The 275,138-nt window shown below is 41.0% G+C and overlaps 6 protein-coding genes and 4 pseudogenes across 7 annotated transcripts in view; 3 read left to right on the forward strand and 7 right to left on the reverse strand.

Moving 5' to 3' along the window:
• DNAJB13 (DnaJ heat shock protein family (Hsp40) member B13) overlaps window positions 1–4,729 on the forward strand; it is a 12,348-nt gene extending 7,619 nt beyond the window's left edge. Inside the window, exons 4-8 of the mRNA XM_054576262.1 lie at window positions 536–693; window positions 1,644–1,757; window positions 2,854–2,967; window positions 3,835–3,911; window positions 4,576–4,729. Of these exons, the coding sequence (XP_054432237.1) occupies window positions 536–693; window positions 1,644–1,757; window positions 2,854–2,967; window positions 3,835–3,911; window positions 4,576–4,729 (617 nt within the window). The remainder of the gene's footprint in view (window positions 1–535; window positions 694–1,643; window positions 1,758–2,853; window positions 2,968–3,834; window positions 3,912–4,575) is intronic.
• A 3,083-nt stretch (window positions 4,730–7,812) lies between these two features.
• Window positions 7,813–14,520, reverse strand: UCP2 (uncoupling protein 2). Its single transcript, XM_054576261.1, has 8 exons — window positions 14,365–14,520; window positions 13,405–13,561; window positions 10,713–10,937; window positions 10,334–10,544; window positions 9,293–9,487; window positions 9,108–9,209; window positions 8,578–8,758; window positions 7,813–8,218 (listed from the first exon to the last, which is right to left on the reverse strand). Exons 3-8 carry the CDS (start codon window positions 10,836–10,838, stop codon window positions 8,104–8,106), a joined length of 930 nt encoding a protein of 309 aa, XP_054432236.1. The 5' UTR covers window positions 10,839–10,937; window positions 13,405–13,561; window positions 14,365–14,520; the 3' UTR covers window positions 7,813–8,103.
• Window positions 14,521–15,145: 625 nt separating this feature from the next.
• LOC129072679 (protein FAM91A1-like) lies at window positions 15,146–18,628 on the reverse strand (annotated as a pseudogene).
• A 1,588-nt stretch (window positions 18,629–20,216) lies between these two features.
• UCP3 (uncoupling protein 3) lies at window positions 20,217–32,152 on the reverse strand. 2 transcript variants are annotated; one of them, XM_054576259.1, is made up of 7 exons: window positions 32,066–32,152; window positions 28,145–28,363; window positions 27,427–27,637; window positions 26,942–27,142; window positions 25,712–25,813; window positions 25,053–25,233; window positions 20,217–21,946 (listed from the first exon to the last, which is right to left on the reverse strand). In XM_054576259.1, exons 2-7 carry the CDS (start codon window positions 28,268–28,270, stop codon window positions 21,832–21,834), a joined length of 936 nt encoding a protein of 311 aa, XP_054432234.1. In that variant the 5' UTR covers window positions 28,271–28,363; window positions 32,066–32,152; the 3' UTR covers window positions 20,217–21,831. The 2 variants fall into 2 exon arrangements, with proteins under 2 accessions (XP_054432234.1, XP_054432235.1); XM_054576260.1 differs by lacking the exon at window positions 20,217–21,946 and adding an exon at window positions 21,953–24,904.
• Window positions 32,153–35,518: 3,366 nt separating this feature from the next.
• C2CD3 (C2 domain containing 3 centriole elongation regulator) lies at window positions 35,519–157,322 on the reverse strand. The gene is made up of 33 exons (XM_054576264.1): window positions 157,057–157,322; window positions 153,953–154,222; window positions 146,852–147,009; window positions 137,581–137,804; window positions 136,511–136,758; window positions 130,429–130,558; window positions 129,845–129,973; window positions 120,321–120,468; window positions 117,802–117,956; window positions 117,123–117,329; window positions 116,509–116,621; window positions 113,311–113,429; window positions 111,113–111,235; window positions 108,179–108,673; window positions 105,428–105,579; window positions 103,316–103,562; window positions 100,901–101,081; window positions 99,190–99,373; window positions 97,951–98,123; window positions 96,344–96,467; window positions 91,028–91,296; window positions 90,422–90,511; window positions 87,382–87,984; window positions 84,840–85,178; window positions 76,102–76,240; window positions 73,891–73,955; window positions 71,587–71,792; window positions 70,402–70,535; window positions 66,326–66,487; window positions 59,776–59,996; window positions 55,699–56,623; window positions 52,049–52,160; window positions 35,519–36,280 (listed from the first exon to the last, which is right to left on the reverse strand). Exons 1-33 carry the CDS (start codon window positions 157,109–157,111, stop codon window positions 36,122–36,124), a joined length of 7,059 nt encoding a protein of 2,352 aa, XP_054432239.1. The 5' UTR covers window positions 157,112–157,322; the 3' UTR covers window positions 35,519–36,121.
• LOC129072659 (60S ribosomal protein L36a-like) lies at window positions 63,245–65,489 on the reverse strand (annotated as a pseudogene).
• Window positions 78,805–78,919, reverse strand: LOC129072843 (uncharacterized; annotated as a pseudogene).
• Window positions 145,889–146,274, forward strand: LOC129072660 (40S ribosomal protein S25-like; annotated as a pseudogene).
• A 198-nt stretch (window positions 157,323–157,520) lies between the features above and the next one.
• Window positions 157,521–220,173, forward strand: PPME1 (protein phosphatase methylesterase 1). The gene is made up of 14 exons (XM_054576263.1): window positions 157,521–157,850; window positions 178,534–178,627; window positions 179,185–179,277; window positions 193,525–193,582; window positions 195,072–195,123; window positions 199,669–199,823; window positions 200,851–200,941; window positions 205,152–205,217; window positions 206,670–206,793; window positions 211,681–211,810; window positions 212,665–212,709; window positions 216,979–217,043; window positions 217,679–217,746; window positions 219,002–220,173. The coding sequence occupies exons 1-14, from the start codon at window positions 157,750–157,752 to the stop codon at window positions 219,018–219,020; spliced, it is 1,161 nt and encodes a 386-aa protein (XP_054432238.1). The 5' UTR covers window positions 157,521–157,749; the 3' UTR covers window positions 219,021–220,173.
• Window positions 220,174–231,607: 11,434 nt separating this feature from the next.
• P4HA3 (prolyl 4-hydroxylase subunit alpha 3) lies at window positions 231,608–271,671 on the reverse strand. The gene is made up of 13 exons (XM_054576144.1): window positions 271,460–271,671; window positions 264,631–264,773; window positions 263,745–263,968; window positions 255,498–255,647; window positions 250,593–250,644; window positions 248,151–248,314; window positions 247,782–247,958; window positions 243,572–243,636; window positions 241,084–241,243; window positions 240,027–240,089; window positions 236,121–236,189; window positions 232,503–232,599; window positions 231,608–231,688 (listed from the first exon to the last, which is right to left on the reverse strand). The coding sequence occupies exons 1-13, from the start codon at window positions 271,669–271,671 to the stop codon at window positions 231,618–231,620; spliced, it is 1,647 nt and encodes a 548-aa protein (XP_054432119.1). The 3' UTR covers window positions 231,608–231,617.
• Window positions 271,672–275,138: the final 3,467 nt, after the last annotated feature.

A 275,138-nucleotide genomic window follows, 5' to 3' on the forward strand; every position in this document is an offset into this window, starting at 1 on the left:
AGGGGCAAAAAGAGTTGAGGAAAGAGGAGTTGGGGCTATGGTATATGCTGGTGACCTCTCAGATTTGTTAGGGACCAGCCTTGCCCCTCTTGACTTTATAGAAACTAGAGTCTGGGGGTCTCTAGCAGTCTTGGGCTGAGCTGGACAGTGCGGGGGATGTAGCCTGGGGAAGTGTAGGGAGGCCTGGCACGCTGGGACGCTCCCCTCCGAGAGTGAATAGCTTGGGTTATTTCTGGCCCTGCCAGGTGCAGCCAAGGTTGAGGGTTACTTCCCCGAGTAGTGGGGGAGGAAGTCAGCAAAGTCAGGGGTGTGTCCAGAGTGGGGGAGAAGCAATGGGGGCAGCAAGGGGTGATAATCATTGGATCTGCAATTGAGTTCAATTTCTTGGCCCAAGTCTGAGTCTTCAAAAAGGGAATGGGGTGGTGGGTATTACCTGTGAGGTAATTACCTGTGGGGAAGAGGTGGGCTGTGGGAAGTTCTGTCAATCCCAGCTTCTATACACAGTTTCTCTTACCCCTCTCCCCACCTCCTGCAGAGTTTTTTGATGCAGAAGGAAATGAGGTGGATTTGAACTTTGGGGGGCTCCGGGGCCGAGGGGTCAGGAAACAGGACCCCCCAATAGAAAGAGACCTCTACTTATCCCTTGAGGACTTATTCTTCGGCTGCACCAAGAAAATCAAGATCTCCCGCAGGGTGAGTGCTTGCCTGGGAGCCATTGTCTGTCCCCTCCAGCCCTGACAGTCACGCTGACTCCAACGAGAGACCTCAGGTGTGGTCTCTCATGAAATCGTGCAAACTTAAATTTGGAGACCTAAGGCTGCAGAATTCTAGAATCTGAAGTCTGGAAGGGACAATTAGGGGTATCAGCGTGGCGCTTTCCCAGTGTAGGAATTCCCTTTGCAGCATTTCTAATCCCGACAGGACCTTTCCCTTCCCAGGTCAGCCACAACCTTGTGGGGAGCGGGAGGGCTCTGAATGGGAGCAGCTAAAACTGTGAATTCTGCCCTCTGGGTGTCACCAGCCCATGCCCTCAGGATTCCATCGGGGGAATGCCCCGTGAGTAAGAAGCAGCAGTGTGGGAATTGAGGGTGGGCTGGGAGACAGTCCCTGAGGGGGCTGGTTGAGGAAGACCCTCAATCCTGTGGTCCAGACCTGCACTAGCATGTGAACAACGCTCTCTCAAAACTTTACCCAGGTGAGGAGATGCCACCTGTGGTTATGCTTTCCACAGATGACACCCCTGTGGGCCTGTGATTGGGGGATGGACGGATGGCGATGTAATAGGGGAATGCTTCAGATGAGGCTCAGATGGTGACCTCTGAGTCATCCTCTGGGGTGGGAGGGAGAATGGAGTGCATGTTCACGGTGCCTGTGTTAGTGGTCTGGGCCACTTGATTTCTAGGACTGGAACTGTGGCCTTGACCCGCTCACGGTGACTGCTTGGCATCTCAGGCCCTGGCCCCATGACGTGCCCTGCCGCGCTGGAACCCTAAATTCCTGGTTCTGGTGGAATGGGGCTGGCGTGAAAATGGCTCAAGGCAAGGTGTCCCCATTGCTAGAGGATTGAGCGCGAGCACAGATCCTTCGGCGCTTCCCTCACGTTGGGCAATCCTGAGCAATCCTCCCCGACCATCCCGCTGCAGGTGCTGAACGAGGATGGGTACTCCTCTACCATCAAGGACAAGATCCTCACAATTGATGTGAAGCCTGGCTGGAGGCAGGGCACACGGATCACCTTCGAGAAGGAAGGTGACCAGGTGAGAGGGAGGGAAGCTGACTGAGGACAGTCCAAGGGTCAGTTACCTGGACCCCTGCGGTGGGAAGACAGAGGGGGAAGGAGGCAACGCTCTTCCCTGGCCCCGTGAGCCCTCGTCTGGCAGGGAGACCAATCTGCAGAGTGGGTGAGAAGATCCCTAAAGTCTCTTCCAAGGGACAGAGCCTCACAACACCTCTGTGGGTGGGCAGACCAGGGCTTCTGCCCATTTTGCAGAGTGGGAAACTGAGGCCCAGAGAGGGGAGGGCCTTGCCCAAAGCAAGGGCACAAGAAATGAAAGGAAAACACAGTCCTAACTCTAGTGCTGGGTTTTCTTCAGTGTTTTTCTGAGTAAAGTCCAATTATAGGAACTACTCAGAAATCGCTTATTAATAATTTGAAATACTAATTTAAATAAAAATATAAAATTACTGTCCAAAGCAGTGATGGTATCTTCAGAGCCAAGAGTGATTAATTTCTCTGCTGACACTTTTTGCCTCCTTTCTCACCTATGAAACATTTACTTCCAAAAAAAAAAAAAAGGAACCACCTTCAAGACCCAGCTCCAAGTTCCCCGCTCTGGGCCACCTTCCCTGACCCTCTACCTGGGCAATACCTCTCTAAGCTCCTGCCTCTGGGATCCCCTTTTCAGTCTTGGGCCTGCTGAAGAGTCACTGTGCTTGCGTTTATCCCTCTAGACTGGGAGCTCCTTCAGGGGGAGGGTCAGTCTGATTCCTCTGCCCCCGGTGGCCAGAAGACACCTCAGCAGTTTTGGTGACTTAATGGAGGATGGCAGGACAGAGACTTCTCAGAACACCCAGCTCAGTGTTCCACCCCCCACCTAAGGAAGCCTCTGTCTCCCTCCAGCTGAGCACACCTGTTTGGGCATGCTCAGTAGAGAAGGAATGGGGTGGGGGACCAGGATTCACCGGGGTAGCCTTTTCAGAAGAGAGGCTACGGGGTCAACTGAAAGGCCCTTCCAGAACACCTGGTCTATCTCCTCATAGTTCAGATGAAGACATGGAGACCAGTAAAGGCAAGGACTTGGCCAAGGTCACACGGCCAATTAGCCCTGTCCTGCCTTGGCCTTTCCTGCCCAGGGTCCCAACATCATCCCAGCTGACATCATCTTCATCGTAAAGGAGAAGCTACACCCTCGCTTCCGCAGGGAGAACGACAACCTTTTTTTTGTGAACTCCGTCCCCCTGGGCAAGGTGAGTGGCCAAAGTAGAAGATCGGGGGGTGGGACCAAGGTCAGCTCCCTCTGCCCCATGGGCAGCAGCAAGCAGGCCTTCAGAGTGTGGTGGGTGTCCCTCGGAGTCTTTGTGGCGGTCTTCACTCCTGAATGTGAGCGGCCCCTCCACACACACACAACAGAAGCAGGAAACAGCACCAGCCTAAACTGTGCCTCTCTGCCCCGCCGCACCCTGAGGTCCGTCACTAAGACCTGTCAATTCTCCCTGCAAATCCCTCTCCACTTGGTCCACTTTTTCCCATCCCCACCGTCAGGGTCTGAGCAGCCATCCCTTCGGTGGCCTTCCTGCCTCCGTGCTCACCCCCTCCAGCCTCTTGCCCGCGGCACTCTTTCCACACTCATCTGACTGTGTCACAGTCCTGTTTAAACATCTTCACGTGGAATCCAAGGCCCTGCACAATCTGGCCCCTGCTCATCTCATGCCACTTAGATCTCCTGCCCATTTAGGACACTTTGTTCTCCTGTTTCTTCTGGCTCCCCTGCCTGGCATGCTGTCTACCCACCTTGTCTAACTAACCCACTCTCTAAGATCCTCATCAACTGCCGCCTGCACTGTGTAGCCCTTTTGTTCACCCCAGAATGGTCTGGGAGCCTCTCCTTGGCTCCCACCAACCCTTTACTGCCCACTGTTATGACACGAATCAACACCAGTCTTACCCGCCAGCCTGTGAACTCCTTGAGGGCAGGCGTTAGTCCTTGAGTCTTCCTTTGTCTCCTTGAGGCCCAGCTCAGAGTCTGGGACTGAAGAAGGACCATAAAGTGCCTTCTAAACAGAACGGTCATGAGGACCTTCCCTACTCCCACCTTTGGCCTTAATGTCCCCTAGGCTCTGACCTGCTGCACCGTGGAGGTGAAGACCCTAGATGACCGTCTGCTCAACATCCCCATCAATGACATCATCCAGTGAGTCCATCTGCGCGGGCCCCCATGGGCAGAAGGGCTGGCCTGGGCCTTAGAGGGTAGTATCAGACAGGTGGGCCTGGTACAGCTGTTCAGCTTGCACTGAGCACAAGGGGGCAAGAGAGGACTAAAATCCAGCTTCCATGCTGCCCGAGCTGTGGACTGCATTCAACTGGCAAATGCAGCGCCTTTTCCTAACTTCCACGGAGCCACTGTAGAGGCTAGAAGCTCCCAGTGTTAGGAAATCCTTATTACCTTTATCTTCTATCCTCCGGAACCTCTCCTTAGAGTTCTGAGTTAATTCCACTAAGCCCTTCCCAAGGAAGGCCCTCTGCGTGGGGAACTTTGCTCAGCAGCCCAGCCCCCCACCAACCCAGGGTCTGCTCACTTTCCCTCCTTTCTCATCCTGTTCCTCATCTCTAAAACAAGATTCCCCGAATATTCCACCAGAGACTTGGTGTAAATGGGTTTTCAGGGAGCAAACTATCTGGAACAAGCCAGTCTCCTCTTTCCTCCCACCCAGTCTGGCTGAAAAAAAAAACATCCCATGGTAGAAGCTGTAGTGACTGCCCCGTGCCTGAGGTGACGTGAGCAGGGGTGGCACAGGATCTGTTCAGGGTGCTGCTCCCGGGTGCTCTCTAAACTCCCTTCCTTCATCCCCTCTCAGTCCTAAGTACTTCAAGAAGGTACCAGGTGAGGGGATGCCATTGCCTGAGGACCCCACCAAAAAGGGGGACCTCTTCATCTTCTTCGACATCCAGTTCCCCACTCGCCTCACACCCCAGAAGAAGCAGATGCTGCGCCAGGCACTGCTGACGTAACTGGTGGGCTGGGGGCGGGCCTTACCCCACGCCTATCTCCCACAGCTTCTGGGTGTTCAGGGGAGCCAGCCCACTGCACAGATGTGGCATGAGGGTGGGATGGCATGGGACTTTTAAACTGACACAATAAAGATTTATTTCCTATCCTCCAGCTACACCCAGGAGTGTGTGTGCTGGGTAGGGGGCGGTAGGGAAGGAGTGTCATATCGCCCTCTGTGGAGCAGAGGAAAATCGAGGACTGGGTCCCTGTCTTGGCTTTGTGGGTGTGGCTGGGTCCCTGAGGAGTCAGCGTTTCTGCGCTCTGAGCTGAGGAAGTGCTGTGTAACCTGAGGGTCCTCAGCTCTACTGATTTCTCCTGGCAAGTGATGTTTAGGAGGGGCAGTTTCTAGAGTGTGAAATGGTCACATTGTACTCACGAAAAGGGAAGTACAAGAAAAAAACACTTGTCTCAGCAGAACCTCAAAGGTCACTTCCCACAAACTCACCCTGCTTAGAACAAAGGACACAAGTCTAGGAAACAGCTTCGGTTTCTACCTCACCAGCCTCAACTCTGTTGCCTGTGCAGTGGGTGGGTCCTGGGCTGCGTCTAGGCAGGGTGGCCTGGGAGGCAGGAGGTCTGGGTTCTGCTCCCAGCCCTGACCCCTTAGATGTTCCTGCTCATCAGTAAAGCAGAGCTCATCATGCCCCTCAGGTTACTTGTGAGGACCCAGCCATTGGTGTGAAAGTGCTTGGTGAAACTTGTTTAGGTTCCAGAGCTGCAGCATTGCTGCCCACGTGGCCTGGAGGCATCCCAGCCTCCGGCCCAGCCGCGCCTGTGCAGACCACACCTGCCTCCGCAGCCGACCTTCCATCAGCTGACAGCAGTGAGGCGTACACCGCTTCAGTGCCTGGATGCCAAGAGAAAGACTCTCCCGAGTCTGGGTTTGGGACAGGATAGGCCCAATCTTATGAATAACTGGTCACTTCTGTGAAGGCTTCAGGGGTGCCAGAAAGAACCCCCATATTGCTTGGATTCCACCATTGAAAGCACCACGTTAGTTGGCTTAAGGCTTTTTCCTTCAATGGGTACTCAGCAGCATATCAGGTATTTTTAACCCATCAAGCAGTAAGCAGTAGCCCAAGATGTAGGATCTGGACCAGGGGTCTAGGGAGCATCTCTGCAGTCAGTAAAGGGGCGGGGGGGGGGTGCTTTGGGGCAAGTACAGCCCAGGTGGGCTACTTACCAGCTGCGTGCCCTTAGGCAAATCCCTTCCTTCTCTGAACCTCAGATCCATACAAAGATTACAACCCCCCCCCCCTTTTTAGGCCTTTGTACAAACCAGATGACTTGCCCTGAGGCAGGACCTGGGTGGGGAGTGGTGGTAGCTGCCCTGCTCGGAGAGCAGCGACTGGGTGAGGGCGTGTGGAGCCTGCACGGGGAAATAGTATGCCAGGCCTCCCCTGGGCCAGCCAGGAAGCCTGCTCCCACCCTCTTCCTCAGTGAGGCTCTGAAGATCTTTGAAATTTGTTACTTCAGAGTTTCGCTCATGCTCAAACACCAGGCTCTATTTTAGTGATCTTCAGTGATACCTTGTGAGCCAGGCAAAGCAGGGTTTAGCACACACCCATTTTATAGGCATTAAGGACAGAGGGCCAGCTCCTGAGACCTACTGGTACACTGTCCAGTGGTTCCTACATGTCTCCCAGCTCCTCCTTGTCCCAGGATCATGCCCCAAACCATGATGAAGTCTGGCGGACTGCTGTCCACCCCAGTGTCTGGGACATAAGCCTGCAGAATGAACCAGCTGGTTTGCCTTGTGTGACAAATTGTCTCAGTTTCCTCTAGTGTGACTGGGAATGGCCTGCTTCATGGGATTTAAGGTGCCTCCATTTATGCTTACGCCTTGCAGCCCAGCAGACTTGCCTCGATGAATTGCCTGCCCTCCCCTTGAACTGAGTCATGTAACCAACCCTGTCCCTCTTGGGGACTATGAGACTTCAGCCTAGTTTGTCAGAAGCTGGGCCCTGTTCTCCAGAAACCTAATATCCTGGACCCCTTACCAGGCACAGAAGGGCCTAGCCTCCAGCTATGACCAGTGGGGAAGGAGCAGTAGCATCAGCTGTGTTAGGCTGTGAGGGTCCTGTTTTCTCCGCCTAGCTCGGCAATTGCCCGAGGTTCCCACAGGACCCCCCCAGCAAAAGTCCTTGGGAGGAGGCGGCCATGGGGGAGGGAGGAGCCCTGGTCTCAGATCAGCCGCCAAATGTCCTGTGTGTCCCTGCCTGCACAACCTGTCTCAGCCCTCAGATCCTTCGGACATACGTAAGATAGGCCAGGGTGGCTTAACTCTGAGGGCCCAGCCCTGCACAATACAATTTGGGATTCTGGAAACTCTCAGAATCCCTGATCCCTTGAAACAAAAGTAGCCCTGCCCAACTGCTTTCCTGCCTGAGAGCAGGGGGTAGGGAGACAGAAAAGTATCAACCCCTGTGCAGCCTAAGCCTCGCTTTGCCACTGCCTGCTTGGGATCCCTGGCCCGGGGAGAGGGTGAGCCTCCCAGTGGAAAGCACCCTCTGGCCAAGGACCGCTGTGTGCCCTGCAGCCTGCCCTCCCAGGCGACAACACTCTCTAAGGGTGGGAGCCTGGAGGATGGGAGGCTGCCCAACTTGCCCTCACTTGGTCTGGGACTTTGGGGAGAGGGGGGTAGGTGTCTCATTTGTAAAATGGAGTAAAATAAGCCCACAACATCTAAGATTCCCAAGTTCCTCTAAATCTTCCAAGAAGCACCGGAGATGCAGAGAGGAACACTCTCATTTTGCAGAGAGAGATAAAGGCAGGTGCTGGGGTACCAGGCACTGTGGGAGTAAAAGCTCAAGTAGCCTGGTGAGAGCAAAGCCACTGCAGCGACTCTGAGTTGCTCCTTCACCTGCCACCTCAGCCCAGGGACTGGTTGGGAAAGAGAAACGGACCTGATTGGACACTGGAGGTGGAGTGTGGGCCACACCCCCTTTTCCAAGCCAGGGTAGCTCCTCCCCTGCCCACCAGGCCCAAGAGAGACCATTAGACTCAGATCTCTGGTTACAGCTATGAGAGAGGGAGGAGACGCCAAGGTTGAGCGTGTTTTATGGGTGATGTGCTCTCTGGGCTTGGGGACAGGATCTTGAAGCGTTGGGCTGAGAGGCTTGGGATGCTCGCTGGTGTCAGGGCTGCCACAGTGTCAGCTGGGATCCACTCCAACAGGACTGAGAGGCCACGGGGAGAAGAGGTAGGGAGGAGAGGTGGGGAGAGGGAGGGGGTGGTAGAAATGGGAGCAGAAGGCGGGGAGTGAGGGAGGGGAAGCAGGGCCGGCTGGAGCCGAAGCCAAGCCAGAGGTGGTCAGGCTGGCAGCAGGAGAGGCTCAAAAGGGAGCCTCCCGGGAAGTGCGGGAAGCCATGAGGGCCCGTTTCAGCTGCTCATAGGTGACGAACATCACCACGTTCCAGGAACCCAAACGGAGAAAGGAGGGCATGAACCTAGAGGGGAGAAAACACAGGTCACAGGGGGAACCTCCACCTCCTGCTCACCCCAGTGGGCCCGGGCATCCAAGCCAACCCAGGTGTGCTCTGTCCCTGAGGAGGCGGGGAGGGCCCAGGGGCCAGAGCCTCACGGCTGTGTGGCTGTGACCAAGAATCCTGTGAGTCTCCATTTTAATACCCTTAAAGTAGGTAGCAACTCTGACAGGAAGGAGTTAAAGGCATGAGAGAAGGCTAGGGAAATACTAGGGCCACCATCAGAAATAGGCTAACAGTTGGTTGCTACTCAGTTCTAGGTGGTTCTCTCCCACCTGTGTCACAGGAGGCCTGGAATTGGGCAGGGTAGATCACAGGCTCACCCTTTGTAGAAGGCCCGGGGACCCTCCTTCCGGAGCATGGTGAGGGCACAGTGGCCAGCGCTGCTGTACTGGCCCAGGGCAGAGTTCATGTATCTCGTCTTGACTACATCCACAGGGGAGGCGATGATGGTGGTGCAGAAGCCTGCCCCGAAGGCAGAAGTGAAGTGACAGGGAAGGTCATCTGTCAAGGAGGAGGAGCAGGCAAGGGTCAGGACTTGCTCCATCATTCCAGAAGGAAAGAGATTATTTAAGTAGCCAGAGTCTTGTGGTTTTGGAGAGACAGAGACTCCAGCAGGGGCATCTCCCAAGGACCTAAGCAGCATTTTGCCCACCTCGTCTCAGCGCTTCAGTGTGCAGACTGGGAGCTTCATCTCACTTGGCCTCAATACGGCGAGTGAGAGAGAGAGAAGCTCACTCCACAAGCAGAGGGGAATCAGGATGAAAAGATGTGGTCCTCAGGCAACCAGATTCCCACAGCTGATCCTGGGTTGGGGGAAGGGCGAGACCCAGCACCATTTACCCTAACTCACCTGTCATGAGGTTGGCCTTCAGGAGGGCATCCTTGATGAGGTCATAGGTCACCAGCTCAGCACAGTTGACAATAGCATTACGAGCAATATTGGGAGAGGTCCCTACAGAAGGAAAGGGTGCCATTGTGAGGCCAGGCAATGGGGGAGGAGGAAGATGGGAAAGAAGAAACATCTGGTACACACACCTTTCCAGAGTCCCCGGAACCCTTCCTCTCGGGCAATGGTCTTGTAGGCATCAACGGTGCTTTGGTATCTCTGGCTACCTCCAGCCCGGGCCTGAGCCTGGAACCGGACCTTTACCACATCCGTGGGCTGGGCCACAGCCACAGCCAAGGCACCTGTGGTGCTGCCTGCCAGGAGGCGGCTCCCAATGCTGGCATCTGTTGGGGGAGAACCATGGGGGTCAGTGTCCAGCTGGGTCTGCACTCATTTTCTATTTCTCTTTATCAAATACACCACGTGACTATAATCTCTCGCCTGCTGGCAATAGGATCTAGACTAGCTCTTGCTCTAAGAACTCCTCATATAGAATAAAATATTACTGAGAGTGTCTACTACTCACTAGGCACTGGGACCCAGCAGGGAGTAGAACAAAAAGAGACTTAGTGCTTTCATTCATTCACTTCACTGGGTATTTCCATTCATTTCACTGAACATGCTCAACAGCCCTGAGAAACGAGAACTGTTTCCATTTGACGAATGCAAAAACCAAGGCTCGAGAGAATCGGCTTTTCCAAGGAGTGGGACACATTAAGACTTGGGTTCTCATCCCAGATCTACTTCTCCCTGCCACGTAATCTTGGGAAAAGTCAACTTATAACCTGGGTCCTCAGTTTCCACACATGTAAAACAGCATGGGCATGGCGTGCAGAGAAGAAATGGGAGTGTGCTGGCCTTGAAAGCTCAGGTCCTGGGTGTGTTTTCTGGCTTCCCACTGTGTGCCCCTGGCCAAGGCCCCCTCCCACCACCTCCCGCAAACCTCAGTGTCTTGACCTGTAGCACAGGGATAATACCACCTACTCTCAAGGTGTCTATGAGGACTGTCATGGGAGGATGCCCTGCTCAGAGCTGGCATAGCCCAAGAGCTCTGGAATCATTAGGAGAATCAGGGCCCTTCCAGTTCTCCCTTCCTCTGATTCTCCTTGGGACCCTGAGCAAAATGCACTAGGATCAATCATCACTGAGAAGAAAAGGCTGAGGAGCCTGGGGCCCAGCTCCACACTTACGCTCAGAGCCCTTGGTGTAAAACTGCTTGACAGAGTCATAGAGGCCGATGCGGACAGAAGCAAAGCTCATCTGGCGCTGCAGGCCGGCGACCAGCCCGTTGTAGAGGCTGCGGGGCCCCTCGGTGCGCACCATGGTCAGGATGGTGCCCAGCACGCCGCGGTACTGGACACTGGCCGCAGCTCTCACTGCCGCCTGCTTTTCTCCTTGGATCTGCAAGGCCAAGATAGGTATAGGGATAGGCAGGTTGCCATCCCCATCTCCTGCCATCCCTATGCTCCAAAACTTATAGTCCCGAACACCCCACTGGCCCTTGAGGAATCTGCATCTTGGGGAGGGAACAGACTAGACACCATCAATATCCCTAGTTCATCCCCTCACCTGCAGCCGGACTTTTGCAGTATCCAGGGGAAAGGTGATGAGATCTGCAATGCAGGCAGCTGTGCCAGCCCCCAGGAACTTCACGGTGGCAGTAGGGGGCACATCTGTGGCCTTAAACCCAACCATGATGCTGATTTCCAGCTACCTCCCAGAAGATGAAGACAAAGTGGAGAAGGGGGCACCTTCAACCAGCAATAAGACGAGATAGAGGAACTCTGCCGGAATCTGTGCCAAGGAGAGAGAAGCCCCATCATTATCAGTATGCCTGGGCCCTCCGTGCTCACCAACCCCACCGCTACTTTCCCTGACAGCACCACCTCCCCAAGCAAGGGCTAGAGCAACCCTAAGAGGGAAAATAGGAGTGAGTTCCGGAGGTACTCAAATAGAGGCTGAAAGAGCAATTCCTGCCTGAGGAGCCCAGGTTTAGTGAAGAGCTCCCTCCCTTTCACCACAGAGGGAGTCTGGATCACAGATATCCTAATGCTGTCTCAGCCAGGCCCTGGCCCAGACCTCTGTCCGCTGGGTCCAGATATTTCTCTGGTGACGCCCACATTCCTGTTTCTGCGGGTCTGCCTGGAAAGCAGACAGAAGTGGGGAGAAGGTTTCAGCCAGACCAGAACCTGACAGGCATAAATCTGCAGGCTTATGCCTTGGGTTTCTTAAGCAGAAGTTCCTATGGGTCTGGAATTGCCTAAGTCTGGAAGAAAAGGAATGGTTAACCCAATTCAGTTCCTTCCCAGCCCATCAGTCTTACTCTCTCCCCTAGCCCTCGCATAGTTTGGGCTCTCTTGAATCACTCTTTCAACAAGACTGCTTTGTGAGGTCCTGGTTCACTGTGATACAGGAGACAGTATCTGCCCTAGAGGGGCTTCCTGTTTGGCACAGGGAGTGGGCAGGTGACTCAAGTTGCACCGGGGCTTGCAGGGCATACCGTTAAACTGCAGAGGAGAAACACTCCCAACAGGAGAGAGGAAAGGAAGAGTGGGTAACCAGAAGATCTAGAAAAGGTAACACTTAGCTGGACCTTGAGGGAGGCTGGGCAATTCCCGGGGCTCAGAGTAGGGCCTAGGTGCTCAACTTTCCTCCCTGGCCTGCTGTGTGATTCAGAGAAAACCACCTCCCCTTCTCTGTCACAGGGGAACCCACAGTTTCACCACAAAAGAGGTGGGGATGGGGAGATGCAAGTCAGAGATATGAAGAGCCACACAGACAACCAAAAGCTCCATTTTGTTCTAGTTGGAACAACACCCCTCCCTCCCCCGCTAAGGGAGGAAGTGAGCCCAGCACCCCAGCGGAGGAGGATGACATGCTTCTCTCTCCCCTGAGCTTGCTTCTCTGCTTTTGTAGGAGCAGCGCTCTGAGCTCAGTCTGATTGGCTGCCCCTGTTGCTGGGGACAGGAGGAAAGAGCTGACCAGCAAAAGGAGGATGTGGTGGGAGCCAGCTGTGAACAGAGACCCATGGAAGCAAACAGCTCCAGGGCTCCTTCTCCTGCGTTCCTAGCCCAAAAAGCTGGGGCAAATGGGGAAGTCCACAGCCTGCTCACACGCTCAATTGCATCAGAAACTCCTATAGGGTGGGGCTTATTTTCATTTCTCTAGAGTGTGGCTCACTTTAGGCACAGTGAAGATGGGCACTCAAATGGCGCAATGGGTTGATGAGGGTGCTCCAGACTCCCTAGCTTCCCTGCTCTGACATCCCCACCCCTGGGAGGTGCTGCACCCGATTGCCTGGGGTACTCCATTGCCTGGCTTGCTCCTCAGAGTGGCCCTGTGACAGGGCTGCCCTTACTTCCATATTAGAGATAAAGAGGGAACTTGCTAAGACAGCCACGTCGACAGGCTCCAAAGCTTATGCTGTTTGCTTTGAACTGGTGCCCAGCTCATTTCTTTCCTGTTGTTTTCTCAGCCCCAGTCACAGGTAGGGCCTTTCACATTGAAGTCCAACAACCAAATTCTCTTGTGCCCACACGAAAGTCCTCAGAGGGTGAAGGCAAATGGCATCCCTTCTCTGGGCATCAGAGACATGACGACATTAGTCTCATGTCCTGACTTTGAGCTGGGTTGAGGTTGAAGTGAGCACCAGAACGAGTAAGACTCATCACCTTGCCCACCTCGCAGCCAAGTGCAGAGACTCAGCTGTCATTCTGAATGTTGCCTTGGGGTTGCCACAAATCAGGTCCTTTAGAGGCATGAGTATGGGGGTAAAGGCTGCCTCTGCTAAAGATCTTACTAAGAAGCATTAGTAAAACTCAGATCTAGAAAGAGTTAATCATATTTTACAGTCCCTGGCAAATAACCAGTTTCAGTGTCAAAAAAAAGTACATCTCATTACTAGTCTGAATCTCAGGGACAGTCAAAGCTGGAGTCAACAACATGTAGTTAGAACAATAGGTTCCTGTTCTCCTGGTTCCCAGGGTCACCCAGGGCCAATCACTGTCCCACCTGGGCCTCAATTTAGTCCTTTGTAAAATGGGGGCCATTATCCTAGGCATGTCAGGGTCAGCAATAAGAGCCAGAATGAGATCAGGGATATATGACAGTGCTTTGTGAAATGTGAAGAGCAACTTCACTGGGGCGGGGGTTGGGGGAAAGGTGGTAATTGTTTTTGTTAATATCCTGCTGACCCCTCACCCTTACCCCAGACTATAGGGCTAGGAGGCAGTAGGAGATCCCCCCTAGACTGGACTCTTACCCGGCTTTGTAAGGTCTCACGCTGAGGCCGCTAAGATCAAGCTTCTCTAAAGGTGTCCCGTTCTTCAAAGCTGCCAGCAGCTATCATGGCCCGATCCTGTTGGTTTTCCATAGAAAATGGCTGGGAGACGAAACACCTAAAGTTCATACTATGTGTCCTGTGGGTAAAGGCAAAGGAGGAGAGTTCAGAAGGAAATCCACCTTAAATGACCACACCCCAACAAGGAAAGGGCCCCTGCCCAAGGCACGCAGTCCACTCAGTCAGTGCCTATAGAAGGATGGAACAGGGTCCATTACCCCAGGGTCGCTGTGGAGTAAGTAAGTGCACACAATGGAGGGGGGAAATGAACCCAGGAATTCCACCTCCTCTGTCTGCTCTCTTAGTATTAACGCATTGGCTCTTCCAGACTTCTGCTTTGGTGGCACGCATTACTCTGGAAAGCATCCCCCTACCCAGTCAGCAGGGGCGGATGGGCGAGAGTCAAGATGGATCAGAGACTCGCTGAGAATCCACTAGGCCCCAGAGCAGGGCTGCGAAGTTGGAGGAGTTGGGATCGGGCGCGTGAGGGAAGCAGCTCAAAGCCCCATCTCAGCAAAAATAGCCCCAGCAATGGTCTGGAGCTCCCGGCGGAGGGAGCGGTCATTCAGGTCGTTGCTGCTGCGCCAGAAGGCCCCCGCCCAAGGCAGGGCTGTGCATTCTCTGGCCAAGGGAAGGGAGATGGGAGGGCGAAGGTTTAAATTACAGCCAATTAAACGCGAGAGGTAGAGAACAAAAGCGAGATGGGGAAAGGGTGAAAGATGAGAGATAAAGACAGGAGGGACAGAGAGGAAAAATACTAAATAGTTTGGGAGTAGGAGGGAAATTAATGAGAGGGAAGAGCGCGGGTCCGTGCGGCCGGGGTAGCGGGCGTGGAGCAAGTGCAGCGGGAGCTGGGCTGGGGCGGGCCGGGGCCGGGCTCACCGGTCCGCAGGGAGAACACGAGACGAGAGAGCGGGGGGCTCCGTCGGTCAGCAGTCGGAGGGTGCGCGGAGGAAGCGCAGGCAGTACTCTATCCGAAGGCGCGGGCGCTGAGGCTGGCACTTGGGGTCGGTTGAGGCTGTCGCGGGAATTTAGTCCCGCGGGCGGGGCCTGTGGGGAGGGGCGGGGTTTACGGGCCCTGAGGCAGAGTCGCCTTCCCGCCGGCGGCCTCCGGGCGCACCCTTTTCTCCACTTCTATTTCCGTGAGGGTGGCGCATCCCCGCGTATACCCGCCCCCCCTCGCCCTTAGATCTTCCCCCGCGGTCACTCCTTTCCCCGCACTCCGCCAACATTGCGAGAATGGGAAGACTGACGCCAGAAAAGCAGAGGCTGCCAAGGGTCGCACACGCCTCTGCGCCCAACCTTCCCTGCCAGGGCTCTTTCTTTCATACAGTCATTTATTCATTCATTTGTTTGTTTTTCAAATACATTTGTCTCCACTTTCCCCTGCCCTCTTCCCCCACCTCCCTCCCTCAATCCTTTCCCACTTTGGCTTTGTCCATGGGTCCTCCACACCTGTTCCTTGACTTGACCCTTCCCTTCCAGTTCCTCGCCCCTTCCCCACCACCCACTTCCCTCTTGATTCTGTTGGTTTCTTTTTTCTTTCAATGTTGCTGGTTATATTTTCCTTGTTTGTTTTGTTGGTTAGGTTCCACTTATAGGTGAGATCATATGGTATTTGTCTTTCACCCGGCCAGGGCTCTTTCTAACAGCTGCTCAGAGCCTAGGGTGTAAGCGCAGGCCTTCCTTTCACAGGGCCATTTTGCGCCCAGGCCTCTGCAAACCAACCGTCTGCCTCAGGCGCTGGCTCCGGCTCCCGCTGGGCGGGGCCTCCTGACCGGCCTCGCTGGCGCTTGGTTAAAGCCACCACGTTGACAGAGGAAGGAGCCAATTCGAGCTGCAGCGGCAGGTGGCTCGCGACCGCCAACGGTCGCCGCGAACAGCTGGCCTTCCTGCCTTCTCCCGCCGAGGATGAGTCTGGCCCTGGGGACCCGCCGGGTTTCCGGCCCGGGTAGGGGGGCACCAAACGTGACGCGAGAGGGCCCGCACCCTGCGAGTGAGAAGGCCGAACAGAGCCCAGGCTGTGTCCGGGACAAGCACGAGCGTTAGGTCTCTGTTTGCCCTTGGACTCTGTGTCCCTGCTTCTGTGTACCCTCTGTCCTTTGCTGTTTTCATCTTTGTCTGCCTCCAAAGACTGCTGTGGGGGGTGGTGTCTCCCTGAGTAGACTGTAAGCTCCTCCAGCCCGGGAAGGTATTTCCTGTATTTTAGTATCACAATACTCAAGGGCCGATGATATATACATATACTACAGGCTCAGTATGTGCAGTTTGGGCCGCTGTTGAAAGTGCCTTGAGAGATGTAACTGGGAGAACCAGGGGAAACGAACGTTTGGTGAATGTGGTAACTATGTTCAGGTCCAGGTCGTGTGGATACTCCCTGTGAGGCCAGTATTAACCCCTCTTTTACAGATGAGAAAACAAGAATCCCAGGAAGGTTAAATCACTCGCCCAGTGTCACACAGCTAGGAAGTGGTGAGCCCTCCCTCAAACCCTGGTCAGTTAGGCCCCGTGAGTGTGTTTTCTATATTGTCCATAAACAGAAGGACTTGGCAGCTGAGGAAACAATAGCTGGAATGGGGATGGATAATTAGCGCGGATGTCCAGGAAAAAAATCCAAACCTATAGAAAAGTTTTATAAGAGTTTATTTTAACAAAATTTTTTAGGAGATGGCTGGAAGCAAGATCTCAACGGAGTGAGAAAATGCTCTGGAGAGCGGCAGTGTTGTAGTTCCTTTTATGCATTTAGTATCAGGGGAAAACATACGGAAGGTACTACATGAAGTCTGATGATAGATAGAGGCGGGAGAAAGTAAAGAAGGGAAACCTCTAGGATTGGATAAAAAGCAAAACAGAGAAACATACTCCAACAATACATTGGTGGGTACAGGATAGATAACAATGAACATTTATAGTACATAGAGATGGTATGAGGGGACAAGATAACAATGAGGGGTTCTGTGGTCTCCAGCTCTGGTGGTCTTATGTTCTGATGCCTACGGTTGTGCTTTAGAGAAGTCTAAAAAAGAACATTACTCTGACATTTCAATGGTATGTTATTCTTAAATGCATAAGAAAAATTGTCATGGCTCACTTAAGGTAAATGTTGACCTTTGCTTTAGGCCTGGGATGTGACTACCTACTATAGGCTGCCCAGTTAAGTATTTGTGATCCGACTATCCTTTGTGTTTACTTTCAGTCACTGAGCTCATCACGTCTGCCATGTGGTGCCCCTGAGCTAGTCAGGTTTATTACAAAGTCCCTTTTTTGTTCACACAGGAAAGAAAAACACCTGAGCACATGGCTGGTAGAAGCAGAAGCAAAGTGGAAATTGAGAAGTCAAGTTAAAAAAATTACTTCTGGTACTGTGGGGTCTCCCATCCACTACTAACTAGACTTACACTCAAGTGCAAAAGCCAGACCAGCTTAAGATGGTAAAGCAAACTTGAAAAAGCTGGCCTCCATTTGAACGAGTGTTGAAGCACCTTCCTAGAATGAGTGAACAAAGTTAATGACATGTAGAGAGAGTTTTCTAATGGGATGTCAGAGTTTTTAAAGGCTTTCCTTTCTGCAAAGGTTGTCTATAGCAGTTTTCCTACAGACTCTCATTTAAATTCAGAGCTAAATAGCTCTGAATCAAAACGAGAGACCAGTTGGCTTCTGTTGTGGCAACATCAGAGTTCTGTTTTGTTGTGGACTCTTTAGTTGCTTCCTCAATGACAATTTACGATGATTCTGTACTTTCATTTGCTCTGAGCTGGAAGTTAAATCAGGTTCCCCTTTCTCACCATAAAGAGCACCAAGTTTTCTGTTTGCATGTTTACTAGTAGCATAAAAATGGGGACATATACACAAAAATTCCTACAACCTCACTTTGTTTCTTGATATGTGTAATGCTTATGAACACCCGTATCAACACAAGCAAACTCTCCTTGTAGCTGTATTTACCAAATGGAAAAGGTTTCTCTCATCCCATCATTCAACATCTGAGCTAATCTGAAGTAGGGATTACTTCAGGATTATGACTCCAAAAACATTACTGCTCAATAATAACCCTGAAATATATCTGATGAATTTTGAAGTCTTGTACCTTTGGACAGTAAAATAAATGAGAATCTGCCTTCTGTGCAGTGACCTCTAGATAACTGGTCAAATATTCTGGGGAGTACTAGTTGCTGATGGACTGAGTTCATTAGTGAGAGGAGCCGTGGAAAAAGACAATGTATAATTTTTGCATAGAACTCTGCCATAAGTTGCTGGTTCTAAATCAAGAAGGCTTCCAGAGTGGTAGAAATTCAGAAGAAAACCATAACTGGCCTGTTCTGGCTATGCAGTTGTGTGGCTATATCATTATTAATATGCAGAGACAGTGTTGTGTTTCTCAGAGTAAGTGCCTGACCAAAATATCTCTGCACTTCTCTACCAGTGTTTTGAACCTTTTCTAGATCTGTAAGAAAGCTGTCCAGAGTTACGTGCAAATTTACCAATTTTTGGTGAAAGATTGCCGATAATTAAAAAGGTAAGAGTTGAGTCAAATAGAAAATCAATAAGTTGTGTGGATCCTGTAGAAAGCCCCGGATGGCTTTTATCAGCTGTGTCAGCTGGCTCTTGATGATTTTCATCAGTATCAGAGCTGACAAAGCTCCTACTTTCCTTGTCATCTAGTGATAAAAGTATCTTTTGTGGATAGAAAGTACTTTAAAATCTGTTTACAGATTAAACATTGAAACTGATCCACGTTATTACTTTCTCTCCTTATGGGCAAAGTCCAATCAGCAATATATGGAAACACCATTCTTTTTTTTTTTAAGAAATATATTTCTTTTTTATTTTTAAATCCTCACCAACTATATGTTTATTGATTTTAGAGAAAGAGGGAGGGGGAGAGAGAGACAGAGAAAGAGAGAAGAAACAGAGAGAGATTGATGTAAGAGAGAAACGTCGATCAGTTGTGTTCTGTATGATCCCCGATCGGAGATTGAACCTGAAACTTAGGTATATGCCCTGATGGGGATTGAACCTGCAAACTTTTGGTATTTGGGATAACTGAGCCACCCCACCACAGTAGCAACACCGTTCTTAACAAGGGAAAGTCTATCTCAAGGACATTTGCAAGCTCTGCAACATTAGTATGCTCAACGATTGAAAGAAATATAGTTTGAAAGTTTCATTGCCTCGTTATCTTGCACTCAATTCATTACAAAATAGAATAAAATTGTCACTAGATAGTGATACATTTGAGTAAAATTGTTATGTAAACTATGTATCACATTGCAACCTAGTGATCTGAATCAGTGATGTTATCTACAGTATATTTGTGCATATCTTTATGTCATTTTTGTGACCTGGGCAGCCTATACCATCCACCACGCCTCTCTGGCAGTTTCCACTGGCATTATTAGTAGATGATGTGACCATTCTTCAAATTTTAAAAAGAAAAAAATTTGATGATCTACATTGATTTATACTATCAATGTATTACTGCTACTCTTTTATGCCAAGAAAACAGCCAGCCCTACTAAAGATGGTCAATGAAGCATAAATTTTCTCATTGTCCATAATGTCCTCTGTAATCTCAGTATAATACAGAAATGGTGTTACCTTTGGGCCCTTTACCATAATATCCAATAAATGGTAAAGGTCTAGCATGAAATAATCTTGACTGTAATAGTTCCTCAAAGTATTTGCATCCACCTTTCTGGACATGTTTAAATTATGTTTCTGTATCATAACACAGACTGTGATATGTAGAGGACAACCTGCTTTGCATATTTTACTCTCTGAATTTCCAAGACCCTGTCATATGTTGGCAGGCAGTTTGCTCTGTGAGTGGCTGTGCCTGATGTGGAACTCTGTGCCTGTGATGCAAGGGCCTTGCGGCAGTTGAGAGGAGCCTTCTGGAGGCATCATTGTCTACGCTTTACAATGCCTGTGCTGCTTTCTGGTGAGGGCTCCAGCCAGCTCAGTGTGACAAAGAACAGTGTCAGGGGTGTATCAGAGGATCTAAGTTTCTTCATTAAATTATTTTTTAAGAAAAAATGAGCTTTCAAAATCATCTCTCTCATAAAATAATTCTCCAGGCCCACTAACCTACTTTCATATGTGACCATTCCTCAAATTTCAATGAAAAGATTGGAGAATGCCTTAATTTTGCTTCTCTCCATTTCAAAAATTTTGCCTGTATGGCTCTCCTTTATTTCTAGGTTTATCATATCCTTTCTATCTTGGCCCATCCCACCTATACCCATTACTCTGTGCTCTTGTTTCCCCTAGGACCTGGCTTTGCAATCTTTCCCCCTCATCTTCAATCTTTCCTTACTTGTGTGTATGTGTGTATGTATAAATTGAACCTGCAGGTCTTTCTTACCCCTTTTACAATGGCTTTCTTTCTCCTTCCTTTTCCTGTCACACTTTCCCAACAATTGGCTGTCCTCTGACTTCTCAGCCTCTGGCACAGTTCTTACGTATTTGATGAGTGAATAAATGAATGATCTCTCATACACCTCCTCATTCACTTCATGCCAGCCACATGGGCCCTCTTTTTGTTCTTTGAACATGCCAACCTCATTCCCACAGACTGTTCTGTTCTAGTTTCCTGGAACACTCTTCCTCAGATCTTTGCCCAGCCAGCTCTTCTCATCATCCCTACACACACACACACACACACACACACACACACACACACACACAATTGCACATGTCAGTCAAGTCAAAAGTAAGGGAAATTTGTATATTACTGCTTTTTAAAAAGATTTATTTATTTTTAGAGAGAAGGGAAGGGAAGGAAGAGAGAGAGAGAAACATCAATGTGTGATTGCCTTCCCCACAACCCAGGTGTGTGCCTTGACTGGGAATCGAACTGGTGAACTTTCGGTTCGCAGGCCAGCACTCAATCCACTGAGCCACACCAGCCAGGGCAGTAAGGAACATTTTTAAATATGAGTTTTTTTTGAAAGCCAAAGCAGGCACTAAATTGATAATTTTTGTATTTTGCTTTTGTTTGTGCTTTCCAGTTTGTATATGTAGATGATCTCAAATTATAATTTAAATTTAGGAAAGTGCTGAGTGTAAGTGAATATTCACTTTTTCCCAGGGTCCAGAGGAGGCAGTGTGGGGGAGGGAAGGATGACTTTGCTGAACATTCCTCCCGGTGCTTTGGCTGCTAGTAAGGTGGGGTGCAGTGTGTGGGCGTGTGGGGCCAGATCTGGCTCAACCCTTGCAAACAGGAAGCCTGAAGTGAGAAAGGGAAATTCTGTCCAAGAAAGAAGGTAGAAAAGTGGCTGTTCTCATTTGAATACCCAAGGTGTGAATTCCTTTACCAAGTCATAATAATTTTCCAAAAATTCTGAGTCCTGCTACTTTTGGCTGTCAGTCCTGCCATTTCTCTTTTCCTCCAACCCCCTTACTCTTCAAGGTGCCTCACAGTCGAGTCAGAGAATGGGGGCTAAATGGGAGGGTGTCCTGTGGCCACATGTCATCCTCTGTCCATGAGTCCTGGGTTCCTTTGGCCATACCTCTAGTCAACCGTCTTTCAAAAACTTCCCTGGCACTTCCTCACTGTTCTGACAAAACCTTTCCCAAGGCCTTGTCTTTATACTTACATTTGTACAGAATTTTTGCTTCTATAAAGTGCTTTCCTGTCCAGCTCCCCACTTGATCATCACGCCACCCTGGTGAAGTAGCAGGAATGGGATTTTTACTCCCATTTTACAGAGAAGGAGACTGAGGTGGTCCTCTGGATTTTCAGTGTCATCAGGGATGAATCGCAGCCTCACACAGGGCCAGCAGTGCTCCTTTGGCACAGGTTCCAGGTTTTCTCTTTTTTTCTCACGTTTCCTAGAATCCCAATGGATTCTACACAGCAGACACACTACATACACAGCTGGTGGTCCATGGCTAATCACAGGCTTCAGCCACAAGCTTTGCGCTGCCTGGCAGTGTCCCTCTACACCCTAGCTGGTTGCCAAGTCACCATGTACCACTTCTGTCCACTGCTTGCAGTCTTTTCCTTCATCATCAAATCAGATTTTTCAGCTTACAAACTTCCATTTTATCCAAATGGGTCTGTTTCAGTTTATTCCCTCTAGCCTAAATGTTAGGCATCCAACCTAATAAGATTAAAAAATTAATGTAATTTATTTTCCACCTTGTCAGTGCGAAACAAAAAATGTTCTAAAGACAATGCACTGAAGACGAGACTCCTTCCTCCTCTTCTCCTGTGTTTCTTGAGTCGGCATCAAGAAACAGTTCTGTAAACATGTGTGGGTCTGTGTCCCTGTGTGTGTGGACCCACTGATTTATTCCACTCTTGACTGGTTTTTTCCAGTTAACGTCCCAAGTGGCCTTTCTGATTCAAAATGAAGATTCCCGAAGCATCTGAACTTTCATCAAGGCCCGTTTCAGCTGCTCATAGGTTACAAACATTATCACGTTCCAGGCTCCCAGTCGCAGAAAGGAGGGTGTAAATCTGATGAGAAAAACAACCACATCAGGCGGACAGGACTAAGTTCCCAAAGAGATCTGCTGCGCACTCCCCACCACCGTGGTAGTGTCAGTGGACCTAAACTTGTGTTAGTCATGAGCGTTGTCTAAGATCGGTTCAGTCTTTTTCTTCTCTGCTGAAGGAACTTAGGCAGAAGTTGGAATCAGGAAAGAAAACTAACATTTTTTAGCCAGGTTACTATTTCAGGCAGTTATCCTCACAGTTCTGTAACATAGATATGATTGTTGCCAGTTGCCTTTTTCAGAAACGGGGGCCCACCAGGGTTAAGTAGCTCTACTAAACCACCTGTCCCCACTCTGCTGCTGGGTGTTTCTGGGCTCATTTACATCCTGAATGGTCACCCCAGATGAGGCACCTGCCAGGGAACCAAGAAGCTGGGGCACTGAGAAGCTGAGGCACTGCAGGGCAAAGATGGCGTAACACCAAATACAGCTGATCTCCGGAGAGCCTACCTATCCAGTGACAGCGTGTCCAGGAGAGAATCCCATTTGAGCTGTGCTTCGCAGACTCAGGGAAGAGCCTGTGACCTGGCCCATGCCCTCCTCTTCAGCCTGTCTCTGCTAACCCCCTTCTGGTCCCCTCTGCCCCTGCCAGACCCTTATTTCCATGCCTTTGCCCATGTTGCTCTTTCTGCTTGGAATGTCCCCTACTCTCCTTGCCTGGCTGGTTGCTGTTGGCTCTGTAGGAATCAGCCTAGGTACCATAACATCACACCAAGGCCTCTCCTGAACCCTCAGCCAAGGCCCTACAGGGAGTATAGCAGCACTAGGGCGCTGAACATGAACTCTGGAATCAGATCTGGGTTTAAATCCTAGCTCTACTAGTTTCTAGCTTCATGATCTTAGTTGAATTAATCTTTCTGAGACTCAGTTTCCTTATCTGTAAAAGGAGGAAAACAATGGTATCTACCTCACAGAGTTGTTATGAGGATTAAATGGATTAATGTACTGCTTGTAGTAGAGGGCCCAGCATCAGCAAATGCTCAGTAGATGTAACATACTTGTCTGCTGCTCTTTGAGGGAAACATAGCACAAGGTCTGGCACCCATGAGATGCTCAGGAAATGATTCCCAAGTAAAATAATAAACCGAGACAAGTGGCTGCAGCTGAAGATTGTAAGAAGCGGAGGAACTTACAGGAAAAGAACAATCTGTTAAAGGAAACACACACTGATGATGTCATTCCCAGGGCCGAGAACATATTTGCTTGTTAAGTTCAATCTAACGCTGGGCACCAGAAAACTACCATCAGTGGTGGGAGGTGAGAGGGCTAAGAAAAGAGCTTAGCAATTCAATGAACAACATGTCGTGTCTGATGGTCTGGGTTTGAGCCATGATTCTGTCATTTTAATTTTGTGGTCTTGGACAAGTTCCTTGATATTTATGAGTCTCTTCCTGAGGAAATGGGGAAAATATTGCCCAGTTCAGCGGGCTGTTGACATAATATATGTAATGTGCTTATATTAGGCCTTGTATCAAAGCCTAATACACAGAGACTTAGTGATAACGATGATTGTTGATAACCTAAGTACTGAGTGCTAGCTTTGTGCTTGGGACTTTGGGAGGTGAAAGATGTATAAGCCACCAGTCCTTGGCTTTAAAGAGCTTGCACTCTAGCATGGTGGATAATTTAAACTTACAAATACTATAACACAAAGTAGGAGGTGGTAAATCCCATACAAGTGGTATCAAGGAAGTACTGGTGAAGCTCACAGGGTACTTGAGAGTGTTGGGGAGGAGGTGGCATTTGAACTAGTCTTGAAGAACAGCTAAGATTAAGAGCATGTCCATTTTGATGGTTGCTAGAGTGGTGTTGAGGGGATGTGTGAAAAAGGTAAAGGGATTAAGAAGTACAAATCGGGCCTTGACTGGTGTGGCTCACTTGGTTGGGCATCATCCCTCAAAGCAAAAGGTTGCTGGTTCGATTCCCAGTCAGGGCATATGTTTGGGTTGTAGGTTTGGTCCCAGGTCAGGGCTCGTGCAAGAGACAAGTGATCAATGTTTCTTACACACATCAATGTTTCTTTTGCTCTCTTTCTCTCTCCTTTTCCCTCTCTCTATAAATAAATAAATGAAACTGTTAGTTTGAAAAAAAGTCTAAATTGGTAGTTACAGAATAATTACTGGGATGTAAAGTACAGCATAGAGAATATAGTCAATAATATTGTAATAACTGTATATGGTATCAGATGGGTACTAGATTTATCGGGGTGATGACTTCATAAGTTATATAAATGTCTAATTAGCCCTGGCTGGTGTGGCTCAGTGGATTGAGTGCCAGGCTGCAAACCAAAGGGTTGCTGGTTCGATTTCCAGTGTAGGGCACATGCCTGGGTTGCAGGCCAGGTTCCTGGTGAGGGGTGTGCGAGATGCTACCACACATTGATGTATCTCTTCCTCTCTTTCCCTCTTTCTTCTCTTAAAATAAATAAAATCTTATAAATAAATAAATGTCTAATCATTGGGTTGTACACCTGAAACTAATATAATATTGTATATCAACTATAATTGAAAAACAAAAAGTTATTTTTTAAAAAAGATTTAGAGCATGTAGATGGCATGGGAAAGGCATCCCAGGCAGAGGGAACAGTAAATGCTAAGATACAGAAGCAAGAAAACGTGACACACATTGGGCACTTCAGGTGCCATCTGGAGTGATCCCCAGCTGTGGCAGTGGGTTGGGGAAAAGTCTCAGGAGCACCAACCACCTTTCCCTCCTTCTCCCCTGCTCAGTAAATGTGGTGACAGCACTTTGCCTAGACTCCTTTTTCTCAGATAAGCTTCCCCTGACTCTCCAAATTAGATCTGGTTCACTCTCCTTTTTTCCTTTTTTCTTTTTTTTTTTTAACTTCCATAGTTCTCGATACTTTCCTTTGTGGCATTAACATCTCTGCTGTTCATCACTGCATCCTCAAATGGACCCACTATACATGAAAGGAAGAAAGGAAGGACAGAAAGAATAAAGGAAAGAAAAAAGGAAAGGGAAGGAGGAAGGGAAAGGGAGGAGAGTCGGAGGGGGAAGAGAGCCGGAGTGTTCTGGGGTAGGGGAGTGTGGAGGCGGGGGAAGCTCACCCCTTATAGAGGGCTGTGGGACCCTCCCGGGCCACCATCTTCAGCATACAGTCCAGGGGGCTGCGGTACTGGCCTGGGGGCGAGTTGATATACCGGGTCTTCACCACGTCCACTGGGGAGGCCACCACTGTGGCACATAAACCGGCTCCGAAGGCAGAGACCAAGTGGCAGGGGAAGTTGTCTGCGGCAGGGAAAGGAAGAGCAAATGTTGGGCTCCAAGATGGGGAGTGCGCTTGCTTTCTGTCCCATGTGTGCTTATGTCCCCAATTAAATGGCGAACTTTTCGAGCTTAAGGACATTATTTTCCATCTCTCTCCCTGCCCTGGGTGGAGCTCCTGGTGAGTACTGGCAAGACAGAACTGAGCAATCCAGAGTTGGAAGGTCATTCAGCCCAGCCACCTTGTTTGGGAAAACTGAAATCAGTAGGCGATCCCTGCTTTAAGATGCATGGTGAGAAGTGGTGCTGGGCTGGAGCCCCAGCCCCTGGCTTCCCCGTTCAGGGCTTTTTCCTACTCGTCACAATGATGTGCTGGTCACTGCTCCTCTCTCTGCTCCTTCTAAAGCCCCGTTGCCTCTGGGTGGTGGCCACTATGTGGAGTTCGAGGTTCCCTCCCTACTGTTTGTGCCGGGGGCTGTCTGCCTGGAGCCCAGGGCCTCACCGGTGAACAGATGATAGTCTAGCAGCTTCTCCTTGATGATGTCATAGGTCACCATCTCAGCACAGTTGACAATGGCATTCCTCATGATGTTGGGTAAAGTTCCTGTTAGAAGGGGAAGTGGGAGCTGGTAAATGGGAGTAGGAGAATAGAACCCCCACAGGCTCCAGTTTGCGGGGCACAGCACCTTGTTCTAGTAGCCTCAGACAGCCCACCTCAGCTGAGCAGATCACATATTTTCCTGTGCTGACAACTCTCAGATTGTCCATGTCTTCCTCACAGGCAGGAAACAGAAAGGCCCACTGTGTGTGTTTGGGCCACATTTTGGAGGATAATCTGCAATACCTATCAAAATTTAAATATACCTGCCCGAGACTTGTCTAGAGCTAGAAAAGGAAACATTTTTTGGAAGAGGGAGGCTGGGCTCTTGGAACAGGGACAGAGTGTAGTGCAGGCAGGGCCCACGGAAGGCCTCAGACCAGCTGCCTGGTTTCACAGATGAGGGCTGGGCTCCAGGAGGGCCCAGAGCAAGTGACTGCAGGGCCAGGGCTGTGACCCAGGAGTCCTGCTCTTAACTTTCACTGACTGGGTCACTGTTTCTTCTGCAAGGATTCATGTGACCCCTGGTCCCCATATGGGAAAGACTCCAGCATTTGTGGAGGTTGCCACCATTTATACACATAGGCACCCTAAAGCCATGCTCCTGTGGAAGCTCCCTCCTCACAGGATCTCCCTATGCCCCACTCCTCACGGCTGCCATTTCTTCTCCAAGCCATGCAGTCACCTCTCTTAGACCTTTGCTTGGGGGGCCTCCTTTGCATCTCCACACAAGCAGAGTCTGCTGAGCCTTTGAGGCTCAGCTTAACATCACCTTCCCTCCAGACCCTGCATGGGCTCTCCTGACTCTGGACCTGCACCTCTGCGTGAACCCAGCACATCCTGCCCCGTGGAATGGCTGCTCCTTGATGCGTCTCTTCTTCTCTGTGGGGGTGGAAGGTGTCTTCTGTCTTTCACTTATTTCTCTCTCCCTCCCAATAGCCTGCACGTGAGGAAGGGTTAGCACGTTGAACTGGGGCACTGTGGTAGGTCAGGAAATATTCTCTCTTGGGATATTCTTTCAGAATCACTGGCCTACACTGTGCTGGGAGTCCCGTCATTGCTCAGTTCTCTGCCTGAGCCCTAGGGTAGGGACAGCTCTACCGAAGGCCCCCTGAGCCTGGAGCCCAGACTTACCTTTCCACAGGCCCCTGACCCCTTCCTCCCTGGCGATGGTCCTATAGGCATCCATTGTTCCGCTGTACTTCCTGTTGCTCCCAGTGCCAAGGTGTATGGTGGCCTGAAATCGGACCTTGACTACATCCGTGGGCTGGGCACAGGTTACCGCCATGGCCCCTGTGGTGCAGCCTGCCAGAATCCGGCTGACGAGGCTGGAGTCTGGGGAGAAGAGGAGCGAGTGGGCCAGTGCCCCACCACCTGACACCGCTCTGGGTCTGATGCTGTTCTCTGCAGAGCTGCCCCTGCCAGGTATCTGCCTCTTCTCCTGGGTTGGGGTTCCGGGGCTTTCTTGACGGGTCTCTGAGTCTCCTCATGAGTGCCTGTTACCAGCTCCCCACACCCTAGCCCTGCCTCTGAGTCTGCACTGCCCTGGTCTCTGGACCCCCATGCCCTGGTTCTGCTTCCACCCACCCGCCGGTGTCCATGGGATACTGGGCACTCACGATCCGCTCCTTTAGGGGTGTAGAACTGCTTGACAGAGTCATAGAGGCCGATGCGGATGGAGGCGAAGCTCATCTGGCGCTGCAGGCCGGCGACCAGCCCGTTGTAGAGGCTGCGGGGCCCCTCGGTGCGCACCATGGTCAGGATGGTGCCCAGCACGCCGCGGTACTGGATGTTCCGGGCCACCTGGGCTGCCTGGGTCTCCCCCTGGATCTGAGGGACACCCCCCACAGAGGTGTGAGGAGCTTGGTAGGGAGTGGATGGGGCTGTGTTCAGAAGGACCTGCCTGGGGCTGGATTTCGAGAACAAACAGGATCACAGCTGTCACATCCCAGAATAGCTGAGGTTTGTGCAGCAGTTCACAGCTCACAGGGGATTGATTCTCAGAGCAAATGGAGGCCAGGCTGTTTTTCCCACTTACAGTGGTCAGTCGCTTGCTCTAGGTCACCCAGTAATTCCTTACTTTTACTTTACTCTTTACAGTTTACAAAGTAGGGCTAGACCATGAAAGGCTCCGTCATGTCATGCCAAGGAATTACTATTTTCTTGTCTTGGGCAATGGTGGTGGGGAAGTGGCAAGGCAGGGTCTTAAGCAGTGGGGTGAGTGGTCTGGTCAGGGTTCTGCGTGAGGCGGAGCTTGCTGTCGGACAGTGCAGGCGCTGTGGTAGAGAGCTCAGCCTCTCCTTTGATGTGAACGACCCTTGGCCAAAGGGCACCTACCTGCAGGCGGACCTTGGCCGTGTCCAGTGGATAGGTGAGGAGGTCAGCAAAACAGGCGGCCGAGCCTGCCCCCAGGAATTTCACAGCCGTTGTGGGAGGCACCTCTGAAGGCTTCAGTCCAACCATGGTCCCAGAAGTCTCTTCCAGCCCCTTGAGGGCCGGTGCAGGTCCAAGGACGGAGGTCACTCTGCAGCCCTGGGCGTTACTGCAGGGAGGAGCCTGCAGGAGACAGGCCAGAGGAGGTCGATGGAACCTGTGCCGACCAGTTCCCAAGCTTCCCCCAGCACCAAGGGGGCTATGTAAGTGAAGAGCCTGGGCATTACCATGTTTAGCTGTGTGGATTTGGATTATAAAAACTGGTCACTTGACTCTGCCTTATCTCATTTGATCTTTCCCAGCATGAAGTTGCATTTAAAATTTTATTTTTATTTTTTAAACTTTTGAATTTGAGGTATAATTTCCATACAATGGTTGCATGCATTTTAATGGCCACTGAACTGTAATGGGAATTGTGTGTTGATTCTGGGATATTTGGTCGCAACGGCAGATAGAGGAAGCAATTTTCTGGGGCGAGGACCCAACCTGGCATCCAAGCATACATAAATCAGATCATGTCATCCCGTCTAAAACTGTCCATTGTGCCCCCTCCGCCAATCCTATTATTCAGATCAAAGTGCCAAGTCCTTGCCATGGCCCATGATCCATGAGATCCACCCCATGCTGGGCCCTGTGCTTGGCACTCCCCAGGAAATCTTGAGATGGGTAAAAACAGTGTGCGTGACCTGCCTGCAAGGAAGTCTCAAGGAGTCTTGTAGGAGCATTAGACATGCCTACAGATAACAGTAGGGCAAGATGAGCTGGACCAATGTCAGAGGAACGAGCCACGAAGAAGGGACTCACAGGAGGGAAAGACCTTCTCTCTTATTTGTGAGGTAGAATTAGAACAATTTCATGGTGGGGCTGGTTGAGGGGTTGCGTAAGCTAGGCCTTCAAGGGTGGGCAGGAGAAGGGTGTTTGAGGTACAGGGAAGGGCCTGAGCTCGTGTGAGAGCCTGGGGCATGGCTTCTGGTAGGAGGAGGGAATAGCTACTGGGCTGTGAGGACTTTGCAGTGAGCTTTACACACAATCTCAGGGGATTCTCTTAACTCCTCTGAAAGGGAGCTTTCTCTTCCTTTCCCCTACCTTGGATGAATGAGCACACCGAGACTCAGACACACGTGCTTGCTCAGTGTTCCCAGCCACTAGTGTCACAGCCTGGTTCCCTCTGCCATACTGGGCTTAAAATAGCCCTGGAAAGAAGGAAGGGCATTTAAATCCATTTTACAGATGAGAAAACAGAGGCTTAAGATGGAAGGAGACTGGCTCAAATTCACAGAACTCCAACCGGGTGCTTGTGACGGCGCAAGTCTCCCTTCACCATTCTACTCAGGGGCCCCAGGAGTTGTGGTGGTATGGATATCACGACTGTGCCTTTTTATCGAGGCCTTCAAAGGCTGGGTAGGCATCACCGCCTACTTTGGTAGGTAAAGAAAATGGGCCCCCAAGAGGCTGAGACCTCTGCAGGTTGCAGTCAGGCCTTGCCTCCCTCTGCCGGGCTCTTCCACAGCCCAACTTCCTGCCTTTCTGCAGTGCCTTCTTGATAGGGTCCAAGAGGGGTCTGGCTCCTTGGGAGGATGGTGAGGAGGCCCTGGTGTCCGCACAGCTGAGCCTGGCTGGGGAACAGTGTGGCAGTTGTGCTGGGAACACCACCCTCCCCCTGCCTCCTTCCTCATTCCCCTTTGCCCTACAGAGGACCAGCAGCTGCCAGGGCTGGCTGGGTCCCCAGCAGGGAGGTGCTGGCTCCTCTGCCTGGGGCTGGAATCTAATGGCCCGATTCTCAGAGCTGGGAGGTCCTTGGGGGCTGAGCTCTCTGGTGTCTCTTCCGGGTTGTCGGAGTGTGCCTTCTTCAAAACCTTTGGTGGCCACCCAGGCTCTAATAGAAGAACACTACGAATTAGGTATTTTTACTCCACTTTCAGAGTTACAAACTGAGGCGCAGACAGGTGGAATGACCTATCTGAGATCACAGGTGAGCAGGGCTGTGTGGCTCCAAGGCATTTGTATGGTGTGCCAGCCTGGCAGGGAACACTTCATGGGCTTTGCCTACCAGGCTGGATTTACCTTCCTGGAGGAGCTTGGCCAGGGGGCTGAACCACCGAGGGCTTCCCTTCCGAACTTCCTTTGTCTCCAGCTACCCCTGGTCCCGTAGGATTAGTTCATTAACTGCTGTTTGTCCCCCTGTAGATGGAGGACACCAAAGGCGGGGACAGGGTTGACTTACCCTGCTTCTCTGTGCAGCCAGGTGCAGGGGATGGTCTAGGAATTGAGGGGCCCATGGAGGAAGAGTTAACCAAGGAAACCTACTTGCTGAAGAGGGGAATTGAGAAATCTGGGGTGCCCAGAGGGGCCTTTGGGGGAGGGTCACAAATGCCAGGGCTATCCTTGTTCCATTAGACAGTGGAGAGAGGTTGGTGACTTTCAGGTTGAGGAGTGACACTAGCAGATCCCTGAGAACATGCTGGTGCAGGTTTGGATGGGCTGGGAGATGGGAGGCTCAGGGACCAGTGAGGAGGTTATTGGAATGGTTCAGCAAGGGGTGTTGGAGCCTCAACTTGGTCAAGAGCAGGGGCCCAGAGTGAGGCTGGAGGGTACCCGGAGGCAGTCCTGAGCCACCCACGGGAGGCAGAATGGATAGGAATGGACTCAGGTCAACAGCCACACCTTTTGGGGAGGACTCTAGAACTTCCGCTGGTCAAGCTGGGGTGGGCGGTAGGGAGGCCATAATGTTGGGCACAGGGAAGGGCTGCCCTGAGGCCAGTGCTCCCCAGCCTCCTTCCCTCTTCACTCCTGCCTCCTGAACTGGTACTCGAGGAGCCTTAGCAGCCAGTAGACCTTTACCACTGGCCAGTAGGTGAGGAAGTTGACAGCAGAACCCTCCTCCCACTAACTCTGTTGGGGTACCTGAGCGATGGAATGTTCTGGTATGAATGTCCTGGGGTCATGGTGCCCACTAATGTTTGCTGAGTGCTTCCTGCATCAGGAAGCACCATGCGAGGGCTTCCCAGGCATTGACTAATTCAAGCCCTTTATAAGACTCTAAGGTAGTTGCTATGACTCTTCCCACTTCATCCTCGAGGGACTGAAGGCTTTGAGGGCCTCAGCTGGTCCCAAGGCTGAGGGACAGAGCTGGGATCGGTGCCCAGGACTGTCTGACACCTGTGCCTGTTCCATTGCCCAGAGTCTCAGACTTCAGGGAGAGCTCAGGATCCCTGGAGCCACTTGTTTACCGAGTGGATTCTCAGCCCTCAGTGCCAGAGATCCCCATTCAGGCCTGGATTGGGGTCTGGGAATCTGCATTAGAAACAAGTTCCCTAAAGTAGGGGTCAGAAGACCCAAGCCTTATATACCCGACCCAACGCAACTGTACTGACAAAGCCTCCGCAGCATCCCCACTGAGGAAGTCGCTGCGTGGAGAGTTCCCACGGGCTCTGTAAAACTTCTAGCTCGCAAACTGGGCCAGGCCACATGCCAGACATGCCTCGACCATCCCTACTCAGGAAAGGGGTCCCCAAGGCCCTCATGGGGAAAAGATTTTATGCTCTGGAGGGATCCTGGAGGGATTCAGGACCAGATTAAGGAGAAAGCCACTTCTATCTATGGGGATGGGCAAAAGCACAGCAGAGACAGCCAGCAGAGCAAGGGGTAAGTCCTGGGTGAGTGGCATGAATGGCGGGGCTGAGTCCCCAGCCCTGCCACTGCGCTCTCATCAGGGCTGCAGTTCCCTCCTCCTGACAAGATTGGACTAAATCTCCATCAGCTCTGCCATGCAATGGCAGGGATCCCTGCCAGTTCCTGCCGAGATGGGGAGAACCTGGGGCTTACCTGTGAGTCCAGCCAGGGTAGGGGAACCACAGGACCTCCTTAGGAGGTGGCAGCAGGAATCTGATTGCTCCCTTGCCACGCACTGTTATCCCTGCTGTCTCTGGCTTGGCACCTGTTTTTATACACTCCAGCTGACCTGAAACCTTACCCTAGAGACTCTAGTTGACAGTCTGATCACTTGACAAGAGACGGCTGGTGAGGGGCAGGGAAGTGAGGGAGGAGGTCAGAGTTCTAGATCTGGTTCAGTTTCTTTGACCTGAGGTTCTTTAAAATAGCTCCTTTCAGCCCCTTGAAAGGAGATCTACCTCAGGCAATAAGGGTATACATGTGCATGTGTGGGGGTGTCGGACCTGTCACCTGTTAAAGTCCAAAGGTTAAGGCCTTCCTCTATAGGCTGGGTTGGGCTCTCTCGCGCCTCCTTTTAATAATAACAATGAGAATAACTCTCATTTCTTGGTGCCTACTATGAGCTAGATATTTTACATACATTATTCCTATTTCTCACAACCCTATGAGGTAGGTACTATTTGGATTCTAAGTTTAAATAATAGTAACAGCTTTATTGAGATACAATTCTAACATCATTTACCTATTTAAAGGGTATAATTCAAAAGTTTTAGTATATTCAGTTATACTGCCATCAATCATCACAATTAATTTTAGAACATTTTCATCACCCCTCAGAAAAATCCCCCTACACATCAGCAGCCCCTTCCTTCCCCTCCTAGGCAATCACTAATCTACTTTCTGTCTTAATAGATCTCTTCTGAGTACTTCACGTTAATATAAATGTGTGACATACTCTGTGACTAGCTTCTTTCACTTATGATAAATATTTTCAAAGTTCATGTGCATTCATCCCTTTTCATGGCTTAGGATCCTAACATGTATAATGCTTATTTTACAGAGGAGAAAACTGAGTCTCAGGGACAGCCAATGACTTACACAGGTCGTACAGCTAGTGCGAGGCAGAGCCTGTTTCTAGCCTGTAATTATAAGGTACTTAGGGTCTATCTTCTGTCAACACTGAGTTCGATGACATAAAACTTGGAGGCTCCAGCATGGACACTGCTGGAGCCGAAGGGAGCTGGGAGGGTGTGCAGGGCACGGTGGGACGGGTCCCCTGCTGTGGGAGAGGCACTGAGGGTAAGGGTTAGGCACATCTGAACCCAGGACCCAGGTGGCAGAGAAAAGAGGACAGAAGGGGAAGGGGTCAGTGGAGAAGAGGGCAGGGGAAGAGAGAGGAAGGAGGTTGAGAAGGGAAGGGAAATAACTAGGTGGGGCAGAGGAGCAGGCAGAGGCCAATGCTGGACTTGGGCCAGGGCCCCAAGGCAGGCGGTCACAAGTCTAGATGCTCAAGTACCAAGCCTGTCCTTCTTGAACCAGGCTCTGCCCGCCTGTCCACAGAGCAGGCAGTTGTGTGAATGTGGTGAGAGAAGGGGCTGCTGAGGTTGGGAGGGCTCAGGAGGTAGGTTCTGGGCTCTGTAAATGTTGGCCTGGAGGTGGTGGGTGAATTACAGTTGGTACTATATACGGGGGCAGCGGGGGAGGGGGCGATAAAGAGTAGGAACCCAAACAAGGGGCAGCAGGCCCTGGGGAAACCCAGAGTGGGCAGTTGGGCTGGCTCACCTTCCATTGGCCTGGGAGCTTCTTGAAAGCTGGGACAGGTGTGTCTGCTCTGGTTCCTTGTCCTCAGAATCCAGCCTGCTCTAGAAGTTCCAAGGTTGATTGGTATGAGCTGGGGTCAACAAGCCTCTGAGTGATCAGAAACACCCACTTTCAGGTCTCTGCAAAGGCAGAGCTCAAAGGGAAGTGGGGGAGACACTGGCTAGCTCTGCTGGTGGTGGTGGGAGCAAACATGTACCTCATACTGCATGACCTTGCAAGGCATTTCACCTCTGAGCGGCCCCTGGGAAACAGACCCAACTTCCAGAGATGCGGTGGGTTTCAGATCCTCAGGGTGCCTTTGTGTCACAGACGCTGCTCTCAGCCTGGGTAGAAGCAGCCCGTATCTTCCCATTGGCCTTATCCTAACTCCACCTGATAGGCTATTTATAGAACCTGAAGCAGGATTTGGAAGGATATTCTTCACCTGCTTAACCCCTCAGGCCCGGCCCCTGACTGCTCTATTGTAGGTTCTTTGTGGTTCCAGGCCTCAAAACTCTGGGCTGGTGACCTGAGAGGGAAGCTCTGGGGAGGGGTAAGCCGGCAGGCCAAAGGTTAGGGAGCGGAGGTGAACAGATGAAGGAGGGCAGGCCGGTCTGAGGGCACGTCGTTGATGAGGGCAGCCTGTCCCTCCCTGGGGTTCCTGCATCACCCTGTACCCTCTGTGGGCATGTCCTGCATGTCTCACCGTTATTGGTGTACTTGCCTATCTCCTGATTTTCTCCAGAAGAGTGGGGAGGAGGGGGTGCGGGTGACATCTCCTAAGCTTCCACTAAGCGCCAAGTGCAGGTGAGGCACTTTCACAAATGTCATCTCATTTAATCTTCGCAACAACCCTATGAAGCTGGGGTTATTACCTCCATTTTACACGAGGCAGCAGAGGCTCAGATGGAGGGAGTCAAGCCGGAGGGCGCCTACTGGGGAAGTGGTAGAGCCAGACCAGACCAGTCTCTTCTGCATCCCCAGATGCCTGTGGCCTGAGTATATTCTTGGTTCCCCTCTGCGCTCACCTCCGGGCTTATATCTTCTTGGAAGCCTGCTCTGACTGCTCCAGCCCACAGGGTTTTTTCCCCCATAGACTCCCCGAATTCAGAGCACTTACTGGCTGTAACCTGTTTTGGTCACTGAGTGCAGAAGCCTTGCAATATCTCTGGAGATAGGTGTCTTATGTGGTGACTCACTTTCTAGCTACATCAACAGAAGTAAATTAACTTCACTGAGCTTCAGTTTAACTATAAAAAGGGAACCCTAGTATGCAGGTTATAGATTTGTTTTTTTCAGACTAAGTGAACTGACCTGTGTTTGGGGGTGGAAAGCTGGGCCTCCATGTTAGCTCTCTTCTTACCTCTCGCAGCCACTCTGCCCATCTTTGCCTTCCTTTTCCCCACAGGCCTTGTTTGCAGTAGCTGCTCAAATGTTTGGGGTCTGACAGTCCAAGCCAGAGCTACCCATCCCAGAGAGATGGGGGATTCTGGGAGGACTTGTCCCAGGAGACACCCTTTACTTTGTTGATAGATTTGAGGCACCAGCAAAGGAATAATGGGTGTCACCCTAATCTGGATCAGCCTGATCTTTGGGGAGCTCAGAAGTCTCATGGTTACTCTAGCCCCCAGTTTCATATGAGCTTCTCCAAGGTTCTGCATGGTTGTCAAGCCTTCTCTCTGGCTGTTAGAACACAAATGAATTCCTAACACCCCTGTCCAGTGGCCCAACCAGGAAATACTTGTGCACAGAATACAAATATCAATATAATTTTATTCAGACAAAGGCAGGAACAATGACCTTCAGAGCTGAGTAAAAGCAATAAATTAAAAGCATGGTTAGAATTTCAGACAATCAGACAAAATGTTTGAGAGGTGATTTCCCCATCCTCTCCTACTGATTAATTCAACACAGCTTAAAAATAATTTATATCATAAAATACACTTATTTTCAAACAAATGAACTGAAGATGGCTGTAGCATATCCTCAGTTATGCACAATGCATACAATCTATACTGCCCTCCCCCATCAAACCTTTAAGGCAGAAACGGCTCATCATTGGCAGAGGGTGGGCTTGTGTCAGCTGTACACCGTGTCAAGGACATTAGCCTGTGTCTCAGCCAAAAGATGCTGGCTTGAGTCCCTTCAAAAGATAGGTGGGCCACTTGGGTGCTGGAATCCATTTTGTTTCTAGCCTTTGCCTCACCATAGAAGGAAAAAGCTGAAGTCCTTGCAGGTGGACACGGGGCTGGTTTGGGATGCTCCTACCCTCTGTGCTGCCTCAGTCCCATCGTGCCCATGGATTACGCTGGTGGCGGTCTCAGGACTCTGACAGCCCTGATGGGAGCGTACCCCGCACCTCCTGCAGGCTGGACAAGGCTGAGGGGCGGTGGGAGGTGAGTCCTTCCTTCAGTCTTTCAGGCTGTGTTTGTCTTTCTGGGAGTACTGGGAAGAAAATATCCGTGCAATTCTGCGAGTTTCTTCTTCAGGCAGGTTGGGAGGCAGCGAGTTAGGTCTCGGGCGACAAGGCCTTTGGAACAAGGCTCTTCCAGTGGTTTCACTCTTGTCCTGGACAGGAAGAAGTCAGCTAGGTTAGCACTGACGATGTGGTATCACCAAGAGATGCTTTTGACTCCTTTCATCTTTTGGTCCTTTGGCTAACTGATGCAGAGCTTATCAGTTTACAAAACACTCTACAAACCTGGTCTTGTTTAAACCCTTACCTCAACCCCATAGGTGGGTACCTCATCCCCATGCCATGGATGAGGAAACTACAGTTCAGGTGAAATAAACTCAAGGTCCCACAGCTCGGAGAAGCAGAGCTAAGGTGCAAACCAGCTCAGACTTTTTCTAGGCCCCTGTAGGAGGGGCCATCACCTGCAGGCCAGGTTTGAAGCTGTATCCACTCTGTTGCTGCATGAGTCTAGACAAGTCATTGATCCTCTGAGTTGTGACTGTCCCATGTGTGGCTCTGGGAATATGTCCAACTTCTGGGGAGAAGATGGTGAATAATACACTTTGTTGGCTCTTTGGGGTTCCTGAAGCTGCCAGCTGGTGTGAAGCACATATTCCTGGCCATGCTACCAAACATCTTCCTGCCTGGAGCTGACAGGTTGGCACTAATTCCACCTTCAAGGTGCTTGCATTAGGGTTATTCCTTGGTGGTCCTCTGGACTCCCCTATGACTCACTCATTTGCACAACCACTTTTAATTTTTGGTGCTTAGTCAGTGCCAGGTTCCTGCTGTGAAGAGCTCAAAGCTAGACAGGACAGCTACCCTAGGCAGCTGGCTGAGAGCAAGGCCCTGGGGAAGAGGTGGAGGCTGTGTTGAAAGGAGATGGGAGTCACTACGACAGGCACACTTGGCTGACTTCCCAGCAAGAAACCTGCCCTGTGGATGGACATCTCCTCCCTGTCCTCAAATCCCAGGATCTGAGATCTTCACTAGCTGAAGGAGCACTAGGATCCCGCAGTATCATTCCTCAGGCACTAAGAAGCTTGGTGGAGACCTGGAGACCCGAGAGATGCAGACTACCTCCCCGCCCCCTGCAATTCACTGCTAATGGGAAACTGAGGCCCAGCTAGAGTTGCTTCTAGGATCAGTAACATTCACTAATCCTTCCTTCCTTTTTTTTAAAAATAAACTATCTAATGCCTGCTGTGAGAGGGAGATAGAAATGAACAGATCATTTCTTGACCTCCACAGCTCAGAGTGAAGCAGGGGAGAAAGACATATTGAAAGAATTAGAATAGCAGCCAGTATATAAGAGGAGTGGAAGTCGGGCATCCCCACTCTGCTGCCTGGGCATCAGTTTCCTACCCATGAAAAAGGGGGAGGTAGACAACCTTGAGGGTCCCTGCCAATTTGGAATGCAGAATGCCAAGGGAGTGCATACAGCCTGAGTAAGCCTTCAGCACTAACAGCCCACAGGCAGGGTTTCCTGAGAACCAAGAGCAAAGCAGTGCTAGGGGCTGAACAGAGACTAGAAGATATGGCTCCATCTTCCAGGCAGGCCTAGGCTAAAAGGAGAAATAGGAAACCAACCCTTTGCTATCGTATGCATTTCTTCTTCCCAAAATATGGGAGGCCCTTGCATCCCATAATGCCTCAGGCCAGGGGAGGCCAGTTGCCCAGCCACTGCCTGTTATCTTCCCCTTCCAGGCTGGGTGCTCCTAAGGGTATGGACTGAATCTGACTGATGCTTGTGATTCCAGTTGGGCCAGATCTAAGATAGGAGCCTGGTAGCTGTTAGATCAGTGAATGGGTGGGATGAAGCCACAGTGACCAGAGACTTAAACTGGGTGGGGAGGAGACCACCTTTTGCAGCAAGCATCTCATTCATTCATTCTGGAACCCATGGTTGTCACAGCCTAGCATGTGCCAAGTCTTTAGCTGAGTCAAATCCTTTCTGTAGCATTTTAAGCCTCAGCATCCCTCTTTTTGCTCCCGAGATCCAAGGCTGTGTTTTCCTGAGCTATTTAGGATTTAGGAGTGACACCAAGTCCCCTTCCAATCATCTAATTGTACTGCAGATGGATCTTCTGGATCACCAGCTGTATCTTAATTTCCATTTCTTTCTCTGCTATAGTGAGAGGGGACCAGGGAGATACTGGTCCTCTACCTCAAATTCTAAGACCAGGTCTCCATGTCCTCTCTGACAGAGAAGCATTCTCTGTTTTGGAGGGGCTCTGATGGGTCTTGCTCTCCATGACTGGGAGGGCCCAGTATCTCAATTCATGAAATGACCATCAAAAGACCTTTGTTGGTGATTCATCAAACCTTCCAGGAGCCAACTGATTCAATCTAATCAATTCTTAAGGACAATAGGTAGCCATGGTGCCTGTCTTCATGGGCCTGCTCAGCTAGAGGGGAGACAGATGCTGACCTATGCGACAAGCACGGAGATGAAGCCTAGATCTTGGGAGCACAGAGAAAGGAGAAAATACTAACAACTGAGCTCAGGGGAATCTTCATGCAGAGGTGGGACCTGAGATGGGCAGGGTTTCAGCAGAGCTGGGGGTGCGCAGGAGGTCATCCCAGGGGAGGGAATACCAGGAGTACAGGCCTGCACCTTCTGGCTGGGTCAACAACTGTCCTGGAGCTGAATGTAGTGTGGCTGGTTTAGCCAACCTCCCAGCACCCACACCCAGACCCAATGACTTAGGGGGCTTATCTGTATGGCCTAGGCCCAGGGACCAGGGCTTGGCTCTGTACAGGGAAGGGCAGGGATGTAGAAGGACAGTGAACACACCCTCACCAGCATTTGGCTTTCATTGACCTCAAGAGTTTTAAAAACACCTTGAGTAATAATAAAGGTTCCTTCTCCATCAGGATTGCTATCCCAAAACACAGAACCCTGGAGGGTTCAGGCAGAGGTTAAACTGCCCAGAGCAGGAATACCCTTACATGTACTAACTGCTCCTCTGAAATACCCCCATGCTCCTGGCTGGAGCCCTGTGGGCACAGGTTAAGTTGCCACTGTAGTCTGGGATTTGCAGGAGCCTCAGTCTTCCTGGGGAGGCAGGAGGAACCCTCATGGAAGCAGGGTTATCAGGCTAAGGAGCTGTAGGGGCTCTGGAGTCTAGACTGTGGGTGTCATATGTGGGGTTGACATCCCTTGAACGATACTTTGAAAATGGACTTGACAAAATATATAAGTGGAATCTGAATAAGGAAGATGAGAGTGTGTTCTAGGTCAAGGTTCAACTTGAGCAAAAGCGTGAAGAAAGAATTTCTTTGCTGGGAAAGCAGTGGGGATGGGCCTGGTTGAACAGTCGGTAGAGAGAGGGGAAGACAAACCCAGGGAGATGGACTGATGCTGCTGAGGCAAGTTCCTAAATGTATGGGGAGAAATTGACCATAAATCCTCTTGTGCCTTCCCAGTGAACTGGGATGTAGGGGTGGGGCACTGACTACTGTCCTGGGTTGAAGGACAACTAGCTTTTCCAGTGGGTGGGTATTAACCATGGTAGCAGGCCGGGGCTCTCCAACTTCCCCCATTAAATCTGCCCAGCTTTCCCATTAAATCCCCTGACTTTCAAATATGGGAATCTGTTCTTCTATGGGCACTTGGGCACCCAGGCCATGAAGATGAATAGGTCTTTTAGCCTATTATTCGAGGCAGATGTGTCTCATAAAAGCCTTTAGTGCCAAAAGGTGGGACTCTGCTGGGGTAAAAATAAAGCATTGTGGAAGGAATACAGAATGGTGATGGAGGGAAGAGGTGGGTATTCCGGGGGTCCTCAAATCAAGAGGCTAACCCTGGCTGGGGAGTTGGTTCTATACATGGCTTAGTGTTTTGTAGCCAAGTGACTCTTGGCAAGTCACTTTCTCTCTGGGCCTTGGTTTCTCCATCTGAAAACGGGTCAGAAGGAGCAGGTAATGCTAGAGGCTCCCTGTACCAGGTCCGTGGTACCCTCTTTGGCCATGTCCCTGTGACCATCTTTTCCAAGTCACTGTGATTTGGGTTTCCTCTACTCCAGTCCTCAGATGGATCCCCTTGAAAGGCCATGTGTTCTTAGGAGGGTGGCAGATGCAAATGCCCCCACCTACCCCTGGTTCAGGGTGTCTCACAGGGGAGGCAGTGTCATGGAGGAACCCTGGTGTGTGGCCCAGCCCAACTGCCCCACTTGCTTAAGGCCAAGACACTTTCCTCTGGGTCTCAGTATGTTCATTGCCAAATAGAGCTAAGAACTTCTGTTTGGCCTTCCTACCTCAGGTCTATGTGAAGCTGAGAAATAAAACTCAGATGTGACCAAGGCTCTGGCCAGGCACAACATCTTGCAAAGCACAGGTGCTAAGCTGGAGCTAGGGCTGACCCCAGCTACCGAGAGTAAAATGAAGCCTTTCTGTTCTCAGCCGGGTGGAAAAGCAGGGTGCAAGGCCTCCCACGGTGTGCCCAGTGCTAGGTCAGGCCTGGCCAAGCTCTCCCCTCTTCACTGAACCCTGCCCAGTGCACCTCTGGGCCTGACATCAGGGCTGAAGCTTTGTTCTTTGCCAGAGCAGGCTCCCCTAAGTGATATAAACACCGACTCAGCAGCTGGAAGCAAAACTTTCCAGAGCTGAAAACTGAAAGGAAACAGCTGTCTGGTTCTGGCTGGCCAGGTGGGCTTGCCAACAGATTACTGCTTCAGAGACAAGTAAGGGCTCAGTATAACTGCCTGCCTTGCTCAACTTTCACCCCCTTGGCTGGCTGCCTTTTCCGGGGTGGGGAAGGGCTCCCAGAGTCCTCTCTGAAGGCTGAGACTAGGACTTGGTGCTAAAGAGAGCAGCAAACTTATCAGCTATAGCTAAGAGCAGGGGTGAAGTGAGGACAAGATACACAGGCCACAGGCCTAGCCCTGAGAAGCAAATCCTAAATTTGACCCACCCAGCCCAGCTGTACCACAGCTAGGGTCCCTGCTCTGTGCTCACACTCCATTCCTTCATTAGAGCTCTGATCATGTGGGTCTCACTACCTACATGCTGCTCTGGTTCCTCACCACCCACTAATGCCTCTCTTTCCTTCCTCTGAGAAGCTTTCCTTGACAACTGTTTATCCACAGGGCCCAGGGTCACTTTCCTACCCTAGGCCCGTCTCCCCCTGTACACAATGAAAAGGCCTGACTAATCCAGACTTAACCTTTTGAACCTGTGCCCTCTCTGTGAGAGGGCTCAGAAGTCCAGATTCCTGAGAGGAAAGGGTTAAAGTGACACTTCTAAAACTTTTGGCTCCTCCCAGGAGAGGAGATGCTAAGGCAACTTGAGCCTAGAGCCTACCCAGCAGACCTAGGGGCCCTTTCCCTTGAGGTACCTGCCAAATTGCATTCTGGGCCAGAGTGGGCACCAGCCAATTCTAGCTGTTTCCCAGGACTTCTGTATACCCTTGGCCAGGGCGCTCATCTCCTTCCCAAAGTTCTGTGTGGCCTTTATCAGAAACTCTTTAACCTTTAGGTCTCCTCTTAGGGATGAGCAGAGGGCTAGGGTCTAGGAGGATCAAAGAACTGAGGCAGCCCTGGCTGGTGTGGCTCAGCTGGTTGGAACACCATCCTGTAAAACAAAAGGTTGTGGGTTCAATTCCCGGGCAAGTTCCTGGGTTGAGGGTTCAGTCCCCAGTCGGGGTGTGTATGAAAGGCAGCTGATCGATGCTTCTCTCCCTCTCTCCCCTGCTCCCTTCCCCTTTTTCTAAAGTCAATGAGCATATTCTGGGGTGAGAATTTTTTTAAAAAAGAAAAAAAAGAAAAAGAAAAAGAAATGAGGCAACAGGTTAGGGCCTCCTGCTCCAAGAGGGGCAGCTCAGCCATCAGGCCTGGACCACAGGCCAGGGAGAGAAGACATTGGACTCAGGAAGTTCCCTTGGACCCCTGCTGATCTTATCTGGTGACTTCCTGATGGTTGTGTTTCTCTATCAGGACTGTGTATCTTTTAGATGACTCTGGATTTGGGGAAGGGAAACCAAGGGACAGAAAAATTCCTTGCACTCCTAGGAGAAAAAAAGCAGTCTTAAATTTAGCATTAAGACTCACAGATAGGTAGGTCCCGCACTGCTGAGGCTAGGGCTCTATCACCCTTAGGTGGGAGCAGTGCCTTGCCCTGGGCCTTTAACTCAGGGTCTGAGCTGAGCACCCTGTAATGCTACAGCCCTGAGCACTCCTCTCCATACTTCTGGGGTGACCTTCTCAGCACCCCCCTCCTACTGCTAAGCTTTTGATCATGTCCCTATCCCTAAGTATTTCTTTCTAACCAGTCCCTCCAAAATGTAACAGCCTAAGAGATAAATTTCAATAAAAATGATAAAAATTACACCAGTTAACATTTGTATCGTTCTTAGTGTGTTGCATGTCAAGTGCTGTTCTAAGGACATTATCTTACTCAGTTCATCCTAAACAAGCCCTAGGAGGCAGATACTATTGTTGTGCCCATTTTTCAGATAAAAGAACTGAAGCACAGAAAAGTTAGGTAACTAGCCCCTGGTTATGCAGCTGGTAAGGCTGAAAGCTGAGCTTTAAACTTAGGCAGTCGGGATTCAGAGGCCATGCCTGTAACCACTGTACAAACAGCCTGATAGGAAAGAAGTCTGTGTTGCCTCCCCAGAGAGCAGAGACCTTGCCCTAGACCCCAGAAAGCCAGCAGGAGAGCCGGGGCAAGAAATCAGGTCTGTTGACTCTCAGCTTCCCACCTCGCCTGGGCACCTTGATCACTAGTAATGTCTGAAACACTGGTCTGGCTGAGTGGAGGTGAGAACTCTAGGGTGGGAGGGGGTGGACAACCTGCCTGGCCTTGTCTCCAACTTCCTGTCTCCTACACTCACTCTTCAGGAACAACAGCATTTGGCCCCATGCCTGTGGTTTATCCAGGGGCTCATTTGTGGTGTGAGCAGAGCCTGGCCGTAAGGCAGGAAGGCACAGAACAAGACAGAAATCTTACGGCAAGGAACTGCCATGTAGGCAGGCAGAGAGGCCAAGGCTCAGATGACAGGTTGCTTCTTGCTCTTTGCTCCTGATTCCTATCTATCTTGGTTGTTTTGGTCCAGGCCTATCTCTCCTCATCTCTGGCTTTCTCTCTAGCCCATTTTGTCTGGACCTCCCTGTTGCCAAATTCTGTTGATTCTCTGACAGACTTCTTTTCTCCAAATCTACAAAGCCCTTCCTTCATCTTTGTTAAAGTCTACTCAAGCCACCCTATGTGTCTCTTGACTCTCCTTTCCTATACTCATTTTCTTTGCTTTGTTTTACTTAAGTGTTAATTTAGGCTAATGCCATTTGAGACAGGGAATGGTTTGGAGACCAGTGCCTCTTAAAGGACTGGGAGCTCCCTAAAGGTGGGATCCACAGCACCCAAACCAGCTCTTTACACATTACAAGTGTTTGGTAGGAATTGGTGGACTCAGGTAAACAGTTGGCTCCCCTGAGGACCTGTGAGTTCCGAAAGGAAAGGGCCATAGCTCTCTGTCTTCTCCTGTAACTACTTCAGGACTGTGTTTTTGTGCATTTCCCAAAAGACGTACATTTCAAGTCTGAGGCCCAAATTACCTTCCTACTCTCTGGCCTGCCTGTCCTCAGGCTCAGCTCTGGCTCTCCTAATCACCGATGGAAAGTTATTGGAGGGTTCACAGCAGAGAAGTCACGTGATTTATTCAATGATTTATTTAACATTGAAGGGGCAAGGGCAGAAGCACAGAGGCAAGATGGGAGGCTCCTGCAATAATCTAGGCAAGAGATGATGATGGGTTAGACCAGGGTGGTTGCTGGGAAATGCCCTGCCTGGTTTCAGGAACTGTAGCCCTGCCAATAGGCGAGAGGGCCCCAAGGCTGGAACTAATCAAGGAGGCCTTGGGAAAACAGGCCACTGAGGAGACAAAACCTGTCTCCATGGTAGGGCCGCAGCCCCTGCCTCTCTCACATCACCCAGCTTGGCCCCGGAGGTTGGCTGGTTAGTCAATGATGGGTAAGAGCCCTCGATGGAAGGGGCAACCTAAGACAGGCACAGCTGCAATAGGCATCAGGGAAAAACTTGGGGGGACACGGAGAAAGGGCAAAAAGACCCTCACCACCAGGCTTTGATATGGTGGGGGTCCTCATTCTATCTGAAAGAAGTTTTCTTATTTTCTGGCCACCCTGCCCTCCCCCCGCCTGGCTCAGGCTTGAAACAATACTGGAGACAGCCCTAAACTGTAGCTGGTGGTTCCCAGGGGAAATAAGACCTAGAAGTAAATTCTTTAAAGCATACCTTGTTTTCCCCTCAAAAGCTATGATAACCAGCTCATGCTGGGAAGGAAATATACATTATTCACAGACTCTGACCCTAAACTCTTTGGCGCCCTCATGTTTACGCTCTCATGTTTATCTGTCTCCTCTTGGACCCATGTGAATCAGTGTGTTCCTGCCATTTGTTTTCTTCAAAACACCATGTATTTTCTGTAAATATTAACATACTGATGTAATGAGATCACCTGTACATTTCTATTACCTAGCCCCATTGATAACCCTTTCAATAAAAGCCTTTGGAAAAGGGGGCTCCAGGCCTTTTCCACTAGAGGGAAGAGCCACCCCTCTCCTGGCATACAGACAGAGAAGTGTCTGGAACGATTTATTATTTTCCCCCATCTGTGACAACCCCGAGATGGGCTCTGTGGGATTCAGAGCCCATGCTCCCCACCTTAGCTGGCCCTCAGACAGGGACCCTCAAATCCAGAGTCCGGCATCCCTCCCACAGGTGGTAACAGTGGTGGTGATACAAACTGGTTGGATTTGGATATATTTTAAAGGCAGAGCTACCACAATTTCCTAGTGGATTGGAAACTGAGGCATCAGAAAGAATTTCAAGGGTTTTGGCCTGAACAGTTAAATTAGAGGATAAATGATCTGTGTACCGAGACGGGAAAGACTGAGGAACAGATCTGAGAAATAAAGTCTGGAGTCGAGTTTTGGACATGTTGAATTTGAGATACCAATTAGACATCCAAGTGGAGATGTTGAGGGGGCACTTGGACATATGAACCTAGAGTTATAGGAAAGATATGAGCTACAGAACCATAAGAATTCTGCAGCATATAGAGGAAGTTTGAAGCCTTGAGATTGAATGGGGTCACTTACAAAGCAAGTGTAAGTAGAGAACTCTAATGAGTATGCTCTGGGTCACCCCTATACTAATAAGTAGGGGAAATGAGGAAGAACCAGTAAAAAAGGCCAAGCAGGAGTAGCCAATGAGGGATGAGGTGAACCAAGAGACACTGATGCCTTAGAAGCAAGTGAAGAAGTGTTTAAAGGTAAGAGATCAACTATATCACATGCTACTGAGGGGTCAAATAACTTGGGCACTCAGATTGGACTGCTGGCTAAGCAATATGGAAGTTGTTTTGTATTTTAGCAACCTTGGAGAGTCCCTCCCCAATCCGGTGGTAAAGTGGGGTAAAAGTCTGATTACAGTGGGGGTCACACTGGCTGCAGGATGGAGAGTGGACAGTGGTGGGAAAGTGCGGATATGAGTGAGGCTAGTCAAAAACAGTCATGGGAGAGATGAGTGGGACTATATAATAAAATGGTGAGAAGTCGATTCAAAAAACATCAGGGGTTGGCATTAATAGGCCGTGATAGCTGATTGGCTGAGAGCTGTGAGGGATAAAGGAGTAGGAGGAGGAAAAGATGACACTTACACTCTGGCAGCAGTGGTGGATGAGTTTCCTGAGATGCGTGCAGGCGGTAGAGGGGGTATGCAAAGGATGACGACAGGCTCAGGTTTTGGATGTAGTGAATTGTTTGTAATACATCAAAGAAAAGACATCTAGGATATAGTTGGATCCATGTGTGTCTGCAGCATGGGAGAGGAGTCTATACTGAAGATAAGGCTTTAAGAGTCATCAAACTGTAAATAATAACAAGTAATTGGAGTGGTTGAGATTTTCCTAAAGAAACACTTACAAGAGCAGAAGATACAAGTATGGGGTAAACAACATGTAAATTACTGTTGTCTCATCTTTTACCTCTTTCCTCCCCTTTTAGGGAAGTTGATAAAACTTGTTTGCTCATAGTGGTGAAGCAAAAAGAACCAGAAGTAACTTTAAACAAAACCAGGAAGCTGTCCCAGGGAAGAGAAAGCAGAGGCAGCAGAACTTGACTGATTCACTAGTAATTTGAAATGGTGCACTGTACGGCTGTGCAGCAGCCCAGCTAAACCTGCTGTCCTTTTTGAAGAGGCAACAACTATAAGATGAAACTGTCATAAGGAAGGTGAGATAAGGGCTGGCCTCTATACCCAACTTGTGTGGCACTTGGCATTCTACTGTACAGCCACCCTCTGTGGCCCGATAACCCCATCTGGCAGATGAGGAAACAGAAAGACCAGAAGACTTGACTAATGTCTCACAGAGACCTGTATCCACTATACATGGAGGATGGAGGGAAAAAACCTGCTCCACAAATTCTTGAAGTAGAGATAGTCTGGAGGGTTCCTGGGCTCACGTGCATCATTTCAATGTGGAATGAAGGATCAGGACTTACCCTAGATCCTGTGATAAAGCCGTAGCAATTGAGCCAGCGCTTACAAGCTCTCTGAGGACGGGTCACTTGCCCTGGCACTGCAGCAGGTCAGCTACAGCACAGCAGCCCCCAGGATGCTGGCTAAGCAGAGGTCAGTAGCCTCTCAAATTGCTCCTCTTCTGCCTTCAGGGCTAAGGCTGGCATTAGAAGGAGGCAGAACAGATGGAATCCTCAAATGGGGGCAAAGGACAGGGCTCCTGCCCTCCTCTCCTTATCTCTCACTTCAAGCTGTTGACTGTGACTACTTTCTCTCTCCTTCCTATATCTTCCCATTCCCCTCTTCTCTACTGGATCGTTGCATTAGCATACAGAGAACTGTAGCTGGTCCCATATTTAAAAACCAAAACCACAGCACCTTCCCCCTTGATCTCATTGCTACTCCGGTCACCCAATCCTGCTTCCCTGCTCCATATGCACAGCCAAATTTATGGAAGCATCTGGTGTCTCCATTTTGTCAGCATTCAATCATTCTTAAAATTTTAATTACTTATGACTTTGTGATTTCACTGTGTAATGTTTCAAAGAATCTATGTAACATATTTAAATTAGAAGCATAATAAAAATTAACATCTGTAAATCCACATAACCCCACCTCAGAACTTAAACATTATTAGTAATGATGAATAGGCCTATGTTCTTCCCTCCCTTACCCCATCTCCTGCCTCCTCAACTGTGAACACTGTAGTCAAACTGTTGAAAACCAAAGAGAAAAATCTTAGCAGCCAGAGCTAAAGGTCACATTACATTTAGGGCGACAAAATAAGAATAATGGCTACTTCTCAGTGGAAACGATGGAAATCAGTAGTGTGAAATGACAGTTCTAAAATGTTAAAAGAAACAAATAAAATTCAAGTTAGAGTTCTATATCCAGTGAAAACAATACCTTTCAAAAATGAAGGCAAAATAAAGATATTTTCAGATAACTGAAGCTGTGAGAACATCAGTTACCAGTGGGCACTACATGAAATTCTAAAGGAATTTCCTTTAGAATGTATGACTCCCCTTCATACTGAGGGGAGATAGTCCTAGACTGAAATCAGAAAGAATGAAACACAAGAAATAATAAGTATGAGGGTAAACACAAAAGACTCTTTTTTGTCTTAAATTTTTCAAAGTAAGGCCACTTTTAAGACCTTCAGAGACTCCAAGCTGAGATGATTATGGTGCCCTTGCCCAAATATAATTCACAATTAAATCTAAAATAAACCATAAGCATAAGGAAGTTAATAATGGGTTGGCCAAAAGGTCTGTTTAGTTTTTTCCACAAAATAGTAAGACACATTTTTCATTTTTACCAGTAACTGTATTCATTTGGATAGTCTGAGTATGTTGGTTATCTCCCACATGGTATAACATTGGTTGTTCTCAACTAATGTCTCAATATGATCGCTATCTAATTCAACTGGTCTGCCTGACCATGAAGCATTGTCCAGCGAGAAATCTCCAGCACGAAACTTCGCAAATCACTTTTGACACATTACATCAGTCGCAGTGCCTTCTCCATACACTGTACAAATCTTTTTTTGCGTTTCAGTTGTTTTTACCTTTCTTGAAATAATTAAGCATACTATGCCGAAAATCTTATTTTCTTCCATCTTCAATATTAAAATAGCTGCACAAAAACTAATCAATTTGGCAAGTTTTTTTTTTTAAATGCACACTGATAGGACAGCTATCAAAATACAATCTAAAAAAATTGTTTCTAATGAAGTTAAAGACAACTAAGTGCTATCTGAGCTGTCTTATGGAAAAAAAACAAATAAATTTTTTGGCCAACCCAATAATAGTTCTGATTTATCTCATAGTGACTGTTTCAATCTTTAAAATATATGTATGTATGTATATATACATATAACATATATATATACACACATATATATATTTCTTAAATTTTTTTTCCTCTTAATTTTTTGGAATCTCTACTTGTTGTGCCTTAAACACATACTTGATTTGATTCCTAGGTTATCTAGCATTGGTGGGCACCAAGGCAAGAGCATGAGACTCAGGAAACATGAAGCTGCAAATGCATGAAGCAGTGAGAGAGGCCAGTGAATATGATCAACCTCTTGAGGTTTCCTGGGTTGTAGGATTTTCAATGCTGAAAATGGGATAGTTTTGGGTGAACTGTGATGATTGGTTACCCTAACTAGGACCCAGAGCAGAGAGCTGACCCTTAAATCAACAGAGAAACAATGAGATTTTCCTGTCATTGAATTGGACAGTGTGAGACTTCTCTTTTCAAAGCTAGATTTGCTCTTTAATTGAAGTGAAAATTCTTACTTCTCCCTCTCCCACATTGTGTACCTTATGTTTAACAGGTCAAGGACAGTAGTATGTCCCCTTGGGAGCTGGCACATTATGAAGGTAGAAACACAAGCACAGGAAGAGCAGTTCTGTTTGATAGGTGAGGGATAACCATTCAAAGTGGCTCACAGACCTCCCTTGCGTACGGGCATGACTCACTGACACTTCACCCAGTTGGCTGAGAGGGGAAGAGGGAAAGGGAATTAACAGTGTCTGCTTTTTTCCTCCAGGGCAATCTTGCCATCATCCCATTAGGTAAGAATTATATTAGCCTAATGTTATTTACAAGGAACTCGAGACTTGAGACTCGGAAACTAGCTACTGGCTAGCAGATGAAGTATTTCACCCGCTAATGTCTTGCTTACAAGCTTGTGTTTGTTGCCTGGACATAGCCCTGTGACCTTTATGTAAATGCTGATGGGTATGTACAGGATACACAAGAGAAAATGCAGAGAGGAAAGAGATGAGTTGCTGACCATAAACTGGAGTTTGGAATAAAGGCCACAAAAATCAGAGTTCCTGGGCAGAGACTGGCACCTCTTCTTCTCTAGGAGAGAATTTACAAATTTGATAAAAACTGAGGTGTATGGAAACTTAGATTGATCTATGTGCCAAATAAATGAAATGTCCTGAAAATGGTGCTGGGAAAGTTGAGGGGAAGAGGGAGAAGGAAAACCACTAAAAGGATCAGACATCTTAAGGCTTTTCTTTAGCACTATAACCTCAGGCTCTCAGGATACTTCTGCACTGACCCCACCTGTCATCAAAGCAGGCTCTGGAGAAGCTAAAAAATGTTTAAGTATTAATTACAAAATGAAGCCTATTTAAAAGGAAGCAAATTAATCAGAAAACTATACCATAAGCCAAGTGTCGTAATTTTAAAGTGGTGTAATGAAAAGCATAGTTTGGAGTCACATGTTTTGAGCCACTTACTAATTAGAGTCACTAGCTGACCCTGAGCAACTGACTTAAATTATACATCTTTATAAACTAGGAATAATAATATGTTGTAGGTTGGTATGGGAAGTTCTGAGTCTCTGTTTTCTCATTTATTAAATGGGGATAACAACAGTACTCACCTCATTTGGTTGTTGGGAGATTTACCATATTTTGCTGTGTATAATGTGCTCCCATGTAAAATGTGCAACCACGTTTTTGGGCCAAAGTTTCAGGAAAAAAAATCTTTTGTTTTAATCTTTTAATTCAATTATTTATTTATATTTAAAACTGATCATTGTATTCCAGGGTATTATTTTGCATACAGATATTGTTATTGCTTTCTAGAGTTACATTTTTAATGCAAAAGCATAAATAAAACAATTAAAAACACTTATATAGATACAGAATTAGTAGTACCCATGTATAATGTGCATCCTTATTTTTCTCTCAAAAATTTGGGCAGAAAAAGTGCTCACTATACACAGCAAAATACAGTAAATGAGTTTACAAGACCAGTGCTCTAACCCCTGAGCTATGGAGCCCTCACCTAGTAAATGAGTTTATACATGTAAAATACTTAGAATGTCTAGTGCAGAGTAAGCAATAGGTGTTAGCTATTATAATTAATAAGCTAATACATGTTGTCCATAGCATGTATTATTCTCTGAAATTATCTTGCTTTTTTTTTAAAGTTCCACAAGGCCAGGACTTTGAGCCTACTTTACCCCAGCACCTAGAGTAGTGCCTGGCACACAACTGCACTTTGTGGCTCCTTTCTCTACTATGTCCCTGCAATTACTCTTTCAGGGTCACCAATGACGATCATGCTGCCAAATCTGAAAGACAACACATTCTCTATTCAGTACCTTCGGTGAATTCTTTAAAATTGAATTAAATCTCACTCTCCTGCTTAATACACTTCAATGAATAGCCTTGTATTTAGAATAAAATCAAAACTCTTTTCCATGGTTTACATGTCCCTTATGATCTGGACCCTCAACCTCATTATGTCAGCCTCTGTGTCCCAGTGCCACTGGCTCTGTGGCAGGTCCTAGATCCCATTGAGCTCTTTCGGCCTCAAGGCCTTTGCATTTGTTGTTTTCTCAGCCTGAATACTGCTCTCCAAGTTGCTTACACAGCTGGTTCCTTCTCAGTGTAGTGTAGTAGTTAGGAGCACATATTTTGAAATAAGACTACTTGGGCTCCATTTCTGGCTCTACCACTTACTACCTGTGTGTGCCACAGTTTCTCACCTTAAAATAGGGATAAAATTGTGTAACTCATCAAGTATGTCAGTTAACAAAGTGCTTCGAACTGTGCCTTGCAACTGGCAAGCACCACACTGATGATCGTTCAGCTTAAATACTGACTCCTCAGATCCTGTTCTTTATCAGAACACCCAGTACTCATCACAATCTATAAATATATTTTTTTGTTTACTATTTGTGCTCTATGAGGACTGGGAATTTGTCTTATTTACTATTGTATGTTCAGCACCCAACACAATGCCAGTAATAAATATATGCTGAGTGATTAAAAAGTAGACCATATTTTTTTCTTGCCACCTTCACGAAAGGTCAGGTGCTGTGCCAAGACAGAAAACAGAACTGGGATTTTTACCAAACACCTATCTCAGCTGAATGATGAATAGTTCTGAGGTGTTCTGTAAATAAGTAGGTATACCATTGGTATTATTCTCTTCATCTAGACCTTACTTATCTGTTGGGTCTCCTAAGGATGCACCTCCTGTTGGAAGGTTCTTCCACACATATGCACCTTTGCTTAGGTGGAGCTCCCACAGCACGAGGTATGCATTTTTTAGCTGTCCTGCTTTTATGCTTCTGCACTGTTTCTCCTACATCATCTTAACTGATGGTGCTCTGCCCTTAATACATTTACTCTTCCTCACTTTTCCTGAGCTCCTTGCCCACTGTTGGGCCCACAGAATGCACTCAGTACAAGTTTGGAGAGTGACCATTGCAATTGCCTTTTTAGGATGCCAGCCCAGGGGAGCTCTGCATTCTGTATTCTTTCACAGATGAGATGCTAACTCTACAGGAGAGGACGGTCTCTTACCTGATCTGTTGTGGCTGGTGCTGGCAAAGCTGTAGAGAGTGAGAGCATCCGCAGGGAGGCCTCCAATTGCTGGGGAGGCAAAAAGAAGTTGGGCACCACAGTGGGCTCTGGGCTATAATGGTAGTTAAGGGACACAAACACCTAGAAATCCTCCCACTTGTCAGATCTCATCTTCATTGGCCTCAATCACACCAATTTATCTCCCCACCCCCTTCTATTCCTGACCATGAATCCTTTGCTCAAGCAATTATCACTGCCTGGAAATCTCTCTCCACTCCTAACAAATCAGTCTATGCTTTCTTTACGGGTCAGTTTAAATCCCACCCCTACTAGGAAGCTTTCTCCTGATTTTAGCCCCCAGTCATCACTCCTTCCCTGATAGTCTAGAGGAGAGTTTGCAATACAGGATACTACTTGATGATTTACTCTGATATGAATCTCCATGTGTTACCTTACCTCCCTACTTCCCTAGAGCTATTTGGTAGGTAGCAAGTGTTGAATGATACTTGCTGAAGGCCTGTTGGCCAAAAACCGAACTGTCAGAAGTGAGTCAGACAAAGTAACTCCAAGGGCCAGTGTCTTAGATTAGAGGGAGATGTCTGCTAATAAAGGAGGGTCTGTCCTCCTGATTGTTCTCTGCTCACCTCCAGAAATGAGAACTCTGCCCAAGAGGGCACAGCTGGTCCACCCAATTTGGATGTGAGCCCTTGAAGGCAGACACTAGATCTTTCACTTCTCCTCTGTATATTCTGGAAGTATCTAACACTGTGTTGAGAACAAATTATTTGTTCAAAGCACTGATTCAGTTTGGGAGGGGAAGGAGGTGGCTATTTTGATGTTTAATTTTTTGTTTCTGCTCAATAAGCTAAATATGGTTCTGATTCAAACTGGTTTATCATCAGCCTTCCATGCTAGACTCTGAACTCCAAGAGAGCAGAGATGATCTCTTTCATAGTCACATGCCTGTTGCCTGGCATAGTACCTAGAACATAGTAATTGTTCAATAAATATCTACTAAATTAAAGAAATGCATCTTTGGTTCAAGCCCCTGACTCTTCTTTAGAGATCCTGAAGAGGTAGCACCTATTTGCTGTTGCTGCTCTGACTGCTGTGGACTCTGCCTGATAGCCAGCTGATGTTGGGGGAAGGAATGGCTTTGCTGTGAGGTTCTATGGGTAAGTCTGAAACAATGAAGTTCCCCCTCTCAGCCCACCCTCTCCTGCCTTTCTAAAGGTCCTGTTCCAACAGTAACTTGTCACTTATTAGATAACTTTAGGAAAGCTCACTGTTGTGCCTGTTTCTTCACCAGTAAAATGGATATAATAGTACCTTTTAAGAATTAAGAGCTTATATATGCAAAGTGCTTAGAATGGTGTCTGACACCTATCAAACACTCAGTAAATGTCAGCTATTCTTGTCTCCCCTGTTAATAGGAAAAAGTTGCTTGTTTGCACTGTCCTTACCACTGGTTCCCTCAGCCACTGAAATTTGCCTTGCATTCCCCCTTTTGCATTGTCTTCCTTAACGCTAAAGCCAATGAATACAGGTCAGTCCATATTCTACTGGGTCTTTCCTAAGTGTCAGAGTGTTGATCACTGATCCTTGAAACTCTGCTCCCACACCACCTCTCTCCTGGTTCTTCACCTCTGACCAGCTCTTCTCTGTGGGTCTGTTCTGTCTGCCCTTTACATATCGATCCTCAGGACTCTGTCTTGTGTGAGTCTCCCTTTTCATGCTCTCCCTGCTGCCCTTACATATTTCCAAAGACACCTACCTTTACAGCTGACCTTGTCCTGAACTCCAGGCCTGAATATCTTACAGGCACATGTTCACAATGGGAATCTACTCTTCCCCACAAACTGTCTATCCTTTATGTGCAGTTCCCTACTCAGTAAATGACATCACTACCTAGTAACTTATGACAGAAATCTCTGTCATACTGTTTCCCTCTTTGTCATCCCTTACCCCTCCCTACTGAATCCTCTCAAACCTACCCCTCTCCTCTTCATCATAAAGCAGTCTATGCTTTAAGTCAGAGTTTCTTCATCTTTTATTATTGAGTTTTGTACCTGATTTCCTCTGATCTAATCCTCTCTTTACAGGAAACTGGTAACTTTCCTAATATGTATATCTGACCATATCACACTCTTGCTTGCCAGTTAACATTTACTGAACACTAATTTATGTACCAGGCACTGTACTAGGTAGTTTACATCATTAATTTAATTTTCACAACCCCAAGAAAAGTTCTTTTATCTCCATTTTAAAGATAAGGAAGCTGAAGTTTAATCTGCTTGCAGGTTAGAGCCCAAGCACCTTAGCCAGGCCTAAAACGCCCTTGAAGACCCAGCCCTACCTCACCTCTCACCATCCCACTTACCCCTGGGCTCTAACCACAGTGAACTGCTGCCCACAGGCCAGCCTCTTTCACTTGGCTATGCCCCTGCACACACAGCTCACTTTCTGATCTGTCTACAAAACACTTGTTCATCTCTGAGGTCCAGCTCTACTGTCTCTTACTGGGATACCTCCAAGCAGAGTTAAGGCAGCTTCCTCCTCTTGTTCCCCAGCATTTAGTCCACATCTCATCATAGCACTTAGAACAATAAACTGTCACTGTTTACTGTTACTGTCATTACCTTTCTCCTACCTCATAATGGGAACTCCTTGAAGTAAGATCTGATTCTAATCTCTGTCCTCAGTACACAGCACAGGACCTGGCAATACTCCCCGCTGCCCCCCACCCCCCTGCAAGAATAAATAGTTAGGAAGGTCTGAATTAGGACCTGTGACTGCTCCTCCACTGACCATACATTCTGAGTACAACTAAATCGACTTTAAAGGCAGCAATGTCAGAAGCCAAAATGAGCGGGGCCAGCAAAGAACTCCACCTGAGACTTGGCTTTCAGTACTCAGTCTCCAGTTGTTCCATGCTTTAAAGCCAACTGATTAGGCTGCATATGTGAAGGCTGTTGATGGTCCTAAGTGGTTTCCTTTCCCTGTAATGTGTCCATCTGTGTGTCAAGGGAGAAAAAAGGTGTCCTTCTCCCCATCAACACTGACATTTCTCCTGTCTACTTCCTCCCCCCTTGATTCCATCACTTGTTTATTTTTTAAAAGAAATTAAACATTAGGCAAATCACTGTAACTCTTGAGCCTCAGTTTCCTTAAATGTAAAATAGAATGGTAACATCTACATTAAGGACTTGAGATGACTGAATTAAAAAATGTAACGTAAAGTGCCTGGTACATAGTAAATGCTCAGTTAGTGGTAGCACTCTTCTTTCCCCCGTCTACACCCTCCACTTTTATTTCAACTGAGATTAAAGGTTTTTAATCCTTAGAGCCACAGACTTGCTTTCAGGTATAAAATACCCAATAGATTAGTCAGGCTAGAACAGGCTAATAAATGCGCTCCCAACATCTAAACCCAGTTCAAAGTACTATGCTTCAGAGAGCTCGTGTTAATGGGAGAACTGGAGCACCTTGTCAGGGCAGATGAATCTTCTGAAAGGTCTTCCCATGCCTCTTGTGCATTCCATGAGGGTGGTGGCCATTGCTCACACTCACACTAGACTGGCCTAAGCACCAGCATTTGAAACGCCTACATATGGCTTAAGGGGCTACTTGAGGGACACACTAAAGGATACGGAAGAAGGCTCTGCTTCTTGGAAACCTCTGGTCCAGATGTTGCCTGCTTCTGCGTGATGTCAGGGCAGTTAATGGGTGGCCCCTTATGATTTTCCCTTTTGTTCTGGGAGGGTTTTTGTTCTAGATGTAGAGGGAATTTCTCGAAGCTATCAGAAGAGTCACTTAGCTCACTGGAGGCAGCTTCACTCTCTGTCTGGTCCTTTGCCTTGGACTCCTGGTCCTGATCTGCTCTTGGTAAGCAAGTGTTCTGTTGGGCTCCTGAGAGTGTCGCACATGGGATGAGCTGAGGGTCTACTGAGGAAGGCTCTCTAACTCTGGCCTTCAAGCCCTTACCCTCACAAGGAACAGAACTTTGGTTAGCAGAACCCTGCCTAGGCAGGTGTGGGTTGACAGCCCTTTCTGGGCTGAACATAAAGCTACTTCTGACTTTGAGCTCCTCTCTAAGGTAAGGCTCTGGAGAGGGACAGGAGTGGCCTACCCTCTGCACTTCATCAGGCTGAAGGCTAATGATCTCACTTGTGTCTGACACAAAACTGGACCAGGGGCTAGTTTTGTCTGTTATGTTGGTGATCTCATTGAGTGTCCTGGGCTCAATGATGTCTTCTTCATAATCCTCATCACTGTAGGCTGGGCCTTCCTCATTTTCCTCATTGCTCTGCATCCTTGTAATAGGTAAGCTGTGTCCAAGGGACTCATGGAGCATTCTTCTTCCTCTTCCACTCAAAGACTCTTCAGGAGTAGGGTGGGGAGGGGAGGCTGTACCCTCATCCAGGGTTCTTGCCAATGGCAGGCCTGGAGTTGTGCTTTGTTCTTGTGTGGCTTCTGGGTTCTGAGCAGCTGGGAGAGTGGTAACGTCTCTGCTTCTACTCCTGGCTTGGTGAGAACTGAAAGATGCTTGAGAATTCCTGGTGATAGTCTGCAGATCTGAATAGCAACAGATATCATTCTCACCATAAGGTAGGGCCATAAACCACTCAACTTTCCCACACTAGCTTCAAGCTTCAGAAGTATTCTTTCAATAATACTTTGAACAAATCTTAAAGAGAGTTAACCCACCCAAGAGTCAGTGAAACTATATTCAAGTCAGTACAATTTCTAGCACTTTATTCTAATATCAGAAGATCAAAATCTAATCTATTCAAAGTTGTGGTTACATCTGTAGAAAGGCTTTCAGAGACTATCTGCTCTTGCTCAGGAATTCTTGGGAGCTGGGGGTCCTGGTGGGCATGTTCATGCTTCCATTTACTTCAGTAATTACCTATATTAAAAACCAAAATGAGAATCCACTTATTTACCTATTTGATGACAACTATTTGAACTATCTGTTTTACTCGGAAAATGAAAACAAGGAAATGTCTATCACCCAAATGAGAAGGCAGGAGAGGTTCACAAAGAATATGGAGACAGCATGGTATGTTGGAAAGACCAGAGAGACTTTGGAGCTGGTCAGTCTTTGTTCAAATCTCTACCAATTTTGTGGTTGCCAGCAAACTATTCTCTCTGAGCCTGTTTATCTTTAAAATATAATTAATACCACCCTTTTCAGAAGGTTTTGCTATAAAGAATACATAAGATAAACAGGTACACACTGTGTGGCACATATACAGACAAAAAAATAGAAGCTACCGGTCACCTAAATTTGTTTTGGGGATGAAATGGTAGGAAATAAATTAATAAACATGCACAAAAAATGTTATATGTTCATATGATTATTTAAGAAGAGAAAGCAGTTGGGAGGAAAATTTGACTCCCAGGGGGAAGTAGCACATCTCCTTCACAGCATCTTACAGAGTGCTCATCCTACAGAAAGGCCTGGCTAGGTTTAGTATGTTGACAATTTTCAGATTTCAGAGGGGAGTGAGGAGATGTATAAGAATGGAACATCCCTGCTTGCAAATAGAAACATGAACCAGAAAGCACACTTAAGTCAATCCTGGTCCCTTGGAACTGAACTGCCCTTCTATCCTGGAGCAGTCTTTCTGCTTTTTATAAATCAGCCCATCCTTTAGGGCCCCACTCTACTGCATATCTTCCAGGAAGGACTCTCAGATGCACCAGCTGGAAGTGATGGCTACGCAGCTTTGTTCTACATGGAGGCATAAGAACATGCTATCATGTAATTGTTTCTCTATATAATTCTATCAGATTGTGAGCTTCTCAAGCAGAGAACACATTTGTCTGATTCATGTTGCAGTTTCAGGCCCCAGCAAAGGACCTGACACATAGATGTGGCATAAATGAAACAACCATTTAGTAACTCCTCATTTCATTCATATCTACCTGTTCTAATGACTTCTTCCGAAGTGTACAGAGATATGATGAGGCAGAAGGAGTTTGTTTGTTTAAACGGGTTTCCCTGATTCAATCATCTCTTTCTTTCAAAATTCATCCTCTCCTTGTGAAAATCAGTGCTCATTCTGTTATCCCTCACTTAGAACTCCCCATTTTCTTTCAGGATAAAGATTAAACTATTAAGTTTGCCCTCAAGGCCCTCGAGCTTCAATCTTTTAGTTCTTTTCTCTCTCCTCTGTTAATATGCCACTTTTAAGGGATTCAACCACTTACTCTCCCTTCCACCCCAAAGGAACCTCCTTCTGTTTTGCTCTTCATTTTCTTTCTGAGGGGCAGTTTCTTTGTTTTTTAATCCTCACCTGAGGATATGTTTATTGATTTTAGAGAGAAAGGAAGGGAGAGAGAGAGAAGGAGAAAAAGAGAAAGAAACATTGATGTGACAGAGAAACATCTATTGGTCCCCTCCCATACATGCCCTGACTGGGGATCAAATCCGCAACCTAGGTATGTATATGCCCTGACTGGGAATCAAACACACAATCTTTTGGTGTATGGGACGACGTTCCAACCAGCTGAGCCAAGGCTAGGGGGCCAGCTTCTTCAGTTAACTATAAAATGTACACTTGATGAAAGCAGAGACAATGCCTGTCTTGTCCACCACTGTGTATTCCTGGAACTAGTAATGCAACAGTGCCAGGCATGGTTGGTGTTCAGTAATAGCTGACTGATTATTATTTCCAAGCAAGTGGAAGCCAAATACACAGTACACCTCTGGGGATCTGGCTACCAAAAGATTAGGTATGTGGGAAAAGAATATAGGAAGATATGTACCAAATACCAATTTCTGGTGGCTTTTCTCCCGTTCAACAAAGAAAATGGAACTTATCCATCCCTGTGTATATTCACACCTGTTCCTTGAGCAAAAATGATACTAAGTGAGAGCTGAATTCAAGTGCTGATCTAAATGATTTCTCAATACTCTCCAAAGCAGGCCTGATATAGGCTTCCAGGGCTTAACCTGGACCCAATAATCTGTATTTCAAAATTAAATACCCTAGGTGATTTTTATCTAAGGCAAGTATGGAAATACTTGTTCTAGAGTGATCTCTGTTTGGGCTGCACAGTGGAATTACCTGAGGAGTTAAGAAAAATACTGACGCCTGGGTCCCACTGTTAGAGATCCTGATGCTACTGACCTATGCTGTACCTGGGCATCTGGATTTTTAAAAGTTCCCTCAGTAATTCTAATATACAGCCAAAGTGAGAACCAAAACTTCAAGGGGTTTTTCAAAGGGTGGACAATAGATTACCAACATCCAAAAGCATCTGGGTGTTTGCTAAAAATGCAGACTGGGCTCTGGGAATTAGAATTTTAAATATATCTGTAGTTGTCTTTTTCTGGAAATAGAGCAGCACAAGTTCAAAAACTACTGAAGAACTCACCTAATCCAACCCTGCCCCCCTCCCCGTTTTTTTTTGGTTAGGGAAACCTCAAGAAGGGAAAGGGTATGCTCAGAGTCAAATAGTAAGTCCATGCTAGAAACCCACCAAGGACCTCACCCGTGTCTCCTGCCTCTAAGTCCAATCAATGCTCTTTCCATTGCACACGTTCTTGTGCCATGCTACTATCCTTCTCCTTTCAAAAGGAAGATGATAAATAAATAAGATGAGGAAAGCTGTTGGTCTCTGTTGATCACAGGAGCTTGTCTGAGGGTAGGCACTCAACTGCTTTATGAATAGGTCCCCAGTAACCTCAACTTCTGAAGAAGGGCCCTGAGCCATACCCGTGATTAAGGAGCTGACTTGCAACACCAGGTTATTGGATTTCTCCAGGATGCACTGGCTCTCAGAGTCTAGGCTGCTGGCTCCTGGCCCACAATGGTCCCTAGTAGGGCTCTCATGGCACTGCGAGATGGTCTGAGTCTGAGGACTGAGGGTAAGTAAAGGCTTGGTGAGCTTCTGGCTGAAGTACCGCTGAATCTGATCTAGCTCACTCATATTCCTCCTGCAGAAAAAGAAGAGGAGAAGAGACAAAAGGATCATTCACTGGGATTATACACATCTTTTTAAAATATTATATTTTATTGATTATGCTATTACAGTTGTCCTGATTTTTCCCCTTTGACCCCCTCTAACCCAGCACCCCTCACTCCCTCAGATAATCCCCCCCACCGTTGTGTATGTCCATGCATATAAGTTCATTTGCTACTCCATTTCCTATATGTACTTTTACATCCCCATGGGTATTCCATAACTACCTATTTGTATGTCTTAATCCCCACACCTCTTCACTCATTCCTCCACATCCCCTCCCATCTGGCAACCATCAAAATGCTCTCTGTATCCATAAATCTGTCTCTGTTCTTCTTGTTTGCTTAGTTTGTTTTTTAGATTCAGCTGTTGATAGATACGTATTTTTTGCCATTTTATTGTTCATAGTTTTGATCTTCTTTTTCTTAAATAAATCCCTTTAACATTTTATACAATAATGGCTTGGTGATAACAAACTCCTTTAGTTTTTTCTTGTCTGGGAAGCTCCTTGTCTGCCCTTTGATTCTAAATGATAGGTTTGCTGAGTAAAGCAACCTAGGCTGTAGGTCTCTGCTTTTCATGACTTTGAGTATTTCTTGCCAGTCCCTTCTGGCCTGCAATGTTTCCTTTGAGAAATCAGGTGATAGTCTTACGGGAACTCCCCTGTAGATAACTAACTTCTTTTCTCTTGCTGCTTTTAAGATTCTCTCTTTATTTTTAAACTTCACCATTTTAATTATGATGTGTCTTGGAGGGGGTCTCTTTGGGTCCAACTTTTTTTGGACTCTGTGCTTCCTGGTCTTGCATGTCTATTTCCTTCACCAAATTAGGGAAGTTTTCTTTCATTATTTTTTCAGATTTCCAATTTCTTGCTCTATCTCTTCTCCTTCTGGCACCTCTATGATGTGCATGTTCAATCTCTTGAGGCTGCTTATACTATCATCATTTTTTAAAGTTCTTTTTTCTTTTTGTTGCTCTGATTCTTTGTTTTTGCTTCCTTATGTCCCAAATCATTGATTTGATTCTTGGCTTTATCCACTCTACTATTGTTTCCCTGTAAATTGTTCTTTATTTTAATTAGTGTATCCTTCTTTTCTGACTGAATCTTTTTTATACTGTTGAGGTCCTCACCAAGTTCCTTGAACATTCTTATAACCAGTGTTTTGAACTCTGCTTCTGATAGATTGCTTATCTCCATTTTATTTAGCTCTTTTACCGGAGTTTTGATCTGTTCATTCATTTGGGCCATGTTTCTTTGTCTCCTCGTTTTGGCAGCCTTCCTGTGTTCATTTCTATGCATTAAGCAGAGCTGCTTTAACTCCATGTCTTGGTAGTGTGGCCTAATATAGTAGGTGTCCTGTAGGTTCCACGGCCTCCCCTATCACCCAAACTGGGTACTTGAGGTGTGCCCTTTGAGTGGGCTGAATACATCCTCCTCTTGTAGCTGAGCCTTGGTTGCTGTTGGCAGGTCAATGGGAGGGATTTAATACCCACACCAGTCAGTGGCAAGGATTGGCTGTGACCACTTACCACCAACCTCTGCTCTCTATAGAGGATCAGCTGTGCAGGGGCAGGGTGGCGGTGCCCTGACGTGGTCTGTAGCTATGCACTGGATGCTCTGGCCCTGGGGTTTTCCATGTGGTACAGCCCAAGGTTGGCCCCCACCTGTGTTTTGCCTGGGATGACCCTGTGTGAGCTATAAAGCAATCTGAGATGGCTGCTACTTGTGCTGGGCCTGGAGATTCCCAGGTGAAGACAAGCTGTAAATCTGGGCTGGCTGCTGCTAGTGGTGGGCCTGGGGCTCACTGACTGAAGTTGTTGCTTGTTTGATAGGATTTAGGAAGTTGTGAAGCTTGAGCCAAGACCAGCCATCGATACAGGAAAGCAGCTTGGGTGGGCCAGTAAGTTGGGTGGGGTGGAGTCTCTGGGGATTTCCAAGTTGGATCAAACAGTTAGCTAGGTTGACGGAGTCTCAGATATGGTACAAGCTTGCTCACTCTGTGAGGAGAGGGTTAAAAAAGGGACAATGGCCTCTGCTCACCCTGATGCGAGACACTTCAGTTTCTCCTGGTGCCTTTCAAGCTGCTATCCTGGTGCTGGAGCTCAGAGGGAGTGAGTCTGAGAAGGTGAGTTCATGTGTGGGTTCTTTAAGGGAAACTGCCTGGGGCTTCAGAAGTTTCTTCCACCAACTCAATCCCTATTGGTTTTTGCAGCCAGGAATTGTGGGGACTTATCTTCCTGGTACTGGAACCCTGGGCTCGGGGACTTAGTGTGGGCCTGGAACTCCTCGCTTCTGAGGTATCCCTCCTGAATATTTATCCATCAACATGTAGTTGAGATGCCAGCCTGTTCTGTGTCTGCATGCCTCCTACCAGTCTGGATGGATGTGGTTTCCTTAATTTTGTAGTTGTCAGACTTCCATTGATCTCAATTTCTGATGGCTCTGAGTGATGGTTGTTCTATATTCCAGTTGTAATTTATTTTTTATTTTTTCAAATACATTTGTCTCTGCCTTCCCCCCACCACCTTCCAGTTGTAATTTTGATGTGGTTGTGCAAAGAGGCGAGCCATGTTTGCCTACACTGCCACCTTGACTCGAAGTTATACGCATCTATTGTTTCCCTGACATTCTACTGCTTGAGCTAGGAACTTAATACCTCTTATTTAGTCTGTTAATACTTGGACTCTCTCCAATCCGCCAACTCATCCTTCACTTCTGACTACAATCCCACTCCCAGGGACGGCTTTCTCCTTCTTCAGTCTGGCTCATGCAATTCCTCTTCTGATGTCTAACATAATCAATTCTCCCTGTTGCAAACCACTCTTGATTATGTCCTCATGTGCTCTACCTCTGACAGAGTAAGGCCTTACTCTGGGCTCACACTAATCTTTGCTACCTCATAACCATTCCTGTTCCTTCAAGCAAATGACCTCAGCTAGCAAGCTTTCCCCGACCCTCTATGTTGACTTAAGGGTCCTCTGTGCTCCATAGTGCTTTCCATACTCTTCAATCACATCACTTGTTTGTTTCACATCTATTTCCCCTCATGAACTATGAGCTCTGTGCTGATTTCTTTATGGAAATACAGATATGAATAAATTACTTAAAAAAATTTTCTGTTCAAAAACCTTTAATTGACCCACATTCATTCTTTTTTGTGTGTGTGTGTGTGAACATGTCTTCAAGATTTTATCATCACATAATAAAGCTAAATATGATGCTTAGAACTGTATCACTTGGCCCTTTCTCTTCTTGTCTCCTTTCAGTTCAAAATGCTTGCATGTCTTAATAGCCAGCACTCTCTTAGATCTGCAATTGGGCTCAATGCATTCAAGCCTCAGCACAATCTTCTTTGTAGTTTTAGGCTTTTTGTGGAAAATTGGCTTAGTTTGACCACCATAACCATTCTGTTTCCTGTCAAAATGCCACTTTCCCTGCACATACAGAGAATCCTTGCCTTTCTTGTACTGTTACTTTGTGGGGCTGATGCTTGCCACACTTCTTACAGAAAGTCCGGTGGGTTTTAGGAAAGTTTACTGTGTTTGTGAGAGTGCTATCAACAAGGAAAGGAGGGCCACATTCATTCTTACTTTTCTCCAATGAGAATCACACCAACCACTACCACCTTCACTTGAATAGGATTTTATGTTTTATGCTTTCAAATACATTATCTTGTTTAATTCTCAGCCAAACAGATATGATCAGTAACTACTATTTTACAGATAAGGAATGAGGATCAGAGAATTTAAGTGTTTTGTCCAGGGTGAGTGGTATGCAGCTACCCAGAGTTTGGGACTCCACGTCTCATGCTTTTTCCATGATAATAGATTGGCCCTGTTCCAACTGGGCTCATTCCTGTCTCACAGCTCTGAATGCTGGAACTTGAGTTCAAGTTACTCCCCCTGTTCTGTCCCTATTCCTTTCAACTTTTAAGGTGCTCATATTTCTCCTTTTCAAAGTCCATCACCCCAAATCATTGGGCCACCTCTCCCTTAAACTCCTTTACTCCTGGCATCTCCACTGATCTGCTGTCTGAGATTTTCCTTTAGCTTTTTCATTATGTATTTTAGTTTCCCTAACTAGGCCATGAGCATCTGGTAAGAGAAGATAATATCTCAAACTTCTCCATTTCTCTAGTATATTCAATGTGCCTGATATAAATGGTACAACTAGATACTAAATACCTGTGAAGTAAACCAAAAGTCTTTCTATCCTTTTGTTAGGAACAGTCTGCATATCTTAGAGACACATCCAAACTAAATGAGAGGACAAAGCTTATCCTTATTCTGTCACTAGAAGCTTTGACTCTATCAAATCACAGTGGATTTACTTAGGTGTTTATATCTGGGTGTATGCCACATGGACAAATACCTGTAGCAGGAACATGCAAACAAATGTAAACATGCTGACACTTTAGAAAATATGTAAACCCAACTGGTCTTGTCAGAGATTTTGGATGTAGAACCTACCAACATTAGGTGCAATGTTCTCATCTGTGAAGAAGGTTTATTAATATTTGCCCTGCAGGCCTCACAGAATTGCTCTGCTTCAAAGGAAACACTGTTCTTGAGCTTTGTGAACCCAAGGAAGTAATGCAAAATTGGTACTATCTTGACTCCTCTCCATTTGGTAGAGGATTTGTCTATGGCAGTGGTTCTCAAAGCCTGGTAGCATCAGCATCACCTGAGAACTTGTTGAAATGCAAATTCACAGGCCCTACTGAATCAGGAATTATATGGGTGCATCCCAGCAATCACTGTTTGAACAAGTCTTTTCATGCAATTCTGATACACCCTAGATTTTGAGAACCACTGCTCTACAGCAGTGATTTTTAGCCTGGCGATTCTGACAACAAGAAGACACCTGGCAATGTGTAGAGATATTTTTGGTTGTCATAACTGACGGAGGGGTGCTACTGGCGTCTGGTGGAGAGTCCAGGCATGATGTTAAATACCATAGGACATGCCCCACAGCAAAATATCTGGCCCAAAATGTCAACAGTGCTGAGGTTGAGGGAAACTGCTCTAGGGTGAAAGAAAGCTTTTCCTTCTCTTCTCAGTGTATACTAAAATATGTTACGTGAATGACCTAATAAAATATAGCCACACCATGGATGGTTTTACTTAGATAGCCTCTAGTGTCCAGCTGAGAATCTAAAAATATTACTTCCTTATAATGCAAGTTTGAGCAGTTTCCCATAGTCTATAGCACAACTGTTCCACCAATCAAACTGATTTTCCCAGTCTTTCTTTTCTGAGCTTGCATTATGAAACCAAACAATGGGTTAATCTTTTCCAAATATAAAATCTCTTATTTTTTCCCTCAAACTTTACATACACTCTTCTTCCTCTCCCCATCACTTTTCCATTTGAAAATTATTGTTTTAAAAGTCTAAACTCTTAGCCTGACACTCTATCAAGGCCCTTCAAAATCTGACCCCTACAGAACTCACCCTACTCCTGACATCTTCTGCTCACTTATCCTAACTGCAATGCTGTTAGCATGTCCCCCAAACTTGACTTGCTGTTTTATGCCTTTGGGCCATGGCATTTTTTTTTTCTGCACAGAATGTCCTTCACATTTGTTGACCTGTTCCTTCAAAGACCAGTTCAAATGTGACTTCTTTAAATCTTTCCATGACCAACCTAGAACGTTACTCAGTCCTCCATCTACCTTTGGCCAGGAAACCTGCAACTCTTACACAGATTATAATTATCTGGCAACATAGCTATCTCTTCCACTGGGAACGGCAGTTCCAGGATTGGAAGTCAAGCCTATCTGACTCTGAAGGTAGGTCCTTTACACTGTACCATACTTCCTGTTAGAAAATCCAGGGACTGATCCAAATGATCTATAATGGCCCTTTCAATTCTCACAGTGCTTCTATGGCTCAGATGCTGACTATACTAAGAAAGAAACAGGGTAATATTAAAAGGACAGATGCTGGTCTGGAAGAATTCAGTGGTTGTGAGGATAAAGGCAGTAGGCAGAATGAAGCTTTGTAAATTGTAAAGTAGATGAGAGGCTGTGTAGGTGTGAGGGTAGTTATCAGTAAGTTTGGTAAATAATCTAAAGTTCCTGTATTATGGTACATCAATAATAGAGCCTCAAGGAATAAAAGGCTCCAGGCTGAGACAGACTGACCTATGAGGAAGCCTGCATGCCTCCTGGGTCCACTTCAACACTGATGTGCATGAAGGCCCCTATTAAACCTCCCAGAGTGGTGGTAGCTGATGGAAAAGCTGCGTTTCAGGTTGCCACTGTCCATCCACCTTGTGCTCCACTATAGTTAGAGGACTCACCTGAGAGAAGTCAGAATGGAAGTATGGGAGGACAAGGGTGATGTGGTCAGTTTGTCATCACTGGGCAAGACTGTCTCTCCCTGCTGCAGGGATTCATGAAATCGGCGGATGTTCTGCACATGCTCTTCATGCCGTGATGCCTGGCTTTTTGCAGAACGACTTCTGTCAGAAATAAATGAGGGCAAAATAAATTTCCAACCAATGAGGAAACTCCTAGTGCAACAGTAAACAAATCACTTTGGTATTGCAAATCCATACCGCTACCACAGTACTGGCTACATAAACTTTTGCTTGGATTGTAACAATCTCCTAAAAAATATTACCTTCAGTATTACCCATTCCCCTTGAATAAATTTTCCATATTATAGCTTGAATGATTTTTCAAAAACACAGATCTGAAACAAGAACAACATTTATGGAGTCCTTATTACATGTCAAGCAATGTTCTAAGCACTCAACATGTACTTACCTATTAATCATCATCATTCCTTTCTAGTTTTGGCACCTCTTTTTTATCTATAGGACAAATATCAAATTCCTTAGCAGGGTATTTAAGAACTTGACCCCAGCAATAACCTTCTTTTTGAATAACAGATTCATTGAGATATAATTCACATATCCAATTCACCTAAAGTGTATAATCCAATGGTTTTTAGTCTATTCACAGAGTTGTACAAGCATCATCACAATAAATTTTAGAGCATTTTCATCACTCCCAAAAGAAACCTCATACCTAACAGCAATCACTCCACATTTACTCCTCTCTTCCCAACTACGACCCAAACCTCCCAGCCCTAGGTAACCGCTAATCTACTTTCCGTCTCCATAGATTTGACTAATTTGGGTATTTCATAGAAATGGATGCATATAGTCTATAGTCTTTTGTGACTGGCTTCTTCTATTTAGCATGTTATCTAGCTTCATCCATGTTGTAGCATGTATCAGTACTTCATTCCTCTCACAGTTGAACAATTTTCCTTTATATACATACATCACATTTTGTTTATATACTCATCGGTTCATAAACATTTGTGTTGTTTCTATTTTTTAGTTATTAGAAAGAATGCTGCTCTAAAAATTCATGAACAAATTTTTATGTGAACATATTTTCATTTCTCTTGGGTATATATACCAAGGAGTGGAGTTACTGAATCATATGGTACTTTATGTTAAACCTTTAAGGAATTGACGCAGTTTTCCAAAAAAGCTGAACCATTTTAAAATCTTCCCACCAGCCATGTAGAAGGGTTCCAGTTTCTCCACATCCTCCCCCAAACTTGTGATATTTGTCTTTTGGGTGTAAAGTGATATCTCATTATGGTTTTCATTTATATTACCCTCATGGCTAATGATGTCAAGCATCTTTTCAGGTGCTTATTGGCCATTTTTTGTTTGTATATCTTCTTTGGAGATATGTCTATCAAGACTATTTGCTTTTATTATTGAGTTGTAAGAATTCTCTATATACAGGGCTGGGTAAAGTAGCTTTATAGTTGTTTTTAGGGACAAATACATTTGGGTTATGATTATATAATAGCTTTATTAACTCTGTTTCATGTACCCACAACTGTAAATCTACTCTTGCCCACCCCTGCATTCTGGATATAAATCCCTTATCAGATCTATGATTTGTTAGTATTATCTTTTTAAGAATATTTTATTTACTTATTTTTAGAATGAGGAGAAAGAAGGAAGAGAGGGACACTGATGTATGAGAGAAACATCAATCAGTTGTCTCTTGCATGCACCCTAACCAGGGACCAGGCCTGCAACTGACTGGGGATCAAACTGGCAATCCTTTGCCTTGTGGGATGATGCTCAACCAACTGATCCATGCCTGTCAGAGCTTGACTTGTCAGTATTTTCTTGCATTATGCAGGCTGTCTTCTCACTTTCTTGATGGTATCATTTAGAGCACTAAATTTTAAAATTTTGATGATTTATGTTTTTCTTTTGTTGCCTCTGCTTTTAATGTCATATCTAAGGAATCATTGCTTAATCCAAGATTATAAAGATTTACTCCTGTGTTTTCTTCTAAGAGTTTTATAGTTTTCGTTCTTACAATTAGACAGATGATCCATTTGGAGTTAATTTTTGTATATTGTGTGAGGAATCTTTTGCATGTAGATATCCAGTTGCTCCAACACCGTTTACTGAGAAGCCTATTTTTTTCCTCATTATACCTTCTTGGCATCTTTGAAATCTTGGCATCCTTGGCAGATGGGTTTATTTCTGGACTGTCAATTCTCTTCCACTGGTATATGTCTCTATCCTTATGGCAGTCCCACACTGTGTTGCTTACTATAGCTTTGTAGTTAAGTTTTGAAATCAGGAACTTTGTTCTTTTTCAAGACTGTTTTGCTTATTGTATTCCTTGAATTTCCATGTGAATTTTAGGACTAGCTTGTCCATTTCCAAAAGGAATCGAGCAGGAATTGTGACGGAGAATGTGTAAAATCCGTAGGTCAGTTTGGAGATTACTGCCATTTTGACAATATTAGCCTTTCAATTCATGAACATGGGGTGCCTTTCCATTTTTTTTAGAAATTCTTTAATTTCTTTTAACAATGTTTTGTAGTTTTTAGAGTGTAAGTTTTCTACACTTTTTGTTACACTTATTAAGTACTTTATCCTTTTGATGCTATTGTAAATGAAATTATTTTTTCAAATTCATTTTGGATTATTCATTGCTGATGTATAGATATAACGGATTTTGTATATTACATTTTTAAAGTTTTTCCATTTAAATTTCTAATATGGTAAAAAATTGACAGATAACCTACATAAACAAACCTCTTTGAGGCCATCAATCATTTTTAAGGATATATAGGAGTTCTGGACTGGAAATATTTGAAAACCACTGCTTTACTACGTTATAGATGTTACAAATAAACTTCACATATTTAAAATGTAGAATTTGTTGAGTTTTGACATATGTGTACATTTAAGGAAACCATTACCACATCAAGATAATAAATACATCCATCAACCCCCAAAATTTCCTTCCTCTGCTTAGTAACTTAGTCACCCCAATTATGTTCAATTAAAAAAAAAAGATAGAGAAATGATCTAAACCTGAGATCTAGGATTTGACAGACACATGGGCTCCCTTCATGCAGAACACTGAGGCTGCCCTCATGTAGCGAGCAGGTAGAAAGATACACAGCACTGAAATGGGCCTTTGAGTGGCTACGCAGTATTAGAGAGTATCTTTCTTGGAATAAAGGGTCTACTAACTAACTGCTGCCATTGGAGTATCTGCTGTAAGGGGAAGATCCCTTGCTTTCTCTCTGAGGTAAAAGAGATGGGAAAGACTGGTGGAGGCAGAAGGATGCTAAATGGCACGAGGGCCTGGAAGGGAATGGGATGGAAAGACGGCAATCTTACATTCTGACCTTTGACAGGATGGAATATGCTCTAGCCTGATATCCATATGTATAGCCATGGCTGGCTTGAGTGAAAGGGATGGCCCAGTTGTTTTTTACAAAATAATCTGGCACATCAATTTGGGAGGTGAAAAATCATGGTATCTTTCTCCTACAGCTGATGACTGCTTTTACGGGTGAACGTTAAAGGCCTTTGACGAAAAAAGTGTCCCTTGCCTGAAGCTATCCTTAAAAAAAAAAAAAAGAAAAAAAAAGATTTTATTTATTTATTTTTAGAGAGGGGGAAGGCAGTGAGAAAGAGAAAGAGAGGGAGAGAGAAACATCGATGTGTGAAGGAAACATTCATTAGTTGCCTCTCATACTGGGGACTGAAACCATAACCCAGGCATGTGCCCTGACTAGGAGTTGAACCAATGACTTTTTGCTTTGTGGGATGATGCCCAACCAACTAAGCCACACTGATCAGGGCTGAAGCTATTCTTCTGATGGCAGTAAAGTTCTAGTTCCCATATTATAAAAACTTTTTTTTTTTTCATAGGATTGTGGGGTTTCCAGGTGTTGTGCAAAAGGTCAACAAAGCTCTTTCCCTATCTCTAGTTTCTTCCTCTAATAAAGGAAAGAGAAATAACAAGCCAGTTTGCACTTCTGTTCTTTGACTCCATTTCTTCCCATCATCAAGAAATCACTCACCTCCCAGGAGTGGAGAAACCAAGCTCTTCTGATGAAGTGTGAACAAGTTTTTCTGGAGCCTGTCTTGCAACACAGCTGGGGAATGCAGTATAGACATCAGAGACAGGGAAGGAAAAAGAACTGTATATTGGCATCTGTAGAAGCAATGAAAAAAAATGGTACTTATGACAACAAATTCTTTTGGAACAAAGGAATATAAATAAACTTGTAAAATTTATTTTATGTGTATAAATGTCCTAATTTGCTGAGTATTTTCTATGTATTGAGCACTGTGCTAAGCAATTTACATGCATTTTCTCATTTAAACTTCACAATAACCTTATGAGGTAGGTACTCTCATGCTCATTTTACAGACTATATTATTGATTGCTTTTTAGTTGCTTCATCTACATGTATGATCCAGCTGGTCTGTGAACTCCTGAATAGACATCATCTTATATTTAGGTGTGAGGATAATCTGGTTGTGGTATTTCTTATCAAGGACTACCAGGGTTGATATGAAGGAAAGACCTCTCTATATAGGGACTGTTTAAGTCTGTCATTTATTTTTTTCTTTCTTTCCTTTCTCTCTCCTTCCTTCCTCCCTCCCTCCCTCCCTCCCTTTCTTCTCTCTCTCATTCATTCATTATTTGTTGATGCCTACTCTCTCAGATCCTGGGCCAGGCATACATAACTGAGAGATGAATAAACCAGTCTTTGCCTTGATAGAGCTCCCTTACCTGGGACAATCTGGAATATTCTCCTAGCCTTTATAGTTAAATTCCCTGAAAGAGTTGTCTTGTCTATGCTTACTATCAATTCCTTTCTTCCCAGTCTTTTGCTTTTAATTTTTTTTATAATAGACTGATGATTTTAATGTAAGAGTTTTAAAAAAGTTCAACCAATATGATTTCAGATTCCACACTGCAACTTATTTTTATTTAAAAACTGAGACATAATTCATGTATTATAAACTTCACCCTTTGAAAGTGTTCAATTCAGTGGTTTTTAATATATTCAGAATTGTGCATTCATCATCACTATGTAATTCCAGAATGTTTTTATCATTTCTAAAAGGTCATTACAAAACACTAATATATAATGTGGTCTGTAAGCTGGAAAGTACCAAATGCATGTAAAGAATCTTCTTGTAGCTTTTGCTCAGTAGAGCTCTTATTGATTAATGATGTGAATCAGGATACATACCAGTGATCCTGGGGTCTCTCCCCAACGTCTTGCTTGCCTTTCTTCTTTGAAACGCATCAAACTCTCCAAAGGGGAGATGGCAACTTTTACCTGCCCCTGGCACTCTCCACTGAAGTCTGTGATGTTGTACCAGCCACAGATAAACTGGAAGCCAGAGAGAAGTGGGGAGAGGTCCACCGAGGCAAAGCCAAGTACCCTTTCCTCATCTGTGGGGGAAACGGAAGAGCTGGGCAGTGTGTCTGGGCATGTCCTGCCACTGAGATTAGAGGCTACACACAGAGAAACTGATTTATGGGGACTGGGAGGTTTAGTGATTACAAAAGTAACAGAAAAGACAGAGATAATGAGGATGAGAGAGCCTGACAACCACAGCCTTTTTTCACCATTATGAATTAATTCACTTTTTGTATGGCAGGGAAAAGCTGGCAGGGTCGAGATTTGTCCTCTTGATATAGACAACTGGAAAACACCATTAAACATAAGAAACACTTGTTCTTTTTCCTAGGTTATCATGTATCATTGGTCATCCTCAAAGCAGTGAGTCTTGAAAGAATGCATTTGAAAATGGCAATAAACACATACCTATCAGCAATTTAATCTAAAAAACAAAGAACAGAGATGGAATCCTGGATACGGAGAGCATTTGGATAGTTGCCAGATGAGAGGGGTGTGGGGGAATGGGTGAAGAGGTGAGGGGATTAAGAAGCACAAATAGGTAGTTACAGAATAGCCACGGGAGTATAAAGTGCAACATAGGAAAAGGAGTAGCCAAAGAACATATGTATGACCAGTGGACATGAACAAAGGTGGGGGTTGCCTAAGCGGAGGGGAGGGCTGCTGGGTGGGAGGCAAAGGGGGAAAAATTGGGACAATTGTAACAGCACAATCAATAAAATGTTAAAATAAATAAATAAACTGAGCTTCCAAAAAAAAAGACAGGAGTGTGGAACCTAACTAAATAAAGCAGGGATTCCTAGTGCTGATTCAGAGAAAATCTATTTATGATCAGTTCCTGCTTCATTTATGAGGTTAGGTTGGGGTGGGGATATAATTAAATCCGAGGAAGCAGCATGGGAAGAATCATAAAAACCATATCCATAGCATCACGTCCGAATAGGAGCACAGGAGGAGAGACAGGTTCAGCTGATTTCCTTTATACGCTGACTACTCTCAGGTCTTTTATAAGGCTTTGGGGTTAGCTCTAAAAACTTACCTTTATCAAATAAAAACCGTGATGCTACAGATGAACCAAAACAATTGAGGTCTGGAATCCAGGCCCTAGCTGGAATCTTAAAGCAACTAGATTTATGTGAGGGTTTAGTGAGACAAAATTTTCTATGTAGAGGAGTTGTGAGATAGTTGGAGATCCTCACTACCTTAATTTTCTGAGTCATCCAATCTTACTAGTGTGAAGTAGAAATGGTGAAGGCTATACAGCCAGTCAAAACTGGGTTCAAATCCTAGCTGCATCAATAGGTTTAAAACCTTAGTCAAGCCACTAAGCTTCCTTGGGCTTCAGCTTTACATCTATAAAATTGAACTATTTTTTATCTTGCAGGATTAGAGATGTTTATAAAGTTCTTAGCACACTGGCATTCACTAATAAAAATAAAAACTGAGACAGTGTTTACTAAGTATCAGGCATGCACTTAATTCTCCCAAAACCATGTGAGGTGGGTAATAGTATCATCCCTATTTTACAGAAAAGGAAACTGAAGCACTGAAAACACAAGTCATTCACCCAAGGCCATACTTTTCATAAGGAGCAGAACTTGTATTTAAATTTAAAGAGTGTGGCTTCAGAGTTTGTGTTCTTACTGCTGTTGTATTAATGAGTCTTAATAAATGATAGCTGAGTAAAAGTAGGTTCAAGGACCATAATGTCAGTACCTCTGTCCTAGGAAGGTTCTTAAAAGGAAGGACAAGCTGTCAGACTCTCTAGTCTTGTGTACGGCCTGAAAATGGTAGGGTCTTGATTAATAAGGCAGTTAACAGAAGGCATGACATCATACAAAAGGGGCAGGAATCACTTGGTTATGGCATGATATACATTATAATAGTTGAGATACAATTGGAAAGGCTCAAATGTACTTGGATGTCTGTGCTAAGCATGTAGTCAAACAAAATCATGCTAAGGATTTAAATTCCAGTGGCATTCTGTGGGATGCCCTCCTACACATATGTGAGTACTCGGTACCATCAGTGCTGCTGTTTCACTTGGTTAAAAAAAGAAAAGAATTAGCAAAATGTCAATTGCGTGTGAGCTCTGTTTTATATCCAGAGTTCATAAAATAGAGTTCATACCTCCTTTATGCCAGACTTTGAAGACCAGAGTTTGCTGTGGGTCCAAAAGAAGTTCTTTTGATAGCCTGTTAAAAAAAATAGCCACCATAAATTAACTGTGTAGGACACTTCTGTAGTATGAAGCTTAGATTTGAAGAGTATCTTCTAGTTTTCAATGCAATTTCCTAACACTTTCATTTTACCTTCATGGTCATGTTCTAGGATATATTTTTATTTTCACAGTTAAAAGGAGGAGATGGAAGGTCAGAGAAGGCAAGTAACTTGCCAAGACTTGAAAACAGGCTCCCCTGATACAGCAGTTTCCCCCTCAATAGAATCTGCCACACTCATACTCTGTTTCTCAAGACAAGGGAGGGAGTGTGCAAAGGGAGCCCCTCCACATGTAATGAACAGTTTTATTGGAGCAGGTAAGGCTACTTCTTGTGCCATGGGAATGGGAGAAGGGAATGGCGAGAAGGGAAAAAAGAGGGGGAAACATTTATTGAGTGCTTTCTTCGGGCCAGGGATAGTGTCAAGTGTTTTATATAAATGTAATCTGCACAAAAACCTATGACATGGGCATTATTATCCCTATAATGAAGCTGGGCCCAGAAAGGTGAAATGATTTGCTCAAGCTGACATAAAAGTCAGTAAGAGGCAGAGCTGGGATTTGAACACTAGTTTGCTGGACTCCAAAGTCATTCTGTGCAGAGGTAAGGCACCAGAAGAAGAAAGTGTCCGACTTTCATATCAGATAAAGAAGTTGATGTGGAATTGACTCAGTACCTTTAATATATTTTCTATGACATGAATTACACAGTTTTAAATTACAAAGTTTGGAAAGTTCCAAACCAGGTATCACTGCTCCAGGTGAGCAAGATGGAGAACCAAGGTAAATCAAGAGATTTCATTTCCTTCCCTAGATACCACTGGAGAATTGAAGAGAGCCTACTTCAAAATCCAATGAGAGGCACTATGCTAAAGTGAAACAAATACCATGTCAGAGTTTTGAATTCTAGCTGTGTCAAAATTCTTATCTTCGAATTGTAGCTCTACCAGTGTCACCTGAGTGACCCTGAGCCTGGTTTAATTTGAGCTCTGGTTTTCTTTTCTGTTAAATGGGATAGTATTATCTACCTATGAGGTTGCTAGGATGATCAAATGAAATAATTTTGTGATAAAGGAATGATAAACAGTATCGTTATTTTTCTTCCAATCTTGCCTCTACTACCTACAGATTACGTAACCTCCTTGGGCCAGTCTCTACAGCTGTAACATGATTGACAGGACTCAATCCCAGACCTTTTGAGTCTTCCATACGACATTTGTTGCATACCTAATATGTACCATGAAGTAATATTCCTAAATGTCATCTAATTTGAATCTCACAATAATCCTGTGATTTATTCCACTTTACAGATGAGGAATCTGAGGTTCGGAGATGTTATGTAACTTGTTCACAGTTAGTAAATGTCAGAGATGGGACTGGGGGCCTCTAGTTCCAAAGCTTGGCCTCTTCCAACTGCACTAGTAATCTTTTCCAAGGATGTACAATTCACCACCTTTTCTGAGATTAGTTCTCTCTGCCTTCATCTAGATAACACATTTATTCTTCCATACTCTGCTGAGGTGTCTTATTTAAGAAGCCTTCCCTGAACTTCTAGGTCTTATCCTCTAAGAATATGAGCTGAAGGCAGTATATGCCACTCTATGTAATTTTTAAATTTATCTTAATCATCTTAAATGCCCTGCTTTGTTCTAGGCACTGGGAATTAAAATAAAATTACAGTCCTACTGGATAATTTTTGAATTGTACTGAGCAGAGTTAAAAAATACCACAGCAAAGCTTTTAAACCACTGCTAGTTTTAAATTTATTTTCCCATTTATTTTTAAAAATTTTATTTTTCAACTACAGTTTATATTCAATATTATTTTGTATTAGTTTCAGGTGTACAGCATAGTGGTTAGAAAGTTACATCCTTTACAAAGTGATGCACCTGACATTTCAAGTACCTAATGGGCACCATTTATAGTTATTACAATATAATTGACTATATTCCATATGTGATACTTTACATCCCTGTGACTATTCTGTAACTACCAATTTGTACTTCTTAATCTCTTCACCTTTTGCTAGCTATGAAGTGTCTGTTACATTCCCCGCTCTGAGTTTGTCTCTTGGAACAAAAAGCCGATTATAGAAGGCTAATGAAACATCATAAAATACAAACCTTGATTGCTGTTGAAAATTCCAGATGGGGGAATCTGTGTTTTCAACCACTGGGGTGTAGACAGGAGATGGCTCATCAGCTGTTGCAAAGGATACACAACAGCTGGGTATGGGTACTTTCCGCTCTGTCAAGGGGCTCCCTGAAATAGAACAGAGTGGAGTGACTACTTTAGGGCAACAGAAAGAATGTGTTGGAAGACTCCCCTTCTATGGATACAAGCAGGACCATTCCAGCCCTCTCCTACCTATGGGTCTTTGCTCAACTACCATTCCCTGTATTTGAAATGTTTCCAGTGACCTTTCTGCTACTAAAACTTTCCTATCAAGGCTCAGTTAATAAATATTCCCAGACAAAAAATGACTTCTCCCATCACTTTGTACTTTATGGATAATGGAAAATACTGGATTGAGAGGCAAAAGATAAAACTGCAGAAAGCTCTAGATTTAAAAGAGTCAGATGATCAATTATTAGCTCTGTCATACATATCTTGTGTGACCTTAAACAAGGCCTGTCTAGGCCATAGCTTCCTCAAATAGGGCATGTAATACTTACACTTCCTAACATGTTGAAAATAAATAATAATAGTAGTAGGTAACACTTATAGTATATCACTTACTATGTGCCAGGTCCTGTTCTAATGAATGTATACATATTAGTTCCTATAATCTTTAAAACAACCCTATTAGTAGGTATTATTATTTATTCCCATTATAGATGAAAAAACTGGGTTACAGAGGGATTAAACATTTATTAAGTGGTCACACATTTATTATGTGGTAGAACTCAAGCATTCTGGCTCTAGAGTCCAAGCTTCCAGCCATCAACTCTATTGCCTGTACTATAGAATTAACTAATGTAAAACACTGAGTACTGTGCTGATGTTAATTTTTATAAGATCATATTTCCAATGTATGGGACTTGGTCATTAAAACAATTCTCTCTTAAAACAATGCAAACTGAAGATGGCTGATGATATTACAGTCTAACTGAACTTTCCAACAAGTAACCACTAGCCATTTAACTTGAATGAAAATTGAGTAAGATTGAAGATTCAATTCCTTAGTTGCAGTAGCCACACATTAAGTGCTTAATAGCCACGTGGGGCAGGTGGCTATCATAATGGACAGTAAAGATACCGAGCATTACTATCAGAGTACAGAGTTCTTTTTGACAGTAATAAATAAGAGCCTCTATATAATATAAACTCTATGTACTCCATAAGGTCCCTTTTAGCTCTAAAATGCTTTGAATTTCTGGATTACAGATTCAGGAAAGAGAAAGGAATAAGAAAATAAGTGTGTCAAACATCATTTATATGATCGAGAGGAACAAATTCTACATGTAAATTCTAAGTTGTTCATCTCCTTTCTACCAATCTAGCTTAAGGTTTCTCCAAATCCATACTCTCACTTCCACTTGTAGGTGAAGTGAATCTTTGAGGCACCACCCTCCTCCTTCTCTGTCTGGTTGCTCCTTTCAGTACTACTCATCCAAAGACCTCAGGTTATCCTGTGGACAGAAATCAATCTGAAGAACAAGCCAAGTGAGGAACTGCTGATTTTACTCTCCTCCACAAGCAATTTAACATTTAATAAGTAGCCATTAAAAGATATTTTCTAGCACCATCTAGTCTCAGAAACCTCTGTTAACTCTCTGGGCAGAATCACTGAACTTTGTATCCCCGATTAGAGTTTTCCAAATTCACTTTTCTTTTAGGGAAATAGAGGTACCTGCACCTTTGGTTTGATGTATTTTCCTGACAAAAGGAATTTCTATTAGAGTAGACCAATTCTTTTCAAACCTATTCACCAAAGTAACAATAACCCAGAGAAAAAATAAACATTAAACTCTAAGTCTGGGGGTTTCTGCTGCCTTAAGAAAAACAATAAGCAAGGCATCTATTAGCAGGCTTGTGTTCAATCTAAAAATTCACAAGGATTTTATATAATCTTCCATAATACAGCCTTATTAGTTTAAACTAAAAAGAATTTCTTCCTCAATTCTTGTAAAAAATTGACTGTTATTTAATCTCCTGACTTCTAATAAGTCAGAGCACTCAACCAGACCAGATGGCATTACTTTTTAGACTGTCTTGCAGAGGATAATTAACAAAGAAAATGGGTCTTAAGCGGGGGAGAGAGAGTGGAGTTTTGTAAGGAGGCCTTGGGAAAGAACTGACAAGAATGAAGAGAAATGCTAGCCTTAGAAGGGAAATCTGGCCCTGGCCTGTGTGGCTCAGTTGGTTGGGCATCATCCTGCAAACTAAAAGGTCGCAGGTTTGATTCTTGGTTGGAGCACATGCCTAAGTTGCAGGTTTGATCCTGGTTGCGGTGCATATGAAAGGCAACCAATTGATGTCTCTCTCACACATTGATGTTTCTCTCCCTCTCTTTCTCTCTCCCTTCCCTTCTCTCTCAATCAATAAGTATGTCCTCCAAAGAAGATAAAATAAATAAATAAAGTTAAAAAAAAAAAGTGGGATCTGGTGGTGTCTGCAAGGCAGGAGGGAGCTGAGGCATGTGTAAGGGTTGCTGGCAAAGCAGATCCTGGAGAAAGGCTCAATCTGGGGGCAAAAAAGCTTTACAATCAGAAAGTCACTAAAGATACAGAAAAGAACCTTACGGGGAACTAAATAAAACAAAAAACTACTACAATATAGTGAGACCAGTTTCCAAGCATATTCTTTTATTTTTATTTTTTCAATTTTATAAGCTGGGGGGTAAATTAATAGAGCAATGCTTTCTATCCAATCATCTCCATTAGCCTGTGTTTCAAAGTCCCAAAGCTTAATTAACAGAATACAAGCAAATTTTTGAAACAGCAGGAAAGAAGGTTCTAATAAAATGGTAGTAAGGAAAGAATACTTAATGGGAATCAATAATATAGAATCCATTATTATAAACATAAAATGTATAGGATGGCACTAAGTGATCTATCTTCTTAAAAAGTTTTATTTTTAGTGAAACTGAGCAGTATTTATGTGGACATGCTCATATCCAACTCCACCTACTTTTACTGTATTGTATTCCATTACTGTAAAGTCTGAAAGGGTAAAACTGTATTTCCCAGACTCCTTGGCAGCTAAAATATGGATAAAATTGTCTTCTTGCAATTAGATGTCATTATAACAGATCTGAAAGGCAGATGAGAGGCAGAAGACATGTTCCTTTTCCTTCTGCTTTTTCAACTAGGAAGGGTGACATTGAATTTTCTGCTCCAGAGTCTGGTCCTCGGGTGCCCTAGAGGCCCTATGATAATAATGATGATGAATTTTGGCATACTATTCTAAACTAAAAGATCTAGTGGTTAAGCTTAGCCTAAAGCCCACTCTAGCCCTTTCAATGATTTGAAGTACCTTAAAATTCTATATTAAACTCTTCTGTTTAAAATGTCTGGATTAAGTTGTTTCCTATAACTGGACTTTTCCTAACACAGCTTTTATACTTCCCCTACCTGCCTTTTCTTTAGTAGATCTCTTCCAATAAAATGTCATAAATCTTCATAGCTAAGGAGAGATAATCTGCTTCCATACCGGCGGATCCCACAGTATTCTATGATAATCTGTGTGTCTGTGTTTCCCTTACTAGACTGAGAGCTCCTTGAATGCAGTTCAGGCCCAATGGTCCTTAATAAAGGTCCGAGGACTCCTCACTGCCCTTTGTCTATAGATGTTTGCCAGGGTGGGAGGAGAGAAGCTACCTAGTCTGTTGGCAGTGCATATCAACAGAGGACAACAACATCTGCTCAGGAAAGCTCTGAGAGAGATCAGCAGAGAGGACCAATTGCAATTCTGAGAGGCAAGACTTCTAGGTTCTGCTGTACTCTGAACGGGTGAGGAAAAGGGAAATGGGTTTGCCCCAAGTAACAAAGCAGGTTAATTGCCCAGGTAGAGTCAGAACCCTGTCTTCTGATTCCCATTCCAGAACTCTTTCTATTACATTATAATTTGGAAGGCACATTTCAGAGAGTTGATGGGCAGGTTAGTATTCTCAGGGTTCAGCACAGTGCCTGACTGATACATAAATGTTTGAGGGGGGAAGGACTACATGGGCTATCACTGCAAGGGTGGGAATCAGGATAAAACAGAGACCTCTGAGAGTCAGATATCCACTCTGATGCTTACTCTGACCTGACTAAATGGAAAGAGGCCAAATAACAAGTGGCATTTGTAACTCGTGCCCAAAATGTGGGAGGTGCTAAGTATCATATTCACAGATAAGAGGACATTACGTTTGCTTAGCTACATCATAAAGATCATGGTGCTGGGATACAGAAATAAATAACACCCAGTCCCTGTCCCCAAGGAACAGACAGCCCAGCGGAGAGACACTGACAATTTCAGTACAGAGTAATAAATGATATGAAGAAGAACTGTGTGTGTGTCAGAGGGTGATATGGCGAAGTGTTGACAACACAGAGGGAGGTTTTCTGCTAATAGGCATGGTCAGTAGGCCTTCAAAGTGTTGCAGTCACTTCAGTCAACTCTTGAAGGATGAGGAGCATATTTGCTGAATAAGAGAGGAAAAGACATTCTAGGTAAAGGAAACAGCATAGTGAAAGGCGGGGCAGTATGAGAGAGAATGGGCATTGGCAAAAAGTTTCTAAAGCTTGAACAAGCAAGGTGGGCAGTGAGAATGGAGAAAAGGTGCCAGAAACTTTCTAAGAGGCCATGATCATGTTCCCTGTATTGGACACAGTGCAAACTTAATAAAAAGAATCCTTACGATTTATCCTCTATTAAATTCTCCATAATTAGCTTTCCTGCAGAGGAGGCAACATAGGAAGTCAGAGAAACAAATATTTACCACTTATTATGCATTAAATACAGTTCTAGGTATTGGGAATTCAACAATAAGTAAAACAAAGCAAATAAAAAGAATTCCTGTCCCTATCCTTGCCTCGGTAGGACTTAAGGTTTTTAAAGAAAGACAGAAAATAAACAAAATACACTGTTTAAGAATACAGACAAAAAACAGGAAAGAGGGATTGAAAATGTTGGGGAGGGGATGCAATTTTAGATGGGTGGCCTAGGAAGGCCTCTCTGAGACATAGTGATTTCAGTAAAGACAGGCCAGAAGTAAAAAAAAAACCAAACACTCCAGGCAGAGGAACATCAATCTAAAGATCCTGAAGCAGGAGTGTGCCTATACAGTCAAGAAAAAGAGGGCTGGTGAGTGAGGAGAGGAACAGGAATGTCATTGGAGTGGGTTGAGTTTTGTAGCTGGGAAGAAAGAAAGGACTCAGGCTTAGAAAGGTACATGAGCTAAGGCCCAGGGGAATCACTTGTTTGTTACGGTAGAAGGGAAAGGAAGCCAAGGACTGCTGGAAAAAAAGTCAACATTGTGCCATTGTGGCCACCGAAAATCATGTCAGTTAGTCTTAGCTGAGTCTTTACTGCTGCTCAGCAATATATTTTTTAAAAGGTTTTACTTATTTATTTTTAGAGAGGGGGAAGGGAGGGAGAAAGACAGGGAGAGAAATATCAATGTGTGGTTGCCTCTCCCATGCCCCCTACTGGGGACCCGGTCTGCAACCCAGGCATGTGCGCCCAGTCGGGACTGGGAATCAAACTGGTAAACCTTTGGTTTGCAGGCTGGCACTCAATCTACTGAGCCACACCAGCCAGGGCTGCTCAGCAATTTTCTTATTTATATCTTCAGGAGACCCTATAGCTCCTTCGCAATGACTTTGAGTTACAGCTAAAGAGAATCAATTACTATCAGATCCTCCATGTCCCCTCTAAGCAAGCCCAGAACATACACTTTCCTACTTCAATATCTTTGTTCAAGTTGAAATATTCACTTGGAATTTCATTCACAACTTTCTGAAATCCTATTCAATCTAAAAAGTTCTGATTTCTTAGCCATATCTGATTTCTCTGTTTCTCAACCCCATAAACACCATACATTTTATTAACTTTTGCCCCTCAGAGCATTCTGCTTCATATGTCATTCTTTACCTGTGTAGTTGCTAATGTCCTTAGCCAGATTATCAGCTCTTGGAAGACAGAAACTATGTATCATTTGCTCTGCACTCTCTGTACCTGGCACTGGCCCCACACAGATTTGCTGAATTTAACTACCATTCTTGCAATGTTAGCACAGGACTGGACGTGTGATACATGCCCATTCTGGGCTTCACTGGTAAACATTATGGATAGGACTAACTGGCAAACACAGCTGTATCTTGTACCCAAGGGACAGGATATTATAAAGGAAAGAGCATGGGCTTCAGATCCAGATATAACCGGATATAGGTTCTGGCTTTTCAGAGCTTATTTTACTATGCAACTTACAACACCTTTTTGAGCTTCAATTTCCTCATTTATAAAATGGGTATGTACTGTAATCTATTCATATCATTACCCCACTTGTTGTAAGGATGAAATGATAATTACTGTACAAACATGAGAACAGAGTTGGCACAAGGAGGTGCTCAATGAATTATTGTCAAATTCCCTTGCTAAGTCATATCTTAAAAAGGAAACTCACTGTCTAGTTGAAAAGTTACAAGAACATATTGCTTTTTGTAATATGGAGATTCCCCTGAAAATGGGATCTAAACCATATTTTTGTATATTAAGTTTTACTTTCAATGCAATAACAAAAAGACCCAAAATAACTGTTACAAAATAAAAGCTTTTATGTGCTTTCTTTAAACTCATTCATCTAGTGATTTTTTTCTCTTTAAAAAACTCATTTTTATATATCAACTTGTCAAAAATAGACTGTTTTGGTAGGGCAATAAAAAAGCAAAAATTGTTTCCCAATTTTGTTCCTCATAAGGCATCTCAGTATCTCTAATACTGCAAAGCAAGATTGTACTCAGAGAAGACTTTGTCCTGAGATAAAATGTTTCAAGGTCTCTGATACACAAAGATTACGAGAAGGATCAGTCATTATATTGAGGCATCGTTATAGAAGTTTATAATCCTGGGACTGATGTATGTTGATGGTGTGTGAGTTGAAACAGAAATGAAAGAAACAGCAGTTACTATGAGCATGAGTTTTGTTTCTATTCCAACACAGCAGAAACTGAGAGAGGCCAATACAGAGACAATAGGAGCCAAACCAAAAGGTGTACCTACTGAAACCTCTGGACTCATAAGGCTATGGTTTCTGACTCTCACAGCCATCACACATCTCAAACCTGGTAATCCCAGCGATTTACAGATGCGAAATTCAAGATACAGAGAGAAATAATTTGGTCAGGGTCACACATGCACAACTTATTAGCTGGGAATACAGAGCTCAATATGTTCTTACTAGAATGTAAGCCTCATAAGGGCACAATTTTTCTGTTTTGTTCATTGCTTTTATCCCCAGCACCATGCCCAGTGTTTGCACACAGAAAATACTGCACTATTTTGTTGCTAAATGTGAATGAACAAATAAGCTAAGTTTAAACAGCTCATATCTAGTGGAGAAGAAAACCATACAAATAATTTCAGTAATATGGGGGAACTTTATGCCAGGGAAACTCTCTAGTAGATGGTGTCGTGTGAGCTGAGTCTGAAGAGAGGAGTTGGAATTGAGCAGGCAAAAGAGAAGGGAGATGGTAAAGGGAAAATTTTAGGAGCAATTACAAGGCTGAATGAAAGTAGGGGAAGGGTTCTGTGTGCCATGGACTCCTTTGGCTGTCTGGTGAGGTCTATGGCCTCTTCTTTTAATAATGTTTTTTTTTTCTTTAAAATGCATAATGTAAAATACACAGGATTACATAAAAATCAAATCACGTTGGCATAGTTATCAAAACACTAGACAAGCTTTGTGATCTGTAATATATGTGCTTTATTAATGCATAACAAGATCTAACTGTAGGTTTGATAAGTACTGGTAAAAATAGCTATAAATGATATTCTGAGATATCTGCAATAACTACAATAAGATATGAAAATATCTGATTTCTATTATTGACAACATCACACTGTTAAGATTACCAGGGTCTATTGCCTATATTCACAATTATAGGAAAAATTAAATTTTAGGTAGAGCAGTGATTTTCAACATTTTGCATTTAATGTTACATATAAACTAATTACTAAAATTCTGTAGCACACCAAAAAATGTATTTTTTGCTGATCTGAGGGAAAAAATATGTATAATTTTGCTTGTTTCACACTAGACGGGTACTGTTGTGTTGGCTGTTGTCACTTTTTATCTGACAATCTGAGGGAAAAGCGGTCAATGTTGCATGTTTAAAAATTCTTGTGGCATACGAGTGGGCCATGGCACACGGGTTGAAAATTGCTGCGTTAGAGGTTAATAAAAGTAATGTAATTATTTTCCCATCCAAGCTCACCAACCCTAATTCTTATTCTTGGCTTCCTTGAGGGTTTTATGGATCCAGTGTTAAAAACTCTTGGCCCTAGGCCTGAGTTGGTAGCAATGGAAAAGGAGGAGGAGATCTAAGGGAACTTTAAGAGAGAGAACAATTTCATGGATCTTAGAATTTGATGGTGTCTAAGGAAAAGTATCTAAGCTGATATGCAGGTTTCTAAACTGAGAAATTTATGATATGCAAAATTAGGATAACTGACAAAGTCCACTTATGTTTAGAAAGATTTTCATATTGCTTAAACCTTCAGGCTTGGGAAATATAATAATTACAGATCAAGACGGTTAACAGGGCTTCCAGATACTGCATGATTTGGAAGGTCATGGGGATAGGACCAAAGCCTAAGGATGAAGATATATGTTTCTGGATAAGAAACATACCTTAAGGTGAGCAGAGCATACCTTTCAAGCTCAAGTGCATTGCTCTTTCTACCAGGATACTGACTACAAAAGTTCCATCCAATTCAGCAGGACCCTCCTGGGCAGGGCAGACTTCAGCTGTGGTGCTACTGCAGGGCATCTGGGTGCAGGCAGGAGACTTCTGGTGGCCACATGGTAGAGAGAGTTGAATTTCATCATTCCTCCTGGGGAGTTGCTCAGGCTCACTGTGGCTGCTGCAGTCCATGGAGTCCAGCTCATCAGTGGGCCCAGGGTGTGGGCAAAGAGAGGAAAGAACCACATGAACTCTCAAGGCAGCTCCTGAGAGGTTGGAAGCATTTCGTCCAAATAGAGGATACACACCTGCAAGAGAATAAAGGAGAATAACCCTAAGAAAGCAGGAACCAAAAATACTCTCTAACCTTGGAGGAGATGCTCACTGAGGATGCTGTGGTCCTCTTTCCTTTGGGAGACCTACAGGCCCCACCACACCAATTTGTAAAAACAAAAAACAAAAATATGGAACAAACAAAAACAAAAGCAAAAAAATAAACCCCCAAAACTGTGAAGTTAATATACAGTATGAAAATTTTTACACCCCACTCCCCAAACACACACACTATCTCCAATAATGGAAAGTAGAGAGAGCTTAGATTTTGAAGCCAAAGCCAAGTGACTGCCAGGCAGAGCTGCTGTGGATTCATGTACTGAGGGGCAACTAGGCTTACATGGCTTCTGAGGCTGCTTAAAAGTACAAGATTTTTATGAAATTAGGAGTGGCATGTCTTCCCTTCTACATGTTTCAATGACTCTTGTTCTTAGGCCTTCTTCTCATCAGGAATCTGCCCCGATACTCAATTTAGCTTGTTTCACCAACTGAATGTGTTCTGGAAGTAGACCTGGAGATCATTTGGAAGGAAGTAGAAGGTGGTGGCAGAGGAATCAAGAAAGTAAGAAATTAATATTTGTTGAGTGTTTTTCGTGTGCCAGAGTCTCAGAGGGGTTAAGTAACCTGCAAAGGTAACTTTTTCAGTAAGTGGCAGATTTAAACTCAGGGATTTGAACTTTACTGGTTTGCTGGATATAAAATGAGATTTTATTTATAAAGCAAAAGGTACTAATAGTTCCTTCAGAATCTCCAAGTTTGTTTCATTAGACTCATTGCAATTCAGGAAAATATAGTTAACTGATTCACAAATAGCATCAAGATGGAACCTTTCTATCTTCTATTTTTAGGTAGGAAAATAACAATCTTATGGAATGTTAAGATGGATAAATATTGTATTTGTAAAAAATCTAGTCTGGCCATCTCCAATTCATTCTACACTATAGTTGCTAGACTTATTTTTCTAGAATGCAAAGCTATGTCACTCTTCTATTCAGAACCCCTTGCAGTTTTCCACAGCTCTCAGAAAAAAGTCCAAGCTCCTCTTGCTTAGAGGAGGCCTTCAGTGTAGTACTCTTGTCCCCCTTCTAGCTTCATCTCCCATCATTTAATCCAGCAGTTCCAAATTACTTACAGTGCCTAAAATGTATCAAACTGCTCCATGTCGTTGTGCCTTCACATACACTGTTCCCTTTTAAATTGCCTTTCTTTCCCCCCTTTCTTGGCTTATTCCTTAAACCTTTGAAACTCAGGTCTCTTTCCCTGAGACAATGGCCCTCAACTAAAGAGATGCTGCATCCCTGTGCTCCCATAGCACCACTGAGGACGCCTTCTTCATGGTTCCTAGGCTTCACTGTAATTGTTTACTACTCTATTCTCCCAAGAGATGATAAACTCATTGAGGTCAGCATTATTTCCTAATCATCTCTGAGTTCCCAGGGCCGAGTACATGTATCAAGTATGGAACAAATGTTTGAAAGAGAAGTACCCAGCACAAAATGCCACTTAGAAATTGTTACCTTTTCCTTTCTGCCTTGTAAACCAAATATGTAGATTTTCTTTATGATTTTAGGACATGTTGACCAGAGAAAAAGGCTATCCTACTTTCATTTGCAAGTATGCTTTTCAATGTATTTAAAAAACTAGCATTCTAGATTATCACACAGGCTCTTACACATGTGATTAAAGGTAATCCTCTAAATTCACTCATTATTTTACACATAGATTAACTGAGTGCTTACAATGTTGTAGGCACTACATTAGCTGCAAAAACCTGATGCATTTGCTTTAGTACTCTAAAGCTACTGAGTTCTGAGCCAGCTCTTAGAGGTTTGGTGATTTCACAAAGGTATACTGTCACTAGATAATGCTCTTTTTAAAGCAGCCAGCAAACCTCCTTCTTTACGAAATCTCTTCAGTTATGAGAAGCATTACTAAATTACAATACTATTAATCTTCCAGCACACAATAATGGAAAGAACACTTCCTAGCCTTTGATCCTGGGCAGTTACCCAACCTCTCTGAGTCTCCATTTTTGTGTCTATAAAATGGGTCTGATACCTATCTCACAGGATTGCTGGGAGGATCAGATAAAATAATGTCTTGAGAGCGTGTCTCACATAGTACTTGTCACAGAGCAGGTGCCTAAACCACAAGGGATGAGGCTGGTTGTTAACTTACCACTGACAGTTAGTGTCCTTGCTGTCCTCTCCCCAAGTTTGGCCAGGTCCACATAGGCTGAGCCAATCCAACTGTCCGTATGGTGGGGCCTCTCCACACTGTCATTGCCATAAGCCCGCCACACTTGGATCTCTAATCTCTCCTCCCTGAAGTACCAAAGCAATGATGGGCCCCTAGTGACTTCTGCTCTTTTGGATGCCTTAAAAGTAACCATGACCTGCTTTTCATTTGTGGATTCCTTAGGCTTCTTGAGAGGGGTCCAAAAGCCTTCATGATCATACAGCTTGTAGCGGAGGTAGCAATATGTGCTCTTATGAATGTGCTTCTGGCCAGCAAGAAGCACACAATGGATGGGCAGCCAGAGCCTCGGTGTGGAGATGGTGACAGTGGCTGGCTCCTCTTCATCCATCTTGACAAGATCCTTCAAGTTATTCTCAAAGCTCCAGCCCAATAGCTCAGCAGCTTCCAACACCCGTTCTCTGTCCCCAGGATGGGTGAAGGAAACTGAAAGCTCCAGACCACCCACAATCTTCTGCATTAGCTCCAAGCCATGAGGCATGGTCCTATCTTCTGGTAAAATAATGGGATACCATCCTGTGATTCCTTATAGGAGAAAACATTTTCAATTATTGTCTTAAAAGTAAAAAGAATTACCATTCTCCACCCCAGAGCCACCATTACCATATTCCAAGACAGAATAGAAAACATAAACCCTTCAGTGCATTGTAGTTTGTTTCATCTGACCACTGAAAGGCAATGTGATCAGTCTGAAGAACCAAGGCTAGGAGTTGGAAGATCTGAATTTTCTCCTTGGCTAACCCAAAACGAGTGGTTCAGTCTGGATAAGCCATTAATTTCTTTCAGCCTTGTTCTCCTTATCTGACAAATGGGAAAATTAGTGCTAATCTTGCTTACCAGACAAAGTTGTTATGATCATTAAATGAGAGAATGATTTTAAAAGAGCTTTCAAAAAGGAGTGCTATAAAAGATGTGAAATGTTATTATGATGTTATGAATACAACGAAAAAGGCAAGGGATAAGAAATCAGGAGATCTGGGGCCTAGTTCCAGGTCCTCCACCAAGGGAACTGCCACTTAGTGAACACACACCAAGGACCAGGAACGAGATTTCATAATAATAACAGCTACTCTCTTGAGTATTTATTATCTGTCAGAAATTCTCCTAATGTTTTATACAGGGTCCGGCAGAAGTAAGGCTTGCTTGAGTGTGGTTGGTAGGGTACGTGAATGCCTCACATGAGATGGACAGAAATTTGAACATTTCACCTAAAATATCATATGGTGTGCTTGAATGTGATACTGTTATATTATAGAATCACATGTTTATGATTTTTGTAATAAAAGATTTTGTAATAAGAAAGGGGTGTTATTTGTGCTGGACCCTGCATATATTACTTTATTTTGTTCTTCTGACAACCCTGCGAAATTTCAAGGATTAAAAGGGGTAAGGATCCTTATTTTATAGAAGAGAAAAATGGAAGCCCAGAGATCTGCCCAAGTTATTATATGTACCAACTGGTAGAACTATTTGAACCCAGGCTGGCTCCAAAGTCTACATTCTACCTACTTTAGGTTTATAACATCATTAACAAAAAAGATTATATTTATTTATTTTTAGAGAAAGGGAAGAGAGGGAGAAAGAGAGGGAACCATCGATTGATTGCTTCTCGTACACACTCCAACTAGGGACCTAACAACCGAACCCACAACCCAGGCATGTGCCCTGACTGGGAATCAACATGGTGACCTTTTGCTGTGCAGGATAATGCTTAACCAACTGAGCCAATCTGGTCAGGGTCGTTTATAATATCTTATGTGAAACCCTTAGAGCTAAATTTGTTTCTAAATTTAGAATTCTTTATATTTTAGAAAGCTAATATGGTACATAAACAATATATTATGTAACAGTCAGTGGTCACATAAGTCAGAGGTTGGAAAACTTACTCTGTAAAAGGCCAAATAGTAAATATTTTACACTTTAGGCCATATGTTCTCCTATGTGCCTAGCCCTGTGCCAAGATCCTTTACATGGTATAATTTCACTGAATGTTTCAGTAATCTTGCAAAGCAGATCTTATTATTTCCATTTTTATGGATGAGGAAACTATGGAACTGAAAGATGAAGTGAGTTTTTCTAGATTACAAACAGTAAGTGACAGAAGTGATATTTAAACCCTATATCAAGCTGGACAGACCTCTCTGGCAGGCACACAGTACCTGTTTTTTAAAGTATTACTCAAATTTCAATTTATAATTAAGCTTGGGAGATGTGTGACAAAATTTTGGAACTAGATTATATAACCCTAGGGAGGAAAATGGGGAGACAAGGAAAACTAACATTTACCGAGTGCTTATCATGTGTCAGATACTTTATGTATCCTATTTAATCAATTCATACCTTGTAGATTTGTCAGGATTAACAGTCTCCATCCATGAGCTAAGAAAACTGGGGCCCAGAGAGGTCAAAGCCACTTTGTCAAGGTCACCAAGCTACTAATAAGTAGGATAGGATCAATATTTCCAAACTGCCTTGGTGGCTTCACCTCATGTCCTTATTCATCCTTCACTGAGAATGGAGAATGGGCAAATCTGGATTTGATTTCTAGTCCGACCACTCATTAGCTGTGTGGTTTTTGCAAATTACCTCTGTGAGTCTAAGTTTTCTCATCTGTCAAATGAAAAGAATAAGATCCTTTATCCCTGCCACGCAGAGTTGTCATGAGGCTCAAATAAGATCTAAGAAAATATTTTACCTAATGGGTATCACCAGATTTATTAGTAGTAATATCATCATCATTATTTTTCCTAGAGTAAGATAGTACAATATTTTGAAATTCTTTATTAGAAAATTTTGAAATGATTAGGAGAGGGCTTAAAATGTTTTTGAGGTCCCTGGGAGAATTCAGAAGTTTGTTTTAAGGGGTCATAATTCCTTCTGCATATCTTGCAAGGGAGTTAAGAGAAGATGATCTCTTGCAGGGAAAGGGTAGGATTAAAAAGTGATTATCTAGGATCCTTACCAGATCTCTTGATTAGCAGTTCTTTTGTTGGAACCTTTACTACTCCAAGCAGATAATCTTTGAATGACTGGATACTTGTTATATCACTGGCTGTCAAATCAAACAAGAGAAATTAATTGGAGGTCTACTCACCAAAGGGTTTGTATTCACAATCCATATAACCCTCCATTTACACTCACTGAATCCCACTGTGTTGGAAGATGCATTAGAAATCATTTTGCTCCAGTCAGGTGCTCTCTAAATTGTTTTTAATTAAATCATCAGTTATATATGTATGAGTGTATATGTAACTTTAAATCACTTTATTTTGAAAAAATTCAGGCATACAGAAAGGCTTCAGGAATATTACAATGAAATTCTATATACACTTCACCTAGATCCACCCACTAACATCTGGCATATTTGCTTTATCTCTCTCTACATTCTCTCTGGCACACGTACACATTCAATACATATTCTACTTATTTTCATTATATCCTTCAGAAATAAGTTGCAGAGAACATGACCCCTGACCCTTGAATACTTCATATCTATCTCCTAGGAAGGCTATACCATTCAAAACAGAGCTCTTTCAATTCTGATTGTGATGAGCTATTTGGTGCTCACCTGACTTGGTATCTTCATGATAAATGGCAAAAGTGACCTCTGCAAACTCCAACAGCTCTGCCAGGAAACAGGCCTCTCCACTGCAGTGCTGAGTTACTAAGTTACACGAGAACTCGGTGTGATGGGAGAACTCAGGGCAGAAGGTACAGGCCACAGGGCGTGTTTGGCGCTGTTCTCCCTTGGGCAGGAAGGAGAGATGAACGGTGACAAAGGCATTGACCCCAACTGTGGCACTAAACTGTAGAGAGGGTTCTTGCTCGGCCAAAGCCCTGTAAGGAAAAATAGTGAGCAGGAGAAGAAGAAAATATAAGAAATGAGCCTGCCTGCCTGGGAAACATCTCTAGCATTTCCATGAGGCCACCAAGAACACTAACTGACTATGTTTCCTACCTAGACTTTCGGCAGTGCCACAATGTGCTTTCTTAGTAATCTGGTTATCAGGTGTGTGTATAGGGGTGAGAAGAGACAACAGTCATCTGTCCACCAGAGGGACACTTCACAGACACTTCATTGTACTGTCAATGCCCTTCAGCCAAATAATACCAGGAATCAATTACAGTTGAACAAGTTGGATTTATTGATCGATCATTGCAATGAGGGAGAATGCACACCGTGGCAATTGTGGGGCATTTAGGTCTCAGAAAGGACGTATAGTCCTGGGCTCATATTAGGTGATTTGAAGGCATGTTCAAGGAAGTAGGACTTTGCTCTGTACTGGTGTTCTTAATGAATCTTACCTAGAAGGAGGGAAGACTAGAATAAGGCTAAAGCTGTAATTGGTAAAGCAGCAGCAGTCATTCCTATTAGCCAGGGTATAGGTATATTGGGTATTTTCATGGTTTTCTTAATGACCTTGTTTTGGTTTGTGCTTAGGCAAGATTATGAAGTAGTCTTATTTTTGTCTCATTTGGTCATGGTCAGAGAGCTGCCTTGTCTGATGCTGGTGTTCTGTGATAGTGTTTATGCTCAACAGGAAAACACCAAAACCTAGCTGTGAGTCTCAGATCAGTTCCCTGATGCCAGAGGCTGCTTTTCTCTTTCTCAGTACAGATGTTCCATGATGTGCAGATAGAATCTACCCACCTTTAACTGACACTCATAAAGAGTCAAATCTTTTGTGTATAGGTATAGTATGAGACACGCTTCCTTACCCCAAATTCCCCAAGAGGTCACCTGTTTTTGAAGAATTCCCTGACAGTCCCAAAGAAGACTTAAGGGTTCCCTCTTCTAAGATCCTTACTATACTTGGTACATATCAGTAGAGGGTAATAGTTTGGGTTTGAATCCTGGCCTCAGACAAGTTATTCAGCCTTTTCAAAGTTCCAGTTTCCTACTTGCTAAAATGAGGATAACATAAGGATACAACAGATACTTAAGATGTGTGTATATTTAAATGATTACTGTAATTTCATTTCTAATGAAATTAATGCAAAATGACCATTAATAGTAGACTGCTGTAGGTCTATATAATAGTATACTATGAAATATATATTATGTCTATGAAAAATGAGAGATGGAAATAAATCAAATGCTAGCAGTAGCTAAAAAATGATAAATTATTCAATGTTTTAAAAATTACATTAGATAATATATACAAAGCAGAGAGCCTGCCTATGGGTAATGAAGACTCTTTTTAAAAATATTTATTGGGGTGACACTGCTTAATAAAATTATGTAGGTTTCAAGTGTACAATTCTATAATACATCATCTGTATATTGCATTTTGTGCATTGTGTGTTCACCACCCAAAGTCAAGTCTCCTTCCATCACCATTTACTCCTCCTTTACCATCATTTAGCTTTCCCCACCATTTTTCTTTCCAGTAATCACCATGCTGCTTGTTGTCTGTATCTATAATTTTTTTTTTTTTTGGCTTAAACCCTTCACCTTTTTTACCTAATTTCCTAACCTCCATCCTCTCCGATAGCTGTTAGTCTGTTCTCTGTATCTAATGAACAACAACAACAACAACAACAACAACAACAACAACAACAAAGAAACAAAATAGAAAAGCCTCTTAATAGGGAACTCTCAGAGATGGCAGTAATATGACAAAAGAGTTTGGGCCCCACGCTGGTCTATTTAAGTATCTGCTTAATTATTTGTTAAGCATCTGCTTTGGGTATCATGCATTGGGCTCGGAGCTAGTAAAATAGCTACAATTTCTTACCCTTTTAGAATTAAAAAACTACTGGAATTATCCAACGAAGTTTATACTCACTCTCAGTTAAAGATCAGGTGAGTTAGAAGACTCAAGTGAATAAGAAAGAAGGACTTTCATTACATAGACACTAAAAATGTATTTTTAATTGGCACATAAAATGAGGGCTGGTGTCTCTTACTGACAGAACGCTCACTTCAGAGCACCTGCTATCTGGATACGGGAATGAAGATTCAAAGGAGGAGTAAGTTTAGAATATCAAGAACTCCGCTCTTCAATAACAGGCAATGTAGAACTTATTTCTGATTCTACTATATTCTTCTGGCTAACAATGGTAACATTAATTATCTATACAAGTGGAAGTAATCATAAAAATCCATACTTTGGTAGAGAAGTTGGTAGTTTATAAAGTGACTTCACATTTGTTCATTTTTACACTAATCCTTATAAAATTGGGAGGTGGTGTGTATTCATAATTTTCATTTTCAGATGAAGAAACTGTCACCCAGAGAGGTAAAAAAAACTAGGCCAAGATCACATAGGGCTAGTGGGAGATGAAGGTGCAACTAGAAGCCAATGGGTCTGATTTCTAGTGCAGCTCTGTTCCCACTATACCATGCTATGTCTCAAATCCTGTAGAACTCTCCCAACCTATCAGAAGAATGAAGTGTTAGAAATGGCCTGCCTTCTATCAAAAACTATGAACAGTAAAATGACAATAAACTCACAACTACCAAAAACTGAACCTAAAAAAACCCCCAAAAACATAAACTAAGCGAACAACTAGAACAGGAACAGAATCACAGAAATGGGAGATCAGAGGGGAGGGGGAAGAATGGGGGAAAAGGTACAGGGAATAAGAAGCATAAATAGTAGGTACAGAATAGACAGGATGAGGTTAAGAATAGTATAGGAAATGGAGAAGTCAAAGAACTTATATGAATGACCCATGGACATGAACTAAGTGTGGGGAAATGCTGGTAGGAGGTAGGGTACAGGGTGGAAGGAAATAAAGGGGAGGAAAAAAATAGGACAACTGTAATGGCATAATCAATCAAATATATTAAAAAAAAAAAAAAAGAAATGGCCTGACTTCTTGCCCTTCCTTATCAAAACTATAACAGACCAACTTCAGGACTCACAACAAACTGCCTGTCATCCAGTATGACCTTCCCCATGAGTCCTCAGAGAGGGAGACTACTTATTGAGTTTCTCATCTATTATTGGGTCTCTCTGAGATCTACTTAGTTATCTAAATTTTAAGTACTCTTCTGCCAATTAAATAGTAGTTAATTTAATACCATATTTAAGAATTTGGCCTTGAATGGGTCTCACACAGAGCAGGTACCATAAACACACAAGTTTCATGCCTCCATGCCTTTGCACATGTTCTCTTTGATCAGAATAATTTTTAGAGCTCTTGGGTATTTTAATAAGTCCTATCTTTCTTTCAAGACTCAGGTTAAGATGTTTTAAACAGCCTTGAATGCCTAGTTGAACACAATGGACCTTATCTTGTGAACCAGTAGTCCTTAAAATAGGTTGTGTATAACCTAGGGGATTTATAGGGTAAACTATTTGGGCATAGGAAAAAATACTAAAACTTCTATATTTGTTATCTAACATATTAAAATTTTACTACTCTGATATATTTTATAATGTATTTAATATATTAGTATAGTAGTATATGAAAATAATTTATACATGAATAAGTATACACATATTTGGAAGGTATGCTGAATTTTTACTTTTTCTATTAACGGGAATAAACAATTAAATTTAGGAGACCACTGCTACTGACAATGGGAAGCCATCAAAAGTTTTAAGGTAAGAAAGTGCCATGATTTAAAACCTGCCATGGTATCACTAATACTAACACTAAAATGTTCTTGGGAAATTATTGGAAAAAATCTATTTGGAGAATTTAGTGAAGAAAAATATTAAGCAGACTGAACATTTTACCAGCTGTTTCAGCATCAGATCTCACACGGGCAGTAATTCGATCAGTTATTTAGAGTCTATGAGGTTAAAGGCAAACAATCTGATTCTGAGTTACAAGGAAAAAAATTAAGGAGCATTTGCTTCTTCTTTCTTGAACTAATGTCCAAAGTGAACGAGTCTGCAGAAGGAGTATGACCTAGTTCTCTTTCTTACTGAACACCTGTTATGCAGTGAGGGGAAGAGTACAGAGAGGACTTCAGGCAGTGTCTGTGACTAGAGGAACTCACAGCCTAGTGGGGTAAACTCATGTATGTAAATAATGTAAACAGAGTGATATGTGCTATAGCCATGGTGCTAACAAAGGACAAAGTTCCAATTCTGTCTACATGTAGGAAGACCTAAAGGAACGCTGCAAAGAAGGTGTAAAGTCTTAAAAGAAAGTAGGAGTTTGTTTAGTAGACGAAAGAAATAACATTCAAGGTAGAGAGAAGTATGAGCAAAGACTTAAAGGAGGTAAAGAGGGCCAAGTCGTTTAGAAACAGTATTCCAGGCAGAGAAAACAGCAAGACAAAGGCCCTCAGAGGAAAATGAGCTTGGTGTGTTCAGAAGCAATAAGAGGGCCAGGGGCTGGAGTGGAATAATCAGAGGGAAGACTAACAGGAAGAGATGAAGTCATAAAGATAACAGGATCAGACCATGTAGGGTCTTACAGCCATTTGAAGGAGTCTGGCTTTTACTTTGAATGAGATGGAAAGTCTTTGGTGTGTTTTAAGTAGAGGTGTGTCAAGATCTGACTTAAATTTCACGGGATCACTGACTTCTGTATTAAGAACAGAGTTGAAGGGGAACAAGCTAAAGAAATAGAAGCTGGTACTCAGAGACAGAACATAAGATTACAGGAGAGTTGTAATGACTGGTCTTGGCATGTTCTGAGGGTCTAGGGTATGACTGTGGACATAAGTAAAGTGGGTAAGTAGGGTCGAGAAAAAAGTCGTTGGACAAGGTTAAGGAACTAAGTTGCTAATACCAGTTAAAAATAGCAAAGTTTGCAGGGGATTTACTCACATATTCCTAAATGCTTTCTTAAAAAAAAAAAAGGGTTGTGGTTAATGAACTGTAAATTGTACACAAGAAAGTTCTGTGTGTCTGAGCATCATATGTTGTGGATTGCAGTGGAAAAACGTTTGAGAATTGCTTTTCTAAGGGAGACTTACTTGGCTGCTGCTTGCAGACCACAGGCTCTGATAATCTGGATGGAGATAGAGACAGCTCGGGCAGCAAGAACTCCCTCTGCTGTCCTTAGAGAACGTCTGTACCTTAGGCTCACATCTAGTAAACCTGAAGAATGAGGACAAAAGAAAAAAAAGATTAAAAAGGTGGGTGGGAAGAATCTCTCCTGGTCAGGAAAGAAGGAAGAAAATAAACACTATAATTGTAATGAACAATAAGGGTCCTTAGCAATGAGATAATCTGTCCTTGGTCAGAATCACATATATTATTGTACTGAAGGGATTAATAATGACATAACAGTAGTTACTGTTTTCTCTATATATCCAAGATTCTATGGCTCAGAGATTCAATTGCCTGCCAAGATTACACAACAGAGGCAAAAGTTACTTCTAGATTTTCTAAACTTCCAGCTATTTTTACAGAATTGAGATGACTTCAGCTTTTCCTCTTCTTAAACTTTTAAAAGGTTTTCTATCACGCTCCTGCTACCACCTCTTGAAACATCCTTCCTATGCCATCTTGTTTTTTAATCTACCATCCCACTATCACATTTCAGGGAACGCTTTCAGTACAATAGAACAAGCTGATCAGTGAGCATTAGGAGGAACAACTCAATCTTAATCCTTTCGTTTTACAGAACAAAAAAAAAAAGGTTTGCAGACACTCTCCAGCAAGTTTGTACGGTAACTTGACTTAGGAGGCTAATCCTAATTATCTATTATGTACTAGAAGGGTAGGTCATCCTGCTGGAAGCATTAGGATATAATTAAAAACTTCAAACTGAACAAAAAGGAAAAAGGACTCATGTTGTTGTCATGGACAACAGCGTGGTGATTGCAGGGTGGGAGGGGGATTATAAGGGGACTAAATGGTAATGGAAAAATACAATAAATATTAAATTTAAAAAAAAAAACCCAAAACTTCAAATTCTAATGAATTCCTTCCAATTTAATTCCTAACCTTCTCTGTCCTTAGAGTGACTTCCCAGTTAATGCTAATTATTTCCATCAATTCTACATCTGCTTACGTTGCCTTGGAATAATAATCCTCTGAGTATACTTATATAATCCTTAGGGTTTATTGATTCTATTTTATTTTTTTAAGATTTTACTTAATTTTTAGAGAGGGGGAAGGGAGGAGAAAGAGAAGGAAAGAAATGTAGATCGGTTACCTCCTACATGCTCCCAACTGGGGACTTGGAGCCACAACTTGGCCATGTGCCTGATCAGGAATTGAACCTGTGACCTTCTGGTTTGCAGATGATGCCCAACCCATGAAGCCACACCAGTCAGGTCTATAATACTTAGGATTTAGGCTACGAGGGCTTATTAAATAATTGCTGACGTTAAAGGTGAAAAGGGACAAGCAACATTTATATAGGCAGTCTATGGAACTATGAGTTTTCTAAATTTGTATGCTAAATTTGCAGTGTATATTCCACACCAATTTTTCTAAGAGAAGGTGTCTCATAGTTTTCATCAGATTCTTAAAAGTGTTAAGTACAACAAAATGTGAAGAATCACTAATTTAGAGAGAAAAATACTTAGGTATATTGACTTTGACAGGGAAAAGCAAAATAGTCTTCAGTTACCTGATGATTGGTTTCTCAGTTCTTTCCTATTCTCAAGCCTGGGGGTTAAAGGGAGACTAAAGGTCTGTATTCCTACATTTTCACGGTGCTGCATGGTTACCATGGCACAGATCCTCGATAATGGCAAGGTTCCTCTGGCAACCATCTGGTCTCTCACATTAGGATAATAGTATCTGCAAGCCATAAAAGCACAAGCTGTCAGTTGGAAGAATTAGGTGAATGAATGATCCAGTCTGCCCTAGGGATCGACTTTCAGTATCTAGTTATCTTTGGAGACTGATCTGTATTTGTCCTATATAGCTGTGGTTGTGTCTGGCTGAATTTACTACCTATTACCTGGAGGCGGAACCCCATAAATTACACCATGTTCAGGACAAAACCCAGCTTCCCACAGGCTTTCTGTTTGAGGTATCTGCATATGGCCTGGACCTATGGGAGTAGCCACTCCTGAAAGCACCCATCCTGTAATAGCACAAGTGGTTCTAGGTGGAGCAGTCCCAATCTCTTATATGGCTTCAGGCCCAAACCCTTCAAATTTGGAGGGGTAACGAGGATCTGTTAGTACTTACATTATTTACTTCTTATCTCAAAACATTCCATTCTAGATTACAAAGTTATCAAACCTAATTTCCACCTGATTCTATTTAGGAAAAGGTTTTGGCAAGTGGCCAGTACTCTTCCCTAGTTCTGTTCCTGATGCTGTTTCCTCTCCTTTTAGATGTATACTCTCTTAGTCATTTTAGTTGGTTTCTTGGGGGTGGACATGGAAAGGAGGAGGTTGAATGCAGTTTTCATGCCATTATTTTTCCTGGAAATTTCCAAAGTCTGAAGCATGAGTGATGGAAAGAACAGGTTATAAGAAGTGACTCTAGAAGGCCTTTACAGTAATTTAGGCATGATATGATGTGGGCCTGAATTAAATAAGGCAGTAAGAAAATCAGAAAAAGGGTGACTGATACATCTGAGAGAGAATAGGAGGTAAAAATGATAGAACTTAACTTATAATTATTAGTAATAGTTAGAAGTATAAGATACAATTGCTCCCAAGAGCCTAATAGTTTAATAGATTTCAGTAAAATCTGGACAAGAGTTACTAACAAACACAAATAATATAAAGCAGGGCAGAAGGGACTGCTTAGTTCCTTATAATTCAGCTTAAGCTGGTTATGGGAAGGATGCTTTATTTTCTATTCTGTCTGTATTTGTTTTCTAGGCACAGGATTGGGTTCTCCACACTACCTGCACCAGATTTCAAAGTGGACTCCACCTCCAGGTACAAACACCTGTGCAGAGAAGGCACTGAGTAGGAGCCTTTGCACTGGAACTTCAGTTGGCAACAGGAGAGAGTGATGGTGCTCACTATTAAAGATGGGATCTGGAACACAGAGTGTGGTTGTAGATCTGAAAGGCTTCAGAGTGATTCCTTTAAAAAAGAAAAGCAATTGAGAATAATCCAATACATCATTTAGTGCTTTATATGTAGTAAGGCAGTATGTTAATGTACAGTATTATTCCATTGTACCTTCACAATATTCTTCTAAAGAAAACAAAGCAGGTATTATTACTCCTACTGCACAGATGAGGATATGTACACCTTGAGGTTACATGGTGAACCCAAAGTCTTAGAGCTAGTAGGTCACAGACCTGGGGCCAGATGTATCTTCAGAATGTTATTCCTATCAAGGAGCATTTCCCTAGTAGCTATGGTGTGTACCTAAGGTCTCATCATAATACAGAAGAAAAAGATTACTTTGTTGGTGGACAATGAATGAAGGCTCCAATTTCTTTACATCTTTGCCAACACTTATCAGTCGTCTTCTTTCTTTCTTTCTTTCTTTTTTTTAAAAGATTATAGCCATCTTAGTGAATGTGAAGTGGTATCTTGTGGTGGTTTTGATTTTCAGTTCCCAAATGACTAATGATGTTGGGTATCTTTTCATGTGCTTATTAACCATTTATATGTCTTTTGGAGAAATGTCTTCAGGTCCTTTGCCCTTTTTAATTGGATTGTCTTTCATATTGGTTTGTGAGTTCTTTATGTATTCTGGGTACAAGTCTGTTATGTAAATCCCCAAACCAATACTGATAGCACTTCTGCAGTTATTTGCCAACATGCTCAGAATGGCGAAAAGTTTGAGTCACCCAGCTTGCTCATTTCAAGAGGAGGTGTAAGGGGAAAAAAAAAAAAAAAAAAAAAAAAAAGCATTACTTTGCCTCCTTATTTTAGTTCTCAGAAATTACCAGAAGACAGGTATGGTTGGGGACAGTACAGTGCAGTTCAAGAAGCTCTGGCTCTGGAACCAGTGAACAGGGTACAAATGTCAACTTTGGCATTTGTTAGTGGTGAACCTTGTTTTCTCTTTTGTAAAATAAATAGAATTCACCAGAATAAGTTGTTTTTAGAATTTAAGATTACAATCTACTATGCTATACACCTGAAACTAAAACAAAATAATACTGAATGTAAAGTGTAACGGAAAAATAAAATAAAATAAAAAGATTATAATCTATGTGAGATATGTATAAGTACATTTTCTCCAAGAGTAATGGTTCAGTATTTTATGATTTAGAGTTTTTAAAGACTTTATAGAACATACTTCCGTGGATAACGAGAATCAACTCTGTTTATAGACAATTAAGAGTAAGTAGGCATGTAAATGATGTAAGATGGGACAAGACGCAAGTCACTGATGGACCTAGGTGAAGGGTATATAGAAGTTCTTTGTATTATTTTTGCAACTTTTCCATAAATTTGAAGTCAAATCAAAATAAAAGGTTACAAAAAAAAATTTTAAGAAAAGCAGAATAAACACTAAGCCTATCTTCTGTACTGCCCAGGTAAGAACAGAAGCATTGAGGAACACAAAATTCACTCAGGAAAAAAAAATTCCTAAGTATATCCAATAAAAGAATTATACAAAAATAAGAAGGCCTAACCTCCCAAACTTACCATTTTCAAGGAACTCAGGTCCTTTTAGCGTACTGGATTGCGAGGCTTGAACTGGAAAGTAATACTGAACATAACAATCTGCTTCTCCCCAGACAGTTGCCTGAAGAGGGACTAGACCTTTAACCTTGTCTACATGGAGCTCAAAGTGGTGCTCTATCAAGCCATTTCCTTGGTCTTCTGTCTATTAAAACAGAGAGACTGGTGAGCTTTAAAGAGTAACTTGCTTAGAATATTCTTGCTTCTCTACAAAGTCTGAGTACAGATGAAGAAACAGGCATAATTAATTAGCCTATACTAAAACAGATACTTAATTTTCATTGTATATAAATCTCACAACAGCCTATTGTAATCAGATCAAACTAGATTTATTTCATACTGTTGAGAATGGGTCAATATTATGAAATCCATAAATGTAATCCACTATATTAATGAAACCACGGGGCGGCGGGGGAACATGATTATCTCAATTAAGGGCTAAAAAGGCATTTGATAAAATTCAACATCTGTTCCTAATTCTTAGTACACTTAAGAATAAAAGGCTATTTCCTTAATAAAATAAGGAATACACACTTGAAGCAAATTTACTTAATTACTATTTACTTAATTACTATTTTTAATGAAATAGGTATAATACCAAAACTATCCATTGATGGTAAGGACTACTTGGGAGGTAGTGAATATACTGTTACAAAAGGCACTTCTACTAATAATTAATAATGTAGTAGCTATTTGCTACAAGCTAGGCATTCTATGAAGCCCTTCACTTATTAACATGCATAGCTAATTACAGTGGAAACAGGGTTTGAACTCAAGTAGTCTGATTCCAGAGCCAAAGTTCTTTGCCTCTATTTTACACAGCTTCAGCAGGCTCTAGATAACTGATTATTGGGAATATTCAAAGGGAGAATTCAAGATTCAGAAAAGGGTCAGACGGTATGATTTATATATGTTTAACATTCAATAAAATTGGAACAGAGATTGAATTAGGTCTTTGCTTTGATATCTAAGAACATATGTAAAAACATATGTCAGCAATACCTGCTGAGAACAGAAAACTTACAATTTGATTCCCAAGAAAAATATAGGGGAAAAAACCTCTCCAAATTACAGCACCTGCTCAATTTGGCCATATAGTATTATAGCAATTTAATAATTCAGTTCTGCAGATGCTGAACGGGATGAGGGGCTTCTGAGTATAAGAGAAAAAAACAACTGTATTTGTTGATGTCCAACATTTCAAGGACTTCCTTTGTACTTACAGTGAATAACATTTTCTAACTTTCTACATTGCAATGTGAGGGCATGTGACACCTAATAAGACTTGGGGATATTATAAATGATTTTTTAAAATTTGTGCTTTTATGTCATTTCTAAATAAAAACAAAACACTACTATTTATTGATAGACACTAATATACAATAAAAACATAAAAGAGCTTCTAACAAATAAATGATAACCTACTAATAGATACTTTCCTAATAGTTCTTTCTTTGTTAGAGATATTAAATTGGTCATTCATAGTAAAAAACCATGACATACTTAAATGGTGTGGAGACTGAGATTTACCTATACTAGATACCAAGAGACATGAAATGTAAGATATACTAGGACATGATATAATGGACATAAGAGTCAGAAGACCTATGTCTGAACCCCAATTCTTCCATTCTTAGCCTTGGAAACCTGGGCAAGTAACACAGCTCTTTGATTTTCTATTTCATCACCTATAAAAGAGAATGACAGTGACCCATCTCATGTAATCGTAAGGAAAATAAACATGACAAAGTATGTCAAGGTACTTTCTCAATTGTACAGCACTATACAGAACAAATTACTTTTACATTATTAGAAAAGGTAGGAACTTCACTATAACTTAGCAAAATGGATTTAGTCAAGAACAGAATAAGATTTTGCTGGCTTACATATGGCAGGCATCACTCTCCATTCCCTGACTCCATTTTTTCCCTCCTGGATTATCTTAAAAATTTTTTTTTATTAAGACCATTTTTAAAAATTAAGTTAGCAAATTAGAGAATTAAGATCTGGTTGTCCAATTAGATTTTCTTTATAAATTCTAGGAGCTCAGAGGGACACAGATATTTATTTAAACCATAAGAGAAAAAGAACCATTATTCCTTTGATGTACAGCAAACACTGAAGTGCAAGTATTCTCTTTTGTTAAGCCTTTCATTACTGAAATAAGGATCTGGGGCAATGGTCTCATTAAAACATGCAAGATAAAATGAGATTATGATGCTTAAATTTTGCTAAGAGAGTGTTTTCATCACACACACATACAGGTAACTAGGTGAAATGATGGATCATTTTACAACATAAACATGTATCAAAACATCACATAGGCACACTTTAAAATGAGATTATGGTTTTGTAAACAATCAAGTGTTTAGTTACTACCATAGCAATGGATGCTTTAGATGGACGGTCCAGTAAATGGGCTGGCCTGGGGCTGAAGGGAGGAAGTGTTCCTTCTTCATTCTTTAATCTTTGTAGTGCCATTATCTGATCCGAAGAACCCATAGCTAAAAAGACTCGAAGACTCCCGTTTTGCTGGCCTGAGAACACATCAATCACAGGCATGTAGCTGTCGACAGCAACAACTGGGTACTGAGCATCAAGCAGCAGACGAGAAATCTTGGGATCTCTAAAGGGAGAGAAACTGTACATGAGCAAATATCAATCATATCAGAATTGCTTTATTTCTTACTTGGCTCATTTTCTCAGTTTGTTAAAAATGGATCTACAACTAGAGATGTAATGATGTTTTGAAAAGACCTATGATTCTATCCATAATCCATCAAATAAAAATTACTAAGCAAGTTAAGTTCCAAATGTAGCAATCTGAGGGCAGATGATATGTCTGATTTATCTCATTATCATCTTGGTCCTAAGACCAATGTCTAGGATCTTGAGCAGAGCACGATCTCAGTAGAGGCCAGCAGAATCACATTATTTTATAGATAGGTGGTATGGTCAACAAGAAAAACTATGTAATTTGGAGTTTGTCAGATAAGATTTGAATAATGTTACCAATAATACCATCTACTAAGCACTTGCTCTGTGGTAAGTACTTTACAAAGTTTCTATAATCCTTTTAACACTGCAAAGGTTGGTATTACCCACTATTAACTGATGATAAAAAGTCTAAATGCTCATTATACCATGCTGAATCTTAGCTCTGCTCCTTACTTACTGTATGACACTAAGTAATCAATTTAATCTTTCTAAATCTGTTTCCTCATCTGTAAAATAGTAATAAAACTTCCATCAAAGGGCTGTTGTTAGCAGTAAACTGAGATAACAAATATAAAATACCAACTATGATACTCAGTACACGGTAAGTGCTCAGTCATTGGTATCTAGTATCGTTTTATGCTCTCTCAGCAAAGAATGGGGTCTAAAGAAATGAGAAGAAAAGGGGAATACCAGACCTAAGTATCACAACTAAAGAAGAGGAAAAGTGCCAAAAGCCGTCATCTGGAAGTGGCATCCATGATTACAGCAGTATTCCTTAGCCTGACTATGCCTTCCAGTGTTACCATTATAAGTATTTAACTGTTCACAGAAGGCTTACCCATTTATTTTCCCATTAGATTCTCACCATTGCTCCAAAAGGGAGATAGATGATCTACCCTCCTCATTTTACAGATAATTAAAAAACAAACAAGCCTCAAGAGAGTGACTTCTTCAAATTAAAGGATAAGTTTCTTCATTTGTAAAATGGGAATAATACCTTCTGCAGTTATAGAAAAGTTCACATAAGAGAGTGCCCCCAACATTGCTCTTTGTAAAATATAAAACACAGCATTTAAAACATAGATCCATAAGAAGGCTGTCAGGAAAGAGGTCAGTGCTAAAACAATGAAAAATCAGCACCTTGAATCAAAACAAAAAATGAACAGTGTGTATTGTAGATAGAAGTTGCCTTCAGACGAATCAATACCCAATCTAGTGTTGGATAGTGACAAGTAAGGTACAGTCATCAAATCTGAAGGTCGAAAAGACAATACTCAGTATAGGAACCTTGCAAATAGCTGATGTGAACAATACTAAAGTTTTGTGACAGAGACATAGACCATTAGTTTTGTGAGGTGAGAGCCTTTGGCAGTTGAGATTCTTAGTAAGGGAAGTGGACTCCAGAGCCAGGCTCTATGGTTTCTAATCCGGTTATGCTATTTGTGATATATATGATATATTGTGTAACTTCTCTGTGCCTCTGTTAACTCACCTGTTAAACAGGGAAAATAAAAGTTACCTGCCTCAGAGGATTGTTGTGAGGATTAAATGACTTGATGGGGTAAGGTTCTTAAAAATAGGGCCTGAAACATGGTAAGCAGTATCTGTAAGAATGTTTTAACATAGGATAAAAAGCAGAAACTACAGTGAAATTGAAAAAAGTCCTCCAACGTATTACTGGGTGAGCCATGTTTGCAAACCAAAAGAATTCCTCTTCAGTCCATACAAAGATAAAGATGTAAAATAAAAAATACTCTAAAAGGTTCTATTTACCTGAATGACATGTAAAACTGATGGAGGGGGAGTTTCACCAGTCCGAGCAGCTTGTCCTGTCCTGGGCTCCGCACCTTGTTCCAAGTTTCGATTATCATCACATTGTTCTTAAGCCTTTCCAAGTATTTGGGAGACAGAGAGACAGGAATCACCTGGGGAGAGGAACAACAAAAAATAAAAGCCTACACCTGAGACAAAATAATTAGTTTATACTCTTATTCAACATGCGTTTTCTGAAAGTCTATTGTGTGCCTTGCACAATGCTAGGAGCTGAAGACCTTAAAATAAAATCCAATTTTAATCCTCAGTATGAAGCCAGTCTAGTGTCAGAGATCAACATATGTAAAGGCCAAATACAAAATGGCATGAGTTCTCTGATGAAACAGCTCATACTGAAGGGGCTTCTGGGACACAGAGAAGGCTGTCTGATATGTCAATAATGGTGCCTACGAAGGTCATTCAACCTTTCCTAAGGCAAAATGATCCATTTGTAAACTCCTGATGAAAGATTGATATTTTTGAAACAAAGATGAGTATTGACTAGATAAGGTTTGAGCACCTGATCAAAGGGCAGCCAATCCAGTGGTTGGGTGGTACGGCTCAGTGCAAAGAGCTCTGCCCAATGCCTGCTATGAAAGAGCAATGCCAACAGTTCATCTGGATTTTCAGTGTAAAATTACTCTAGCATTAGCCAGTCAGCAGGCAGTTGAAAGAAAAAAAGGGAAATCACAAAGAGAACCAGAGATCTAGAGTCAAGAGCATGTCGGTCAAATTAATGATAGAATCATGGGCCCACCGATTTGAAGGACCTAACCTCAGGACTATTGTAACAGCAGAGGAGAGATAAACCCTAGTGGTGAAACCAACAGAAAACACAAGAGGCACAAGGGTGAAATCAGGAGAGCAGACATCCAGAGCAGATCTACTTTTGTATCCATCTAAGAATCTCCAATTTTATAAGGTACCCTGAGCACATTTCTGTTCCCTGAAACAAACAAACAAAAAAAGCAGAACACATCAACCTAACCTACAAATAGGAAGATTTCAGAAAGAGCTTCTGGGAGAAAGTAACTACAAATCTTAAGGATAAGCAGGAGTTAACTAGCACAAAAAACTCTGCCTAATAGGAGTCATGAAAGCTGAAATTCCAGACAGAAGCACATGTAAAGGCAAAGAGGCAGGAAAAGAGAATATTCAGGAAAACTGCAAGTAGATGAGCACAGCTGGACTATGCAGGGATGTCCAGTCTTTTGGAAGCTCTGCCACACTGGAAGAAGAGTTGTCTTGGGCCACACATTAAATATACTGCGACACATAATCACAAAAAAAAAAATCTCATAATGTTTTAAGTGAACTTACGACTTTGTGTTGGGCTACATTCACAGCCATCCTGGGCTGCATGCGGCCTGCAGGCAGCAGGTTGGACACCTCTGATAGTGTGAAGGGAAGAGTGATGAGTGGGAACTAGAGAGGTATAGATAGTTCTTAAAGGGTCCTGTAGTCCAAACTAAGGATTTGGACTCCATCATGAAGGCTATGGAAAAACACTTTAAGGTTTGAAGCAGAGGAATAAAATATTCAGTTTAGTGTTTTAGAGGTGTACAGAGAAAGGAATGGATAGGCAGCAAACTGAAACAGGTGGACCAGTCTGAAGGCTATTTAGAATGGGAGCGAGGACCTGAATGAAAGCAATGACAATGAAAGGGGAATTTATTCCAGAGATAAGTTAGCAGCATCTACTGGACTTGGTAAAAAGTTATATAAGAAAGAGTTAACTTTTAGGTTCTACTCTAGTTTCTCAGTAAATTATATGAATTAGGGCAAACAGGAAAAGGAGAAACAGATTTGGAAGAAGAAAATAAATTTAGATTTGTTCACATTTGAATTTCTTCTTTCACTTACACATCTTTATTGAATACCTGTAATATGCCAGGTGATGTGTTGGGTGCCAAATATAAAATGTTTTTGAGACATTCAAGTGGTGACAAACAACTGGCAGTTAGGTAACAGAGATTTGAAACTAGAGGGGAATGTCTGGCCTACAAAAAAGCGTGGATTTGGAAGTCATCTTCATATAAATGAGATCTGAAGCTACGGGGGTAGAAGTGGTGACTGTGGGGAAAGAAGGCTGGTTTGGAAGAATTCCAAAGATAGAGCAATGAACAGGAGCACCGATATTAAAGCTAAAAGAGAGGAGTGCTGTTGTCACCATTCTTCCTACTGGCCCAATAACCAAAAAAGGACAGTAAAGTCAGGAAGCAAATAAGAGAATAGAGTTACAGAAATTGATAAGGAAACACTTTGAGCAATAGCATAAAATTCTATAGAGAAATCAAGTAAAACGAGTACTGAAATAAGTGGAGGAATAAATCAGAGTGAGAAAAAAATAAGTAAATAAAAAAATAAAGGAGAGATTAGAGAAACACAAAGGAAAATGAGAAGTTTAACTGATCAAAGCTCTAGAGGAAGCAGCAAAGAATGGAACTCAGAATTCAGGCAATGGAAATAGTGGGGTACTGAGACAGAACAGAAAGAAATAAAGATACAGAAAGTTTGAAAGCTGGCACTATTTTTTCCTCTTCCTATCCAATAGTTGGACTGGATCTACGTACCAGAAAATTACAAAGGTCCCTCCCAGTCTGAACATTCTAGATTTGTTTTATAATGGCATTATGATTTAGGAAACTTACTTGTCTCCTACCCTCATACACCTCTAATGGATATAAAATGTTAATATATGTACAAATTTACCTGAGAAAAGTTAAAGACTGGTTGTGTTGTACCCCATGAGATGACAGATCTGGTGACTTCCTCTGTGCTGAAGAGTTTGCAATTTAAATAAACATTGCATGGTGGTGGTTTCTCAGATTCTCCAGTAATGAAATCTTTCCCATCTGGCACCATCAACAGCACATGCAACAGCAGAGCACTCTCTTTGGTTGACTCCTGTGTTTGATTTACTAAATTGTGAGAGGGTGGCATAGCTATGAAGGTTGAAGGATTTGGTGCAACAGTGCTTGGTGACCTTGGGTTTGGGAGCACCAAATTATGTTCTTCCTTTGCAGTTTCTTCATGAACTTGATTTAGGTTCTGTGAATTTCTGGTACAGGTAACATGCTGGCTAGGTTCTAGTAGTTTCTTATCTGGACGTGTAAGAGCAGAAAGTGGGGTATGTTGGGTGCTACTGTTTAACTTAGTCTTGACACCAGTGAAATCCTTGTTATCTATAACGAGTTCCACAGTTACCTATAGAACACAAGGGAAAATTATTAGGAAGCTCTTCTACAATCAGAACCAGAATTGTGGAGCTAGATGCCACATTGGATTGTTAGAAAATAAATTAACTCATTCACAATTACCATAATATAGACTGCATATACATTATCTTACCAAGACTAAGATAAGCTAGGAAGATGATCTATCAATAATATAAGATGAACCTGGAACCTCAACTTGTACCAGAAAATAAGGACATGCTCAGAAAAGGATGGAGACATATTGAAAAGATACAGAATCCAGTTGAAGGGGCTCCCACTGACCAAATCTGGAACTATTTGTGCATCAAAATGAGTAACAGTAATAGATTATAACCACCCGAATAATGTAAGAGTCCATAAATCCACACCAGTATAAGTAAATATGGAGGAAAGGCCAACTCTTCCATATAGTAGATGCCAATGACTAAATGTACATGGCGTGGTAAAATTAAGGTGGAGTTAGAAAATCATCATCTTTCAATCATCATAGTAAATAAGTGATTCAGGTAATCCTAGTGGAAGGCATTCTACAAAATAAGTGGCCTTACCTTTTTTCAAAAATATCAAAGTACTAAAAGACACAGGAGGGCTGCAGAAAACTGTTTCAGACTAAAGGAGGTTAGAGAGTCATGAAAATTAAATGCAATGGATGATCCTGGACGGGAAAAAAAGTTCCAAAGGAAAGTACTGGCACAATTGGTGAAATCTGAGTATGGACTATAGATAGAATACAGTATCACTTTTGAATTGATTTTTATAACTGTACAGTATTAAGTATGATAATGTCTTTGTTCTCAGGAAATACACAGCAGAATTTAGGGGTAAAGAGACATGATAATCTCAGAGTTCAGGAAAAAACTGTGTATGTGTATGTAGGGAGAAGAGGAGATAAAGAGAAGATGAGAGACAGAATGAAGAGGCAGACAGACCATGATAAAGCAAAGGTGACAAATGTTAATAATTGGTGATTCTAGGAAAAGCATATATAAGTTCCTTGTACTGTTTTTGCAATTTTTCTCTACATTTAAAGTTATTTTTAAAAAGTTAAAATTATTAAGTAAAATAGAATGAAGAGAAATGATGAAGAATAAAAGTAGTCACTATTATGAGACTGAATTACTAAGAAAAAAAGGAACCTGCTGTTTCTTTTATTTAAAACCCACACTAAAGTTTTTTCTCTATTGAATCTAGACAGCAATCTATCTAGAACAGTAATTCTTTCAAGAGACAGAATAGAGACAATTTCCAGTCCAGCAATTCTATTTTTACCCCTTTCTGATTTTAAACATTGCCGGCCAGAATGAACTAAAGCAAGCAAAAAATAAAACTTTGATAGCAGAAGACTAACGTGATACTAATTTTTTGCAATGATAATCACACAAGTCTTCAAAACTAAATGGCATTTAATAAGACCAGGAAGAGGGCAAACAGGGCTTCCAACAAGAGGAAGCAGCATGAAAATCAAGAACAAAAGCATGGAGTTTAGTATAAATCAGCACAATACCTTACCAAGTCTTTATATAGTTTGATATGGCTATTGGTAGGGAAGCTGCAAGAGAGAAGGCTACAGAAGTAGACTGGAGTCATTGGTATGCCCTGTATTTTATGCTTCGGGTGAAGAGGGGCCACTGAAGCTCACCAGGACAAGCCATGCATTCAAATTCTGCCACCTAAGAAATTCTGATGCTTCTGAATACAAGGAAAGAATCCTCTCTCCAATGAACTATACACCAGAATTCATTCACCAGAAAGAACTAAGGCACAAACTCAGTTACTTCTCTCCTTGTTCACTGCCACTATTCTACTCCAAGCCATCAACAATCCCTTTCTTGAAAGAATCCAACAATCTTTCCATTTTCCCTCTTGCCCCCTACAGCCTATTTTCTACACAGTAATCTTATAAAATGTGTATCAAATGTCGTTTCTATTTCAATGTTCTTTTTTGGCTCTTAGAATAAAATCTAAACCTTTTACTCTGACCTCCAGAGCTCTGAATGATACAGTTCCTGCCTGCACACCCCATCTTACTTTCTAGTGCACTCCCTTCTGGCTCACTATCCTGAGTCAACATTTAGTCCTTTGACAACACCAAGCCCATTCCCACTTTAGGGACTTGGCATGTGCTATTCTCCTTCTCTGGATGATCTTTCCTATGCTTTTTAACTTGGTTGTCTCTTCTTCTCATTCATCAAATCTTACCTTAAATGTCACCTTCCTAGACAGACCTTCCCTGATCACCGTCTCTTATTTTCTCCCAGGTACTCATTATCACGTACCATTTATTTCCTTTATAGCACTTCTGTTGCCCTATTTTAATACACGCTGCAAGAGCAGACACCCTGGTTTCCTTGTTCACTGCTATATTCTCAGGACCAGACAGTAGTATTTGCTTCATATATATTGGACTGCCTGAATTATATCTGTGTACCTTGAGGGGGCCAAGTGGAGTCTGACCATTTTCTTGCTGCACTGAAAGCTGGTCACTGAAAGAAAGCAGCTCAGACTGAATAACAGTCCTCAAAGGCAGTGATGCAGATCCAGTGACTTCTGGCTGAGAGAAGGAGGAAAGAAAAAGTTTAAGTAAGAGAGGAGCCACAGGGAACTTTAATTGAAATGACAATATACAATGTCTTATAAAGGGATCCATGCTTTACAAAGTAAAGAGCTTGATTATTTGACTGAGGCAATGCTAAGTAGGAACCCATATTCTGACATATTTTGGTTCCCCTTTTGCGTTTTACTGCTTCTTTCATTAGTCACAAAAAAGTTGGATGATTATCTTTTTCTATTTTTAAGGGTTAGTCCTTTATGAAAATTGTTCACCTTCACTCTTAAAAGTATAAAATGAAACGAAGATGACATAAATTTTTGCCATTAAAGCTAGGAAAATTGCCCTGGCTGGGTTGCCCAGTTGGTTGGAGCATTGTCCCATCCACCAAAAGGTTGCAGGTTCAATCCCCAGTCAGGGCTTGTATGGGAGGCAACTGATCAGTGTTTTTCTCTCTCCCCACTTTCCTCTCTCTCTAAAATAAATAAAAAACAAAACCCATACATTGCGGTGAGAATTGAAAAAAAAAGCTAGGAAAAGTACAAAACATTATCCCTAATGATATCAAGGTTATGGAGAATCAGAGGCTATCATGTAGTTGAGGTTGGGAATATAAACTAGCAACATACATTTGGACAGCAAATTTGGCAATAAATATAAAAAGCTTTATATATTTATACTCTTTGGCCCAGTAATTTCACTTCTGGAAATTTACACTAAAGAAATAATAAATACATAAAAACCTCATACACCAATATGTATATTTAACTGAGTAATAACTAGATGTTCAATAATCAAGTTATTGATCATTATAATCAAGTTAACTATGGCACATTCCTACAATGAAATAATATATAGCCATTAATATGATGTTTACTAAAAGTCTGAATTAATATAAACAATATTTGTTATGTTTGATAAAAATAAGGTATTCTTTTAAATACCTTTAACTATTTATAAAATGTTGTAGAAAAGATTTAATATATATTTTTGAAAAAATGAATAAAAACTCTCAAGACAATGTTAACTAAAAAAAGGATAAAAACTGCATCCAAAATTATCCCAAATTGTCAAAAATTTACATATATGGTATATTGTATTCATTTGAAAAAGGTAAAGGAAACACATAAATATTAACAATAGTTATTTCTTGGTGATAGGATTACAGTGATTTTTGCTTTTTAAAAATATTTTTCAAGTTTCTATAAAAATACGTATAATTTTTTTATACTTAGAAAAAAGAAATTAACTGGGTGATTCCATTTAAATGTACTGAAATGTTCACAGAGGTTTTCTTGAGGATGTGAAATTATGTATTTTTCCTCCTCTTCCTATTTTGCTCTACTTAAAAACAAAAACCTCTGAAAAAACAAACAAACAAAAACGAGATGCATTCTTAATGTTATATGTACCAAAGAAGAGGTCAAAGATCTACTCCTTCACTGAAGGAGGTAAAAACTGCTCATAACATAGTTTAATGATTTATGTTGTATCAGTTACAAATGGATTTTATAGACTTGGAATTAGCTGATTAAAACTGCTGGCCATAATATATTATTTTGAACATGGTCTGATTATAAGAATTCTGCCTGAAAAAAGTAGGATCTCAAATGAAGGCTAATAGCCTATGTCAATCCAAATAGTCAACTCTCCATAGAAGGGAGCAGAGTAAAGACATTAAGAACTTAGGACTGAAAGTCAAAAGTCTTGGGGTGTACTCCTGGCTTGGTCTTTTATTAGGTTTGGTGATCTTATACAAGTTACTTAACTTCACTTAACCTCAGTTTTTTCATTTGTGAAATGAAGATAATAATATCCTTAATTCAAAGAGCTGCTGTAATGATTAAATCTGACAGTGTGTTCATGTAGAGCTTTTAGCATATCCAGTCTATAATAAACAGCAATAGACCATAATTCTTGTTCTATAACAAAGAGCAAACAGAAATTAAAAAAATAATCATATGCATTAGTGTTGTTTGAGCCTAGAGAAATCCTAGTTTAAGTAGAAATATAATTTTAAGTATGCTCCAAATCCCTGGTGTAAATGGTAAGGCAAAGGTCAAAATCACTGGCAGTACCTTTTTCTGTGGGGTTTTTTTGGTGTAAATTTGGAAAATAAGGTTGGAATTCCACCAGTGTTCTATCATTGGGCCATCAAACTGTACTGGAAACACAAATCTCTGCTGGAATTTCACCACTGTAAGCAGAATCAGAAAAATAAGCACATGTCACACCACCCAACTATTAATCCATGCTTTGACACCATCCACTTCCCTTTCAAATAACTAAAATCTCTTTCAGGAATGTAGTCAGTGTAACTTCACAAAAATGTTAGGGCTGTAGGACTAAAGGAGCAGAGACAAAGAGAAAACACTGGGTATATTATAGGGAAGAAAAGCACAACAATATTGCTCTGCTCCACTATGAGAAATGAATGACAAGCATATGAGCGGAGTATGTAGAGAAACAATACCGTGTTTAGAAGACAAGTTGGCAGGTAGTGTAACAAAAGAAGGGGGCTGGCTAGCGCTGGGACAATGAAGGTAGGTGAAGAGAAAAAAACTGAAAAAAAATTATAATAATACAAATGAGTTTATCTTATGGCTGAAGATCAGGGTACTCCTATTTTGACACTCATACAAGGTTCTAGGTACTGACATTAGTTAGCAGTGTTAGGCAAGGTAAAGTCTATCTCTTGGATGAAAAGGAAGGAGTTTCTGCTATTATAAGTATAAATGGGATAAAGTAATAATAGTATTTGAATATGTGCTCACTGCCATGGGGCTTTAACAGGTTAAAAAAAAGATTTGGGACTAGAATCCTCTGATATGAGTAAGTTCTGTTACTTACTAGTGACCACCTCAGCCAAAATTTCTCACTTATAAGATGATCTTTCAGTTCATTCACTTCCAGATCTTTAAAATGGATCTGAAGAACCCTCACAAAAGACCAGGTTCATTCAATTGCCCATTTTGACCTACTGATCTTTCTCTTCATCTTTCTGCCATATTAATTCTTGACTCTGTTTACTTCTCTTGGTACTCATGGACAGGATCTGGGTCTTGCTATGTGGCTCAACACATATGGACTGTGAACAAAAGGTCTGGGCCCAGGAAGCCCACATCCACTAGACCAGTTTTCCTGCTTATTCTACCAGGAGAAGGGAAGTAAGACAACAGCTACTATTTCTCATTGGTGTGCTGAGAGGATCAACTGCGGTAATATATGATAAAGCACTTTGGACACTATAATATCCTTTATATATAAATATAACGCTTTTAATCTGGTGCCATGCAGATTTCTCTTCACCACCTAGGTATGTTTTTACATTATATTACCATATTTATCACATAATTTTGTTTCTTAAGCTCATTTTTTTACCACTAAAAGTGAGTTAAGGCAATAGTGGGAGAAGAAATTCATGTAAATAAATTGCTAACAATGTCCCACATATATTTTTTAAAAGTTGCTAACAATGTTCCAGAGGATATTTTATAAAATATTTTATTTATTTTTAGAGAGAGGACAAGGGAGGGAGAAAGCACAGAAGAGAAACATCAATGAGTGAGAGAAACATTAATCAGTTGCCTCTAGCATGCGCCCTGACCAGGGACCGAACCTGCAACCCAGGCATGTACGCTGACCGGAAATTGAACCAGTGACCTTTTGCTTTGTGGGATGATACCCAACCAACGCAACCACACTGGTCAGAGCCCAAAGATGACTTAAAAAAAAAATTGCTAACAATGTCCCAGAAAAGATTTTTAAAAATTGCTAACAATATTCCATAGATTGTTTTTAAAAGGCCCTGGCTGGTGTGGCTCAGTAGATTGAGCAGTGGCCTGGGAACCAAAAGGTTGCCAGTTCAATTCCTTGTCAAGGGCACATGCCTCGGTTGTGGGCCAGGTACCCAGTAGGGAGCATGTGAGAGGCACACACGCATTGATATTTCTCTCCCTCGTTTTCTTCCTCCCTTCTCCTTTCTCTAAAAATAAATAAATAAAATCTTAAAAAAGTAATAAAAGGAAGCAATTCTGAAAATACATAGTTCAGCCTATATTACTATTGTTAAGGGAAGTAACAGAAAAGAATAATTTTATCTAATGTCACACAGTAAGTGTGGGGGAGAATCAGAAGTGGACCTCTTACGATTTCTGGCTCAATGCTTATTCCACACCTCCCATATGAATGTCTTTAGAAGAACATGGGGAGAACTCAACCACTGTGGTCAACAATAGTGAGACAGCACTTCATACCCACTAGAATGGCTAGAATTTAAAAAAATTAAAAATAACAAATGTTAGTGAGGATGAAGAGAATTAGAATCCTCATATACTGATGGTGAGAATGTAAAATAGTGAAGCAGCTGTTGAAGAGTCTAGCAGTTCTTAAAAAATTAAAACATACAGTTTACCATATGACCCAGCAATTCTACTGTGAGAAATGTATCCAAAGGAAATGAAAACATGTTAATACAAAAATGTGTACACAAAGGTTTGTAATAACATTATACACAACAGCCAAAAAGTGGAACACCCCAAATATCCATCAACTGATGAATGGATAAAGAAAATGTGGTATAACCACACAATGGAATACCAAATAGCCATAAAAAGGAATAAAATACTAATATGCACCACCACATGGATGAAACTTGGAAATATTAGAAGTCAAAGAAGCTAGTCACAAAAGTCACATATAATTCAATTTGGATGAAATGTCTAGAAAAGGAATATTGATAGAGACAGAAATTAGATTAGGAGTTGCTTAGTACTGGGGGCTGAAAAGGGAATTGAGAAGTGAATGTTAATGAGAACTTCTAGGGAGAATGAAAATGTTCTAAACTTAGATTGTGGTGATGGTTGTACAACCCTGTGTATATACTAAAAGCATCGAATTGTACATTTCAAATGGGTGAATTGTATAGTGTGCAAATTATACCTTGATAAAGTTGTTTTTAAAAAGGGAAGAAAATAAAAACGGCAATAGCTGAAAGAACATGATCTAAGCATCAGGAGTTCTGAGTTGTGCTCATAGCTGAGAGAAACTCGCCTCTCAGCTGTGTTACTGACTTGTTGCCTTGCATCAGGATAATCATAGCAAGTCTGGGCTAGTTTCCTCACTTATAAAATAAAGGAATTAGAAAAACTTCACTTAAAAATTCTTTCTGCCTCTAAGATTCTATGATACTATAAGAGTCAAATGAGTAATTAGGGATTCCAAAATTCTTCCAAAGCCAAAACATCTAAGGAGCAGAAAACCAGTCTCTCTCTTACTTCCATCTGTAATTTTACTGGAGGCGAGTCGAACAACCTCAGTTATCAAAGTTTTCTTTCCCAGTCCACTTTTGGAAAAGCCCACAGGTAAGTGATATTCCACAAAGAAGGTGCTAAAAGAAAATCGAAACAAAAAAAGTGATTAAAAAACAAACCAAATAATAAACCTATTATTTGTCTGATAAATCCTACATAATTTTCAGGGTTCTATTTTCAGGATCTGAGGTCCTCAGAGGAACTATCTTACCTCCTCTTTCTTCGCAGCTTTCACTAATCCTGCCAGGTAGAATTCAAGGCTCCTTTCCTTATACGCCCACAGCACTTTTAATATAAAGCTTCCATTTTGGGCCCTAAAGCCCTGTATTACAGATAGCCATTTCAATGTCTCTCTCTCTCCTGCTGACTATAATGTATGTAAAAACAGAGTTTGGGTCTTAATTTTCTACATTCTTACACATACCTAGCATAGTGCTTGGGACTTAGTGGGGGATTTGATACATTTTTGTTGAATGGTGCATATGAAAGCACTTCACAAACCACAAAATGTTATACAATTATTTATTTATTTATTATTATTATCAGGCACTTTCCACTCTTCCATGCTAGAGACATACCGCTTTTTTGTTGTCATCTTAGGTGGTCTCCCAGGGAAGCTTTTTTTGCCAGGGGTCACCTGTGGACTATCTGGAGGAACTCCCATTGTTCCGATGATCATTCTGACTGAATGTGTTCTACCCAGAAGAGCCAGTCTCTCTACACTTAGTGTCACCACTTGGGCATCTTCTGGAGTTTCTGATATCATGGGTTGTTCAACCAAATTTCTGAAAGAAATTCATACAGACAGTGAGGCAGATAGTCTGAGGCTCAGTATGAAATGGTCAAGATTGCATAGGCATGAGGAGAAAAGAGGAAGGACAGCACACATCTGAATTCACAAGTTATCAAGTATAGGGAAACAGCTGTAACCAGAATTCTGGTCCTAATCCACAGTAGAAGAAATCTCAAAAAGTGTAAAAATGTTCTTCTAATCTATAGGTTTAATTCCACACAAGAATAGAAACTGATGTTACAGAACTAGTTTTCCTACAAGGGATACATATCCATCTTTTCATGTTATTACATTTTTAAGAACTAGAATACTTAATGAGTTACAGTAATTAATGTAACAGTAAGTAACGTAACATTTGCCCAACATACTGTTGGACAAACACAGGTCATTTTACTTTAGGAGATCTTGTAAAAATAACTTTCCTTTGCTTTTGCCTCTAAACAAGCATTCAGAGAGAGGCTCACCTATTTTTCTTGCTCACTGCTCTCTTCTTCCACTTGTGATCATTTGACTCCAGAACCTTGGAAGATCTGGCAAGAGCTTTTGACTGGCTCCTTTTTTTAGAAAGGACAGTATCGTCATCTTCACTGAAGAAATCACTAACGCTGCTATCAGATTTCTGTGGGGGGAAGAAATGAACAGAGAGGCTCTAAAAGATAAGTGCTTTGGGGACAGTGGTAATAAAAATAATTCGCTATTAGTAATCAAGTTCTTCTTTGCCCATATATAATTTTTAAAGTGACAACTAACACCTGGGAGATAATCCCATGTTTCTCCTGGTTATACAAAAAAACACATGACCCTTGAATAATGTGGGAGTTAAGGGCACTGATTATCCCACACAATCAAAAATTTGCCTATAACTTTGGACTCCCTCAAACCCTTAACTACAGTTGGCCCTTTGCATCTACAGATTCAAGTAACTACAAGTCACAGTTGGGAAGCCATGGTTGGGAATGCAAAAATACTGTTTTCAATCCGTTCTTGCTGAATCCACAAATGCAAAACCCACAGACACATATGGCTGACTATTAACTGAAAACAATCTATGTACAAATGGACCTGTGCAGTTGAAAACTGTGATGTTCAAGGGTCAACTATAATCTGAAGTTCACAAAAATAACCTACAAGTTCATTTCAAAGGAAAGATTCTTCTTTCAAATTCACGATAGTAACAACCACTATTTGTTGACTGTCTACTATGTATCTGGTACTCTGCTAAATGCTGCACCTGTACTTCTGTTACCACATTCCTGTAAGGTGTCCTTATCTTAAATTTTATTAGTGAGAAAAATGAAAGCTGAGAGAAGTTAGAAAACCTGTTTGTGATTCACAGCTATAAGCAGTAAAGGCAGACTTTGCTCTTCCTGGATTACAAAGCCTGCATTTCTACTCTAGTTTGAGGTAAAATCACTGGTAAAATGTCACCTAACTATATGGATGCATTTTTCATCACTCCGTACTACTAATGATTCATTCTGCTTTTACTCTTGCTAAGATGAACTGTTTATTATATGTCACAAATTTCCATAATGGAGGACCAGTGGCCAAGCCCCTAATAATTTCTATTTTGAGAAAAGGCAGCCACAACAATGGACTGATCAGTCCTTTCTACCACAAAATGCAACATACAGAAGACAGCATTATAACTATTTGATTGCACTTATATAGTCAATAAAAGATTGATAATATAAATGCAGGAGGCTAATCCAAAGTCATTCTAAATTTATCACCTGCAACTCCCTTTTTCAGCAACTTAGGCTGTATAATGTGTTGAGTTGTGTGAAAAGAGTAACAAATTAACATCGACTAAGCATGATCAGAATATCCTTCTAGGAAGCAATGCAACTTTTTCAAGGTGAAATTACAGATTTTATTTTTTATTCAATCATTTAATTTCTATATGATGACAGCAATGGGAATAAATACACAAGATCATCTGTATTAGTTAATAAAACAAAAAGAGATGAAAGTCAGAAGCAACAAATGAAGACTATACTGCTCATGATATATCAGCTACATGGTCAGAAACCCATTTCTAAAGAATAACAGTTGCTGGTGTCATGGCGTCTTAATTGCATTCAACAGGGAAAAGGTAGATGGATCATTCAACAAGGGAAAAATTAAGAGTATGACAACAATGTTCACAAATATAAATCATTATTTGTAGAACAGGGATTGGACTTTATATGTATGGACCCTAGAATATAGTAAACCAATGAACAGAACATATGGCTTGATATAAGATAGAACTCTGAAAATGATAGAGCTGCCTAGAAAGAGAATGCCTTGTCTTAAGGGTCAGTAGATATATTTGTTACCTGTGAGTAGGGTTCTTTCTGGAACATTTTGAAAATATAGTAGTCAAGGGTGGTTCTGAGGGTATATCTATCTGCATTAGCTCTCTCTTACACGATCTCTAAGGAAGCCATATAATATATATATGTGTGTGTGTGTGTGTGTGTGTGTGTGTGTGTGTGTGTGTGTGTGTAAGATTTTATTTATTTATTTTCAGAGAGAGGGCAAGGGAGGAGAAAGAGAGGGAGAGAAACATCAATTGGTTACCTACTACAGACCTCCTACTGGGGACTGGACCACAACACAGGCATGTGCCTTGACCAGGAATCAAACCCACAACCCTTCGGTTTGCAGGCCGGTGATCCTAAGCCATACCAGCCAGGGCAAGAAACCATATAATATATTAAGACCATAGGCTTTGGACTCAGGTGAACTAGAATTTGAATCCTGGCTCTAACAGTTACTTACTATGTGTCCTTGGACAATATACTTAATCTTACTAGGCCTGTCTCCTCATCTGTAGAATGAGGATAATACCTTCCCTTTTAGGTTGTCATTGTAATTGAATATGGTATGTAAAATGGATAGCTTTCGATCTGGCAAGTGGTAACATGTTGGCGCCTACTAGTATTAATGATGCTCTAATTGTTATGTAATTCCTAAAGCTTCATATTCAATGACTTACAGGTGCTGTATAAAATAAGTTCTCCAGGAGACTCTGGTCATACTGTGGGTCGTTTGATTCACTGCTGCAATATACATCACTCCCAGGGGCTGGAGAATCTGGAGGAGAGCCTAGCCCATCCCAGTAATGACCTCGGGATAACTCAGCACTGTAGAGATAAGAAAAACAAAGCAGAAGAACTTTAAAAGAAGTTAGAGCTATGCTCTTTTCAGTGAAAACTTTCTAAAGTTCTAAACATAATAGAAGACAGGTCAAACAGAAGACTCATATTAAACAGAAGACTACCTGATATTTTCATATTATATTTCCCTTCCTCTGGGATGCCAACAGCTAGTATAAAAAAATACACTAACACTGATTGTGATTTCATTAATTTATTTAACAAACATTTTACTGGGTACCTATTTTGTGCCAGGCATGGTGTTAGGTTCTAAATGATACAGGGATGACTAACCTGCCCTATTCTTGTGCTGCTAATGGTCTAGCAAGGAGGAAAAAAGGGAAACAATTAATTCTATTCAATGAGTTAAATGTTATATGTTGTTTTGTGAAGACTGGCTAATTCATGAATATGCTTTCTCCCACTAAGCAAAAATATGTGTATTGAGGGTTAATTATGGCAAGATTAGTTTTTTGTAGGATATGAGTAAAACAGACACCCTACTTACAGAGTTTGACACTAATAAGGATAAGCATAAAAATATGTATATATTTCATTTGCTTGTTTCTCCTACACATATTAACACAATGAAACTGTTAAGGAACCTATTGAATTAATAAATGTTATTCATAATGAAAACAATATTTTTAAAATAGTTAATATGTGCCACACTGTGCTAAGCATTTCAATTCTTAATTCTTTCAACTTTGCTTCCCTTTGAAGCTAGCTGCTATACTCCCCCCGCCACCTTTGATTTCTCAAGAATATCGTACACAACTACCATCAAGTTATATCATGTTCTTATAGTTCTTGCAAGTAATAGATGCTCAATAAATGTTCCTTTCCTCACCTTTCCTTGATCTGTAATAGGATTTCTCAATCTTAGCACTACTGACATGTTGGGTCAGATAAATCTTTGTCATTGGGAACTAGCTATCGGTTTTGAATCCCTGGACTCTTCTCACCAGATGCCAGTAGTACTATCCCAGTTTTGACAACCCAAAATGTCTCCAGACATTATCAAATATTCCATGGGAAGCAGGAGAGAACTGTACCCAGTTGCGAACCATTGGTCTATGAGTAATCTCTTTCTCAAAGGTCAGAAAAATTTCCTAACTGCTAAACCCCAACTAAGAACTTCCCAATCCACATGGCTTCTCTGCAGCTGCTGTGCACTGCTCCTTTTTGAAGCTCTGCTTCTTGGTGTTCTATACAACTCATTTGCCACTTATGGTCCCCTCCACACAAGCACACTCAGTTGCTTGTTTTACACTTTTATCAATCTCTCCCTCTTTCTCCTGCCTTCGAGAAACCATTTTTCTAATCTGTTTCTACGAATTTGACTTTATTTTTAATTCCATATATAAGTGATACCATGTGGTATTTGTATTTCTCTGTCAGGCTAATTTCACTTACCATAATGCCCTCCAGGTTCATCCATATTATCAAAAAAGACAGTATTTCTTCCTTTCTTCAAAAAACTGTATATATTTATTTATTGACTGATTCCAGAGAGAGAGAGAGGGAGAGAAACATTGCTCCAACTGGGGACTGAACCTGTAACCTAGGTATGTGCTCTGACCAGGAATTGAACCAGCAACCTTTTTGGTCTACAGGATGATGCTCCAACTAACTGAGCCACAACAGCTGGGCATGATTTCCTCTTTTTAAAGGTTGAATAGTATTCCATTACATATATATGTAATACATATATAATATATATAAATAAATTCCCATTTTCTTGATCCATTCCTCCATTACCAGACATTGCCAGATTGTTTCCATACCTTGGCTTATTGTGAATAATGTTGCATCGAACATGAGAGTACAGACTTATCTTCGAGATAATAATTTAATTTCTTTTGGATATATACCCAGAAATAGGGTTGCTGGATTATATGACAGTTCTATTTTTAATTTCTTGAGGGACCTCCATACTGTTTTCTATAGGGGCTATACCAGTTTACATTCCCAGCAATGCTGCACAAGGGTTCTTTTCTACAAATCCTCACCAGTATCTATCGCAAGTCTTCCCCTGAAGACTTGCTCATTGATTTTAGAGAGAGGGAAAGGGAGGGTGAGGGAGACAAACAGTGATGTGAAAGAGAAACATTGATTGGCTGCCTCTCGCATGCATCCCAGTGAGGGACTGAATCTGCAACCCAGGCATGTACTCTGCCAGGAATCGAACCAGCAATGGTTTGGTTTACAAGATGCCGCTCCAACCAATTGAGCCACACCTGCCAGGGCTATCACCTGTCTTTTTGATGATAGAAAACCTAATAGGTGTGAGGTGATATCTCACTGTGGTTTGGATTTTTTTCTAAAGATTAGTGGTGTTGAGCACCTTTTCATGTACCCTGTTGACCAGTTGTATGTCTTTTTTGGAAAAATGTCTATTTGAGTCCTTTGCCCACTTTTTAATTGAGCTATTTGGTTTGTCTTTTTACTACTGAGTTCTGTGAGTTCCATGTACATTTTGAATAATAACCCCAAATCGAAAATGTGGTTTGCAAATATTTTCCATTATTCCAAAGGCTGCCTTTGCATTTTGTCGACGGTTTTCTTTACAGTTCAGAGGCGGAAGTTTCATGTTGTCCCACCTGTTTATTTTTTGCTTTTATTAGCTTTGTTTCTGGTATTAAATTTAAAAAAATTATTAATACCAATGTAAAGAAGCTTACCTCCTATGTTTTCTTTTAGGAGTTTTATGGTTTTAGGTCAAATGTGCAAGTCTTTAATCCATTTTGAGTTGATTTTAATATATGGTGTAAGACAGTAGTCTAGCTTCATTCTTTTGCATGTGGCTGTCTAGCTGTCCTAAAACCATTACTGAAGAGACCATTCTTTCCATTGAATATTCTTGGCTCCTTTGTTGAAAACAAGTTGACCTTATATGCATGAGTTTATTTTTGAGCTTTTTATTCTGTTCCATTCATCTATGCCCCTGTTTTTATGCCAGTACCATACTGTTTTAATTACTCTAGCTTTGTAATAGAGTTTGAAACCAGGAAGTGTGATGCCTCCAGCTTTGATTTTTTTCTCAAGACTGCTTTAGGGTTGTTTGTAGGTCTATACAAATATTAAGGGTATTTTTTTCTATTTCTGCAGAAAGATGTCATTACAATTTCAAAAGGTATTACATTGTAACTAAAGAATGCTTTGGGTTGTATGGACATTTTAACAATATTGACTCTTCCAGCCATGAACACGGAATACCTTTCAATTTATTTGTGTCCTTTTCAATTTCTTTCATCAGTGTCATAGTTTTCAGTATATAGATCTTTGACTTCCTTGGTTTAACTTAAGTATTTTATTCTCTTGGATGCTATTATAAATGGATTATTTTCTTAATTTCTCTTTCTGGTAGTTTGTTGTCAGTGTATAGAAACATTTTGTCTATTGATTTTGTATCCTTCAAATTTACTCAATTTGTTTCCTAGTTCTAACAGTATTTTTGGTGGATATGTTCAGATTTCCTATATATAATATCATGTCATCTGCAAATAGTGACACTTTTACTTTTTCCTTTCCAATTTAAATGTCTTAGTTTTTCCTTTTTATTACATTTTTTTTTTGGGTGACACTGGCCAACAATATACAGGTTTCAGGTGAACAATTCCACAACACATCCTCTGTACACTGTATTGTGTGTTCATCACCCTAAGTCAAGTCTCCTTCCATCACCAAATCTCCCCTTGGCAATCCGCACACTGTTGTCTGTGTCCCTGGGGTTTTTCTTTTTCTCTTAGTCCCTCCACCACACGACAGCTGTCACTCTGCTCTCTAAGGATCTGTTTCTATTCTGCTTGTTAGTTCATTAGATTCCACATATGAGTGAAATCATATGGTACTTGTTCTTCTCTGACTGGCTTATTTCACTTAGCATAATGCTCTCCAGGTCCATCCATGCTGTGGCAAAATGGAAGATTTCATTCTTTTTTTTTATAGCCGAGTAGTGTTCTATTGTGTTAACATACCACTGCTTTTTTATCCACTCATCTGCTGATGAACACTTGGGCTGCTCCCAAATCTTGGCTATTGTAAATAACACTGCAATGAACATAGGAGTGCATATATTCATTTGAATTAGTGTTTTGGGTTTCTTCAGATATATTCCCAGAAGTGGAATCGCTGGATCATAAAACAATTCAATTTTTAATTTTTTGAGGTAACTCCATATTGCTTTCCACAGTAGCTGTACCAATCTGCATTCCCACCAACAGTGCACTAGGGTTCCCTTTTTTCCCCACATCCTCACCAACACTTGTTTTTTGTTGATTTATTGATGATAGCCATTTAAAATAAAAAAAAAAAGATTTTATTTATTTTTAGAGAGAAGGGAAGGGAGAAAAAGAAACATGGGTGTGTGAAAGAAACACCAATCAATTGCCTCTGGAATGCATACAAACAGGGGACTGGCCCACAACCCAGGCATGTGCCCTGGCTAGGAATTGAACCAGCCACCTTTGACTTTGCGGGAGTACGCTCAACCAACTGAGCTATGGCAATCAGGGCTAATGACAGTCATTCTGAGAGGTGTGAGGTGGTATCTCATTGTGGTTTTAATGTGCATTTCTCTGATGGTTACTGACATTGATAATCTTTTCATATGCCTATGCGCCATCTGTATGTCCTCTCCGGAGAAGTGCCTATTCAGGTCCTCTGCCCATTTTACAGTTAGATTGTTTGGGTTTTCTTGGTGTTTTGTAAGTTCTTTATAAATTTTGGCTATCAACCCTTTATCAGATCTCTCATTGGTGAGTGTGTTCTCCCATTCAATGGGTTGTCTTTTCATTTTGTTGCAAAAACTTTTTAGTTTGATGTAGTCTCATTTGTTTATTTTTTCTTTTGTTTCCCTTATCTGAGGAAATGTATCAAAAAAGGTACTTCCATGTGACATGCCTGAGATTTTACTGCCTATGTTTTCTTTTGGAATTTTTATGGTTTCAAGAGTAACATTTTTAAGTTTTTAATCTATTTTGAGTTTATACTTGTATATGGTATAAGAAGGTGGTCTAGTTTCTTTTGTTGAATGTCTATCCAATTTTTCCCAACACCATCTATTGAATAGGCTATCTTTACGCCATTGTATGTTCTTTCCTTTGTCAAACAATGACCATAAAGGTGTGGTTTTTCTGGGCTCTCTGTTTGGTTCCACTGATCTATATGTCTGTTTTTATGCCAGTATCATACTGCTTTAATTATTATGGCCTTGTTGTATAGTTTGTTATCAGGTAGTGTGATTCCTCCATCTTTTTTCTTTGTTCCCAAGATTGCTGTGGGTATTTGTTTTTTTTCTGTGGTTCCATATGAATTTTTGGAATATATGTTCTAGTTCTGAGAAAAACACCATTGGTATTTTGGTAGGAATTGTGTTGAATCTATAGATTGCTTTGGGTAGTATGGACATTTTAATGATGTTCATTTTTCCTATCCATGAACATGGTATATGCTTCCAATTATTTTTATCTTCTTCAGTGTCTTACAATTTTCCAAGTACAGGCCTTTTACATCTTTGGTTAAATTTATTCCTAGTTATTTTATTTTTTTCATGCAATTGTAAATGGTATTATTTCCTTAATTTCCCTTTCTGATAGTTCCTTAATGGTGTATAACAATGCAACTGATTTCTAAATATTTATTTTGTATCCTGCTACTTTATTGAATTATCAGTTCTAGTAGTTTTCTGGTGGAATCTTTAGGGTTGTCTGTACAGTATCAGGTCATCTGCAAATAGAGTTTCACTTCCTCCTTTACAATTTGGATGCCTTTTATTTCTTCTTGTCTGATTGCTGTGTCTAGGACTTCTAGTACTATGCTGAGTAAGAGTGGTGAAAGTGGACATCCTGTCTTGTTACTCATCTTAAGGGAAATGCTTTTAGTTTTTGCAGTAAGTATGATGTTTGCTGTGAAACTGTCATATTTGGCCTTTATTACCCTGAGGTATGTTCCTTCTGTAACCAGCTTTTTGAGAGGTTTTATCATGGACAGATGTTGAATCCTGTCAGATATTTTTCTCCATCTACCAAGATTATGATTTTTATTCTTCATTTGGTTAATATGGTATATCACATTTTTGAACCATCCTTGCATCCCTGGAATAAATTCCACCTGATCATAGTGTATATTTTCAATGTAGTGTTGGTTTTGATTTGCTAACATTTTATTGAGGACTTTTTTTTAATCCTTACCTGAGGATATGTTTATTGATTTGAGAGAGAGGAAGGAGTAGAGAGACAGACAGACAGACAGACATAGACACTGATGTGAGATAGAAATGTCAATTGGTTGCCTCCCATACGCATCTTGACCAATGATCAAACCCACAACCTTTTTGTGAATGGGATGATGCTCCAGCCAAATGAGCCACCTGGCCAGGGCTGTTGAGGATTTTTGCATCTATGTTCTTCAGGCATATTGGCTTATTTTCCTTTCTTATAGTGTCCTTGTCCAGCTCAGTATCAAGCATCATGGTAAGTGCTTGCATGCCTGTTAAGAGTTACTTCTTTATTATAGTATTGTGAGTCTTGTGGACACAAGCCCCGTTAGTTTTCAGAGCTAGATGCCCATCTCTCTCTGGCAGTAGTTTTAAGTTTGTCCAAGCCCTTTGTTCAAGGAAAAGCTAGGAGTTGGACATTCTCTTTTGACTATATGACACCGATGCAGGGTAGAGTTTATGCAGTGTTTCAGTCTTTGCTACCCATTTTGATGGTATTTTCTCATTTGTCTGATATGTAAAAGTTGCTCATTTCCCTTCTGGATCTCTTTCAGAGGAATTGATTTGTGTGTAGCTATACGTTCAGACCATCTATGGAATGAGGAGAGCTGAGAAGTGTCTAATGTTACCATGTTGGTCAGTTCTCTGGATTATATCATTCCAATTTCTGATATTGTATATATAATTATCTTTTTACTTTCTGAAAGCTTTTAAGATTGTCTCTGTATACCCAATATTTTAAAAATTAATGATTGTGTAACTTGGTCTGTCTTTTTTCATTCACTGTGCTAGATTCTTGATTTTATGTTTTTTCAACCAGCTTTAGATATACTTCATATTACATACAATTCATCTATTGAAAGTGAGGATTTTTAGTACATTTAAAACTATGAATAAACCATCACTACAGTCAATTTTAGAACACTTTCATCAACTCAGAAACTCCATATCCTTTAGCTATTATCACTATGACCATCCCTCATACCAGCCTTAAGAAACCACTAAATTTACCTTCTGTCTCTACAGATTTGTATATTTTGTACATTTCATATAAATGGACTCAAAATATGTACTCTTTTTTGATTAGTTTCTTTCATTTAGCATGATGTCTTCAAGGTTCATCCATACTGCAGCATGTTATCAGTACTTTACTTTTTATGGCCAAGTAATATTCCACTGTATGGAAATATCACTTTAAAAAAATCCATTCATCAGTCAATAAACATTTTTAACTATTATGAGTAATGTTACTATGAAAATTTATGTACATGTTTTTGCATGGCCTTATGTGTTAACTGCCATTGGGTTTATACCTATGAGAAGAATTGCTGGGTCATAAAGCAAATCTGTGTATAACAGTTTGAGGAACTAAAGACTATCTTTCAAAGTGGTGGTACCACTTTGTTGAAAAGACTATTCAACACTGCTACCAGCAGTATATGAGGGTTCCAAATTCTCCACATCCTTACTAACACCTATTATCTGACCTTTTGGTCCTAGCCATCTTAGTGGTTATAAAGTAGTATTTTATTGTGGTTTTTATTTGCATTTCCCTGATAACTAATGGTATCAACATCTTTTCATAGGCATATTAGCCATTTGACTATTTTCTTTAGAGAAATATCTATTTAGATCCTTTACCCATGTTAATTGGATTATTTATCTCTTAATCATTAAGTTATGAGTTCTTTACCTACTCTAGATGTCATTTATCAGATAAAAGATTTACAAATATTTTCTCCCATTCTGCAGCTGTCCTTTTACTTTCTTAATATTATTTTTTGAAGTACAAATATTTTAAATTTTAATTAAATCTAATTTAATCTATTTTTTGTTGTTTATGCTTTTGGTGTTATAGCCAAGAATCCTTTCCCAAATTCAAGGTCATAAAGATTATCTCTATGCTTTCTTCTCAGAGTTTTATAGTTTTAGCTCTTCTATCTATTAATTTTTGTACATGATTTGAGGTAAGGGTTCAACTTCATTTTTTTTAAGTGTGGCTAGCCAGCTGTCCCAGCACCATTTGTTGAAAAGACTACTTCCCTTGTTGAATATCAGTTGACCATAGACACATGGGTGCATTTTTAGACTGTTTCATTGATTTATATGTCTGTTCTTACACAAGAACCAAACTGACTTGTTTACAGTTGCTTTGTAGGAAGTTTAAAAACAGGGGAATGTCCTCCTCCTTTTTTCCCCCTAGATTGTTTTGGCTATTCTGGGTCCCTTGCAATTTCCTAGGAATTTTAGAAATCAGCTTGTAATTTTCTGCAAAGAAATCAGCTGTGATTTTGATAGGGATTGCATTAAATCATAAACATGGGAATTGCCCGCCCCCTCAATTTTCAGATCTTTCAACAATGTTTTATAGTTTTCAGAGTTTATGTTTTGTACTTTTGTTAAATTTATTCCTAAGTATTTTATTCTTATCAATGCTACTACTTTAAATAAATCGTTTCTTAATTTCATTTTTGGATTATTCATTGCAAGTATATGAAAACTCAACTGATGTTTGTATATTGATCTTATATTCTGCAATTCTGAATTTATTAGTTCTAATTGTTTTATAGTGCATTCTTTAGGGTTTTATACATACCAGATCATGTCATCTGTGACTAGAGATAATTTTACCTCTTCCTTTCCAATTGCAACCTTGTTATTTTTTTCCTGTCTAATGGTGCAAGCCACAAAGGTAATAAGCAGCAGACTTATTACCAAATTAAAACTTGTATCTGTAAAATCCATGATTTTTTTTGTTATACTCTGCTAACACTGGCACTGAGGATAGAGTTGGAAAATAAGAATAGAAAGGTGGCTGCTCTCCCTCCTTGGACCACTCCTTGCCTTTCCCTCTCCCCTATCCCTTTTCTTTCTGCACAGACACACACACACACGCACACACAAAAGAATGGAAAGACAGATTAAAGACAATTCTGCAAGTGAGGCTAAGAATAAATGGCTAAAGATTAGATTTTTATTTAAAAATGGGTAATGAATAATAATTTTTATTTAGTGTTCAACAAGTAAGCAAGGGAATGTCTTGGTTTTCCTAAGGAAGTGTTACTTTATGAAGATAAATTTGGGAACGATGTACACAATAATTTGGAGAAAGAACTTAAAAGAAAGCTAGTTAAGAGCTCTTACCTGCCCAATAGCAGCTGTATGGCTCTGGTATCAGCTTTCGTGTTGTGTTTCCAAAATGTATTCTCAGTTGGAGGGAGGTAGTGATCTTCAACATGGTCTTTAAATTGATTCTCAGAAAAAGCTTTGATTCTAAGGTATGGAAAAATACTTTCTGAGTGGCTGACATATGGAAAAAATGTAAATCAGAATTACCTGAGCTAAAAGATGGTTCAACAGGGAAAATTTAACATACTTTAGATGTTAACTACCTTAGATATACAAAGAACTTCACAACTTACAAAACCTTTTCCTACATTAGAATCTCATTTCGGTATGTAAGAGAGAGGGGAGGGAATACCCCCATTTTATATACAAGCATGCTGGTTCACAGAGAGCAAAGAATTTTAGCCATTTACATGTTTAGTAAGTGAAAGTGCTAGGTCTAGATTTTGAGTAACTTAATTTCCAGTTTAGGCTTCTTTTCTACCACATTAAGTAGAGTTTTCTCAACAGTTCCAAATTATTTAGTCCATAACCTGACAAAGGCACACATTAACAACTATTTAGAAATAAATTGTTGGGGTTCTGTTTATTGTGTAACTTACTGTGTTGATGCTCTAAGAAAATCTTCCTTCGTGGAAAGATGAACATCCGACAACATGCTAGTATCCGGGCTTGATTTCATTGCAGAAACCGCCATGGCATTACGTAGTTTATTGCCTTGTTCTAACAGAGCTGAAGAAGGCAAAAACAGAACACAAAAAATCTAAAATCCAGCAGAAATACTTGCAATACTTAGCCTCTTTACTTCTATCACAGTGCACCATAAAGACTTATTTGCTTGCATTCCACTATTAGTTTGATAATACCTTGAAGACATTAATTTTACAACAAATATTTACTGAGCTTCTAATATGTGAAATGTTTTAGATGCTGGTATTACAGCAGTGAATGAACTTTCTCTTCTGAAGAGACTGACTTCTTTGTAGGAGCCAGTATATGCATGCATTGACTCTTCCAATTGGTGTTTGTACATAATAAGGTTAGTAATGTCTATATATTATTTTTGTATTCAAATACCTTATTAAATTCTTATTATTTGTAACAGTTTTAATGTCTTTATTACCCAAGAAACACAACTATACCAACTGTTTTTTCACTTAACTACATGAGTAACTGTTTTTCAACATAAATAATGGCTTTTCAATATTCCAGTCAGATTTCATTGTAAGTATTTTTGTTTTAACTTTTAAATAAAAGTCTCATTGGAATTCAGCCAGAAAATGGCTGTCTTGTTTATTCAATGAGAAAAGGTAAAAAAAAATATGGTGTGCTAGCATTGGAAATTTGGCTAAAGAAGCTTGCCATGTGACAGGGAACCCCTGTCCTTTTAGTTTCTAATTTGTACTTGGCTTTGATGTATTGGGTTGGCCAAAAAGTCTGCATGGTTTTTTCCAGAAAATATGAGACACATTTTTCATTTTCACCAATAACTTTATTGACTTGGATATTTTGAGTATGTAGGCTATCTCCCACATGGTATAACGTTGATTCTTCTCAGTGGTCTACCTGACCGTGGAGCATCATTCAGCAAGAAATCTCCAGCACGAAACTTTGCAAACTACTTCTGACACATTCAATCAGTCACAGCACCTTCGTCATACACTGCACAAATTTTTTTTTGCATTTCAGTTGCATTTTTGCCTTTCTTGAAATAATAAAGCATAATACGCCAAAAATGTTGCATATTTTCTTCTATCTTCAATATTAAAATGGCTATACAAAAATTCACCAATTCTGATCTGTTTTTAAAAAGCATGCCGATATGACAACTGTCACAATGCAATCTAACACAATTGTTTTGAATGAAGTTAAAGACAACTAATTGCTACTTGAACCATCTTACAGGGCAACTGAACAAACTTTTTGGCCAACCATAATTAAAAGTTCTTTAATAAGGTGGGTTCACTCAATAAATGTTTTATGAATAAAGTAGTTAATGATAAGCAATGACAATAATAAACTTCATTTGATTTCAGGCCCATGTAGAAAAACCGTTTCTACTGATACCCAAAATATTTCTAGAGAGAGAAATAGCCTTGGTACTTCATGACATAACCATATTTGAACTATTTCCAATTCCTTAAGCACATTTCTTCCTTGTGATCTCAACTCTGCAGGTATTTAATTCCATCAAAAAATTGGTCTCATGCTGTTTAATTGTCTATCTCACTCCATCAACCTCTGGACTAGGGACTGGGTCTTGTTGGTGTTTGTATCCTTGGTACATGTTATAGTGCCTGGTATATATCAGGCATTTGATAGAATGTTTTAATAAATACTTCCACTGTTACATTTATCACAAAAATTGTACTGTTTCTGCTTTAGAGTCTGTTTCCTTTTACTAGACTAAATTCCTTAAGGTCAGGATAGGTATCTTATTTATTATTCTAATTCCAACACTCAAAAGGGCCCTATCTAGTGTGGTTCACTGGATTGAGTGCTGGCTTGTGAACCAATACTCAAAACAGAGCCTGACACAAAACAGGCACACAAAAGACACTTTCCAAAACCAGGTTTTAAAAAGGAAATGAATATTAAGGAGAACAAACAGGAAAAATCTGAGCACAGGCGGTCCATTTATTGGCCTCCAAGTGGTTTCTTTATTGAAACAGGCATTCTTGGAAAAGCTTCTCTAAAGTCTAAGGCATGGGAACAAAGATATTTTATCACTCCTTCTCAAGAGGAAGCTGGTACTTACACTATAAGAGGTGTCATGGCATTTTCCTGCACCTCAACTCAAAAGTCATTTCCTGAACACAAAGGTCACTTGAATGAGTGCAGGACAAATGTTTCCCTTTTGTATTTCCTATATGCCATAGACACAGCTCTTGCTAAAACATAGGGAGGTATAAAGCTTTTAGTTTTTATTCTAACTCCTTGCCATCTATTCTAAACCCTCAACTCTTAGAAGCAAATGTATAGTTAGTTTTTCATAAATGCTAGCTGGGTGACTAATTCAGCTTTGTACCCTCTTTTATGGTATGATGTCAGTACAATAAAGTAAGACCGGGAAGATAATTAAGTTTATACATTTGTTATATCCTTCCCATGACATCAGGTTTAGACCTACTTACTTGAGTGACCCACTTAATTTTAGTACTTTATAATCTTGTGCTTGGAAGGAAACTTTCAAGATCATATTTGCCTATATGTAATTGAATCTGTAAGAGTCCCATCAGAAGGATATCCAGCCTGTGCTTGACCATTTTTAGTGATAGAACATTCACTACCTCTTCAAGATGTCATTTCTCATTTTGTGTAGGTTGAACTACTAACTCACAAAGTCATAATCTGTCTTATTTTATCTTTAAACCCACTGATCCTAGTAAGTCTTATTGAAAAGGCTGTACATTGGCAGACCATGGGTTGTACCTGGCATATTCTGTTTGGCTTGAATTGTTGGCCAGGACATTTTGATTAAAAAAAGAAAAAAAAAAAACAAGCCTAGGTTAACGGCAAATCTATGGTAATATTAGGCAGAGGACCTTGCTTTATAGTCTAAGACAATAATGAACTAGAGCTGAGGAACATCTACCCTCTTTGACAGGGCAGGAGATCCCTAAGTCTATGTCTGTATCTCCATTTTAAAATGGGAATAAAAATCCTTATCTCACTTGGTTTTTAAAAAATTATGTGTATAAGGCACTTGGCACAGGAATAAGCACATGACAGTAGCTCAATAAATGGTAGCTATTTTCCCAAGGCTAAATAAATATCTCTTGGTGTACTTTTGATGCAGGATAGTTAGAAGCTAGGGAAATTCCTTGACAAGTGGAATAGGGGAAACAGATAAAATAATTAAGCAAGGCCAAACAACTTGAGCAATTTCCAGCCAGCTAATGAATTATAAAGTTTTATCTTCCCTAACCAAAGACACTTAGAAGTAAATGGTTTACACATTCCAAGCTGCCCTCGGACAAACCATCCTTGGTCCTGGTCCCTCTTCAATAATATTATTTAAAAATAAAACTAACCAGAAAAATAACCTTGATCCCTCCATACACACATTTTGATGAATCCACATATCATCAAAATGTGTGAAGGACACACCTGAAAAGCTAATGAATATTCTGTTAAGACCCTCCCCTGAGACCTCCCCTAGGACTGCAGTGATCAAAAAAAGAATAAAAGCCTCAAGACAAAGCGCTTTTGCTAGAGCATACTCATGCCTTGCATCTCTGCTATCTTTCTCCTAAACTCTAAGGGACCCCATGAGGCTAGCAACCAGGGGAGAGCAGGCAGACGCAGCTCATCCTGAGCTTAGCCCCTGAACCTGTCTACAAAGCCCCGTTTTCCTCTTTCTCTCTCCTATTGTTTTTCCTACCTTAAGCCCTTCCTTTGTTTCACTATCCCCAGCTTTAATAAACATACTCTCAAAATTGCCTGGACTTGTGTTGTAAAATCTTTCCTACATGAAGTCAAGAACCTACACACACTACTGGCAGGCCCAAGGCAGACCCAGTCTGGGCCTAGTCCCAGTCCTGTAACACCTTCACCAGCCTACTTTTGTTAGAAGGAACCCATGTTCTTCAGATCTTTACTGTTACCTTCTTAATGAGGCCTACTATTGTCATCCTATGTAAAACTGATAGGGTACTCAGGAGCTGGAAAATTTTAATTTAAGGTAATAATTAATAAGCCTTGTAGTTAATGCACATAAAAAGCCATTGTTTCAGGAAATGAAGGCACGGTACCCCTGACTTCAAGAGACCACAAGCAATTGACCTTCGTGTTCCAGAAGAGATCATAAGTAATCAAGGTGGTATCTGAGCTACTGTGTTCCAGGGAGAAACAGTCCACTGCCCAGGGCACAGATAAAGAAAATCACCAGGACACAGAACATAAGACAAAGATAAAGAAAATGACCAGTCAGCAGATGAAAGGATGTTAGGGAAATTGCCAGATTGCAGCTTTTATCTGATTAACTTCTTTCCTGAATTCTAAATCCCTTACTATACTTTTTTCTACTGAATTCTAAACACCTTACCTGCACTTTTATTCTACTTAAAAAAAGGTCAGTTTAAAATGGAATTCAAGATGGTCTGTTAGGGTACAAACCCACCGTCTTCTCAGATTATCAGCCATCTGATAAAAAGTGCCCCAAAAGATTCAATCCCTGTCTCTGCTTATTGGGTCTGGAAGGTGACAGACAGCAAGAATGCTGGCTTTTCCGGTTTCAAAACTAATATTCCCTCCTTGCACCTTCCTTGCTTCATATTTCCCCATTGCCAGTATCTCCAACTAACACTACATACTTATTTATCTACTTTATCATTGGCATTCCCATATAGAACATAAGATTTATAAGGCGGAAATTTGTGTTTTTTGGTTTTGTTTTCAATTTAAATTGCTGTATCCTTGACACCTAGAAGAATATCAGATATTTAACAAGTGCTGAAAAATAACTCCTTAATGAGGGAACAAATACCTTTTTCAAAGTCTGGTGCCCGGGTCTACACAAAATATATCTACACAAAATATAAAATATATGTGAGCTGACAAGTGCTGAATACAGTGGGACAGTTTCTTTCTTACTAATGTAGCCGAGGTTTCATTAAAGAGTAAAATTAATAGAATCAGAGTACATTTTTAAAAATAGGAAATCACAGACATTTCAGTTTAACAAATATAAACAAAATTTCTTCACTAAAAAAATACTCTTACTAATATAAATTATGTACCTAAATACTTATCTAAAAGTCTTTTCTACTAATGCTGTGAATATTCTGCTTTGAAAATTTTACTTGTGAGGATGGAGACACATTCCTGTCATGCTCTCGATGTCAGAGATATATAATTGACCATAACAGTGTAATTTAAATTACCTCATTTTTAAAAAAGGTTTTACTTTTAGAGAGAAGGGATGGGAAGGAGAAAGAGAGGGAAAGAAACATTGATGTGAGAAACATCTATCGGTTACCTCTCCTATGCCCTGCAACTTGGGACCTGGCCTGCAACCCAGGCATGTGCCCTGACTGGGAATCAAACCGGCGACCTTTCTCTTTGTGGCAGAACGTCCGACCAACTGAGCCACACCAGGCAGGGCACCTCATTTGTTTTTATAATACCATTCCCTAACTTGAGGTAATCTGATCCAGTTGCTATTTGCTTTTTTATTTCAGTCTAAGCCCTTACATAGGTAAAGTGACTCCTTTCTACTTCTGTTTGGCTGTAAATCATATTTAATTCCAAGGCTTAAGACTAGCAGTTGCTGTGCACTGAATGTTCCCACTCTGAGACCATTAGTTTTCAGAATGTGAAACAGATTTAGTACTAGCCTCCGCATGATCATGCAAGTAAATGGTGATGATGAGACAAAGCCTTACTTGACTTGAATTATTTGGAAACAAACAAGAACTAATAATTTTCTATGATAAAGGCTTTCCCCTGTCACCAGGTTCCTTCCCTAAGCCTACAATTATAAGCACCTTCTATTTAGAAGTAACTTAGAGGTTTAATAGAGCTGCCTTTAAATGGTGAGAAATTCTGGGCTCTGGTAAGATTACTCACTTTTATTTGGCTATTTAGTTCAAATAGAAATTTTGGTTCTCTTTGCAGGATGGCCAACTAACAGCATAATCCCAATAAACATAGTTTAGTTTCAGTTCACAAATATATACGTACCTGAAAGAAGGTCCTTGGTAGGGGGATTGTTTGAAGAAAGAATGCATGAGTCACTGCAACTCTTGGCAACAGTCCTAATTTGAGGCTGGAATTCAGAACTGTTGAGAAGGGACATCTGCTTCTGTGGGGCTTTGCCTTTCAGAGTCATAGACTCTATACTCTGTCCTGAATTAAGATGGTGCTTTAGTCCAAAAAAAGAGTCCTTTATTTTATCAGTGTTCTCTGCAAAGTACAAGTGGTCCTTTCCCCTGTTTTAAAATTAAAAAAATCAGCAATTTACTACCCATTATGGTAACATTCCACTTTGTCAGGGATAGAAGGTGGATCAGTGGCTTATAGTAATACCACTGTAGCTTAGGTTTTGTTATGTTTTTCACCTCCCAAATGAAATAAATAATAGATGCTCTACCTACTGCTATGTGGTTGTGGCTAAAGTGAGACAATGAAATAAAGAGCTTAGAGTTGGGCCTGATACAAAGCAAATGCTTCATAATTATTTAAAATCAAAAGCTATTCCTCTTACTCCATTCTGTTTCACAAAATACTGCCTTTTCCCACTTTTCTTGCGGACATCTGTCATCTCATCTGTAGGTGACTTAGTCATACTTCTTTAGCTGCATCTTGCCCTCCTCACTAGACTGTAAGCAGTCCTCAAAAATAGCAATTGTGTCTTATTAATTTATTTTATTTTTCAATTACAGTTGATATTCTGTATTATTTTGTTAGTTTCAAGTGTATAGATAGCATAGTGGTTAGACAATTATATAATTTATGAAGTGATCTACCTTAATAAATCTAGTACCCATCTGGTACCATGCATAGTTATTACAATATTATTGACTGAACTCCCTATCCTGTATTTTACACCCCCATGGCTATTTTCTATTTGTCTTTTTAATTCCTATGCACAGTACCTGGTACTAAATGAGGAACACAGAGGGTATTTAATACTGAGTTGCTAAATGACTGACTACCCTTAGTCTTTTACCCAATCACAAAATGAAGGACAGAAATTATGAGTGCAGTGAGAATTAGTTGACAGACTGAATGGTATTAGGTGTGCTAATTACCTTGGAGTGGTTGATCTACTACTGTTGGCTGTTAATTCTTTTCCATTAATTTTGGTGGTAGGTATCCTATGAGGTCTTGATGGAACCAGAAACTGGGTATTGCTGGGTTCAGTATATTCTCTGAATCCCTCTTCAGATAAAAGCACATTTTCTGTCATGTCAGTGGTAGGAAGAGGGCGGTAGCTGTCAAAAGTTTCTGACAAAGCCTCCAGGGCAAGTGAGACCTGAAAGGGACATGTAACACATCAGAACTCATCTTTAGTATTAACTAATTTTAAGACTCCTTGCTTATTTTAAATTAATGGCCCCCATTCCTTAGGGGACCAAGTTCTAAGCCCTGCCAACCTCAGAACCTCATCTCTCACTGTTCCCTTCTCCATTCCTCTCTTCTAGATATATCAATTATGTAGAGCTGTCTAAATGTACCTTCTACTTTTGTATATTCCCTTATACCTTTGTATATGCAATTCCCTCAGCATTACTTTTTCTGTGTAAATTTTTTTAAATTTATTTAAATTTAGAGAGGGGGGAAGGGAGGGAGAAAGAGAAACATCAATGTGTGGTTGCCTCACATGTGCCCGCTTCTGGGGACCTGAGTCACAACCCAGGCATAGGCCCTGATTGAAAATCAAACTGGCAACCCTTTGGTTCGTAGGCTGGCAATCAATCCACTGAGCCACACCAGCCATGCCTAAACTGGTTTTTTTAAAAAAATTACATTTTATTGATTATGCTATTACAGTTGTCCTGACTTTTCCTCCACAGTCCCCCTCGAGCCAGCATCCCCCACTCCCTCAGGCATTGTTCACATCCATGGGTCATGCGTATAAGTTCTTTGGCTACTCTATTTCCTATGCTGTACTTTATATCCCCATGGCTATTCTGTAACTACCTATTTGTACATCTTAATCCCCTCATCTCTTCACCCATTCCCCCACACCCTCTTCCCACCTGGCAAACATCAAAACACTCTCTATACCCATGATTCTGTCTGTGCTCTTCTTGTTTGCTTAGTTTGTTTTTTAGATTCAATTGTTGATAGATATGTATTTTTTGCCATTTTATGGTTCATAGTTTTGATTTTTTTCTTAAATAAATCCCTTCAACATTTCATACAATAATGGGTTGTGATAGTAAACTCCTTTAGTTTTTTCTTGTCTGGGAAGCTCTTTATCTGCCCTTCAATTCTAAATGATAGCTTTGTTGGGTAAAGCAATCTTGGCTGCAGGTCCCTGCTTTTCATGACTTTGAATGTCTTGCCAATCTCTTCTAGCCTGCAAGGTTTCTTTTGAGAAATCAGCTGACAGTCTTATGGGAACTCCTTTGTAGGTAATTAACTTCTTTTCTCTTGCTGCTTTTAAGATTTTCTCTTTATCTTTAAACTTTGGCATTTTCATGATGATGTGTGTTGGAATGGGCCTCTTTGCACCCACCTTGTTTAGGACTCTCTGTGCTTCCTGGACTTGCATGACTATTTCCTTTGCTAGATTAGGGAAGTTTTCATTATTTTTTTCAAATAAGTTTTCAATTTCTTGCTTTTTCTTCTCCTTCTGGCACCCCTATGATGTGAATATTGGACCTCTTAAGTTTTCCCAGAGGCTGCTTACACTATCCTCATTTTTTTGGAATCTTTTTTTTTTCTTGTTGTTCTGATAGGTTGCTTTTTGCTTCCTTATGTTCCAAATAATTTTGATTCTTGGCTTCATCCATTTTACTTTTGTTTTCCCATAAATTGTTTTCTATTTCAATTAGTGTATCCTTTGTTTCTGACTGAATCTTTTTTATGCTGTTGAGGTCCTAAGTTCTTTGAGCATTTTCATAACATTCCAGTGATATGAACTCTGCATCTGATAGACTGCTTATCTCCATTTTGTTTAACTCTTTTTCTGGAGTTTTGATCTGTTCTCTCATTTGGGCCATGTTCCTTTGTTCCCTGTCTTGGAAGCCTCCTTGTGTTTGTTTCTATGTATCAGGTAGAGCTGCTTTGACTCCATGTCTTGGTAGTGTGGTCTAATGTAGTAGGTGTTCAGTAGAGTCCAGTGGCACAGCCTCCCCTATCACCCAAGCTGAGTACTCAAGATGCACACTTTGTGTGGGCTGAGTGCACCCTCCTCTTGTAGTTGAGCTTTGGCTGCTCTTGGCAGGTCAATGGGAGGGGTTCACCCAGGCCAGTCAGCTGCAAAACTTGGCTGTGACCACTTACCACCAACCTCCGCCCTCTGTAAAGGATCAACCGTGCAGGGTAATGATGGCGTTGCACCAGTGTGGTCTGTGGTTCTTCACTGGGTGTGCTGGCCCTGGGGTTTCCCAGGTTGTGCAGGCCAAGGTCAGCCTCTACCTGTTTAGCTTGGGGCCACCCTGCACGAACTATAGAGCAATATCAGATGGCTTCTACTTGTACTGGGCTGGGAGATTCCCCTGTGAAGGCAAGCAGTAAATCTAGGCTGGCTGCTGCTAGTGCTGGGCCTGGGGCTCACTGAGTTCAGTTACTGCTTGAGAGGACTTAGGAAGTTAAGCTAGTGTGGGTTTGGGGCTCACTGAGGCCAGTTGTTGCTTGTTTGAGAGGATTTAGGAAGTTGTGAAGCATGAGCCAAGACCAGCCATTCATATGGAAAAGCAGCTTGGGTGGGCCTGTAAGTCTTGGACAGAGTCTCTGGAGATGTCCAAGGCAGGTCAAACTGTGTTAGGCAAGTTGATGGAGTCTCAGATACGGCACCAGCTTGCCAGCTCCATGGCTCTGTCGGGGGAGGGCTCAGAAAAGGGTCAATGGCCTCTGCTTGCCTTGATGCCAGACACCTCAATCTCTCTCAGCATTCTACTGGTGCCTTCCAAGCTGCCACCCTGGTGCTGGAGCTCAGGGGGAGTAGGTGAGTCCCTATGTGGATTCTTAAAGAGGAACTGATTGAAGCTCCAGAAGTTTCTTCCATCGACTCAATGTCTGTTGGTTTTTGCAGCTAGAAGTTGTGGTGACTTATCTTTCTGGTATTGGGATACTGGGATGGTGGTCCTGTTGCGGGGCTGCGATTTCTGGCTCCCAAGATATCACTCTCAAATTTTATACACCACACATGGATGTGGGACCAGGCTGTTTTGTGTCTGTACTCCTCCTACCAGTCTGGATGGATGTGGTTTTTTAATTCCATAGTTATTGGACTTCCATTGAACTTGATTTCTGATGGTTCTGAGTGATGGTTGTTCTGTATTTTAATTGCGATTTTGATGTGGTTGTGCGAAGAGGTGAGTCATGTCTGTCTATGCTGCCATCTAGACTGGAAGTCCCTGTGTAAACTTCTTTGTATCCAGGAAATGGCACAGCCCTCCCTTCTTGATGCTTCTACTTACTCTGTATCTATCCATCAATATAACCGCCATTTACTGAACACTTTACACAGACCAGAAACTGTGCTAAGTTTCTCACATAGAGAAGTTCATGTGATGAAATAACTGTCAGAAAAGCATATTATCCTAATTTGAAGGTTAAAATAAAAGAGGCTTACATGAGGTATTTGTAACTTGTAGCTTATTTTTCATCCTGATCATATTATGCATTCCTTGAAGACAGGGACTGTCATATTCGTTTTTGTGTGGACTAATTAGCCTAGTACTCACTGTACAAATCTAGTATGTCTAATGGACTGAACTACAACGTCAGTTTCTGCCTGTGAGTGGTCCTGAGCAACCTGTTTGGAGCTACAAAACTATCTACTGTTTGTGGTTGCCTCTGCTGGGCCTGTGTATGTGCAGTAAGGACAAAGTTGCGCACTAAGGCCGGCTTTTATCAGCACTGGGTTAGGGGGCAGGTCAGCAAAAGTCCCAAGGCACCCCAAGATCTGCCTCTACCTGTTAAGCTCTGTCACTGAAAGGGCCTATGGAGGTACCTGAGATGCATGAGGTAGGTTTTCCGTGTGTCATGTGGTAGGGGCGGGTAGTGTTCACCAGACTGATACACATTCAAACTTGGTCCCAGTGCTGTATCTGAGGCCACTCAGCAAATGTTCTAGGGTATGCCAAGTCTAGCTGCCATCCTCTGAGTTGCTTGTATACCTTTGTGGTGGGGAGAGGTCTCAGGGATTTGTGAGGGTAAGGCCAACAGAGTTCATTAGGCTCCAAAAGACTGCAATTTGGCCATGTGAAGGGAGGGCTCTGCACCAGTTTGGCAGGTGAGGGAAAAATGGCCCCCATCCTAGAGCCACCCAACTCAAGCTGCCCCAGATCCTGTCTAGAGAAGGGCAGGGCCTCTCGGAGTTGGGTGGCTGAAGCTCGTGGATCTCCTGTGAGGTGGAGGAGCCGGTAAGGCTGGGGCAAAGTGAGGGGAATGGCCCAACCTCAGAATCACACAATTCAAGTCTATCCCAAATCCTGCCCAGAACTCAGGAGGGTAGAGCCATTAGGAGTCATGATGGTGGGGCTTCCTGGAGCCTGGACAGTGGGGCTAGCGGATCTCCCATGAGGCAGGAGCACAAGTCACATTCACAGGAAACTGGCTCCCCACAGCCACACAACTCAGTCACTGATACCCTGAGTCTGCCCAGAACTCTACACCCTGGCCCAGGCAGCTGATTCCTTAGCAGGGTGGGGTTATGGTATTCCCTCAGGTTGATGCTGTATGTAGAGGAGTGTTCCACCCAAGAAAGATGGTGTGTGTGGTGTGGGAGAACTTACCTCAGGGATCCTGGCCTGTCCCTTCAGCTCTCTCCCCAGAGCCATAAATCCCCGTCTCTCCTCACACAACTCTAGTCTGCTCTGCCCTCCAACAAATGGCATCTAGGGTGAATAGCTGTGAACAAGATTTTATTCACTGACCCTTTGAGAGAACACCTGTGTCTCTCTTTCCCCTCTCCCTGGTGCATAGAATCCCCCACTGATTTTCACAGCCAGATATTAAGTGGAACCCTCTTCCCGGTTTTGGTGTGCTGAGCTGGGAGCCAGCCTTGGGGTTGAGATCCCACACTCTTTGGGGGGAACCTTTGCAGCTGAGCTATCCCTCCAGAATTTCAGCCCCTGCTCATGGACACGGAGATAGCCTTTTTCGTGTCTTCGCCCTTCCTTCCACTCTCAATGTGGCTTTTTCCGTAAATCCTTGGTTATAAGACTGCTCTTCAGTTGGTTATTCAGAGTGACTGTTCTCTATTTTAGCTGTAATTCCTGTTTGGTCTTGGAAGGAGGTGTGTGTAACATCCACCTACTTTGTTGCCATCTTGGATCTAAATCTACTCTTACTTAAATGGTTTAAAAATGAATGCTTAAAATCCCCATCAAATATCTGATATTGATAACTTCTAAAATTATCAAGTTTCTAGCCAAAGAAATGGATTTCAAAAGAATTTATAATTAAGTATGCTTGTTTTCCAATTTTAATGTAAATAATCATATATGTATATGTTATGTTACATGCTTACATAATAGTATAAGTTCAATGTTTTAAAATTTCTATATTTTTGGCAGTCGACTTTTCTTATAACCAGTTTCCTTGACTCATTTGTTATTTTTGACATCTGATGTACACCAAGAATACAACAAAGATTAGTCTGTCAGCTTGGTGCTTATGATCTGTATTGTCAATCTACTCTGAGCACCCTCTCTACAGCCACCACTGCTCTCGTTATCACTTAAAACTACTGTAATTCCATAAGCTCGATTTCCCTTTAGTAACTATGTATCTGTCTTCTTTGAGCTATGACTAAATGTGATCTTCACAACAACACTCTAAAGCCACCTCTATTCTTTCATCTTCCAGCCAATCAGGTCCCTATTGGCTTTATTCATGATTCATCAGGAGGGATTCCACAGTCAATTCAATACCGTGCTTGGGGACAGCAAAGCAAGAGTATGATAAGAACTTCATCATACACTGCAGTTTTTTAAAGTTATTCTAAACTTAGTATTATATATTCACATAATTCGAAGATCTAGTTTTACAAGCTTGCAGAAAAAAACAAGTCCTGCCCTGGCCGGTGTTGCTCAGTTGGTTGAACTGTAATCCTGACCAAAAGGTTGCAGGTTTGATTCCCCATCAGGGCACATACCCAGGTTGCTGGTTCGATCACTAGTCATGACGCAAAGAAGAAGGCAGCCGATCAGTGTTTCTCTCACATTGATGTTTCTTCCTCTCTCTCCCTCCCTCCCCACCTTTCTCTATAAAAGGAGTGAAAAAAATGTCTTCAGGTGAGGATAAACCTCCTCCCCCCTCAAAAAAAACAAGTCCTTCACATAGATGTCCTCTATAATTCTCTCCCCCCTGAGACAACCATTTTCAACTCATATACCTGACTCTTGTGGAAATTACCTCTATTTTTACCACAAGTTGCAAATAATGTGCTTCCATTAGCCTACATCTTGACTCTCCTGCCCCTCAGTTTCTGGACACTATCTTTTTTCTTTTTTTTAAAGATTTTATTTATTTACTTTTTTAGAGAGGGGGAAGGGAGGAAGAAAGAGAGGGAGAGAAACATAAATGTGCGAAAGAAATACTGACTGTTTGCTTCTTGTTTGCCCCCAACTGGGGAACCTGGACTGGGGTGCGCCCTTACTAGGAATTGAACCTGTGACCTTTTGGTTTGCAGGCTGGTGTTCAATCCACTGAGCCACACCAGCCATGGCTGGGCACTATCTTTTGACTTCCTAATATGGAAGATAAAAATTTAACTCCACCCACCATCCTCCTGACTTGTCCACATAGTTATACTTTAAACACTGATCCAACAAAAATTTCTGTATGAACACATATTCTATTTAAAGCTGAACTAGGCAAGTGAGGGTTAGGGGATGGAAGGCTCAAGGAAAAGGGAAAAAGAACTCATGGACATGGTGGTGATTGCTGGGGGCATGGGAAGATATAAGAGGAATAATTGGCAATGATAAAAAATACACCCCCTCAAAAAAAAAAAAAAAGAAAAAAAAGCTGAACCATGAGATATACTGATTATTTCTCCTTTCCAGCACAACTTTTATCTAAAATGGCAATAGCCTTGTTTCCTCATTTACTTAGTCTATGTTGTATATATTAATAATTTAATTCTAAACTCATTGCTAGTTGTCTAAATCCCTTAAATCTCTTTCAATATTTTCAAATACATCAGGTGTTCTATAATCTTTTTTTTTTTTAAAGAAACGTCTCCTAGAGGTTTAGGACATATTCCAAGTCTAGCTGACATTCCTGGTGTAGTGCTGCCATCCTGGGATCTCCCTTTACCTCTCTCCTATGTTGGATCTTGTTTCCAATATAACATCTTGACTTTTTAAATTTATGTCCTCATTTTGGCAGAGGAAGTCCTTTAGCTGCTTCGTCAGAAAGGTTGTGAGAGAGGTACACATTTTGAGAAGTTGTATATATGAAAACATCTTTATACCACTTATACTACATAGACCATGCTGGAGACAGAAATCTAGGCTATTTTTATTCAACATTCTGAAGGTATTATTGAATTGTCTTCTGGCTCCTAATGTTTCTATTGAGAAGCCTGAAGCCATACTACTTCCCAATTCTTTGTGACTGTTTCTCCTTTTCTCTGGAAACATGTATGATTATCATTGTTTTTAATGTTCTGAAATGTCATAATGATATATAAGGGTGTAAGTTAGTTTCCTTTTACCCATTGTGTTGCACTTAAATAGCCCTTTCTAATATAAAAAATATTTTTAAGGTTTTTAATATAAAAAATTTAAAACAAAATCATAAGTAAATGGTATAATGAACCCAGGTATTCACTATACAGTTTAAATAATTATCAACATATGACTAATCACATTTCATTTATACCATTTCCAACTCCTGCTTTGCCCCTGGAATATTGAGATGCAAGTCCCAGACATCATACCATTTCTTCTGTAAATACATTAGTAATAATATGAGGATTCCTCCCTCCTGCACCAGAACATAAACATATTATCATTAGCCCATCTAAAACATTAATAATTTTTTAATATTATCGAAAATTGAGTCAATATTCCAGTTTTCCTGATTATTTCTAGTTTTTTAAAACTGTTTATGTGAATCAGGACCTTAGTAAACTTTTTCAATATGAAAACTAGTATATTTAACACTGAGAAGTAACTGCCCTGGCTTATGTAGCTCAGTGGATTGAGCACAAGCCTGCAAACCTAAGGGTTGCCAGTTCAGTTTCCAGTCAGGGCACGTACCTGGGTTGCCAGCTGAGAGGCAACCCATTGATGTTTCTCTACCTTCCGTTCTTTCTCCCTTCCACTCTCTCTAAAATATAAATAAATAAATAAATAAATAAACAAACAATCCTTTCTGTCTGACATCTTCTCAGGTAGCAGTGAGAGCTGGGGCTCCTCAAGTTTCACTATGTTGCCCAAGGATGACGAGAAGAAGAAAGATGCTGGAAAGGTGGCGCAGAAAGACAAAGACCCAGTGAACAAATCTGGGAGCAAGGCCAAAAAGAAGAGATGGTTCAAAGGCAAGGTCTGGGACAAGCTCAATAACCTAGTCTTCTTTGACAGAGCAACATATGATAAACTACATCTACAAGCTTATAACCCCAGCTGTTGTCTCTGAGCAATCCGTGGTTCCTTGGTCAGGGCAGCCCTTCAGGAGCTACTTAGTAAGGACTTATTAAACTAGTTTCAAAGCACAGAGCTCAAGTAATTTACACCAGAAACACCAAAGGTGGGGATGCCCCAGCTATTGGTGAAGATGCAAGAATAACAGGTCCCACCAGCTACATATTTTGAAAAATAAAACTTTATTAAATCAGGAAAAAAAAAAAAGAAAATGAAGTTGTATATTTAAAAAATAAAATATATTATTGGGGAAGCATTTCCTAAGTTTATAAATGTCTAATTTATAATTTTATAAATTAGTACACCTGTAACTAATATTATATTGTATACCAATTGTAACTGGAAAATAAAAACTTATTTAAAAAGAGATAAATTTAAAAAAATAAGAAAAAATGTAACCTTTAAAGAGATGAGAAACACAGTATCTGAAATGAAAATCTGACTGATGGGATTAAGAGCAGATCAGACACTGCACAAGAAAGGAGTTTTGAATTTGAATATCTAGCAATAGGGAAAATATCAAGCATCCAATACACATGTACTTATGAGTTTCATATTGTCACTAAGAGGACTTGGATAAGTGGGAGACAAAGGTATGTTATAGTCTTTGGGTAAAAACATAAGAAAATGCATGAAGTGGGAACTAGCATGGTATATGGGAGTCATATCCCTATCCATTCTACAACAGATTTAACTATTTGTGCCAAAACGTTTTATTCTATGCAGCAAAGAATTAAAATATTTTTACCTGGAGTTCTCCAAGTTTCTTAGATGTTGGTGAAACAATGCTGAAAAATCCATTGATGTGATGGGTTGGAGAAAGCTTGGCTAATCCACTGATGTGAACTCTACCAATTGGAAGATGATCAAGTTTGGTGATTACTTCCAGCACCAGCACAGCCATATCTAGTCAGAAACAATTATAATATATGCAGATAGTTTTCATTTACTTTTATTTTTAGAAGTGGAGAGAAGTGTATACATTAGAAAACTTCTTTATGTAAAAAAATTATCTTATTTTCAAATAAACCATTCATTTAACATATAATTCTGGGGCAGGGTGGAAAGAGTTAACCCACAATTAACAAAACAATAAAGTTTTAGAGAAGGACAATAACAATATACCTCACAGAGAAAAAAAATTACACTGAATAAAAATATTTAGCCTGTAAAGTACTTTGTAAGAAAAATATCTTAAAAAGAGTGCTTTTAACATATCTGGGAAGAACTCAGGCTTTGCTTTTGAAATGTAAAAGCAATAACTCTTAGTTCTTTTTTCTCACCATTTCTAGTTTAGAATTGGACAAAGGGCTTCCCTTGTATAGATGCAAGAGTTGGTCCCTGCTTCCCCCAGAGCATCTAATCGCTTAACCCTTGATTGTACCTGGAGTACTGAAAGAATGAGAGCACTTGGAACTAATCGGAATGGAAATAAACTCCTTAACTGTATTCTTCAATTAGTTGCTCAGACTTAGTATCTTCATGGTCATAATTTACAGGAGGAGGAATGTAATGTATTCATATGGAGTCTGAGACACTTGCAGGACAGTGTAACTTCTGAATATTTTCTTTTGAAAGCTGAGAAAATGGATCATTTTCACTATTTGTTCAATACTGTAGTAAAAAGAGCACAGGACTTATAATGAGAAGACCTGTGGTCGTGTTGTAGTGCCTATATTCACAAACTACTTCTGTGTAAGCCATAGTGGTCTGTAAAATAGGCATCATAATACTTATATCATGGTTGTGTGAGGAATAGGGTGTTGCAAGTAAAACATACAGCACAGTATCCTCTCATATGTAGATGTCTAATGACTGTTATATGATATTCGGTGAATTACCTAACATATCAAAACTCCCTGTCTTACCTACCCATGGAAGCTATCTAAAACTCATGAGCAAATACATGTAAAAGTGCTTTGTAGTCTGTAAGATGATGTGTATACGCAGGATAGGGAAGTGTACCAACATTTTTTGGTTATTTACTAACAGCCAGGCCCTTCCATGTCTCATTAATTCTCTTAACAACTTTATGATATAGTTGTTTCTGTCCCATGTGAGGAGAACACAGACTCAGAGGAGTCATGTTACATTCCTAAATTCACCCAGCTTTAAAGTGACAAAAGTGGGCTAACATTCAGTTCTATCTATATACTATAAAGTACACAAGTACACTATACCATGCTGCTTCATTATTCATTACTTTTAGGGAGAAAAACTTCATTCTTAGTAAGCTTCTGACCTCTACCCACTTTTGCTGTGAAATTATTTTTCTTTTTTTTTTTAAGCAGGAGAAAATAACCAAATTTAATACATATATATGAATGGGAACCCCACATATGTGAGAGAGTCAGAGACACCACATGCAAGAAAGATTCAGAGACAGAAAAGGAGGCTTGAGCTATATAAGACATTCTGTGGAATTAGAATCCTTATTGTTCAGCATTCTTCCCACCTGCATTGTCTTTTATATTACTACTAACTATTTAAACAGAGGCAAAAATCAAGCGGTGAGGCTCAGTGAAGTATTGTAATTTTCTCAGTTTCTACTCTAATCTTCACATGCAGCCAAACATTTTCAAGGCTGCTTTTTCCCATGCAGAGATAAAGGGTAAGGGAGAAAAGATGTCAAAAGAAGAGTATGAGGTGTATCTCAGAATCCTATAATCCCTCTATTTCCTGAGGCAGTATGGCATAGCAGAAACATTAATGATCTTGGATTCAGGGCATCCCTGAAATTAGGGTTCGTGTACGGGGGACTCGGGTAGGTCACTTTTAACTCTGAAATTCAATTTTATCACCTAGAAAATGAGGCTAATACCCAGTGCAAAAGTACAGGGCCTCACAGCATGCGTTATAATACTTCCAGTGGCTTTCTCTCATTCTTCCTATTGTATTTTTACTTTCCTTAAACAAAAGTTCTTAAAGATTTAAAATGTAAAGATTTTTCTCAAAGAAAGGCCCTTTCTGTTTTTCATGTTTTTGTAATAGTCCTAACTTCTGTCCAGGATAAGATAAAATAGGCATAAGGAAATGACTAAAATATCTGGTCAAGATGGAGGAGTAGGTAAACATGGCTTGCCTTCTCACACAACCAAAAAAAATTACAATTAGACTACGAAATAAGTATCTCCCAGAATCATCAGAAAATTGAGCTGTATGGAAGTTCAACACCCAAGGAATTAAAGAAGTCATATTTATCCCGATGGGTAGGAGGAAGGAGACATGTGGAGATGCTGAGTAGGCAGTCCCATAACCACACATGGTGGATAAAAATCAGGAGGGATACCTTGGGAGCGAGGGATCCCAGACCTATACCTGGCAACCCAGCCCAGGGTTCCAGGGCCAGGGAGATAAGTCCCTATAACTTCTGGCTGTAAAAACCAGTGGGGTTGGGGTGGCTGAAGAAATGGCAGGATTCTCAGGAGTCTCCTCTTAAAGGGTCCGCAATGGACTTAGGACTTTTGCAGACTCACTCTCTCTGGGCTTCAGCACCAGGGCTGCATCTGGAAGGACACCAGTGATATACAGGGAGAAAGTGAAGTGTCTGGCACCAGGGCAAGTGCCGGGGGACAGCTTTCTCCAGGGCAAAACTCCAGAGGCCAGGTAGTGGCACTACCCCCATTCTGAACCTTCCCCTACACAGGACCACAGAGTGGCAACACCGTATCGGAGACTCCATCAACCTGGTTCACAAAGGATGCCCTGCCTTGGTGATTACCTAAGGTTCTGCCCCATCCAACTTAGTAGTGTGCTTTAGAACAACAGGCCATGCTACTAAGACAGGGAATAAAAGTAGCACTGAAACAGAGAGGCTGCCAAAATGAGGAGACAAAGAAATATGGCCCAAATGAAAGAACAGAACAAAACTCCAGAAAAAGAACTAAATGAAATGGAGAAAAGCAATCTATCAGATACAGAGTTCAAAACACTGGTTCCTAGGATGCTCAAGGAACTCACTGGGTAGTTCAACAACATAAAAAAGATTCAGGCAGAAATAAAGGTTACACTAAGAGAAAGAAAAATCTACAGGGAACCAACAGTGCAGGGGATGAAGCTGAGAATCAAATCAATGATTTTGAACATAAGGAATAAAAAAAACCATTCAATCAGAACAGAAAGAAGAAAAAAAATCCAAAGAAACCAAGGACAGGCCAAGAAGCATCTGGGACAATTTCAAATGTACCAACATTTGAATCATAGGAGTGCCAGAAGAAGGGAAAGAGCAAGGAATTGAACACTTACTTGAAAAAATAATGAAAGAAAACTTCTCTAATTTGGTAAAGGAACTAGATGTACAAGTCCATGAAGCACAGAGTCCCAAATAAAATGGATGCCAAGGGGACCACACCAAGACACATCATAGTTAAAATTCCGAAGGTTAAAAGAATCTTAAAAGCAGCAAGAGAAAAGCAGAGAGTTACCTACAAAGGAGTTCCCATAAGACTGTCAGCTGATTTCTCAAAAGAAACTTTGCAGACTAGAAGGGATTGACAAGTATTCAAAGAGATGAAAAGCAAGGAGTTACCACCTAGATTACTCTATCTAGCAAAGCTATCCTTCAGAATTGAAGGGCAGATAAAGTGCTTCCCAGACAAGGTAAAGCAAAGGGAGTTCAACATCACCAAGCCACTATTACGTGAAATGTTAAAAGGACTTACTTAAGAAAAGGAAGAGCAAAATTATGAACATTAAGATGGCAATAAACTCACAACTATCAATAACTGAATCTAAAAAACAAACTAATCTAACAAGCAGAACAGAAACAGAATTATAGATATCATATCATCTGGAGGATCATCAGCTGGGTGGGGGAAGGGTAAGAATGGGGGGAAAGGTGCAGGGATTAAAAAGTACAAATTGGTAGGTAGAGAATAGACTGGTGGATGTTAAGAACAGCATAGGAAATGGAGTAGCCAAAGAACTTACATACATAACCCATGGACATGAACTACGAGGGGGTACTGCCGGAGGGAATGAGGGATACTGGGTGAAGAGAGGCAAAGAGGGAAAAACTGGACAACTGTAATAGCATAATCAATAAAATATATTTTTAAAAAGTAATGAATAAAACAAACAACCCTACCTACTTCACAGGGTCATTTTAAACATCAAATAAGATAATGGACTTGAACATGTTTTATGATCTGTAAAATGCTATACATTTTTGCTTGTTCCTATACATTATTTTTATCTGAGGAATTCATATAATCTGTTTTACTGCTTTCCTCTTTCCAATCTGGATCTATTCATGTTTTATGCTAATATTTGACAATATATTAATTGGTTTACTTTTTGCAGTTTATTTTCTTTTAAATGAGCTATGAATACAAAAGAGTACATAAAATAACAAAACAAATACCACAGTACTTAAAAAACAGACTTTTCCCAAGTTTTCAGTTAGAGCATACACTCACGTGAACCAATGTTGTGCCTTCATTTTCTAATAAACATATACTCATGTTCACAGCTGTGCCATCACTTAGAAAGTTCACCTCATCTTTCTCCTATTCAAATGGGACTTTCTCCAGGGTTTTTCTCCTAACTAGAATAATAAAATTTGAGCACTGGCCAATTTGGTGGTTAACCCCTTCAATTTATTAATGAGAAAATTAAGACCCAGGAAGATTAAATGGCTTGCTCAAAATGTCAGGCAGCAAGTTAGTATAGAACAGAAGTAGGATTTTGATTTCCTAATAATTTATGATAAATTTAGCCCTTATTAATTTCCTGCAATATTCATATAGTATTCATTGTATGTACCACATAATCAGGCACTTAATTACATACTATCTGGCACTGTTCACTTCTGTTTCATATATGTCAGTTTTGTTTTTTCAACAAATTTTTAATTTCTTTTTGATTAGAGACATTTAAAATCTCTCTATCCCCCCCAGTGCCTAAGATACTTCTCACACACACGCACACTTTTAAAAAAATAAAACTTGCATTCATTTTTATTTTTTTCAGTAGCTAGCTTGCTAGGAGTAAATAAACAATAGCAAGTGAGTATGAAATACAAATTTCCTGAAGTTTTGGATTTTGATTCAGATTCTTTTTTTTAAACCTTCTTGGTGTTTGCTGGTAGGGTATTTTCAAAAAAATTAGTTTTCAATTACAGTTCACATTTAATTTTATTTTGTCTTAGTTTCAGGTGTATTGCACAAATAGTGGTTAGATAATCATATATTTTACAAAGTGGTACCCGAGTATTTCGAGTACCCACCTGGCATTACACATAGTTATTACAATGTTATTGACTATATTCTCTATGCTGTACTTCAAACATATTTTTATGAGACTCATACCTACAATGTGTCAGGTACTGGAGCAATAATGCTACAAATTTTTTTTTCATTTAATCTTCACAATACTTTCCTTCAGTTAAGTGCTATTATCCTCATTTAACTAAATAGGAAACTTGAGGCTCCAATATCTTAAGGAATCTCTCAGCATCACAGAGCAGCCACTCCTGAAGCCAGAGGTCAAATTCAAGATTGTCTGACTTCAAAGCCCATGCTCTTCTCATTCAACCAGGCTGCTTCTTTATGGAAAGTCAGCTATTTGATCTCATTTTACAGATGAGGAAAAGGGACGTCAAAATGGTAAGGGCCTTTCCCAAAATCCCACAGCTGGTAACACCAATCTAAAGTTCAGATGACAAGTCTAATGCAGTCTTTATCATAGGATGCTCAAATAAATGTCTGACCTGTTAATTATCATATGAATAGATACCTTCTTTCTTACTGAAGAATTTCTAATCACTCTTCATTTGTTAAATTATATAAAAATACCACCTGCAGATTGAAGTTTTAGGTTTCCAGTACCCAAATATCTATGGGTGTCCTTTAATAGCACTTATTACTTTCTACCTACTATTATAACTAAACTTCTCTGTGAATTTAGTTAGAACTAGATTCCATTCTGATTAAATATTTTTATTCATTTCTGTAATTCCTATAGTGCCTAGCACAATGCCTAGCACATGCTAAATGATCATTATATATTTTTTGAATTGATGAATTGCTGAATTTTTGTTTTTTACATTTTGATGTCTTCCAAAATTTTTTCTTGGTAGAATGTAAGCTTCTTCAGACAGGCTAATCTTTAATTCAATTTTGGCTCTTCAGTATTCTTAGTCCAATGATGTTTACATTATAAATGTTTAATTTTTACTGAACTGCACTGATTTGATAAATAACCCCACCATCCAAAATGTGTTTATGTGAGAGCTTGACCTAATTACTGAGAAGTAACACAGGACATTTAGAATGCTTTCCTGGAATAGAAATGAAGAGATTTTGGCTCCTGGATTTCTAAAGAGGGATATTTCCCTTCTCTGAAAACCTGTAGTACTAACTCACTAAACCATTCATTTGGCACGTAGCAGGGATTATCTTGTACTGTTAGTAAATTTTACATTTGTATGCTCTTTCCTTGAGCATAATTTAAGTTCCAGAGCAAAAACTATGGTTATTACTTCAAGAAGCATTGATTTGGTAAAATGCATGAGTTTGATGTCAGACAGAAGTGGGTTCAAATCTTAAGTTTTGCCATTGTCAACTACGTAACCTTAGAGAGTACTGATTTCATCTCTGGACCTGAGTTTCATTAGCTATAGAAGAGAGAAAATATCTATCTTGCAGGATTATTAAGGATTAGAAATAATATGTGTCAACTGCTAGCACACAGTATAGTTTCAGTAAATTATGGCTATTATTGAATCACTGAGTCCTCAATAATTGTTAACAAAGTCATACAGATACTAGCTATGCAATAACACTTATTGCTAATAATATTACTATATGCTTATCAGGTCTGTAGGTGAAATGATAAGACAAAATCATACCTGTTAGGTAAGAGGTAAATTGCTTTGGACCACAGCGAACAGCATAATGTGTAGTTGTTCTCACAGCTTTCGATTCAGTCTGCAATGTGTCTCTGGGACAAAAGAGGGTTCCATCTGATGTTTCTCCCCACCATCTCACTCGAACAAGTACACAAGAAGGAGGCTTTGCAATCTTCCATATGACTTTATCAACAGTAAGTTTCAGAAAGCAGCGTAGTTGGCCTTCAACTAGAGGTGGTAGGCTTGTAGATGGAGGAATGTCACTCAAACCTGTAGAGAAATTCAAGAACACATAGTTAAAATTTAGCTCTGGCTGGTGTGGCTCAGTGGATTGAGCGCCAGCCTGTGAACTGAAAAGTTGCTGGTTTGATTCCCAGTCAGAGCACATGCCTGGGTTGCAGGCAGGACCCCCAGCTGGAGACATGTGAAAGGCAACAGATCTACGCATCTCTCACACACCAATCTTTATCTTTCTCCCTCCCTTCCCTTCTCTCTAAAAATAAATAAATAAAATTTAAAAAAATTTAGACTAAACATAGAAAACATACCCTGTTTTAATAAAAACACATAAAAACATTTTAGTCTCTACACAAAAGCAGGCTTATCTTACCTATTCTAATAAAGGAGAAGCAACTAGTAAACTAGACCATAGAATAACCTATCTGGTCACTTAAGCCACCCTGACAACAAACTAGTATTTAGGGTTGGATTCAGGTTAATTTAAGTAAAGAACATACCAGCTGAAGACATACTAATACAAACTCCTCTTCAATGGAAAGAGACCATTTGAAAAATACAAATACAATAAGGTAGATAGGTTTTCAGTTTTCAGTTGAAATTTGTCTTCCAAGTACTGTTGTTTTGATTATTACAAAGTCCACAATTCTTAAGATATGCTATCTTTACCTGTTACTTTAAAACCATCACTAAATGTAGAGCAGCAAACACCCCCTTCACTCAACTCTCAAACGATTAAGTCCATACCATACATTTCACTCAGCATTTCAATAAAAATCACCTTAGATTGTCTCTTTTCCTTCCTGCCAACATCATAGAGTTAATAAGGACAAAGATTATCATTTTAAGATTCTGCTCTATTTTTTAGCACAATGCTGGGTTCATAGTATTTATTGGCTTCATACAGATAACAAAATGTAAATAAGGCAATTAAACACAGCTTTCTAAATAACTTCCCTTTAATGTATCTTCTAATCAAGACTGAGAGATTTAAGAAATCATTCTTACATTACACACCTTTCTATTCTTCTGACTTTTCCCTTGGGGACTGTTTATGCCTCACTAGGAGAAAATATACTGGAATATACCAAAGTAATTCTTTGGATTTCTGAAATCAACATCCTCTCTGCTCTCTATAGTGGAAAAAAGACCCATCATAATCTTTATGGATAACAATTTCAATATAAAAATTGTACATGGGTGTGTACATGAGCATTACTAAATATGCATACAAGATTGCTAGTAGGGCATTCTTATGTTATTTCTATTTTGCTTTTCCTATTAACCAGATATGCTTGACTGGTCTGACACAGGGAACACCAAAACTGACCACTTCCATGCTTCTGTTTCATATCTTCCCATCATTCCAGGCAGGAAAGGTACTGCCTCAAAACTGTCTTAAGTATCTTTAAACAGCCCTGGCCAGTGGCTCGGTTGGTTGGAGCATGGTCCTGTACACCAAAAGGTGGCAGGTTCGATCCCAGGTCAGAGCACATATCTTCGTTGCAAGTTCCAGCCTCGGTCAGGGTGCATACTGGAGACAATCGATCATGTTTCTCTCTTCCACCGATATTTCTCTCTAAAATCAATAACCGTATCGTTTGGTGAGAATATTTTAAAAAAATCTTTAAAGTTTGGATGAGATTTCTTTCTAGGGTGTAGCTCCAGTCCTCACCTCAATGGCCTAATTACTATGACTATTCTATTATCTCTTTGTGCATAATGCAAAAAGGCAGTCACTTATTTTTCTTTTTGAAGCAGCCCTGTAGAGATTCAAATTCTAGTTTTCTGATCTGTCCTGGTTCCTAGGGTGACTGTTCTTGTTGTAGGTAACGTTTTTATACTCTCCTGGTGAGCTTGTATCTCCTGGAGTGAACTAACCTGATGAACCTCTTGCCACACACTCTTTCATCTCGAATCCATCATAGATACTCACATGCTCACTCCTTCAACTCTACCTACCACATGGTCTGATTTCCCACTCTTCTTTCTTCTCTCCTCAACTATCTCTCCCAACTTCCATTTGTAGCCCTTCACACTTCATGATTGTATCATGCTTCACTTATTCAACTAACATTTACTGAGTCCTGCTTTGTGCTAGTTCTTGAGGATTCAGAAATGTATAAAGCATGACCCTTGTCTGTTAGGATTACTGACATAGGCCCCTCTCCAGCTTATGTTTCTTCCATCCTACATGGACCTCCAAAGGTGTACCCTCACACACATTTAGCTTTGTTATCAAGAACGCTCCCAAGTCGTGGGGATGATTTCATGTACACTGTGATGACTATAACAGTGTGTTGTGTATTTGAAAGTTCTTAAAGAGTAGATCTTAAGGGCTGTTATTACGGGAAAAAAATTTTTGTACCTACGTATGGTGATGCATGCTAACTTGTTATTATGGTGATCATTTCGCAACATATACAAACATCCAATCATTATGTGGTACACCTGAAACTTATTCTATAAGTTACTTTAACTTACTATTTATATTAGTTACTGAAACTAATATAATTTTATGTCAATTATATCTCAATTTCCAAAAAGAAAGAAAAAAAAATCTGTAGAATTTTTTATTCCCTACCTCTAGAGGCGCCCTACCTGTACCCTTTAGTCCTTACTTCGCCCCATTTATTCGTCGAGTCTACCACCCCCTAACCTCTGCCTCCAGCCCTTATTTTCTTTCCATTCGTTGGAGAGCCAAGTGCCCTCTCTTTTAAACTGATTCCCTGGCTCCCTCCTCCGTCCTTTTTCTTCTTTTTTTCTTTTAACAGGAGGGTGTCGGCGGTCTCCCTAGAAATCCTTACACTCTGTTCCCCTGACCCCGCCCTATGACGCTTTCCTCAACTTTTGGTCGCTCAGGTTACCTCCTTTCTTGCGGCCACGGCCGCCCCCAAGGCCCTGGCCTTTCCGTTGTTTCATGATGAGGCCGAGCTTTTCTTCACCAACTCAACTTCAACTTCAGCTCCAGCACCTAGGCCGTAGCCTCCCGCCATCCCTTCCTACCGCGCCTGCGTTCCCCAGCAACCGGCACCGCTGGGCAGCCTGGGAGGCAGGAAGAAACTGCTTTTCTTCTAACAGTCTCTTGAGAAGCGGTGAGAAGGAAAGGCGCCAAGACTCCTCACCACCAATAGACTGCAACACCCAGGATGCTTTGCTACACTACCTCTGCGGGGTTGGACACTGTCGCCTCTAGCTGCGCAAGCGCAAAGCGATGCGTCCTTTGAGGACTCCATAGCCCAGAGTGCATTGCCTCCAGGAGCGCTTCTCTTTCCGGGAAGGGTCGTCGAGCTGCCCGCTTGAGGTCTTAGGGGCTCGCAGACTCCGTTACCCAGCTTCCTTTGTGGAAGAAATCTTCCTGTTGCGCACTTCCGGTAGAACCTCCAGAGGCGAGTGGGTGGAGTTTACGGAGCCGGTGGGCGGTGGGCGGTGCTGCCGGTGGCTGGGTGCTGTCCAAAAGCGACTGGGCAACACTAAGGGAGCGAGCTGTGACCGGTCGGGCCGCGCTTAGCCTGGGACGAAGTTTCGGCTCCTGTTGGACTACCTCTGGGCTACCCTTCATGTCGGCCCTCGAGAAAAGCATGCACCTCGGCCGTCTGCCCTCTCGCCCCCCTCTACCCGGCAGCGGGGGCAGTCAGAGCGGAGCAAAGATGCGAATGGGGTACGTGACCCGAACCCCTTCTTCCTAGAGGCCAGGCCTTGGCCATTGGAGAATGGTGGCTCTGGGCGTCTAGAGCTGACCGCAAGGGAAGCTAAGGAGAGGAGAGAATGTTGGCGGCGGCCTGGAGGCGTTTGGATGGAGTAGAAGGGAGATTTGGGCTCTAGGGGAGGCGCTAAGTTAATGGAAATTGGAGGACAAATCGTAGTTAAGGGAGAAGGGAATAAGGCAAAAAATTGAGGAAGCCGGGAGGGTAATTTTAGAGATTTAAGAGGCACCTACAGAAGAAGGGATGGAGGAGGTTTGAAAAAGGGGAGTCGAACGATGACGAAGATGGGGAGAAAGCAGCAAGGGATGGTTGAGGGAAGCGGGGAATGACTGAGAGAAAAGTTGAGGGGGAAAAGTTGAGGGGAAACAACTAGGGGAAGATTTAAGAGTAAGAAGACTGCGAGAAGTAGATATTAGAAAAGCTGAGAGAACTAGAGAGCGCCTAAAGCAGGGTTAGAGAAGGAAACGAACTAGGGAGCAGAAGGTTCTAGAGAGTTCCTAGAGCTGTAAGAGGCAGATTCAGAGACTTAGGATGACTAGGAGAACTGAAAAAACTTGGGAAATAGACGTAGGGAAAGATGAAAAACATAGCCAAGAAGACTGTTAAGAGTAAGAGGAATGTGATGAGAGGAGTGAGTGTAGGGGAGACAGGATGTGGGCGAGGACTGGGAGGATCTTAGAGAGCAACCGTGGGCTCTAGAAATTGAGACGTGACTAGGAATAGGGTTTGGTGAATGCAGGTGCTGCAGAGGGAAGGTCTGGGCTTAAAGAGCAAGATTTGGGCAATTGATTTTTTGCCTGGCAAGTAGGTCTGATGGCAGTTATGTACTGGTTTGATAAAACTCAGAATTAATGAAGCATTTACGTAGCTGCTTAAAATGTTTCAAGGTAACCATTTACTAGGAAAAAAAACCTTGTTGAAGAGATAGACTTTTGGAGTTTTAGATTGTTGAATGGCTTGTGCCAAGTTAGGGAATACTTAGTAGGAGAGAGAGCATAATGAGTTGAACATCGGAGTGTTAATTGCTGGAAAGCAGAGAGAATTGAATAGGCAGTTGGTTTTTGAGGGGTGTTTGTAGTATCAGACAGGATCCTGGAGACTAGGGAGTATAAAGAGAAAATGGGAAGGAAGAATATTTAGGTACAAGATGGTCAAGAATTTGTGTTCAGAATCTAGAGATGGACTGGTAGATTTTCTTGGAGTTAAGTACTAGAAAAGAGAAACCTTAGGTTCTGAATAAGTAATATGGACAAAAACTCATCAAAGAGCAGATGAGGATAGGAGATGTAAGACTGTGAAGAGAAAGCAATGAAGAGAAAGGAGAATCCTATAAATTGAAATAGTAGGAGATGGTGAGAACAGTTGGAAAAACCAGGGAAGGAAACTAAGAATTGAAGTGAAGACCTGACTGTGACACACAGTAGAAAAGTGAGAGAACCTGGGCCGGGAAAGGTAGGTTGATGGATAATGGATGCACAACAGAAAGAGGTGGTAGAAGGCTACATTTAAGGTAAAACAAAGATTGTTTTAGCTTTGGAAGATGAAGATAGGACTGTGACATGAATAATAAGGAGGATTTGGAAACATTCATAATTATTTGGGAAAATTAACCTAGAGTGTAAAATTACTGTAACATTTATTGTTGATATGTATCTTAGTTGCTGTCTATTTTACATTAAGATCTAAAATTTGATTTTTCAATATATCAGCACTCTGATAAAAAATGCAAAAAATTAGCCTTTTAATAACTATACATGCTTCAGATAAGTTTAATTAAAGCTCAGCTTCTCACTTTGTCAAAACAAGTTCTCTGGAGATGAACTGAAGAAAAATACTGAGAGAAAAATAAAGGGAAATCTGCTGATTAGGAGGATATATAATTGTTAGTAAATTACTCTCTTTAAATAGATGTTTGGTCTTCTTAATTTAGTTTAACTGCTTGTCCTGGAAAGTAAAATTACCCAGAAAGGTGCTTCTTTATAGTATTGTGAAGAGAAGAGCATACGTAGGTGAATTTTATGTGGTCCTCAAGTGGCTTATTTTCGTGTGTGTGTGTGTGTGTGTGTGTACGTGTATGTGTGTGCATTAACTTACTGGAACATAGGCAGGCCTCTAAGTCTAATGTTAGTGATAATACAGACTCTCTCCCCTCTACGGTTGTAAAGCTGGAAGAGAGCTTTGAAATGATCTCATCTCCCCACTTCACTGTATAGTTGAGGAACCTAAGACTCAGAGAATTTTTTATTCTGTAAAATAAATGAAAGGACAGGGGGCAATACTTTCTCTAAGTAAATGACAAAACTGAAACTCAGATCTTCCTCATACTGAGGTAACCCAGAAGCCTGGTGGTGGGACCGGCCACTAAGAACCAGGACATGGGTTTCTTGACTGTGAGGAACATCTTGTGTTTTTTTGGATTCATAGTTGCTATCCTGGCAATACTTAACTTGAGTTGTGTATCTTACTCCTTTGCAGATACTCTAGGATTCAGTCTTTTTCCTCAGTGCTGATTTATGACGTCTCACTTCCACCAATTTCAAAGGATCCTTCTTTATTTATGCTCCACTGTCTGTCTTTTATCTTACCATCCTTGCCTACTCCCCCATCTCTCTCTTACTCTCAAGTTGGGCCTGTTCCTTTGACAGTCTCATATATGACTTACTCTTTTAAGTGTTTTTCATAATCTCTTGTCCACAATTTCACTAACCGTATTTAGATGTGCGCATATTCAGGATGATTTTGAGTTTATGATTTTTCCTGAGTTTTCATAGTTTAGTTTTTCAAATTAGATTTAGTAATTTCTGGATAATGTAATAATAGCAATTAACTTTTTTTTTCTGAGTAAGTACTGTGTGCCTGGCATTGTAGTAGCTTTATATATGTTATTTATTCTGCTCACAACCTTGCAGTAGATGTTTCCCTGCATAAGGAAATTCAGATGCAAAGATTAAAAGTCATCCAACTACTATAAGGCAGAACCAGATCAACTAGGTTTGTTCTCTATAATTCATTCCCTTTTCAGAACATCAGCACTTTTTCTTCCCTGAGACTTAAGATCCTGGTTTCATTGTTCCATAATAGATGCCAGTAGATGATGCCCAAAATAGTTCTTAAACTTTATTAAACCTTTTGGAGCTACTTTGATTCGAGATTCCTACTTATGACTGGTCTCTTGGTTTGTTAGGATTACCATAACAAAAATAGCATAGACTGGGTGGCTTCTAAAGAACAGAAATGTATTTCTTACAGTTCTGGAGGCTGTAAAGTCCCAAGATTTCATATCTGTTGAGGGTCCCTTCCTGGTTCATAAACTGCAATCTTCTCGCTGTCAGCTCACATGGCAGAAGCGGGTAGGGAGCTCTGTGGGATTTTTCTTATAAAGGTACTAATCTCATTCATGAGGGCTGTACCCTTATCACCTCCACAGGCCCCACCTACAAATATTACATTGGACATTAGAATCTAACATGGATTTTTGGGGGATATAAATGTACAGTCTGTATAACATGTGGTGTGCTTGAGAGGAGTGTGTTTTGAAAAGCACTGCTTTAGTATTTAGCAATACCATTAGAGAGACTGTTGATTTTTAAAAAAATGTTTATTGATTTTAAAGAGAGAGAAAGGGAAAGAAAAAGACAAACATTGATCTGTTGCCTCCTGTGTGTGCCCCAACCAGGGATGGAACCCATAACCCAGGTATGTGCCCTGATCGGGGATTGAACCCACAGTCTTTTGGTGTATGGGACAACGCTCCAACCAACTGAGCCACCCTGGCCAGGACAAGACTGTAGATTATTTTGGTTATCAATAGTACTAGGTTTCTAATGTTATCTGTTCCATTACTACAGTGTTTGAACTGATGTGTATTAGTGCCTTTTTCTAAAATTCTATGTGATAAATTAGGACAAGGGTTAATATTTTCTGTTAATGAGGAAACACAAATGTTTATTGACTTGCCCAAAGATCACAGAATCATTAAATGGCAGAAACAGGATTCAAACCCACATTTCAGATTTTTAGTCCACCGTTACTGTTGTACCTTGGTGCAAAGAGATTGGTGTTTAAAGTAATACAGATCTGAATTTGAAGCCCAGCTTGAGTATTTATTTTGGTCAAGTAATTTAACCTCTCTTAGCCTGTTTCTTATCTATGAAATGGAGATACTTCTGCTTATCTTAGAGTGCTTTAAGATTGAGAAAATATATGAAAAGTACTTAAGCTTCCTAACATAAACTCTTAAAGAATGGTAACTAGTAAATTATTTTATACTGGTAAGAAAGGCTTATTCTTTATGCAATAGGAATACTCTTTTCAATCTGTTATGTCAGCTTTTTCCACTCAAGTTATATGTTTATTCATATCTGATTAGATAGTTGTCCATTAAACTTATTACATGTATCAGGTCTCAGAAAGGCTTTTAGGAGCTGGGCACACAAATAAAGAAATAAAGGGAAAAGTGAAGTGATTTGCCCAAGGTTACATATTAAGTTACTAGGAAAATTAAATTCTAGTATTTCTCTCTTAGTAATTTATAAGTTAAAAAAAAAACTAAGTTATAATTCACATACCGTAGAATTCACCCTTTTAGAGTTCAGTGGTTTTTAGTATATTCAAGGTTGTACAATCATCACTACTAATTCCAGAACATTTTTATTATTCCACAGAGAAACTACCTAACTGTTAGCAGTCTCTACCCCTTTCTACTGTCCCTGACAACCACTAATCTAATTTTTGTCTCTATGGATTTGTCTATTGTGAAGATTTCATGTAAATGAAATCATGCAATATGACCTTTTGCAACTGGCTTCTTTCACTTAGTATATTGTTTTCAAGGTTCATCCATGTTTTAGCATGTATCAATACTTTATTCCTTTTTATTGTTGAATGATATTCCATTGTATAGGTAGACCACATTTTATTTACTCATTTACCAGTTGCTGGGTACTTGGGTTTGTTACTTTCCATAGAACTCCTTTTTTCATTTTTAGGTTGTTTCTAATTTTTTGCCATTATGAATAAAGCTATTATGAACATTCACATGCAAATCTTTATGTGGAAAAATGTTTGCATGTCTCTTGGATAAAAACCTAAGAATGGAATTGCTGGTTCACATGGTAAATTATGTTTAACTTTTTAAGAAACTCCCAAACTGTTTCCCACAGTGGCTTTTTGAAGTGCTTTATGTATTAGGGACATTTTCTCTTCATAAGTGTCAAAAATATTTTTCCAAATTGCCTTTTTACTTATATTTTTGCCATGTAAAAAGTTTTTGTTTTTGTTTTTGTTTTAATTTTAACACATTGCGTACCGCTGACGGGTTTTCGCGTGTTTCGCGCGCCATCTGTTAAGGACCGCTCACGAGTTTTCTCGTTTTTCACAAGCCATCTGTTATGGACTTTAGATGTCAACACTGTCTTGTCCACTTCGAATGAAGCGATCTCATTGGTGGAAACCGTGCAGGTCAATCTACGAAAAACTATATAATTGCATAAACCCATAAAGCATTGCAGTTACATTGTATTTTGGTCATTCGACCCTGGCGTATGTCTTAGAGATTTCTATGCGGTACGCAGTGTATTAACATACTCAGATATAGCATGTATTGCTTCTGGATTTTGAACCATGGAAAGACATTTCCTTCTGTCACATTATAAAATAATTTATATAGTTGTTTTTTCCAGAACCTGTAGGGTTTCCTTTTTTACATCTATTTTAAATTTACCATGATGTGCAAAGTGAGGAATGGAGCCAATTTTCTTTGTCCACAGACTGTCCAGTTGTTGTAACATCATTTATTAAAAAGTCCTTTTCCCACTGATTAAAATGACTTCTTTATTATATACCAAATTTCCACATAGATTTGGGTCTGTTCATGAAGTTTCTTTCCTTTTTTTATTGTATGTGTCACTACTACACTTTTAATTAGAGAGGCATTATTAATATGTTTTAGTAGATGGTAGAGGTATGTCCCCCCTCATTTCATTTTTAAGATTTTTGTGACTCCTTTTACTTGTTTATTCTTACAAATAAACTTTCTAATCAACAAGACTAGTGTAAGGAAAAATCTTGATAGTATTTTTGTTGGGACTATACTAAATATGTAAAATAGAATAAACATTTTTATGATGTTGAGCCTTCCTTAAAGAAATATATTACAAATTCCTTTTGAAGAAAAAATATCTCAGATCCCAATTATTGACTTAAGCTATCTTTAATGTAATGTTACTTAAATATATACAAAAAACTAGGGATAAATTCCTTATGTATAACAGTAAATCCCATATTACTCTTATATAATTATAAAACTCAAAAGGTTTACTATTTAAATACAATTAAACCTACTATACTCCCCAAATTCAAATTAGCAACATTACATTAATGGGAAATAATTTAATTTCTAACAGCTTACTGTGGTCGAAACCAAAAGGATATTTATTATTTTTAGGTAGTTCCAAGAGTTAATTCAGTCATTCAGCTGTATCATTCAGTACCCAGGCATTTTGCATCCTTTCTTTTGTCATTCTTAGAAATGTTGGCTGTTCCTTCTTTTGTCTGTCACCTTATGGTTGCTGCAACTCCACTTGCATCTTGCCTTTATTCTGTCTTTCCAAATAAAAAGGAAGGAACAGGGGGGCAAAGAGCTTTTCCTAGCTAAGCTTATCTCACTGTCTCATTGTCTAGAATCAGTTAACACATCCATCACGAGACCAGTCACTGGCATTAGGGAATGTGATTACTATCACTGGTTTAGACCAATCCTGATTCAATCCCTTGGGCTGGAGGAAAGGTAACAAGAGATCTCCACTACCTACTAAAACAGTTCGGAATTCTTTTAGGGAATAAAGAGTGGGAAGTGGGTAAAGAACGTAGAAAGTTAACAGCATCTGCCCCAAATCCTAATGTTAACAAGTGGGGGAGACTGATCTGACTTCAAATTCCCTCCTGTTTTCATTGTAGCACTAGTGTAGGATATGATTCCCCTCCTCCTCTTCCCTCCTCTCACTTGTGCCAGGTTTGAGCCCGTTGACCTGAGCACTTCTGAGTAAGTGTCCATTTTCCTCCATTGTTACCGGACTTATTGCCAACCAGTATATTTCTTCCTAGGGTCTCCAGAGTTGGATAATTAGATTTTTTAAACCTATTGAGCCCTCCTTGCTCTATTACTTCCTGTCAGATTTGAGAAAACACCTCTGGTTGATTAGGAAAAACTTTCCTTCATGTTATGAAGTAATTTTTTTAGAGAAGAAAGTTTTAATTCATAGCACTATTAAAAGAGCTGTCCACTTATATATTTCACTTAGATGTTTTTTCAAAATACAGTACAGACATACCTCATTTTATTGTGCTTCACAGATACTGTGTTTTTTTTCAAGGGCTTGAAAGCAAGACCTTCCATCAGCAAAAAGATTATGACTTGCTTTATTTGCTTTATTGTGGTGGTCCAGAAATGAACCCCCGCTATCTCTGAGGAATGCCCATATTGACAACCGGTCCTAAGCACATACTACCAATGTATTTTGAAGATTAAAAATTGTTTTGAAAATCCCAGTCATTCCAAACCATAACAGCAGGCTGAAGTTGTCGCCACATTTGTCCATAGACCATAGTTTGCCAACTCCATATCGATACTATTCTGTACTTCTTCTGTCTTATACTAGAAAGAATATAAGTTTTAAACCAACCTACAAGGATTTCCTGGCTTTAGTACATATACTTAACTGGTGCAAACTTGACTTTATTGTCTTAAAATGTGGATAATACTAGCCTCAAAGAGTTGCTTTTGAGGAGAAAGAGAAGATATATATGTGGAATCATTACTTAAATTATAAAGCCATAAATGGAAATTTACTGTGTTTCATAAATTCTAAGATACATGCCTTTTCATATTTGAAATAATAGCATCTTAACAGTTGATGTTGGTCTGGTAACAGTTCTAACTTGTTTCTCATTGCCAGTACATAAGTGAACACCAAAACCAGCATCAAAATTTGCAAAGAAGGTTTTGGCAGCTTGGAAGAAAATTCTGGAGACAAAGGTGGAGCATTTTTAACCACTAATAACTGAATGATTGTGAGGATAAGTTATTCTATATTCCTAAACTCAGGCAAAAATAAAATAACTCTTTACATTATGGTAAAGTTAGCATAGGAGCTGGTGGTTAGCTGTAAGAAACACTCCATCACGAATGTACTTCTGAGGCACAGAGAACTATATTGGTTAGAGTGATTCAGTATAGAGTAAGACTCACAGTGTAAAGAAATTGGCTAGGAATACCTAAGTATTTTATTTTGCTCTAATTTTCCTTTTATATATACCCATAAGTGATCTATGATGACTCCATATAAGCACAAAAGAGCTTTTTCAAGAACAAAAGACCCTGGCCAGGTAATTCAGTTGGTTAGAGCGTCATCCTGATGTGCCAAGGTTGCAGATTTGATCATCAGGGCACATACAAGAATCAACCAATGAATGTGTAAATAAGTGGAACAAAAAATTGATGTTTCTCTCTCTCTCCCTTCTCTTTTTTCTAAAATCAATAAATTTTAAAAAATTAATAAAAGAAATAATGAATTATAAGTGATAGAGCATTATATCATATTTTAATAGGTAGCTCTTTTTCTTAGTGGTACATGGTTCATCTTATAATTGATGGTGCCTTGTAGATACAGTATTTGTATTTTATCTGTTCTACTAACAACTAGATTGTAATTTACTTGTTTAGTCTTCCTTAATTTAATTGTAAACTCCTTTTGTGTTTTATTTACATGCCCAAAAGTGGTTAGCACACAGGAGCTCTGCAAACATTTGATGAATTAATGAATGATACTGAGATACAGTAGAAATAACATTTTTTTCAATAGTTTAGAATTGACCACTTTAAATTTAGTAGATAAATAAATGGAGGTGGGGAGCATTGGCTTGTTGAGTATAGAAGTGAGATTTAAAAACTGATTATTAACAGTATACAAAAATGAACTTGTATCCTGTTTATATCCTTCTGTGATTCAATATTTATATCATTTTGTCTTTATTCTATTAAAAAATATAGCTCAAGTTGCTGTGAGGATTAAATTTAGATAATACCTATAAAGTGCCAAGCACAAATATATGCTTGTCCAGTTTGTTTCATTGAATACTGCTCATCCCTTTAATTAAACCAACTTTTCCTTAAGCATAAGAACCATGGTTCAAAATATTGGTATATTCAAATCACTTTGAATTCAGCTTTCTGTGTTAATCACCTGAACTATATTATTATTAGCTGAATTTCATCACAAATAGCATTTTAGCATATTATAGCTAAGTATACTTGAGGATGGAGCTATCCAGAGAATCTACAATATTTCATAATAGTATTAATCACGGGAAATGTGCTTCAATTTTTCGAACAACCCACTTTACAAACCTGTGGAATATAAACCCAGATTTTAGTTTTAAAATCTCTGTACTAACTTTTTTTTTCACCAAATATTGGGAAATCATACTCTTATTGGTAATGAGAGGATTTGTACTGTTGCCTCCTTCTTATCTAGGTTATTGTTTAATAAGGACTGTACTTCTAGTTTTTATAGTATTTGACTTGACAAAACCCTTACCAGATACAATCTTTATGAATCCTTCCCTGACTTGATTTCATCCCTGTAAGTGACCCCCAAAAGATTGGATGTCTCATCTATGAGCTCTTATGGTTGTCTAGGCTTATTTCTGTCATAGTTGTAGTATACAGTGATTTTTGCTTATCTCTTTTACTCCCAGGCATGAGTTCTTTGAGGGCAAGAGCTAAGTTTTATTCATCGATACAAATTTCTTATCTACTGATTGCGCTAGTACTTGGGAAGTATTACAGGGCCTGCCTTACAGGGCACAGTCAAATATCTCTTTAATTGAACTGGAATTAAATTAGCTGCTTATGTAAGCAAATCATGACTAGAAAAAGCCTCTAAAATAATTACCCTGAAGATATTTGCTGAATGCTTAGGAAGTAGGTCTTTTATTCTAAATTATCGTGGCATTCAGATGAGTCTGGGAAGGAGCTTATATGGCTGTTGGTTCTGAAATACACTTCATGAAAGTCCTCTGTATGGACTTTATTGGCTTATAAAAATTTTTTTCAATTACAGTATACATTCAGTATTATTTTATATTTGTTTCAGGTGTATAGCATAGTGGTTAGACAAGCATATACTTTACGAACTGTTCCCTCTGATATTTCCAGTTCCTACCTGGCACCATACATGATTATTGCACTATTATTGACTATATTTCCTGTGCTGTACTTTAATCCCCTTGGATGTTTTGTAATTACCAATCTGTATATGTCAGTCCTTCACCTTTTTGACCCAGTCCCTCAACCCCCTTTCCTCTAGCAACCATCAGTCTGTTCTCTGTATCTGTGAGTGTGTTTCTATTTTGTTTGTTTGTTTATATTGTTCTTTAGATGCCACATATAAGTGAAATTATATGGTATTTGTTTTTCTCTGACTGACTTATTTCACTTAGCACAGTACCTTCTGGGTCCATCCAGGCTGTTGGAAATGGTAACATTTTGTCCTTTTTTTATAGCCAAGTAATACTCCATTGTACATGTGTTCCACAGCTTTTTTATCCACTCGTCTGTTCATGGGCACTTGGGTTGCTTCTATTGCTTGGCATTGTAAGTAACATTACAATGAAGGTAGCAGTACATATATTCTTTTGAATGAGCGTTTTGGGTCTCTTTGGACTTACTGGCCTTTTAAACTCTGATCCCAGACCTGTTTGGTTTCTTCTGTTGTACTGTCTAAGCAGAATAGTAGCTTATGTAAGTTCTGATCTTTGAATATGGCCACACACATTGATTATGAGAATGAACAGCTACAGTTAGCTCTTGTCTTCTTGCTTGTGTCTCAGTGGTTGTGTTTTTGTTTGAGGCCAGACAGTGTTAGTAAAGTTTCCCATATATCCTTTTTTCTCTATACCTTTTAGGGTTTTGGCAAAAAAGTTATGTTCTTAGGTTGGATGAGTGGTAGACATAAAATTTAGAAATTTTTGTAACTTAAATAAAGCAGAATTCTTTATTACCATAAGTATAATTTTATAGTTCTTTCTGTGCTTGCAGCAGTCTGTGTTTAACCATCCATTTAAAGCAAAGTATACTTTTGGTGTGATCTGACTCAGCAGGTTAGAAGTTCCTTCTGGATTAAATGTCTTATCTGAAAGTGTTTTTAAATGAGGTATGGTTTCATTTACTTGCTTGAAACTACATCATACATTGGGCTGTAAGCATCCTGTTCTGTCTAATGCAGGACATTGTGAAATGTTACACATTTTTGGATTCTGCGATGCCCAGTTAACAATTAACATTCTCACCAGTGGCCAACACAGAAAAGTAATAGTAATAGGATCTAGGATTTTCAAGCACATGGTAAATCAGTATTTACTAAGTTAGAATTCTTTAAAAAGGCCTCCTCTGTTCTCCCTGAGAATGGCATCAGAAAAACTTGAGAATTGTTTGATGCTTTGATGGAAGAATCACTTTATCCTCCTGCACCATCCCATCGTTACCATTACAGTTGTAAACTTTGACTAAGATGCTCAGTGGCTTGCTACAAGGGTTCTCTATAAATCATTATCCCTACTGTAGCAACCAGTTCTCTTCCATCTCTTTCTGTGTATTTCTGGGTGTTCATTGCTAGCTTTGGTGATTTCTAGAATGAAGAACCTAGTATTATTTTGAGGGTAGTATTGAAAACTTATAAGGAAGAGACCCTGAGAATACGATTCTAGCTCAGCTGCATCCTGTGGCCTTCTATTAGTTATTTAACCTCCCTTGGCTTTAGTTTTCTCATTTGCAAAACAGGAATAATGTTAGCTACCCCAGAAGGTTGTCGTGGAAATTAAATTAGTTCAAGTATTTATCTCCTTTCTCGCCCCAAATTCAATTAAATTATAGTAAAATAATTTGGAAAAAGGGATAAAACAAAACGACAAAGAAAAAGGAGGAAGATAAGATACCAACAAGATTTAGGAAGATAGCAAGTTGAAGAATATGAACTCAGTAACAGAAAAGAGCAAACTGAAAATTGCTCATAGAAGGATAATAAAATTGCAAGCTAAACCATATCACACTCCCATAAAGGCTCAGGAGTTGTAGGTGCTAAGTACCTTTGGAAAGGGTTTAAACATAATGCTGGCCTCCTAAAATGACTTTGGGAGCGTCCCCTCCTCTGGAATTTTATGAAATAGTTTGAGGAGTGATATTAGTTCTTCTCATAATGTTTGGTAAAATATATATGTGAAACCACCTGGTCCAGGGCTTTTGTTTGTTGGGAGTGTTTTTATTACTGCTTCAATTTCATTAGGTGTAATTTGTCTATTCAGATTCTCTTGATTCTTCCTGATTTAGTTTAAATTACATGTTTCTAGGAATTTATCCATTTCATCCAGGTTGTCCAGTTTGTTGGCATATTTTTGTTCATAATATTTTCTTACAGCCCTTTTTATTTCTTTCTGGGAATAGAATAGAGAGCCCAGAAATAAACCCACTCCTTAATAGTATAAAGATGTGGAGAAATTAATATCTGACAGAAGAAGCAAGCACATACAATGTGCTAAATATAGTCTATTCAATAAATGGTGATGGGAAAATTGGAAGAATACATATGGAAAAATGAAATTAAACCACCTTCTTTCACCACACACCAGAATAAATTCAAAATAGATCAAAGACTTAAATGTTAGACCCAAAACCATAAAAATCATAGACGAAAACATAGGCAGCAAAACCTTGGACATTGCTCGTAGCAATATTTTATATGATATATCTCCCCAGATAAGGGAAACAGAAGAAAAAGTAAACAAATGGAACTGCATCCAACTAGAAGGTTTTTGCATGGCAAAGGAAATCATCAACAAAACAGAAAAACCCATAGAATGGGAGAACACATTTTTGCCAATACATCTGATAAGGGGTTGATATTCAAAATTGATAGAGATCTTATAAAACTCAAAACCAGAAAATCCCCCAACCTGATTAAAGAATGAGCAAAGGACTTGAACAGACACTTCTCCAAATAGGACATGCAGATGGTCAATAGACATAAAAAGAGGCTCAAAGTCACTAATATCAGAGAAATACAAATAAAAACCACAATGAGATAGCACCTCACGCCTGTCAGAATGGCTATCACCAATAAATCAACAAACAGCAAGTGCTGGCAAGGATGTGGAGAAAGGGGAACCCTTTTGGACAGTTGGTGGGAATGCAGAGTGGTTCAGCCACTGTGGAAAGCAGTATGGAGATACCTCAAGAAATTAAAAATGTATCTGCCTTTTGACGTAGCCATCCCACTTCTGGAAATATATCTGTGGGAATCCAAAACACTAATTTGAAAAAACATAAGCACCCCTGTGTTCCATGCAGTGTGATTTATAATCACAAAAAAATGGAAGCAGCCCAAGTGTTCATCAGTAGATGAGTGGATAAAATAACTATGAGACATTTAGACAATGGAATACTACTTGGCCCTAAAAAGAAGAAAGTTTTGAAGGATTGCAGGTGTGAGGTGGTGGTGGGTGGGGCAGGGGAAAGTGGTGGTGGGAAAATGGAGACAAATGTATTTGAACAATAAAAAAAGAAAATTCTATTAAATAGCACTGGTCTAGAATGTAAAGAAATATGATAAAAATACAATCTAATTGAAAAATAGGGAAAAAAAGAAGAAAGTTTTATCCTTTGCAACAGTATGGATAGACTTGGAGAGGATTATGCTAAGTGAAATAAGCCAGTCAGAGGAAGACAAGTACCATATGATTTCACTCGTGTGGAATCTAATAAACAAATTGAACTAACAAGGAAAACAAGGACAGACTCATAGATAGAGAGGAGGATGACAACTAGTGAGGGAGAGGCTGTGGGGGATAGAGGGATTGAGAGAAAAGGAAAAAGGATTCATGGACATGGACAACAGTGTAGTGATTGCTAGGGGGAAGGGATATAAGGAGACCAAATGGTAATGAAAAAAATACAGTAAAGACTAAATTTTAAAAAAATTATCTCTTTGCTCTTACAATGGAAATCTTAGTTGTAATGACATTGACCTAACTACCTACTTGTTTTATATGGTATATGTGTATAAATATGCACATATATGGTGTTCAAAATAACCAATTATACTACCAATAAAAACTACCAACAGTACAAGGTGACTCCAGAAAAAGTCCAGCCATTGTTAATGTAACAAGAATGGTTTGCGTGACATTGATGTCACCTGGTAGCCAAGGAATGCACATGCATGAACAATGACGACTTTGCTAGTCGGTGGGGGCGGTAGACGCCATTGATTGAGCATGTGTACTGTATGGCCATTGCATTCAAAATGACTCAGCGAGTAGAACAACGAATCTGCATCAAATTTTGTGTTAAGCTTGAATATTCCCCCACAGAAACTGGATGATTCAGAAGGCTTTCAGGGATGGGGCAATGAGTACAGCACTAAAGAAGTGTGGCACAAATGCCTCAAAGATGGTTAAGAATCTGCTGAAAGTGATACACGTTCGGGAAGGCCTGCAACAACAGAACACCTGAGAATGTTGAACGTGTACAGGCTGCAATCAACTATGATCAACCACTTACAGTGTGAGAACTAGAAGCTGATCTGGGGATTCCAAAAACTACTGTGTCCGAGGTTTTGACACAGGATCATGGCGTTAAACATGTCATGATAAAATTCCTTCCCCAGCTTCTGCTACCAGAGCAGAAGGAACACTGTGCTGCAGATGCTAAAGACTTGATTCAAACTGCTACCAGTGAACCAGATTTTCTCTGGGAGGTCATAACTTTGAAGGGGACTGGGCCAGTCATTGTCCTATGTACAATGTTTCTTGTATCTTGTATCTTCCTCAATAAATGTTTCTGTTTTTTCGTAGTGCATGACTGGATACTTTCTGGAAAGACCGCATAGGATTACTGAATACTGTTTAAGATTTTATTCAGGGTTGTTGTTCTTTTTCTTAAATATGATGGGTGTGAAATGAAATTTTGCTGTGACTTAAAATTTTATGTCTCCACTATAAATGAAATTGGGAACCCTTTCGTATGTTTGTGGGCTAAATATTTGTGTCTCTTGTGAAGTGCCTATTAAAGTTTTCTACCTATAAAAAGGTTTTGGGAAACAATTAATGATAGTTTAATTAAAAAACTAAGTAAACAAAAGACAATTATTCTGGATAAAAGTAAGAAATGCAAGAAAGAAAGTGTTATCAGTATACTATGTGGCTCAGCTGTGACAGTGTTTTTGTAATAAGTAGCATTTATGAAGTATTATATACCTACTTGTAATCACTTTTCAAAGCTTATAATTGAGGGAGTTGAGGCAGAGATTAAGTTACTAATGATTCCAAAGCTTGTCATTGGAAATGAAATTTAGGATAATCTGTATATAGCTATAGTGTAAAAAGTGTGTATATATTTTTAAAGTATCTTCACTAATTTTTTTTATTGTGGCAAATTAAAAACATAACATAAAATACACACTCCTGACCATATTCGGGAGTACAGCACTGAATTGTCAACCACATACACACTGTAGTACAACAGATTCCCAGAATCACCACTCTTCCTGCATTACTGAAACTGCATCCACCAAACAACTCATCTCTCCTTTCAAGCCTCTGCCAACCACCATTTTATCTCTGTCTCTATCTCTGTCTGTCTCTATCTCCATCTACTTTAGATACATCATGTAAGGGGAATCATGCAGAATTTGTCTTTTTTTTTTAATCACTAGCTTATTTTGCTTAGCGTAAGGCCCTCAAAGTTCGTTCATGTTATAGACTATGACAGGATAACCTCCTTTTTAAAGGCTGAATAATATTCAGTTGTGTATATATACACAAATTTGTTGATCCATTTAGATCACTCTATAGATTCAGTGCAATTCCTATCAAAATATCAATGGCATTTTTCACAGAACTAGAACTAATAATCCTAATATTTATGTAAAACTACAGAAGACCCGAATAACCTCAGCAAGATTGAGAAAGAAGAACAAATTTCGGGTTATCGCATTACCTGATACCAAATTATACTACAAGGCTACAGTAATCAAAATAGTATGGAACTAGAATAAAAACAGACACATAAATCAGTGGAATGGAATAGAGAGCCCAGAAATAAGGCCACACCTATATGGTCAATTAAACTCTAACAAAGGAGGCAAGAATACATAATGTGGTAAAGACAGTCTATTCAATAAATTGTGTTGATAAAACTGGACAGATAAATGCAAAAAATGAAATTAGACTGCTTTCTTACACCAAAAACAAAAATAAACTCAAAATAGATTAAAAACTTAAAGATCTGACACTGTAAAATTCTTAGAAGAAAACAGCCCATACTTTTTTTGCGATATGTCTCCTCAGGCAAGGGAAACAAAAGAAAAAAAGAAATGGGACTACATAAAATTGTGTATTTTAACAAAAAGTTTTAATTTTGATGAAATCTGACTCCTAAATCTTTTCTTTTATCATTTCTTCTTTTGGTGTTGTATCTAAGAAATTGTTGCCTAACCCCAAATCACAAATTTACTCCTGTGTTTTTAAGTTTTATAGTTTTAGCTCTTACATTTAGGATTATGATCCACCTTGATTTAGTTATGTGTGTAGTCTAAGAAGGTGGTTCAGGTTCATACTTTTGTGTATGAATGTCCAGTCGTCCTAATACCATTTGTTGGAAAGACTATTCTTTCCCAGTGAATTGTCTTGGCCTCTCTGTTGAAAATCCATTGACTGTGAATGTTAGAGTTTATTTCTGGACTTTCAATTCTGTTCACTAAATTTGTATGTCTACTGCCATGCTAGTACCACAGTCTTGATTAATGTAGCTTTGTAGTGTTCCATTACCTTTTAATGGAAACTCTATGAGGATTCAGTAAGGAGAATTCTGATTATATTTGTCTCAAAGCCTAATGATGATGATGATGATGATGATAATCATTTACTGATAGATGCACATTATCCCATTTCATATTGTCAACAGATAATCATCAATGTATCAGACTCTGAGAGTATATTAATAAACAAATGGAGAACATTCATGCTCTCATGAATCACGCATTAGTAGCAAATTAGCACAGACTAATTTGAGAGTAAGCAAGGGATAAGAAGGCTACTTTAATCCTCCTGTCAATCCCCATAAAATAGGCAGTGTAACTCCATTTGACATGAAGAAACTCAGGCTTACAGAAGCTAAATGACTTGAACAAAGTCACACAATTTAATAAAGGCAGAACTGGGTTATGAAAACAAATCTTTAGTAGGTAGCAAATGGAAAACTTAGGTTTAGTACATACTAAGGGTTTAGTATCTCTTCATTTTTAAAAAACATTATTCCTTTTTTTTCTGGAAATAGGTTGTTGTGGTCAAAGTACGATCAAGGGTTCTTAATTTGGGATTCATAGATGGGTTTCCTGAAGCAAGGGGAACTGGACATAAAGTACATGTTGTTCTTTTTTTTTTTTTTTTTAAAGAGTGCTAGTTTCCAGTACTCATCAGATCCTGAACAGGGAGTAAAATGTCCATAAACACGTTTGATTCACATAGTTTAGGCAAAAGCCATATTTCCTTTGTGTTTCTTACAGTACGGTTTTGTTCCCTCTCTGCCAAATTCTTCTCTAGTAGCAGGAGCTGAGAGAAAATTACATTTATTTCTTGGGGTTTGAAATAAATTTTATTGTGACATCAAAAATTCTATATATATCTTTATGTCCAAAAGTAGATTTTATAAATTGTACGGCTTAATAATTTGTCTCTCTGGTAGTTCAGAACTTTAGAATTGACTTTGATTCTACCGTTTTTTTCATAGCTTTAACATTTCTGAAATTTGTTGATTGCTTTTTTGAAGTCTTTCTGTGTTTTCCTCTGTTGTAACTTCATTGCCAGTCTAGACTACCATCTTCTAACCAAGTTATTGCAACACAGTATTTTCCAGAACCAGGTCCATCTTGTACTTTTCACCACATTATTTTTTCTAAAATACTTTAATTTGTACATTTTATTGGCTCCACATTGTGTACAAGACCATCTTAACCCTCTTTGACTTTTGGGAACCCTAACACAGGTAATAGAAAAAGGACATATTATATATCTTCCTTTATTGTATCAATACTATTCCTTCTCCACTAGCTTCTTTTAGTTTTTCAGAACTGCTGTACTTATTCACATGTGTTGCAGTTAGCTATTTTTAAAATTTTGTTTTTTATCAGTGTCACCTATGACAAGCACCATACTGGACCCTTATTTGTGTCCTTCTCTCTGCCTGAAATGTCTTCTTTACTCCTCTCTGTTATCGTTAGTCCAAATTTTGACTGTTCTTCAATGCCTAGCTTAAATGTTATTTTTCCTTTGAAGCCTCTCTTTATTTCCCAAGCTGAAAGTAATCTTTCCTTCTTTGAATATTCACAGCACTTTAGCCATACCTCATAGGTTATTTAACTCTGTACATGTTAGACATTTAGGTATTTGACATTAGTTTCTTGAGGACAAGCATTGTCTCACTAGTGTGTAAAGATTAATATAAGGTCCTTGCTATCCACTTCATTTCTAACATTGGTTGCAAAATTATCTGAAGTTGTGGAGTGTATAAACAATTACGTGTTCAAATGAAGATGCTACCAGTATGCCAGATAAAAATCTCTGGGAGTAGGAGCAACATGTATTTTAAAAAATATATGTTATTTTATTTAGTAACTACAATCCAAGGCAGAATTAGTTTAAGTAATTTGAATTTGCTCAAGCCCATACTGTTAGGAATTTGTAGCAAATTATAGGAAAATTGTAGGAACTGTGAAAAATTTGAACCCCTCTCCCATTCTAAATTATATATTCTACTTTTATATTCCTACCACCTCCCTCTCAACTTGTGGAGCTTTAAAAATTAGTACTACCCTGGCTGGGTGGTTGAACAATAAAAGAACAGTTTAAAAAATATATACATACAAAACATTTTATAAACTGTTTATAAACACCACAAGGATACCACAAGGATACAACTTCAGTTCCTGGTCAGGGCATGTTACTAGCTCGTGGGTTCTATCCCAGTCATGGCGCAGGTGCGGATGGGAGACAATTGATTCATCACCCCCCCCCCCACCCCATCTCTCTAAAATGAATAAGAACATATACTTAGGTGAGTGTTAAAAAAAGTGTTTTGTCACACATCAGACCATTTAAATCAATTTTTAGAAGTGAGACCCAATCATTAGTATTTTTAAAACCTCCCCAAGTGATTTTATTGTTACGTGAATTGAGAACCATTGGCCTGTTGTAATGCCTGGAAGAGAGTAGATAGTCAATACATGCTTGCCTTTTGAAAGGATACAAACCTGACTGCCCAGCTGCTCAGTTGTAATTCTTTCCAGTATTATAGTCAACCTAAAGTGATTTTTTATTATCTTAAATCTTAAATGGGCTTTGTATTATACTTTACCTATTCTCCATTCAGCTCTGTAGTACATACAGGAAAATGTCTGGCAGGAGGTAATGTTTAGCTGCTCATAGAATTCTGAATTTCCTCCATTACTGGTGAGAAGAATAGGTGTAGAAATAGGGGAAAGCTCAGGATTTCTTTCTTGTGCTCCATCCAAGGTTGAAGACAGGTGGTAAATATACATTTATTGCTTATTTTTGTTTTAAAATAGTCATATTTTTAAAAACATGGTTCAAAAATCAAAAGATAGAAAGAAATATATATTGAAGATTGTCCCTCTTGTCTTCCAGGATACCATCAATGTTGTAGCAGTATTTTTGCAGAGATATTCTAAACATATATAAGCAATGAGATTTATATATATTTCTCATTTTTACCCAAATGGTAGTATGTACATCAAGTTTGTTTGTTTACTAAACAGTGTATCTTCTCCATATATAAAGAATTTTATCAGTATATAAATGTTTCCTTCAGAAATAAATAAATGTTTACTTCTTTTAGTAACTGGTATTTTTCTGTTTATAATATATTTTAATCTTTCACCTGTGGGTGGGTATTTAGGTTGTTTTCAATTTTTCTCTGCTACAAACAATGCTACATTGAATAGCTAAGTCATTTCACTTCTTTGTGAGTATATATTCAGATAAATATCTAGAAACTCAAGGCATTAATATTGCCAGTTTGCCTTCTGTGAAAGTTGAATATTTATTGGTTGGGAAATGAGCATGAAACTATGTGAGGGATTAAAGGTATGAAGAAGCATAAGTGACCAAAAGTGATTGTAACAGGAATGATATTAAAGTAGGCTGAGAGGACAAAAATGAGCATATAGCCAAGAACAAGGAGAAAGGTCTACTGGGCTTTTGCGGGGGAGGGGTGGGGGGTGGGGTGGGGAGCGTGTGTATGTGTGTGTGTGAGACACATTTTTGATGAAAATATACTAATGAATTTCTTCAAATCCTAAAATTTTTACTCTGAAAAATATTTGAACTTTTAGAAACACATTTTTAATGTGATACTTTGTGTATGAAAACTTTTCACATCTTTAAGGGAAAATCCTCTCACTATTTTCATTTCAGAGTTGCCTTTAGCGTGTGTTTGATCATGATTTTATCTTTTCATGCATAACTATTTTTTACTTGAAATCTCTCTCCCTCTTTTTATTTCCTTAGCCCTGGAAGAAAGCGGGACTTTTCCCCTGTTTCTTGGAGTCAGTACTTTGAGTCCATGGAAGATGTAGAAGTAGAGAATGAAACCGGCAAGGATATATCCTTTGCAAAATGGCTTATTCTTCAGTAAACTTAAAGTGGTGTTTAAGTTAGAAAACTTATGTAGTTCTTAAAACATTCTTTATTCCTGTTGTTTATTTCATTTTTATCCTTCACTTGTTATTTTATGCAGGTGGAATATTACCTATAGATCAATGCCAATATTTTACTTGCTTATAATTATCTAATGCATGGGGAAGGGATTAAGAATTAAATTTCTGAAACTGATATATATCTTAAGGGCCTAGGGGAAAGTTTCATGAGTTAAGTGAGTTGAACTGGTTTTTAGTGTCTAGAAACCAGGGACTATGCCCTCAGAAGCACAAAGGGAATCAGTTTTATTTTTCCTTTGAAAAATAGTCATACTGAGTCTATACTTCAAAAATAAAGGTTTGGTATCTCAAAAACTTCTATTTAAGTATCTTTTAAGTTTGGAAGTTTGCAGCTTTGCATGTAGCTTGGTGCTGCATGAGTTTTCCAATCAGCATTATTATGAGTAATTAATCAAAAACTTCAATGAACAAAAGCTTAGATGTTATCTTTAACTATCCATACACTTTTCGAGTTTATAAGAGTGGTTCAGAGGGTCCTGTCCTACTCCTTCTGCATGGAGGAGGCCATTCCGCTCTTTCCTGGGCTGTGTTCACGGTAAGTAAGTAGTTGATGGTAGAAGTTGATATTAGTACAGTTGTTTACTTTTGGATGAATTTGACTAGCCTAACTCTTCCTTCTGTGCTCATTCATGTGGCTTGATGTAAGAAGGTCATGGATGTAAGTCAATTTTATATTTATCATTGTAGATCAAAGATAAACTAGAGGTTCTTAACTGCGGTGGGCTTCAGTGCATGAGTTCTTCAGTTTATAAAATGTTTTGTATGTATATATTTTTTAAACTGTTCTTTTATTGTTCAATTACAATTGTTCCACTTTTTCCCTCCTTGCTCTCCCCTGCCCTGCCCCCCCCAGTCAATCCCCACCCCCTTGTCTATGCCCATGGGTTTTTTATACATGTTCCTTGACTTGTCTATTCCCTTTCTTGCCCCATTATTCCCCTACCCACTCCTCTCTGGTCTCTGTCAGTTTATTCTTTGTTCCCATGTCTTTGGTTCTATTTTGCTTGGTGGTTTGTTTTGTTGATGAGGTTCCTTTTATAGGTGAGATTATATGGTAGTTGTCTTTCACTGCCAGGTTTATTTCAGTTAGCATAATGCTCTCCTGTTCCCACCCATGCTGTTGGAAGGGTAGGAGTGCCTTCTTTCTGCTGCGTAGCATTCCATTGTGTGAATATACCACAGTTTTTTGATCCACTCATTTACTGATGGGCACTTAGGCTGTTTCCAACACTTGGCTATTGTAAATAACGCTGCTGAGAACATTGGGGTTCATAGGTTCTTTTGAATTGGTGTCTCAGGATTCTTAGGGTATAATCCCAGCAGTGGAGTCACCAGGTCAAAAAGCAGTTCCATTTTTAGCATTTTGAGGAGATTCCATATTGCTCTTCATAGTGGCTGCATCTGTTTGCATTCCCACCAACAATGTACTGGGGTTCCCTTCTCTCCACAACCTTGCCAGCCCTTGTTGTTTGTTGATTTGTTAAATGATGACCGTTAATGATGGTGTGAAGTGGTATCCCATTGTGATTTTAATTTGTATCTCTTTGATGGCTAGTAATTTTGATCATTCTTTCATATGTCTGTGGGCCCCCTGTATGTCCTCCTTGGAGAAGTGTCTGTTCAGGTCCTTTGCACATTTTTTAATTGGATTGTTTGTCTTCCTGATGTGGAGTTGTGTGAGTTCTTTATATATTTTGGAGATCAAACCCTTGTTTATATATATTTCATTGGAATGAGGGGGATGGAATTTGTCTTGTCAAAAGGGGAGGTCTGTATCTCAGTAATCTAGGTAATGGATAAGCAAACATATTCTACCCAGGTGCTTTAGCTAGAGACAATGTCTACTTTTTATTCGTCTCCCTGGTAGAGGTTATTACAGTACTTTATACATGGCGGTGTCCCATAAGTATTTGGAAAATATTTCTTCTTTCTACAAATAATATTTTAAAGGTACTTGTGCACTACTAGTAAGTAAGCAATATTTGGTTGATGATATCCTGGTCTGGACTACAGGATATATACCTGTGTGAATGCTGTTAGTTGTAGATCTTCCTAATATCCTTTATTCTGGTGTGGGGCAGTCCATGTGCAAAGAGAGATACAGCAAATGAAGATCCTAGCAACAGTCCTGTCTAAAGTGAAATTGTCCTATCATCTTATGTGTTTCAAACAGATACACATACTTCCTCTCTTTACCACTAGGGAGTCTGAAGGACAGAAAATGGGAGCAAGTGGGAATGAAGCACTAGACACCTGGAGCCAGATGGCTATGGAATTGAGGAGGCTTCCAAATATATCATTTTGTTTCTGGCAGGATTATTGGGATTAAGTATATAAAATCACCTTCTGATCTCATCTGTTAGACTGTGAATTCCTTCAGAACAGGGAAAATGCCTGACTGTTGTTTCCCAAATGCTTGAAGTAATTCTTGACACATAGGCACATATTCCACTATTATTAAATGATTAAATAATTTGTCCCTGTCTTGTTTGTTTACTTCCTTTCTTTTGCTTTAGGACATGGCTGTATGATTTGCTTATACATGCTAAGCCATTTCATGTCTCTAGACCCATATGGTCCAATAGAGATATAATGTAAGCCATATATGTACATTAAATTTCCTAGTAGGGACATTAAGTAGGTAAAAAGAAACAGATAAAATTAATTCTAACATATATTTTATCTAATTCGTTATACTCAAAATGTTGTTATTTCAACAGGTAATCAATATAAAAATTACTGTTGAGATATTTCACATTTTTTTAATGTTTATTCTATTAGTTTCTCAATTTTTCCCCTTGCCCTCCTCCACCCATTCCACCCTGCCCCCCACTGCTCCCACAGTCAATTCCCACTCTGTTGTCCATGTCCATGGGTCATTCATACATGTTCTTTGTCTAGTCCCTTCCTTCTCTTTCCACCATTGTCCTCCTTCCCCATCCTCTCTGGTCATTTTCAGTCTGCTCCATGTTTCCATATCTGTGGTTTATTTTGTTCGTTAGTTTATTTTGTTGAATAGATTCCACTTACAGGTGAGATCATATGGTATTTGTCTTTCAATGACTGGCTTATTTCACTTAGCATATTTTCCATTTCCATCCATGTTGTTGCAAAAGGTAGGAGTCCTTTCTTTTTTTTAAAATGCAGATTTTATTTACGTATTTATGTTAAATGTCAAAATCCGTTATAAAATATTAAAAAATTTAAATCCATTATATAGTCTCAGCAGTTGAAAAACAACATGACACCAGCATGGAAATAATCAAGTAGATCAATGAAAGAAAATGAGCATTCTAGAAACAAACATATATATCTGTCTAACAATGTAATATATGATTAAATTGATATTTCAAATCAATGGGGAAAATAAGGCTTATTCAACAAATAGAGTACATAGAACACTATTACTTGAAATAAAACAAATATACGGCCCTATTTCACATATTATAAAAAAAATATTCAGGTGAGTTAAAAATCAGTATGTAAAATCTAAGGAGTTTTAGGAGAAAGTACAAAGTAGTATTTTTCTTACCCTGAAGTCAAATATTCAAACCCAGAAGCTATAAAGTAAAATATTGCCAATATGACTGTATTAAACATTTATGACTATACGGTAATATGCATATAAAAATAGTTAAAGGGCAAGTAAAAGAATAGGGAAGTATTTGCAACACATCTAAAAAAGGGTTAACAGGTTGTTGTTTTTTTTTTTTTTTAGGGAAAAAATTCTGCAAACATTTAGTCAAAAAATGGATAAACAATACCAAAAAGTCATTTAAAGCTTTTTAAAAAATAATAAAAATAGGCAACAAATATACAAAAACAGGTTTAGTTTCAACAAATAATAAAGTAACAGTTAAAATAACACATCATTGTCATAAGCACATTAATAAGTATTAAAAATTGTGGTAATATCAAGTATTGGTGACTGTGAAAGGAAGTGGGTATTCCTAGACTCTTTTTCTTCGTCTTCTTAATGCAGTCCCTTTAGCATATCTTGCAATGTTGGTTTGGTGGAGCTGTATTCATTTAGCCTTCTTTTGTCAGGGAAACTCCTTATTTCGCCTTTTACTTTAATTGAGAGCCTTGGTGGGTAGAGCAGTCTTGGTTGCAGGCCTTTGCTTTTCATGACTTAGAATATTTCTTGCCATTCCCTTCTGGCTTGCAGTGTTTCTGTTGAGAAGTCAGCTGCTAGCCATATTGGGGCTCCCTTGTATGTTACTGCCTGTTTCTCCCTTGCTTGCTTTAGGATCCTCGCCTTGTCTTTGATATTTGCTATTTTCATGACGATGTGTCTTGGAGTGGGCCTTACTGGGTTCCTCTTGAGTGGGACCCTCTGTGCTTCCTGGACTTGTGTGACCTTTACTCTCTTCAAATTAGGGAAGATTTCCATCATTACTTTTCAAACAGGTTCTCTATCCCTTCCTCCGCTCCTTCTCCTTCTGGTATCCCTATTATATGGATATTATTATGTTTCAGGATGCCCTGCATTTCCCTAAGTGCCTCTTCATTCTTTTTGAGTCTTTCTTCATTTTCTTACTCTTTCTGGGAGCTTTTTTCCTACCTTGTCCTCCAGCTCGCTGATTCAATCCTCTTTTTCCTCTAGCCTGCTTTTGATTCCTTCTGCTGTGTTCGTCAATTCAGAAATTGTATTCTTTATTTCCTCTTGTCTCTTCTTGATAGTTTCTATGTCCTTTTTCATGCTGATACAGTTTGCAGTAAGTTCCTGTGTAGTTTTTTTGTAATTCTCTCTGAGCTCACTGAGCTCATTGAGCTTCCTTAGGATTATTGTTTTGAACTCAGTATCTGGTAGTTTACTTGCCTCTATTTCATTTAGTTCTCTTTGTGGGGATTCTCCCTTTCCCTTCAATGGGAGGTGTTTCTCTGTCTTTCCATTATTTGTGAGACTCTTCTTTTTTGCTTCTGCTTCTTGAATTGATCTGTCTTGACTTCCTGACTTTGTGGTGTGAATTTCTATGGTAGGAGACCACTGTTTTTTCTTTCTGGATCTGCCACTGATGATGTCAGATGTTGACCCTGTCTGACCTTAGGCAGTCTGTTTGAGACTTCCAGGAATCTACTGTCTGTGGCTGTCTCCTTCAGTTGTTACTCTAGTCACTCTGCATTCAGCAGTCAGGCTTAGGCACCACAGGGTGGGGCAGAGTCCCTCCTGAGGGTTATTGGGTCCTCTCAGGCTGTTGCTGCTCAGGGGAGTGGTCTGTGAGCAAGATGGCTGCTGCTGTATGGGGGAGGAGTCAGCACTAGGATCCCCCTGGTTACTCTCTCTGTTCTCTCCCCAAAGCCTCCATCTCCAGTCTCTCAAGTGCCTCTAGACCACTCTGAGCCCTCTTTAGCCAGGGATCTATTATCTGTGGTTGCCACTCTGTACTCAGCAGTCAGGCTTTAGCACCAGTGGGGCAGGGCAGAGTCCCTCCTGGGGTCGAGGCTATTGTGTCCTCTGACACTGTTGCCACTCAGGGGAGTGGTCTGCCTGAGCAAGATGGCTGCTTCTGCCTGGGGGATTAGTCAGCACCAGAATCCCACTGGCTACTCTCTCAGTTCTCTCCCCAAAGCCTCCTTTCCCAGTCTCTCCTCAAGTGTCTCTAGCCCACTCTGACCCCGCCTTTGCTGGAGACCAGGGTAAGTAGCAAATAAAAATTTATGCGTTGGCCCTTTAAAAGGCTCTTTGCATCTCCAGCCACCTGTCTCTCTGGCAGAGAGCAACCCTGCCCCTTTTTGCAGCTCATTGTTACCTGTGTACATTTTGGGCTCTGGTGCTGTAAGCTGGAGATTCCTTCTTACGGTTTAGACCCCACTCTTCTCAGGGGGATCCAGCTGGCTGTTTCAATATCCCTCTGGTGCTGCTGCTCATGGGCACCCAGCCTGCCTTCTCGAGTCTCTACCTCACTTCTTACCAGTTAGGTTGTGCTAATGCTGACTCTTCTGTCTGTCTGAGGTTATAAGGCTCCTCCCTTGCTATTTGTTCCAGGTGATTTCTCCACAATTTTGTTGTAATTCCAGATTGGTCTTGGGAGGAGGTCAGTGTGACTTCCACTTACTCTTCTGCCATTTTGATTTTTTTTTCACATTTTTTATACTGTCTTTGAAATCCAGCATATATTTTATACTTACAACACATCTCAGTTTGGACTAGCCACATTTTAAGTCCTTAATAGCATAGCTTTAGTCATATACATTCCTCAACTGAATTGTAAGCTTTTTTAGAGGCAAAGATCATGGTCTATTTTTGCCTGCCATGTATTATATGCTCAGGGAATGTTTTTGAACAAACAGATAAGAGCAACATCTTCCTGATATAGCAGTTGTAGAAGTAAATATACCCTAGTTTCCCTGAATGAAGGTCAGAGCTACCAGACATGGCTCCTGTATCATGACTTGCCTGGCTCTTCTGTAAGCTAATACACTTTAACTGGGCAGCTTCACATGTTGGAGATGTGGAAGGAAAGAGATGTGTGACTGGGGAAAGGAAAGAGGCACAATCTTAACTGGCATGTCATGTGCAGACATCTGTGCTGAAACTTGCTCGGGATAGTGACTCCAGGCTCTGCCTCATAAGAAATTTGGCAAAGTGTAGTCTGTGGATAGGAAAAATCTCTATTCCAAGGACAGTACTTAATGGGTTACAGGATTTTCTAAAATTTGAAGAGAATTACATATGTAGGCTAGAGGTGGCCTAACTATATTCTTTGAACTTTTGAGCAGCTCCCTAGTAGTCTAATGCAAAATCAGAGCTAATGTTACCTATTTGAGGATTCAGCGTCCTTAGAGATGACGGATCTAGATAGGGCTAAAATAGACTTTTCACAAAACAACTATTGCTTTTGACACTGAGAGAAGGAACAATGAAATAGAAGTCAGAAGATGTGATTTCAAGCACCAATTTTACCAGTACTAGCAATATATCCTTGAGGAAGCTACTCAAGCCCTTGAGCAGCCACATAAGGCTTTATTCTCCAAAAACAGTCTTCTTACACTTCAAGGTTTCTTTGAAGATTATGTAAAGTAATGGACATAAAAATTTTGTTCATTATAAAGCCTTGTACAAATATTATAATAAGCTATTTGTTGACATGTATTGATATTAAATATTTTTATCCCATCAGTTGGATCAATGAAATAATATGGAAAGTGCCTGAGATAGAGGAGGTGATTGATAAATAGCTTCTGACATTATTACACTTGTTATCATTGTAGTGAATATCTCTATTTCTTCTTTTACTGAAATACACCTACAAATAACAAATCCCGTGAAAAATTAATGAAGTAGGAATTTTGTGATTAAATGAGTTTGAGAAACATTACATACAATACCTTTTTTTTTTTTTAATACCTCTCTCAGAAATTCATCCCACATATCAATACATTATTTAAGCCTTTAGGGTGTTCTTCAGTAAATCTATTTAATTTCAATCATGTCTTCCAAATGTATTTGACCACTTGATTCCTTTTTTCTAAAACATCAAAAATAATTGAATCTGAAGTATCTGGTGATTCTCACACTTTGTGAAACCTTCATAGGTAGCTCATTGTGTCCCAGTTGTTTACCTGCTTTACTGGCGTAACTAAAGGAATTACCCACCATTCAGTTAACTTTCTAGCTTAGACTTTGGCTGGTTAAATTTACCTGTCTTTTTTTGTTGTTATTCCTAACAGTGTAGCAGTCCACTCAGTGTGTTTGTATGTAACTGTGCTTTGAAAACAGAAATGGCTACATAAAGGTTAGTGCTCTTGCAATTGACTGGACTCTAGAGCTCATATTTCCTCAAGCACTGGACATGAATCCAGAAGGCAGCTCTGGCAAATAGCAGGAATAAGCTTAAGCGCCTTTTAATCGTGAGAGGCAGGATTTCCCTCAGATCTTCACCCAGATAATAATTGGCGAAATAAGGCACAAAATAGAAGCAAAAAGGCGCTAATATAACAGGACAAGTATACTGATAGACAAAGGAAGAGATGAACAACTCTGATTCATATTTATGATGCTAGATCATGAGACCTTTAAGCACAGGGACTGTGCTTTGTTCACCTTTATGTGTCTGGTACCCAGGGCCTGGCATGGAGTCAATGCTCAGTAGTTCTTCCTTAAATAAGTTAATATCAGCTTTGAACAATTAAGGTTAAGTTTTGTTCATTGTATTATGTTTAAGAAAGCAGAAAAGTATGTAATTTTCCTAAAGGCTTTATGAAATGACAATAAGTCATTTACATGTGGCTGATATATGAAGAAGTTTTATGATATGGTTAGAAAAAATCCCAAACTCCGGAAGACAAGAGGCGAAAGGACCTGAAGAGATAGTTATACTGAATAAATAGAGAATGTTCATCCTTACTAGTAATCATATATGATTCATAGGAAGTATCATTTTGTTATGTATCAAATTAGTATTTTTCAAAACTAATCCTCAGTGTTGTAATAGGTACTAGAAAACAAATACTTTCAAACATTGTTGGTGGCATTGTAAATAGAGCTCTTTTGGAAAATAATTTACACTGTGATTGAATCATCAAATATTTATACCATTTGACACAGAAATTTTATTTCTAAGGATCTGTTCTAAAGAAAAATACCAAATACAGGAAAGCTATTTGTCTAAAATTAACGATCCCCATGTCCAACAATAGGTAAATGGCGAAATAAAGTGTATGTACCTATAAAACAAGATATTATACAACCTTTTAAAACAATTTTCCTGAATATTATGGAAAAAATTTTTTTCTGTCTTTCTGTTTTCTAGGTTTTCTTTGTTATATGCTTTCTTTTATTGCTTTCATAACTTAAAGATTGATTTTTTTTACTAGATTTTTCAAAGGAGAAAGTTTATATTTCAAAAGTTGTATTCAAGGTTGTATTCAGTTCTGTACCCTACAAGTTCAAAGGAGATTGGCAAACTGAAACTTGTCCAGAAAAGAGCAGCCAAGATTAGAGTACTTGGAACCATAGCATTCAGTAAACAAGCTGAAAATGTTTGGCCTGAGAAAAGCAGACTTTGGAGGCATAATGTTTGCTTTCAATTGTAATATTAATTTTTTAAAAATCAGCAAAATATTTTAAACATCTATTATGTGCCAGGTACTTTGCTTACCTACATGATTCCACTTAATCCTTTTTGTATTTCTGTGAGGTTAGGCAGATGAGAACATTGAAATTTAGAGAAATAATAGCCAGTCATAGCACCAAAACTGAAACCTACCTCTGCCTGCCTGCAATGTCATGTTTCTCTGAAGACCAGTTCTGCACTGCCTAAGAATAAAGACTCAGGGCAGAAGCCATAGAAATATATTTTTGACACACATAAGGCAGAACTTCTAAAGACTGGGTCTGTTTCACAGCAGACAAAACCCTCTGCAGAGGAAGAGTGAGCATCATCTTAGGAGTATACTAGCATAGTGCATATTGTAGGATTTAATTGTGAATATATCCTAAAGTTCCTTCTTAGCCATCATTCTATAAAATCTCTGGATCCTTCTTGCATTAAATGTTTTTTGACTCTTTTGGGGACATGCCAGAAATTTACCTGAACAAGTTCTATTAAATATCAAGAGAAAGCGTTTATATTTTTGGCTTTAGGAACAGGAAAAAAATATGTGCGTGTGTGTGTGTGTGTGTGTGTGTGTGTGTATGATCATTTTTGATTAAAGGGTGATAACTAAGGGAAGTTACAGTGTTTTAAAGGGTAAGCTTTAGATTTCTAGAAAATTAATTTTTCAGGAATTAATTAATTGTTGCTAATATACTGAATATAACCAAGGAAAAAAGAATTATTATAATGCCATGGCTGGTGTGGCTCAGTTGATTGGAGCATCATTTCTTAAACTGAAAGGTCGCAGGTTTGATTCCTGGTTAGGGCACGTCCCTGGGTTGCATGTTTGGTCCCCAGTCAGGGTGTATGTGAGACACAACTAGTCGGTGTTTCTCTCTTACATTAATGTTTCTCTCCCTCTCCCTCTCCCTCCTTCGCCTCCCTCTAAAAAAATCAACAAGCATGTCCTTGGGTGAGAATTAAAAATAAGAAATTAGTAACAATCAAGTTGATCATTTGTGGTGGATGATACAATACTTAGGACTCCTTTAAGCCTCTTCATCAGCAAGTACTGCGTGTAACAGAATGGCCTATTGCTGTGGGAGAATCCAGAACTAAGTAGAAATTGAAGTTTGGCTGAGAGAGGAGAGGAACAGTGGGAGTTCATTAATACATACAGCCTCAGCAGCCTAGATTTTGGCAGCCTCCGGTTGTTTTCAGTTTTCGTACCTCTAAGGGATTTCTGACCAAACAAGTGTGAACTGATTAAAGCCAAGAATTGAATCTGAAGTGTCTGTTGAATTCTATTGCTTCTTCCAGTTAATTCAACTCATGTTAGCAAGTATTTACTGAGTATATTCTATATTTCGGGTATTGTGCTGGATTACTAAAGGTAGAAAAATGAGAGTTCACTCTTTTTTTTTCTTTACTTTTTTATTGAACTTACTGGGGTGACATTGGTTAATAAAATTATATATATCTCAGGTGTACAGTTCTGTAATACATCATCTGTATATTGTATTGTGTTTACCACCCCAGGTCAAGTCTCCTTCCATCACCATTTATCCTCCCCAAACCCTCCTATTGAGAGTTCACACTTTAACAAGATTGGCCAGTTAGAAAATACTTGTTAAACCCCTGTTTTATACCAGGCATTATGCTAGGTGCTATGGATACAGTGGAGAATTAAACATATGTGCTATCCTCTTGTTCATACAATGATTTAAGTCTAATAGGAAAAATTGAAATGACACGTGTACAAACACCACAACAAAGATTTTAAGAGCATTTCATTTTAAACAGACTGGGATTTGAGTCTCAAAATACCTTATTCTACCAAGCTTTAGTTGTTGTTTTTTAAATATGTATTTGTTTTATTTATTTATTTTTAGACAGAGGGGAAGGGAGGGAGAAAGAGAGGGAGAAAAAGATCAATGTGTGGTTGCCTCTTGCTCACCGCCTCCTGGGGGCCTGGCCTGCAACCCAGGCATTTGCCCTTACTGGGAATTGAACCAGCAACCCTTTGGTTCGCAGGCAGGTGCTCAATCCACTGAGCCACACCAGCCAGGGCAGCTTTAGTTTCTTAATCTGTAAAATGAATATAATACCATCTAGTTAATAGGGTGGTTGTGCAAATAAACAAGATGTGCAGTTCTTGATAAAGTGCTTTACTCAGGCACTCAGTTTAAGATGAGTTTACAGTATCTATTGCAGAAGGCACCAAAGTAACAGGAGGATATATAAACTTATAAAAATGGGTTTATCTTACTATTAAGGAGGAAAATATAAAGTAAAAGAAAAATACTTTACACCTATCAAATTAGCCAAAATTGTAAAATTTGAGGATACCATATGTTTGTGAGAATACCTGTGTCTCCACACCTTCACCAATACTTCACATACCTTTCAGAACCTGTTTTGTCAGCTACATATTTGTGCTGATATTTTCCCAGCCTACTTCTCAGGGAGATGATAATGTGAGATAATAACGTGACACAAAAAAATGTCATTATAATTCAGATTTTACTTGCTCTAGTCTAGGACTGGGCTGGATTTAGAATTATTAGAATCACCTGGGGAACTCTTAAATAAATGTGTAAATACCATGGCCCCACTCCAGATCTGTCAAATCAGAATTTCTGATGGGTTAGCCTGGGCAGAAGTATTTCCTAAAGCACCTTATATGATTCTGTTAGGCAACCAGGGTTGAGAACCACCCTGAGCCAGGGTTCTTGGATTTTAATCTTGGCATCACCATTTAATAGCTCTTTGGCCCTAGGCAAGTTTCCTAATCTCCCTGTAAAATGTCCTCATTTGTAACATGATGAAAATTATGTCTGAATAAGACTTGTGAGTAGAAAGTTAGACAATTCATTTGAAGAACTGAGATTGATACTAAAGCTAAAGGCATCCCAATTTCTGATTTCAAATTTTATTACACAGTTGTAGTAATCAAAACAATATGGTACTGGCATAAAAATAGACAGACCAATGAAACAGAATCAAGACCTCATGAATAAACCCGCACATTGTATGATCAACTAATATTTGACAAAGGAACCAGGAAGACTCAATGGGGAAAGAACAGTCTTTTCAAATAAATGGTGCTGGGAAAACTGGCTGACCCACATACAGAATGAATTTGGATCCTTGTCTTACAACACTCACAAAGATTAACTTGAAATGTGTTAGAGACTTAAATGTAAGATCTGAACCTGTAAAACTACTGGAAGGAAATAGGGAAAAAACTACTTGGCAGTGATTTTTTGGATATGACACCAAAAGCACAGGCAACAAAAGCAAAAATAAACAAATGGGACTACATCAACTAAAAAGTGTCTATACAGCAAACAAAAAGAAACAACAAAATGGAAATGCAGCCTAAAGAATAGGAGTAAATATTTGAAAACCATCTATCTGATAAAGGGTTAATATCCAAAATATATATGGAACTGATAGAACTCAGTAGCAAAATAGAAGTCTGATTAAAATGTGCAAAAAAAACTTTAGAATAGACATTTTTCCAAAGAAGAATATGAATGGCTAACCAGTGCAAGAAAAGATGCTTGACATCACTAATCATCAGGAAAATGCAAATTAAAACCACAATGAAATATCTGTTACCTCACAACTGTTGAAATAGCTATTATCAAAGAGATAGGAGACAAGTGTGTTGGGGAGGCTGTGTGAAATAAAAGGGAAGGCTTGTACACTGTTGGTGGAATATAAATTGGTTACAACCACCATGCAAAACAGTATGGAGCATCTTCAAAAAGTTAAAAATAGAACTACTATGTGATCCAGCAGTCCCACTACTGGATAATATTTAAAGGAAATGAAAACAGTACCTCAAAGAGATATTTGCACCCCCAATTTCATAGCAGTGTTATTCACAATAGCCAAGACATGGAAACAACATGAACATCCATCATTGGGTAAATAAATGGATAAAGAAAATATGATACACACACACATGAATATTATTCAGCCATACAAAAGGGAACCATGCCTTTTGCAACAGTGTGGAGAACCTTGAGGGCATTATGCTAGGTGAAATAAGGCAGAGAAAGACAAATACTGTATGTTCTCATGTATGCAGAATCTAAAAAAGCTGAATTCATAGGAATGGAGATTAGGGCTAGAAGGCAGGGAATATGGGGAAATGTTGATTAAAGGGTACAAACTCCTATAAGATGAGTTAAGTTCTGGGGATCTGCTGTATGGTATGGTGACTATAATGAATTATAGTATAGTATATATTTGAAAGCTGTTAAGAGAGTAGATCTTAAATGTTATCAACACACACGCACAGTAATTATGTGAGGGGATGGAGGTGCATGTATACTGCAAAATGAATGTGGCAATCATTTTGCAGTATACATGTGTATCAAATCATGACATTGTACACCTTAAACTTACATATATGTCAATATCTCAGTAAAGCTGGGAGGAAAAGATCACAGGAAATAAAGAGATGACAAAGAGCTACATTTGGATAGCGAGTCAAAGAGTTTTTTTCTCCTTTTTCTCTATATTTTCAACATTTTTATAAGGAGAATATATTCAAGGTGATATACTTAATCACTTAAAAATAATACAAGGGGAATAATAAAATAAAAATAAATCATAAACATAATATGAGATTTATGAAATCTGACTTGTGCCCTGACCAGCAAGCCTCAGTTGGTTGGGTGTTGTCCCACAAAGCTAAATGACACCAGTATGATTCCTGGTCAGAGCCCTGCCTAGGTTGTGGATTTGGTCCCTGGTCAGGGAGTGTGCAAGAGGCAACCGAGCAGTGTTTCTCACATCGATGTTTCTCTGCCTTTCTTTCTCTCTCCTCTCCCCTCTCTCTAAAGTAAATGAATGAATGAAAGAAGGGAGGAAGGAATGAATCTGATTTGTGTTATACTTTGAATATCACATTGGTAACTTACGTTGATTCTGGTTGTATATTTCTTACTAACTTATATGACCCTAAGCAAATAATTTCCTTTCTTGTGACCTCAGGTTCTTCATAAAATGTGAAGGTTGGGCTACACATTTGATTTATTCTTAAAAGTTAAAAAATGTTGATGGCATTTACTAACACTAGTTGTGACATATTATTGTCAAAGAATTTAGTTCATTTGAGGAAGAAGATCCCCAATTATTTCAGGTTTGTTTAAACCTCTCAAATCGTAGCTCCCCATTATACTATGATTTCTTTTTAAATATATTTTTATTTAACTGCAGCACAAGCTTGTGTGTATTACTACATCTGTCTTAAGTGAATCTTTGGTTTCTTGTACTGCTTTCAGGGTTATTTCATGATTTGAATGTTACATTTGTATGATATCCTGCACCAAGATTAACTGATTCTTGGTCCTTATCTAGGTAATCTCCAAAGTAGGGAAAAGAGAACCCGAGAATATGGATGAAAATAAAAGTTAATAGCAGAACACAGAGAATCATTGCTTAAAGATGCTCACTCTGTGTTTCTTGAGAAGCTACGGAGAGTTAAGGTTTATAGAGGTAGTTAGCTGAAGAAAGCTATATTATGAAGTTTGGATAAAACTATTATGTGCAACAAAAAAGCAGAAAATCATCATTTAAAAAATTTTGCTTAAAATTGAAAAGCCTTCTTTTGGTTATTTTTATAATGTTTGCATTCTGATGGCAGTTCATTCCACAAAGTTATTGGTAATGGGGAAAGATTTGCTAACCCAGATGTATCTGACTACTTTTCCTTTTCCTCCTAGGCAGCCATCATTAGTAGGGTTCAATGTAGGATTGTGGCTTTGGATCTGCGAGGTCATGGTGAGTGAAGTTCTCAATTCTGACTGAATGACGTATTTTCCCAGCCCTTTGAATAGTGTTAAATATTACAAATTTCAATGTGGCCATCAAATAACTTGGTCTGTTTCATTTGGGCATTTCGAGGGAAGTTCTCTAGCTTGCAATTTTTAATAAATATTTTATAAATACACACACATATATAGGTTGTTTTGCTAAGGAAATGTTCTTTAATGTAATGAAATTCTAATGCTTGTGATATATAAGAAATGTGAATAAATCTTTTTAGGCTACTGTAATTATCTTCTTTAGTGTATCCAACTATAAAAATATGTCTGTAACAGAAAATCCTTGCTAAGCCCACCATACGAAAGGGGACCCCAAAAAAACCCTGGAATTATCTTCCAGAGGGCAGGCACCTGTGTAATACAGGCTTCCCCTGCTAGGTGAGTGTTCTAGGAACCCATCTGTATCACTGTACCAGCTGCCGTTTTGGTGCAGGGAGAGGCTGTATGGGGTTTCAGTGAATTTTTTTTTTAAGACTCTTTCAGTACATTTGCCCATTTTGTGATGGGTGATTTATGAGCACACCTGCCCACACTGCACTGAGTGTTCAGCAGTTTTTGGCCAAAAATGGCATGACCCTGTGTCCCACGCTCCCTGTTCACCTGATCTTGCCCTGAGCAACATTTTTGTTTGTTTGTTTCCATGGATTAAAAAAGTCCTCAAGGGGAAATGTTTTGCCAGTGTGGAAAGGTGAAACAAAAATATCAGAAGCACTAGAAGGCGTCAAATATCGATAAGTTCAAAAACTATTTTGAGCAGTGGCAAAAAGTCTCAATAGATGTATGGCATCAAATGGAGAGAACTTTGAAGGTGACTGAAGTTTAAACATGTAAGATAAATACACAATTTTTTATAAATAAATTTTGGGCTTTTTGGGCCCTTCCTCGTATGTAAGTATAAAGTCCCTGTTTCATTGTTCAAAAGTGAGATTTTTGAAAGAGAATACTCTCACATTTATAATTCCTGTCCTTGGGAATTTTATTTCTAAAATATTTTTAGCCTGGGCTGGTGTGGCTCGGTTGGAGTGTTGTCCCTCCCTGCACCAAAAGGTTTTGGATTTGATACCTGGTCCAGGCACATATAGGAGGCAACCAGTCGCTTCTCTCTTACAGTGATGTTTCTTTTTCCCTTTTTTTTAAAAAAAAGATTTTATTTATTATTGGCGAGGGGGAAGGGAAGGAGAAGGAGAGGGAGAGAAACATCAATGTGAGAGAGAAACATTGATTGGTTGCCTCTTGAACATGCCCCACCAGGGACTCAATCTGCAATCCATGTATGTTCCCTGACTGGGAATCAGACCCACGACCTTGAATTTCACAGGATGACACCTACCCAAGCCACACTGGTCAGGGCATCATTTCTCTTTCTCCCTTCCTTTCTCTCTAAAGACAATAAAAAAAATGTCCTCAGGTGAAGATTAAAAAAATTGTTTTTATTATTTTTTTAGGTGAAACGAAAGTCAAGAATTCTGAAGACCTGTCAGCAGAAACAATGGCAAAGTAAGTAATCTAATACTGTTTATACATCACCTGGTTTTCATTAGTATTATAAAGAATAATACACCTTTATCATTCTCTTGGTGAGATTTTTGGACAATAATTAGTACATTCTTCGTTGTTTTTTTTTTTTTACTTCTATATCTGGTGTTTCCTTTCTATTTAATCTTGAAAGAAACATTCACTTTTTGTTATATTCAATGTGACAGTCATACATAAAACACTGGGAAATTCTTTGGGGCACATTTTAGTTTGTGTTGGCTTTTGAAAAATTTTCTTTTGTGATAATGTTGAATAGAATCTGGATATCAATTGGGGACTCATTCTTGGAAAAGTAGTTGTATACAAGAGGTCCTGTGAAATGTTCTTAAGGTATCTTGGCCGCATTGTTTGTCCAACTTTTGTAGTAAGACAGAAACAGAGTATTAAAGGAAAATGTAGTTATACCCTAGGCCTCAAAAGATGAATGTAGCATATACTGTGGCTCTCAAACCTGGTCACTCATCAGAATCACCTGAAAAGTGATTAAAATACAGATGATTTGGCTCTACCCTACAACAACTGAATTAGTACTTCTAGTAGTGGGATATGAGCATTTATATTTTGATAAAGCTCTATAGAGGAATCTGATACAGTCAGTCCTATGGCAGGTGTTTGGAAACTACTGCCCTGTATTGTAAGCAGAATTCTTCTCACTACCCTGCTTTAATACATGCTCTTTCATGTAGTTAATACATGTCTTCTCAAGTAGTTAACCAACTTTGGTCAAAAATATCTTGTCTCTTCTTATTTTAGAACCTTTAATCCAAGAGTAAACAGTTTTCTTTTAGAACGTAAACTCATATGACTGTAATTTTACTGTTATAGTATGTACTACTTACATCCTTTCTATTTGCCAGGCTTTATTAAGCATAAAATAAGCATTTATTAAGAATAAATAATTAATTTACTTAAGATATATAAATTTATGTACATTAACTGTTTAGATATTATCTTTTTTTTTTTTTTTTAACCAGTGAGGAAAGTAGCTCAGATAGGTTGAATAACTATATCGGGTCACGCAGTTAATAGACTGAAATTGTGATCATTCCATTATAATGCTTGGGTAGGGGGGAGAAAAAAATGTATGAATATCATTTTACTCAATGAACATATGCCTGAGAAACCACAGAAAGGGAGCCAAGAATCTGTTCCCTCAGTTGTTCCTCCTGCCTTTGTAATGTGAGAACAATAAAGCCTAAAATAAGCATGTTAGTCATACCTATGGAAAGATTTATGAATGATTTTTAAGCGCATAAAGGGTTTTTTGAATGTTGACAAAAAAGTGAAATACATCATTTAAGTGGCCAGGCAACCAGATAAAGGGTGATGATGGCTTGGCTGGCTTTCTGGAGGAAATTGAAGAATTAATTGAGGACCTTCCCAATAATGTATCAGTCTGGGACAAACAGGAGAGAGAAACCACATAGTAATTCGAACAGGGGAAGTTTAAAGATTTTATGAACTATAACATGGGATTGCGGTAATGAAGAATTGGCTAGTAAGAAGTAAAGAGAACTCTATAAAGAATATAGAGTTAATTAACTTGATTGTGGGAATCATTTCACACTTTATCCGTGTGTCAAATTATGTACACTTTAAGGATATTACAGTTTTATTTATCAATTATACCTCAGTAAAGCTGAGTAATTCTACAGGTAAGAGGAACACAGTAATAGCTGATGGAAGCAGCCGCCATTATTTCCTTGGGCTGAGGTAAAACACTAATGGGTAAAGGTTGAGATCTAAATCCTGATGGAGAACTCATGACTGTGGCTCTGAATGGAGGCGGAGAAGTCACTTTGATGTCACATTGGTAGAACTTGCCATAATTCTGCTCTCTAGGGTACAGGGGAAGTTGTTCAGAGGGAGATTATCTCACCAGAGGCACTCTGCAACATAAATATTGGGGGTGGTTCCAGACATCTGCTGTGCAACATGGTGCCAATAGATATCAATAAGATATTGTGTTCTTAAAAGGTTAAAAGGGTAGATTTATGTTGTGTTATTACCACGTATACCCATACACAAACACATACACACAGAAGTGATGCATGGCAACTTCTGAAGGTGATGGATGTGATCAAGGTAATTCTTAATTGTGGTGATATTAACACAAATATAAATAATAAATGTAAATTTCCAAACTTACCAAATTGTGTGCATTAATTACGGACCACTTTTATTGTATACCAATTATATCTCAGTAAACCCAGTAAAAAACATTGCTCATGGGAGGATGAATGCTGGAGAAGTTGGCACTGGGGAAGCTGTATGTGGTGCAGACGCTGGGGGCTTCCCATGCTGTAGGACCTGGGTACTAGGGACCTGCAAGTTAAAAGAGCTTATGGGGTAAACACACATGAATCAGGACCAAAACCCTCTCTTTGTGCAATATCTCTCCTATGTCCTCTTAACATCTTGCCAGCTGGCAAAGGAAAAACATTTCAAGGCTTCAGATCCAATTTTGCAGAAAATGCAATGTAATATGAATTGGAGCTGAGAGACAGTAAGTTGGTAACTGACACAAGAAAGCTAAAAAGAAAATAAATGATTAAAATTTTTTAGAACTGATGATGATTACCAAGAATGAGAAGAGCCAGTAAGTTGAATTCTTGCTGAAATAGTCTAAGCAATAACACATTTATATGATTTCTTAATTCAATCACTCTGAGAAACAAAAACCCCAAAATGGGCATACTTAATGGGTGATCAGTGAGGTTTTCAAATTCTACTGGAAGCATGATTTTCACCTTACATATCAACTTTAGAACCTATACCCTACATAGGATGCAACTCTACTGAAAGTAGGAGAGCCAAGATTTGAGCTTAGGTGACTCTGGTATTCATTTTTCTGTTATGTCTGTTATGCTATACTGCCCTCAGAAAATGAACGTAGTATTAATAAGTATGATGGAATCCTCCTAAAACTAAAATTGTGGGACATCCAGTTACAAACTAGATTTACTGTTAATCCCCTCTACTTCATCTTTATTTCTCTGGAATTTCAGGTCATGTCTCAAATAAGGCCCTGATCTTGGTGACTGAATACTTTGACTAACTTTGAGAAGGATACATTTCTCTTGGTGATAGATGATCAAGTGATTGATCATAACCAACTTTTATCTGGATGAAATAGATCTATCCTAAGTTTAGATGCAATATTAAGTTGGTTTGTTTCAGACTCTGTCCACCTTCATGCATGTATTTTAAGGAGACCTGGATTTAGATAATCTTCTGTAGCATCCTTTTATTTTACTCATTATATCTGCTCCTAATTCAAGATGTTAGCCTTAAATTTAACTCCAAGTGGATATTAGACTATTATTCATTTTCACTTATAAAATTGTGTGGCCTCCTTTATTTCCCATTCAGATTGTCTGCAGATGTTGCAGCTACTGGATTAACATATGTAATTGTTTTATGAGGTTTTTAAGATTAATTCCGTAACAAACATTTACCTTTGCAATTCTCAGTACTGTGGAGACCATATTTGAAAGGCTATGTCCCTTCATCCACACCTGCTGTATTTGGCTAACTCTATGTGAGTGCTTGAGGTATGTTGTGACACTCAGCAAGACAAAACTGTCTTTGAACTTGACTGACTCAGCCACTCCCAAAAGAAGACAGTAGAGCCCATGGTTCATACAAACGCACCATACTTACTATTGCTATAGCATAGAAGGCCTATAGCAAATAAAAACCAAAGTTCCTACTTCAGTTCTCATTTTCAAAGCTGTAAAGTTTAACTTTGTTAAACAGATCCACTCATAATTAAAGGCTAGTACAGAAACCAATAAAAGCTGTGAACATCTTTCTAGTTTCTCAGAACACTATACTTACATTTATGTTCATACTTCAAACAACTTTACATGACATATTACAAATAATAATTAACATTTATATAGCACTTTTTTCAAAGCATTTTTACATTCACTCAGTTAATTCTCACAGCAATTCAGAATAGTAAATGATATTCTTACTTTCATTTTATAGATGTTGAAACTCTGAGAGGTTTAAATAACTAATCCAAGTCCATAGAGTAAAAAATAGACCAGGGCTATAATTCATCTTGTGACTCCAAACTTCACTACATTATAATGCTTAATAAAGTTATTTTTCTGTTTTATAGATGGGGAAACTGGAGCATAGAGCAATTAAATATTTTGTCCACAGTTTCAAGCTTAGGTTTAAACTAAAAGTATATATTTATGTAAGTGTACTAAGTGTGCAGTGAAAGTGTAGTGTAAATGAAAGTCAGGAAATTTGGATTCTTGGTCCTTAAACAGCCATTTTTCAAAAGAGCTAGGCATGTGGCTATGTGTATAGATGTCGGGGACGTGTTAGGAGTTTTATATAGTTACATTTGTAAGATGGCCCAGTAGACTGCTCTGCAGTCTCTGCAGTCCGAGACCTGTTAGTTACAGACCAAAGGAAGGAGCTAGGAAAGAAAACTACTTTACAGTGTTGACAGAGAGCATTTCCAGCTTTTTTTCCCTCTCTTTGCAGAGATGTTGGCAATGTGGTTGAAGCCATGTATGGGGACCTCCCTCCTCCAATTATGCTAATTGGACATAGCATGGGTGGTGCTATTGCAGTCCACACAGCATCATCCAACCTGGTGCCAAGCCTCCTGGGTCTCTGCATGATTGATGTTGTGGAAGGTAAATTTTCTTGTGCTAAGCTACCCAAATCAAAATCTTTGACTTATAAGCACTACCCATGGTAGATTATTGTTTTTGTGTGTTAATTTATTATTGGTTTCATTCATCATGAAATATATCCCTTTGTCTTTTGTATCTTTGTTTTGTGCTATTTTGTGGCAAAGGCATTCCAATTTTTTTTTTTTAATTGGGATATAATGGACATGTAACTTCGTATTAGTTACAGGTGTACAATATAATGATTTGATATATATACAGGGTGGGGCAAAAGTAAGTTTACAGTTGTTCATATGGGAAATAATATAGTAATAAGTAATAATACAAGAATGAACTCTGTGTGTTGCATACTCATAACTGTAAACCTAACTTTTGCCACCATGTATATATTGCAAAATGATCACCGTAATATGTCTAGTTAATATTTACCACTACACATAGTTTAAAAAATTTTTCTCTTTGTCATGAGAACTTTAAGATCTAGTCTCTTACAACTTTTAAATATATAGTACAGTATTAACTGTAGTCATCATGCTGTACATTGCATCCCCAGAACTGATTTTGTAATTGGAAGTTTGTATTTTTTAACACTTTCACCTAGTTTCGCCTGCACCCCACATTACAAAATCATTCTCCATGACATAAGAAACTCTTCATAAACTTCTTTTATGGCTGCATAATATTTTAATTGTATGTCCCCTAATTTTATTTAACATACAAAAAGAAACTCTCGCATCTTCTATGACCCAGTCTCAGAAGTCACACTATTGCTTATACAAGGCAGCCCCATTCATTATAGGGTTACTTCACAAAGGAGAGAATACCAGGAGGCAAAATCATTGGAGGCCATCTTGGAACCTGGCTATCACATTATTAGTCTTCTGAATTTTATTAAACTGCATCCTTTTTTTTTCCCCAAGTAGCACTGAATTCTGCTGTCATTGAGGGCATGTGTATATAGTTGGCGCAATAAGTGTAAATGCTTGGGAAATGTTAAGTGCTGTGGTTAAATATTTTGTTTAATATCTAGGTACAGCCATGGATGCCCTTAATAGCATGCAGAATTTCTTACGCGGTCGTCCTAAAACCTTCAAGTCTCTGGAGAATGCCATTGAATGGAGGTAATCCACAAACCTATGTTGTCTATATTTTTAATTTTAGATTGCAGCTTTCTTTTTCATCACGTCAAGCGCCAAGTTCAAAGGAATAATTTCTTGCTTTAGCTTTATTGTAATTTCATGGGTGGAAACAATTATATAAATACCAGAATTTTTTAAAAATACAGGGTCCAGCACAAATAACGCTCCTTTTTTATTACAAAATCATAAGCATGTAATTCTGTAACACAACAACAATCACACTCAAGCACACCATATGACATTTTCGGTGAAATGTTCAAATTGCTGTCCATCTTGTGTGAGACATTCATGTATCCTACCAGCCACACTTAAACAAGCCTTACTTCTGTCGGACCCTGTATTTTAAATGTTTCACACTGGTCTCAGTTGCATAAAATCCACCCTTTTTCTAATACACCATAGTATGTCCTACAGTCTCAGTGATTATGGATCATCTGCTGTCTGGCTATTCCCATTTCTAAGGTGAGAGTTTAGACTAAGTGAGACTCTTTAAGACCTCTTCCACCTCTGATGCTTCATGGGTCTAGATTTACTTTCTGTGTTCTAGAGAAAAGGATGGAGAAACAGAGGTTGATATACATCCCTTTTTCAGGATTTTTTTTTGTTTTGGGTAAATAAAAACCCTTTGGATAAATCATTTTCATTAAAATTACTGACAATTGTCTATGGCTTTCACTTAAGTGAAGGCTATTCAGTCATTAATTTATTCATTAATTCAACCAAGTATTTGATTAAATATTTATTAAACACTTTGTGCTGAAGGGTAACAATTCAGAGATAAGTAAAACACTGTCCCTCCCCTCAATGAAATCAGTCTTGGGATAAAATGTCTTTAGTATCCCATCTTCCTACCTACTCTTCAAAATCCATTTTCAGTACCTTCTCCAGAACCTTTCTCTAACTCCCCTAAACCACACAGTTCACTGCCTTAGTAAAATAGCTTGAGACCTTTAAGTCTATATTATATTATACCGTTTACCCCTTAAGTCTTCTACTCCTCCTTTAAGGGATATGCTTATATTATTTTCATTTCTGTCTTAATTCCCTTCCTGCCTCATAAGGGCAGCAGCTATTCTCTATTTCTTTTGTACCTTTGTTTAGCATAAAGCGTACTGCTGGCTGCCCTAGCAGGCAGAACATAATCTGTCAACTGAATCAGAGATATCAAATGGAAATTAAGGACCTGGTAAATATATCCTAAGGAAGTTTTCCTGGGACAGAGGGTCTCATGCCAAATATAGCTTGCCAGAATGATGTGTGTGTTTAGTGAAGTTGCTTCTACTTACCATGTTCATGCTACAAATCTCTCAGAAGCACCCGAGACCTCTATCTTGGGCAAGTCACAGCATTGAGAATGCAGCTGCTGCCAGCTCAACATGTAGCTTGGGTACTCTGTCTGCTTCCCTAGTAACAACTAGTGAGAAGATTATTCCAAATAACTTTTTAAATTTATTCAATAAACACTTTTTTTTTTGTTCCTAAGATGTATCACTCTCTGATCTAAGAATTGGAGATGAATCAGGCTTAGTTCTTATGTATTTACTCGTTGGGGATACCAACATCAACAAGTAAATACATACACACAATACAGTGAAGGAAGCACAGGAGGTAGAGAAGATAGGCATCCAGTCCAGCCTGACAGTCATCTTGGACCTTCCCTTAAAGGAGATAGAATCTCGATTCTAGAGGCAGATGTAGGATAGTATAAGGTTTGTTGAATGTTAAAATGTTCTGGGTTCTATGAAAGCCACTGATTTTTAGACACCACTTTCTGAGCCTGAGAATCGGAAAGAATACTATGAAACATTTACTAATTTTGTTTTGTACTCTGCTAGATACCTGAATCAAATTAAGACTTGTGGTCATTTTGGCTATTCCAGGTTTTTTTAAAAAAAAAATCATGTTGAAGTACTAAACCAACCTATTTAATTCAATAAAGATTTAAAGCAAAGTGCATTCCTGCTTATGTTTTCTTGGTCATCCTAATGAGAGCCAGTATGGTCTGGTCATTAAGAGCCTGGGCTTTGAAGTTGGGCAGATACAGATTTGCATCTTGGTTCTACCTACTCTGGCTGCTCTGAGGAAAACAGTAGAACAAGGAAGGGGAAGTAGGGGTGATAATGGAAGTGGGAAATTGGTTAGGAGACAGTGGTAGTAGTATAGGAGAGTGATGATGGTAAGCATAGACAAGGATGGCGGCAGAGGAAGTAGCGCCATTTGGAATGTATTTTGAAGGCAGAACTGATAGGACTGTCTTACTTATAGGATGCAGGTGGGGAGAGGGGCTGCACTCAAGGATGACTTATAGGATTTTAGCCCAAACAATTGGGTGAATGGTAGAGACAAAGAGAAGTAAATTTGGGAGCAGGTAAGAGGCAGAGAATCAGGATTTTTATTTGGAAAAGCTGAAATGCTTATATGATACATCTAAATGGAAATGTTAAGTATCACTTTCATACCATTGTAAAGTTGAACCATCATAAGTCAGGGACTGTCTGTAGTTAGGAGAGGTTGAGCTAGAGATAATTTGAAGAATAATTATTGCATAGACAGTATTTAAACCAAAAAGATTTAATGCAATCAGCTAGGGATTTGATGGTGATAGAAAAAAGATCCAAGAACTGATCCTTGGTACACAGTGACGTGAAAGTCAACAGGATGATGACTTTAGAGGAAAGGAGCAGGGACAAGCAAAGGGGCAGCGTGACAGGGCTTTGTATGCCATGATACAGAGCTTAGGAGCTCAGACTCCATCTTAAAAGATTCGTTTTCTCTGAGTTGTCTAAATATGCCTTCGGAAGAGGGGGAAGATCCAACAAAGGAAACTGAAAAGGCACAGTTGCTCAGATAGAAGGAAAACCAGGAGAGTATAGCATATGTTTCTAGAAGGAGGGAAAGACCATTTGTGTCAAATAATGCTGCGAAATCACCTAAGATTAGGACTAAGAAATGACCATTAGAATTGACATGATGGAGGCAGTTTCACAAAGGAAATCTCAGAAAATAATTGGGAAATAAAAATCTGTTTTAAGTTGGGGGTATTAGTTGAGGAAAGGATGGGAGGTGATAAAGTAGAGAAAGCAGATGAGAACTTATTTGAGAAGTTTTGTTGTTTAGGAGAACAGAGAAATGAGATAGTTTCTAGTAGTAAAAGTGGGGTTGAGAATGTTTTTAAAGGATGTTTTATAATGTCCAATAGAGAAAAAAAAATGGTGACATAGGAGAGAAAGAAGATAACTAAAGAAAACAATATGCCCTCCTAAGCAAGAGGGAATGGGAACCAGTACCCATGGTTGGCCTTGAGTAGGAACAGAGATATTTCATGTATTAAACTGTCATCAAAGCAGAATATATGATCATGAATGCTGGTGGATTTGTATTACTTTAGATTTAGTTCATGGTAGAAAAATGAAGTAGTAATTCTAATTGCTTCTGTTTATCATTAAAATAATAAACAAGGATTATTTAAAGGGGATGCGCTTTAAAATTTTACATGTTTGTTTAAGCTAAAAAGTGAGGTTTGATTCTGGTGACCTGCTACATGTGGTGTCAGGTAGTCATTTTGCTTGGCCCTTAGACATACTTAGACAACTTAGAGAAAATGAATCTATTAAGAGGGAGTCTGAGTTCCTAAGCTCTGTATCATGGCATACAAAGCCCTGTCACGCTGCCCCTTTGCTTGTCCGTGCTCCTTTCCTCTAAAGTCATCATCCTGTTGACTCTCACATCACTGTGCCTTTGTTCACACAAATGTGCCCTCTGCCAATACTGCTCTGACCACCCTCTTTTATCTTTTACTTCTTATCTTCAGTTTGTAGTTTAGACAGGACAATTGGGAAGCTTTCTCTAACCTCCTCATTCAAAATAAAGCTGATTCCTTTGAACTTTGCCTTATCTGAATGTGGTTTTTCCCCACTGAATTATGTGCTTCTTGAGCACAGACCTGACACATAGTATCTTCCTGGCAAATATTCTCAGAACTGAAATGGCTTCAATGTTTTTATCTAATTTTTACTCATTTTATAGACATAATAACCAAGTGGGAAGTAGTGGTAATCTCCATGTAAGCTATAGTGGTAGCCATAACTCTTTAGTAGGTCCTACAGAATCTGTAGAATTATTCATTTGACCCTAGTGACATGATAAGATGGATGTTGAATAACCTCTCCCTCTTCTTACTTTTCTCTTCTAGTGTGAAGAGTGGCCAAATTAGAAATCTGGAGTCGGCCCGTGTCTCAATGGTTGGCCAAGTCAAACAGTAGGTCTTATTTTTCCCCTTATTTTATCTGTTGGGCTGGTTAGAGAATGAAGCATGGTGAGGGAATTACAGGCTTGTTTTTTTTTTCCTCATATACTTATCCTACCATCATTGGAATACCTTCATTATTTTAGATAAATTTTACAAGTGAGCTCAGTTGAGCTAGTTGTATAGATTTTCTTTTCTGTTTTCTTTCTGTTTTTTGAGGAAATCCCAAGACTGCATTGTGTCTTTTATATAGTATTGGATTATCCTGTTAGCACAACTCTAGGTGTTAAAGGTGAAGAGTCCCAGAGAATGGATATTAAAAATGAAGTGTCCACTCAAGTGCTAGTAGTATGGTTTTATTCTGATAACTCTCCTTCTAAGCCAAATATGGTTATAAGGAAATTATAGCATAAAAGTGTTAGCATAGCCTGAGTGGAAGCCAGATTCTAAGGTGAGCCAAGATTATTTAGCCTAATTGATCTTCTGGATAGTGTTACATGAGTCCTGGGCATTGCTGTGTAGTCACAAAATAAACTTAAGGTGAATAGAGAAAATGTTGCCCAGTGGAACAGATAGGAAACACAAGAGTTGATGAAAATGATAATGGATTATTGAATGGGTGCTGTTTGCCAGGCACTGTGCCTGGGTATTTTATGTACAATATCTCATTTTTTAAAAACTTGCATTATTGAAAATTTTCAGACATATAAAAGTAGAATAATACAATGAAACACAGTATACCCATTGCCCACTTTCAACAGTTACTGACTCATGGCCAGTCTTGTTTTGTCTGTACCCATTTCCCTGAAGCATCAAATATTTTGAAACAAATTCCAGACAAACGCAATTTCCTCTGTAAAATTTCAGTATGCACTCTATAGATTCCACCACTATCTTTCTCATTTTTTTTTTATTGCAATTTATGTGTTGAGGAAACTGATCAGATGTTCTAATCTGCAAGGTTCAGCTGGCATGGTTACTGTGATTGCCAGTTTCTATAAGCTAGTAAAAAAGTGGGGGCTTTTTACCATTCTGTTTGAGCCTTGTACTACTTTTAATTGGGCCTGAATTTGCCTACCAGCTTCATCTACTCATGACCTAGGTGATCCTGGACTGTTTTTTAACTCTTTGGGCCTACTTCATAGGATTGTTAAAAGGATGATATAAAACAATGCCAATAAAAATCTTTGTCACCATGCCTCAGGAATTGGGTACTCCTTTCTGTGGGAAAGTATTGGTGCAAGAACTGGAAAACACCCCTGGAGTATAGCATACATTGGTCACAACCTTCCACAGTTCCGGTCTACTTTTTACATTTTTAAAAACACATTATTCACATCTTTCTCCCAGGAGCATTGTTAAGTTTTAACTAACATTTGATTATAAAAGGCCATACATATCAGTATTTCTGAGATAATTTGTGTATAGAAAAGGGTTTTGTGACAGCACTTTCTTAAAAAACAGGTGTGAAGGAATTACAAGTCCAGAAGGCTCAAAATCTATAGTGGAAGGAATCATAGAGGAAGAAGAAGAAGACGAAGAAGGAAGTGAGTCAGTAAACAAGAGGAAAAAGGAAGATGACATGGAGGTGGGTAAAATCCTGCATGGGATAGGGAATGGTTCCGAGTGTGTGAGGATAGGGAAAGGGAGGTGACATCCTTTTTGTCTATCATTAGATATTTTAGGGAGCAAAGGCATTATCTGTAAGATATAAGGCAGTTGTAGATAGTGCTGACAAATTACAACATAAAATTTATAGTCTATACCCTACCCTCAAAAAGACTGCTTCTCCATTAGGCTCTTTCTTACCTCTGTTCTTCTGTTTCTATGGTTTATTTCATGCGATAATCTCTATTCCTACCATTCTATACTAAACCTATCCAAATCTTACCCATCTTTTAAGGTGTATCTCCTTTGGAAAGCTTTCTGACCTAAGTTTATGTCAGTCCTCTCCAGTGCAGTGCCGAGAGTCTAGACGATGTAACTCGGCACTTTGTTTTTGTTTGTTTCCTTGCTTGTTTGTTTGTTTTTTAACATTTTGTCCTCAGTCCTCACCCAAAGACATGTTTATTGATTTTAGAAAGAGAGGGTGGGGGGCAGGAAGAAGAGAGAAAATGAATCATCAATGTGACAGAGATACATGGATCAATTGCCTCCTGTACACATCCCAAATGGAAATCAAACCTGCAACCTAGATATGTGTCCTGACCAGGAATCGAACCCTCAGCCTTTTTGGTGCACGGGATGATGCTCCAACCAGCTGAGCCACCTGTCCAGGGCAGCACTTTGTTTTTTTGAAGTTGTGGCTAACTCATAGAACTTATTTTCATAAGCCACATTAAAAGATACTGTGGTCTTCTGGTAGTCAGAATGCAGATTCAATGTCCTTTAATTGCTCAAGAATTGTCTCCCAACAAAAATAACCTATGAATTTTAAGGACAGGAACTGATATTCTATATGAATTTCCCTCATCATTTAGCTAAGGATTGTGTGCATAGAAAGTGTTCTGTGAGTACTTGCTGAACAGTTGATTTGAGGATAGTGGCGAAAAGGGCTCAGCATGACCCCAGACTTTCTGTGATGGATGATGGACTATATAAACATCTCACTGATGGCAGGTAATGAATGGACTTGGTGTACACCACATATTCCTTTGCATTTGGAGATGCTGCTGTTTATCAAGGGGGAAACTATTTTTTTAAACTGTATTTTTTATTTAATGAGGATCTTCTTGTCATCCTTAAGATGAGTGAATAATAAATACCTTGTACCTTTTTGGTGGTTGCAAAAATATACATAATGTATGATCAGCTTGCCTCTCAGTACTCTGAGAGATGAGGGAAGATCTTTTCTCCCATGTTAACAGTGTGGAAACTGAGAGAAAAAGACTTGTCCAAGGTAATCACATAGTATTTAGTGGATTTGAGACTCTGATACAGAATATCAATTACTTTTTACCTTTTATGTGGTAGGATCTACACTGAGTGCTTCCCATTTATCATATCTAATTCTCATTTTAGCCCTGTGTTGTATATATTATTACTGTTTTACAACTCAGGTACATATACTTGCCTATGATCACACATAAATGTTCATGCTAAAACACACCATATCCTCTGTTTTTGTTTTATTTATTTATTTATGAGAGAAGGGAAGGGAGAAAGAAAGAGGGGGAGGTAAAATTCGATTGGTTGTGTCTTGTACGTGCCCTAACCAGAAGTCAAACTGGTAACCTTTCACTTTGGGAGATGATGCCCAACCAGGTGAGTCACACCAGTCAGGGCAGGTTCTCTGATTTTTTAATTCCAACTCATTTTTTCTTTTCAAATTTTTATACACCCAATATATAAACTCCAGAAGTTTATATAGGCACATCAAGCAATAAGGAATATAACTAAACAGTCTATAATTGAGGAAAGACATGAAGAAACTCCAAACAACAATCACAACTTCTTACAACTAGTAGGTACATAAGACCTGGAGATCTCATGCAGAGCGTAGTAATTATAGGCAACGATACTGTTGTTGCTAAGAGACTAGATCTTCATTGTTCTCACCACAAAAAGAAATGACAGTTACGTGACATGAGAGAGGTATTATTACCTAATGCTATGGTGGTAATCATATTGTAATGTATCAATGTATCAAATCAACACTATTGTACACCTTAAATCTACATAGTGCTGTATGTCAATTATATCTCAATAAAGAAAAGTAACTAAATTTATTTATTAAATAAAATGATAGAGAAAATGTTAATACAGATTAAATATAACAATGCAAAAAAAAAAAAAAACACCCAACATTTGCAACTTCTAAAGCTTGGTATATAGGTGCCATTTAGGGCCCATTAGCCCTTTGGAGCATCTCTGCTCTTGCACAATATAAAAAGTGGTGTTTGAAATGACCTTGAGACATGCATAAGAAGTCATTTGCATCCATTCTGCTGTGTAAAAGAGGATAAAGATATACATTTAATGGGGAAAGGAGAAGCAAATCTAGTACAAAATGCTTAAAATGCTGAAAAGAAAGGGGAAACATTTAAGCTTTGGTCTTTGAGGAAATAAACTTCAGTTGTCAAAGAGATGTTCCTTTATGCATAAATCTGTTTAACTGTTTTATTGAGAGATAACTTATCGAAAGTGTACAGTTCATTGTTTTTTTAAAGTATAGCCACAAAGTTATGCAACCATCACAACAATTTAATTTTAGAACATTTTCATCACTTTAAAAAATAATGTCATACTGTTACCACTTTTCATTTTTCCCTAACCTTCCCATCCCTAGGGAACGATTAATCTATTTTCTGTCTCTATAGATTTGCCTAATCTGGGCATTTAATATAAGTGAAATTATACAATATATGATCTTTCATGACTGTCTTCTTTCACGTTAGCCTAATGTTTTCAAAATTCATCCATGTTGTAGCATGCATTAGTACTTCATTCCTATTTATGGCTGAATAACATTCCATTGTATGGATAGACTACTACATTTTCTTTTCCACTCATCAGTTAATGAACCTTTGGGTTGTTCCCACTTTCTGTCTATGAATAATGCTGGTGCAAACATTTGTGTTCAAGTTTTTGTGTGGACATATGTTTTTATTTCTCTTGGCTATACACCTATGAGTGGAATTGTGGGATGCTAATTCTATATTTAATCATTTGAGGAATAGCCAGACTATATTATCCAAAGTGCCTGCACCATTTTACATTCCCACCAGCAATGTATGAGAAATCCAGTTTTTCTCCATCCTTGTCAGCACTTGTTATTGTCTTTCTTTTTTTTTTTAATTATAACCATTCTTGTGGTTTCCATTTACATTACCCTAATGACTGTTGATGTTGAACATCTTTTTGTGTGCTTATTGGTCATTTGTGTGTGTATCTTCTATGGAGAAATGTCTATTCAGATCCTTTGTCCATTTTAACTATGTTTTTTTAAATTATTATTATTATTAAGTTGTAAGTGCTCTTCATACATGTGATTTGCAAATATTTTCTCCTGTGGGTTGTTTGTTCATGTTCTCGATGGTATTCCTGGAAGTACAAAAGTTAGATTTTGATGAAATTCAATTTATCTACTTTTTGTTTTGTTGCTTGTGCTTTTGGTGTCTGTCATATCTAAGAAGACTTTGCCTAACCCAAGGTCATGAAGATTTATGCCTATGTTTTCTTCTAAGAGTTTTCTAGTTTTAGCTCTTCATTTAAGCCTGTGATCCATTTTTGAGTTCATTTTTTTTTGTATGGTATGAGGTTGGGGGTGTACCTTCATTTTTTTTTGCATGTGAATATTCAGTTGTCCCAGCGCCATTTGTTGGAAAGACTGTCCTTTCCCTGTTGAGTGGTCTTGGTGTCCCTGTCTAAGATCATTTGACCATATATATGAGGGTTTATTTCTGGGCTTTCTAGTTTATTCCATTGGGGTATTTGTCTGTATACCAGTACTATGCTGTTTTGATTATTTTGTAATATGTTTCAAAATCAGTGTAAGTCCTCCATTTTTTTTCCTTTTCAAAAAAATTTTGGCTGGTCAGGGTCCCTTGAGATTCCTTATGAATTTTAGGATAAATTTTTCTATTTTTAAAAAAAAGCCATTGGGATTTTGATAGAGATTGTGTTGAATCTGCAGATTGCTTTGGGTAATATAGACATCTTAACCATCCAATGATCTTTAATATAATATATTGCCATCTCGTGTTCACTTCTAGATTTTCATATTGTGGTTGATTCAGTATCCCAATTATTTATTTCAGTTATAGTATTTCAAAATGTTAATGATGCAGAAAAGTATAGAGAATTATTTATTTGTTCAGCATGCATTTAATGAATGCACACTCTGTTCCCATCCATCTACTTTATATCAAAATTTAACAGATAATTGACATTTTGTCATATATGTGTCAGATTTCCTTTTTTAAATTACTATTGCCGGAGCATTATATCATTATCATAAATCAAAATATAAGAAAAATTGCTCTACCAACAAATCAACATATTTTCAGTATTTCTTTCCAGTTGCTTCCCAAAATATACCACATTTTTCCAGTGGTAATTATAACTTAGATGACATGTTGTACTCTGCTCCTTTCACTTAATATTATATTGTAAGCATTTTTTCATACCATAACATGTTTTTTGTAATTATCCTTTGATGGTGTATTCTTCTTTCCAAGTGGATATAAGAAAAGCTCAGTCTTGGCTCTACCATTTACTAGTTTTGTAATCTTAAGAAAATGTCCTAACTTCACTGAAACTAATAAAAGTAAAAGCAAACTTCTAATTATCCAAACATGGAAGTAACAGTATAAAGGTTGTTACAAGGAATAAATGTATGTTAAAATGTCTGGGACATAGTAGGCCCTTAGTAAGTGCTAGTTTCCTTCCCTCTCCTTTTCCTAGGGACCTAGTTTTTATTCTGTTCCTCCAGGGGTTGTCCTCAGAGACTCAGAACTTGCTCTTATTCCTCCAGACCAAGAAAGACCATCCATACACGTGGAGAATTGAACTGGCAAAAACAGAAAAATACTGGGATGGCTGGTTCCGAGGCTTATCCAATCTCTTTCTTAGTTGTCCTATTCCTAAATTGCTGCTCTTGGCTGGTAAGTGTGTATGTGTGTACGTGTGTTAGTCCATTTGGGCTGCCTTAACAAAATACCGTAAACTGGGTGGCTCAAACAACAAATTTATTTTCTCACAGTTCTGGAGGCTGAAAGTCAGATCAGGGTACCAGCATGGTCGAGTTCTGGTGAGAGCTTTCTTACTGGCTTGCAGACAACTGCCTTCTCGCTATGTCTTTACATGACAGAGAGGAAGCAAAAGCAAGCTCTCTGGTGTTATTCTTATAAGGATACTAATCCTATCGTATGCGGGTCCCACCCTTATGACCCCATTTAACCCAATTACTTCCTCATTTAACCTTAATTACTTCCATCTTGATTTTGGGGGGACACAATTCAGTCCATAGCAGTGTAGGTATATTGTCATCTGAATATGTTCTTGTTATATATAACTACTCACCAAATGGATAGTAACTTCCAAGGGGAAGTACCATCCTCACTCATTTGTGCCCTTTCTCTTCCCCACACCAGATCCCTAAACCTAATGAAGCATAAACATCCTCCTGGGATGGCCTGATTCTGGCCTGGCCTCTGTACCTGGTCAAGCCCAAGTCCTTCTCCTAGAGTGGTGTAAGGATATTCTGAGTATAATGGAAATTTTTAAAAGTAAAACCCTGTTTTCAGATACCAGTTTAAATGAGCAAAGTGATTGCCTGGAAAGCTTCCTGTGGTGAGAATATACCCTCAGGGAGTTAGGATTGTCATTAACATGAATTGAGAATGTCATCATGTTTGTGACTTGGTAACAATTTTTACTTCATACTTGAACAGTAAAACCTACTTCACACAGCCTTTTGTAGTAAGCTACTTACGGATTCTCTTATTTTTTTTCCTAGGTGTTGATAGATTGGATAAAGATCTGACTATTGGCCAAATGCAAGGTAAGTCATCAAGAAACTATATCCCTGCATCAGTGATTTTCATCCTTTTTCATCTCATGGCACACATAAACTAATTACAGAAATTCTGCAGCACACCAAAAAATAATATTGTTGATGATCTGACCAAAAAAAAAAAAGGTATAATTTTGATGCATTCACACTGTATGGCTATTGTTGTGTTGGCTGTTGTCATTTTTTAAAATTTAACAATCTAAGAGAAAAGAGGTCAGTGCCCCTGATTAAATAGTCAGGTATTGCATGTTTTAAAAATTCTTGTGACACACCAGTTGAAAATCTCTGCTCTGGGTCGTTCTCTGAGGGAAAGAAAGGGGCAGAGTTATGTGGAAATTAATATTCTGAGATGGTGAGATGCAGTGGAGAGAGCTTGGGCTTTAGAGTTAGATGCAAATTTGGCATCTGCCTCTGCTCCTGACCCACAATGATTATGGGCAACTATTTCCCTTTTCTGAGCTTTGATTTTTTTTTTTCCCCTTCTAAAAATGAGAATTATACCACCATTTATGTTTCAGAGTTGTAAGGGTTAAAATGAGGCAATGTTTTTTGAAAAAGGCATTATACACTATAAAGTACTCTCTATAGGTATATAATATTGTGAAAGAAGATATCCTGAACATTTATCAGTATTTTTATTATTGTTAGAAGTCTTAGGGAAGGGAAAGGTCCAAGATAATCGAGATACAAAAAAATATGAACTCTATTTAGAAGACAGCATGGTGAATTGGTTGGTAAAAGCAAGTGCTCTGAGCTTTGGAGAACTGGATTTGAGTACTGCTTCTTTTCTACTAATTTTTTTAAGCTGGGCTAGCTACTTGACCTGCCTTAGCTTTAATTTTTTTCCATTTATAACACGAAAAAATTGATGGCAGCCTCACAGGCATCATGAAGTTAATGAGTAGGAAAGTGACATGTGCTCAGGTTCAGGTGTGTTGGCCAGATGTCAGTGGAGGCAGTGGGACCTATTTTGTGGAGGCTCTTGCTTTTGTATGAATGAAAGGCTTGGTGAAGGTGAATTCAATAGGCATTGGTACCTTTTGGGTTATGGGAAGAAGTGGTGCAAACCCCAAGGCTAATGTTTCCAGCTTAAATAGATTATGTTCTTGACCCTCCTTCTTTTCTACTGACTGTCCCTGGGCAATCACCTGGGATTTTCTATTTATACCCTGATAACTCCCAAAGCTAAACATTCAACTCATACCTCTTCCCTTCTGAACCCCAGACCTGGCACATATACCAAACCTGTTGGACATCTCCACTTCACTATTTTATGGTACCCTCAAACTGTTCTTTTAGCTGTCCTCAAGCTCTCCACAGAGAAAGGGACAGTAGTTCCCTCACAGTAGTTGTTCAGAGGCTCCTGAATGATTTATCAGACTCTGGGCCCAGGCCCTTATACTTGTTCCTTCCTCCAAATACACAGCATCCTGAATCCTGGAGAAGGACCATGGACTGAGACTGTGATTTTTATAGCGTTGATGTTGGTAATTCTGAGCTTAGATGCCTTTGCTTGAATTCAGTTCAAGAAAGCCTTTTCTAAGCACTCTCTGTGCAAGACCTATCCCTGATGGTGGGTACACATAAGAATCAAACATGGCCCCTGATAGTACCTGAAAGTAGTTGATCTGCACTGGCCTAGCATTTGGAGGCAGTGTGGATCATCAGCCTTGGAATCAGACAGTTCTGGGTTTGAATCCCTGTTACTGAGTTTGTGGCCTGAATGACTTGCTAACTTCTTTAATGTAGAGTTATTTCATCTATAAAATGGAGATAATGATATATCTTAATACATCTGTGTGAGGTTTAAATGAGGAAATGTGGTTGAGGTAAAAGTGACAGATGATAGCTTCTTTATCTTCAGGAAGCAGTCATGATTCCTCATTGTTTCTCCAGTAAGGGTTATGCCAAGACCACCTTCTCTTTCAGTGTATCTCGTAAGTGTAGAGATTAAATGGCTAGAATAAGAGACATTCCATGAAGCAAAGGGAAATGGCTAAGTCAGCGTAGATCCCTAATCTCAGCCTTCCCAGCATTGTGTTTAAACCAGCTGAATTAGTTATATTACAGAATCCTGGAAACCCAGCACTCATTTATGGTACAACTTGGATAAATAATTTAGGTTCTCTAAAATTAAGGTTCCTCATCGGTAACATGAGAGGGGAGGGTTTGGAAATGTGCCCACCTCATAAAATAATTGTGAGAATCGCCCATGATCACATTATTTTATGTGAACTGGACGTAGTGTTAGTATGTGTGAGTTCTTGATTTCTTATACCCATTCTTTCAAAGAGGAGTGAAAAATGCATCCCTCGTTATTAGTCCCAGGGTAATTGGAGTTCTAGATTTTATCAGGCCATTTGCTTAATTATTCATTCATCCCCGACTTACTAAGTATCAGTACTTGTTCAATGTCTTGCTCTGTGTTGGGCCCTATTAGAGATATAGAGTAAGTAATGATTCTAGCCCCTGGCCTTCCAAAAATAACACACTCCTATGGAGACAAGCACCAGTGGCACCTCAAATATAAGTTTACAAAGCAAGAAGGATACACACTGCTCTGGATTCAAATGAATTCACAGTGGTACATTAAGTGATTCAAGGGAGAGGAGCATAGGCTGGAATACCCAGGGCAGCTTACAGCAAGAGGAAGACCATAAGCTGGGCCTTACTGAATGGAATGGTCTTAATTCCTCTATTCATTGAGCTACCTTGGACAAATCACTTCACTAATCATGGCCTCAGTCAGTTTTATCATCTCAAAAAAGAACCTCAGTGTTTGTCCTGCTTAGGTTTTTATTTATTTATGTGTATTATTGTTCAATTACAGTTGTCCCCTTTTTTCTCCCATTGCTCTCCCCTGCCCTGCCTGTCCCCCCTTCCCACATTCAGTCCTTGCCCCGACCCCTTTGTCCTTGTCCATGGGGCCTTTATACATGTTCCTTGACTTGACTCTTCCCCTTATTTTCCCCATTATTCCGCTCCCCCTCCCCTCTGGTCACTATCAGTTTGTTCTCTGTTTCAATGCCTTGGTTCTATTTTTCTTGTTTGTTTGTTTTGTTGACTGAGTTCTACTTATGGGTAAGATCATATGGTATTTGTCTTTCAACATCTGGCTTATTCTCTAGTTGCATCCATGCTGTCACGAAGGGCAGGAGCTCCTTTCTTTCTGCTGCATAGTATTCCATTGTGTAAATGTACCAGTTCTTTGATCAACTCTTTTGCTGATGGGCACTTAGGCTGTTTCCAGTACTTGTCTATTGTAAATAATGCTGCTATGTCCTGCTTAGTTTTATAGGGTAGATTTGAGAATCAACTTAAAACACGAATAGAAGAGTATTTTGAAAAAATTTTGAAGCAGTGTGTAACCGGGGTAAGAATCACAGAGTGTAATGAGCAGGAGGGCTTTCAGAGCTTACTCACTTATTTTGTAAATGATCAAGATACTGAGGCTCTGAGAGTCTGCTCTCTCTACCTTTAGGAGTTCTGGGTTTCATATCCTTGTATGCCTAGGGATCTTGCTTTATTGGTCACCTCTGATCTCTGCCTACTCTTAATAGCTATCACATTAGCTGTGAGCTTACAGTGTTCCATAAGACAGTGTGAAGAAGTGCTTAGTACAGTGTCTGGCACATAGTTCAGCACTCTTCATGGTAACTTGTTATAATAAATTTCAAAATCCTTAACATAGCTTATAAAACCCTTAATGGTATGGTCCTTGCTTATCTTTCCAGCCTCATTATTAACTCTCACAAGCACCAGACTTTTTATTTCTTGGAACAAATACCATTTCGAATGCCTTCCCTTTGTGTAGGCTGTTTTCTCTGTGTGGGGAAACCTCCCTGTATCCCTCTTTGATTATAAAGCCCCCATTCTTATCTTCTTCCAGTTCCATGTTTGCCGTTTAATCATAGGAACTACACATTGCATTAAATTGTTGGTTCTTGTGTTTTGCCCCCGCTCTGGACTACAGTAAATCCCCTGAAAATAGGAACTGTTTCTTCCTATATGTCTGGTCTAAAGTAAATGCACATTAAATAGTTGCAAAAGGCAACAGTAAAGGGAAAATGATTTGTCCAAGATTACAATTACAAGTATTACCATCCTCCTCAAAGGCTTGGTAATTGGGTCTAGTGTTGCGGGGCGGTGGGGGGAGAGCGAGATCCTGGGTTCCTAGAGTGTCCTGTGAGGCTGCAGAGGTGGTAAGTAGAGAGCTATTTTAGTCCCTGAGGTTGCCTGGGTTTGTTTCCTCTCAAGGGAAGTTCCAGATGCAGGTGCTACCTCAGTGTGGCCACGCAGTCCATGAGGATGCTCCAGACAAGGTGAGTCCAAATGCTTGATGACTATGAGAGTTGTGAGGACACCTGTGAGAGTAACCTTGGGTTTCACAGAAGATAGAACATACCTTTGAATCAGTCTGTATTGCCTACAGCTGTTGTTGTGAGGCCTACACAGATGCAACTCCACCAGCTCCCTGCACCTCTCCCTGGCAAATGTCTGTTGTCTTGTCTTTCTGTGTGTGGGCTGAGGAGGTACTGACACTCTGCTGTTTCACCCTGGGGCCCTGTGGTTAAGATCTTAAGCTCCACTTTTCCATTATCCTCAAAAGCCAGATAGAAAAGGGGATAATTGGGGTAGAAACTGCTCCCTAAATTATATTAGCGGTTAGGAATTAATAAGATGCACTCTTTATAGGAAGAAGTTACTTTGAAACTCTAAGGGTATAAATAAGCCTTCATGTCATTTCTTTTGACTTCTCTGGAGCTATTCCCAGCAGGGATGGGGAGGAATCTCCTAGTCCCAACAGGACGTGGGTCCTTTTGATCTCAAGCTCCCCAGACCTCTAGGACCCATGAGTTCGCTCTAGAGCCTAACCTTCCAACAGTAGCCCACAGGACCTCCAAGAATGAGACCCATTGCTAACTTTCGTATGGCTTGGAACATCTCTGTTTTTTAGGTAGCTGAAGCTGTTGCCACTTTCCTGATCCGGCACAGGTTTGCAGAGCCCATCGGTGGATTCCAATGGTAAGGAGTACAAAGGTTTAAGGAGCCCACCAGTGCTGGCCAACTCCAACATAAAGATATTTGTTGTAAATATTTTCCTTAACCCTGCCTGGTTGGGTCACCATGCCTTTCTTCCTCCTCCCCACACAGAGCCCCAACATGTATGTTTCTACAGTGCCTTAGTTGTGAGTTTGTGTTCTCTGGGCCAGTGGGTTGTTGCTGACCTGAGATTGAATTGTGCCTTGTTCCTCACCCCCCACCATCATGTGCACTACTTACTGAGGTGGCCCTTCTCTGAGGAGGCCGATATGGGAATCAGTTCTTTCCCAGGCTCTTAGAGAAGCTCTGTGTGCTTTCCCCTGCCCTGCTGCTGAGGAAGGCAGGGTAGGTCATGGAGGCTGGGTAGAGATCCACAGCAGGGTTTCCAACCTCAGCACTATTGGCATTTGGGGCTGGTAATCCTTGGTGTTGGGGGCTGCCCTGTGCATTGTAGGATGCTTAACAACATACTCGTGCTCTATGCACTAAAAGCCAGTAGCACCCCACACACTGATAGTTGTGACAAACAAAAATGTCTCTAGATTTACCAAATGTTTCAAAGAAGGCAGTCACTCCCAGGTGAGAATAGCTGGTCCAGAGGGAAAAAGGATGCCCATCTTAGGATGCTCTTCAACTGATCAAGGAGACACAGTTGGGCCCTTTGTTGAGAAGGAGGAGGCAGAGAAGCATGGTGGCCCAAACCACACGGTCTAGGCCCCACCTCAGGGAGCTCTCTGTGGAGGCACAGATCCTCAGAGAAACCACAGTCTGATGAGGAGTCACACCTGCAGATTGGAAAGCCTCTTATCTGGTTTAGGTGAGGGTCCGGGGGAACCTGTTTCCCACCCTCAGGGAGTTTGAAGAAGAAATGCTTAAAGAAGAAATGGCTTCTGCATTAGAGCACTGGGCCTGAGAGGCGAGGGTGACAGGGCAGGCAGGCACTGGAAATGATGACAGCAGTGCAGCAGAGTGCGCCACCCCTCAGGCAGCTGACCACTGATGCATCCCAGGAATCAACAGAAAAGACTAAATTTCTCTTAATAAGCAGTGTTTGGGGCCCCTGGACCATTTGGAGCTTTTGTAAAATCAGCAGTACGCTGGGAGCAGGCCCTGTGTATAGCCTTGGACAGGGACTGGGAGGTGGGACTGATCTTCAAAGGGCTTGGTGGTCGTTAGGAAAGGCTTCCTGGAGGAGCCAGGGTACATTTGTTTCCCCTTCTCTTTCCACTCTCCACAGTGTGTTTCCTGGCTGTTAGTGACCTGCCACTCGCCCCTTCCTCAACATTGAGCTCTGTTGTAAATACATCGCACCAGAGGCCACTGTGATGCCGCTGTCTCCTCTTCACCATTCTGCCCGACCATGTGACACCGGCTACCTATAGACGGGCGTCCCAGATGTACAAACCCTTTCGTGTATTTCTGCCAAAAGCATTGTTTTCCAGGGCCTTTGACCACCATCAGCCTCCCTAGTCCAAGGCTCCCCAGATTCTACCCCTTCCCTGTTTGCCCTAGGGTAAAGCTTCCATCAGAACTACCACGCTGGGTCCCCTATTCCTGGCATTAGGCAATGCACCTGGGTCCAAATGTCTCCTCAGGCTCAGGGACCTCCATTCCTTGAGATTGTTCTTGGCATGGTCCTGCCCTACCTCAAGGGATGGACCATATAAAGGGTGGTCCTTAATTTTCCCTTTCAAATAAATACCAGTCAGGTACCTTTTTATCCCAGTCTTACTCTTCCAGGCTTGGAAGACCCGTGGAGTCCAGGATCCAATTCTTAGGTACAAGGAGGGGTGATGGATAGCATCACAAGAAACCAGCCTGAAAATCAGGTCCAGCCAGTCAAGCACATGGCCTCCCATTTGGGGAGAGCCCACTGTCCCAGTCCCACATGTCTGGGCACCTGTCCAGGGCTGAGGCCAGGTTGCTCCAGGGACCTCTTGAGCCCTCACCTGTCACAGAGCAACCCAGGTTAAGTACAGCCCATGCACAAAGGCACAGGCTAAAGTCTGTGTTGTTTTTAAGAGTCAAATTTAACCATTTTCATAATTGGTCCCTGGAGGTGTGCAGAGTGCCCGCTTACCTCTTCTAGACCCACTCAGCTTATCTTTGGCATTTGTGGTTTCCACGTCACTCTTCATAGCAACAGCCCAGCATCCTCACCCTTTGCCCCCTTCAAGCTGCCTCATCACAGCACTGCGGCTCCCCCTGCTGCCCAGGCACGCCATTTCCAAAAGCAGGGAGGGGCAGTCTCCTGCAGCCCATCTTTGCTCTGTCTGTCTGAGCTGATGCGTAGCCCCCTCCATCTTTCCACCCAACAACTTCCTATTCCTGTCCTGCTGCACGGTCCGGAGTCTGGGACCTATTTTGTTTCTTTGTTATTTATGACCTTGTTAAAGAAAATAAATATCTCCCAACCTTTATCTAGTCTTTCTCTATGAAGTTGTCCTTATTTCTGCTGACCTGGGGGCAGGGGATAGCTCATTGGATTTAGTTACCACAGAGCTCCAGAAACCACTTTCCATTATTTGCTCTGCCTGCTCCCCACATCTAGTGGGATGGTCAGGACCAACCTCCACAGCAGCCAGGGAAACCTGGATTCTCCAGTCCTATCTCTTCAAATTATTTGCTATGTTGACTTGGGCTCAGAACAGGATAGCCTGTGCACTGTTCACATGACCTCAGCTACCCGTAGCTTCGTATCTGCCAACACCCAAACTTTGTCCACAACCCAGATCACCTCCTGAGCTCTAGACATTTAAGTCCATCTTCCTCCTCCTGTTTCTCCCAAATGACCAAAAGCCATTCATGTCAACCATTTTTCTAAAACTGAATTAATCTTCCCCTTAAAACTAACTTGTTCTTTCTCCCGTGTTTCTTAGCTCAGTAGTTGGTAGGTAGCACCATCTCTCCACTTGTCCAAACCAGACAGCCAGAACTCCCTGGACAGCTCGCTCTCTCATGCTCAGATCCAGTCTGCCACCAGATGTGTGGTAGACCCACAGCCTCCGCCCTAGCTGAGGCCTCATCTCTCAGATCACTTCGGTGACCTTGCTGATTCCCTGCTGCAGCCCCTCCCTTGGTCATCCTCTACACACAGAGTCTCCTCCTACAAGGCTTTGGGGCCAGGCTGCTTAAATTAGAACCCAAGACCCAGCCTTTACAATTTGTATGAGATAACTACATTGTACGTTGCAGTTTTCTCATCTGAAAAGTCGAGATCAATAGTATCTACCCACAGTGTCTTGACTACATAAGTTTGTTCATACAGGTTAACTGGTTCTCAGAAACTGGCACAGGGGAGGCACTTAATAAATAGTTCCTGTCATGCCACTCCCATATTAAGACCTTTATCACTCAAAATAATCTAGAAGCATCACTATCATCTGGAAGCTTGTTAAAGATTTTGTCCCCACCCTAGACCTATTGGTCTGTATTTAACAAGTATATTAATTTTGAGACATTCTGGTTTAGATGTTCACTAAATATTCCAGGTAAAGTATGAGCTCCCTAGCATAAAAGAAAAGTGCTTGCGACCTTATTTCTCCCACCAATCCCCTTTGACGGGGAAGGTGTCTCTTTGCGGGGCTATGTGCCTTTTGTCCATAGGGGGGCGGCATGATCACATGCATGGTTTTCCGGAACGCGGCCAATTTCCTTCACCAGGCGAGTCAAAATAGTCATCAAATTTTGGTAATGTAGTTTGCTTTACACCCATCTCATGTAATCTTCACAGCAACCCTATGAAGTAGGTGATGTTATGCACCTTTTACAGATAGTTAGGCCCAAATTCATACAGCTCAGAAGTGACAGTGTCAGAATTCAAACCTAGCCCTGGCTGTTGCGGTTCAGCGGATTGAGTGCCAGCCTGGGAATCAAAGGGTTGCCGGTTCAATTCCCAGTGTAGGGCACATGACTGGGTTGCAGGCCAGCTCCCCAGCAAGGGGCGCGCAAGATGCACCCACACAAAGATGTTTTCCCTCCCTTCTCTCTAACAATAAATAAATCTAAAACAACAACAACAACAACAAAACCCAGAATTCAAACCTAGTTGTTTTCTCTCTGTACTGCGTCCTGGACAATACATGGGACACTGGGCAGAAGTCATTTTGGTTCAGAGACTGGATTAAAAGAGCAAGAGGATGATGACCAGGGAAATAAGACTTATTCAGGCTGGATGGATGGAGGCTGAGAATGAATGAAATGTTTGTCTAGCTTTGTGTCAAGTACCATGCTAGTCACGTGTGTTTCCTTTATCCTTTGTGTCCTTACGCTGGGAGGTGGCAGCATGTTTGTCTACTGAGCGTTTCACTATACCCCAACAGAAAAGGAAACATTCGTATGTACATGCAACATGTATTTACTGAACTATGTGCTGTCTATAACAACATTCTTGAGCCTATAGATCCTCATTACAAACTCAGGGAATAAAGGAGACTCCACCTTTTAAGCGAAGGGTTGTTACAGAGCCAGAAGCAGCAAGTTTTGGTCAAACCAAAGGCCATTCTGTCTGTCTGTCTGTCTCTCTCCCTCTCTCTAATACACACACACACACCCTCCCCCCCGCCCCAAGGAATGCCCAAGGAGAACTTCCTGAAAAAAGAAAATAGGCAAATTTTGAGGTAGACACAGATCTAATGATGGCAGAATTTTGAGATTGAGAGGACTCAGACAAAGGCATGAGGGGAGCAGGCATAACTTCTTGGTCCTGTTAAAAGGAGGTAGCATTTGAATTGAGCTTTGAAGCAGCATCACAAGGTGGAGGTAGAGAAGGAAAGAAAATCATTGCAGGTAGAGGGGCAGCATACCCAAGCCTAGGAGACTTGGAAGTCAGTCTGAGAACTGGGATTAGTGTGACTAGTGTGGCTGGGGTAGAGGCTGTGATGTGAGAGGCAGCAGGAGGCAGGACTTACAGGCCTTGAGTGGCAAGAATGGGGAGTGCTTTGAAATCACTGTGTAGGTGGATTGGTCTGCACCAGACTCAAGGCAGAGAGATCAGCAAAGAGGCAGTTGTAGTAGTTCATGTAAAAGGCAATGGTACACTTACCTAGGACAGTGGCTGCAGGGAGAAGAGGAGGTGACTGGCTCAAGATTATGGAGGTGGAATGAACAAGACAGAAACTGATTTGGACAGTGAGGTGCAAGGACCCTTAAATTGGATTCAAGGGCCTGTCATTAGAACTAGGGGTAGGGAGTTAACAGGTCAAGACATTAACGGGGGAAAAGCAAGAAGAGAACCTACAACACGAGTAGAGAAAACGAAAAGCAGCCATGTTCTTCCCTGCAAGAACAGTCTGTTATTTGTAAGCCTTGAGCCACCGCTCCTCCTGCCCCAGCCTGCTGCTCCATTAGCAGCCAGAATCAACACATTCTCCCTCTGGTCCCAGGGCTCAGAAAGTTATGTAAACTCAAGAGGCTCCCTTATTCCTAGAGCTGGCTTTCTCTCCCAGCAGTTTGCTAGAAAACCCTAGCCTGTAGCCAGGCCGAACCTTGGAACCTGAGACTACCCAGTGGCTGGCCTCTTACAAGTGGATGGAGGGAACAGTTAACTGAGTAGTTAACTGTGTGTGATGGGGAAGAAAGTTTTTCCTGATGATTAATGATGATCATATTGATGACTAATCCAATTTAAGCTTAGACTAACTGACAGTACTACATGTACCATTTATAAATCACATTTTCATCCCTTCCGATCTCAACTCCGTGGAGTGGGTGGGGCAGGCAGATTAGCAGTGCCATCTTACAGCTGAGAAAATGAAAACTCTGATAAGGAAAGTGACTTGCCCCAGGTCAGTGATTTGCCCGAGGTCACACAGTAGCACAATCTGTACTTGGACTCAAACCACAGAACTCCCAGACCAGCCATGTCTCCTTACTCCTAAGCAACACCAGAAAAAGAGATGGGGATGAGGCAGGTGAGAAGATTGGGGCCTGGTGACCGGTACTCACTAGTGGTGACAGGCCTCTTACTAGCGGGGTGACCAATGGCACAGCACTTCTTTGAGAACTCAGATTACTTATCCAAAATATGGGGCTGATAATCCTTAAATCACGACGTGTCATGAGGGTTCAATGAGACTTAAGTATATAGTGTAGAGTAAAGATGTTCTTCCTGCAGTAGTCAAGGTGGAAAACAGTAAATGCCATGGTGCTAGGAAGACAAGAAGATGACTGGGAATTCCAAAGGAGGGGAAACTGAGGCAAAAAGCATTAGATCCAAGGTCCATTGGCTTCTCCCCAGCCCTACCAATTGGGGCAGCTCTCAAGCAGCAGAGAGTTAGTGGAACTTGGTGTGCATTTGGTGCCTGAGTGCTGACTGTCCCCTGGCCTAGGAATGGCCTTGTCAAATTTATTAACAGCTTTTTTCCAATTGTGATAAAATACACATAACATATCGATCATTTAACTCATTTTAAGTGTACAATTCAGTGGCATTGAGTACATTCACAATGCTGTGCACCCCTCATCCCTATCTTTATTCTAAAGTTTTCAACATCCTCAACCTAAACTCTGTACTGCTAAACAATAACGTCCTGCCCTAACATGTGTGACTCAGTTGGTTGGGTGTTGTCCCACAAAGCGAAGAGTCACCGGTTAAATTCCCGTCAGGACACATGCCTGGGTTGTGGGTTAGGTCCCCAGTTAGGGTGCCTATGACAGGCAACTGATTAATGTTTCTCTCTCGTTGTTTCTCTCCCTTTCTCCCTCCCCTCCGTCTCTCTAAAATCTTTAAAAAAAAACAAACAATAACTTCACCCTTTCTCCTTCCTCCTAGACCCTGGGAACCTCTATTTTGTTTTGTCTCTGAATTTGCCTATGTCAGGTAGCTCATATAAGTAGAATCATAATATTTGTCCTGTGTCTGGTTTATTTTACTTAGCATAATGTTTTCAAGGTCCAGCCATGTTTTGCATACATCAGAATTTCATTCATCTTTGTGGCTGAGTAGTATTCCATTGCATTTATATGCTGCATTTTGTTTATTCATTCGTCTGTTGATACATATTTGGGTTGTTTCCACCATTTGGCTATTGTGAATAATACTGCTATGAAGATGGGTATACAAATACCTGTTTGAATCTTTGCTTTTCATTCTTTTGGATGTATACGTAGGAGAGGTTTTGCTGGTTATGTGATAATTTTATGTTTAACTTCTGGAGAAACCACCAGTACCATTTTCCTCAGCAGCTATACCATCTTACGTTCCCACCAGCAATGTGCAAAGCTTCCAATTTCTCCACACCTGTCCAACATTTACTATTTTCATTAAAAAAAAAAAAATTACAACCATCCCAGTAAGTGGGAAGTGGTACCTCATTGTGTTTCTCTAATTTTGCATTCCAAGAGAGCCAGATGCAGAGGGAGGGAGGGAGGGAGGGAGGGAGGGGGGGTGACCTTGGGCAGAGTCCCACAGAGGGCTTTGGAGTGAGGCATGTGAGCTCATGCTGGTTCTCCCAGGTTCTGGAGGCTTGCCCTGCCTGTCCCCAGGTCCACAACCCTAAGAGCCAGAGGGACCTGAGGCAATGAGAAAGCTCTCTCCAGCCCCACGCACGAGCAGGCCCACAAGGCTCAGCGACCCCTGCAGAAAGAACTGACTGAGCAGAGGCAGCAGAACAGACAGCCTTGCTCCTCTAGGGTGAGCAGCTGACAATTCCTGTTTCCTTTTTTGTTCAAGAGAGTCAAAAATAGAGACCCCAGGGCCCCAGAACCTGGAGAGCACTGTGGCAGTGAGGAGGAGGAGGATGCCCCCTCAGGGACCATGTGTAATTTTTAAAAGAATTATTTAATATAATTTTTGATTTGGTAAAGGGGAAAAAAAAATCTTTTTTCTATAACAGACTACAGAACAAAAAGTTAGACAAAACCTCTCGGGATGATACACCTGAATTTCCAAGACTAAAGAAATTTTTAAGTTTATCAAAAGAAAATGGTATGGATTTTTGTAGTTTGAGAAACGTTCATCTAAGGACTCATATACCTGTGAGTTAGGGAGATACACTCCCTCGTCTCCATAACATGCATGCACACACACCCCCACACTCCTGCACACACAAACCTCCTTATCCTTCAAGGCCCAAGTCTAATGTCACAGGAGCTCATCACACCAGAGATGTATTGGTGCCCCTTCTGGACTTCTGTAACATGTTGCATATCCCCTTTCCACAAGTATCGTCATTGTATGGGTTTTCTTCGAGAGTTTTTCGAGGACGGAGACTCAGTGTCCTCCCAGCATCTCTAGTCCCCAGCAAAGGGCCTGGCACAGAGGCAACAGCAGTAACAAGAGGCCACACATAGAATTTGTGCCCAGGAAAACACCATCAGATGTTGGTACTGTCATTTGCCCACTGTGCTCCTGGCCCCGGAAGCACCTACGGAGCTTTGGAATGGGCCTCTGAGCCAGGAAGCCTGCCTTCTAGTCTTGGCCCTGACACTGACACGTGGTGTAACTGAGACAAATCACTTCACCTTTCTGGTTCAGGGAAAATAGCTGCTGCCCTCCTCCCCTGGAAGGTGATAAGCAGATGAATGGGAGGCATCTTGGCCCCTGTTTTAGTTGTTTCATTTTAAAATGTGGTGAACTTGAAAGAGTGAAGGCAATTTTCTATGGGAATCCATCTGAGTCATGCTCTTAAACCCTTAACACCTCACTCCTTCCAGACAACATTTGATCTCGAGGGTTACCCATTTCAAATGCAAGCGTGTCCCTGGCAGGAACAGAGGGGCCCTCTGTCACTCAGACCTGAGGGGGAACAGGCCTATCAAGCATTTGATGGGGAAGGTCATGTGACCCAGAAAGGGAATCCAAGAAGGATGGGTCAGAAAGGAAGATGGGAGAGAGACAGGCTCTACTTCCTAAGGGGGAGAAAGTTGTGGGGAGCCTCAGGTGAAAGAAAAGTCCAGAGAGAAAGAGAGGTTAGAAGCAGCAGGTAAAGAAGACCTAGCTCCTTGTCCCAGCTCCGTGAATTTAGGGAAGTCTTTTCATGGAGCCTCCTTTTCCTCCCTTGCCAATAGGGACGGTAATTGTTGTGAATGAAATAAAGAGAGAGAAAATAGCTGGTACAGAATAGGTATGAATGTTTGGCTCCTCCCTTAACCCTTGGCTGATTTCACAGTTTTGCCGGTATATAGCACTCTGCAGGCAAATGCCCTGCCCTGCCCTCCTCTCCCCTCCCCTCCCCTCACCTGGGATTCTCCCAGCTTGAGCAGCCAACACCCCCAAACAGGGAATTCTTTGAGTGGCTCCATGAAAGGGCAGTCTGTGCTGGCTGCCTTTGGCATTGCTGGACAAGGGCTCCCAGAATCAGCACCTCACTTTCTCTTCCTAGGCCGCTCTCCCTGCCCCCTTGTGTGTGAAAGGGGACAAGTTAGATGACAGCTGCTCCCTGCCCTCCACAGGCACGCATTCTCACTCTTCCCGTTGGGTTCTTGGGGCCCCAACATGGAAGCTTCAGTCCACCCTAGACATAGGGTTCTCTTTCTTCTAGCTCCCAGCGCCCATGATCCTTAGGGTGAGCACCTCACAGCCTTCTAGTTGATTATATCTGTCTATTCTTCTATTTGGGCAAGGGCTCATTTTGCCTTAAGGGCAGTGAGCAGACCTCCTCATTTTCTTGGATTCTCATGGAGTTCCTAGCATGGGGCTGATCACACAACAGGTGGTCATAGTACAGTACATCTTTGGAATTGAGGTGATTTGTATGTATATTTGACAAACACCTACATCTGACAGGGTTCTTAGCCATTAGGCATTAGAGGCACAAAGTATAGACCTTTCAAAACCTGGGGGAATGTTGGAGACTCCTCTCAAAAAATGTTGGCACCAAAGGATGTTGCCAATGGGAGCAAAGCAACCACAGCAAAATAACATGTAATGCCGACAACAGAGGGCTAGTTAAGGTGTTTGGAGAAAGGCAGACCTCTGTCACTTTATAGCTATGTAACCTCAGGCAAGCTTACACATTCTCTGGCTCAGTTTCCCTCATCCATAAAATGGGAATAACAGTACTTATCTCATTGTGAGGATTGATGGAAACAAAAACACCTAAGTTCTTAGCATAGTGCTTGGGCTATAGTAAATGGCCAATGTATGGTTACTAAGGATGATGATAATAGTTATTAATGTAAAGAATATTCCCTGAAGGAGATATTTTAGGCAATGCCAGGAGCTCAGGTTGGATGAAACTGTTAGAAAAATGGTTGAAGAACAGAGCAAGAAAGAAACAAAATTGTAAATAAGCGACATGGTCAGTCCTATTTATAATTAGCTACCTACCCACAAAGTGGTGTTGGCGCGGGGAGCGGGGCACAGCCATACCACTTTCTAACAGGACCAGTCGGAATTTCTGAAGACATGGAAGCATGTGCAAATATAAAAGAATAAGGTCTTTCTGCTTGCCAGCTGTGGTGCAGTGGAGACACATAGCTTTGAAAGCCATCGAGTGGAAGGCACGCTAGTGAGGAAGACAGAAGACCAGGCCTCAGGCCATGCTCTCCTGTGGCACCCCAGGCATGCCACGAAGCATTTCAACCTCGCTTTCTACAGTGCCTGCTCACCTTTCTTCGCTGGGTAGATGAGGTTCAAGAGAAGGAACGCTAAGGTGTTTTTAAAGCTAACATACTGGCCAAAAGCTCTATGGAGTGCCATTCCTCCTGGCGCTGCTCCTCTCCCCACACCTCTACAAACCCTCCCCAGGCCACTGCGCCCCCATCATCAAGACTTGGTCAGTCTTTACCATAAAGCCTGGGGGGGCGGGGGTGTGGTCAGGCTGCTCCTGTGTCCGCCTATGGCTACGTTGTCCTGTGATGATCTAAGGGTCTGGACAGGGTCAGCACAGAATTCTCCTCTCCATTCCTGGTGTCCCCAAAGGCCTGGCACTGAGTTTGCACCTTGGTAGTGTGATTTGAAAGAACAAGTAAATGAGGCTACCCCAGCTACTTCAAGCTACAATGACCCCCTCAGCTCCTGATTGCCTCGTTCAATAATTCATCTCTTATTGCATGCAACGTTATCATATTGTACTTAACGAACATTTAACTCTGGATGAACTTGTCTCATCTCCCTCCTAGCTGACTATATCCTGTACCTCTTGCTTCCCACAGCCCCCCTGGGGCCTGGGCCTGGCCCTGGGGACTGCCTGGTAAGCAGTTGTTGCTTCATTTACAGCCAGGCAGTTCTTGGGCCTCAGTTGCTTGCTCAAGATATTTGATAATTGCCACCTCTTAGACATTGTGAAAGTAATGGTTCGAAGCACAAGATCTGGAGCCAGACTGTGGGATCATGGCGAGTTACTTAACTCTCTAACTTCTTTTCTATAAAACTTGGATAATAACTGATAGACCTCAAAGCATTGGGATGAGCATTAACTCATTGAGCCCTTTAGAGTTCCATTAGCTCACGTGAGCCCTTAGAAGGTCCCCATCACATGGGAAACTCACCAAGTTCACTGTTGCTGTTTTTAGCTCAGACCCGGCCTGCAGTTCCGAGAAGGCCCAGGTCTGATCCCCGCAGCAGTGAGGAAAGGGGAGCAGTGCGGCCGTCGACAGCTTCCTATCTCGGGCCTGTTCCTCTGGAGCTGGAGGAAGCGGGTTGTCAAGATGTGACGGAAGGCAGCAGAATGTGCCACACTGTATGCTGCTCTGGCATTTGATTATTTTGAGCTATAGGCCCTTGGAAAACAGTAAATGCAGGAAGAAGCTTTCTCTAAACTCTGTTTACCGGCTTAAAGACAGACTCTCCAACAGGAACTCAGTTGTCATGAATCCCCTCCCTGGGAGTTTCATCAACCAGGAAAGACTGACTCATCACAGAAGAGGAGACTACAAGTGGGCCCCACACCCAGACAACTCTTGAAAACTGTCATACCTCCCCTCTCATCTAGTCTTCTAACGACCCATTATTCTTTCCTAAGGAGACCTCCACCCTCCCTCCCCTTTCCTTATTTAAGTCTGAATTCTCTGCATGTCAGGGAGTTACTTGTTTTTCCCTGAGAGTCTCCCATATATATACGATATATACATGTGAATAAACTCTTGTATGTTTTTCTCTTGTCAGTCTGTCTTTAATTACAGAGGTCTCAGCTAAGAACACAGAATGGCAGAGGGAAAATGATTTTCCTCCCCTACACGAGAATAATTTATTCAGGTCATTTCCAGAATGCGGGCACACTCGGCAGAAATACAGGATGTGACCAGGCACTTGTCGAGACCCTGCAGGAAGCTGCGTATCAGCACAGCAGAACCCTTTCCTTGGGGACCACAGAGCTCGGGGAAGCAGAAGCCCTGAAGTGCATGGTGCAGGTTGGGGGCAGAGGCAGCACACCGTCTAACCATCCTGTCGTTTAACTGTGTGGCTTCTTTGTAAGCAAAACACACACCCTGGTCCCAGTTGAGGAACCTGAGCCAAGTTGCAGGGAATGTTCTCTTTGCACAAGGGCTCAAATATTACAGTCACTCATCAATGCAGCCTTAGCCCATGCTAATCCTTCTGCTGGGAAAGGCTTCTCCTCATTAAGGCTCTGCCTGTAAAAATTCTACCTGTCCCCCAAAGCACAGCTCAAAGTGTGCCTTCTTATTCATTTATCCAAAACTTTTTGCTGAATGCCTACTTAATTCAAACCAGACCTTCCTCTGGGGAAACCAAGAAGAATGAGGAGCACAGAGACTAAAGTGAACAGCCAGGTAAATCAGCAAATACGGAAATTCCGTGAGATGGGCGCTATAATAGAGGCATTTACAAAATACAACGGGGTCTTAAAGCACTCGTCCTGCAGGGAAGGCAACTGGCCACAATTAAACAATGAATAGAGTAATTTCAGTTCGAGAAATGTGTTATAAAGAAAATGAAATCAAATAAAGTATTTTTTTTAAAAAGAAACATAAAAGTTAACATAAATTTACTTTTGTAAAACCCAGGCAAAATAAAGACATGCCTTACTTTAAAAAAAAAAAAAAAAAACCAACAAAAAATGAAATCAGTGAATGTGAAAGAAAATGGCTGGAAGGCTGGGGAATCAGGCAAGGCCTCTCTGAAGTGACACTGAGCCAAGAGTGAAATGATGAGAACAGCTTGGCCCGGGAGTTGAAGGAGCAGCAGATACAAAGGCCTGAAAGGTGGGAATGATGTTGTGGGCGAGGAGCGTGGTGGTTCTGAGGAACAGACAGAATGTCGCGTGTCAGGAATGGAGTGAGGGGAGTGGTAGGAGGTGAACCGAGCTGAGATTATGGCATAAATAAAACTTTCTGCTTTTTTTCACTCAATGTTATAATGTAAGAATATACTTGGTATGAAAATGATTTGTAAACATTTTTAATGGCTGTATTAAAATATCGTCATACAAAAAAAAAAAGAAAAAATTGCTTTCTGCTTTAAAAATCATATGAAGTACCCTCCTGATACAGAGATGCTGCTCACTCAGTCTTCAGCAAAGGTCGGTGGGCTGAGGGGCAGAAAGCCAGGGGAGCCAGGCCAGCCCTCCCTGTGGGCGTGTGTCCTCATTGTACTTCTGGGCCCGCAGGGTCAAGGTTCAAAATGAGAAAAGCCCCACTGACCAAACCCCAGAGACTGTGGATGGATGTGTCCTGTTCCCAACAGAGTGTCTGATCTCCAGAAACTGCTCTCCAACCTTCTTGCCCAGTCCACTGTGACTCACGCCTGGAGGAGAAACAACGTGAATGGTTTCTCAGTGAACCCTTGGGTGTCCCTCATAAAGACCACTTCCCTGCCTCCCGTTTGCAAGGAACACAGGGCGCTGACAAGGCGTCTTCCAGAGGGTGCTCTTCTTTCTCCCTTCCTAGTTTTCGGTGTCTGGCTTCTCCAGAAAGCCACAGGACTCCAGCAGCTTCTCTCTGCCAACATGTTAGTCCTCGGGCCTCGAGCTGCAGGGTCTGCGGAATTCCTGTCCGTATTCGTGTATCCACTTGTTGGCCACTGGGGGAGACAGGGTGGGGGGCGGGAAGAGGAAGATGAGAGCAGGTTCAGCAGAGTGTTCAGTGGCAGTGCTCACCGCAGGGGCGTGCCAGGGCCTCCTTAAACTCTGCACCCAGACAACTCATTCGCCTGCCCCTAGTCCCAGCCCTGCTATGGACTACAAAATGATTCCAACAGATAAATAGCAGAGGACCTTGTCCCCTGGAAAAAGCCCCTGATGGGTCCTCTCTACTATAGACTAATTTTCAAACTCATGGGTTCTAAAGTCACTCGTCAGTCATTCACGGAGCTCCTGTACGCCCACTCTCCATGGTGCCGCTCCAAAGTAATGAGAGTACAGGGGCGGCCTTTCCTGGCAAGGTCCAGCACAGCATGCGAGGCCCTCTTCTACATTTTCTGTCTTCAGAGAGAAGTGCTCGTGGACACACACACACACACACACACACACATCATACTTATATGATACATTTCCTACTTATTTATCTCTTCCTTGTTTGACCCTTTCCTCCTGGGGAAACACTTGATGGTTCTCCCCATGGGACACAGGACTGGGACTCAGCACCATATGCCTCCTCGGCTGTACTCTGGAATCAAGGTCAGTCTGGTCAGGTCAATGAACTTTTACTGACACCCGCTCTGTGACAGGCTTCCAATTTGCCGGTGGCAACTACCCCAGAGCCTGACCATCTCAATGTAACAGGGCCCTGTAGTGAAGCTTTTGGAATGAAAGGGCTACACTATTTTCCATCCACCCCTGTTTCACTTTACTATGAACCCCTCAACCCATTCTCACACCCAGAAAGGCAGGCCTTACCCCACTTGTCCCCCACCAGGACAGGACAGCCAGCATGAAGTGTGTCGCCATCCCCTTCACCACTCCTATGTAGGTTCCACCAAAATAGTGCTGCATTCTGAAAACAAGAGAGTCCCACCCCGGAGTGGGGGCAACCCCAAATCTCATTCCTTGGGAAGCACATGACTGAGAGCAAATGCATGCATGTCATTATGAAAAATCATCTGTGCAGACTGGGGGCAAGACATGCATAAAATGGCACAGGGTGGCATAAGCTGTTATTTCTTCAATCAGTCATGCCCTCGGCATTTATTGAGGGCCTACCCTGCTCCATGCCCTGAGGATGCAGGGACAAATCATGCCCATTCTGCTCTCAGAAGCTCACAGTCTTTTAGGATAGACAGATATAAAAACAGACTGGAACAGGACAGTGTGACAAGTGCTGGGAGAAAGATGAGACTAGGATATCATTGGCTCACTGAGGAGATGCACGCAACAGAAACCTCAAGGTGGAATAAAACATTCCTCATACAACCAAGAACTTAATGAACTCAGCCTCTTACCTCCCTTAGGTATTCACTAATAACATGCCCGGGAAGCCGGCATTACCACACTCCCCAATCTACCAGCAAGGAAGCTGAGGCTCAGGGGCGTAAAATAATGCAACTAAGAATCAAACCCCAGTGTTTTGACTCCAAATCTTGTATGTTCTTCCTCCATACCCAGCTTTTATTTCTCTTCTGTCTTCAGAAAGAAGTGCTCTTGGACACATACACACATATATATCATGAACACATTTCCTACTTATTTATCTCTTCCTTGTTTGACCCCTCTCCTCCTGGGGAGACATTTGATGGATATGGGTATACTATATATATATATATATATATATATATATATATATATATATATATATATATATATATATATAAAATTGATTATGCCATTATGTTTGTCCCAAATGTCTCCCTTTGCCCCTCTCTACCTGGTAGCTCATTCCCTCCAGCAATCCTCTCCCTTAGTTCATGTCCGTGGGTCATCCACGTAAGTTCTTTGGCCTCTCCATTTCCTATATTGTTCTTAGCATCCCCCTATTCTGTACCTGCTGATTTGTACTTCTTAATCCCTGCACCTTTTCCCCCATTTTCCCCCTTCCCCCACCCAGCTGATAACCCTCCAAATGATCTCTGTATCTATGATTCTGTTCCTGTTCTGCTTGTTTGCTTAGTTGTTTTTTAGATTTAGTTTTTGATAGTTGTGAATTTATTGCCATTTTAATGTTCATAGTTTTGGTCTTCTTTTTCTTATATAGTTCTCTTTAACATTTCACATAATAATGGCTTGATGATGATGAACTCCTTTAGTTTTACCTTGTCTGGGAAGCACTTTAATTGCCCTCCAATTCTAAATGATAACTTTGCTGGATAGAGTAATCTAGGTTGTAAGTCCTTGCTGTTCATCATTTTGAATACTTCTTGCCAGTCCCTTCTAGCTTGCAAAGTATCTTTTGAGAAATCAGCTGACAGTCTTATGAGAACTCTTTTGTAGGTAACTATCTGCTTTTCTCTTGCCACTTTTAAGATTCTCTCATTAACATTTGGCACTTTAATTATTATGTGTCTCGGTGTGGTTCTCTTTGGGTCCAACTTGTATGGGACTCTCTGTGCTTCCTGGACTTTTGTGTCTATTTCCTTCACTGAATTAGGGAAGTTTTCTTTATTACTTTTTTCAAATAAGTTTTCAATTTCTTCTCTTCCTTTTCTCCTCCTGGCACCCCATAATTCAGATGTTGGTACATTTGGAGATGTCCCAGAGGCTCCTTATTCTATCCTTGTCTTTTAAAGTTTTTTCTTCTTGCTATTCTGATTGAATGCTTTTTTCTTCCTTATGTTCCAAATTGTTGACTTGATTACTTGATTCTTGGCCTCATCCCCTCCACTGTTGGGTCTCTGTAGATTTTTCTTTATTTCACTTAATGTGACCTTCATTTATGCCTGGGTCTTTTTTATGCTGTTGCAGTATCCAATTATTTCTTTGGGCATCCTGATAACCAGCTTTTTGAACTCTGCACCTGAGAGATGTTTATCTCCATTTCATTTAGTTATTTTTCCGGGGTTTTGCTCTGTTCTTTCATTTGGGACATAGTTCTTTGGCAGCCTCTCTGTGTTTGTTTCTGTGTATCAGATATAGCTGCTTTGACTCCCTGTCTTAGTGGCATGGCCTATTATAGAAAAGGCACCTGTAAATTGTGTGGGGTGGAGCCTTATGTAACCTCCAGGGCAGGGCAAGTGCTTTGTAACTGTTTCAGGGAGGGCACAGAGAGGGAACAACGTCACTGCGTGGCCTCTGGAGATTGCCCAAAAAGAAGCTGTCCCCTGGCACTTGCCCTGTTGCCAGTCACTTCACTTTTTCCCCTTCTCCTTAAATGCCTCTTGTTCCCTTCCAGCTGTTGCCCTCCTGCTGAATCCCAGAGGGGGTGGGTCTGCATGAGTCCTAAGTCTGTCCTGGGCCATTTAAGAGGAGTCTCTTGATAATCCTGCAGTTTCTTCTGCCACCCCAATCCCCACTGATTTTTACAGCCAGAAGTTATGGGGACTTATCTTCCTGGCACTGGAACCCTAGGCAGGGTGGTCTGGTCTTAGGCTAGGGTCGCCCACTCCTGAGGTATCCCTCCTGATTTTTATCCACCACATGTGGGTGTGGGACCACCCATTCCATGCCACTCCATGTCTCCACACCTCTTGTGTGTCTCCATGTCTCTGCCCCTTCTACTCATCTGGATGAAGTTGGCTTAGCTCCTTCATTGTCAGACTTCTGTACGGCTCGACTTTCTGACGATTATGGGTAATATTCGTTTTGTAGTCTGGTTGTAATTTTTCTGTGGTTGTACAAGGAGGGGAGCCATGTTTACTCTTGGCTTTACCTATGCCTCCGTCTTGACCGGAAGTTCTCTATACACTTCTTATTGATGTAATTTAACCGTGGCCAACCCCCTGAGGATTCATAGATTCCTGCACTTACTTAATGAATACTTGGTAAGTGTTTTATAGGCATGAACTCATTTATTTGTCCTCATTTCATTCCTGAATTCTATTGGGGCTGATATCCCCAATGGATTGACTGATCTGAAATTTGTGGGTACATTTAGTTATTAAACAAACCTCTTTCCACATGGCCCTCCTCTGCCTGACGTGATTTCCTAGCTCTATTGCCATACCTTGTTACAGCCTATTATCTTCTGTGTGAGCTCCTGAAGGACAAGGACTATGAGTTTTCCTCATTACAATCAGTGCCTCCAGCCCTCAGTGTTTACTGAACAAATGACTGAGGGGACCAGTTGCTGTAAAAGATCCAAAGGTTAATAAAAACAGCTCTTTCCTTTGAGGAGTTCTATTGTAATAGGGAAGGCAGACATGTAATCATCTACTTGTAATATAAGTGCAAATAAAATTAAAAGTAGAGGCACAATAACATGTGGTCATATAGAAAATTGAGAGATTATCTTTGATTCTGGGAGTCAAGGAAAGACCTCTTCTTATCCCACCCCCTAGGAATAAGCTTACAAGGACAGAGAGCATGAAGGCTAGAACGTTAGCTCTTCACCATACAACCACCTGTTGGGACCAGACCCCCACTCACCTTGACCACAGGCACGCTAAAGTTGGCATAGATGAATGCTGTAGCTCCTCCAGCTTCCACCGAGCTCAGCTAAAACACCAGAGGAAGAGCCAGAGTTGAAATAGCCCCTGCCTGCCCTACTCCGCCTTGCTCTGCCCTACCTGATCTCTGATGTAATTTCTGCATAGATTCCCTCCTGTGTTCTCCCATTTCAACTCTGAGAAATACTTATTGAAAGAAAATCACCCATTTTAGGGATTAAGGGAGCCTACTCAATGGCATCAGTGTTTGCCTGGAGGGCCACAAGAGGATGACATTTAGGAATGCTCCCTTTCTTTGCCCTTTGAGCTAACATCCTCAGGAAGGCTAAATAAGGAGATTAAAACTCTGAGACCCTCAGGAAGAAACAGTTTACATTTCAGCCCAAGGCACATACACGTGCGTGCGTACATGCGTGTGTGCATGCACACACACACACACACAAACACACACACACACACACCCTGAAATAAAGTAAACACTTCATAAAATATTCTTTGTCCCGGCCAGGTAGGTCGGTTGGTTAGAGCATCATCCTGATACACCAAGGTTACAGGGTTAAATAACAACAGTCAACCAATAAATGCATAAAATAAGTGGAACAACAAACTGATGTCTGATGTCTATCTATTTCTCCCTTCAATAAAAGGTCAATAAATTTTTTTTAATTTTAAATTCTTACTACGTAAGATACCCTCTATTATTTTCCATTTCATTTTACTTTATTCTAGTTCATAATCCTTAAATACTGATCAGTTCCACTAAATTTATTCCACAGCCCACTAATAGATCATGAGCTGTGGCTCATAGAACGCTGTTTAGACTACATCGATTAATTTTAAAAGTTGGGCATCATAGGAACTGCTGATGGCACCTTTCCCAGGTCGCTCAGTCACTCTCCATGTAATCTCAGCTGAGGAGTTTCTCCACTAGTACATCCTAGTATTATGGATGTGTTTTCTTAATATGAAGATTTTTGTCTGATTGTCAAAGAAGTACGTAACACTTTGAAAAATACAGGAAAGCACTTTAAAATAATATTATTCATCATCTTATTATCCAGAAAAAAACACTGTTATAGTTTATATAGTAACTGTTGACATTTATTAAGTACCTACTATATGTTAGGCATTATAGTAAGTTTTCACATATATATTCTCTCACTTATTCTTCACAATAATCCTTGAGTTAGGATTGCTATTGTTATTATTCATATTCTACAAATGAGGATTACAAAAGATCGTCTAACTCTTTGGTGACTAAGCCATGAATGGAGCAGAGCCAATGCCACCTGACTACGAAGTCCCTGCTCATAACTTTCATGTAATTACATTCTTGAACATTTAGGTTATTTTCAAATGTTTACTATTATAAACAATACTGCATTGAACATCTTAATGAATAAAATTATTTTTGCATTTTAAATTGTTTTCATAGGAAAGAAGCATTACTATTATTGAGTCAAAAGGGTATGCGTATACTTCATACTTTTGATGTATACTGCTAAACTATTTTCTCACCAGAACCATGACACAGAAGTGCCAGTCTATACCTCAGCCAGCTAACTGTTCCCCAGAACATTCACATTCATGGATCCCACCGTAATAGGAGTTAAGATGCTGGCACTTGTTAGAGGAAACTGGGCTGACCTGTGACTCCGAGCCAGGGAGTGGAAGCGGTGATTCTCGGCTCCCCCTGGAGCTCTTAGGGAAGGGCAATGAGAGCGACAGTTCGCTCCTGCATTCAGCTGACGAACAAACTGGGTGATTCTGTTCTCACCCTCACTCTCAGCCACTGTGAGTATAAGCAAGATACAACAGGGGAACCTGGACTTACCTGCACTCCTCCACCCGTGGTATCGCAGTATAGTGGGAAGGAATGGCTTACCCAACAAATTAAAAAGAGAACTTGATCTGTGTAACACGAACCTTATGAGCAAGATTGTGAGATTGGCGGGGAGGGCAGGGAATTTTCTATGTTTTGTGCTGGGTCTGAGCTATATCCAACCTGAGCAGAAAAATCACTACCTGATTTCAACCCAATCCTCTACTTCTTAAAGATTTTCTCCCTATAGTAGTATTCTTGTGTTCTCTACAAACCTTAATACTTTTCTTTAGAAATTTGTATGAAGATCTTTACCCCAACCTGAACATGACAGATTTGGGTTCCTAATCTATACTTCTTAGGTCCCACGACACTAGTAGCCCTTTATGGGTCCTTTACTTGTGTGGGGTACAATGATAGAAACATTACATGAAACTTTATCGAGTGACATCCCCCTGTATTATCTCATCGATCCTCATGACGATCCGGTGAGGAGGCACAGAGCCAGAAAATGAGCTCAAAGAATAGATGTGATTTGTGCTGAGGCCACATATTAAGTAGAAGAACCAGAATGAGGCCAAGTGACTGCGAACCCAAAGTGCATTCCTTTCTAGTGTCTCAAATGCTTAAAGCCCAAATGCACATGCACAGTGCACACGCGCACACACACACTTGCATTTGCCATTTAGAATTGCTGGGTTCTTGCTTCCATGCTACCCTTACCATAGTAACTGGGCTCTGTAATCAGAAAACTAGCTATAGAAGATATTAGGGGGATAAAAAACATATTAGCTCTGACTGATGTGGCTCAGTGGATTGAGTGCCAGCCTGAGAACCAAAGAGTTAACAGTTTGACTCCCAGTGAGGGCACATGCCTGGGTTACAGGCCAGGTCCACAGTAAGGGGCACGCAAAAGCCAACTGCACATTGATGTTGCTCTCCTTTTCTTTCTCCCTCCCTTCCCCTCTGTCTAAAAATAAATAATCTTTTTTAAAAATTAAAAAAAAAACCAGATATTGGCCCTGAGAGGTCTTATTCTTTGGTTGATATCAATATTCTTCACTGTGAGCTCCCATGCCAGCTTGAGTCATCAACCAGGGATGCAACCAACTGCCAATTCAAGACCCATCCCTTCCCTCTGTGCCTGATCAGAATGTTCAGAATGACCACTAGAGGCCAAACGCCACTTGAGTGGCAGGCTTCCAGTTCTGTAGGAGCTGTAAAACCGAGCCACAGGAAGAACATGTTAAAAGTCTACATTGAAGTCTACAGAGTCCCGGCCTCTGATGGCCCTTACTTGGCTGTGATCAGAGACAGCACTAAGAAAAGAGGGAACGCTAGGGTGGGGGCATGTGCTATCCTAATAGCCTGGAAACAGGACTTCATCTTTAGGGGTTAAGCAGAGCTCTTATGTTTAGCATGCTTATCCCCTCAATTAATAGTAATATATCTCTCGTAATCTGAGCGACAGATGATTGAAATTCTGAACTGTCTATAAAACCCAGGATTGGAAGGGAAGGAGATTGGGGCGATCATAAAGACTGGTACCAAATCCTGTAGAATCAGGTCATAAATTAGGAGAGGAGGCCAATTTGCTTTTTAAGGTGAAATGTAGATTTTACAGGGAGATAAGGAAAAGAATTTTCACTACTTATGAGAGAGCAGCACTTAACTGAATTTCTCTGTAGGCATCTCTGTTCTTGCTTCCTGTAATCTCAGATACCTTGTTTTTCTTCTCTTTCCCCTCACAGCTCCACAAACTTTTCTTGTGGTTTCCAGGTCCCAGGATCTCCTAGCCTTCAAGGTAACCCCACTTCCCATCTTAATCACTGCCTAGGACAAGGTCATATTTAGCTTGACACACTGGAAACTCTCTGAGACCAGGACTCTTGATTTGTACTTCTTTAACGCTTAACAAAAATACTGCCTGAAATTCACAAAAATCCTGGAGCTTTTCAGCTGGAAGTACCAGATTCTATCAACATCTGAAACTACTTTGAAAACCATAAGAGTGAAACATAAATTGTCATTAAGTAAGAAGGTCTGGTTCAGAGCAAGACTCACATAGATCATAAATGTTGCAACTCGGTTCCCAGACTTCATTCTGTACAGCGGGCTGCTTGGTGACTGAGACAAAAATAAAACATATCATTATTTTACACAGTTTGCACCAGAGTGATGGCCAGGATTTTACCATAGTACAGGGAGGAGAAAAATGGGGGTGTCACAGATGGGAGGTAGCCTTGACCTACACCTAGTTGTGTCCATCTGTGCTTTTTGGTACTATCTATCTATATATCTATATATATATCTATATATATATATATATATATACTTTTTTTTTTTTTTACTAATTTATCAGACATTTATAAAACAGAATTCCTTGACAGTAATGGAAGTACTCTATGAGGGGTTCACTGCACCTTGGTTAAATAAAGAAGTGAACATACAAAATATTACAGATAATTATTCTGTAGTAATAGCAAGTCATAAGACTGGAGTTCCCAATTACTTGTTGAAGAGACACATCCCCTTTTGTCATAGAACAGTTTGAGACATAATTTATATGTGATGAAATTCACCCAGTGAGAGTGTACCGGTCAGCGAGTTTTAGTGAGTTTTCACAGCTGTGCGACCGCCCCACCAAGCCGCCGTTAGAACACTGCTGTCCGCTGAGCCTCCCCACGTCTGTCTGCAGCCAGCCTCCACTCCGACCCCCAGTACTGGGCAACCTCTGATCTACTTTCTGTCTCTTTAGTTTTGCCTTTTCTAGAAATTTCATACAAATAGAATCATAAAAAGGTAAGTAAAGAGAGTGACTGGAGGAAAGACAATGTTCCCTGGGAAGTCCCTGAGTGAAGCAGGACAGAAGACTCTAGGGCAGTCTGCATTCTTCCCCCCGCCCCACCAGCAAATTGCAGACAGGCAGGTGGGGGCATATCAGAAAATGAGTCACCAGAAATCAGCTTGAAACGGAGGCCTCCAGATCTTCCTGGAACAAGAACCTTTATACTAGAATTTCACTTGGCATTCCGTGGGATTCCTACAAGAGCTCTGCCTCAGCAAAATAGATAACACTCTGCCTCCCCACCCAGGATTTGGTCACTGAGCCCGCAGTTACCGTAGCATGGTCAAAGTGCGGCTCATAGTGCCCTCCGATCCCATAGTTCACCACCTGGAGGTACTCTGCGTAGGGAGGCCGGATATTGAGGCCTGTGAGGGCAGCAATGCGATGGTCAAGGGTCACCAGCATTGGGTCAACGGTGTCCTTCAGCCAGGCACTAAAACGAATCAGAGATTGGAACATTAGTGATATGATGCCAGAAATGAAAAAAATATCTGTGAACAAATGAATGAAAGATGTCAACTGCCAGAGGAGGGGAGAGAGGGAGGACAGGAGGATAGACATGGATGCTTCATTACCTTCGCTCCCCTCATGCTATGTCTGCCCAGGCCACGTCATGCTCTGCCTTAACATTCACCCCTTCGTTCATTCAACAGGCATTCTCTGAGGCTCACTGAATGCCAGGCTCGTCCTAGGTGCTTTGAAGAGTGAAGGTTCAAAGCACAAGGCATGGGGATGCAAAGAGGAAAAAGACAAAAACCTGCCTTTAAAACAGCTCTTTTAGAGACGTGTCAACAGCTGTTGAGCAATGGAAAAGCTTTGGGTTCAAAGAAGTAGGAGCAGTGCCTGATCCTCCATGTGACCTTTCGTCAGGCACTTAACCTTAAACCTTCCTAAGCTGTACTGTACTCATCTATAAAATGGGGATGATAATAATATCTACTTCACAGACTTAAGAAGATTGTAAGAGTCTATACCTATGAAGATGGTGTGTAAGCTGCATGTTAGAAGTTGCAGTAAAACACAGAAAAATCTCTGTCCTTCTGCTCCACTCCAAGACAAAGCAGGATAGGTCAAATGCCAAAGAGCAAAGTTCAGTCTCTTTTCCTGAATGTCTTGTTGAGGTTCTGACAAAGCGGAGGATCTAGGAGCAGAATGACGGTCCCGGGGAGTGAAGAAGTGAGTCTCCTGGGAGACAAGGCTCTGGGAGAAGAGCCTCAGCATGAGATGGGAAGACCAAGTCTTTGCTCTTTAAATTTTGGATTAGTTTGTTCATTCTTTCATAGGGAGTGCATGTGAAGCACTATGCTATGTGATTTTAGGTTTAAAAGACACCCAAGACAAAGCTGTAGCATCAGAAATCTCATGGGAGAAATTACCCAAATATAACTGAGTACAGATCAAGGCAGGGTGAAAAATGAGGACCAGTCTTTACAAGAAAGTGCCGGGGAGCACAAAGGAAGGAGACTATTCTGCCTGGGGCACCACGGTAAGATGGTGACATGCAGGCCAGATATTAAAGGACGCATAAAATGTCAATAGATGGTACAGATATCGGGGTATTGCAGGATGACGAAACAGCGTAAGCACAGACACGGAGGGGTGACAATACCTAGTGTGTACAAATGTGAAAACGAGTAATAGGACATAATGCTGCACCAGCGGGCTCCAGCCACGTTGTACAAAGCTGCAACACTGGGTTCAGAAAACTGCTCTTTACTTTGTGAGTAATGGATGGTCAGTGAAGGTTTGCGGGAGAAACACGATCTGACAATTAGAAGTTCACTGGTGGCCTTCGAGAGACAAGTTACAGTGAAGTGAGGACGGAACCAAAATTCAAAGAGGGGGCAGGGTGATGGGAAGGATGAGGAGGTAACGAGCATCTGTTTCTTTACCTGAAAAGTAAAGAAACCTACTGCCCTAAAACATTCATTTTCTCTTTGGCACTCGGATGTCAGAGAGGAAAGCAACAAAGCTGGGGTCATACGTGCCCTCCAAAGCTTAGAGGATGACTCCTAATGTGAAAGATCCGTGAATGGACGGACCAGACCATATAAGCTGAGCCAGATGATTCCAGATCAAAGCTTTCCTCGCTCACCTCACTTCCCAGACAACAGACACTACCCACCCAGCCTGAGGCCTGGCCTCGCCCCAAGGATGTGGTCATCCTGTCTCCTGTGGCTGCGATGGGGACCGTCTTCTTACTATATCATCAGTCCTGTCCTGCCAGTGCAAAAAAAGCACTGCAGTGGCAGGGGGAGGGGCCGGGGTGGAGGGACGGGATACTGCCGGGCTCTCGCAGCTCAATCTGCCCCTCCAGAGAGGCCGCCCTGTCCAGAGAGTCTGGTCATTCTTGCTCAAATGTTGGAAAGTCATGCTTTGAATATGAGTCAGTAGGTGGGAATGGAATCTTATAAAATCAAATTACAAATAGGGATGGGACTGTATTCTCTGGAAAAACAATCCTGGTTAGAGCAAGGACACACTTATTTTTTTCATTAGGGCACAGGAGCTTTTTCCAGGGTTTCCCTAATAGCCTCCTGGTTAACTCCTCAGACAAGATAGCAACCTGTGAAAGGCCTTTGGGTGAGGGGAGTGGGAATTTCTCCCTCATGTACAGATATAGCCATGAACTACAGGTTCTCCAGCAGCATCTCTGAAGGCACCTGAAAGGCTGCTGCTGGCCTTCTGTCGGCTGTGCCGCCGGCCCGAGGGCAGGCAGCAGCCGAGACCGGAGCTCCTGACAAGGAAGGACCCCTCTTACCTTTTGCTGATGCGGTACTCCACTGGTAACTGCTTTTCGCCCGATGCCACCACAGATCTCTGCAGCTGATGGGAAGAAGGGAAAAGGAAGTCCGGGTAGTTACGATGCGGAGGGAAGAGCTCTGTCGTTCCCATAGACAGGCCTTCCCCTCTCTAAGCATTAACCTAACTAACTATCACCAGTCCCTGCCAAGTGAAAGCCTGCACATGCTACTAATTAAGTGATACTTACCAACCTTGAAAATAAAAAATAAGAAGTGACCAAAAAATCTAAGCATCCAGTCTGGTAGACAGTAAGCACTCAGTGAAAGTCTGTTGATTTGAAACAGTGATATCTGAATCCCTTTGCATCTGCAAGGCTGAGAGTTCTGTAAGAAAAAGGGCTGTTTCTCATTCCTCTCTGCCCCCCACCCCCGCCCCCGTCTGGCACAGGGCCCGCCTGATGGTAAGCTCTCAGTGTTTGTTAAATTAAATGACCACCACCAACGACAGGAAACCTTCCACCCTCAGAGGGAGCCTATTTCTTCTGAACAACTCTAACAAAAGCTCTTCTTACAGAGAATCGAGATCTGTTTGCTACAACTGCCTTGACTGTGGGCGAGGGGAGGAAGCAAACAGGTCTGAAGTCACTAATTTAACTCAATGTCTGGACATAACATTTACATTATTTTTAATTAAAGTGGATTCTAATTGCAAAGGTACTGTACAAGGGACAGAAAAAAGAGGTACTATTTATTTGCACAACGATGTGTCTTCTTCTGCTCCACAAGGGCACAGACTTGGTCTTTTGTCAGTGCTGCATCATCTCCCCTGCCCCCACCACCACTGCCTCCGCCCCTGGGCCTAGGGAAGGCCTGGCAGGGAGTGGGCGCTCAATAGCGGGGAGGTGAACAGTCTTTTGCCTAAAGACCCAGCCCTGGTACCTCACATGCCGTCAGAGCAGAACACGAGGCAAGGAACTGCATGAGACAAAACTTTTCCCTTCTTGGAGCCTTCTGTAATGTTATTGGTCCTGCTCCTAAACCAGGTAGATGCCCTTGGAAAAGCCTCTTTCTTTCCTTGGACCTGTTTTCCCAGCTAAAAAATGCAGCATTTGAACAACACATTCTTGGCAGCTCCCATTACTGTACAATATCAGGATGCAGGAAATTAGCTGGTGACTGGTCGTGCCTGTCTAAGCCTTTGCCTTAGTTCCCAGCGCTGTCTCCAAGTCATTCATAGGAGAGAGGAGAGGCTCGTCAAGGAGAGATGCTCCCTTCTGCTCTCTTAGTGCAACAGCAGTGGTTTTAAAAACCAATCCTAGGGAATCTCTGCTTCCCCACACCCTCCATTAATGAGCCATCTTGCACAAAATTCTTTTGACAATTATTGTACACCTACAAGTCATTCATTTTGGGGAACAAATACTTATTGGTTGTTCTCTGTGCAGAGCACTGTGCTAGGCACTGGAAATACAACATATATAGGTCATGCAATGGCACCCGAAGGGGCAAGTACAGGGCACTATGAAAACATTGAGAAGGAGCATCTAGCCCATTCTTATAGGGGACAGGAAGGCTTCCCAGGATGCCAAAAATATAACTGGAATCATGCAGTTGAAAAGAGGCCAAGACAAGAACATTTTAGGTACAGAGGAGAATGTGTGAGGAGGCCGGTGATGGTATGACGTGTGTGTGGAGATGCAAGTTTAGTGCAGCTGGGGTCCTGGGTGCAAGGGGGACATGCTACGGAAGGGGTTGGCAGCAGCCAGGCCAAGGAGCTGGTAATCATTCTAAGTGACCCATTAGAGAGTTTAAGCAAGCGCCTGACACGGTCAGATTCAACCCTGTGAAGATTGTTCTGGTTGCAACCAGTATAATACAGGGCTAGGCATTTCAGGAAGGACAGCATATGATCCCAGCTAATTTATAGGATGCTCGCCCATGAAACTGTTAGTGGTACCAGAAGACACATAAATGGCAGAATAAGTGCAAATACCAAACAACTAGTGACAGGGCTTTTAGTTCAGAAAAGAGAGAGGTTATTGTATGTGGCCCCCAGAAAGGACCCTGAAAAATGTTTCTACCAAAAGAATCAATGAAAGCAGGCGGGAGTGGTCAGGGCTGGTGCGCCAGTGGGAGCGTGGGGTTTCAACCGAGTCTTTATGTATGGACAGGATGTGGGTGCGGAGGGGCAGTGGGTGACAAGAGAGCGTTCTTTGGGAAAGGGACACGGCTAGGAAGCAGATAAGTTCAACACAAGCCACTGAGGCGTCTGTGTTCAGCTCCTGTGGGGCAGCTGCCACCACGCGGCTCACTCCTGGCAGAGCCAAAGAGCAGACAGGGAGCAGCCACCCCAGCAAGACACTTCTCGGGGAAGGGAGTGTGGCAAGGTCTGTGCATGCCAAGTAGATGACCTGGCCCGGTGAGCTGCCTGTGTCCTGTTACCATGGCAACACAGCGGTACTCAGGAAAAAGCAGCTGCTGGCCAAGTGCTCCCTCCTGCTGGCTCACTGAGAAGCTGAAGCCATTGAAAATACATCCTTCAGCTCCCCAGTGGAGCTTAATCATCGCAAAAATCTTCTCTGCAAAGATTCTATACTTCACCGGATTGGCTTTTAGGTGAAATGATTATTGCTACTCTTCTCCCCCCTAGTCCGTGTCTGCTGTCAGAATTTGCCTTAAAATCTGCAGACCCAGTCTTGCCACTCTCCTGTTTAAAACTGTCTGACAGCTTTCCCCCTGCCTCTGGGATAAAAGCCAAATTCCCCAGCACGGTATTGACAGCACTTCTAATGGTGTCTCTCCAAGTAGCCTCATCTTCTGCCCATGCCGCCGCTGGCACACATCAGCCACCGCGCTTCCCCATTCTCTGAACACACTGCAGCTCACGTCCCTGCACGGACGGCTGACTTCCTGGAAGACCCTTTGCTGACTTGTCACTGTGATGAATTTCACGTCCACAGGGAAGCCTTCTCTGTTTCTTCCTCTTCCCAATCAAGTCCTCAATCAACTGCCTTTCCTTGGAAGGAAGTTTCACTTAAAAAAAAAAATCCTCACCTAAGGATAGGTTTATTGATTTTAGAGAGAGAGGAAGAGAAAAATAGAGAAGGGTATGTATAGGAGGCAACCAGTTGATGTTTCGCTTCATCATTCCATGTAACTGATAGAAGAAAAGAAAAGGGTGAAATGACAGGGGCAAGAGTAACATCTGGGTCCAGATTTACAAAATTACAGAGAGGAAAGATTATCTAGTTCAAGTTTATTATCTTGCTAAGGGGGAAAATGAGGCCCAGAGAGGGGAAGGGACTAGAAGGGCATTTAGCTGGGAAAACAGGTCCAAGGAAAGAAAGAGGCTTTTCCAAGGGCATCTACTTGGTTTAGGAGCAGGACCAAAAACATTACAGAAGCCTCCTTCTCTTCTGGCTCTAATTACATGTGTAAACTTAATCAAGTCCCTTCCCCTCTCTAGGCCTCATTTTCCCCTTTAGCAAGATAATAAACTTGAACTAGATAATCTTTCCTCTCTGTAATTCTGTAAATCTGGACCCAGACGTTACTCTTGCCCCTGTCATTTCACCCTTTTCTTTTTTTCTACCAGTTACATGGAATGATGAACATTTTGGGGGGATATTTTTTCTATGTTCAATTTATATACAATGAGCCCTGGCCAGTGTGGCTCAGTTGGTTGGAGTGCCATCCTGTAAACCAAAAGGTCAAGGGTCTGATTCCTGGTCAGGCCGCACACCTAGCTTGTGGGTTCAATCTCCAGTCAGGGCGTGCCCGAGAAGGCAATCAACTGATGCTTCTCTTTCTCTCTCTCTCTGCTCCCCCCACCCCAACCCTCCCTCTCTCTCTGAAGGCAATGAGAAGGTGTCCTCGGGTGAGGATAAAATATATATACACAATGATATGCACAGACCTCAAGTGTACCATTTGGCAAGTTTTGACAAATGCTTACAGCTATGTACTCCATATGCATAAGAAGATATTGAGAGCGCATTTTCAATACCCCAGGAAATCCCCCTGTACCTTTTCCCAGCCAAACCCCTCCCTTAAGAGGCAACCACTACTGTGATTTTTTTTGCCCATTGATTAGTTCCACGGAATGGCTGTCATTCTGAACTCCTAGGCTGACGAAATGCCCAATTGTTCAGGCTGCTTATTCACATACTCCTGAATACCAGGCGTGTGAAGACACAAAAGTTCTTGGCAGGCTTTGTGGACACTCACCCATGGTTCTGCAAGTCCTCTAATTTTCTGAGCCTCCAGGTCACTGACGAAGTCATGGAAAAGAACAACATAGGGCTCCAGGTGGATGACCTCCTTCCGGATGGGCTGGAGCAGCAGGTAGGGGCTGGCACTGGTCTCATAGGAGCAGTAGAGGCTAGGCACCTGGTAGTGAGTAGGCTGGAAGGAAAGGCTAGAATCAGCATAAGAGGAAAGGGCTAGGAGCCCACACTAATTAGGGGAACTACAGCATAAAAACAAGTGGAATATGGGAGACTCAGAATACCATCACTGCATTTTTATAGCCTTTTTCCTCAAAATGTGCCACTAGCCAAGCTGGTTCCCCTTTTCTGTTTCCCTGGAAAACCCTACCTGGGAGCCCAGGGTCTGACATAACTCTTCATAGGCGTCCCTGGTCTGCAGGTGGGGTACGTTGGGCCTCCGGATGACAGCCTCCGCTGCTGCCTGGCTGGGGCTCTCGGCCAAGAGCTTTTCATATTTCAGGACATTCCTGGCCATCCTCTTATTATCTGGGCCTGGGGGAAATCAGAGCAGAGAGTAATACAGATCGACAAACAGCGGCCCCAGGGAGGGCTGCTAAGGTTTCCTACAGCTTCGCTGTCGCACACGAGCAGCACCTGGACACCTTGAATGTGTCCACGTACTGAGGATGTAAGGCCCTCCCTCCCAGAAGAATACCTGGTATTTTAAAAAGATCGAGTTGGGCCTGACAGATCTGAAGGTGCTAGAGTCTAACTTCCTAAAGTTTACAGTCTAATGCAGAAACGGGACATTAAATAACCAGTTACAACAAAACATGACAAGCAAGTGCTATGAAAGAGAAGTCGAGAGAGCCACAGCCTAAAGCAGAGACCCAGCCTATCCTTCCTGGAGAACTGGAAGCTCATTAATTCCCGGCTCTACTAGATCCTTCAAAATTCCTAACTGGCCTAGACACAGAGCAGAGCAGTATGGGACAAAGGGGTTCCAGCTTTGGATCTAGCCTGGGTTCCTGCAAGAGTCTTGTGTCTCATTTATACCCACTTTGGCTGCAAGATGTCCTGTGGGTTGGCAGCTACCCCTGGCCTGCTAGTCTCTGTGTATTTCTCAGTGCATCTCAGAAGAAGGTGCTGAATTGCTCTAATGCCTCCAAAGCAGCTTTCTCTGTGGAGCTCAATCTGCTTCTAACCACCACCTCTGCCATGGCAAAGGAGGGGACAGAAATTACTATCCTTTTCTAACAAGAAATGAAATTTTGAAGAATGGAAATGTTGAACCCAAAACACCAATGAAAATAACGCAAAGGCAGAAATGGAACTGGGAATCTCAGTTTGCTATGTCTTGCTTGTCCACCTATAACAGTGCACAATTTGGGTTCTCTGGGAGACACGGGGATTTTAACAGGCCAAACACAAAGAGATAAAGGGACATTGGGTTCTCATTTTGCCTGCATCGCTAATTGCCCGTGTGTTTCCAGACCATAGAGCTACTTCCTTCTCCTACCATTTGTCAAATTATCATAATGGAATAACATTACTAAGTGGATTCATTATCAACAACGGAACCTCAAAGAAAACAAAAACACACTAAGCAAACAACTAGAACAGGAACAGAATCACAGAAATGGAGATCCCATGGAGGGTTATCAGTGGGGAGGGGAGGGGGAAAAATGGGGAAAAGGTACAGGGAATAAGAAATTTAAATTGGCAGGTACAAAATAGACAGGGGGAGGTTAAGAATAGTATAGGAAATGGAAAAGCCAAAGAACTTACATGTATGACCCATGGACATGGACTAAGAGGGAGAATGCTGAAGGGAAGGAGGGTACAGGGCGGAAGCGGGTAAAGGGGAGAAAAAAATGGGACAATCGTAATAGCATAATCAATAAAATATCCTTTAAAAAGTGATAAATAAATAGAATTGTAAAGTCTTACATGATGTACTTTATAAATATTAAAACATTATAGTGATTTTGTATCTCACTGTAGTATCTAAAGATCTTATTAAAGGAAAATCTGGGAAGCCATCTACCACCAAAATTTTATTTTTGTAATTTTTAAAATGTTTTATTTTTATGGATTTTAGGGAGGGGGGAGATAAGTGGATTTGTTGTTCCACTTACTTATGTATTCATTTGTTGCTTCTTGTATGTGCCCTGACTGGAGATTAAAACCTCAACCTTTGTGTATTGGGATGATGCTCTAACCAACTGAGCTACCAGGACCAAGGCTCACTACCAAAATTTTAAGCAAAAATATCCAAGCAGAGAGCTAAGCTAGCAAGTCTTCATCTTGTTCAACTCTGGTGAGAGTCAAAGCTGAATTCTATGCTAAATGGGCAGGATGCTTGCAGAGCAAATTGAGCCCTGAGTTTAAAGGGAAGAACTGATATCTCTTTCTAAGCCGCTGTGGTAAATGACCCTGCGGAGTCACCTCTCCTTGCACACACAGCTCCCATTGACTGCACGTGTTCCCAGGTCTCCTCCCCAAACCTGGGTCTTCAGTTGTCCCTGAAGAAACTGGCTCCCATTCAGGACCTGTTCCCCTTTGAAGCAACATTAATATATAACTGTTTGGGGGTGGAGGAGGAAAAGGACAGGTTGATATCTTCTTAGCATTTTGCAACTAACTTAAAAATCCTCCCCCATGCATTGATCAGTATGTGAAATTTAATCCAAAATTAGAAATGTGACTTGGATTATGAAATTAGGAAAATAAAAATAGAGAGCTCTATTTCACTTGCATAGATTTAAGGCCAAGAGCAGAAGGATTTCCCAGTAAACCAGACCTGTGCTTATCTTTTACCATTACGTACTGTAGAGAAGAAACTCTCGGGAGAGGCTGAGGGCACATGAAACATTTCCCGCCTGCAAAAAAAAAAAAAAGAAAGAAAAAGAAAGAAAGTAAGTAAAAGAAAGAGTTAACTGCACTGAGGGTGTCTTCTCTGACCAAATCAATCAGTGGATTTTCAAAAATATTCTTACCACAAGGAGATAAAAAGACTCATTGAAATGAACAACAGACTAGGAATGTGGAAGTTCTCTGTCCTATTTGAGGATTTGCAGCCCTGATGTAAATTAGGGCTCCTCAGTTACCTCGTTTACAAGTGACTTATTACCACCCTTACCAGGGAAGGTAAAAAAATAAATGAAAATAAATTTTCTTAAAATATTCTCAAATCCTAAAGCATACAAAACCCTGTAATTGCAAGGTGGTGTTATTTGGGTATATTTCATTATTAAACTTAATATGAAAATATAAAACCTTTAGTAAAAATATAATTTTTTTTCTTCAGGCTCAATATTTTCTAGAGTTTACAAAGTTATGGGATGGAGACAAAGGAAGAACTCAACCTGAAACATTCCCCCTGCATCGTAATGAACTCTCCCTGTAGCCGTTCAGCCATTGGCTACACATGGTCAAAAGTAAAAGGGACTTTACAGACAAACTGGGGAACTGAACCAGGTGTAGGTGGGCCGCCATCCTGCTCTGGGTGCTGTGGGGTGATGATGAACTGGTAGAACAATATTTCCTTCTGCTCATTTTATTTTTGCATATTAGGAATTTCTTTTTAGTGATAAAAGCAATAATAAGCACATTCTAAAACATAGGAGAAATTTAAAAAACAATGCTCCACTGAAACCCAGACACTCCAAGCACTCTGGATAACACAGAGTCTTGACATAGTTATAATCATGTTTCTTATACATCTTCATATCCTGATTGTTTCACTCAACATTGCCATCAGGAATTTTTTTTAAATTCTCACCTAAGTTATATATATATTTTTATTGATTCTAGAGAGAGGGAAAAGGAGATAGAGACAGCAAGACAGAGGAAAACATCAATGTGAGAGAGAAACATCGATTGGTTGCCTTCCGTACATGTTCTGACCAGGGATTGAACCCACAACCTAGGTATGTGACCTGATCAGGAATTGAACCTGTAAACCTTTTGGTGTACAAGACAATGCTCCAATCAACTGAGCCACCTGGCCAGAGCAGGAATTTTTTTTATATCATTACAAAAATAGTCTTCAGAGTCAGCATTTTTTAATTATTATTTTTAATTGTGGTTAAAAAAAACATAAAATAAATTTACCACCTTAGCCATTTCTAAATGTTCAGTTCTGTAAAATTAAATATATTCACATTGTTGTACAACTAATTGCCAGAATTTTTTCATCTTGCAAAACTGAAAGTCTGTACCCATTAAATGACTCCCAGTGCACCCTTCCCCTTGGCCCGTGGTAACCGCCATGCTACTTTGTCTCTGTGAAGCTGACTCTCTAGATACCACATATAAGTGGAATCATACAGTATTTGTCTCTTTGTGACTGGCTTATATTCTTTAGAATAATGTCCTTAGGTTCACCTATGTTGTAGCATGTGTCAGATTTCCTTCTTTTTTAAAATTGAATAATATTCCATTGTATGTATATACCACCTTTTGTTTCTCCATTCATCCTTAGGCTGTTTCTGTCTCTTGGCTGTTATGAACAGTGCTGCTAGGAATATGGGTTTTTGAGAGAGAGAGCATTTTTTTATGGCTGCATTTTATTTCATTGAGAAGGTGCATTACAGATCACCTAACCATTCCACTATTGCTGGACACACAGGTTATTTCTCATTATTTAATATCATGAATTATTTTGTTTTACACTTAACAGAGGGATAGTTAAGTAATCCAAGAATATTTTATAACGTCAGGTATTAACTAAGGGTTATAGTTTTTCAAACTCTTTTGAGATGAAGAGAACTAAAATGTAATTTTACATATTTTTGTTTTTAAAGATTGTTTTATTTATTTTTAGAGACAGGGGAAGGGAGGGAGAAAGAGAGGGAGGAAACATCAATGTGTGGTTGACTCTCCCGCACCACCTACTGGGGACCTGGCCTGCTACCCAGACCTGTGCCCTGACTGGGAATTGAACCAGTGATGCTTTGGTTCGCAGGCTCGTGCTCAATTCACTGAGCCACACGAGCCAGGGCTAATTTTATGTATTTTTAAAATGAAGGTTTTTTTCACAAGATAAAGTTACATTTTATCAAGAACAATGTTAGAGTTACTTTTGACGTTTTGGCTAAATTTCTTTGAAAATACGTATATTAAGTACTGTTAAATGAAAAAGAGAACATACACTTGCAGGGTACAATATTATAATAATTGCTTCCATTTATTGAGTGCATATATATCATGAATTATGTTAAGGGCTTTACATGTATGCGCTTATTTAGTCCTCACAACTCTGTGAGGTGAGCAGGAAGGGCAGTAGAATATGCCAACTCATAATATGCTTCTTTGGCATAAGGATTATTTTACACTAATTATTTTGAGAAAGGGCACACAGCGGAGAAGTTCTGAAAACCAGAGCAGATGTTTCTCTGTTGTAAGGGACACAAAGGGACTCTCCATTTGTAAGTATCTCTCTCACTGGACCAGGCAGGGAAGGATGACTCTAAGTCACAAGAGAATCTTATCCATGGAGAAGGCACCCATTAAAATCTGCATAACTTTACCCTGGTTTATCCTGGTTTTCTGGGTAACCTCCCATAACTTGCCTCTCCCCATAGCTTGCTTTCTTTTCTTTAGGTGAAGATGAAGTTTTTTAAAATTTTATTTTCACTTTCCAATTACAGTTGACATACAATATTGTATTAATTTCAGGTATACGACAGGGTGATGAGATATTTATATAGCTTACAAAGCAATCTCCCCAAGAAGTCTAGTCCCCACCTGACACCATACACAGTTATTACACTATTACTTGCTGGAAGCTGAAGGTGACATTTAAGGTGGTAACTTAAGTCACCTCAGAGAGTTACTCATTCTTCCCCAGGTATATCCCATGTATACATGAGGTACATGTGTTAGTAAACTTCTGTTTATTTTCCTCTTGTTAATCTTTTTTATTATAGGAAGGCCTCAGCCAAGAACTCAGAAGGTTAGAAGGAAAATTATTTTTCCTCCCTAATAACATCATTATTATTCCCATTTTAAAGATAAGAAAACCAAGGTCCAAGGAATAAGTCGCCCAAGTTTTCACAGAATTTTCATCTAGGTCTATCTGATTTCAGAGCCTAGGGTTTACCTACTATACTCTATTGTCTCTTATTATTAGCAGTTACTGAAATATTTTTTTTACTAAAATCTAGCATGAAAAAATATGTATAATTATATAATTATAGGATTTTTCATATATACGCATATGTATATATACCATTCCATATACATAAATTACATATACATAAATATACAATATATCATTTCACATGATAATGAAAGACCCATGGAGAGACATTTACCTCTAATTTACTGTCAGTAAAAGGAGAACATAAAACGTCTGTAAGACAATGCCTTATGTGTTCTATTACTGCTGCATAAAAAGTTGTGCTGTAAGAGCACAAAGAAGGAGAATCTGTGGACTCTCAGGGGAACTAAGGAAGATTTCACAAGGTAGGTAACATTTGAGCGATGCCTTGTAAGATGGATAAAATTGACCAGGCAAAGCATGATTATGGAAAGAGAGACTTTACCAGTGAGTAGAGGGGAAATTTAAGTCATCATGGGGTGGGGGTGGGGGAGGCATGGGCAGCAGAATTAATAATCAGTCCCTCGATTTAAAACCCATCTTTCAGGGTAAGTTGTTTCAGTTTATCTTCTTTGAGTCTTTCCGTGGCAATTCTCCATTTTCTTCCTCTATTAAAATTAAATTACTTCCTGTCCTTTGTTGCATGACAGTGATTCTATTTCAGTTTTAGTATGTAGCAATTGAGCAGGAAAGTTGGGAGTGGCACTCTGGAAAGTTTTACAACAAAGAACCACTTACCAGAAACTTCCATGAGGGGAACAAGACTATTTCCCGCACTGAGAATAGATATGTTTTGGGAGCAACATGTGGGGTTGGACCACCCACGTCCTCCTCCCTTTTCTCAGGAAAAGAGGGAAAGAAAAAGGACTGTAGGGAGTAGAACTGGTTTATTAGCCTTGGAAACTCTTGGGAATTGGCTCTGTAGTGACTTCTTAAGCCCATCCTTAACGACTGTACAATCTGTTGGGAAATAGGATTAGTTTTACCGAAGGATGGCAGCTCCCATATTTAGGGAAATCAGCTTCCACACGAAGCACAACAGGTTTCAGATCAGCCATATCAAGGAAAAACACCTGGAGGAGACACTGAGCTGCTCTTGGGACCCCTGAGGCTAGCTCTCTCTGGACCGTAGTCACGTTACAGTTGGGCTCCATTGCAGATGGAAGAGGACAGCAATCAAACTTCTTCCTTGGACATTTGCAATATCATGGCATAATATTATGAAGAGTTATGAGTTGTTGAGAGTGTCAAAGAGTGATTTACATTGACCATGAACCCATTAAACATTTGTGGAGGCAGCTGTTGCTGCTACAGGTGAGAGACTACCTCTTACGTGAGAGAGGATGATTTTAACGTGGTCAGTGCATTGGAAAGAGCACTGGGCTAAGAGGCGGACAGACCTGGGCTCTCATCCCAGCTCTGTGAACTTCATGACGAATTAGGAATTTTTTTTGGAGATTTAGTTTACTCACATGTGAAATATGGAAATAATAAAACAACTGCCCTGCTTGACTCACATGTGGTCCTGTTGGGAAGATAAGATAAATTAAGAGACATGACAATACTTAGAAAATTGTAAAGCATTACATTTATTGTGATGAAAGCAGTGAGTCTCACTTACTTCCCTACCTGGAAATAGGCAAAGGCCAAGTGATCCAAGGCATCCTCCAGACTTGCCTCATCTTCTGTATTCCATTCTCCATAAGATCCTCGGAAGAGGCTGACAGCCTCCTCCAGCCATGGAATGGCATGGTAATAATCCCCCATGTCATAGGCTACCTGTAGGGAACATAAGTACTATCTTTAAAGTCTTAGTTCCCAGGTAGAAGAAAGGAAATTACATGCCAAGAGTGGAGGGCCACTGGAACCCAAGAAGGCAAGTTTTCATCTCAAATTCATTTAAATTCAGTATGTTAAGCATTCATCATATACAAGGCATTGTACTAGGTATAGAGAAGACATGAAGGTTCTTAAATTTAAGGAACTTATAATCTGGAGAGAAGACATATGAATAAAAGTTAACTATAATACTGGGCAGAATGGCATGAATGCTCAAAGGAAATCTATGTAATATGCTGGAGAGACACAGAAAAAGGAGGACGCTTGGGAGTCTCAGAAGGTTTCAAGAAAGAAGTGGCATCTGAGATAGCACATTCTTGAAGAGGGAAAAAGATTTCAATAAGCCAAGATCTGGAGGAAGGGCATTTTAAAATAAGGGGATGGTAGAAACAGAAGCCAAAATAAAGAATGTGTTCCAGTAGTACATTGTGGCCATGGTGTAAGGTGACGAGAAGCAGGAAATGAACTTAAAAAGGCAATGAAAGTCATGAATATCATGTTTTTAGGAAGATATTGCTGGTAACAGTGTGAGGAATCGATTAAATTCATTCATTTATTCAATATTTACTGAGTATTTACAGTGTATTTGATGGTCCCTGCCCTTATAGATCTTACAATTGAGGGGCACATGATAGACCAATAATTGTGACACTGTACATCAATACCATAATGAAGGTAGACCTGGGAATGTTATGAGAGCTCAGTGGATTTTCCTATAGTAAATGTTAGAATATGGCAGCATTTACTAGACATAGCTCCTGTCTCCTAATAGCTTACAGTTAACTAGAATACCAGAACTGTGGGTGGAATTTCCTGGAAATTGATGTTGGAGACAATATGGAATTATAAAGTCACAGAGTTGGAAGGACTCTTCACAAAACGATCAAATTCAGGTATAACTTCCACACAGGCAGAAAGACGGCAGAAAGCGGAGATAACGTAACTCTGCAGCCTAAATACAAGTCAATTCGTATCCCTGGTCTGCCCGATACCCGCTGTGTTATCTCTCTGGTTCTCAAGTTTCCAATTTGTAACAAAGTTGAGTTGAAGAATGCTAATCAAAAATGACTTAAATTTTTCTCCTACGTTAACAATTTATTTAAGATTTCCACGAGAAACTTCAAATCCTAGCAATATGGGAATCTTTCCAAACACAAAGACACAGAAGTTTTGAATAAAACATAACAAGCATTTTATTATGTACTTTGAAGGAGAAATGGAAACTACCCAGGTATCAGAAACAAAAAAGGAGTTGAAAATCCAGACATAAACTTATGAGGAGATGCTGAAGCCGCCTAGGATGAGGTAGGTGTTAGTCTTAGTAACCTTGTTACTTAGTAACCTCAGGTTGTAATGCCCACATGAGGGCAGGCCATGGGGGATTAGACCTCCCCAAACATAGCAGTTGGAATTAAGACACATTCATAAAACCAAAACTCATGAAAAACTACACCTTAAGAAAAAGAGCAGAGCCCTGGCTGGTGTGGCTCAGTGGACTGAGTACCGGACCGTGAACCAAAGAATCACTGGTTCAATTTCCAGTCTAGGGCACATGCCTGGGTTGCAGGCAGGTCCCCGAAGGAGGACATCCTAAAGACAACCACATATTGATGTATCTCTCTCTCCCTCCTCATCTCTAAAATAAATAAATAAAATCTTAAAAAAAGAAAAGAAAAGAAAAAGAGTAGACCAGGAAGAAACTACCAATCCACCCACTGTCACAATGAGACAAAGAAAGCTGGTTTTCTTCTATGTGGGCTTTGTTTAGGGAAATAAAATGTCTCCTTAGAATATTCACAACTTTAAGCCTCTGCCTCACATAAATTTAGGGTGTGAATTTGCATTATTTATACAGTTAAGGAAACCCCGAGCCAATAAATCAATATAAAAATAGATCTAAGGCCACTGCAAATCAAAACCACAATGATATATCACCTCACACCTGTTAGAATGGCTATTATCCAAAAGACAAGAAATGACAAGTGTTGGTAAAGATGTGGAGGAAAGGGAACCCTTGTGTACTGTTGGTGGGAATGTAAATTGGTACAGCCACTATGGAAAACAGTATGGAGGTTTCGCAAAAAAAATTAAAAATAAAACTATCATTTGATCTAGCAATTCCACTTCCAAATATTTATCCAAAGAAAATGAAAGCCCTAACTCAAAAAGATATATGTAGCCCCATCTTCATTGCAGTATTATTTACAATAGCCAAGATATGGAAACAACCTAAGTTTTCATCAATGGCAATGGATAAAAGGATAAAGAAAATTACATATAGATAACACAATGGATTATTCTCCAGCCATAAAAAAGATGAAATATTGTCATTTACAGCAACATGGATGGACCTTGAGGTATTATGCTAAGAGAAATAAGTCAAATAGAGAAAGACAAATACCACACGATCTCACTTATATGTGAAATTAAAAAAAACAAAAACAAACAAACAAAAAACCCAAGCCCATAGAAACAGAGGATAGACTGGTTGACAGAGGCACGGGGTAAAGGGTAAGTCAAAAGGTACAAACTTCCAGTTATAAAATAAAGAAGTCATGGGGATGTGATGTAGAACCCCGCCCCCCAAGAAAAGGATCTAAGTCCAGTGATATCACCAGAGTACCTGGAAGAAGAAAACCCAAAACTCTCTGAGAGAATATTCCCACAATTCTGGCACAGAGATTCTCTTAGAGGGGAAAAATCCTGCTAAAAGTAAGCTCATGATCAAACATCATAAACCATATCAGGAAATAACTGATCATGAACAAGAGTTAACAGACACAATAGTAAGGCAGGGGAATTAGACAACTAAGAATTTCAGAAAATAGAAAGACTGGTCACTTTAAAATAATCAATGATGGAGGGAATTGGAGATATGCAGGTCAAACAAGTTTGTCCACATGTTAACAATGATTAAAGCAGGAGACTGGGTAAACACTTTTTGGTATATTTATAGAATGGAATACTACTAAGCAATAAAAAGGAATGAACCACTAGTAAATGCAACAACAGAGGTGAATTTCATAGACCTAATGTGCTGAGGGAAAGGAGCTGGACTCGGAAGAATATGCACCATATGGTTTGGGACAACGGCTGAGGCGGGGTAGAAAGGGTGGGGGGTGGTGAGAAGGAAAAGGAGTGAGCTCCATGTAAATTCTTTTATAAAAACCTGAAAAAAAATCTGAAACAAACCTGGCAAAATTTGAACATGTATCTCATCTTAATTGCACATACAAATTACTCGTTATAGTATTATTTTATGTACTTTTCTTACATTTGAAATGTTTCGTCTTTCAAAGTAAATGAATAAACACAGAAATAAAGATTGCCAGTGAGACATCCAGAAAGTGACTTACTAAAATTTCAACATACGGTTTTCATCTCAGAAAGGCCTCGCTAATGAAGCATCTATTGACATGAAACTATTTTAAATTTAAATCAGCCATGAACACGATGATTGAGCTCTGCTTCCATCCAGAATCCCAGGAAAGGGAAAGTGGTAGATAGAGAGGCTTAGGCAACTCCCTCTGCTTTAACTTGGAAGACTGACTCTCAAAACATGGAATCGGGACCATGAGGCCCACTTTCAAACAGGTTAATGAATACTACAGGTGTTGGAAAAAATTCACTTTCTTGCAACACACATCTTTAAAATTGAAGAGGACTCGCTTCATTACTGCTGAGGCAAAGGCTAACAAAGAGTATACTGTAAAATGACCTCAAGTGTGCTTATAACTTACGATCAAAGATCAGTTAAATACCTCATATGGAGGCATCCTGAAGTGTACTTCCTTAAGTAATGTAAGAGTGAATGGCCTGTTTTGTGACTCTACCTTAATTTAGTATTTCTAAATGCCTAGGAAATGTGCAAGAGATTCCAGAGAGTCTCAGAAGGCCCCCTCGCATGATTCTCTCCTATCCCTCTCCCCTACCCTTCACCTTGCGTGCCCTTTTCACCCAGCCGTTCATCGGGGCGCAGGGCGCGATAGCTAGGGTGACCCAAGGACCACTTTACCCAGGACAGTCCCAGTTTCTGTTTGTTGTCCTGGCTGATAACACTCCTTCCCCTCTCAACAATGTCCTCAGTATGGGATCATTTTAGCTATCATGGAAAGAGCCTGGGACTTGGAGTTAAAAGACCCAGGTTCAAAAAAAATTTTTTTTGGTGCAAGATTTACTTTTATTTTTTTTAATTAGAAATCATGTTTATTCTATGACAGTTGTCTCAATTTTTACCCCTTTACCCCCTTCCTCCCATCCCACCCCCACTCCCTACTCCCATAGTCAATTCCCACTCTGTTGTCCATGTCCATGGGTCATTCGCACATATTCTTTGTCTAGTTCCTTCCCCTTCTTTCCACCATTGTCCTCCTTCCCCATCCCCTCTGGTCACTTTCAGTCTGCTCCATGTTTCCGTGCCTGTGGTTTATTTTGTTCATTAGTTTATTTTGTTGAATAGAGTCCACTTATAGGTGGGATAATATGGTATTTCTCTTTCATGAACTGGTTTATTTCACTTAGCTTAATATTCTCCAGTTCCATCCATGTTGTCACAAAAGGTAGGAGTTCCATCTTTCTCTCTCTCTCTCTCTCTTTCTTTCTTTCTTTCCTTCTTAAATGCAGGTTGATTTTATTTATTTTTATAAATGTCAAAGTTAATTATAAAATATTTAAAAAATTTAAAACCATTATAAAGTCTCAGCAATTAAACTAACATGACACCAGCACAGAAATAATCAAGTAGATCAATGAAATATAATGAGCATTCTAGAGATGGATGTATATATCTGTCTAACAATGTAATATATGATTAAGTTGATATTTCAAATCAATGGGTAAAATAAGGCTTATTCAACAAATAAGGTGCATGGACCACTATTACTTGAAATAAAACAAATATAGAGCCCTATTTCACACATTATACAAGAAATATTCAGATGAGATAAAAATCAATATGTTGAATCTAAGGAGTTTTAGAAGAAAACAGAACTAATATTTTTCATGACCTGAAGTAAAATATTCAAACCCAGAAGCTATAAATACTGACAATATGACTATATTAAACATTTAACTATATAGTAATATACATATAAAAAGTTAAAGGACAAGGAATAGAATAGAAAAGTACTGGCAACACATCTAAAACATGGTTAGTAGGGGTCTTTTTATGGGGGGGGGGAGTTCTACAAACTTTTAATCAATAAATGGATAAAGAATACCAAAACGTCATTTAAATCTTTTTAAAAATAATAGAAATAGGCAAGAAATATACTAAAACAGGTTTAGTTTCAACAAATAATAAAGGAACAATTACCATAACATCATTGTCACAATCAGATTAGTGAGTATTAAAAATATTGGTAATATCAAGTATTGGCAACTCTGAAAGGAACTGGGTATTCATAGAAACTTTTTCTGCATCTTAAAGCAGTCCCGTTAGCATATTTTGCAGTGCTGGTTTGGTGGAGGTGTATTCTTTTAGCCTTCTTTGTCAGGGAAACTCCTTATTTCACCTTCCATTTTAATTGAGGCTTGCTGGGTAGAGCAGTCTTGGTTGCAGGCCTTTGCTTTTCATGACTTGGAATATTTCTTGCCATTCCCTTCTGGCTTGCAGTGTTTCTGTTGAGAAATCAGCTGCTAGCCTTACCGGGGCTCCTTTATATGTTACTACCTTTCTCCCTTGCTTGCTTTAGGATTCTCTGTTTGTCTTCGATACTTGCCATTTTCATGATGATGTGTCTTGGAGTGGGTCTCATTGGGTTCCTCTTGAATGGGACCCTCTGTGCTTCCTGGACTTGTGTGACTTTTTCTCTCCTCCAATTAGGGAAGTTTTCCATCATGACTTTTTCAAACAGGTTCTCTATCCCTTCCTCATCCTCTTCTCCTTCTGGTATCCCTACTATACGGATATTATTACATTTCAGGTTGTCCTGCATTTCCCTCAATGCCTTTTCATGCTTTTTGAGTTTTTTTTCATTTTCTTGCTCTTTCTGGGATTTTTTTTTCTACCTTGTCCTCCAGCTCGCTGATTCAGTCCTCAGCTTCATTTAGCTTGCTGATGATATCTTCTACTGTGTTCTTCAATTCAGAAATTGTATTCTTCATTTCTTCTTGTCTCTTCTTGATAGGTTCTATGTCCTTTTTCATGCTGATATAGTTTTCAGTAAGTTCCTCATAGTTTCCCTGTAGTTTTTGGTAATTCTCTCTGAGCTCACTGAGCTCATTGAGCTTTCTTAGAACCGTTGTTTGGAACTCAATATCTGATAGTTACTTGCCTCTATTTCATTTAGTTATTTTTCTGGGGATTTCTCCTTTCCCTTCAAGAGGGGGATATTTCTTTGTCTTCCCATTATTTGTGAGACTCTTATCTTTTGCTTCTGTTTCTTAAGTTGATCTGTCTTGATTCCCTGACTTTGTGGTGTGAACTTGTATGGTTGGAGACCACTGTTTTTACTTTCTGGATCTGCCTCTAATGATGTCACATGTTGATTCTGTCTGACCTTAAGCAGTCTGTTCGAGACTTCCAGTAATCTACTGTTTGTGGCTGTCTCCTTCAGCTCTTAATCCATTCACTCTGCACTCAGCAGGCTGTCTTAGACAGCTTGGGCTGGGGTGGAGTCCCTCCTGGGGACGGGGTTATTGGGTCCTCTCACGTTGCTGCCCTATGGGGGAGGAGTCCACACTGGGATCCTGCTGGCTACTCTCTCCGTTCTCTCCCCAAAGCCTCTGTCCCCAGTCTCTCCTCAAGTATCGCCAGACCCTTTAGCCAGGGATCTACTGTCTGTGGCTGCCACTCTGCACTCAGCAGGCAGCTTAGACAGCACAGGGTGGGGTGGGATCCCACTTAGGGGTGGGGCTATTGGGTCATTTGACGCTGGTGCTGCCCAGAGGGAGTGGTCTTTGCCTAAGCAATATGGTTGCTGCCGCATGGGGGATGAGTCAGCACCGAGATCCCACCGGCTACTCTCTCAGTTCTCTCCCCAAAGCCTCCTTCCCCAGTCTCTCCTCAGGCGTCTCTAGCCCACTCTGCCCCTGCCTTAACCGGGGACCAGGGTAAGTGGCTGCAAATAAAAATTTATGCGTTGGCCCTTTAAACAGTTCTTTGCGTCTCCAGCCCCCTGTCTCTGGCAGAGGGCAACCCTGCCGCTTTTCGCAGCTGGCTGTTTTCTGTGCACTTTTTGGGCTCTGGTGCTATGGGCTAGAGATCCTCACTTTTGGTTTAGACCCTGCTCTTCTCAGGGGGTCAAACTGGCCATTTCACTATCCTTCTGGTGCTGCCGCCCGTGGGCATCCCGCCTGCCTTCTCAGGTCTGTACCGCACTCCTTACCAGTTAGAGTGCACTAAAGCTGATTCTTCTGTCTCTGAGGTTACAAGGTTCCTCTCTCGCTATTGTTCAGTTGTTTGTTCCAGGTGATTTCTCCACAGTTTGGTTGTAATTCCAGGTTGGTCCTGGGAGGATGTCAGTGTGACTTCCACTCACTCCTCCGCCATCTTCATTCAAGACCTCAAAATTTTTTTAATTATTATTTTTTAAATCCTGACCTAAGGACACTTTCGTTTACCTTTTTAGAGAGAGAGGAAGGGAGAGAGTGAAACATCAATGTGAGAGAAGCATTGACTGGTTGCCTTCATATGCACTCAGACCAGGGATCAGCACGAGGACCAGGAATCGCATGCATCCAGACCAGGGGTTGCATGCATCCGCACCTGCACAGCAGATGAACCCTTAACCGAGGTATGTGCCCTGAACAGAATGGAGGCCACAATCTTTCAGTTATGGGAGGACGCTTAAGCCACTGAGCCACTGGGCAGGACCCAGGTTCAGATTTTAGTTCTACTTAAAATTGTGAAACCTTAGGCAAGTGCTCTACCGTCTCTGAACCTCAATTTTGTTACCTGAAAATGAGGCATAACAAATTTCCAAGTTTGCTGTCAGGATTAGAAACATGTAAAACGTGTAAAAGCAATCAGGATATAGCTATTTCATCCACAAGAAAACAGAGCCAAGCAATTCATCTTTCTCTGAAAATTGTTACCTTGCCAACTTGGAAGCAGTCATCTGCTGTGAGGGAGATGAGCCGTCTGGGACTGTACAGGTCAGTGACTGCGGAGCCAGTGACTCTCTGAAAGACGCCTCGGGCCAGGCCCTTCACACTGAGCATGTACACGTCCTGCAGTCTCATCAGGGCCCTTGCTGCTCCCTCAAGGTCTTCAAAGGCTGGCAGGTCCTGCTCCACCTTCTCATAACCATCCTTCAGAGCTATAAAGTCATGAAAACAAGTCACCATTCAAAACACAGGCATAATCACCTGTTCCCATATTTCGTGAACAAAGATAATGCTTGATTTGCTTTTCTTCCCAGTGGCAAGCGCAGTGCCTGGCACAGAGCGGATGCTTAACACAATCTTCTGAATAAGGAAGAAAAGCTCTCGAGTCAAAACTAAGGCGCACACCTTTATCACATTGTCCCATCCTATCTATCTCTGGGAGTCTTGCCCTTTACAGGGTACAATTCTTCTTCTGCTTAACTTCCTTAAAGTCAACAAACTTGTTCAAGTACAAAATAGAGTAAATTAGGAAAGTGATCTTGCCATAGATCACACTGTAGTGGCAACTTAACAAAACAGAAATAATTAGAAGACATCACTTTCTACACATATATAAACGGGATGATAAAACCTGTTGTTCTTAGCAGGATTGTAGTGAAGACCAAGTGATAATGGATATGCAAGTACTTTCTCATGTAAAATTACATAAACATAGTAACAAGGGGCCGTACTTCTTTGTAATAATTAGAGCTAAGGAGATCAAGTAATACCTACCCACTTCATTATCCTTCATCACATCCCATCAGAATCTCTCTCCTTTCCACTGAGTCAGGAGATAGAATCTTCTTTACCCTCCAGCCCTCCTCCTCATTACCTCGGATGTTCTCACTGGCCTCCAGACTATGTACCACATTCCTCCAGTCAGACTGTAGGCGTTTGATGAGAGTAAACGCAAGCAGAGGATTAGACACAGGGGATGCTGAATCCTCATGCAAAGAGAGCACCTTGTCATAGAACCTGAAAGAGAGGACTAGAATGATCTCACCTACTGGTGCAACCACTACACTTAGGAAAGGCTGGCATGGCAGTTATACATTAAGAGTAGTTAAAAATGATATGCTGAACCCCTTTAGGCTCATGTAATATTCTGACCAATAAGCACAAAATATATGAAAACTACCAACACAACAAAAGTAGGTCTATTCATTTGTTCATTCAATGAGTTGGTCTCTGCTGGTCAATTATTGTACATCTGGCATCATGCTGGAGGCTAGAGGAACAAAGGCAAGACAGGGTCCAGCTCTCAAGGAGTTCACAGTTCAGAAAGTTTTCTTTTATCTCCTCATTCTATACTCAATACTTAGAACCTAGTAGAAGCTCAAAAACATTGTTCAATTAATTGCAATAATTGTGATACATGCACTGAGAGAAGTGAGCATATAATGTTATGTAATGCTATAGCCATTTTTAAGCAGGGCACCCAACACAGATGGGAGTTAGACGATGAAATGAAAGGCTTCCCCAAGGAGATGGCACTTGATCTGAGTCCTGAAGGACTAGCTAAAGTATTGATCTCTACTACTTATTGAGCCCTTACCAAGTATAAGGCATTCTGCTAAGTGCTATAAATGCATAGTCTCATTTAATCCCCTGCACAACCCTTACAGGAGACTTTAACATGCCCATTTTACAGGAGAGGAAACTGAAACAAGGCCACACCATTAGCAACAAAGCCAGGAATGAACCCAACTCTGCCTGACTCTGAAGCTTGTTCTCAGTTGCCTTTGCCATACTGTTTCCCGTGGAGCTAGAGCAAAGAAGGGAGGAAGAGTGGGTTTTTTTGAGCCAGTAGGGACCAGTGTGTACAAAGGCACAGATGCCTGACATCTGTTCATTCAGTAAGTCAGTCTCTACTGGTTACTTGCTGGTTTTCAGACTCCATGCTGGAAGCTGGGCAAGACAGGATCCCATGCTCAGTGATTTCATGGACAAGAGAAGAGATGGTTTTCTCATCACTCTGTGTCTAAGTTCAATACATATTTATGTGAAAAATGAATAAAATACTATGTTCTTCTAGGAGCTAGGAACAAAATTTTGAATAAGACAACAACCTTGGTCTCAGAAACTCACAGTCTAGTGGGTAATATAGACAAGAATAATTGCATTACAGATGCAATACCAGATTTGTGAGTAAGGCTTAGGGGGCAGTGCAAAAAAGGGGTGATTGATGTGGCCAGAACAGATCAGAGAAGATAATTTCTCCTTTCACAGAGGAGATAAATGGAGATGTGATGGGGGAATGAGAACATGCAGAAGGGAGAGGAGTCCCCCTTCTGGGCAGGCAGAGGCCGCTCAAAGGATGCAAAGGTACAGAGAGAGACGGTAGGGGACTTACAGGCAGTTTCATATTGCTGGAGCACAGGGCGTGCTGGGAGATGGGTAAGTCAGACTGAAGAAGTGAGAAGCTCCTCACAGGCCTTGCTGAAGAATTTGATTTTTACCCTGAGTGCAACTAGGAGCCACCAAAAGGTTTTAAGTGAGAGTTGGGTGTGCGATAAATGTTTACGAATGTATATAAACCTGTGAAAGGGTGGGGAGAAGGGTTCAGAAGTGGAAGTGACTGGAGGCAGAAGGGCCACATAGGAAACCATTTCAAAACTACAGGTAGGAGACAAGGTAGATCTGAACCCTAACAGTGACAGTGGCAGCAAAGAACGGTATGGATTCAAGGGAGATGTTCAGAAGTACACCATGTAGACACTGGTGGTGGCTGATGGGGAACGAAGAGGTAGGGTTTTCCAGCATGCTATCCGCTCTCTGGCTTGCAGACACTTGCAGGAAAGGGCCAGAAATGGCGGGGCCAGCAGTGATCATCTTTCTAGTTAATTTCTCTCCTTCTCATAAATCCTGCAAGAGTGTTTGTGGAGGCAAAAGATGCTGTCTCCTTTTCTGGTCTACTATGGTTATTCCACTTCTAACACACTGGCAGGATTTATATTATTGAAATGTATTGATTATAATAAGGCAGACTTAAGAGTTCTAGTTCTGCCCTCTAAGAATTTTTCCCCTTGTTTTAGAATACTTAATTTTCAAGGATTATAATAACAAATAAAAGAAAAGACTGCGATCAAAGTGAAAAGAATGTGGATTTATGTGAACATGTGCAAGAGCACGTGAGAATACAGGAGTCCTTTGGCAAGAGTGGGGGACTTCCATGAGTGGAATGGGATGAAAGTGAAAAACAGAGACAGTGTTTGGGTGGGGGAGAATTTCACTGCCTCCAAGCAGAGTCGGAACTAAAGACTTCTCAAGGATGATGGTTCCTGCACCTATGAAACAGAGCCTGTGAATAGAAGGTGACTTGCCTCATGCTGCTTCCAGAGAGCCAAACATCCAATTCAATCATAAACTAAGGAAGGAGAACCTGGGCCGTGGTGCCCCAGGGAAGGAATGGGAAGCCTTTCAAGTCCCAGGATGTCTCCGATTCCCAAACAGGGCTATTTGAGAGCACCACCCTAAGGTTTTGAAACTAAACCAGTCTCCAGGGTGTGGGATATATATATTTATTTACTACCCATTATTTCCTGCTTCAGCTCCATATGGAACTACTTAGTGAAAGATATTCCATTGCTAGATGAAAAAACTTAAGACAAGCAGAGACTTGGGCTTGAGTCCAGCCTGAAGACTAAGTGTCCAGGAACAACTGAAGATGAATGGGCAGTGGTTTTATAAGACAGTTGGATAGGGAGGAGCTGAGAGGAGACCTGAGACTTATCCTGACCCAGCCTCCAACTATCCTTCAGTTTCTTCCTCTATAAAATGACAGAGCTAGTTTAGTCTAGATCTCTTCTAGCACAACCACTCTAGTATTTCTTTCCATCACCTTTTCTGTAACTGAATAAATAGGTTCTTCATCTGGTCTTGTGAATTAATGGTTAACAGGCATAAGAGGAAACTGAGGCACAGACAGAAAGAAGTAAGGCAGAGCAGTGAAGATTGTCCGAAGTTATCAACCAGGTCAGAAGCACTATCTCTTTATTCTCTTCCTAGCCCACTTTGTGTTGTGGGGTCAATTAATTTAGGGCAGGGGTTTGATCTTTACTGTAGCACATAATTCAATTCAGCATTCAGATACATCACTTTTCTGTTACAGGAAGAAAAAAACCTATCAACTAATCTCTGAGGCTGGTTTGGAATCCAAAAGCTGGCCCTAAGCCCAGCCTCTGAGCAAATAGCTGGTTTTCAGAGACCGAGTAACTGGATGCTGAATTCAAACCTCACGGTTTCCTAAATGGCAAATGCTGCTCTGAGTGGAAAAGCATACCCTTTCCTTCAAGAATCTGCACATAAAATTTGCAACCCAACCCCTGCATTAAACAGAGCCTGGACAGATGATCCAACCGCAATATGTAGGCTATTTTAATTCAATATGTTTCTCCTTTGGAATTCAGAAATGGCTTTGCTTCATTCCTTCTGGGACATTCTGAATGGCTAATTCTTAACACAGAAATTATTGCTGCTGACATTACTCATTCAGTCTTGGTAGTTTTAAAAAACTGTATAAAAAAAAAGAGAGATGGGTTAAATAAATATATATAGTTAGATATGTAACTATTATATACTATAATAGTATATAACTAGTATAATTTTTATTTATTAATGTGGATAGAGAGTAGTTTCAACATCAAAAATATTTCATTTCTAAATTTAAAAATTGTAAGAAGAATATCAAATGAGGTCCTTAGAAATAACATCTGAAGTCCATGAAATCACCAGATTGGGAGTATAAGAAAATGAGCAGGAACTGCTAAAATTCTTGCTTTTAAAAGCAGACATTTCACTAGGTTTTAGAGCATTGACTCGAAAACAAAGAGTCTCTAAAATATCTCATTAAACTTTCTGATATTAAATGTTCATAAGTCAGATGAGAAGAGAATCTATAATTTTTCTGATTCTTTTTTATTATCTGAGCTCTCATAGTCCTAGTTGATATTCAGAGACAAACATGGGGTCTAGTTTCACTAGCCAGTCTTAAACAACAATCATAAAGACCTAACACTTATTGAGCAATTATTACATTTCAAGCACAATGATAAATACCTTTATATGGTATTTAATCCTTCCAACCACCCTAGGGGGGTAAGTACTACCATTTTCATTATTTTACAGATTAAAAATCTAATGCTTAAAGAGGTAAAGAAACTTTCCCAAAGTCAAAGCCAAGGAGTCAAATAGAGGTCTGTTAAATTCTGGAATCCAGACTTTTAATCTTTATGTGCTCTGGCTGCTCATAAGACCTCAGGTCTGGAGCCTGTCATGTTGGATAAGCAAGCAGTAGAACATCATAGCATGATAGAGAGAGAATCAAAAGAACTGTGTCCCAGTCCTGGAATTGCTACTTACTAGATTTATAATCTTGGATAAGGTACTAAACTTTAGTTTTCTCATATTTAAAAAAAATTCTCATTTGTTTAAGAGAGTAATATAAACCTACTTCAAAGCATTGTGAGAGAGAATTAAATGAGATAAGGTTTGTGCAAGACCTCCCACTTTGACAATGACAATGGTGATAAAGACAGTGAAGCCCTGTCCAGCTGCTTTAATCAGCACTCTCTCTTTTTTTTTAAAGATTTCATTTATTTACCTTTAGAGAGAGGGGAAAGGAGGGAAAAAGAGAGCGAGAGAAACACCAATGTGAGGCTGCCGCTCGTACACCCTCAACTGGCCTACAACCCAGGCACACACGCCAACTGGAAAGAACTGGTGACCCCCTGGGCTTTCAGGCTGGCACTCAGTTCACTGAGCCACACCAGCCAGGGCAGCCCTCTCTCTTCTGAGCTTGATCCCTGAGAGGCCCCGCATTGGCATCTGGATTCTGACTCCCCATCTCCACCCGGGGCCACCAAAATAAAGAGATTAGTGGTAAGAAAACAAGCAGGGAGCATATTGGTATCTGAAATCAAAGACAAAAAACGTCTATCACCCTTAATTAACTTGGACTCCAATGAACTGAGACTAAGAACAAAATTAAAATATTTTGCTCTGTAAATGTGGGCCTATAGAATGTTAGGCAACTCTGCTCCTCTAAAGAGTAAAAGAATAATGGAAATTATCATCATTTATTGCTATTATTAATACACTCACATGTTATGTATATGTGCGTATGTGCACTGTATGCTATTTGAAACTAACAGTAAATTTAAATATGCATATAACTGCTTATATGCAAACTACATACTTAAGAGCACATTCCAAATTACATCATCATTCAGTCACCACTGAGTAAAAAAATAATATCTGTCTTTCACATACACTTCCACACACAAATTCTCTTGTATGTGTTTCTCTCACACAGCATTAGGGTCCACACCTTCCTGTGTGCCCCCGCATTGGTATTACCATCACAAACACAGTTGTGTAAGCAGTACATTGTGAGACAGCCCTCTGTTGTCTCAGCTCAGTAGAGGGTCACGTGACATAAGTACAAGTATTAATATAGTCACATAACGATGTGGTTACACCACTGTTTCTCATACTGCAGGCTTCTCGTTGTCCTAAGCAGAAAAGGCACAACTCATACTCATACACATGGTATCAAATACAATCATTCATCTTTCATAGTTTGACAATAACAGTCATTATGTGATTTCAGTGCCCCAGTGTTCCAAGCCTGCAGTATGGTATCCCACAGGGTGTAGCGCTAGAGCTTGTTGACCGTATATCAAAATATTGGCTGAGGACTTGCTGTGTATGCCATATTCAATAACCTCTAGCATCAAGGATGGTTTTACCCAGTATTATCTTTGTGTCAAATACTTTCATACACATATTACGTCTCAGTTGTCATGTATTTAGAATTTAGAGAGCTCTTACATACATAAAAAGAACAGAGAGCTGAAAGCAAAGGAGGCATAGACATCTCTGATTAAGAATCATGATGCTACAGAATCCAAGCTCCTTGAAGTCAGTTTGGGTCTTGTTCACCGTTTTATCCCCAGTGTGTGGAACAAGGCTTGGCACTCAAACATAAATGTGTTGAATGAACTGATGAACATGAAGAACTATTCATATAGTGACTTGTACAATTACTCAGCATCTTTCACATGTGGAGTATGATATCCACAGTGTCATGTGCATCCAGTCCCAATAACATGTAAGTCTCCTACATGGTCACAGAATGTCACCTGACTCATACTAAACATCAATTCACTGGGCCACATGGTCAACACACCTATAGTTACAGCCTCACACAGTAGTCACTCTGTGCTGCTGGGGTAGTGCCTGGGAGCCCACACAGCTTGACACAGTGCCTGGTGAGGTCCTACTTGGCCTCAGAGTCACTTCACCACACCTTTCCACACACCCTGTTATCAGCTTCGCTGTGTGATGCTGGATCTGGAGTGCCACTGTGTGTGTGTGACCCCACACTGTGTGACACAGTGTCTCTGGGGTCTAAGTCAGTCTCAGGTTCCCCATCACCTCATGCCACAGTGTCCTGGGGTCACACATAGGGTCACAATGGATCTGGGGAGTCACACGCAGTGCCTCAGTCTCACGGTGTGACGCCCGGTCTGAAGTCCCACGCAGGTTAACAATGAGTTTCAGAGTTACCCCCGACCCTGTAGGATAGGGTCGCAGTCTCGCCCTCTGACTCAGTCTCCCCGACTCAGGCCCCTCTGTCGCTTACCCTCCCGTGCCCTCACCTTGTCAGGTCCCGCAGCCGCGCCTCCTCCCCGCGCAGGTAGCGCCGCAGCAGTCCGAGCAGCCGGCGCTCGGGCGCCAGGGCGCGCGCCACGCTGGTCAGTGCCGAGAACGTGTCCCCACCCGCCGCGGCCCCCGCCGGGTCCCCTGCCCGGAGCGCCAGGACCGCCAGCAGAGCCGCCAGCAGAGCCGCCAGCCGCGCCACAGAGCCCATAGCTGGCGCTCGCGCGCGTCCCCTCGGACCGTCCAGCCTGTCGCCGGCCCGCCTCCCGGCGCCCCCGCCTGGCCCCGCCCCGTCCGCCTGTCCTTCCCGGCCGCCCCGCCTCACCCCAGCCCCCCGACGTCTTCTGTGCTCGGACGCCTCCCCTCGTTCTCCGTTTCCTACCTTCTTGCCCTCATCTCCTCACAGAGCATGGAGGCTGCCTGCAACCTCAAGGCTGCCCGCTCTGCACTAAATCACATCCCGGGGCCAGTGTTTCCATTGTGTCCATTGCACACTTGGGGAAACTGAGGTAGGAGTTGGGGTGAGCGATGACTTCACTGGCAATGGCTGTACAAGACCATCCCAAAAATATTCTCTCTCTCTCTCTCTCTCTCTCTCTCTCTCTCTCTCTCTCTCTCTCTCTCTCAGTACGGAAACACCAACTGGATTCTAATGGAGAAATCCAGAGAGTAAATGATGCACTATGGTAATAGCTGTCCAGGTACAGAGCTATGAAAGAGCAGAGGAGAGGAAAACATTTCACTGAGGACTTGACATCTGAGTCATCTTAAAGGATGGGTAGAATTTTGACTGGAGGTAAAGCAGGTTAAGGCCATTAGGGTCAGTGAATGACAAATCTAGGACCTATGGAACCTAATATTCAAAGGTCCTGGGTCACAGTTCCGCACAACATACCCATGGTCACTAAAGCAAACAAAAATATTGTCATGTTTGTATCCTAATAAGTTACTCATCCTTCTCCCCTCCTTCCCCGGCACTGTTCACTTATTCATGTAACAAATATTTAGCACCTCTGTTACTGTGCTGAGGACACAGAGCAATAGTAGCCCCAACCCTGAACTCGCAAGGGGAGAAAGAGATGTGAACAACCACAGTAAAGTGCTATGCGGATAATCGAGGGTGGTGTAGTGAGAAAAAGGCAGCTCTGGGGAGGGAGCCCATCCCTTGCGCAGGTGGTGCAGAGGGCTTCACAGGGGACGCATGTGTGCTGGTGATGAAAAGGATGAAAAAGAATTGTCTGGAAGATGACCAGCAAGGGAGGGGTGGGCTTTCCTGGCAGTGGTATGTGCATGTACCAGCCTCTGGAGGTGGAAAACAGTTTGAGTCTCAGAAATAAAAAATTCCTGTGTTTGGGGCTATCAGATTGTTAAGGGGATTTCCATATCATACTAAGAAATTTAGTCTGTCTTTGATGAAAATCCAGTGCAAGGTTTTAAGGTGACAATAAGAGTCATTCAGTGACCGAGTGAAGTCCTCTTTCTTGCCTAATTACCTTGGCTAGAACCTCCAGTATAATGTGGAATAAAAGTGACAAGAGAAGGCATCCTAGTTCTGTTCCAGGTTTTGAGAGGAAAGCTTTCAGTCGTTCACCATTAAGTATAATGTTAGTTCCTTTCTGTTCCTAGTTCACTGAATGTCTTTATCTGTCAAATCCATTTTCTGCATCTATTGAGATGATACCATTTTATTTTAATTTTTATTCTCTTAATATGATCCATTATGATTGATTTTTGTTGTTGTTGTTGAGTCAACCTTGCATTCCTGGGATAAATTTTGTTCATATATGAGGGGCAACGCCCCCCCAAAGTGAAATTATCTTCTGGAGGGCAGACCCCTTGTAGTACAGGCTTCCCTGGTTCTGTGAGTATTCTAGGAACCCATCTGTATCAGTGCACCAGCTGGGGTTGTTGTGAGAGGCTACGTTCAGCTTCAGTGAGTTTTTTTTGAAGACTCAACGTGTTTGCCCATTTCACGATGGGTGATTCACAAGTGCACCTGCCCACACCGTACTGAGTGTTCAAGCAGTTTTTGACCAAAAATGGCATGACTCCCCATGACCCACCCTCCCTATTCACCTGATCTTGCCCCAAGCAACTTTTCTCTGTTTTCCTAGATGAAAAAAGTCCTCAAGGGAAAGGTATTGCCGGTGGGGAAGAGGTGAAACAAAAAATGGCAGAAGCACTAAAAGGCATAAAAATAGATGAACTCAAAAACTGTTTAGAGCAATGGAAAATACGTCTCAATAGGTGTTTTGCACCAATGGAGAGTACTTTGAAGGTGACTAGAGTTTAAACATGTAAGAATAAATACACAGTTTTTTATAAATAAAGTCCTTTTTGGGGGGGGTCCCCCTTCATATTGCTGGTTTCAGTTCCTTAATATTTTGCTGAGGATTTTTGTATCTATACTAACAAGGGGTGTTCGTAGTTTTCTTGTAATGTCTTTGTCTGGTTTTGGCATCAGGATAACGCTGGACTCATAATGAGTTGGGAACTGTTTTTTTATCATCTATATTTTGGTAGAATTTGTAAAGGACTAGAATTAAGTCTATACATTTGGTGGAATTCAAAATTGAAGCCATTTTGGCTTGGGCTTTTCTTTGTGGCAAGTTTTTTGATCACTACTAGTTAAATTCCTTTAGCAATTCTTTTGTTGTAAGTTTGCTGGTAATTAATTCTCTTGATTTACTTCTATCTGACAATGTCTTTATTTCTAATGTATATTTTCACTGGGTTGACGGTACTCTTCTCCTAGCACTTTAAAAATGGTCTCCATGATTTCTGATGAGAGACCCACACATTCAAATCATTTTTCCTCTGTAATCAATGGGTCATTTTTTTCTGGCTGTTTTGAAGAAGTTTGTCTTTGCCTTTATTTTTCAGAAGTTTGATCAAGATGTGGGCCTAGACTTTTTCTGAGTGTATCCTGTTTGGGATTCACTGAACTTCTTGGATCTGTAGGTTTATGCATTTTGTCAAATTTGGAAAATATTCATATATTATTTCTTCAAATACCTGTTTTTAAAAATATTCTTCCGGAATTCTGATGACATGGTTTAGATACTATATAATTTAGGTACTGCTTCACAGGTCATTAATCTTCTGTTCATTTTTTGAAAATATTTTTTCTGTTTTTCAGATTAGATAATTTCTGTGGATGTATCTTCAAGTTCACTGATTCCTCTTTCAGGTCTATTATGCTATTGACTTCATTAATGAGTTTTTTGTTTTGGTTATTATACATTCAGTTCTAACATTTTCATTGGGCTCCTCTTTATATCTTCTTTGTTCTTTGTATATCTTCTTCTATTTCTTTGTTGATACTTTCTACCTTTCCATTTGTTTCCGGAATGTTACACTTGGATCATTTTATACTAATCTTCAACAATTTCAACATTTGTGTCATCTCTTCCTTGACATCTGCTGAGTGCCTTTTCTCATATTAATTGAGATTTTCCTGGTTCTTTACATGCTGAGCAGTTTTGGATTAAGCACTAGACACTTTGAATATTAGAAATGTCTAAATCTTGTGTAAATCTTATGGATAATCATAATATTTTTGTTTTAGCACTCAGCTGACTCGGCTAGATTCAGAAATCCTGACCTGCCTTCTGCAGTTGTGGTTCTAGCATCAGTTCAGTTTTTAAAGCTTTTGCAAAGCTATTCAGATCTGTCCCA

The sequence above is a fragment of the Pteronotus mesoamericanus genome, unplaced genomic scaffold (assembly GCF_021234165.1).
Source record: "Pteronotus mesoamericanus isolate MK-2021 breed Mesoamerican mustached bat unplaced genomic scaffold, CSHL_Meso_final contig_33, whole genome shotgun sequence".
Classification (NCBI taxonomy): Eukaryota; Metazoa; Chordata; class Mammalia; order Chiroptera; family Mormoopidae; genus Pteronotus; species Pteronotus mesoamericanus.

Excerpts from the sequence above, each read along its gene's own strand:
- UCP3 (XM_054576259.1), bottom strand. The coding sequence starts at position 28,270 with ATGGTTGGACTGAAGCCTTCAGAGGTGCCTCCCACAACGGCTGTGAAA. Across the intron at positions 27,638-28,144 it reads CGGCCAAGGTCCGCCTGCAG|ATCCAGGGGGAGACCCAGGC; the intron begins GTAGGTGCCCTT and ends GGTGTCCCTCAG. Across the intron at positions 27,143-27,426 it reads CACCCCTAAAGGAGCGGATC|ACTCCAGCCTCGTCAGCCGG; the intron begins GTGAGTGCCCAG and ends TCTTCTCCCCAG.
- PPME1 (XM_054576263.1), top strand. The coding sequence starts at position 157,750 with ATGTCGGCCCTCGAGAAAAGCATGCACCTCGGCCGTCTGCCCTCTCGC. Across the intron at positions 195,124-199,668 it reads TCAGCAGAAACAATGGCAAA|AGATGTTGGCAATGTGGTTG; the intron begins GTAAGTAATCTA and ends CTCTCTTTGCAG. Across the intron at positions 200,942-205,151 it reads GAGAATGCCATTGAATGGAG|TGTGAAGAGTGGCCAAATTA; the intron begins GTAATCCACAAA and ends TTTCTCTTCTAG.
- UCP2 (XM_054576261.1), bottom strand. The coding sequence starts at position 10,838 with ATGGTTGGGTTTAAGGCCACAGATGTGCCCCCTACTGCCACCGTGAAG. Across the intron at positions 10,545-10,712 it reads CTGCAAAAGTCCGGCTGCAG|ATCCAAGGAGAAAAGCAGGC; the intron begins GTGAGGGGATGA and ends TTGGCCTTGCAG. Across the intron at positions 9,488-10,333 it reads TTACACCAAGGGCTCTGAGC|ATGCCAGCATTGGGAGCCGC; the intron begins GTAAGTGTGGAG and ends CTCCCCCAACAG.
- P4HA3 (XM_054576144.1), bottom strand. The coding sequence starts at position 271,671 with ATGGGCTCTGTGGCGCGGCTGGCGGCTCTGCTGGCGGCTCTGCTGGCG. Across the intron at positions 250,645-255,497 it reads TGGCCTTTGCCTATTTCCAG|GCGGGAAATGTTTCATGTGC; the intron begins GTAGGGAAGTAA and ends TTTTTTTTGCAG. Across the intron at positions 236,190-240,026 it reads TTGCAACATTTATGATCTAT|CTGAGCTCGGTGGAAGCTGG; the intron begins GTGAGTCTTGCT and ends CTGGTGTTTTAG.
- C2CD3 (XM_054576264.1), bottom strand. The coding sequence starts at position 157,111 with ATGAAACAACGGAAAGGCCAGGGCCTTGGGGGCGGCCGTGGCCGCAAG. Across the intron at positions 154,223-157,056 it reads CCGTGGCCGCAAGAAAGGAG|GTTTGAGTGACATTCCTCCA; the intron begins GTAACCTGAGCG and ends ATTTCTCTACAG. Across the intron at positions 66,488-70,401 it reads GGTTTCTCCACTCCTGGGAG|AAGTCGTTCTGCAAAAAGCC; the intron begins GTGAGTGATTTC and ends TATTTCTGACAG.